The 274,114-nt window shown below is 38.3% G+C and overlaps 27 protein-coding genes, 1 non-coding gene and 1 pseudogene across 41 annotated transcripts in view; 10 read left to right on the top strand and 19 right to left on the bottom strand.

Annotated features, from left to right (window-relative positions):
• Positions 1-35,992: 35,992 nt before the first annotated feature.
• On the bottom strand, positions 35,993-38,574 carry LOC136276710 (forkhead box protein A2-like). Its single transcript, XM_066165498.1, has one exon. The coding sequence runs from the start codon at positions 38,062-38,064 to the stop codon at positions 37,099-37,101; it is 966 nt and encodes a 321-aa protein (XP_066021595.1). The 5' UTR covers positions 38,065-38,574; the 3' UTR covers positions 35,993-37,098.
• Positions 38,575-42,735: 4,161 nt separating this feature from the next.
• Positions 42,736-44,279, bottom strand: LOC131779131 (uncharacterized). The gene is made up of 2 exons (XR_010717221.1): positions 43,990-44,279; positions 42,736-42,877 (listed from the first exon to the last, which is right to left on the bottom strand). It is a non-coding gene; the product is annotated as an uncharacterized protein (transcript).
• A 4,908-nt stretch (positions 44,280-49,187) lies between these two features.
• Positions 49,188-56,070, bottom strand: LOC131779115 (synaptotagmin-4). Of its 2 annotated transcripts, none has more exons than XM_059095648.2 (4): positions 56,024-56,070; positions 52,172-53,334; positions 51,300-51,420; positions 49,188-51,013 (listed from the first exon to the last, which is right to left on the bottom strand). In XM_059095648.2, the coding sequence occupies exons 1-4, from the start codon at positions 56,043-56,045 to the stop codon at positions 50,697-50,699; spliced, it is 1,623 nt and encodes a 540-aa protein (XP_058951631.2). In that variant the 5' UTR covers positions 56,046-56,070; the 3' UTR covers positions 49,188-50,696. The 2 variants fall into 2 exon arrangements, with proteins under 2 accessions (XP_058951631.2, XP_066021594.1); XM_066165497.1 differs by lacking the exon at positions 56,024-56,070 and adding an exon at positions 54,448-54,705.
• Positions 56,071-56,772: 702 nt separating this feature from the next.
• On the top strand, positions 56,773-61,057 carry LOC131779136 (uncharacterized). Its single transcript, XM_066165863.1, has 2 exons — positions 56,773-56,858; positions 58,332-61,057. The coding sequence occupies exons 1-2, from the start codon at positions 56,819-56,821 to the stop codon at positions 61,019-61,021; spliced, it is 2,730 nt and encodes a 909-aa protein (XP_066021960.1). The 5' UTR covers positions 56,773-56,818; the 3' UTR covers positions 61,022-61,057.
• Positions 61,058-62,396: 1,339 nt separating this feature from the next.
• On the top strand, positions 62,397-64,168 carry LOC131779120 (synaptotagmin-4). Its single transcript, XM_059095654.2, has 2 exons — positions 62,397-62,558; positions 62,675-64,168. Exons 1-2 carry the CDS (start codon positions 62,553-62,555, stop codon positions 63,584-63,586), a joined length of 918 nt encoding a protein of 305 aa, XP_058951637.1. The 5' UTR covers positions 62,397-62,552; the 3' UTR covers positions 63,587-64,168.
• Positions 64,169-66,114: 1,946 nt separating this feature from the next.
• Positions 66,115-71,431, top strand: LOC131779117 (synaptotagmin-7-like). 2 transcript variants are annotated; one of them, XM_059095651.2, is made up of 5 exons: positions 66,115-66,285; positions 66,388-67,304; positions 69,166-69,301; positions 69,692-70,031; positions 71,293-71,431. In XM_059095651.2, the coding sequence occupies exons 1-4, from the start codon at positions 66,273-66,275 to the stop codon at positions 70,006-70,008; spliced, it is 1,383 nt and encodes a 460-aa protein (XP_058951634.2). In that variant the 5' UTR covers positions 66,115-66,272; the 3' UTR covers positions 70,009-70,031; positions 71,293-71,431. The 2 variants fall into 2 exon arrangements, with proteins under 2 accessions (XP_058951634.2, XP_058951633.2); XM_059095650.2 differs by lacking the exon at positions 71,293-71,431 and having other exon boundaries at positions 69,692-70,613.
• On the bottom strand, positions 70,621-74,117 carry LOC131779118 (indian hedgehog protein). The gene is made up of 4 exons (XM_059095652.2): positions 73,969-74,117; positions 72,523-72,981; positions 72,039-72,242; positions 70,621-71,772 (listed from the first exon to the last, which is right to left on the bottom strand). The coding sequence occupies exons 1-4, from the start codon at positions 74,021-74,023 to the stop codon at positions 71,243-71,245; spliced, it is 1,248 nt and encodes a 415-aa protein (XP_058951635.2). The 5' UTR covers positions 74,024-74,117; the 3' UTR covers positions 70,621-71,242.
• A 599-nt stretch (positions 74,118-74,716) lies between these two features.
• LOC131779130 (uncharacterized) lies at positions 74,717-83,183 on the bottom strand. Its single transcript, XM_059095667.2, has 6 exons — positions 82,832-83,183; positions 80,009-80,298; positions 79,151-79,350; positions 77,670-77,808; positions 76,548-77,226; positions 74,717-76,168 (listed from the first exon to the last, which is right to left on the bottom strand). Exons 1-6 carry the CDS (start codon positions 83,059-83,061, stop codon positions 75,670-75,672), a joined length of 2,037 nt encoding a protein of 678 aa, XP_058951650.1. The 5' UTR covers positions 83,062-83,183; the 3' UTR covers positions 74,717-75,669.
• Positions 83,184-86,658: 3,475 nt separating this feature from the next.
• Positions 86,659-106,437, top strand: LOC131779122 (AT-rich interactive domain-containing protein 3C). Of its 5 annotated transcripts, none has more exons than XM_066164917.1 (9): positions 86,659-86,756; positions 92,414-92,561; positions 94,667-95,053; positions 101,667-101,739; positions 102,496-102,590; positions 102,705-102,793; positions 103,000-103,261; positions 103,696-103,948; positions 104,275-106,437. In XM_066164917.1, the coding sequence occupies exons 2-9, from the start codon at positions 92,424-92,426 to the stop codon at positions 104,481-104,483; spliced, it is 1,506 nt and encodes a 501-aa protein (XP_066021014.1). In that variant the 5' UTR covers positions 86,659-86,756; positions 92,414-92,423; the 3' UTR covers positions 104,484-106,437. The 5 variants fall into 5 exon arrangements, with proteins under 5 accessions (XP_066021014.1, XP_058951638.1, XP_058951640.1 ...); XM_059095655.2 differs by lacking the exon at positions 86,659-86,756 and adding an exon at positions 88,550-88,626; XM_059095657.2 differs by lacking the exon at positions 86,659-86,756 and adding an exon at positions 90,965-91,051.
• A 2,796-nt stretch (positions 106,438-109,233) lies between these two features.
• Positions 109,234-114,107, bottom strand: LOC131779103 (small ribosomal subunit protein eS17). The gene is made up of 5 exons (XM_059095638.2): positions 114,047-114,107; positions 113,139-113,290; positions 112,559-112,664; positions 112,079-112,144; positions 109,234-109,372 (listed from the first exon to the last, which is right to left on the bottom strand). The coding sequence occupies exons 1-5, from the start codon at positions 114,047-114,049 to the stop codon at positions 109,277-109,279; spliced, it is 423 nt and encodes a 140-aa protein (XP_058951621.1). The 5' UTR covers positions 114,050-114,107; the 3' UTR covers positions 109,234-109,276.
• A 1,255-nt stretch (positions 114,108-115,362) lies between these two features.
• LOC131779109 (DDB1- and CUL4-associated factor 12-like) lies at positions 115,363-120,845 on the bottom strand. The gene is made up of 8 exons (XM_059095642.2): positions 120,074-120,845; positions 118,588-118,794; positions 118,314-118,371; positions 117,874-118,049; positions 117,124-117,186; positions 116,795-116,954; positions 116,411-116,556; positions 115,363-115,919 (listed from the first exon to the last, which is right to left on the bottom strand). Exons 1-8 carry the CDS (start codon positions 120,269-120,271, stop codon positions 115,749-115,751), a joined length of 1,179 nt encoding a protein of 392 aa, XP_058951625.1. The 5' UTR covers positions 120,272-120,845; the 3' UTR covers positions 115,363-115,748.
• Positions 120,846-122,260: 1,415 nt separating this feature from the next.
• On the top strand, positions 122,261-159,543 carry LOC131779139 (fibrillin-2). The gene is made up of 69 exons (XM_059095677.2): positions 122,261-122,637; positions 123,141-123,223; positions 125,177-125,281; positions 126,138-126,233; positions 126,469-126,564; positions 126,651-126,797; positions 127,134-127,184; positions 127,306-127,431; positions 127,734-127,859; positions 128,015-128,167; positions 128,384-128,437; positions 128,955-129,074; positions 129,513-129,641; positions 129,783-129,905; positions 130,280-130,402; positions 130,521-130,643; positions 130,911-131,033; positions 133,554-133,712; positions 133,904-133,957; positions 134,653-134,790; positions 135,353-135,478; positions 136,112-136,234; positions 136,611-136,757; positions 137,142-137,192; positions 137,646-137,771; positions 138,217-138,366; positions 139,189-139,266; positions 139,379-139,501; positions 139,931-140,059; positions 140,464-140,583; positions 141,040-141,162; positions 141,501-141,623; positions 141,990-142,118; positions 142,308-142,433; positions 142,725-142,847; positions 143,071-143,193; positions 143,620-143,745; positions 144,029-144,151; positions 144,249-144,371; positions 144,694-144,837; positions 145,079-145,147; positions 145,250-145,375; positions 145,733-145,861; positions 146,390-146,554; positions 146,773-146,931; positions 147,575-147,700; positions 148,017-148,136; positions 148,635-148,757; positions 149,092-149,214; positions 149,768-149,893; positions 150,329-150,454; positions 150,705-150,833; positions 151,167-151,313; positions 151,920-151,982; positions 152,165-152,290; positions 152,551-152,673; positions 152,839-152,961; positions 153,397-153,513; positions 153,939-154,064; positions 154,234-154,386; positions 154,476-154,529; positions 155,091-155,210; positions 155,494-155,616; positions 155,835-155,951; positions 156,389-156,514; positions 156,902-157,018; positions 157,284-157,406; positions 157,911-158,019; positions 158,242-159,543. Exons 1-69 carry the CDS (start codon positions 122,495-122,497, stop codon positions 159,017-159,019), a joined length of 8,874 nt encoding a protein of 2,957 aa, XP_058951660.2. The 5' UTR covers positions 122,261-122,494; the 3' UTR covers positions 159,020-159,543.
• Positions 159,544-159,689: 146 nt separating this feature from the next.
• On the top strand, positions 159,690-161,621 carry LOC131779137 (neuropeptide FF receptor 1-like). Its single transcript, XM_059095675.2, has one exon. The coding sequence runs from the start codon at positions 160,140-160,142 to the stop codon at positions 161,265-161,267; it is 1,128 nt and encodes a 375-aa protein (XP_058951658.2). The 5' UTR covers positions 159,690-160,139; the 3' UTR covers positions 161,268-161,621.
• A 3,959-nt stretch (positions 161,622-165,580) lies between these two features.
• Positions 165,581-167,509, top strand: LOC131779127 (galanin receptor type 1-like). The gene has a single exon (XM_059095664.2). It carries the CDS (start codon positions 165,766-165,768, stop codon positions 167,107-167,109), a length of 1,344 nt encoding a protein of 447 aa, XP_058951647.2. The 5' UTR covers positions 165,581-165,765; the 3' UTR covers positions 167,110-167,509.
• Positions 167,510-167,604: 95 nt separating this feature from the next.
• Positions 167,605-176,599, bottom strand: LOC131779138 (alditol oxidase-like). Of its 3 annotated transcripts, XM_066165858.1 has the most exons (3): positions 174,169-174,261; positions 171,728-171,758; positions 167,605-169,656 (listed from the first exon to the last, which is right to left on the bottom strand). In XM_066165858.1, the coding sequence occupies exons 2-3, from the start codon at positions 171,741-171,743 to the stop codon at positions 168,068-168,070; spliced, it is 1,605 nt and encodes a 534-aa protein (XP_066021955.1). In that variant the 5' UTR covers positions 171,744-171,758; positions 174,169-174,261; the 3' UTR covers positions 167,605-168,067. The 3 variants fall into 3 exon arrangements, with proteins under 3 accessions (XP_066021955.1, XP_058951659.2, XP_066021956.1); XM_059095676.2 differs by lacking the exons at positions 171,728-171,758; positions 174,169-174,261 and adding an exon at positions 176,470-176,599; XM_066165859.1 differs by lacking the exon at positions 171,728-171,758 and having other exon boundaries at positions 174,108-174,259.
• A 3,427-nt stretch (positions 176,600-180,026) lies between these two features.
• Positions 180,027-189,533, bottom strand: LOC131785256 (L-gulonolactone oxidase-like). 3 transcript variants are annotated; one of them, XM_066165665.1, is made up of 2 exons: positions 189,446-189,533; positions 180,027-182,079 (listed from the first exon to the last, which is right to left on the bottom strand). In XM_066165665.1, the coding sequence occupies exons 1-2, from the start codon at positions 189,471-189,473 to the stop codon at positions 180,488-180,490; spliced, it is 1,620 nt and encodes a 539-aa protein (XP_066021762.1). In that variant the 5' UTR covers positions 189,474-189,533; the 3' UTR covers positions 180,027-180,487. The 3 variants fall into 3 exon arrangements, with proteins under 3 accessions (XP_066021762.1, XP_058958092.2, XP_058958093.2); XM_059102109.2 differs by lacking the exon at positions 189,446-189,533 and adding an exon at positions 186,373-186,691; XM_059102110.2 differs by lacking the exon at positions 189,446-189,533 and adding an exon at positions 184,483-184,589.
• Positions 189,534-189,915: 382 nt separating this feature from the next.
• On the bottom strand, positions 189,916-194,953 carry LOC131785224 (protein prenyltransferase alpha subunit repeat-containing protein 1). Its single transcript, XM_059102070.2, has 8 exons — positions 194,669-194,953; positions 194,005-194,192; positions 193,832-193,904; positions 192,893-192,997; positions 192,297-192,471; positions 191,969-192,078; positions 191,608-191,706; positions 189,916-191,124 (listed from the first exon to the last, which is right to left on the bottom strand). The coding sequence occupies exons 1-8, from the start codon at positions 194,746-194,748 to the stop codon at positions 190,671-190,673; spliced, it is 1,284 nt and encodes a 427-aa protein (XP_058958053.1). The 5' UTR covers positions 194,749-194,953; the 3' UTR covers positions 189,916-190,670.
• On the top strand, positions 194,767-199,671 carry LOC131785223 (uncharacterized). Its single transcript, XM_059102069.2, has 8 exons — positions 194,767-195,683; positions 196,297-196,440; positions 196,566-196,655; positions 197,135-197,266; positions 197,775-197,913; positions 198,274-198,459; positions 198,867-198,954; positions 199,483-199,671. The coding sequence occupies exons 1-8, from the start codon at positions 194,802-194,804 to the stop codon at positions 199,607-199,609; spliced, it is 1,788 nt and encodes a 595-aa protein (XP_058958052.2). The 5' UTR covers positions 194,767-194,801; the 3' UTR covers positions 199,610-199,671.
• A 505-nt stretch (positions 199,672-200,176) lies between these two features.
• LOC131785225 (uncharacterized) lies at positions 200,177-201,728 on the bottom strand. Its single transcript, XM_059102072.2, has one exon. It carries the CDS (start codon positions 201,277-201,279, stop codon positions 200,674-200,676), a length of 606 nt encoding a protein of 201 aa, XP_058958055.1. The 5' UTR covers positions 201,280-201,728; the 3' UTR covers positions 200,177-200,673.
• A 187-nt stretch (positions 201,729-201,915) lies between these two features.
• On the top strand, positions 201,916-203,071 carry LOC131785243 (bis(5'-nucleosyl)-tetraphosphatase [asymmetrical]-like). The gene has a single exon (XM_059102092.2). It carries the CDS (start codon positions 201,921-201,923, stop codon positions 202,374-202,376), a length of 456 nt encoding a protein of 151 aa, XP_058958075.2. The 5' UTR covers positions 201,916-201,920; the 3' UTR covers positions 202,377-203,071.
• Positions 202,906-212,270, bottom strand: LOC131785242 (kinesin-like protein KIN-13). Its single transcript, XM_059102091.2, has 14 exons — positions 211,744-212,270; positions 210,473-210,593; positions 209,350-209,611; positions 209,145-209,242; positions 208,661-208,876; positions 207,924-208,011; positions 207,426-207,550; positions 207,035-207,140; positions 206,566-206,637; positions 205,668-205,777; positions 205,287-205,428; positions 204,258-205,006; positions 203,596-203,737; positions 202,906-203,042 (listed from the first exon to the last, which is right to left on the bottom strand). Exons 1-14 carry the CDS (start codon positions 212,039-212,041, stop codon positions 202,941-202,943), a joined length of 2,631 nt encoding a protein of 876 aa, XP_058958074.2. The 5' UTR covers positions 212,042-212,270; the 3' UTR covers positions 202,906-202,940.
• Positions 212,271-213,007: 737 nt separating this feature from the next.
• Positions 213,008-230,266, bottom strand: LOC131785246 (dynein intermediate chain 2, ciliary). Of its 3 annotated transcripts, XM_066165743.1 has the most exons (29): positions 230,123-230,266; positions 229,371-229,451; positions 228,905-228,955; positions 228,600-228,728; positions 228,012-228,073; positions 227,480-227,541; positions 226,637-226,672; positions 225,913-225,963; positions 224,647-224,714; positions 223,931-224,056; positions 223,366-223,425; positions 222,945-222,986; positions 222,440-222,529; positions 222,012-222,096; positions 221,354-221,471; positions 221,183-221,226; positions 220,527-220,593; positions 220,200-220,285; positions 219,645-219,745; positions 219,441-219,530; positions 219,149-219,236; positions 218,528-218,581; positions 217,828-217,895; positions 217,275-217,381; positions 216,780-216,879; positions 215,997-216,051; positions 215,503-215,581; positions 215,212-215,269; positions 213,008-213,460 (listed from the first exon to the last, which is right to left on the bottom strand). In XM_066165743.1, the coding sequence occupies exons 1-29, from the start codon at positions 230,153-230,155 to the stop codon at positions 213,377-213,379; spliced, it is 2,175 nt and encodes a 724-aa protein (XP_066021840.1). In that variant the 5' UTR covers positions 230,156-230,266; the 3' UTR covers positions 213,008-213,376. The 3 variants fall into 3 exon arrangements, with proteins under 3 accessions (XP_066021840.1, XP_058958079.2, XP_058958080.2); XM_059102096.2 differs by lacking the exon at positions 225,913-225,963; XM_059102097.2 differs by lacking the exons at positions 225,913-225,963; positions 226,637-226,672.
• A 54-nt stretch (positions 230,267-230,320) lies between these two features.
• On the top strand, positions 230,321-231,878 carry LOC131785215 (uncharacterized). The gene has a single exon (XM_059102061.2). The coding sequence runs from the start codon at positions 230,321-230,323 to the stop codon at positions 230,891-230,893; it is 573 nt and encodes a 190-aa protein (XP_058958044.2). The 3' UTR covers positions 230,894-231,878.
• A 276-nt stretch (positions 231,879-232,154) lies between these two features.
• LOC131785181 (uncharacterized) lies at positions 232,155-238,343 on the bottom strand. Its single transcript, XM_059102020.2, has 7 exons — positions 238,163-238,343; positions 236,472-236,534; positions 234,276-234,556; positions 233,912-234,026; positions 233,490-233,526; positions 233,019-233,145; positions 232,155-232,622 (listed from the first exon to the last, which is right to left on the bottom strand). The coding sequence occupies exons 1-7, from the start codon at positions 238,248-238,250 to the stop codon at positions 232,155-232,157; spliced, it is 1,179 nt and encodes a 392-aa protein (XP_058958003.2). The 5' UTR covers positions 238,251-238,343.
• Positions 238,344-238,904: 561 nt separating this feature from the next.
• Positions 238,905-241,398, bottom strand: LOC131785183 (uncharacterized skeletal organic matrix protein 5-like; annotated as a pseudogene).
• Positions 241,399-247,221: 5,823 nt separating this feature from the next.
• On the bottom strand, positions 247,222-251,931 carry LOC131785214 (uncharacterized). The gene is made up of 6 exons (XM_066165527.1): positions 251,831-251,931; positions 249,522-249,802; positions 249,171-249,285; positions 248,749-248,785; positions 248,274-248,400; positions 247,222-247,934 (listed from the first exon to the last, which is right to left on the bottom strand). Exons 1-6 carry the CDS (start codon positions 251,901-251,903, stop codon positions 247,467-247,469), a joined length of 1,101 nt encoding a protein of 366 aa, XP_066021624.1. The 5' UTR covers positions 251,904-251,931; the 3' UTR covers positions 247,222-247,466.
• Positions 251,932-254,999: 3,068 nt separating this feature from the next.
• On the bottom strand, positions 255,000-261,257 carry LOC131785177 (uncharacterized). 2 transcript variants are annotated; one of them, XM_066165525.1, is made up of 6 exons: positions 261,144-261,257; positions 257,404-257,684; positions 257,047-257,161; positions 256,626-256,662; positions 256,173-256,299; positions 255,000-255,717 (listed from the first exon to the last, which is right to left on the bottom strand). In XM_066165525.1, exons 1-6 carry the CDS (start codon positions 261,229-261,231, stop codon positions 255,247-255,249), a joined length of 1,119 nt encoding a protein of 372 aa, XP_066021622.1. In that variant the 5' UTR covers positions 261,232-261,257; the 3' UTR covers positions 255,000-255,246. The 2 variants fall into 2 exon arrangements, with proteins under 2 accessions (XP_066021622.1, XP_058957997.2); XM_059102014.2 differs by lacking the exon at positions 261,144-261,257 and adding an exon at positions 259,400-259,499.
• A 1,152-nt stretch (positions 261,258-262,409) lies between these two features.
• Positions 262,410-265,028, bottom strand: LOC136280440 (uncharacterized skeletal organic matrix protein 5-like). Its single transcript, XM_066165598.1, has 5 exons — positions 264,810-265,028; positions 264,460-264,574; positions 264,039-264,075; positions 263,564-263,690; positions 262,410-263,120 (listed from the first exon to the last, which is right to left on the bottom strand). The coding sequence occupies exons 1-5, from the start codon at positions 264,906-264,908 to the stop codon at positions 262,656-262,658; spliced, it is 843 nt and encodes a 280-aa protein (XP_066021695.1). The 5' UTR covers positions 264,909-265,028; the 3' UTR covers positions 262,410-262,655.
• Positions 265,029-270,883: 5,855 nt separating this feature from the next.
• The window catches only part of LOC131785178 (uncharacterized), a 5,214-nt gene continuing 1,983 nt past the window's right edge, over positions 270,884-274,114 (bottom strand). Inside the window, exons 2-6 of the mRNA XM_066165720.1 lie at positions 273,184-273,464; positions 272,833-272,947; positions 272,411-272,447; positions 271,936-272,062; positions 270,884-271,596 (exon numbers count right to left, since the gene is read on the bottom strand). Of these exons, the coding sequence (XP_066021817.1) occupies positions 271,129-271,596; positions 271,936-272,062; positions 272,411-272,447; positions 272,833-272,947; positions 273,184-273,464 (1,028 nt within the window). The 3' untranslated portion in view covers positions 270,884-271,128. The remainder of the gene's footprint in view (positions 271,597-271,935; positions 272,063-272,410; positions 272,448-272,832; positions 272,948-273,183; positions 273,465-274,114) is intronic.

Genomic DNA, 274,114 nt, shown 5'->3' with positions numbered 1-274,114 from the left:
TAAATAAACATCCGAGTGAATGAAGATTTAGATATATGAAAATTCACATATTTGCACTGCGGTGGAAAGATGAAAAATTAGAAGATCCTCGCAGCTAAGAACACTACTGAAACTAGTAGTTGTAAGTAGGACCTGAAAAAAATTTCAGGCCCGTACGGTCATGGGTTCAAATCCCGTACGGGCCTGAAATTTGAACCCATGACCGTACGGGCCTGAAATTTTTTTCAGGTCCTACTTACAACTACTAGTTTCAGTAGTGTTCTTAGCTGCGAGGATCTTCTAATTTTTCATCTTTCCACCGCAGTGCAAATATGTGAATTTTCATATATCTAAATCTTCATTCACTCGGATGTTTATTTGTACCCAATTCATTGACCAACTCCCAGTTGGCTTGTTAGCTCAATTGGTAGAGCGCTGCACCGGTATCGCAGAGGTCATGGGTTCAAATCCCGTACGGGCCTGAAATTTTTTTCAGATCCTACTTACAACTACTAGTTTCAGTAGTGTTCTTAGCTGCGAGGATCTTCTAATTTTTCAAACTAAGATCAATTCGAACATTGTTCTGAGCAAAGAAATTTTGAAAAATGGATTTGCAACCTCATTTGCATTGGGAACCCACATCAAACGACGAACATTTGTTTTTCTCGGTTCCAGGTGTACGCGACCACTAACCCCAAGTAATGCGCATGCTCTCCGTTGCGAATTTCCAAAATGGCGGACAGGTTAAAGAGGGAAATAAAGAAGCAAAGCGATTTTACAATAAATACTTAACATACACCCCCGTTAGAAAGGCGAATCCACGATAGAAAGATACAAAACTGTATGATATTGAGATCAGGGAGGTTGACAAAATCAACAAGAGAGGTTGAAAATTCATTACGTTGGCTATAGGACATGCTTCGATGAATGGAAACCCTTCAGGGCCGATAGAGGATCTGGATATTTTCCGTTTGTTCGCAGCGAAAAGCTGTTCATTCCCTCGGAAAACTCTCTAGAGGATAGAAAAGAATCGTTCCATGGCCAACTTGTTCGTGAAATAAAGAAAAAGCTTTGGTCTGGACGGCGAGAGGACCCTGATATAAACATAGACCTTAATGTTGACCAAGATATTTTCATGGAAGGTCTTGGGAGTGTTTTGCCCGGCGTTCTTCAAAGAGGGAAGATGGTTTACCAGTTGGAGTCAAATAGGGTGCCTGATTCATATCTGGGGCTGAAGTGGGATGAAAGAATTTTAAATGTAGCTGGAGATTTTGCCTATGTAATTCCAGGAACTATTAAGTGTTGGCTGGGACAAAGAAGTCCAATCATTGAATACAAGCTCATGATTGTAGGTGTTCTTAACCCTTTCATAACCTGCTGCCTCCAGGAACTGAATCCTGTTTTTCTTCAGAAACAGTTGTTTGAGGGCATCAACCCCTTTGTGATTTGTGGATCTGAAGAAATCTTTAAAGCTCTACTATTGTATTTTTCCAAGCCTTGCCGTGTGTAATATTCTATGTTCTGATAAAGTTACAGGAACTTAGGAACATGATAACATAGTGCATGCATGTAGGGAGTGACATCTTTTGCTTGGTAAACTTTGAGAAAGTGCTCAAACCATGATTTGATATTTCTTTGCAGTTCAAGAATACCCTCTTCAGATGTAAAATCTAGCTTCAAATCACCAATTATGTCCATAAATTTAGCCCAGATCACTTGTATGTCTTTGTTTTGACTGCAATGAGGGACAAGCATAGGTTGAAATGTTTATATTCTGGAAGAGTTTCAATTTTTCTGGTTCAGTAAGATCTCTATATTCCAGCTTTTTGCTCTCTTTGTTGATTCTAAAATTAAAAGTGATTCCCATACTTTTGATAAATTCTTCATAACATGCCTGTGTTTATATTTATCCCTTGGGAATCCATCAGAGGTTTTTTTTTCTCAATAGCATCACTTCTTCTCAGCCCTCTTATGAACAAGTCAATCAAAATATCTGAAATCCTCAGAAAAAAATGTAATGTATCTATGATGACATGGTCCATAGGTATAAAATCAAATAATGGCTGCACCTTACAGTTTAATTTCTTTCCAGTGGAAAACCTTGCTATTTCGGTGACAGTTTTAGCACCAAATTTGGGGTCATTAATTGATCATGTTTTGCTTGTGTCCCACCGTTGCTCCCTGGGACACTTGCACCACACACAAGCATAATCCTCATTTGCCCTGCCTAAACCACATACCAGTGCTAAAAATTTCAAATCTCCATCTAAAAAGTACTCAATTTTATAGGTGCAATTATTTGCACTTATCTCCTTTAAGTTTGACATTTCCATTTGAAGGTCTGCTAGGCTGTCTCTCAGATTACCATATGTCTCTGTAGTTTTTATAACAGCAAGTATATAATTTCCCTTCACACCCATTGCCACATCCTTTTCATGGAGAATAGTAAAAGTGAAGTTGACAACTGTAAGCCCCTTTCCAATATTTGTAGCATCACCACTAAGCTTGATCTTAATAGTTTCTCCATCATTGATTTCTCCATTCTTCTGAAGCCTAACAATGTGCTCTTGCAAGCTTTCTGCAAATCCTAACTGAACACCTTTAGCATCTCCTGGTGTTGGTTTCAAGTTCCATTTATTGTTTAGCTCATTAATTTGCTTCTTGATGGAATATATATTGGGGAGATCATTAGCCTTAATGGCAATTTCATGCCAGGCCTCATTTGAAATAATGAATTTATCTTTGAGGTAGAGCCACATATTTATGTTATCAATGTCATCATTATTAAGGGCCTTTGGGTCAGACTCTGTAAATGGCAGCTCTCCCTCTCCAACAAGATTGAAAGTTTCATATTGATTAGTCTCAGTGTTGAGGACTTCAATTTTGGTTCCAACAAAATTGTACAGCCCAAGAAAGGAGAATGTAGTTTGGCAACTACTACTCTTTTGATGGTGCTTGGAATAGTCATTAAACTTCTTCTTAGCTGGGCCTCTACCTTTTTTCCCATTTGTAATCACTTTTTGGCCAACTGAATAAATTTGTTATTGAAGAAGGCCCCTTTCTTCTCAGCTTTCTTGAGAGCTTCTCGGGATTTTTTATCCACTCGCAATCGCTTTGCCTTCTCCTGTACCAACGATTCTTCTAATTTTATTTTTTCTCCCCTCAACTGGCTGTTCTCATCTTTAAGCTGATGTACATCAACCTCGTTGTAATACACCTTAAATCAATACCGAGAGCCCGTTTCCAAATTGCTAAGAAGTGCATTTAATTGCCACGATTACTAGCTTTCTTGACAGCTTTCTGAAAACATAATATTTTCTTTCTGAAGACTTCTGATATATGGCTATGATTATTATACCTCGTATACCTGATTGCTCAAACACTTTGTTTACAATTAGTGAAAGGACCGACTCATAGTTTTCTCTGAATACTTCTTTGCTTTGAAATAGTATAGATTAGTAAGCTGAAACGAAAAATTAATCAGGGAAGTTTACGAAAAATCCAGCGAACAAGCTTAAAAAAGGCATTTATTTAGACTTCATACTGCGATGAACTTCACAAATCTTACTTGTTTAGCTCGTAAGTAAACAATGGCAGATTAATTCCCGAAGTGCTTTCTGAGTTTCCCGATCCCCCTCCTACTGCTTTCACGCTCACAAAACAGGAAAAAATCAAAAGGAGGAAGATACAGCTGTTTTGAAACACCATTTGACGAGGGTAAATCTGCTTTTTGTTCGACACTTTACATATCAAAACAAAGGAAATTTGTTCCTCTTTTTGATTCTGGCGGTACATTTTTAAATTGCGCTTGCGTAAAAGGGATATCGCCAGAGACGCTTCGCTCGGTTGTGTTTTGAACAAAAACGCCTTGTTAATTTCACGCAACCGCTCGGATAAAATGTTAAAATGACGAGGGAAAAACTTTACCTTCAAGTTAGAAAATTAGCGAAATAGGAAGCCACAATATTATAGTTTAATATTTCAGAGGTACATTGAGTGCTTTTTCCGTAGAGAATCTGCACGATGGTAAAATGTTCGAAAATTACACTCGATTTGAGTGGGGCGTTGAAGTGGGCGTGGTCACTATATTCATGTTAAGACTATTTGTAGCCCGTGAGTTTGATATGTAAGTTTAATGCAACTACAGTTAAGATTATGAGACCCTTTATAGATATTTACAAAATCGTTATACGTGTTGCAGGATGCTTTTTACGTTTACTTCTATATTACATAATTTTCTTGAGTCAAGCGGGACCCACAATGAATATGACATAGCTCATTCAGTCAGAACTTCACTGAAAATGAAAATTTTCCTTCTCCATGCTTATTCCTGTTATTTTTCCCGCTTTTAATTCCTCGATGAGAAAACTTGAGGCTCTACTGTCAAGGTTGAACATTCTCTAACTCACTACATCGTTATCAGTGCCACTAACAGGAGGCTCGCACGGTCTTCCTCTGTCAGTCCCTCCATTCTAGGGAATCTGGAGTTTATTCAAAAAGTACAAAGATCGTTAGATAAGATGGAGCTTCTATGGAATTTAATGAAAATAAAATAAAAAAATTGGAGTGTATGTTTGCAAGCAACTAACATAACATGCTTCCTCACCTTGAATGCCAGGTAAGCAAATAAATTTGTTTTCGAAATGATCTAAACGGCGTTTGTTGATCATCTATATACAAATTAAAGTGAGCTACTGCCAGAAGAAAATTGCACACCTCGTTGGAAAGGCGTAAAGATACTAAATCAGTCCTTTGTGTCAGAGGGCTTTCAGTAAAAAGTGAGTCAGTGTTACCTGGCTGAGAGATTATTACAAGGTCCGACACTTACCAGGTATATATGTGTAAAGACCGCTGCCGCCATTACTATTATCATCATCTTCCACATGATCATCGTCATCATTACCATCTTCATCCTCATCACCGCCATCGGCATCATCATCCTCGTCATCGTCATCGTCATCGTCATCATCATCATCATCACCGCCATCGGCATCATCCTCATCCTCATCATGGTCATCCTCTTCATCATCGTCGTCAACATCATCATCGTCATTGTTGTCGTCACCACCACTATCATTGCTATCGTCGTCAATATCATCATCATCATCACTACCGTCACCGTCGGCACTATCACCCCCGCCACCATCATGACCGTCGCGAACGATCACTATTATTGCTACCATCAACCTATCATTCATCCCCGTTATAACGATTATGATTATCATTTTCTTCACGATCACAGTTACACCGCCAAAGCCGGCTAATAACCAGTCCTTTTGGTCTTAGATGATGCTCATGACAAGCCTATAAAGGAACAAAAGTAGAGAAAAAAGGAAAATTGTTAGGAACTAAGAAAAAAACTCTAAGTAAAAGCCTCACTCTTGATTTTTGAGACAGAACGGAACATACCTCCAAAGTAATTTCCGTATGAAACACTGTTTTCCTGCTTAATTATATAAAAGGTATGAATATTAAGATTTGGCCACATAAATGGTACGAAATTATAATATTTCACAACATAATCTGACCGAAAGCAAATTACCTCGGGGCAGGTGGCCATCAAGCGTCAAAAGCCACAACTTAGTCTACTGCGTATGTTCATTAGTGTCTGCATTCATTGCCTACTTCCTACTTGGTTTACTCTGGAAAAAAATCATTTTTCTGGGTAAAGAATCGGTGCAGTTGATCATTCCTCTAAAACATTCACTAAAATCGTTATTGAGAGAAATTCGTAAATGAACAGTTTGTGAGTAAAGCCAAGGGCATGAAAACATGCTCACTTGCTCTAAGCCGTAATTCACCTTCTTATTCTGAACCTTAAGAGTGACCAGCATCTAATTTCTCCTTACAATATCACACCTGAATCACACAGTAAGGTCATGAGAAGAGAGAAAATGATCGCCAACAAAAGAAGCTTTTGATCGGTAAACAAATTCTCCTTGATGGCAGCACAGGAAATGTATAAAGAACAGTATGGAGAGTATACATACGGATGTTAGGGTATAAAGGGTCAACATAAGTAGGCCTTTGTTTGCAAGAACAGGCAGGCGGTCATTCTTAAAATAGTCGGGCTGAAACTTTCGTCGTTCTTCCTGATAACGAGGTACTTATCTGGTTGAATTTGGTAAACTACTCAGTTAACTTAAATAATGTTAATAGTATGTAATACTATGATAGTTATACGCAAAATTGGAATAAATTTGATCGCGTGATTATCGCATGGCAGATATGGATATTGCTTGTTGGTCACTGATTTCAGTACCCGAGTGAGGTACACACGCAAAGGTGTCATTATTGCCTGGGATGCCTATAGCATACCGATCGGTGAAAATCCAGCTGGGTTTCTTTTTCATTGCATGGACAAATTGCAACGCTAGATTTTTATCTTATGTAAACATTGGCGGATGGATTGATCAGAAGCGGTCGAAAATAATTCTGTGCTTTTCTGACGAAAGAAAACCTGTGAAATTCATTTCCGCATATCTCTAATTTCACCTAGTCAAAAAACTAGCGGTCATAAAAGTACGTTCGGAAGTATTTTCGTTCCGAGGCAGAAAACTGGAGAAAACCGTGTGAACAAAGATAAATCCTTTATAATGCAAATATGTATTGTGTCGCGTAAGTGACCTAGGATTGGAAAATTATGGACTTTGGCTTGTGCAGGCGAAGAAAGATTTGGACTCCAGCGGCTAATTTGTTTGACGACTGAGTTTCGAAACCATGTTTCGTCATGCACGCGTTGGCCCTAGGTACTCCTCAGGGGGATTAATAAAGGAGATAATTAAATTTATTTACAATACTCTGATGTTTTAATCGATTTCTTTCTTAACAAAAAGTTAACTACAAATCGCCTAGAAATAACTCAGTACAGTGTTTCAGTTGTATTAAAAGTGTATACAGCCTGTTTTCGTATTTATTGACGTTTTTGATAAACAAATAACGGCTCAAAGGAGAGAAGTCTTTTGTCAGCGGAGATGGAAATTGTTTTCACAGAGCTGTTGCTCTTCACAGGGATGAAACAGGCGATGATAAACAAGAGGAGATCAGGTGGTGGTGGGGTTGCAGTTTGTTTCAGAAAAACTCGAAGGTTTTTGAGCTGCGACTCTTCGCCATTTTCAACTAAAAAAACAGTCACGGTTTCTCGAACTCTAGATTTTCTACAGTTCGTTTCTTCTTTCTTATCATGGCAGACTATAACTGCTCGATTCCTTTCAATGTTACTCTCAGAGGCCAATGCATTCCACGGAATCGCTTTTAGGCCCCTTGTTGATCTTTTATTCCCTAAAATGAATGGGCCTTTGTTAACGAGTGTTCTAAAAAAAGCCTACTCCGGAAACGGAAATTGTGCATCACTGTGGTCGTCTAAGGATTCGAGAGAACGTGCGAGAATATTCTTGAAATAGTCTGGTTAATTTTCATAGAACTACCCAAGTTAACTTCCCTACTGCTAATTGTATCTCACAATATGATAGGTAAACGCAAAATAGGAATAAGATCGATCGCGTGATCACCGAAGACAAAGATTGAAATTGCGCGCGCATTATCTATAAGTTTCTTTGTGTTGAGATGGTACACCGTCTCACTCAAAGCCGTAATTGACCTCTTCATTCCTAGTATGAATGGAAAGAGTGTTCCTTGTGAGAAATCGTTATGATTTGGCATATGTAGAAAAAGCTTTTAAACAGAACGAGCACCTAAGAATTTCATGACAATAGGAAACTAATAAGTAGCTAGATAGGAAAGTTAACTCCAAGTCTATCGAGGGTATTGTGCAAAAATGCAATGGATTGTCTGCATTGTTGTGGTCGATCAATAATGTTTGAATGATAGCAAGAACACAGTTGGTCCATGGTAGTCCGATCTAAACGTTCGCCGTTTCTTTGGTAAAGAAATTCCTACCTAGTTAAATTTTCATATAACTACCCTCTGATAGTAAGACTCAAAATGAGAATAAAACTGATCCCGTGATCATCGAAAACAGAGATGGAAAGTTGTGTGCGCATTACAAAATTGCATGGTCATTGTTTTCAGTTCTCGAACACAATACACAAGCGAATGAAGTCTGCGTTTACTGGAATTATCTTTTCCTTTTCGATGTAAAAGTGTTCGAGTTTGTTACCTCAATTACATATTCAATGATCACATGCTTGGCTCAGACGAAAATTTAAGTTTCGAATGTCATGAAGACTTCTTCCTTTTCGATATCCAGATGACTCAGTCGCTTATTAAATTTGGATGACTAAGCCGCGTCCGGTGCATGTGTACGGATCTCAATTGGGGGGGGAGGTAAACTTTGATGGCCAAGGGCCAATCTGTCGGAAAATACTTCTTCGACGAGTTTAAGTTAATATGATGTGTTTACGACAACCAAGTGGAAGGGTCAAGTTATCTTGAGCTCTGCGCTTATTCCGTATTTATCCTATGTAAACATTGGCGGATGAATTGATCAAAAGCGGACGAAAATAATTCTGTGCTTTTCTGACAAAAGAAAACCTGTGAAATTTATTTTCGCATATCTCTAATTTCTTTCAGTCAAAAAAACTAGCGTCATATTTAGTATATTCTGAGGTATTTTCGTTCCGAGGCAGAAAACTTCTCAGACACAAGCTGAAGAAAACCGTATAAACAAAGATCATAGCTTTAAATGCAAATATATATTGAGCTCCTGTGAGGCGATAAGTTGCATAGGATTAGAAAACGATGGAATTTGGCTTATGCAGGCGAAGAAAGATTTGGATTCCAGCGGCTAAATTTGACGAATTTTGCAAACGGAAATTCGTAAAACGCAGGATACTATTTTTTGCTGTTTTTGTTGTCTGCATGTACGTTGATTATTCTGCGGAATTGGATTGTTACCATAATTGATTTTCCGGAACATTTGGCTTTTGAAATAAGAGCAACCTTGTACTGCAGCAAGACCAATGACTACAAGTTCACAACCATGCTTCATCATGCACGCGTTGGCCCTAGGTACTCTTTGATTAGATAAAGGAGATAATTAAATTTATTTGCGATGCTGTGATGTTTTAATCGATTTCTTTCTTACCTCAAAATTAACTACACATCGCTAGGAAATAACTCGGTACAGTCTTCCAGTTGTATTAAAGTGTATACAGCCTGTTTTCGTATTTATTGACGTTTTTAAAAACCAATTACGGCATAAAGGAGAGAAATCTTTGTCAGCGGAGAAGGAAATTGTTTTCACAGAGCTGTTGCTCTTAGGGGGGATGAAACAGGCGATGATAAACAAGAGGAGATCAGGTGGTGGAGTTGCAGTTTGTTTCAGAAAAACCCAAAGGTTTTTGAGCTACGACTCTTCGTCATTTTCATCTACAAAAAAACAAAAAAATTTTCTACGGTGGTTTCTTCGGCCGATCTAACTGAGTAATCATAGCAGACTGTAACTGCACAATTCCTCTCAATGCTACGCTCAGAGGCCAATGCATCCCTGGCCACGGACTCGCTTTTGGGCCTTTTGTTGATCTTTTGTTCCCTAAAATGAATGGGCCTTTGTTAACGAGTGTTCCAAAAAAAGCCTATTCCGGAAACGGAAATTTGCATCGCTGTGGTAGTCTAAGGATTTGAGAGAACGCCCGAGAATATTCTTGAAATAGTCGCATTGAAACTTTCGTCATTTACCCAGATAAAGAGGTAGCAATCTGGTTAATTTTCATAGAGCTACCCAAGTTAACTTCCCTACTGCTAATTGTATCTCACAATATGATAGTTAAACGCAAAATAGGAATAAGATCGATCGCGTGATTATCGAAGACAAAATTGAAATTGCGCGCGCATCATCTATAAGTTTTTTTGTCTTGAATATACACAGAAAATACACAGTCTCACTCAAAGCCGCAATTGACCTCTTCGTTCCTTGAGAGAAATCTTTATGATTTGGCATATATAACAAAAGCTGTAAAACAGAACCAGCACCCAACAATTCCATGACAATAGGAAACTAATAAATAGCTAGATAGGAAAGTTAAATCAAAGTCTATCGCGGGTATTTTGCAAAAAATGCAATGGATTGTCCACATTCTTCAGTGGTCACTTAATAATGTCTGTCTGAGGGCAAGAACGCAGTTGGTCCATGGTAGTCCGATCTAAACTTTCGTCGTTTCTTTGGTGAAGAAATTCCTACCTAGTTAAATTTTCATATAACTACCCTCTGATAGCTAGACGCAAAATGAGAATAAAACTGATCCCGTGATCATCGAAAACAGAGATGGAAAATTGCGTGCGCATTACAAAATTGCATGGTCATTGTTTTCAGTTCTCGAACACAATACACAAGCGAATGAAGTCTGCGTTTACTGGAATTATCTTTTCCTTTTCGATGTAAAAGTGTTCGAGTTTGTTACCACAATTACATATTCAATGATCACATGCTTGGCTCAGACGAAAATTTAAGTTTATTGCTTTCGGCCTGTAGCGAGTGTCGCCAGCTTAACAGGCACAAAACTGACACGAACTGTATACTAACAGTTAAAAGTATATATCAAGCCTTACCAGAAAGGAATGTAGCTTTCATTCTCTGATAATATACCTTCTGGATGATTTCGAATGTCATGAAGACTTCTTCCTTTTCGATATCCAGATGACTCAGTCGCTTATTAAATTTGGATGAATAAGCCGTGTCCGGTGCATGTGTACGGGTCTCGGCTTGGACAAGATCCCAAGGAAAATCAATCAATTGCCACCGTGGTCGGCCAACATGCAAATTTGCGGATTAAGATTGCTCATCTGAATATTCGTTCGTTGAAATCTCGCGAACACCTTCTTCTTCTACATCATATCATCGAAGAATACGACTTTGATACATTTACTGTATTAGAGGCTTGGCTTGACTCGACGATTGATAATCAAGTCATACAGATTCCTGGGTTTGTATTCTTGCGCCAAGATCGGGGAGAATATAAATTTGGTGGCGGCCTTGACGTTTACATCAGAGACACATTCAAAGCGACACTTCTAGAAGATGCCTCAGGAATTAGCGACAAAAATTTCCAACAGCTCTGGATTAAATTTTAAGTTCGACAATGGAAATCAATTTTTATTTGTACTGTTTAGAGACCACTTAGCACCACATTAGCTTTCAGCAATAGTTTGTCAAGAAGTCTCCTGGATATGTTACTGCATGGCAATCATCATTCTGAGTGACCTAAATTGTAACATTCTTGATGATACAGCGGATAGTCGGACTTTGAATGAACTCCATGCTAGCTTCATCCTGACTCAACTGGTGAAGGACCCGACTAGAGTTATAGAAACAAAGTGCTCGTAATTGATGTCATTATGACTACCCTAGCGGAGTCTTGCTCCATCATTACGTCCTCAATAAGTGATTACAACCTAGTTGAGATTACATTGAGGATACATTGCCCTTTGATACATTGCAAAGACGTCACTACAAGAAGCTATTCTGGGTATGCACCCAACAGCTTTTGCGAAGATCTCTCTCTTGTTCCGTGGCACATGAAATACTTCTTTGACGACATTGTTTCTGAGGTGAAAACATTAAATTCTCTCTTCTTGGACGTGCTGGATCAGCACGCGCCCATCAAACGTATAAAGATCACGTCCCGCTCTAATCCGTTCGTAGCACCAGAAATAAAGCAGCGCATGAAGACCAGGAATCGTTGGCATTCAGACTTACGACAAACTACGCTGGAACGGATATCACTTCTTCCGACAAGAAGTGAAACGAGAACTTTGATTTCCAAACTGGTGAACAATTCGTTTAAGATGGCTGCTTTTTTAAAGTAGGGAAAATTGCTGAGGTGATACCTATACCCTAAAAAGGAGACTCAGAAGAACCAGCCAGCAACAGGCCGACTCACTGTTACTCATCCTATCGAAAGTAAGTGATAGACTGGCACACGAACGGTTTGTGGAATTTTTGACGACGAATGATAAACTGTCGACTTATCAAAGTGGTAACAAGGTAATGCATTCGACGGAAACTGCCCTAATAAATGTTACAGACAACATTTTGAAAGCAATTGATGAGAAATCAGCCTCGTTACTAGTACTGCTTGATATGTCAAAAGCTTTCGACAGCCTTAAACATAAAATATCATGTTTAATAGCTACCTGTCCACTAGATATCAAAGAGTACGATACGAAGATTCATTCTCAGAATTGTTACCCCCTAACAAATGGAGTACCTCAGGGATCAATCTCAGGTCCTGTGCCTTTTACTATTTACAGAAGTGATTTAATCAGTGTCATTACCCACCGTCAAACCGCTGCGTATGTTAATGATAGTCGATTGCACTTTAAATTTTCTGTATCAGACTTATCAAATGCTATGGCGACCGTAAACTAAGATCTTAGGAACATCAGTAAATGGTGTGCAAAGAATTCTCTACTTAACCCTGAGAAACAAGATTAGTGGTTGTTGGCTCAGCACAACTTATTAAGAGGCTACCTCATATTTCCTTATTCATGTTAGGGAAAACTATCTCACCAGTTTCGTATGCTAAAGATCTCGGGGCATGTATTGATCGATATCTTCCCTGTAATGTACATATCCCTAAAACAGCCTCTAGTTGCATGAACCAGTTATTACAGATTAGTAGAATTAAACACCTTTTAGACAAGAAAACACTTTTATTACCTAAAAAGACCTTTGTTTTTAATAAACTATTTTGTTGTTCCAGAGTGGGGGGGAACACATCTAAACGTAATCTTCACAAACTGCAGAATTTGGCTGTATTAGGTTTAAGGAAGTCTCCCCATATCTCTTAGGGACAAAGATCTCCTAGATGTTTATATACTACGGAGAATGTTTTATTTAATGACTTAGTTTTAGCATTCAAATGTGTAAATGGCTTAGCTCCAGATTATTTAGGTAAATATTTTGTTAACGTTTAGCAGTTCACAGCAACAAGAACACAGTGGAATGTAACAATTTTGTGGTCCCCCGATGTGGATTGTGAATGGAGGGTCTCAATGGGGTGATGGCTTTTACGGCTAACGGTTAAAATTTTGGCCAATTTACGGCTAACGGTTAACACCTTTCCATTGTTTCTACCAGATATATTTTTCACGGTAAACTTTTTTTACGACTAACGGTTAAAATTTGTCAATTTTTACGCCTAACGGCTAAATTTTTTGGCCGTTTTACGGCTAACGGTTATCCCCATTAAGACCCTCTGAATGGGACAAAGGACATTTTACTTTCGGGGTCCAAGGAAATGGAATGAGCTAGCGGATAATATGAAGAACACTAAAGAAATTAATTGTTATGAGCGGATACTTTTTAATAATATGTTTCATACGAAATAATTTTGAATATACTTTGAATAACTTTGAGTATATTTTGAATCTAATTAAATTACTGTAAATAAGTGTTCTTAATTCCATTATTATATAATAGCTACATTGTGACTGAAAAGCCCTGTTGAAGGGAGGCTCAATAAAGTATGTATGTATGAGTGTAGGTATGTATGTTTTTCATCAATTGATTTAAATTATCAAGTATTTTGAGGCCTTTAACTACCGAGACCTCTAACAACGATTCCTGATTACTTTCAAACAATACCTTATTTACCTACTTTTACACGCGCAACGACATTAGTAGAATTTCTTTATGGACCTGACCCCTCGAATTCGAGAGGTCTCAACGGGGGTGGGGTATACCTACTGTTATATGCGCAAACGATATTAGCAGAACCTTTTTTGTAGACCTGACCCCTCGAATATGATGTCATTGGTACTCGGGTTGTCTGCCTTGGGTATGGGCGACACTCTGGCGATCTTCCAAAGCTTTGGGAAGTATACTTCAGTTATACAACCGTTAATGATCCTAGTAAGGGGGCCCGCTAAGTGGTCAGCCGCTAGCTTTATGAATGTAGTTGGAATCTGATCAGCTCCCGTGGAACGATCAGACCTTAAGGTTTTAATCGCTGTGAATACCTCTTCTCTAATAACAGGAGAAATGTGGGATCAAGTATGATCATCCGAATCATCGGGGAGGTTTTCGATCAGTTCAGTCAACTCAACGTAGGGAGTCGTATTTACGTCAAGAGTTCGTTGCGCTGTAAACGCAAAATGACCATTCAGCTCATCAGGGTTGAAGCGCAAAGGCTTTGGGCTAGGCTGAAGAATTCTGTGAATGACCTTTGTTTGAGTAAAGCGATTTCTCAATAAAAGCTTTACGGGCAGTTCGGATAGCAGCTTTCAGTTTTTTCCTTACTGAACGAAAGTAGTCTCACTTTGTATGGTATTGTGGGCCTCATATCTGGCAGTATCTCTCTCCTTTTGCAGATCTTTAATGTTGGGATATTTCATCCAAGGCGCTGGTGGCCTAGTAACACGTATCCTTTTTAAAGGGGCGTCTCTTTCTATGCATTTTAGAATCAGGGAGTTGAGGGTCTCTAATTGTTCTTCTGGATCGTCCGAATATGATATGATGGACATGGGAAGTGTAGAGAAATTCTCTACAAAAGACTCCTCTTTAAAGTTTTTCATATCCCGTATGTGTTTAAACCGCGGTTGAAAGCGGGGCAAACGGACATTGATGCAACGTAGATGGCGACGTGATCACTTATTATGGAACAAGGTACTATACCTGTGTCCGTAACCTTCTGTGGGTAGTTTGTGATGAGGTGATTTAGAAGAGTTTTCGTTGCCTTTGTAATTCTTGTTGGATGCGTCACTACTTGCGTTAATCCAAAGACTTCAAGGATGGTCTGGTGCCTTTTTGTAAGGTAGTGGAGAGGACTAAGCATGTCGATATTGACATCACTAGTAAGGATTAGCATGCCATCCCATGACACTGTGAGATGACCTAGCAAACTCTCGAGGCTATCTAACCGGCTAGATGGATTTAGAATACGTTCGGAATTATAAATCACGCCCACCAAGCTTTGCTGTAATTGTTTCGGCCGGGAATCTCTAACCAGAGGTGTTCCATCTCTGGACAGGAGTTCTCAATGTCACGTCGGCGCTTATATTTTATATTGTCTTTGATGTAGGCGCCGACACCTCCTCCTTTTAAGCCTTGCCTGTTTCTAAACTCGGTTGTAAAGCCAGGTACCGATACGTATTGTAGCAATTGTGGCTGGTCTCTTAACCAGGTTTCACTAAGGGCGATAAAAGGGACCTTAAGATACGAGGATGGTGGATGTCCACGACGGCGGGCGGAAGTTTGAATGCGTGTTCACGTACTTCCGGTAGCCGTTCCCCGTAAATTCCCGCCGTAGCTGTGTTGTCTGCGACGTCAAAACAACTAATTTGTCGTTTCGTACAAAACGTGAGTTGATTACAGTGTTTTTATAAAATATCTTTTATAATTTTCGAATATTTTGCGCATTATGGAGTTAATAATATTTTTAATTCGTATGCCTACTCTTCTAGGACCTGATTTTCGAGAAAAAACATGTTTTTTTTCTTCTCCACCAAACAGGTCATGGCTGCAGCCGACACGAGTGCCAAGAAGATTGCTCAGTAAGTTCTCTTAGGCTACGTTCACGTGGTACCGGACGAATTTTCGACCAGTGGAAAATTCGTGCGTTTAGGCGTTTCGTTCGCATGGAACCACGCCAAACGTACGAAAATTTGAACGCCCAAGCGTTCAAAAATTTGAACGTCAAAATCGAGGTCGAATTTTTAGCCGGTGCAGTCAATAATTTGACCGCCATGGTGTGTGGGTTAGGAAGCATTCTATTCACTAGGAGACGGTAAAACCACTGACGAGGGTCACAAACTTCATCCGGTTATCAACTCTATCTGAACAGAACGAAACTTTCACACGGTTACAAGTGAACAGAATGTCCGGTCGAAATTCGTCCGGTACCGTGTGAACCTAGCCTTATTCTCTTTTCTTCACGTTTTTAACAATGAATGTGGTGAAACTCAACACGAATTACGCTTAGTAAATTAGAATCTCTCGATTATTTATGTTTGTGAAAGTGTCTTGCATATTTGGTGAACAAAAAAGAGTTCTGCTTGCAGTAGAAAAAAGATAAAAAACATGCAACACAAACACAAAGAAAATAAGTGTTAACATTTTATTTTTATCTTTAGAACCAACATGGAGTGGACTAAACAACATGACAATATTCTTTGTCAGGAGATTCTCGTTCTTGAACCATTCAAGGCAAAAAAAGGAAGCATTACAGGGGACCAAATTTGGGATGAAATAGCGAACAATCTGAACAGCCTTCAACATCCCCAGTTCAGAGTGACGAAGCGATCCGTCAGAGAACGATATACGCTTTTGGGCGACAAATGTAGAGCAAAGATGCGAGATGAAGAAAAGGCAAGTGGAATAGATACAGATTTGAATGACGTTCAAAATGCACTAGAGGAGATGGTAGGAAAAGAAGCTGTGGTTGAAGAAACAGCGCAAAATAACAAAAAGAAAGTCGATGGTGCCAAAGCAGCGGAAATGAGATACAGAGCTTTAGAGAACCTTGGCGGAACACAGAAAAGACAAAGGAAAGATGAGGTAGAGAATGAAACAGCAACAAGAACAAATGCAAAATTTTCAGAAGATGTTCACGCTAATGCAGCAGCAGTCTCAAATTATCATAAAACTTCTAGAAAAACAAAACTAAGTCATGGCCTGATTTTGTACTGTGCAAGATGAATGTAGTTTTCAGCAATTTCAGGCATATGTTTCTTGATTTTGTTTTGTACACTTGCTTTTATTTTATTGTTAGGTTTTCCATGTTATATCAGCTTCATGTTCAGACTTTTTGATTCCAATAAACTTGATTTAAGACTTAATGTTACAGACACTGGACGTTTTGTGTTCCTGGGTTCAGGAGTGTATCATTCCACTGAGTTATTCTCTGATTATGTTCCCGATAAATAGTATCCACCAAAAGGCTGGAAATCATACTTAGCTCTGGAACTGGACGGCTGAATCGTAGAATTAAATCACTGAGTCTACATGAGACAAAATCGTTATACGTGTTGCAGGATGCTTTCTATGTTTAGTTCTACATTTCATTATTTTTCTCGAGTCACCTATCATTTTAAGCGGGACCCACAATGAATATGACAACAATCGTACGCGTTGCTCAATAGTTCATTCAGTCAGAATTTCACTGAAAATGAAAATTTTCCTTCACTCTGCTTATTCCTGTTATTTTTCCCGCTTTTAATCCGCGATGAGAAAACTTGAGGCTCTGCAGTCAAGGTTGAAAATTCTCTAACTTACTACGTCGTTATCAGTGCCACTGACGGAAGGCTTGCACGGTCTTCCTCTTTCAGTCCCTCCATTCTAGGGAATCTGGAGTTTATTCAAAAAGTACAAAGATCGTTAGATAAGATGGAGCTTCTGTTAAATTTAATAAAAGTAAAATGAAAAAGTGGTGTGTATGTTTGCAAGCAACTAACTTAACATGCTTCCTCACTTTCAATGCCAGGTAAGCCAATTAATTGTTTTCGAAATGATCTAAACGGCATATTTTGATCATCTATATACAATAAGATAATAAGCTCAGTTATGCACGCATTCTGATTGGTTCTCACTTATGATCTATTGGAGGACAGACGTATAGATGACGTCTTCATTAAAACTTTTTTCCGTGTATCTTAATTCTTTATGATATAAACCAAACAGATTCCAAGCTGCCGTGCGTCTGTTCAGTAATAGATCACAGAGGACGTTGCTGCGCCTCGTGTGCCACTTTTTTGTTCTTACCACATTTTCACGTCATCTGTGATCTATTACTGAACAGACGCACGGCAACTTGGAATCTATTTGTTAAAGTGATCTACTGCCAGAAGAAAATTGCACACCTCGTTGAGAAGGCATAACGATATTAAATGAGTCCTTTGTGTCAGAGGGCTTTCAGTTACAAGTGAGTCAGTATTGCCCGGCTGAAAGATTATTACAAGGTCCGACACTTACCAGGTACATATGTGTAAAGGCCGCTGCCGCCATTACTATTATCATCATCATCTTCCATGTGATCATCGTCATCATCCTCATCACCGCCATCGGCATCATCATCATCATTGTTATCACCATCACCGCGATCGGCATCATCGTCATCATTGTCATCATCATCGTCACCATTGTCATCATCATCGTCATCATTGTCATCATCATCGTCATCATTGTCATCATCGTCATCATCGTCATCATCGTCATCATCATCGTCATCATCGTCATCATCGTCGTCATCATTGATCATCATCGTCATCATTGTCATTATCATCGTCGTCATCAACGCCATCGGCATCATCGTCTTCATCATCATCGTTGACATCATCATCGTCATTGTTGTCGTCATCACCACTATCATTACTATCGTCGTCAATATTATCATCTTCATCACCACTACCATCACCGTCGGCACTATCACCCCCGCCACCATCATAGCCCTCACGAACGATCACCATTATTTCTATAATCAATCCATCATTCATCTCTGTTATAACGATAATGACTATCATTTTTTTCTTCACGATCACAGTTATGCAGCGAGAGTTAATATCCAGTCCTTTTAAACGTTAGATGGTCATGACAAGCCTATAAGGGAACGGACAGAGAAAAAAAGGAATATTGTTAGGAACTAAGAAAAAAGCACTTAGTAAAAGCCTCACTCTTGACTTTTGAGACAAAACGGAACATGAAGACTTCATGATCAGCTTCGCCGATTTATAATTTTAAACACTGGTGTCCGATTTTGGATCTTAGGCACTTTTAGCTGATTATGGATTTTGGACACTGGTAGCCGATTGTGAATTTTGGACACTAGTTTCGCCTGTTAATTATGAATAGTTTTCCTATTTTATTGCAAATCCATTTTTTAGTCTTTCGTTTCTTACAAAAAGGCATTCCGCGTTTTAGGATATTTCGTCATTCCTGAATAACTCAGGTATCGTATTCCGCCGCTTGCTCGCTTCGCAAAACTTGGACATTAGCTAGGTCAAAATTGGGTAAAGATTGGAATTCTATTGTAACAGTTGCATCCGCTCATCTCGACATCGTATGTGGCTTCGCCTCCTTTAAAGGGCAGTAGCCACAAAAAATGGGACCAGAGAAGCAATACCGAATAATTGAAAAATCTGGATAATCGAGGTTCTGACTATATAGCCATGATCCCTATAATACATATACGTTGACACTAAGCGGTCGAAAAGTCCTAGATTTGACCATCAACTGTTAAAAGCCACAACTTAGTCTATTGCGTATGTTCATTAGTGTCTGCATTCATTAACTACTTCCTACTTGGTTTACTCTGGAAAAAAATCGTTTTTCTGGGTAAAGAATCGGTGCGATTGATCATTCCTCTAAAACATTCACTAAAATCGTTATCGAGAGAAATTCGTTAATGAACAGTTTGTGAGTGAAGCCAACTGAGGACTATCAAAAAATTGAAAACATGCTCACTTGCTCTGAGCCCTAATTCACCTTTTTATTCTTAACCGTATTAACCCTAATGGGCCTTTGTTAGCAATTGGTCCAAAGTAAAGCAAAAACCTAATGAAACGGAAATTTTGGCATCGCCCTAATGAAACGGAAATTTTGGCATCGCTGTGGTCGTCGAAGGTCATCTGAGAGAACGTGCGAGAATATTCTCAAAATAGTCTCATTGAAACTTTCGTCGTTTACCCACATAAAGAGGTTAAAATCTGGTTAATTTTCATAGAACTATCCAAGTTAACTTCCCTACTGCTAATTGTATCTCACAATATGATAGTTAAACGCAAAATAGGAATAAAATGGATCGCGTGATCATCGAAGTTAGAAATATCAATTGCGCGCGCATTATTTGTTCCTTTGTTCTTGAACATAATACTCTCTTACTCTAAGCCGCAACTGGCCTCTTTATTTCTAGAATTAATAAAAATTTTAACGAGTGCTCCTTGCGAGAAATTGTTATGATTTATAATAACAATACATATACGTTGACACTAAGCGGTCGAAAAGCCTTTGATTTGACCATCAACTGTTAAAAGCCACAACTTAGTCTATTGCGTATGTTCATTAGTGTCTGCATTCATTAACTACTTCCTACTTGGTTTACTCTGGAAAAAAATTGTTTTTCTGGGTAAAGAATCGGTGCGATTGATCATTCCTCTAAAACATTCACTAAAATCGTTTCGGAGAGAAATTCGTACATGAACAGTTTGTGAGTGAAGCCAAAGACTATCAAAAAATTGAAAACATGCCCACTTGCTCTGAGTCGTAATTCACCTTTTTATTCTTAATCGTATTAACCCTAAGAGTGACGAGCATCTAATTTCTCTTTACAGTATCACCCCTGAATCAAACATTGAGGTCATGAGAATAAAGGAAATGATCAGCAACAAAGGAAGCTTTTGATCGGTAAACAAATTCGACTTGTCGGCATCTCAGGAAATGTATAAGAACAGTAAGGAGGTTGATACGGATCATGCTGGGATGTAAAGGGTTAACATAAGTGGGCCTTTGTTTGCATAAACAGACAGGCGGTCATTCTTGAAATAGTTGGCAGAAACTTATCTGGCTAAAATTAGAAAAATAACTGCTCCGTGTAACTTAAATACTGCTAATGCTATGTCATACTATGACAGTTAAACGCAAAATAGGAATGAATTTGATCGTGTGATCATCGCCTGGCAGAAATGGATATTGCGTGCCTATTTTTTACATGCTTCATACTGGTTATAATTACTGATTTTAGTACCCGAGGGTAGTGCACTCGCAAAGACGTTATTATTAATCTTTTAGTCCCTACAATCACCTTTGTTCATAAGTGGGCCTTTGTTAGCAATTGTTCCAAAGTAAAGCAAAAACCTAATGAAACGGAAATTTTGACATCGCTGTGGTCTCCAAAGGTCAACTGAGAAACGTGTGAGAATATTCTCAAAATAGTCTCATTGAAACTTTCGTCGTTTACCCACATAAAGAGGTTAAAATCTGATTAATTTCATAGAACTATCCAAGTTAACTTCCCTACTGCTAATTGTATCTCACAATATGATAGTTAAACGCAAAATAGGAATAAAATGGATCGCGTGATCATCGAAGTTAGAAATATCAATTGCGCGCGCATTATTTGTTCCTTTGTTCTTGAACATAATACTCTCTTACTCTAAGCCGCAACTGGCCTCTTTATTTCTAGAATTAATAAAAATTTTAACGAGTGCTCCTTGCGAGAAATTGTTATGATTTAGCATATGTAATAGCAGAAGCTGTAAGGCAGAGCCAGCACCCAAGGCTCTCGGGCATGACGATTGGTAGGGAGGAAACTGAATTCACTGTCTATCGCGGGTACTTTGAAAAAACGCAATAAAATGTCCGCATTGTTGTGGTCGATGGTCCGACATCACGCACAACAACTTTCTTTGTTTCCTTGGTAAAGAGATTCTTAAAACTACCCTCTGATAGTTGAAGACAAAATGAGAATAAAATTGATTCCGTGATCATCGAAAACAGAAATGGAAAATTGTGTACGCATTACAAGCTTGCATGGTTTTCAGTTCTCGATCACAATACACAGCTGCAAGCGAATGAAGTCCGCGTATACTAGAATTACCTTTTCCTTTTCGATGTAAAAGTGTTCGAGTTTTTTATCTGAACTCCAAAGCCAATGATCATATGCTCGGCTCAGAGCAAAATTTGTTTTCAGCCTGTAGCGATAGCATCTTTGTTCACAGATAGCGTCGCCAGCTAAACAGGCACAAAACTGACACGAATTGTATATTAACAGCTAAAAGTGTACATCAAGTCTTACCGGAGAGGAATATAGCTTTCGTTCTCTAATAATATACCTTCTGGACGATTTCGAATGTCGTGAAGAGTTCTTCCTTTATGATATCCAGACTAGACTGTCGCTTATCTAAATATGCATGACTAGGCCACTTCCAAGGTCTCAACGGTGGTGGGGGGTATACCTACTGTTATATGCACAAACGATATTAGCAGAACTATTTTTATAGACCTGCCCCCTCGAATATGATGTCACTGATCGTCGAATAGAATAGCTGCGGAAACAGTTAAATACTCTCTTTTCAGTTGAACGCTGTAGCAGCGGGGAGCGGTGATGTAAATTCAAATATCAAATGTTGCTGAGGATTTAATTTGACTGGGGAAGAGAAGTTTTACCAGTGTCAAAAACACACTAGTACAGATCCACCTCAATAGGGAATTATGCCAGTTATGAAAGTACTCAACTATTTATCCTAAACTAACTTAACGAAAAAATTGCTTGCAGTTTACAGGAAGTGATGCTAGCAATACTACTCTGAATAAACAAATCCGTGATGTATTGTAAATCCTAATTCTAGTTTGTCAGTATTGTAAATCATACAAGTGTTGTGATGATTACCTGATTTGATGTTTTTTTAAGAAGTAATTCGGAAAAATAAACTTAGATGAAGCTTAGAAATTAGCACCAGCATCATGTCAACCATGCGATAAGACAAGAACACTGAAATTCCGGTCCCAAGGGATATCTAAGCCATTGTTTCCCTTGGGACCATTCGTCTAGTGCTTTGTTGTACCCACCAAAATAGGAAAAAATAGGAAAGGAAAAAACAGATGAGACTGATAATGTTTCAAAGCGTTTTAGCTGCCTTGACTGCAAAAACAATTACATATTTAATTGTTGATTCCTGAGGCTTCTCTTCTTATACTGTTAGCCTACACAGCTGACGGAAATATAATATTCAATCGCAAGACACAGAAAACGGAAGCTTATTAGATATGCGTTTAAACCAGGGTGCAGTACCAGTAGGTAATTTTTAAAACAGTATCCTCATCGGTGAAGAGTGTATTTGAAAATAACAGAGTTATTATGGACCAGAAGTAACGTTCGACTACGATAAGATACGAAATTAACGCAATCTCGTGATTGCTTTTTGAAAGCAATACTGAAACACTCGCCTCAAAAGCGTGGGCTACATCACATTACAACGCCACCTTGTCATAATTTGTCACAAAAATTCAATATTTGTTGTTTGAATCGTTTCAGACAGAGTATACACAATCTTCGGATAATAAGTGAAAAGCTGTTTTTGCGGTAGTTCACACTTACCTTGAACATGACCTTGCTTGAGAAGAGAGGTCGTCACTCGAAGCTGTCGAATTGCATGTGGGGATATCAGTATTTCACTGGTTGTCGGATCGATGTCGACGTCAAACTTCCCGTGCAAGGGTCAATCCGAAATTACTGAACATTTTTACATGTTTTTCCTGCTTTATTAGGCTCTTAATAATCTTTTTTTTTGTTGTTGTTGTTTTTATGTCATATTTTGCACGATTTTTTTTTTCATCTAGCACGGTCCAGTACGCAATGTATAGAAAGCTTCTTACATAAATTATAGGGGATCAAAGGGAAAAAAAGGGAAAATTGAGGACGATAAGGAACTAAAAAAATAAATGGCGCTTCTTTGCACTTTTTGTTTCAGGTTCCACGAATTACAAAGCTGTCCGAACGATGGTTAGAGTTTTTCGTTTGAGATTTATCTCTGTGTTAAAAAATATAATTTCTCACTTTAATAACACGCTGCAGGCCGAACGAGAAACAATCGAACAAGGCGTTGGAAAATTCAAGTGCTTACAGTCGCTTTTCACACCAATGCAGCATTTCAGAAGAATATTCAGCGTTAACGAACGAACAAAAAATTATTTCAGGTGTTCTCCCTTGTTCTCCTAGCGAAAAAACAGTTTGAATCGAGATACAAGAGTAGAGAGTTTCAATGGGGAGATGGCTTTTACGGCTAACGGTTAAATTTTTTAGCCATTTTTAAGCCAATGGTAATTTCCTTCCGTTACAGGTTAAAGGCAAATTTTTGTGGTTTACTTTTCTTCTACTAACGGTTAAAGTTTGTAAATGTTTACGCCTAACGGCTAAATTATTTTTAGTTGTTCTACGGCTAACGGTGATCCCCATCGACACCCTCTGAGTATCACCATTGTGCTATGTGGGTAACCCACTAAGCGAACATTTTTGGGAGGGGTCGATCCCTGGCTGCCCTCCCCCTTGGCCCCTCCCCTCGGTGGAGCTCACCTGCAGGCAAACTTGTGGGAGGTGACAATGATGAGAACATGATGATATGGTAAAGTTGGTATAACAAAACCACAGAGGACTCGCAAAGGTACCAGATAGGATACTAGTGGTAGTAGATCTCTACTAGAGATTGTATAATCTCTTGGTCTCTACCACCGCAAAAATAGTGAAATCAAATGTTCGGCCTCATCAGTACGCTACCGCTCACATAATAACTTGGGCAACGTGCTAGAAATGCCTCGTTCATGAACCTGATAAAGTCGAAACAGCTGTCCATGGTTGGTAAATGACTTGATAAGATAAAATGTCGATTAGTATGTTCAACCAAAATCGTGCAAGATACCTTCCTTTTCAATCTTCCTTAACCGAATTCTGCAGGCTGTGAGAAGTCTTTTAGTATATATTTTGGTTTAAAAATTTTATGCAAAAGCGTTGAAAATCGTACACCAATGGATGCCGCAAATGACATTCAAAAGACTCGCTACCAATCAATGTGTTGTACAAAGTGATGAATCCTCAGATGAAACAAATTCTTATTTTTAACTCAAGATACCCATATAACGCACAGTTTATTGAGAAATATCCACATCTAGATTTCTCTTCATTTTTTCGTAATGAAGTGCGGATGTTTCTCCATTTCCTTCCTTAGTGACGGGGAACATGGAACCCCGTTAATCACCTTCCGTCTTTACTTCACTCACCCCCCACTCACCCCCCCCTTCCCCTGTACGCTCGAACATAGCTCTCACAATCTTGTGTGATAAATTTCTGTAGGCTATGAGTCTTTTGCTTATCCTTCCGCGAATGTAAGACTGCGCAGCGTAGCATTACAGACAGAGTCGTGCAAGGCTCATCTGCACTCTTCTATCTCGCCCGTCTCAGCGTGCGGAACACAGCCATCACTCTGAAAACAGTCACTTAGCGTTGCACGATAGACGAAGTCGTGCCAGGCCCATAAACACTCCTCTATCTCAGCGTGAGACACGCCCATTTCTCCAAAATGGTGGCTCAGCGTTACGTGGAAAAAAAAAAAGAAAAAAAGAAAAGAAAATACGCTTATTACTTTCACAATGGTCACTCATACTCTGAATAAACATAACATAAACTCTTAAATGAAACGCAAGCAAAGTTATTCCTCTTTCAGTTATCCAAGTTGCAGCCTTGGTAGACCTTGGATAAAGGGATCTTGTAAGGATATCATGACCAGTGAAGAATTCAACAGTTTGACGTCAACGCTTGGTTGGCACTCGAACAATTCCAGATATCCAGGCGCGGTACCAAAAATATTCTGTCAAAGAGCCAAAAGCCAAATCCAAAAGTCTGAAATTCTGAAATGAGTCTGAAGTCCATACAACAAGTCAATAGATAATTAGCCTGCAGTACAGACGTCTTATTAGGGCGCACGCGATCTTTCTTTAACCGGTCGTGTTTGATTTGCAAATTCCGTAAAACGCAAAAATGCAGCCATGATATCCAGCAAGAAAATATTGACCATTGTCAGGCTCTGTAGGCTGGTAAATGATTTACGAAGAAGACTTCCGCTGGTAGTGTGCTGGTAAGTAAAGGATCATACCAAAGAGAAAATCTTAACTTGAATGCCATCAATCCGGGTGTAAAACTGGGGCTTGGGCCGAAGTTTCTTTCTTTTGTACTTGCTTTTATCAAATATCGATATATTTTTAAATGTTTATTTTATTTCCCTCTAGCTAATGAAATACGTACAAACTGATTTTTGTCTAAATATGGAATAGCAGTACATTTGAATGGACCCAAAGTCCTGCCATCACCGACGGATCTATTGCGAGTCATAAACTGAGCATCATGGGAAGGGTTTTCAATCGTTTTTCCCGCCAAAATGAACACGTGAACAGCCACAGGTGACCCACACTAAATCTATTGAGATCCTGCTATAATACAGGTTTTATGTGGGGAAATAGAGGGTGCGCATGGAGCGAAGCCTAGGTCTAGATATTTTCTGGCTTTGCGGTAAATAATCGATAGAACTTAGCACGCAGGTAACTGTGATTATCATAATTTATCTCAAAAAGTTTCGAAGACTAAGGTCCACTCCTCAAAAAGGAAAGCGGGGAGACTGGCACCGATAGGGGCATCTGCAATCAAACACTTTTCAGCGTGTGTTTCCTCATTAAAGTCATTTAGAGTCGGTTTTACGGTAATGGAGATGTGCATTTTCTCTCTTCACGATCAGCAAGTACATATTAATGCAACGACGCCATTTAGAAAGATAACGAAAATGTCAATGAATTCAAAAGACAAAAGGTCTTTGTTAGATTACTTGTAAACAATCTAAGAGCAATAAACTGGCTCCACTTTTGATGCTGGGCTAATCCTCTTTTTAATTGTGGAGCGGAAATTCCATTTTTTTCCTTGGTCGTTTTGAAGAGCTAAAGTGCACATGTCTCTTGAACTCATTAAATTGCTCAACATGCTACATTGTGGCACCATCTCTAGATCTTCCAGAAAAAGAAAGAAATATTATGAGTTTTTCTAGTCTGTTGCTTCAGACCACACTCGCTGGACACGTATTAGGATTGTTGGTCAGAAGATCCAATTAATGAATTTTTTTGTCGCACGTTTACACACGCATAACTACAATTTCTCCTGCCGCTAAAAAGGATTTCTCACGAATGCACTGGTAGGTAGACACCCCGAGGCTTAAACATCACAAAAACCACCCATAAACTTGTATAAAAAGCAATTCAAACAACATCTTTCTTAGGTTTATAAGATTAGAACCGATTGGACGCGTGCGTTTGTTCGTGTGTTCACTTGTTATAAATAACCAGGGATAACATTGGGTAGCTTAGCGCTTCAGGGATACGCCGGTCATTGCACGAGTGAGGCATCATGTAAAAATAACAGATTAAAAAAAAGTCTGTCCAAGAAGGAAGGCTATAATTAATCTATTTAATTCTTTTTTTTTGCCAGCAAAATTTAATTCTTCTTATACGGACAGCTTTAAATTCGAATGTTTTTGACAATGACCTTTGTATATGCAGAAGCGAGTGGAGGCTGAATTTGTCTCATTATCTTGAAGAAAATTAACGTAGATTGCCGCTGTTAAAAATTGCACTGTTACATAAATAACTTGGTGTCTTGATTAAAAGCTATATTCAAATCATTTAACATGTGGGCTGTTCATTTTACCTGGAATTCAGTCTAAAAATATACTGATGTTACTGGCCGAGAACAGAAGCAAAAAGTTCCACTTTATCTTACTTTGATAAATACACGATGTTCTTCCAAACTTTTTATGTTTAAGTTTATGATTATAATTTTTAAAAAAGGCTCGAAAATAAGGCACTGACATGATATTTTGACCGCGACCCGCGACATCCAATTAATAAAGAATTTACTCGCTGAACTAATTTGGGCCTGCATGAATGACCATTTGCCTTCTGTTATGCTACTTACGGTCACTCGACAAAGTAGGCCGGCAAGAGAGGTGACAACTATATTTGTTTAACCTGCCGCAAAACTGTGTTAAAAAATTAATTAAAGCGTATCGCATCAAAAGTAAGCGCGAGTTCGCGTGCTTGCTGTTACCACAAATTACATCGCACACGCCGTCTCCAGGTCTAAAGTACAAGTTTTGATAAGACCGCTTATCACGTACAGAGAAATATTAAAAATCCCAAGTGATATAATTTGCGCTTAAGCAAAAGTTCTTTAACTGGATAAGGATGCGTTCCCTCCCACATTGCTGAAGCTACTCTCCTTCTCGTAGCAACAAAAAAGCCGATTTATTTTAAGTAAATAGATTTTTTTTAGTTAATGCAGACTTTGGGGCTATTTCCTTATATAACTTCCCAAGATCGCATTGATTTAAATATGTTTTTTATTTAGCGTCTTAGCAATAGAGACATCCTTCTCAGGAAAATTGCTTAGGTAGAAATAAGCAGGCTTTGATGCAGGAAAGAGAACGCAAATTTTCATGGTGCAAGCTCGTGAGAAAAGTGGACAAGACGGGTCCTTAAGCGGTGATCATGTCTAAGCTGTTAATTGATAGTGTGTTTCGTTTGTAAAAGGTTGTTGAGGTGATCCCACCACTTTACCCGGTGAAAATTACTGTATTTCCGATCTCAAATAAAAACCAATTGAAGCGGTTGAAGATTTTGTCACCTAACCACGTCTACCTCACGCTAAAAGGGCCGGAATATTTTATTGTCTTTGTACAATATATCCAACTTCCTACATATATGTGCGTGTGCCACTCCTAACTCCGCTGATTAAGTTGGGAAAAGGTAGATCACTAAGATGTAAGAATTTTTCGCCAGCAGCGTTGATTTAGGATCAATTGTACAAATATCGAAAATATAATAAAGCAAGAAGCCCAGAGTTAGGCAATAAAAATGATTTGAAATTTGTAATTGAGCTGAGTGCAGCTTCGAAGAAACCGCAACTCTTTACAAAACGCGCCATGAGTTCTCTGTCTGTTTTTTATGATCATTTTTCCTCTTTAACCTTTTGAAAAATTTGAGATAAACGTGATTCATGTTGTGTTCATGTAATCTTCTTGCTGTCTATAGTTAGTTGTCGCCAAAAATTTGTCTTATTTGCTCATTTTCATATGTATTTGACGAATACCTGGTCTGCGAGCCAGTGGAAAGTTTGGTATAGTCTCTGAGGTATTTCAGAGGTGGTTAATTAAGCAGTCAGCGATATGCACATCTTCCCTGAAGTTCACTTATTTTGAAGAAATTTTCTCTCTTCACAATCAGCACATGCATAAATATGTCTTGCATAAAAATAAACTGAAAAAGATACTTTGGTATACAATTTCCTCAGGATTCAATTAAGCAAGCAAATGTTCGTTCTTCTCTGTTCGATTCTGCATCGAATTTGATACTGCGCAACATCTTCATCTTGTCTAGGAATGAAAACTATCCTCTCGCTTCTCGGTCTTATTCAAGAGCCAGAATTTTAATCTCTATTATTCCTCAAGCTCTCAAAAAAAAAAAAAGAACCGAAAAGGGAGACTTAGAGGCACCGTTTCCGTTAACACAAAGAATGAAGGTAAAGGTTATGGTTAATCTCGCTAAAACTTCATTTAGACTCATTGATTTTGCAGCAGGATTTGCTTCTCAGGATTCAGGAGATCCCATTGATTAAGCAAGAATTTTACCGCTGCTTCTTACATGTCGTGCGTCGATTTCTCCCGCTGGGAGGAGAAATCTTTCGGTTTAACCTGAAAATGACAGAAGAAGCTGCGACGAGTTCAAGTGCATCCGATATTGAGCGATTAGTCACCGAGTATTTGTGTATTTCAACTTGTCACATAAAAAACAGCTCTACATGTCGTCTCTAAGACCAAACCACAAATTCAGAGTGTTCCGCTGGTCACGTATCGCAAATTCCAAGATTGTGGCCGATGTATAAAAAACTGCAAACCGATCGAGTTGGCAGATCGGAAGCGTGGGCTTTTCAGATCATTCTGTCTAAGAAAAAACTTTCTTTTTTTTTTCAAGCTTTTAAGAAAATTCCGCGAATCGGTGAACCGCATAATGACAACGAATAACACAACGAAACCACATGAATATTCAATTTGTCAAGTTTCTGGACAGACAGGCTAGCTACTTCCGAAAACTTCGTAAGAATTTCGAGAATACACGCAAGCTAGGTTTCGTTTATATAAATTATAAACCTTGCATCAAAATTCCCATCTTTCCAACTTTCATTCTGTTGAGATTATTTTCTCCTGAATTAAAATGAAATCAAATGCTTCCATCAAATAAAACCAAAGATTTGATTATTCTTAGCTCATTTTCTTTCTCTTCCTTTCTCTTCTTGTTGATCAAGAAACGGTTCAAGAAATCAGAATTAAAAACAATAATAAACAGACTGTGGTTTTATTTCAGCAATTGCAATGTCACTCTTTCTTAAAAAGGGGAGAACCGAAAATTGGGGGGTTGTGGGAGTCGTTCTGATTGGTACTCTCGCTACGCTTTTTGTAGATAAATGAAGGTTTGGGAAATAATTCGTCCGAGGTAGAACAGTTAGTGGGCAATTTTCGAGTTTATCGAGGTTTTCTCAAGCAGTCCAGTTCTAGACTCGCTACTGATTTCCCTCGTCGCGTCTTGGTTCCAGTATTAGTGCATCGTTCAACGGCTGCAGGAGAAAGTCGCTATGGAAAACTTATTGGCAGAAACTTTTGGAAACATTACATGGGTCGAAACTATTGATTTGACATTATTTTTTCATTATAATCATATCGATGAGGAAGCTGTTTCTGCATGATCGTATGAAAGTTCTGAAGTATTATCAAGGCGTTTCCAACTGGTTTACGCAAATTGCCAGGTTTACATGGCAACATACAGTTCTCGTAATTGTTCAAAGGTTTCTTAAACGAAATGATCTAATGATGTTTCGTTTATAAATGGCAAATTTGCCAGGTTTGCATGGCAACAGACAGTTCTTGTAATTGATCAAAGCTTTCTTTAAACGAAATGACACAATGGTGTTTCGTTTGTAATTATAAATGGGCTGAACGATGCTTTTAGAAGTATAGCGAAATATTTCAATATTTCAACGAATCTTTGGGCGTGGTGTAACGAGTGTGGTAGGTCCAGTCTTTTGAACGGAAAGGGATTGTCTAGTTTGTGTGTTATTGTTTGGCGGATGCGGTGAGACCCTTCGTCAGCGCTGTGATTGGATTTTCTGTAGCATTACAGACCTCACAACATGCACGCCCTGTGATCTGTGTTCTCAGACAAGCAAGAAAGCCTATTCAGATAGAATAATGGCCAATTGATCAAAGCTTTTGTCTGTGCGTTATCGAGTTAAGATGCACGCGAGAAGATCTGAAAGCGCGCACTCCTAGAGCCGACTCATAACAATGGCAACTTCGCTTAGGAAAAAAGTCAAAAATAGCTGCGTTCAGCCAGTTCAATGGTGTGGTTGATCTATGGACACACCTGCATTAGTATCTGTTTGTTCCCAATCGGTTTAATTGGGGTTTTGTTCTCTGGGTGGCTTTTGAGTTTCCAAACACGTTAACCACAGCCGGATATGAAGCTAATGCGATATGTGCTCTTCTGTTGCAGGTGCTATGGGCTGTCAAATATTTTTTAGGGGTTTGCACGGAAAAGTATGTTGGAGAAATGTACCTGTGAAATGCAGATAAGAAACTTCTGCTCTTCCATAAGCCAAAACTGATTTAGGCATTTTCAATTAAATGAAAACTTGGCTGACGAGAAGATATACCAAAAGAGCTAAAAAGGCATTTGGTTACTGTTCGGAAATGCAGTTTTCTTGCGTCAAGTGGAACGCCATCGAAGACAGACATGCATAAAATCTTAATGCACTTGTGTAGGGCGGACTTGAGGATCACAGCGGGAACTTAATATAACTGGATAATATGCAATAGCTGAAAACTGAAGATGGAATGGCCAAACCTCTTTAATGGCTTTTTTTAAAATTTTGCCGTAAAGCGATTTAAGATACAGGTGCAAAAAATTCAAAGTTCAAAGTTAAGGCCACGCGCTTTAGAATTCCACGCGCGTATCACCACGCGCGCTCTAAGCACGTGAAACAGACGAAAGAAGCCGTCGTTTCACCAGGGACTAAACGCGAAAAAAGTGAAGCGAATTTTTTGCACAAACCATCGGATCTAACCAGGGTATTATTCATAAATGACAGCTGCCCATTAAATATCTTGCATTCTCAGTATTCACCTTTTAAATTTGTTGTGTTCGTTATGTAACTGGTAAAAGTTTCATCATAGAGTAACCAACTGCGCATACGCTTAAGAATCGCCATTTGGCGGAGGACAGAGAAGGAGATATTGAGTCAGAAGGTACAGATCCACTTTATTTGGGAAAGAGAAAGCCTAAATGAAACTTTTCATTTACGAAATTCTGCTTCTCCAGTATCATGTAAGCTTTAATGAAAGTAACAAAATCTGATCTAAGCATGTATTCATTCTTAAAAACCAAGTGTTGTAAGAGATATCATGTATGCCAGATGACTAATCGTGTATGTCAGGGAAATTGGCATAGTTAACAATGTCAGGAAAATGTCTTTAGTACGTACTTATGATATCGACTGCGTCACTGGTAGTTAAGTAGGTTTGCATTTATCTAGGTTGGGAGTTTATCAGTTCGATATACATATCCTTGATCCTAGATAGCGATAACCTTGCATATCTACCTAACTAGAAAGCAAAATACACTGTTATCACATGCAATATCTCGTGGTGATATCATGAAATAATTATCATATCAATGATATCAGCACGCGTGATACCAATAGACTTGTAAGAGTTTCCTTATTGCTCCAGGAGTAAAATATTACATCTTATTTTCATTGTTATTTTGCGATACAGTGCTTAGAGATCAAGAGAAGCACTGGTTAGGATGGTTAAAGAAACATAAATGGTGTTGGAATGAATCAAAATACTTTAAGCTTAGTCATTTAACCCGATATGCTTGGAATTTAAGCCTCGTTTATGCATTGTTTTAAGACCTTTTGACTTCATCATCACGTTTTGTTTGTAAAAATATTATCCTTTTAAACCAAAGTTGAAACGGGTCGGTTTATTTGTTTTAGTCGCAAGAGATACTTCAACGGAAAATTGAAATTTTTATCAGGCAAATCGAATTCGCCTCGTGTATACTTGAAGCAAATTAATAATAATAGTTCAGTAATTATCGAAATGACTAAAAGAATTCGGTTTTATTCGATTTACTGCAAAATCCATATCATCTGTGATAATCATTAATCTTCCAAGGGGTCAACACGATGCCTTTGTAAAACAAGCCTGCTAAAACTGTTTTAGCTAAGATTTAATGAAAACAAAACTATATTAGTGAATACCGAAGTGTTCTGTTCTAGCATCCCCACGTTTGCATGTTTTCTTTGATGGCGCTAACAGCTAAAAAAACAAGTCAAAATGCGTTTCTAAATCTGCACATGTTTCCTAAAGTTTTTCTTTCAGTAATTTGCGAGAAAACAGCTAGGTTTGAATTCTGTCGTCAAAACAAGCCGACAAAAATGATAACAAAACAATATGTTTTTTCGTCAAATTGGAAACAGAATACAAACGTAAACCATTGAACAGCTCCTGGGAAAGGTATTTACTTAAACACACCGGCAGCGAGTTGCACGCCGCATGCAAAGCTCGACTGACATTATTTTTGACATATTTTCTTTGTTCCAGGCGAGTGAAAGGTGCTTTCACAACAGAAAGCCAATTTTAGAATTTGACAGTTAATTTTGCGGTTAAGGAAAACATCCACAATTGTATTGAGATGGACAAAAGAAATGGATTCGTTTCAATTCACGCCCAAGTCAAACTCGAATTCTAGACCACCGTGTAAAAATTCCACTTAAACTTTTACAGGAGTCACGCGCAAGGGCTTTTTTAGGAACTTGGAGATTTAACATTTCTCGAGAATTTGCTGTTAGCCAAGCAGTCTGGCTACGTCTGATTAAAAACGACTAATCACTAACTCTTTACTTTTTTGATTAAATTCAAGTAGCAAGGTCCTTAAGTAGCCAAGGGAAACCCAAGTCTAAGCGGATCTCTCGGGTCGAAGGTGAAACGGTCTTGATAAGAAATTAGATTCTCCCAAGTAAGTTTATAGATTTTAAGAAAAGAAGAGGAAAGAGAATTTGCATTTTTTATTACAAGAAAGTGTTCAATTTATTCACTCGATGGTAAATTGGTATGGATTAAACAGCACGATAGCAAGACACGTGGCGACAAGTTTCAGAAGTTAAAAATATTTCCTGCTTTAACTGCGTGTAAACCTCGCATTTAAACGTTACAACAAAGATAAAAAAGATCAAGTCACGTTTCATGTTATTCGTAAGAGTGATGCCGAGCTGAAGAGTTTTAAGCGTAATTAGAGTATACTTTCAGTGCCATACGCCAGTAACTATTTTCTTATCGCGAAGTTATAGATTGAAACCGCTCAATGGACATTCTTTCAAAACCCGTTGAATTTTTAATTAAAAAATTCTTGTATAGTTCTGTCAAGGCTAACCTCCCTGTAAACATTCCCTCACTAAAAAACAGGGTTATTTTTGTCGATGATTCTAGCCTCAAAAAATTTCCTCCAGATGTCCCTGTGACGTGAATGTGTACGCGGACAAAACCACAATTGAGTGTTGGTGGTTGAAACAATCTTAATATACTCTCCCACTTGTAAGTACTCCATAAAATCTTGCCACTTTCTGAATCCCGTTGCTGTTAAGTTGTTATATTCCGGTGAAAAACTATTGCAATTTAGCAGGGAAATAATGTAGTTTTAACCACATTTATCTCATGATTAAAGAGATTTAGATCCCAACATAACTCACACCACCGCCGGTGAACAGCGAGAGTTTATTTTTTTGATGTACGGAATTCAGCTCATTGAAGAATAATGTGAAAACATTTGCAATCGCTGTGAAGAAGAGATCTTTGGGGGGTGGAATGACTGAAGCTAAACGTAATCATTGTTCCAGAAAAATTTGCAGTTTGCGTCGTCGTTAAGAGGTCATTTTGTCTCTCATCTCCAATTTAAATCTGTTGTAGTTAGTCATATAATTTTGACCAATTGATACCGAAAAAAGTATTTTTTGTTTACAACCTGGAAGGCAAGCTTTATTTGAGAAGTTCAATCTTCTAAAGGTATCAGTCAGCGAAATAACCACTATGAGTTCGTCTTCGATCAAAAATCACGATCTACGCAAAATGCAGCTAGAGAATTGTTTCGATCGGAATTTTAAGCGGGACTAGAATCTGAATTCTTTAATGACTTTTTGTATGTCATAGAAATCGTCTGCAAGAGTACAGCTGGAATTAAATGTAAATTAAATGTCATGATTTTGCACGATAAGGAAGCAGTAGTTGTCGTGTAAAGCGGAATTAACCTATCTTAGATTGCTTTGCGTCAGTTTGTAATGATGTCTTACGGAACATGCTAAATATGCAGTAAGGGAACTTAGCTGATGTAAAGTGTATTTTCTTTGCCTCTTTTTGCTAAACGCGGGATCAATTAAACGCCAACACTCGAAGATGTTAAAACTGTAGGAACCTTTCGGCCTTCATTTGCCGCTTTAGTGGTTTTATTCAATTCCGTTGTTTTTTCAGACGCTGTAAACGGATTTACAGTTCCCAAATCCGAGTTCTTACCTTGTCTTATCATCAAATATCTACAGTACACGTGAAAATAATGATCACAAGTCAGTGGTGTTTAATCCGCGAGATTTTTCCAAGTTATTGCCGGCGAATTTTCGCGTTCATGGATAGGAGAATTGCGTCAATCATTCAGTGGAGGGGTAAATTATAGAGAGCAAATGTTGTCATGGTTTATGGGCGTGGAACAGAAAAATGCCGCTTAATACGTAAATACACAATTGTATCAAACGCAACTAAGGGAACCACCGCGCGGTATACCACTAGTAAGAAGATTAAAAAGCAATGTAAAAAGTTATCGAGGTTTTAAAAAAGATTAAAGTTGAGAACATTATCAACAAAAGGAGAGTAGACTTTGAGGCATCGATTTTCTCTAAACCCCACCAAGAATTTGCTTAACTCTTGGGAAACAATCGCCTTTTCCGCCGAAAACTGTTTCCAGAAATTGCTTCAGTCAACAACCATTTTTCGGACACCAATTGAAAAGTTTTTAATCTCTTGTAAAAATAGATGTTTTCTGTCCGGCCAGGGGAAATCTCGAATGCTTATCTTTCACAAACATCTGAGAATTAGAAACGGGGATATGATTCGCACAGCGGGATTGCACTCAGTAGCGGATTTACAAACTGGATTAAACGACCTTTTAAAATGTTTCTTGATCTAATACCCAAAGAAAACAAAGGCTTGCCAGCAATATAAGGCTTTCCGATTTTAAAAAAAGAGCAACGACCTTTTCCTCTTGAAAAAATTTCGCTTGCAGTAGCGCGGGGAGAAACCCATTTATAGCTTCCTGTGTATGGTTTCGTCTTTTGCTACACCCTTCCGTCGATATAAACAACTTTGACAAGGCAAACTATAGAACTGATCTAAATATAGATACGGAACAGCAAGACATTGCTCTTTCTGTCTTTCAAGGGAGCTTTATTAGATTCGTAATGATCCATTTAAAACTGAGCTTTTGCTCTCGTTTATTCAACGATTATTTCTATTCAAAAACTAGCGGAAAATAGTTCGTGTAACTCGATTAGTATTCACCTATATTATTTCAAGCTATTACAACTAAGAGGGAGGGAGGTACAACCAACGTCATAAAAATTCCTGAGGTTAATTGTTTCGTTTTGTATAATGTAAGATTGTGGTGTGTTAACGAAAACTTGTACAAACTGTGATGTCCAGGACATCCTTCCTGCTTCTAAATTAAATTTGTTTTCTCGTACAACCGGGTTTTTAATCCTCTAGTAATTAATATAAATAACATTGACAGCATTTCAGATCAAGAACTTGAAGCTGAAAAACTCAGTCGATAATCATTGAAAATAAAATTGAACTGAATTTTGACCGATGAAGCTCATTATGGGTACCTTGACTCGGCACATGGCAAAATCGTCAAAAAAGCATCGATCATCACGCGCCGAGAAACTTCTGCACAATGGAGAACAATACGAAGTACTAACGCCGCAAACATGTTGTTTGCTCTTGACGGCTAACAGAATAGACGCAATTTAAATGATTATTTAACAAATCAATAGCTTCGCGCCTATTGAATGCCAGTTTGGTGAAAACATTAGGATAAAAAGCAAAATTCACTGTGTAATTATCTTTGCTAATTGTTTCAATACAAAAAACATTTTGTATGTATCATTCAGTGATGAGAAAAATGCCTGCAAAAAACTAGTTAATTATTTTAACACCTAAGGTAATCGTTTTTCTTCTTTGATTCATCACGGTTGCTTTTTGTGCTCTCCAAATATCCCATCTCTAAAACGAGACTTAAGACAAATTATACAAATGATTTGGGAACTGAATACAGCTGAATATCTTCTGAGTGACTATCAAATATTGATAATGTTTAATAGAAGCAATTTGTTCGCAATATCGCCTCATTTTAAAGTACCTGAGTTCCTCAATCTCCATTGGTTTTGCTGTTCGTAGGGAACTAGAGGCTTGCAAGGGCAGTTTGAGCCGCATCAATTCGGTCCTTCTCTTAAAATACCAGTAGGCTAATTCTACCTCTCACTCAGTCGTTTCTAGAGGTTTTTGCTCGATCAGTTCGCTTATCATAAAACTGCCGCTTCGTCGAGATTTGGAGGTTTGTTGGACGGGCTGAAACGCACCGGCGTGAAGGCGCCGAACACCGTCTAACGAGGCATAGCGCGCGGTCGGGCGATGGATGTTTTGTATTGGAGAAAGCTGCGAATGTACAGACGGTGTTGCGCAAGATTCTCCAGGGCTGATCCTGTGAGGTATTGCGTTAAGGTCACAGTAGGTTGGAAAGTGCAAACTTCGAAGTTGCTGGCTGAACTCGTCCACGAACAAGTTAAAATGATGATTGGAATTAACCTTGCGCACAAATGCCGGCTCGTTGGGTTTCTGTGGAGGACGACACTTAAACCTCTTAGCTCGGCGCAGGAAACTCCCGCTTCCAAACATATCCCCTGAGCCTGGATGTAAGGTCCAATAATTCCCTTTACCTGGCTTACCAAAATAACTCCGGGGAACTTTAATGAAACAGTCGTTTAAAGACAAATTGTGTCTAATGGAGTTCTGCCACTTCTGCTGATTGCTCCGAAAATATGGAAACTGCATCATGATGAATTCGTAGATTTCATTCAGGGTTCTCATGCGGTACGGAGAGCTGTCAATAGCCATTGCGATCAGCGCGATGTATGAAAATGGCGGCTTTACTTCTTCAGAGAGATAAGGCTTGCTTCGCGACTGCATGTTGGATTTACCCGTGATGTGGTTTCGTTTCGGTTCGGGACTCTTTATATCGACTGAGAAGAGCGAGGATTGGATGGCAACCTGATGAAAATTTCCTGAACGGTACATCAATGATGTATCGGTAGTTATTTCCTTGTGTCCGTTCATCGGAACGGTCATCGTGTCAGCACTCGAGAGGTTTCCTGTCTCCATTCCTGTGCACTCTTCAACGATATCCTTCGCGGATAAATCGCCTTTTCTCAGCTGTTCCATAGCCATGCAAACTCAACTTAACACCTAGCTCTTGTCTAGCGTCAATTTCAGGGCTATAATCTGCTTCCTTTGGGAGAGCCACTCAATCACTTGTTTCCCGCACGGACGGAGATCGCTCTATTTCACAGCAGTCAACACACTGCGAAGTCACCACTGGAGATGAATCTCACACTTCTTCAGTGTAAAAGCTCCTAAACTCCTTTATTTTAAGTCTGACAGTTTTCTAGACCACCCAAGTTCGGTTTGTAGTCGGTGTTTTTACAGCAAACCTTCTTATGATGCAGAAATCTTGTGCACCGTCTTTTCCCAGACCAGAAAGTCCTCAGATTCACGTTATGTGGTTGCGAGGGGTATGCAATTAGTTGTCAACTCGGCACATTTATATCTCTCCACTCATCGTTTTAGAGGCGGTCGGTTGCCTTTGATAAATGCGGCGCGCACGAGGAATGCTTCGGCCATCTGGCGTAAATTAAAACTATCTGTCAACTGAACGTAAATTCCGTCCTGTGCGCATTCCTTAGAAAAACAAAAGAGTTCTCAAGTTGTTTAGGGTTGTTTTTCGCTTTGTTATTTTAACTAATTTTATAACAGGCGCGATCAAAGTTTTCAGTTACAGTTTACGTGGTCGGTAAACGCGATTGATTTCACGGGCAACTGTGTAAGGCTCGTATTTTGCGCGTAAATCCGCGTATTTATTTCTATTTTAAACCGCAGAAAGACGCATTTCAGGAAATGCGCGTAGCCTTTAACAAAGTAAACAACTGATTAGATCGAAAAACAAATTAGCAATTAAGCGGGCGATTAAAGTTCACCTAGACGCGATAACAGATCGGCCATCGCAGGTCCGAGTTTAAATGGATTAAATGTGACTCTTTGTAGCTTTGTAGATTTTTTTCATGAGGAGCAGTTCTCGGCCCTATTGTTGCCAAAAGTATGTTTTGATTCGTAGTCGGGTTTAAGTCAACAAAGGTCGGTTAGAGCCTCGAGTGTTGTTTATAATTGTTTTCACGAAGCTTGTTTATTTGAATTAATGAGGGTAACATGAGTCGTTTATGGATAAAAAGTGGCCAAGGTTGACGCGTGCGCCGGCAGCCGCCAGAGGAAATGGGCGAATACCATCACAAAAGAGGTGTGGATCTGAAAAACGCATTTGCTTAAAATAAATGGGCTATTTCCATACCGGTGTCATTGCATAGTTTTCTGCTGTTTTACGGCAGTTTTATGTTTGTAGAGGGCTTTTATTGTTTATTGGTTGTATCCCGTCGTGTGAACAAGTCTTAGGTCTGCGGAATGCGCTGTATAAATAATTTTCAATTTGGTTTTGCAATAAAGATCTTCTAGCCTATTCTCAAAACATCAAATCAAATTGACGACTAGACAGTCGCATCTAAACAAGGATCTTCGCCATCTTTTACTATCAAAGCTGAACGATCTTAATCGTTCCCTAATGGAGCGGTGAAGATTGATAGTCTAGAAACGTACTTTAGAGATCCAATGTGCTATTTCAGACCAGCATCGCTTAATTTCTTTTGAAGTTGAGTTAAATAAATAATCTCCTAGTGAGCCATTAACTCGAGCTATTGACGCACGCCAGAAAAATGATTTCTCCACGCGCGTGTCTTTCTTTCGTTACCAAATGCGCGTTAGTCGATGAATTCTTTCACTTCCTGCCAACCGAATTCCAGTTTACTTTCTTCCTGAAAATGGACGCCTCTTTTGTTTCGAGCAGTTTCCGGTAATTGCAATGTTTTCCTGAAATTGTTTTTACTTGTAATTGAGCCTCGTCTCTTTCAGGGACTCTTAAACTGATCTCGATCTTTGCTTCGAAAACGCCTGGGCCATCCACGCTTTATATTCGTCTCGTGGAATTTTCGCGCGCGACGTTCTCGATATGACACAGCTGGCCATGAGAGTAAGTCGATTTAGCGGTATTTGTAGGCATCTTTGTCAGCAAACGAGCGGTACAATACATTTCCTTTATTCTCCGCAATATCCTAGCTGTGGTAAATAGCTTTGTAATGGTGTAATCTGCACTAGAACTAAGGATCTGTTGGATGTTTGTACTTGTCCCCAACACCATTTAACGATCGGTGGGTGAAGTCAAACTACTTTGATGAAAGGAAACCACTCAATAGTTGTAGTGTCCCAAAATTTGCCCTTTAATGAAACTTAGGAAATTCCGATATCAAAGAACGTTAGCGTAATTACAGATCATACGTTGCCGCATGAATCATCCGATTGCGCTTTTCAAAGCGTAATTCAAAAGCTAATACAGTAATGTTGAAGTTTGCTTTAGATCGAAGTGGTCGATGTGAATGTTCTATGTCGATCGAGGATAAACCCGTAATTTTTTCACACTTTTATCCCTCATTTACCTGTTTTCTACCGAATTAAATTGAATTTATCACTTTGTTCAGACCAACATTGCAACTTCTACTCTATGTCCGTGTAAAGCACTTAAACCCGGCTTGAATCACGGAGAAGGGGTCGCAACGGAACATTTCAAATTTGTAAGATCTTTAAGCGTGTGATGTCTTGCTGTCTATTCGACTTCATTAATCAGCTTTATCATTACTTTGGTCACTCTGGAGTCACAAAGTCTCGATATGCCGCGTTTTTAAAAGACTTAAGGAATTTTTGCTGGGTGTCCAATTCAAAAATTCCAATTTAATCGAAGGAAAGTAGGAAATAATATCGCTATAAGCTTGCCATAAATGATAAATAAAAACAGTCAAATCCTTAGATTTAAATATGATATAAAAATCGGGTAGCTGTGAACGAAAACTAAATTTTAAGGCTATTTTGATATGGTGTTATAAAAAAGGAGCGTTCGTAATAAATCATTGGCGTAGCATAAAAATTGCCACACACATATATGTTGGGACAGGCATCGTTTTAGTTGATCTCTAGAGCTTTGTGTCTAACACGATCTAAGGCTCTCTAAGTTCTCTTGTTCCGGAGGTCAAAATCTGTGTTAATTCAATAGCTGCATACCAATGTTACAGTTTGAGTCAGTTCAAGTTATGCTTTTCACAAAATTTCACAAAAATGTTTTGCTAGAAGCAGACGCATCTAGGTGTCTTAGCTAAACCAAGTGAATGACACATATCATGCTTTAAAACTCTTGATACCTTGAGTGAAAAGCAAACTATAAAATAAAAGATTTAAAAGAAATGCTGAAGGAAAATATAAGGTGAAATAATACCTTATTCAACAACATCAGAAATCGAAATCCAGTATGGAGAACGTGCAAAAATATAACAGTAATTCACCGTAAAAAAATTTAGCAGCAGCAACAACAAACACAAACTCAGTGGGCTATTTTATCTCCCTTTATTTCAGCATAAAATTACACTCCGTTCGACTGAATTAAATCTTTAATTTTTTGCTCTTCCCTTTCGCTCATACATAAATCTGAACTCAAACTGTGATTACACACGTAACAATAACTTAAGCTTCAGTCAGGCTCCCGCCAACAAAAGTTAGCTGTGAAGCGTTTTGAGCAAGTACTATTAATAACAGAAAGGAAAATACAATGAGAAATGAATTATGTCTAAGTCAATTATTTTCTAAACACAGCTAACTTTGTTAAGATGTTTGTTTCAACAAGTGATTTAGTCGAGAAATTTCATTAAGGACAATACAAAATAATAATAGGCGAGTTATCTAATCGTTGAAAGCCGCGAGTAAGTCAGTTAACAGGTTTGTTTGAACAAGTGATATAATTGAAGAATATCATTATGGAAAAACTTACAGAAACAAATCATAGCTTAGCCAATCAGTCCTAGAAAACATTCTCCATTCAGCTAATTTTAACAATCTTTAGCGTTCGTGGAGGAACGCTCAAAGCGCGGGTCATTTTGCCTGAAACAATCCAAGGCAGTGGGCTATGATCAGTTGATCAACTGAAGTGTGTGTTACAATACCATTGAAATATGACTTTTGAGCTATTTCGGTGCTTAACCTGAGATGAATCACTGTCGAGTTCTTGTCGCCTAGTTGGACTCAATTCGATTAGGACTTCATACTGTTTACTTATTAATTCATTTATTGCTAAAGATTCATTAGCTTCTCCAACCTTAATTAAGGCGTCCAAGGGCACAAGGTAACCTTGGAAGAGGGTGCAAAAAGCCTGTAAATCAACTGAAGCCAAGGAAATTGACCACAACAATAGATTTACCCCAATCTTTAAAAAGGTTTTGGTTTTCGAGATACCCCCTCAAAGAATTGTCAGTATACATCTATCTTTCGGAAAGCACTGTCAGGCGTATAGCTTTGCAATGCTTGTAGTAAAATCACAGTTTTGAGTTCATTTTGAATTTGTTAGGGGATTGAAATGTGCCTTTAGAGAATTTATTTCTTTTGCACTTCTCCTGTAATCAAGATTCCCTTACTCATACGGGCGAAAAACATACTACTTGTTCAAACGAAAACATGGATAGTCGAAGCTATCGATTACTGACGCCTCACTAGTTCTCTCATGACTAAAGCTTTTAATAACAGTATGAACAACATTTAGATCAGATAGCAATTGCTTCAGCTGATAACCCAACGCACTCTGCCAGTGAAGCTTTAGACGTAAGTCGGTTCAGTTGCAGTGAACAAATTTTTTCATTCATCTTCAGTATACTTCTGTGTAATGTATTCTTAACATGTATCAAAATCATAACAAATGAATTCTTGTAATTTTTTATCTATTGTGTTTGACAAACCTGTTGTATGATTTACAGTTTATTCAATTTAAATACTTCTACTCCGTAGAATCTCTTCTGTCTATCCAAAGGCTTGGGTCCGTTAAGATACGATGCAAGTTGCCAACCTCATGAGAAAACAAGGAAAAGAAGATGAGTTAATTGTAGTCATACTGTTTATGCAGCTGGTTTACAAATGTCTTGGTCATTTGTTACCCAAAATTGAACCCTCCCTTTTTTTATATTCAACATAATCAGTAATGCCAATTTGTTCGTAAAGATCAACCCACGAGAGTGTATCACTGAATGGTCTACAGCTTGCCCCAGATAACTGTTGCTGGCGTGCGGCCATTAGGACTGATGTGTGTGCAAAGTGTACTGTATTCAACCCCGTTTTTGTGTTTCTGAGCTTCCAGCAACTCGTTGCGGCAAAAATAAAGTATCATTACATTGTTTAAGCAGAAGTAAGGTTAAATTTCTATTTTCTTTACTCTGTACAAAACTGAATTTGATAACAACAAAGTAGTTGTCTGGAATCTTCTTTGGATTTCAGTGGTTTCCACAATCGACGGGGGAACTTTCGAGGAAAGTTTTAATGATTCAGGGAGAAATTAAAGGAAAACTTCGAACGGTTCGCCGAAACTATTTCGATCCCCAATAAAATTATGTGTTTCTCTCACGCGAGGATCCCATAAAGGTAAAATTCAACTCTTGCGTTAGCAGTCCAAAGTCAAAATGTTTTAAGAGATTACGTTTCCGCTTTTAGTATTTTGTTTTCGTTCATAATTTCATTAATTGACGGTTAGCATAGATAACATTCTTCAAGGTAGGATATTCCCTAGGAGATAGGCACAGTTAGAATTGTTCAGCGACTGGCATCTTGTGTTTCATTCCTTATTGACGATTAGCGAGAGCTTTCTTCAACAATGAGCTAGGGCTTAACAGACAATTCTATAGTGCTCAAATTAATTGGAAAGTAACTGTTTACTCCGCACATGTTATAGCATGAGGGATGCTTTCTATCGAAAGTTCAGCTTTTAGCTTGAAACTAGAAGAGAAGGAACCATTCTCTAGAAAGGTTAGAAAAATTCTCTCTTTTGGGTGACGATACATTTGGGAGAAAGGACAATTTCTCGGTACGTGACCATGTGGTTAAGCAAAAATTTGTTGATATATCCCAGGAGGTCAAACGTAGAAACCCATGTGTAATGTTCCTTAATTAATCGATTCGAAATCTTACCTTCTTTTCTTGCAAGCACTGGACGCTTCCGAGATATTTTAAAACAACAGATAGATTGATATCAAAGGCAAAGTTCCGGCGAATAGTTTTTCTATCAGATGATACTGGACGCGCCGAGTAAATGTCGACGGTCGGACGGCGAGAGCGGAAATTTCGTGATTTTAGTCGAAACCCTGTTCGCCAAAGGGCGGAAGGGCGGAGGTGTTTATTTGTAAGAAAAACCTGTCAAGTTAAAATCTTATGAAGCTTATGGAGTACTTCGAACGGAGTCAAGGAGCAGCTCTTGTAAATCTCAACCTAAAATGATGAGAAATTTGAACGCAAGGACGAAAAGTTTACCGTCATAAAACATTACTTCAAAATAGCAAGTGATTAATGCCCTCTTATTTTGCGTGAAAGATAGGCATCGGTGTCCTCTATTTTCTCTGCTTGTTTTTTCGACAGGGTTAAATTTTTTAAGTATATTAGGTTTCTTTGCGAAGCCAATATGTCAAGAACCCCTCAAAACTTTTTTAATTAGGAAATCTATCTTGTGAGCTAAGTCTGTGATTGACCGTTTGTCAGCGTTTGGTCAAGAGTAAGGATGAAACACCGTGCGTTGATATCACAGTGTTTTGAGACATTTCCTTCGCAAGATAGGAATTTGATAAAGTCAAATGGTTGCTTGTCAAAACTCTTTTATAAAGCCATTTGCAGACATTATGACTGTAATCTCAGTTCCTGAGTAAGTCTGTGTTGATGGCTGGTATGTAGAGCTTTTAAAGGTGCTTTTATTGCGTTTTAAGGTTGGCAGCTCAGAGAAAAGTAACACGGGTTTTCAGTGAGACGTTCACAAAACAGTAAAAGCAACAAAACTGACAACGACTACCGGCAAAAGCGAAGTAATATATTAGCGTTAACGTTTTCAGCTTCGTGCAATTCATACGGGAATTTAATCTGTCCGGTTTGAAGCCTTTTCATGTAATCTCTGGCTGGTTAACTAAATTTCCTCTTATCCAATTGCAAAAACAAACTCTCTTTTGTAGTTTATGCCCGACCATTGTCTGTTGAATCCTATCTTTGATATCGACCACAACGCACGACAAACCCATGCAGGCACGCGAACATTGAATAACAATTCATAATTAGTTTGCATATCTAATTAATTATCGCAGCAGCTAGCTATTGGAAACATGTGTTGCTGTTGTTTTTACATAAAGAAAGAATTGCAGGTCAATTAGAACCAAGATCAAAGCTCAAATCAGGAAGACATTAAATGAAAAATATTCACGTAGCATAAGTTTTTGTACAACGAGTTTCTACAAGGTCTTGTTCTGCGGCTTATTAATATTACTCAGTGTTACCTCTCAGCCTGAGAGATTATGGGTCGGTATTTTCAAGTGAACTGAAAATATAATCAGCAGTTTATTGGTTCTGTGCAACACCGTAAGCGCTGACAAAGTTAAGCGCTTGTTATCAGAAACAAAACCGAAATACTTAAAGAACAGAAATTGAGTCACTTGCTCAGTGAAAAGCTAGCAAATGCCATTAAATACCTGTCGACCTCAAAATTTCGTTGGATGCCGTCTTATGAATTAAACGTCGACGTCTTAAGGCTTTTACAGCTTTGTAATGTTACTCGTTAAACAAAAGGTTTACGCAGTTGACTCTTGCTGGAATTGACTATATATCAAGTGCTCCATTAAAGTAGGGTCAGTACGCCCTTATTTCACAAGAGTTATCAAAGATCAGAGCATCATTCTCGTGTGAGATGACTGTGCGTGATTTTGAAGAATCATTTTTACTCAGCAGGGAATGTGTGCAATTTAAAAAACATGGAACAGCGAGTGAGTTTCTAGCCAATTTCTCTCTGCAGCACACAATCCTAGATTTCCTTTGTTCACGTTGGTGAGAAGGTATCCTTCTCTGGCGAACCTCAAGGGTGGCTGTAGTGGTGACATGAGACTTGTCAGACCGTTGCCAGTAAGTTCTAAAAAACTACAGTACGATTACAGTCGATTCACATCAAGTATTTCAGCCGGATTCAAATCGATTACACTTTGGGTTCAATTCAATTAAATTTTGCAACAGCTTGCTTGGTTCACCATTACAAAATTCCGTATGCAACTTTTCACTTATAGTTCGTTTTTTTTTTGTCCTTTTCTTCCTAACCCATCCCTTTGCTGATGGCGGACTCCATCACACCATCTCAGCTATGTAGTTTCACTGTTCAGATTGACACTAGCCTCACTTAATTAAGGATCAAGAGAATGCGATCCTCTTGTTCAAAGCTACCGAGAGGGTACAAGTTTCCTTAATAATCTTATCAAATTTAAAAGTTAGCCCGACGCAATCAAGACCTGACTAGTGAACGAGAACTTTCTCCAGGCTTCATATCTTCGATTCATCTAGTGGCTTTTATTGATACACCAATAAGGTTATATTTCCCAATGTATCTCGTTAACCGACAGAAACTTGAAAAAATTGCAGGATCTCACGGAAGACTCCTGTTTTCTCAGCGGCTTTTATTCTTTGTAATTGACGGGAATTAAATTTCAAATAGCAATGAATCAAACTGAGCCACCTCGTCAAATACGCGAGGCCTTGTCTTACAAAAGTCCCTCAAAGTGATCACTGTTGCCAATATCTCCTCAGACGGTGATTAGTGGGTAAAACACCCGCTGCGCACCGGAGACATTATTCTAAAGGTTAAGCTAGAGAGTTGTTGCACACAAAAATACTGCTAAAGACAACACGGCTTCAGTTACAGTTGCTGAGTGGCGTTAGAGCGGATTAAAAACCCCCATATCGTGTCGGCGACAGAAGTTTTAACCAAATAACCTGTTTTGAACAAAAAAACGTTCTTGTATCGTGCACTGAGAACCCAGCTTAGTGCATATTGACATCGTTATTTTTCTTTCTTCTTTGAACGAGCTGGCCAAAGCAAAGTCCAACGAATGGAAAAGCTACGGAACCGTCTAAGGCTTTTCAAAAGGTTTTTTTTTTGTCGCTGTTGGGTGATGTGAACAAAGATCCAAGGAAGGAGAAGAGATGAATTTATCAAGTGGAAAATACCCCACGCAAAGGTGGTGTTAGTTAGGGGTCAAAAAATTGGAAAATACTGTTATCGACGTTTTATAATTACAATATGTGCGAATTCTGCGGTTGTACACAAAGGTCTTGCGATGAGAGATTATTCGTAGCGATATTTGCCATTGTGTCAAGTAAAAATAAGATTAGTAGACAAGAATAACATAAAGTATTACGTCATGTTGTGTTTTCATTGTTTGTTTTTCCCAATATCCTTGGCTTTCAAGAAAAAAATGAGGGATTAATCGCCAAACTATGGAACAAAATAATCACTAAAAATTCTATTATTATCAGTGTTAGAAGTTTTGTCATCGTTACCTCTAATATTATTATTATCATTAATGTTATCATTTTTATTGTAAATGAAGCAAACTAGTTCATAGCTAGTCTCGCAGAAAATAATATAAGCTTCTAGATCATTTACTATTGCAATCAAATGGTAGTCTGTTTGATACTATGTAAATAAAGGAGCTTGTATAAAAGTTTGCATCAACGCGGTCAGCGGCTCGATGCAAGGGATATGACTTATAGCTATAATTGAATTTTAAGCCACTAATGAATGAAACTTAACTTAGGATTTTCATAAGTATCTAAAATGCTACTTTGTTTGCTTAATCTTTGATTCAGTATAAATACCCAATTTAGCAACCATACCATAGAATATTTAGTTTCATCTTATAATATTTCAGACTGATCGGTGGTAATACACCGATTGAGGGGGACTTTCGATTTCCAATAGCACTCAATCAGATCTGCAAAGATTGCGCAACAAGTATTGATGTTTTTGACCGGAAAATCTATCTTACCGGTGAAAACCCGAGAAGCACGAGCGGTGATTGTGATGAAAAGTCGGGCTTATTTGGGAGGAGTTGTTCGTGATAAATCCCATGCGCTTTTCAGTTTGAATTGTGCGGCAATGACTGGTTTTAACGGTGTATTTCAAACGTTTTTCGAAGGAAGAAAGGACTGTCGATGACTTTTTCAAATGCATTCACTTACAAAATCGTTAGAGTGGTGTTTGAACTCAATTTGCGAGTCACAAGGACATCCTGAGCCTGAATAGATGACACTAAATTTACAAACTACTAAACCAATTAAAGCAGTGAAAGCCCAACAAAGCCTTGCGCCAAATATTCAATACGCACAGTGAACATGTACAAACCGGTGGCTAGAAAAAGGGTTTCAAATATCCGGTGTTTTGCTTCCAGTTAAGCTGTAAATCCTATTTAAACTCAGTACATTACTGATATGCTTTTTATCAAAGGAAACAGAACTTGAAAGCTAACCTTTCTTGATCTAATTTCAAACAAAGTAGACATGAAGAGAATCTACCGACCGGAGATAATTAAAGGATTTTTCACAACTTTATCGATGGTCTTAATCCACTAAGTTTAAGTAGCACCTGCTTTTATTCCCAGGTGGAGAAAGAAGATGAACTCCCTTAAATAAGCAATGTAGGCCTTAGCCCCGACATTTGAGTTTTTTTTAGCTACTTGTGTCTGTGATTTTGGCCATCACGGTCTTTAATAAATCGGGTATGATTTTCGAGGGAAACGATTAAAAGTGCTTGTCTTTTAAGACCCCAATGATTTAAGGGAAAAGAGCATTAATCTAAACATGGCATTTAAGCTGAATTTTAGTATTTTAGTTTTTATAAGAAGGGAGATGGACTTAAGAGGCCAGAGGTTTATTTCTCGAAAGTTCCAATACCTGCCTGTCCCAGAAAGGTGATTCTCTTTTGCCGTGTCTTAAATTACGATCACGATTTTAATAGGTCTAAAATTCAAACAAAAACAGTTTTCACTGAGCCAAGGAAATGACAACCCCCCTTATTTTCTAGGTTGAAAAAGGGAAGCCATTTACTTACTCTAAAATGCCTTTCTCCCCCCCTCCCCCCTCACTAAAAGCAATGAACACAATTTTGATTAATATTTTAAATACCTATCTAGGTATTTTGCCCAAGAATAACGGCCGACTTCCTCGGAAATTATTTTACTTTAAGGGATTATTTTTATCATGCGGTAGTATCTACCGCTTCTGATATGAGCCCCTCTCGGCTCTCTCTGTACATTTCTACACCCTATTTAAAAATTTCATCGACCTCACTTTTGCTGCAGAAGGTTCTGGAGTTTATTACAGGAAGATATTAGATACAAGTACGGAATGGTGACCTATTTTTTTCGTTTCCCTATGATATTTAAAAAAACACTATGAGATACGATTTATACCAACACAAATTTGATCAGTCTTACACAAACACAAACTACTTTGTGAAATCTATATGAACAAGTTCATAAATCGATTATGTCTATTTCTAGAAAAATAACATTTAAGGGTATACAAGTTTGTTCCACAAAAGAATCTTAATGGATTCGGCGTAAGTTTTTGTTTTTGAAAAACACCCACATTAGTATTGTCCAAACAAGTTTATCAAGCGCTTGTAGCTACGGAACCAAAAATAGAAACCACAATGTTTTTAATTAGGTACAAGTATGTTTTTGAAGGTATCATTTTAATGCCGCTCTTCCGATGCAGGGAAATTTTGAGCATGCGCATGACATTTCAACTCAGTAGAAGGAAATCAACACTAATACATACATTACAAGAGCACGGCAATTCTTGTAAACCCCGAGAGTTTCCTAGATTACAGTTTTCCTTTCGGTTAGTGAGCGATCAGACACTTATCAACGCAACAGATTATAACATCTACGGCACCCAGGCATTTTTCAACGAGAGATGACGTAAATACCCATCGACTTACGTCAGAAATCTATGTTTAACTGGCAAAGCCGGAAAAGTAGAATTGTTTGCAAGACTCCGTCACACCCTCAGCCGGACATTACCCCTTCTGTTACGTTTACAATAGCGGCGGAAAAGTCCAGGTGATGTTATCAAAATAAGTGATAAGCAGCCAAGCACAGGAGATAAGTTAGAGCAGGAATAGTATTGTGGGAAGGGGTTCGAAATTACTTCATAACAAATGATGTCCTACGTTGGATTGCACCATCATCGTCAGCTAATTCTAATTATAAGTCATGGCTTCAATAAATAATATCTAGTAGCAATATAACTTGCTCTCTTTAAAAGTGCAGTTTGGTCATGTTAAACCTACTAGTGCCTAGAATTGTTTCTTCTTACAAATTTTTCCCTTTGTTTTCGAGTTAGCAGTTTAGCCACACATAATCGAGGGAAATATAGCCGCACAATTCTGTGTAACATAAAGATGACCACTCTCGCCATAAGAAAAAACATTACATCAGTTCAAAAATATTCAAACAACAGCCGTTTTTCAACAAAGGAAGCAAACACGGAGACCATTATCGCTTGCTTTATCTTTGAATTTCCCCTTGTGGTTTTTGGGCGTGTCGCCATCGCGACCGGAAATTGCTTCCTAACAACCGCTCTTCGTTTGGTTTCTAATCTGATGATAGTCTTTTCCTCCTTCCCAATCGTCGCGAGAATTCCTCTCTCACAAACACTCGTAAAACCTATTCCCCTCAGTGTGTGCCAACCAGATTTGTTATGTCTCTATCAGTAATGATCTCCCCTCGAGAAAAACTGTAGATAAGCACCAGCAGTTATACGGGCTCTTGGTCTGTACTACTTAATCTTACAAGTTTAGAAAATTCGTCAAACTCTTAGTAAACATCCTTGTAAAGCTTGTGCCATTTTTCGACATGCCTACTTGGAGATTCGATCATTGATTTCCACTGCTCCTGCCCAGACCCAAAGGAATCAAATCCAAGAATAGCCGTACCCAAACTCCCGCCGCCAGTGTTGATCTCCGAATGATTCACTATCTTGAGCATTACGGTTGTAAGGGATATCTGGTCAGCGGAAATGTTGAAATTAAACTTCTCGTTGTACACGGGATTGAGGCTCCGTCTCTTTACGCGCGTGTTGGCCTTAGATAAGCGGACACCATCACAGTATAGCGCAAGCTTCACGTACGGGTCTGTAGACAAAGAAACGTAGAAGTTAAGGTGGCTCCGTTTAGTTGCAAACACGGCAACTCGAAGTTCATGTTGTATGCACCGTTTCTTTGTGATATGAATGCAACAGGTGAATTCAATACTTCAAGCGCTAAATCATTTTAGTACAGCTAAAAATATGAGAAGCAAAATGCTTATAGACCATTGCTTTATTTTGTCTATTTGTTTTGTTGAAGATTAAAGTTTGGTTTAAGGTTGTGTTTAAGGTTGAACATCTTAACGCCATTAAATGAGCCTGCAATAACTCACCTGTGCGGTCTGCAATTGCCTTTGGTAATCCACGGATCTTGGTGACAGTTACGATAAGTCGACCGCTGATCGGTCGGAAACACAACGATACACACAGTTCTCCGATGTCAGCCGCTTCCATCTGACGAATGATGGACAAACGAAAGTAACTATTGTTTAGGCACAGAGGTTTAATTCATTACTGCAGAAAAGAGGTGAAAAAATTCAACAAAATTGGAAGCTATAGGGTGTTATTTTTATATAGCACCAAACTCTCTTCACTAAATTACAAAGAAATGTATGACAGCTAAAAAGGCGAATTACAACTCAGATCATGAACGTTAAAGAGTTGGGAGAAAATACATGAAAAAGAGCTCATTTACAAACATAACTGGTTGTTCGAGGGGGGTTTATCATCCTTTAATAGAAGCAGGCCGGTGACAAAAGAATCCGGGTATGTTAAAAGTACCCATTGATTTCTTGGTTTTTTGGGTGATTGTTAGGAACAAACAGGATTTGGGAATGATTCTGAAGTGAAATTGTTCTATGAAGTAAAGGATTCGACTACTTTGTATGCTTTATAAGTTTGTAAGTTTTTGGGTGTCTCCATCACTTACTTTTACAATTTTCTATTTCAGTTAAATCAGGAGGAATACTGCGCGCCTTCGGTTTAATTCAAGCGCTAGCCAGCGTACAAAATGTGCACGCCATTCTCTTTCTTAAAGAGGTGCTGAGGTTCCACTCAAAGATTGTAGAAATATTCTCGAACATTTAGTGGGTTTTGAAAAGGTCTTAATTAAAGAAAGATTTTTTCTTAGCATATTCTAGGATTTTGGTATGTAAGGATTATATAGAGGAAAACTAGGCCGCCCTAGTTTGTCTGTTTAACCTACCCCGAATGGAGGTGGAGGTGATAAGTACAGCCACTTGGTGATCGAAAACGAGGGTCTGTTCTCCATCAACTTTAACTCCGACAAAGGAAAAAGTATTTCTCCTATGACATCATCAGCATATCGGTCTTTGAACTTGTCGTGAAAGTTCACTACTCTGAACTTCAACTCGTATTCTTTGATTCTATCCTTTGAAAAACCTGAAATAACAAAAGTCTCGTTGAAAACGGGATCTGGGGTTCCTTCGATGATTTTTGTTCTTTGCCAACAGAACTGCTGTGGTAGTAGAGATATCTTGACCAGTGGGTTAATTCCTTCCTTATTATCAGTTATGGGAAGGCCGACCGCCTTTATTACGTTTACTTGAAGCTCTGTTTTAGCAACATTGTAGTGAAGGGCAAACCGAACTTTTCCAAGTTTTCCATCCGGGTTATCAGGCGATGGTGTTTGATCTTCTCCTATGAGACCTATCTCTTTCAAGTTCATCTCATTCGTTTTATTTTCTGGCAAATCCAAGTGCCTCTTTTGCGGTGTGGATGTGGGACTCGAATTACATCTCTTTCTCTTCCCAGGACTGTTTTCCTCCCCAGAAAAACCCGAGTCCTTGTCCTGTTTAAAACTGATGTCTTCTCTTACCACTTCTTCTTCAGTCTTATCCAAGTTATCTTCTAGTGACGCATGCGTACTAGAGTCCGACTCTTGAACATCCGGGGTAAGTAGCGTCACTTTTTCTCGTGACCTGTGATCTGTCTCGTCTCCAGAGACTGAGCTTTCGTCATTGAATGTGGTCGAATCGCCATTAACAATTTCATTGGAATAGTTACACAGCCGATGGTAGTAATACCTTGTAGGAGGACAAGGAAAACTACGATTTTTTGTCTCTTGAACATTTAAAGATACAGTTTTAGGGAAAGAAGAGTCCACTATCTTGTCTCCCATGACAAGTTGTATCTTCTGCGAGGCTTCTTTTGCGGCATGCGCGCGTGACTTTTCCCCTGTTATCTTTTTGTAGGCGCTGACGCCTAAAACAACTAAAAGGTAGCCGATAGCAAAGCCTAAGAGGATTGGCAAGACGAGAATGCCAAAGAGACATAATAATCCCGTGTTGTTGGATGCAAAGCGTGTCATAAAATTGGCTGAGTGTGGTTTACTGCGAGGATCAAAGTCTGAAAGAAAAAAAATATATATATATAAATAACATGCATGCATTTATGCACTCCTCAGGGAAATTATTGCGTATAGAAAATGCAAATTTTTTAGGTGGCGTTGAAAGCCAATTTCCCTCGCACATAAATATTTCGAAAAAAAAATGACAAAGCAACTTAAATAGCCGCGACGGAATAATTAAATACACCGTTAATTTTATTGGGAATATCAAAATGTGATAATATTTCCAGAAACAATTGCGTATAATCATTGTCAACACCAAATTATAATTGATAATTTTTTTATTATTCGTCAGTAAAACGGCAAAATGCAAATTCAAGAGAGGGAGAAAGAAAAAGGAAAGAAAACATCGCAGAATTTTAATATGTCAAAAGGCTTTCCTGTGGCCCCTCAGGTTAAATTGCCGGGGTTAATTTATCAGATTACAGTTTTGATACATTTCTAACGTTTTAAAGCCCCAAATTTTTCACGTAAAGATTATTTCAAATTGTGTTCAAAATGGTAGCAGGCCAAGCTGATGTCAAATTAATTTTTTTCCAGCCTATGACTAGCACGATTTTTTTCTTTTTAAGCGGCGATAAGACGCGCAAATTCTCGCAAGGGGTTCAAGTTTTTTTCAACAAGGCCCAACAAGACATGGTATTGAAATGCAGACTAAAAGATAACACTGAATTGGTGTTCACACTGATCTGCAATGGAAGGGTAATATTGTAATAAATTTCTCACAATATAAATTTTCTGCCATGGTTATCAACAACTACTGTTGCACTGGGTAAATAACGAAAATTTATCTTACATGTATTTGTTGTTTGAAAGGATGGAATAATAGATAGATCCTCAGCAATCTTCATATGCAAAGATTTGTCAAAAATGCAAGAATCTATACTGATAAAAGAACAGACTTAATGAAAAATCCTCCTAGACTATAATTGTGTCAACGCTCACAATTCTTGGACGAACATTTTGCCCGTATCAAGTTCATTTTGATCTGAAGTATCATAAAAAAATAAAACCATTGACGATGAGTTGATATCGCAACTACTATGAGAAATCTATCGACAGGTAAATAGAAACGTTATCCGTCGATATATTTATTAAAAAAAGCGTCTTACCACGTTTGATGTTCTTACTGTCTCTAGTTAGAGACGACTTGTTATGTCGATGCGGGGTAGGAAGAAGTGGCGCCATAATCTACTTCTCTTACCCAATTTACACTAAACCGGTCAAGATTTAACACAAGTTTCACCTCCACCATCGCCGTGAATTTACTCTCTCTCTCTCTCTCTCTTAAATTCACCTCTTGTTTAGCAACTCGGAGATAAATAGCCTCCCTTGTATCAATTCACCAATTTTTCACAGGGTGCGTTATAACTGTACAAAATTCACTCGAGCGCATTTTGAATGCATCATCATCGTGCATTTGCATATGAAAGGGGCGACGTGTCTGTTTTTATTATGTTTTGGCCAAGCAAGCGGCTCAGAAGTTTATACAGGTGGAATTTAGTTGTTAAGGGCTACCCTAGTATAAAAGACAATATAACAGATCTGAAAAAAACGAGCAAATCGTTCACTTCTCTTGCATTACATGGTTTCAAAGTCTCGCAGAAAATGGTCGCGTTTCATGAATGCAATTTTTTTTAGGGAGAAAAAGTGTGTCAGAAACACTGAAGTTCGCTAATGTAGTTCAATTCTTCCTCAAGGAGCCCTCATTTTCTCTTTGTTTCAGTTCATAAAGATCAACTTAACTCTAAACTGGGACAAATATAAAAGTTGCCATGCATGCCTACGTATCAAAAGAGCAAAACAACAGAACACATATCCTTCTTTCACCAGATTTTCCTTATGTGTGAATCTGAATTGATTCAAGCTTAAAAGTGATATCAAGTGCATCCTATGGACAAGAATGCACCATTTGTATGTAAACGCGGTACGACCCAACAACAAATTCATTACGGCGCCAAAATAAAGCAGTGATCTTTGATTGGTCAGTTACTGGTGAAATGTTTCTCAATTGGCACCAGGTGTGACGATTTGGTCTTTCATCTCTTTTCCTAATTTTGTCTAAATATAAGTCATAGCTGATTTCGAGCAACGAATCATAAAAAATATCAATAAATCCATCCACCATTCAGCACTCAGCGTTCTAAGTCAAAGCACCTTTATCTTACACAAAGCACATTCTAACAACATCATAGTGCTCTTTGCAACTCAATACCCAGTACTCAAAAAATTTGAAGTGTTTGCATGCTCAGCGCAGGTGAAATTCAAAACGAGAAGCATCTCTTTTTTTCTGTAAGAATACAATTAAGTGTTACACTTCAAGGCTGTAGCAAATTCATCAAACTTGATCAAACTGACAAACGACATCAATACAAATAATTATCAAGACGAGAATCCAATTCCGGAGCCTACCTTTTTCAAGTAACCTCTGGCTCGAATTAAAAAACAGATAATTATACTTTTATAGTATGGATTAAAAAATTCGTTTTGACTGAAGAACAGGATTGGTCAGGAGCATGCAAGCTATTATGTTTTAAAATAGCAATTCCGCTGCGGTAAACCGAGTTTCTTCGTGTAGAAATTGGCCGCCGCTGCAGTGATCTTTTCAAAATATCCGGAAAAATAATCTTCATAATTCAATAAGTATTCCAACAATATTTTTCATGTGTTAAATCAAGCATTCCTTACCTTTGAAGGTCGGAAGCGTCATGCCAGGCGAATCCTCCGATGGTCGCCATTTCATCATGGCGATAAAACAAAGACTTCTTTCCAGCCTTCCACAAGTCGTGACGTCACCATGGCCACCGGTTCTGATCGACGGGTCCTGCAGTTTTACTCTTAAGCGCGGATATTCAGCGAAAATTTTGTTTATTGAGTGTGTTAGTTATTTTCGGGATACCACGGAAATGTGAAAAGTGACATTGAAAAAGCTATCTTAATAAATTGCTTGTCGAAGTATAATAAGTTTTCATTTTCAATTTTTGGCTTCCGTTACGCTACGCACTGACTACATCTTTACAGATTCATTGGGATATTCGTGATTCAGGAGTCTGGAGGATTAAATAAATACTTAAGTCTATGGATCCCTATTGCTCTAAACCTAAGATCAGTTTACAAAGTTTTTGGAACATTTCTTGCGCAGTAACGCGCTTGATTTTTACCAGCTTTTTCTGGGAAAAAACATTTAAAGGTTTAGCTTGTATGGTTAAAATTCCTGGGATCAAATTAATGCTAGCCATTTATACAAAGAGATAATGGAATATCTGATAATTTTGTCTAACCTGGTGTCCCTGTGATCTGGTGTTCGTTACATGCGGAGTAAAGCGATGTTCGTAGAATCTAGGGTTTTGACGTCACTGTTGTCATGACTGCGCTTGAGTTCACGCCATATGCGACGTCAACACGTGACCAGCAGAGGTGAAGTTCAAGTGGAAGATGCTGGAGGTGTTGATGGAAATTTCGACGGGATTGTTCCCTTAGATTATGGAAATACCGTCAAATGGAAGAACACAGTATGCGTTGAGTAAGTAAAACCAAAACATGCTTTTGTCTTAAACACTGATCCGAAATTGGATAAATTGATTGTTACGAGCGGTGTTTGGGCTTATGTGTTTATGTACAGCATGGACATTTCGCAGGTCACAGGTGCATGTTTGCAAGCAATTTTTGTCTGTTAAATTTGATATTTTGTATAAAGTAAACTTCGTCAGGTAACAACTAAAATCCTTAAGCTTTAGTTTTGCAAGTCTATGCTATAAAACGGAACAAGGATACAGCGATAGGTTTTCTTGATAACTCAAGGTACTGACGTTTTAATAACAACCGGCATTAGCAATATTTCAATCTCACGCTCCGACGGTTTTCTCTTAACACTGATAAAGAGCACTGCCTGTGTAGACAGAGGAGCAAGGGACATACATGCCAATAAAAACAAGAGTTTATAGACGTTCGATATATCGTATTTTGGACGTCAGAACTTCAAAAATATGACTTTTCTTGTGTTCGTGAAAGAGTCTTTTTGGCTAGTTACGCCCAGTCCGAAGAGTAGTCATTCCCAAAGGGCGTGAACGTAGTTCATTGCATGGGACATCAAGAGAGCATACCATGAACTAATAACTATTAGGCGATATATAACTAAAAAGATCATTTAGTTTTTGCATTGGAATTGAAGCTTCATTTCTGATCGTTTCTAATCTGATAAAGAAAAAAGAAAGTTATTGGAAACAATTTCTTTTCCCACCTGGCACGACGGGTGGACTGACAGGTGGCAAAAATCATTATTTGTTTAAGAGGAGTGTCACCTTAATTTATAACTCTGTTTTTCTGTTTCTATTTGTGATTTTGTTTTCGTTGGTAAAGAACGAAACCGGAATATATAAGAAATGATGAATAAATCTGATGCAAGAAAGTCATCGTTATAAATCTGGTTTCTTCCATTTCGACTCCAGATAGAATGACAAATTTTGAACCAAAAATTGTAACACATAACGCTAGTTACCGACGTGAAGTTTAAAGTATTATGACAGCTTTTACAATAATTCCACATTAATTTTTTTCCTGGAACAATTACAAGGTAGGGGAGCCTCGTAATTAACGGTCAATCGGATAATTTGAGGGTGACCAATATTTATGAGCTGTTGTGAATTAAGAGATAAGAAATCCTTTGGGAAAATTTTCACAGCATTCCTTACTGGTTACCTTCTTCGTATTTTGGGTCTCATGGACAGAACTGAGATGATTCAGGATTCAATGATTTTTAAAAGCCTGCTTCATCTCAAGGCGGCACTTATTATTTCAATCTGAATATGCTTTTTTATAAAAAGAGCGGAATAAATTTTAGCCAATCTCTCTACAAAGAGTGAACTTCCATAAAACTTATTTTGCAGTGTATAATTCTAAATTTTGTTCAGAGGTTTATAAAATAGAAAACAAAAACTATCCTACTGACATCGATAGATTCTGAATTTTTTCACGTAACATATCTACTTTATTTCAGACCTTTCTGACCAGACCTCTGAGGAAACTGACGCCATACCTCAAGATAACTCAGCTGATATCAGCGCGTTCCTTCTCCCTGCCATTGGCGCGTTACTTATGCTCATTTTCGGCGGTATACTTTTTTCAAGCGGAACCGTCCCATGCAAAAGCAAAAAAATGTCGGAGGATAAGTTTAAAAGAAAATTTGAACAAAAATATGGGCGACGGACGATTCGTTTTCATAACATACCGGAGAAAATCGCAAAAGAACCGTCCTCTGTGCTGCAGCAAGAAAACAACGACGTTGTGGATGCTGTAAGGAAAGAATATCAAGATTTACCGCAGTTCCAGCCAGTCAGCGGATTAGTTGGCAACATCGGGGGATTACTTGGGCAGACATGCGTAGTAAATATGTCTAAGGCGGAAGTCAGAGATACAGGTGTAAGTCCAATTCATTTCAACACAAAAGATTGCAAAAAGACTTCGTATCAAGACAGGGATTGCGTGATGGAATGTTTTAGCAGAGACGACCATGCACAAAGAAATCCCGCTGCATCCAGCGGAATTGGTACTGATTCTCCGGATAGTTACGAAGTCGATAGCTTAGAAAAGTATCCGATCAGTGAACATCATTCTTTAAGTTTCCACGAAGGAGAAATAAATGAGATACCCGGCAGGCATAAGACACCTCAGTTTGACTATGGAGTTTATGGTGGAGGACGAGCAAGTGTGCTCCAGTTAGAAAGTGCTCCTAGTACTTTATGTGTTAAAGGCTGCAATTGTTCCATACATGGGGCAGATGCTGAAAAAATGAGAACCAGTGCAGAGAAGCCTCAAGTTAACAAAACACAACTCACTTGGGGTGATATTGCACAAAGCTCAAATAAAACTCAGAATCATGGGAGCGAATGTGACGCATATACAGCTCACAGTGATATGATAAAGCCTCAAACTCCAGGTGCGCAGATATCTGGATCTTTAACGTCAGAGAATATGAGAGAAATTAATAAAAGTCCACTGAGACGCATGGATTTGGAAAAGTGGCTAAACGATGTGGAAGAGTTCCGCAATGAAGGAGGGAAGATTAGCCCTTCGGCTATTGACTCTCCTGACGAGGACATTGGAAGGCCTTGGTGCGCAACTCATGAGAGGGACTGTCAATCGAGCCGGAGAAAAATGCGTGCACCACTTCAGGAAAGTTTACAGCTGTTGGCAAAACTGCAGGTAATTTCAGAAGATGATTTGCCTCTGGCTCAGAACTCAGTCCATCGTGGAGGTCGCCTAAGCTGCTTGCAAACGGTAAGGGCACCAGGCTCACTGTGTTTGGGTCCAGGTAGTTGCAAAGGGCATGGTGAGTTTCAGATGACCTCCAGCCAATCAAATAAGACAAATACGATAACTGCTGAAAATAGTTCTGAGTTTCTGAATGACGATCGTCAGCTTATTACATCAAGAACTGAGCGTCTCGCGAAAGGTGGAAGACAGAGTACTTTAAATCTCCTTAGAGCGTCAAGTGCGATGTGTATTCATGGACCTTCGTGTAGAGTTCATTGCCAGAAAACGGTAGAAAAGTTTCCCTGCACACCTGAAAAAGGTTTTAAAGCGGCGTTACACTCTGAGCAAACAGAACTAAGAGGTGCCAGCATTTTGGGTGCTGTCCAAAGTGAAGAAGAAGATAGAGCGATCATTGAAACCACTGCAAGACAAAGTGAATTTGTGAACACGGATATCAGAGAGAATGAACTTCGAGGGGCGAGTATCTTTGGTGATTTCTGCTCTTTGAGAGATATGAACTTGAGAGGAGCGAGCAGCTTTGCTGAGCAACCTAAAAGAAAGTTCCATAGCGGTCGCAGTTGTGGCGATGAAGCAAACAATTTTCAAATAAACTTGGAAGAAAATAGGGGTGCAAGTTGCTTTGCACCGATCGATGAAAGTGTAGCGGATACATCAAGCGTGACACTAAGCTTCGCTGTGGAATCTGACACAGATAGTTTTTTTCCCGATAAAAACTCGAGGCAGAAGAAAAAGGTGGTTCTAAGTAACACTCTACATGACAACTTAGAAGTTAAAGATGCAAAGAAATACCAGACTGTGGATGGTAGAATTTCAACTACTAATGCCTCAGAAAAAAAGGATGTTGGTCTTGTCCAAAGAGAACATTCAAAAAATTTTGATCAGCGAATTTTAAAAGTGGGTAAAGACACTCAAATAATGTCTACTCTTTTAAATGCACTTCGACGAGATGGTGAAAAGCGCAAACAGCAGCAAAATATCGACCAAGGATCCAATCATCTTACGAGCGACAAAGAAGCTTTAGTAGGAAATCTAAAAGTGTCTGTTTTGTACAAGAACGGTAATTCTGTCACCTCTTTGCTTTACGTCTCTATTTTGGGTCTTGAAGTTACTCTAAACGAAAATGTAATGCCAGAATGCGATGTTTACGTGAAAGTTTGCCTTTTACCAAAATTTTCAACATGGCAGCGTACAAGGACGGTAAACATCACGGACAGCTTTGTTTTGAGAGACCATTTTGTCATGTCTGGAGTAAAAGCAATGGATTTAGAAGAAGCTATCCTCAGATTTATGGTTGTGCGTTTGGGAGAGGACGACAAACCCTTTGCTCAGGTGGACGTGTCATTAGAGGAACTTAAGTCATGTGATAAATTCAAAAGGACTTATGTGCTGCGTGCGCCTACCGACAACGCATAGGATAATGGGACTTCTTAAAATGAATGGGAATTAATCGAGAAACTACTCTGTATATGACTAAAGGAAAAGAAAACCCATGATAACTCTCACTTTTAATCAAAAAGTGGAATACATTTTTTGTACCGGAAAAAGATCGATATTATTGTGACTTTTCTTATATTGGAAAGATATAATTAGATAGATCTCGGTTCGCATGAACACTTTGAAAGATTTAACCTCCATTTTTCAAATTTAAAAAAAAAACTGAAAAATCGTCCCCAATTCTAGTCATCTTGGCGACTTTTCTACCAAAATTTTCGTCACTTTGAAGCTTGTATTTCCTGGGAACTATTGATTTAAGATTTCCTGCCAATATACGTCTTACTATTTTTAACGACCTAAATAAATCCAATATGTCTTGACTGACCTACCTCCATTGAAGAAAAAACAGGTGCTTTATTTATGTGTTTCTTGCGTGCCCAACAGAAGAGTGTTTACACTAGATAAAAACCTCCGCTTTCGGGAAACTTGGAAATAGGAATCTTTCAAACTGTTCTCATAATAGATGGTTAATTAGCTTTGACAAAATTTAAATGCATTGGGTTCATTCGAAAAGAGATCGATTAATTACCCCCCTAACACCACCTAGATAAATTTATTTCAGTTCTCTTAATTTGCGCCACAACGAAACCGAAAAAAATTCTCAAGGCTTTCCTACTTTCGGCCTTTCAACAAACAAGCAGTTTACTACAGTGTAGCTCAAACATTTGCTTTTTTTAATCATAATATCTTTGTTTCCTAAAAGAATGTACCATTCACTCGACCCTGTGAAGTGACATAACCTCTATTATCTATTTCTCGCCTTAGAGAGAAAGCGTTCAAAAATCTTATTTCGGCAGATACTTTGGAATGATAATTGCCATTTTGGATGGAATTTTGTTTTCAAAGGTTGAAAATAAAATCAATCAAGGAATTCACTGCAAGACGTCAAAAATCAATGAAAATCAACCCGAAAGATATCAAATCAACAAAAAGTGAGTAATGGTAGGGAGATGTTTACATGACATCGACTTTTAGAGCTCTGCATTAATGTATTGTGGTAGAATCTGGAACGCAAGAAGGGAAGAAAAAACAGATTGGCGGTCCAAAATACATAATTTAATATTGATCGAATAGTGGTTCATTATTCGAAGAGTAATCTAATTCATTTCAGCGTAAATATCGTTACTTGTGTGACGCAAAGAGAGCTGAGTGGCTTTGCAGTATTTTGCATAACAACAAACCCACGGCCAAATGGAACAAAATGTTACGCACGAGTGAATGCGGAACTTTGAAAGACGTGTATGATGGACAGATACAAATGCCTTTAATAAGCCTTATTTATATTCACAACTAATTTGCAAACGGTAATCGAACTACTCGACCCCGCGAAAAGTCCAAGTAAGCAGAGCCTTCGACACGTTTATGCATTAATAAGTTCCCGTTTGGTTGTGACTCGAGAAAGCAACGTTTTTTACTGCGGAAAAAGGAAGCATGACTTAAGAACGTTCAAATGACGGTACGTAGACACGGTATAGTTTAAAAGACTTTCAAACTTTGGCGTCCTTTTAAATCGCGGCAAGTTTTGAAGAATTTCTTATTTGACTGCCACTCATAATTTTTTTTTTCGGACAGGATCCCAACGTTCTTGGCGTTATTTTGGGGTCAGTTCTTGGTTTTCTGGCGGGAGCCATCGTAGTCTGTGTTGGATATTTTGTTTATACAAAACGATCGGGGACTTATAGTCCACTTTCACGGGATGTACGTGCGAAGATCGATTACTATTCCGCCTCAAATCCCGATGGCGCATTCCTCGCCGCCCAAACTCGACCAGTTCAAGTCCAACCAAATGTATATACGCTAGCAAAGTCTTCCGCAGAATCTTACCCGGAAATAACCGAACTAAACGATGGTGATCATCGAAGAATTCGCGTAACAAGGCCTTACGAAGCTGGCGCAATTGCTACCATCCCGGAGGACAGTGAGGACGTTGAAGACGGGAGCCCGCGAAGTCTTGAGAGAAACGGGTCGACCGGCTCAGACAAGCCAAAACTATCAAAACGAATGAGTTTACCCACCACCCTTAAATCTGATGGATTATTCAATCCTAACCCAGAAGAATTCTTAAAAAAGAAATTTTCATCAGAGGAGGAGGAATGTCGGCTTGAGTTCTCGTGTTTTTACGACACGGCCAGTCGTGAGTTACACATTACCGTAATTCAAGTTGTTGGGATTTCTACGCCAAACGAAAGTTTCTTACGCCCGCCTAGTTGCAGCGTTAAAATGCGCATATTACCCGAGATGTTGTCGTGGCAGTGGACACGCAGAATTTCACGTACTTCGAATCCTGCTTTCAACGAAACTTTCATCGTTCCTGGTTTTGTTCACAACAAATTACGAGAGTGCACTGTACACTTTGTGGTGTTGGATTTTGATCATGTGCAAGACACTGTTTATGTGATTGGGGAAGTTATCATGCCCTTGTCAGAACTACGAGCTAACAGACTAGAGAAGATTATCAAAAGAGTGAACCCGCTTGCTTTCTAAGTTTATTGAATAAATTTTTTTGCAATGAATTCTCTGACAATAACATGACGATCGGGGCAAAATGGAAATTAAACACAAACAGGAAAAAATTCCTTGTAAATTAAGCCCCTTTATTCATACGCATTTAAGCGAAGTGTTTGAGGAAAGCTATCGGACTCATTTAAAAATTAAGTTTACAAACGAATCACAGCTGACTTACTAATTTAAAAGAGAGTGACGCATTGTTAAGATATATATTTGGAATATTGCGATCTTGACCTAGGTGGTATTTCGTAAATTCGCGAGAGATAGTAACTATTATTTACATATCATTGTCATTAAAATTTTTTCTCGTCACCATACGCATCCAACTGAAACGATTTGCCCCTTGTTATTAAGCAGGTTTACCATTTCATCCTCAAATACAGCAAGAAAAATTTTTGACCAGTATTGGAATTGTTCGTAATATATTTAACACAATTTGTTTCGTTTTCAATACTGGTTTCTATAATTGTTTAAAAAGAATATCGTTCTAACTTGCATATATTAATTATTGGCGCTTTTTGTTTATTGGGTGGCAGCAAATAAAGTCGTGTTAAGTAATCTCTGACTTAGTGTGATTTTATGAAACCTTAATCCTGTATTTCATCGCTAATAATCCTCCAGGTATGATAATTATGGTATTTTCACAATGAAAATGAAATAAGATGGGAAATCCGTGAAAATTGAGGGAGACATACAATCTTCGACTATTCACTATGAGCTGCTAATACAGCGATGTATTTCACTTGTGTTACGTGAGTGGAAACCGGAGTTTTTATGGCGGTTTGTGAGAATCCAGACAGACAACTGATTGACCAATTATGATATAGTGTATACTGCTGTGATAAAAAAATCGACCCGAGTTCCATTAAAAAATCCGAGATTCGGTCTCGCTCATCAGTCTTGTTAGACAGTCCTTCTCTTCTGAGAAAATCTGATATGAACCGCACAGGGTTTAATATTTGTGTGGGAGAATCTGGGGAGAGAACAAATCTACTCTTGGTGCAAGGTTGGGACATCATGGAGCAGCCACTAATTGGCGCAAAAAGGCATATAGAGCGACTTTTCAAGGTCAAATTAAACGGTTAAAAAGTTTTGTTTGATATCATTCATTTTTTCCTTGTTTTGAAACTACTATGGCGATATGTGATTTGTAACAGGTCATCGGGCTGAAACAGACACATATTTGTCCAGAGCCGGCAAGGTCAGCTGTGGTTTACATAATTCCTCGAGCAATTATAAATATAAAGTCATTATCAGAAGATGGAGAGCTTAACTGCAATCATGTTTCAAAATATTCAGATTCAATGGATAAATTAATCCATTGCGGAAGAAATCACACAATTGCTCTAAATTGAGTCTATATTTGGCTACAAAAACAAGTCAACCGGTCACGCAGGCACGCAATCATCAAAAACCTGCTCAACGCCTATAAGACTTATGTACAAAATAATCATCCCTTGAGTTTAAACGGGAAACTTTTCATTTATCTATAAACCCGTCAATTACTTAAAACTCTACACTGCATCTCCAAAAACATGTCAGATGAAATAGTGAAGGGAAACACACATAGTGATACAAGATGCGAGGATAAGGGGAAAGAGAAGGAATGGCGCTGAGTAAACACATGAAGAATATATTTGAACCAAACAGAAATTTATATTACTAGAAAATTCACCCCGATAACTCAGCTGTTCCATTAAAATAATTTCCCTTCTTAGGCTATGCATGACTAACATAGACAGGGAGAGGAGGAAAGTGAACCGGGAGGGCTCAAGAAGCCGCTCATGCAGACATTACTTCATACTCCCACCGATCACTAAGATTAGTACCGAGAGAAGCATTTTCCCTCTTATGGAATCAATATGCTGACGAGGAAACATTCGTGACAAGAATATGTTACCTCTTGAGTGGGAGCTGGGAAGTTTATCCATAATAGATATATGCGCAATCATCCCGCGAGAGCATAAACAAAAGAATTTTGTTTGTTCAAACATTAACGTCACCGGAAAGCTGTTTGGGTGCTTCGTACATTTTCATTCTTTTCAGTTCCTACGTAGTCCTAAAAGCCCGCGTAACTTCACGATTTCGCCACTATCTCGCGCTAATTTGTGAACTCCAAATTAAATTATGTGAAATTTGAGACAGCTGGTATTTCCCAGTATTACCCTGTGTCTTTGACTCACGCAATAATCATAATCTCAACAAAATCAGAAATACCCCTATTTTCTCTTGTTTTAAGGGAATATAACTGTCAGTAAAAAAATTAAAAGCTTTTTCATTCGCTACTTCCAAAGGAAGTGAAAATTCGAAAGCGAAATGTATTCCTTACAAGGGATAATCTCGAGTATGTTCTCACCCGCAGACTTCCGGTTACTCCTTGCGTGACAGAAAGCATTGTGCTTTGAGAGATCCCATTGGTCGTGTCCCAAACCGGAAGCAAGGTAGCTCATAGAACACGTAAAAACGAGAACATAATTTATTTTTGACTTGGTGACTAAGCGCGCCAATATTGCTTTCGAAAATATGACCGACTACAATAATTTCGAGACAAATATACTCACTTCAATCATGAAATATTTCTGTAGGTAAATTCCATGGAGCAGTGCTCGAGTAAAATTTGGGTTTCGATTCACCAATGGACAGCCGTGTAGAAGTTTCCTAGATGGTTAATCAAGGTAAACTACTTCAATCTAACGTTTTGTTTCTAGTATCAGTGACAATATATTCGACTGCTTTTAATAGTGCTTTAACCTTTCTGTTTTCCTTCTTTATTGTAGTTGTTTTGGCTGTTGGTTTGGGTTTAGTCGCCGGATTGGTTGTGGTCGTTGTTTATTTGCTGATACAGTATTTTCATCAACGCTCTTCAACAAATAATTATAAATACACCCAGCTGACATCTGATCCTACACTTCGCTCGCGGACAATAATCAACCAGGACATTCCACCATTTTATATTCCCCAGGCCGTCTCTGTTCCACAACAACAACCGGCGATCGGAGAACTTCAACGAACTTGTAGTATTTCTAAAGAGGAGTATCGGCATGGCCATGCTCATCTGTCAGCGACAGTTCACAGTGTCAACGTGCGGCGCAAAGCGGAAGATGGAGGAGGCATACAGCTAGATGCAATCAACACTGGAACAATCTCGCCTCCGTCCATAACACCCAAATTGCCAAGAACCCCGAGGACACCGCGAAAAATTTCGCACCCACAAAAGCAATCCTCGAAAGAAAATCTCTCTATTCCGCAGCAAAGGAAAGTTGCGGTTCACAAGAAAAACCCAGAGATAAACTTGGGAAAACTTGAGTTTTCCCTATATTACGATCAGTCTTTTCGTTTGCTGCAAATTTACGCAACCCGTGGGATTAAGATAGTGATTCTGGGAAGCGTACATCCACCTGATATACATGTCGCTGCATCGATAGTTTTAAATGGCAAACAAATTTGGGAACAGAAAACTCGTGTAGTTAAGAAAACGAACGATCCGCAGTTTAATGAAAAATTGGAGGCGTACGGAATAACTCAAGGAAAACTTTCAGAGGGTATGTTACGCTTTCAGCTGTTGAATACTCAAACGAACACAATTATCGGAGAAGTGGAGTACATTTTAAAAGATCTTCCGCCGAACAAGTTAACAACGAAAACTCTTCCCCTGATTCCAGTTGAAATAGATGAAACAGAATGCCCCATCGAGGTATGTGTTTTGAAACTTCTTGAGCGCAGCTAATTACACAATATTGACTTATATTGCGTGACTATTTAATGTCAGTTTTTTATATCACAGATTTAAAAAAAATTCACAAAACTCAAAATTTTTGACGAGTTCGACAAAATCTACAGAAGACCCAAGAAACATTCATTGTTGATCAAGATATCAGAAACAGACGGTAAAAATTAAGTTTATTTAAATGAACGGATGCTTATATCATGTAAAATACCAGAAAGTTCCTCATTCCAATCTATTGAAATTTTTCAAAAGATTCCGTCAATGTCACAGTTTGACGCGATGCTCTTTTGTTTTGCTCCTCAATTTTGCTGTGTAATTTAAAAAAAAAAAAACAGCTTATTTTGGTTTTTGTAAAAATCTCGGATTTTGGTTTTTTCTAATGAATTGGAAAAATATACATTAACTATGCTCCGGATGAAAAGAGCCGGAACCCAAACAATCGAGGGAGACGATGACATTACGTCAGAAAGGCGACAAACTTGACGCCGCGACGTAGATGATAAATTTTCCTTCTTCATATAGCTTAGAAACATCTTAGACTTTTTCCCATGTGACAAAATTAAATAATTCCACACTTCCTTATTTTTCATTTCTTTCCCTCTCAGTTCTCAGGTAGTGATTCATACTCCTATGTTAAAACTTTTCCACACGGTTCATGATCGATATCGCCGTTGTGCTGACGCAAACTGGTCGCTAAATTTGGGTTGTTAGGAGTTGATTTAAGCGATATAGGTCTGGAGCACGTTGAGAGGCTTGTGCTAATTGCAAAGTTTGTCGACGGTAGGGATGCTGACGCAATGCATTAAAAAAATAGAAATTTCATCAACACAATATTTTACAATGGGGGGGTTGTTCACCAGCGTCTGAATGAAATTTAGGAAGATATTAGGGATTATATAAAATACACATTTTAAACTCCCCCCCTCCACTCTTGTTAAGTCCTTGTACGAATGCAGCAGCTGTTTTATTCACAGCAGCGACAAAAAAAAGAGAACTTAGCAGAAAATTTTTGATACGAGGACAGCAACTGAAAAAGGATAAAATTAATTCTTACGCGCTTGACGCTGATGGTTACGAGCGACTGTGAAAGGGTCGTCTTAAACTAAATTGGGAGGACCATAAAGGTGGAGAAAAAAGTTTTGTCTTCTGGTTGCGGTCTGAAGAACATTTTCCTTTCCGGAAACCTCATGACCTACAATTGAGCGCTTTTTTGGGCTCGCTTTTATTTCGGGAACATAACTGGGAGAAGCAAAAACCATCGAGTCCAAGCCACTTAGGTAGCCGCTTTTGACAGTCAAGTATTCGCTTCCGTTGAGTCTAACAAGCTCACTTTTTACATCGGATTGATAAATGTCTCGGCTGGTTTTTAGTTAATCTCATCCGTCAATATTTCAGGCAGAGACGCACTCCAATGTTTTGAGTTAATGATGTCAGGCAGAAACAGATTTCACCATTGCAATCACATCTTAGTTATCGAAAACGGACAGCTATACAGCTATAGTCTGTGCATGCGTGGCCATAGTAGAAGGGGAAGCGAAAGAAGAGAATGAGCTTCGCCCTTAAAGCAATTTTGCCCTCTCCATCCTCTCTCCCCTCTCTACATCACCTTTTCTACGTTGGCCGTGTAGGCATGGAAAGCAACGACTAAGCATTTGTATCGACCCCCCCCCCCCCCTTTGACAAGAAAATGGCCCCTAGGCAAAAGTTTTCGGAACTCTAACTTTTAATTAATGCAACTAAGTAAACCATGGAGAAACTCGAGAGGGTCGTCCATCATTGACCTTTGTTATAACCTTCCTTATCTTTTTCTGACTTTGTTTGTTTTCAGGAAGAAGTTGAAGATTTATCCTCTGGGCTTGGCGAGCTATCGATTTCTTTGTGTCACAACCCGACGGATCAAAAACTAATGGTGAAGGTAAACTGTGCCAGGGGCTTACAACAGATTACAAAGGACGGGAGACTAAGTGAGTAGCCCTTCCAGATAACAACAACAAAAACAAAGTATATAAATAAATAAGAGAAAGAAAGATAATAAAACAAGATAATTTTTTTACAAACTCTCTCCACCATAACGAATGATTAATAACTTCTTAGATTATTTTCATGGATGATATATCGGAGTTTTCCCATATGCTGAAGCACAAAGTATCAAGAAAAATGCTCGATTAAGACAATCAATTGTACATTAAATGAAAATGGTTGAATTTTTTAGATACCTTATTTAATTGCAGTGAAATATCGTTGTGCAGTTCGATCGACATGTCCTTTCGGCTCGCCAAACACTGTTCAAAAACTCTTGGAAAAGGTTTGGTAATAGCGTACAGTTAACGTCGACTGTCGGTATCTTTTTTCAGATCCATTTGTGAAACTAGATCTCACCTTCTGTGGACGGAAGCTTAGCACTCGGACGACAAAAACTGCTCATAACACCAAAACACCAAACTTCAGCGAAATGTATGTGTTCGATGTGGACTCAGACAAACTGCCTCAGATCACGCTGTTCTTCAAGGTTAAGCATCGTGGTAGAGTGCGTGACGTCCCCTTGGGCACGGTGCATCTTGGGTATTGCGTGAATGTCGAGAGCGAATACAAACACTGGGAACAAGCCATGGAAAAGCCTCACCTTGAAATAGAGCAATGGCACACTCTCCAAGAGTATTTTATTGAATGATTGAATTTCTTCGTCCCTCGACAGTGAGATGAATTACACTGAAACTTGTAAAGTAGACCTAATTGAATTTATTTGGGTGAAATATGTATGGCCTGCGGGAGAGCTGGGTAGAATCTAGATACCACAGGGAAAATTTTTAATAATGAAATAATCAGGTGGCAAAGCTTACAAAATGCCATATGCCTTGTTTATATTTTGCTCTGAAAGAGAAAATTTCGTATCATAATCATAATTTTAGGTTCTCAGAGCACACGCGCACGAACGAACATGAAGCGTGCGTGTCATCAATTTTCTTCCAGCCTGAACGGAAAAGTCGCTTGTAACGTGAATGAAAAGGACTCTCTGGTTCCTTTGAGCCCTTTGGGATGAGGTTAAATCACCGTAACCCTTTTAAATTATACAGAGTGTATTTGCAAGGAGGAGAATGCTAATATGTGATTTAATCTCTTTTTGGAAAATCATCCGTGAAAAAGGATCTATTTTGGTATGTGTGGGAGTTACTCGGTTGAGTGAAGTATTTTATGCAAAACAATTGACCTATTTTTACTTTGTTCATTAAAAAAAAAAAAACAGAAAGAAGGAAAAAAAAACTTCGTAGATATGACGCGATCCTTTCGCTCCTCGCCGTTAAAAGAGGCTCATAATATAGTGGCGAGTTTTTTTTTATCTAATTTACAGTCATTAGTACAAACGATGACAATTCGTAACACACTGTTATGGCCAATAAAGTTTATCAGCACTGTGATAAACTGCGTCCCCCTTTTGGTTCAAAGAGTAAATCCATCTGGCGACGGGATTACATTTTCATTTATTTACAGTAACAGGAAAGTGCATTGGGAATCCTTCTGTGACGCATGAGATGAACGATTTGTAACAAACATTTCCATGAAATATTAATTGACCTTTCTCATGTAACAGACCATTTAAATACAGATGAAATTTCTACCCTTACTTTCTGGCGTAAATTACCAAAATCTTGCAAAAGCTATTGGGAGATATATTACTAAAACAATAAATAAAAACCACTTGTCCTCGTTTTTTAGAAAGGACATCTTAAACTTGGACTGTAAGTCTATATGAGTGGTAAACTGCAACACCACAACACCGCTTTTTTCTCGCTTTCACGCTGCCTCCTAATCAATGTGCTGCACGTTTATTTATAAGCTTTTTTTTACGGTTACTAACACTGTCCCTTGATCCATCTCGCTTAGCTACTTAGAAAAAGAAAGTCCACTCAGATATTCTGGTGATAAACTGATGTTATGGTGTTGTCTTTCCCCGCAGTCTCTTCGCCTTCAGGTCCTTGATAGAACTTCTCTTTTCCAAGGATTCGCAAGCCAATGGGACGCAAGACTTGTTTAAGGTACCCATGAACGTTCAAGCCTCTTGCTCCTAGCGTTTGAGGGGCCATGTTGTAAAAGCTCTTCAGTGGGGACATGAGAGAATCAGCCAAATCATGATCCACAATGTCAGCGTAACACGATACCCAAACACCGTCCACGATCATGGTCCCTTCTTGGGTAACTGGTGCAAAGGCACCAAATCTTTCAGCCGTCGAGACTGACATAACCTTCCTTGCAATAGGAGCATGGTACGTTGGAACGTGAACGAGGATGTAGTCACCAGGCTTGATTTGGGATGCATGCACTGAGCGAAAGGTATTCCCTCCCAACTTCGCACTCAGAGGTCGGAACTCGAACACAAGATGAGCCTCACTGAGTGTGAGCTTGATGTAGTCTTCAGTAGTGATGGTGTAATAATGACCTGTGTAGGGAAGAAAATTTGAGCTGTATCTGTATCTTAAAAGTTTTGTCCTTGAGAGTCTTTTCAAATACAAGTCTCCCAGGACTTTTATTAGTACCAAATTAGTATGAGAATTTGGAAGCCAATCAGATTACAAGGATAACCAGTGATTTCCAAGTAAATGTAATAACGGCAAACACCTTGTCTAGGAGAACTTAAAAATAAGTAAAAAGTTTAGGAGACAAATACAAAGATGTAGAAATAATTTATTCAAGTGTACCACCTACCCTTGTGGTCAGGCGCTTGATCCAAGAAGGTAACCACATGACTAAAGACAACTTCACCACCCCTAGAAAAGGTCTTGACTGTGTCTCCAATGGCGAGCTCACTGATGGGAATCTTCTTCCCAGATCTGACCTCTACTTTAGCTTTCGAAGGGAAGCATGTTCCCCCGCCTGATTGCTTAACGTTGACGTCGATTACACAGCCATCTGATACAAAGGGGAAAGATTCATTAGCTAATTTACTTAGGTGTTTTACAAGCTATAAGCCTTGAACCCGATATTCTATTCCCAAACTGTAAATGCCCATCTAATTATCTCGTACCCAGACCACGTACGGCCAACCGAGGCAAGCTTTCAAAGGGGAGGTCTCCTCGGCTAGGGTCAGGTCAGCAAGGATAGTCTACATGATAAAATCATTCAGCTCAGGCACTCTAATTGATTAAATCCCTAAACCCAAATGTTACTCCGACGTGCATCTTCCACTTACCTGTAGGAGCAGGCCACAGCTGAGCAGATATGAAATTTTTGTGTTTTAGGACACCTTTTGCTTGATGAAATCCATTCCCGTCCCATAACAGAACGCTACAATCTTTGCTGTCATCTCCATCTTTGATGTCAACGAACATTATTCCCACTTGCCCTCGAAAAACTGCGGTATTGTTAGATACAATAGGCTTACCAAATTCTTCCTTGAGGTACTCTAACAGAGGTGCTCGTTCATAGAAATAATGGTAGCCTTTCAGACCTTTCTTGCTTCCGTTCCTTTCTGTTGTGACGTTTAACACGGCGCTCATGCGCAATATGCATGTGGCGTTTGGATAGAATTTGAGCTCACCACTGTCTTCTGGGAAAAGGTACTCTTCAACATTCAAGCGGTTGTAAATCCCTCCATAATTTTTATCGCCAAGATACATTTTTTGAAGGATGGAGAAAGATGGCAGCATTTCTGTAGATGCAATGAAAGTGTTAATGTCTTGAGACCGTAAAACTTTACACTTCTTACACACATATGTTTACATATTCATCGTGTAATAGAATTCACTTTGCTGCGGCCATAACCTCGGTTCGAAATAAAGAGAGCACAGCGGGGTTCCTAGTCAAAGAACTTAAAAATTTTCCCGCGCAAATCTCCTCATTTCAAAGGAATGTGGGATTTAATTAGCGTTCGTTGAAAGAAATGAAACAGGCACTTTTCCGAAAAAAACCTTTAGAACATTTCAAAAGACTTAGTGGCATATCGAAGATTTCTAAAGTTGTTTATATAGACTTTTCGATTAAGTTTCCATCGGCCGGCTGCTTTTTTCGCATCTAATACGTCTCACTAATTTCAGTAAACGACGGCAGATTGGTATACGGAACCAGGCAGTGTATATTCATACAAAGTATTGGTATCACGAGACAATGGACATAAAAACTTGTCCTTATATCATGGTGCGGATACCGAATTACGAGATCGCTAGAAAGTCCTCCCGTACCGTTAGCCCTCAATGAAAATGGAACCACCACGAAAGTAACTAAATTGCGCATATGGAAAAATGAAAGAAAGCAATGCAGTAAGGTACAGTTAAAAGCATGTTAAAAACGTTTCCTGAGCGAAAGACTGTAGAGACGTCATTGTGATATCTAAAGATGCAGCACGGAAGAGCAAAAATTCTAGTTAGCTTCAAAACTTAAGTTGGTGTATCGTATAAGGCTTCCTGAGCCTAACTTATTTCGCATGAATAGTAGGTGGTGTCCTTATTTTAAAAACTAAACCCTCGAGATCCCAGTGGTGAATAGCAGGATTACAAGACCCCACGAAAGGCTTAATCGGGCTTAGTGATGTTTACATAAACCCCGCTGTGTATTACTAACTATGCGGCTGCCAACATCCACACTTAACGGAGCCGATCAAACCGCCACAAATAGAGCATACAAGGATACTAATACTTACTGGTAAAGGCCACCGGAATATTAAGCACAAGGAGTATCGCCATCATCACCTTCATGTTAGCCTCTTTTGTTTTTTCCTTCCTAAGCGGAGAAACGAACGAACTGCAAACAAACTCCTAAAAATGCTGAAATGAGCTTTGAACATTGGCAGCGCTGTGTCATACTTGGAAACGTTCATAAATTATTAAGGAAGAATGGTCTGTTTTCGTGCGGTTCCCCATAGCATCGCAGGTGGCTTTATTTATCTTTCGGGCAAACGAAAAATACGTTTTGCATTTCGTGAATGTTTCCCTTGGAATAGAGGTTGATGGGAGTTGTCCGTTTTCAAATATTCTGCCAGGGACAACAAATGTTTCGTCATTAACACCTAAATTGTGCTTTATTTATGGAAAAAAAGAGCTCGAGGTCGCAAAAAAAATTGAATTGTTGAACTAGAGAGAACTGGCAGGCAAAGTTGGGTCAACAACTAGATGGTGTGAAACAGTGGCAGATTGTTCAACTCCACATAAATTATTCACATATCAATGTTACTCAGGGCGTTTTTCTGGCTGAGAGCCATACCACAACCTCAATGTTTTACACAATGCACGCAGCTCGGCTCCACGACAAAATTCTCTGACAAGCCTCGCCTTTACGGTCTCTCTCCTCAAACTTAAGGTACAGACACCAAACATATCTAATAAACTTTTGAAGAAAATGGATTGGTATGGATTTAGAAAATGAATACCGAAAAAACACCAATTTCCAAGGATGAAATATACAATAAGCAGGACATTTTATTTCATATAGGTTTTACAATTAAGTGTCTGGTATCTGGGGCAGTTAAATTCAGGACCTAAGTCTGTACTTATCGATTTTCGAAAAGCAAATACAAGGTTCTTTTTAGTAAAGAAGGATATTTCATACACTGCTCATAAAAAATTCCGCAAAAGCTGCATACTTAAAGTCTGTTCTATGGAAGCAAAAGCGCCTCGCAAAAGATGGACATTCTGAAGTCAACCCTGAAAAAAATTATTACAAAAATAACGATAAAGTAATAAAAAAGTCAACAGCCGTCGAAACAAAGTAAGACACTGCTTGACGAAAAACTGAAATTCACCGGATAAACTGCGGACATAAATTTGATACAACAAATAGCAACAGTACAAATTTCCATTGATCACCATTTCGTACACCGAAAAAATAAAAACTTGAAAAATATGACCAAAAATAATTTAACTTACCAAATATAAGTTACCTATGTATCAAGGCAATTTTCCCGAAGCCTTCGTTACATTACAATATTTACAAAGTGAATTCTATGACACGATGAATATATATATATATATGCGTGTAAGAAGTGTAAAGTTTTTTGGAAGTGTAAACGGACAATACGAACAGACAGAGAGAAGAAATAATTATAAGCCAATTAAAAACCAAATAAAAATTAAAAACTTAATTAAAAACCTTTGCACGAATTGAGTCCGACTGCACATCGAGAGCGGGTCTCAGTTCTTGGATAAGAAACATTTCATAAATTAGGCAGTCAATATATATTCATCATGACATTCTTACTATTCACTTGAAAATGACCGAAGTTTGGTCGAAACGTCGTGTTTTATCGTTCATTTTTCGTATCGTTCATACAAATCCTACGTGTGTAGCCCGAGGAGCGACAATCAGATTACTACTGCTGATTAAGACTGACTTGAGATTGTTCGGTTCATCTCTCAAAGATTGCAGCCATAAATCGAATGTCGGCGGGTTCCCATTTACCAGGCGCGTCTTCCTCGTGAACAAACATCAGCGATTCCTCCTTTAAAGTCCAAGGCGAACATTCGCCTGTCTGACGGTGACAAAAACTGTAATACCTCGCACTCTGTCGGATCCGTGTTACAACCACATAGTGGTGCTGGCCATGTTTACTGTTGTCTTTACTCACAATAACTGGGTATCCTTTTTTCAGAAGATCGATGATCAAGTTTTTCCACGAGCCTGCCTCGCCTTCATGGTATCCTCGATGAATAACTTTAAGCTCTCGTCCCGGGACTTTCTCAAAGGCTTTCTTGATTCGCCCCATGTGAGCAGGGGAGGTTACTCCTCCACCATGGTGTGAACAATGCGATCCAAGCTCGGAAAATATCCGTTGCGTCATGTTTTCTACCGATGCGTCCATTGTTAGAGGTAAATGAGCGGGCCAATCCAACATATTGTTCAGTGGTCTGTAAATGTAAGAAAAATTAGAGAGGATTAACCTAAACATCCTTTATTCATTTCCACACTTTGAAAATTCATGGTGTCACTTTCGTATGTAGAAAGAAAAACACTTTTGGATAGACTGCATATTGGAATAATGAGGACCTGGGATTAATTTAATGATAAGAACAATTTTTTTCTGGGGGTGGGAGGAAGGTTTTAGCTCTTTTAAAATTAACAAAACTCCGGCTAATCGAACAAACAACATCATGCGCAACACGTCACGCAACACGTCACGCAACACGTCACGTTTTTTCCTGTTTCCTTTCCCCCTGATTCGCAAGCCAACTTGACTATGTAACATGCTGTCTCTGTTTGCTACGCTAAATCACTACAACTACTCACGGATAACTTGAATTGTAAGTTCTAGCCGCCATATTATTGAAGTAACCGAGTATCTTTGCCCACGCCACTGGACCCGAACCTGTCGTGCACTGGCCATGATGATGCTGACGATACTTTGGGAGCAACTCTTCATGTGGTATTCCAAAGTGCTTGTTGGAGAAAGCACGCCGATGCCTTCTATTCTTCAAAATAATTCCATAGTTGATAACCATGGTCTGAGTCCCACGGGTCCGCAGTTCTACTTTAAAACGTATTTCCCTTCCACCGAGGTTTCTCCGAACAAAATTTTCGTCTGCGTCAACTTTAACTTTGATAAAACGATCGCCCGTCTTCGTCAGTTTGAAGAAACGTTTGCTAACCATACTGATATCTACATTTCCGTCACTATCACACAAATCACTTAAAACGCGACAAAGTCGTTTCTGCCAACGTTTCTTGCCGCTCTTTGCTTTTATCCAATCACCATCCCGAAGGCCGACGAACTTGACACGAACATCACGAAAGCCCTCGCCGAGAGGAATCCGAACCGAGTCGCCCGGTTGCAGTCCCAGCTCTGCTTTGAAACCATCTTCAGTTTCTTCCACTTCGAAGTTATACTCCGTTTCTAGGTTAACAGATGATTCCTGTGTTGGCGAGGTTGTGATTGGTTCAACTAGAGTTGTGGGCTTTGTGCTAACGTCTGAAAGCAAAAAAAATACATTCAAACGGCAGGCAATCACGTCCTAAACACTAAGAATAAGTCTTAGCATAAATAAACATTAATGGCGACCATTAAGACTAAAAGATCCCGTACACAACATACATGTTACTGTAAAAGAATGGCCTAGCGACAACCAACCGACAATCGGTAAACAGTCGGTTGATTGTCGGTCGACTATCAGCCAACATTTCTTTTCCGTGTTGAGCTGTCTATCACACCGCCCATTAACCCAACTCTTAAACAGCATACGTGATGAGTCCTTTTTTTTGAAAGAGAGTTCCAAAGATCGGCAGAAGGAGGGGGAAAGGGGAGACAAATCTGAGGTTTTCCTTTTGTATACAGAGACTCGATTTCCTCCAAAAGTTTCATAAGCCACTAACAAAAAGTGTGTGGGGTACACGGTCACATCATTCATTACTTACCCCCTACCGCCATGGACAGCCACTCGAACCTGTTCCACTCTGGCGTCTTTTTCAAACGCTCAGCTTGTTCTTTCCATTCTCTCTCCATGTTGGGTAACTCCCTCGTTACTTGTTTGTCCAGGTGTCTCCAATCAATATCCTATGTAACAAGAACGCATGAGAGCGAGCACAAGCAATGGGTACAGTTTCCCACTATTTTCCATTGCGAATTTTGATTCATATCAAACGGAATCGTTTATCTGATACTTTTCTTCTATTTTCTACATGACGATGAATTGATATTGCGGGGACTGAGATGTTACTTATCACTCACATTAGAAGTGAGATGGTCCAGGCACCTCCTCAGTGAGCCTCACACAAGTTATAGTGCGATGGAACTATCATTTTCTTTAATTCTCTTAAATTCGCCGCAAACATACCAAATAATCGTTTATGCCTCTAATGCGGTTGCAACGAACACAAAGAAGGAACAAATTGTCTCCGGGGTTGTTTACAAATACTTTGCACACCGAAGATCTCTCGAGCCGTAAATGACTTCTTTTGCTTTAATTTTTTGAAATTGTTTTTCCGCAGAGAAAAAAAATAGATTTTTAATATGGCTATCACAATTACTGGTGGACCCAGTAGTTTACATTGTGGGCTAGACAACATGAAAGAGAGAGTAACAAATACACCAAATAAACATAGAGCGCTTGAAAATCCCGGCTGACGGGAGGCAAACCAGTAGGCTTTCTACACATCACAGCCGCGGAGTCGACCTTGGGGCGACCGAGAACAATCCAGTGAGTGGCAGGGTGGAGGACTTGAACCTAGGACCACCAGATTACAAGTCCAGCGCCCTAACCACTCAGCCACACCGCCCTATTATATGTGACATCCATTACCTTAATCCCGACTTCTAAATATCTGTAACTGATCTGTTTTTCTTATGGAGAACCGTCAGCCCTTAAGTTGGTAAAAGTGTTTGAACTATAGGGTTGGTGATCTTAATCACTAAAATCCTATGTTAATCCTTAAAACCATACTTACATATTATACGTAATCTTCGTTAATCATTGTAAGTATGCCAAAAAGTGTTATCGCGTTACTTAAGCCGTCGGCAAAAAATGACTTCCATTATCTCGAACTGTGCTAAACCCTTATGATTACCATCTCCCATTATCATCCTCTCGCTTAGCTTGTTCATTGTCGACCACGTCCTCGATTACGATTTTCTTTTAAGACCTATTTGACAGCTTAGGAAAGCTATGGCTCTTCCTTGAAAAATGCTTTCACGCGGCCTTGATGTCTTCATCTTCCAAAATGTTTTATTATTGGCCTTATCTGGGGGGCCTACAAGAGTTGCTCGACTCGGTGGGACTTCTCTCTCTCACGCATGTGCTGGTCTGTATTGCCCAACGGCTAGAGTTGCTTATGGTTTTAATTCAAGTCGTGGTTTTAGCTTATAAAGGCTCAGAAAAAGGTAAAAAAATGGTACATACGGTAGAATCTGTATCAATGTTCCTTGTGATGGCGACCATTTTGTTTACATCAGTATCTTCACATGCCATGAGACCATCAGGTCTTAGGCGATAGACTCTGTGACAGCCATATCCATGACTGTTGGCTTGGGCTGTAAGTAGGTCTGAAGGACTTGGTAAAGATCCTTCTTCAGCAAGACGATGATCTCCCGTCTGTCTAGCTGTACAAATAACAAAACTTCATTCATCATTCACACAGCTCTTCACTGTTAAGCCACTGCTACCAACAGCCAATAGTTTCATTTTGGTTCAAGCTATTCAATCCTATTCCAGCTGTTTTGTTTAACCATAGTATGCTGGGCCCTTATAAAAACTGTAGCTGATAAGTACCAAGTCACATCTCGCTTGTAAACTTAACTCTAAGCCCTATTTTCAGCTTATAAATGTGTGATAACTGGGTCCTCTCATCACACAGCAGGCACAAGAGCCTATTAACCACACATTCAGCTTTTCTGTTTACTAATTTACCCAGAAAACCACAAACAGTTTAGCTTCATGAAATAAAGCCACTTTGGGACGAAATTAGAAGCTTTATACCTGGCCAATTATTAGTACATGCTCTCTTTCAGTTTATTCATGTAAATTTACACCCATTAAAACAGCTTTTGGTGTAACAATATCACCACTTCAAATTCAAATTTGGTTAAAGTGTTCTTTATCTAAGCAGTGTTTGCTTTTTTTTTTAAGTCAGAGATTAGCTCTACAACTCAGCTAAAATAACCAGAGTTGGTGCCCACATTATTGAGGTGTTGCCTGATTAGAGGTGCCTAAATGCAGTGTCATTCTAAACAGGATGTTATACACTCTATGAACACAAACCGGCTGAGATGATCACGTATTTTTCTCCAGTTTTTCCATTGATTTTCGCTTCCCAGTATGCAACATAATTATGTGGGAGATCCTTCCTGAAAATTGGCCTTAAACCCATGATGTCATCTTGGCTGATAGCATCTGACAAAGTGTAAAATTCCTCCTGAGTTTCCCAAGAAACATCGTCTGTGCCGCACCAAAATGTACTGGAGGATTCTGAATTATTTAATACCCTTGGAGGATCTGTAATCTTGATGCCATCTTCACCATATTTCCATTGCATGGATCTGTTTTTGTCCCTGTGAATATGAAATAAAATTAAATAACCATGTTCAAGAAAATTGACAGTCGCTCCAAATAGATTTATAAATCGATTGCTCTTTGTAACTTTTTTTTAATCTTGTTCTTAGTGTCTGAATCACCACTGATTTCATTAATAACATGTGTCAGGCTCTTAGAATCAAAGCAAATTTGCCAGAAATTTCCACAATTCTAAATTAAAAGGTCATGTTAATGCATCACTTTATAAACAAAGATGGCATGCAATGAGTCAAATGAAATATTGATTTGCCATCTGTCTAGAACAGTATCTTTCCCCCTTTAAATATTGCCTTTTTTCTTTCTTTTCTCTTTTGGCTATGCACTGTATTTCTGTATCAAGGAATACAAAACAAGCGAAATCTCCCAAGACCCTCTAGCAATTGTGGAATTTGTTCAAGAACAAAAGGAAATACTTATACTCAAAGCTAATCCATGAAGGGGAAACATCTGATAACACTTAATATGCTCATATCTAAATTTTTTCTAATAAATCCTCCTTAACTTTCTGGTTTTACCATCTGAAGACCTCTTCATATAGTCTTGTCAGACTGGTGGGTCAAAATTTAAAGACTGCCCCCTTCTAATCTTTCTTTGCTGAAATCTCTGAGTGTTTACAGCAGAGGCTGGCTAACCCTGTTGCCAAGAGGCCAGTTTTTACAGAGGCCACAACCTTCACAAGGCAGGAAAATTCCCCATATATGCACAATAAACTAGTTACCAGGATGACATGTAAAATATTGCAAATTGTTCATGCAAAAAATTAAGTGAGTCAAGTACTCATTTTAACAGGACTATGTCTCCATTCAGTAGCTAAGGTGGATCCATTCAGTAGCTGAGGTGGATATGAATCAAATACAAAGACTTCTCATTAACCAAGCTTGCCCTACTGCCCAGCTCTGATGACGGGGCTCTTCATTGGTTCCGATCATCCTTTGATATTCCTGCTATTGTAACATAAACTGGCATGTGCCTTATCTTTTGACAAGCCACTGAGTAGATCCATTCATAGATAATATTAATCCATAATGAAACCCTATGAAACAATGTCTGACAGGTTTTTTCATTAAATTGTGTTGATTTCATCTTGGGCAGAATCAAAATGCCACTGATCTGACTTACAAGAGGCTTAATCCACGGAGACAAATTACTTTAAAAGCTAGGTTTGCTCTTTTATCTGGTTATGCTTAGCTTTAATTAGAAAGGTAAATAGTATACTTGATTGGGTATGCGAAGCATTTCCCATTGGTGCATTACTCTGGTTACAATCTTGAGAAAATGTTGTTCTCAACTTTTTGGTAGATGTTAAGCATCAGAACAAAATGATCGAAGATCCTTGCTACATGGATAATTCAAAAGTAAAATATCTTTCATTAACTTTGTCCCAAGAAGATCCAACTTACACTTGGATGCCACTGAGCAGTACAAAAACAAAGTAAAGTAGGCTTTTTTCAAACTCTTCATGGGACTGGGTTCTGGGTTGGAATGATGTCATCTGATCAACTTGTGGAATTCAAACCCTAGATCCATAACAACCCACAAAGCAAAAATCCACTTATAAAATTAAGACTAAGGCTCTTTCAGAGAACCCAAAGCCATTCAACTCGCGTGTAAATCAGCGCCGCTAATTCGATTCCCTGGGTGGCATTAGCTCTAAAGGACAATGACTCAGAATAAAACGACGCGTTTTTCTTTGAAGCTTAAATGCCGTCCAGCACAAAGAAATAAAATGCACTTAATGACTTCATTACGCAGCATCTTTAGTTTCGGGGAATCAAATAGAACTTTTAGGAGATGTAACTGTGAAGTCTTGGAAATCAATCGCACCTACCGAGGATCGCAAAGGTGTAGACAGAGGGTAGAAACCCAAGGTCTGTTTGGTATTGCCCGCATAGGATCTAGGTGACTCAGAACATTAATTACAATAACAACAAGTTTTTTGTCGTCGTCAACAGAGAAAAGACTCCAGTAATTTGCAGGTTAATTTCGTAGTCAATAAAAGTAATTAGGCGACGCATCAAAATGGACTTTCATTGGCCGAGTAGCGGTGAAAGTGGTAGGGTTCCATCAGATAACATGAGGTGCTGAAGGCGCTCGCAGTGATCTTTTATGCGCCGACATATTAAATTTACCTTTTATCTTTACGACAATTTCTTCCGGAAAATAAAACATAGGTTTTACCATGCAATTATGAGCTTGGGATGTCTTAGCGGTTTCTTCAGGTTTTATCGCCTCAATGACACAAATGAGAGAGAGAGCCAGCGGATCAAAATCCAAACAGACCTTTTGTGTTTGAAAAATGACTACATTCAATAAATAAAATACAGCACTCTGCGGGAAATAGAGTACAGCAATCGTGCAGTGTGAAATAAAGCATTTACGTCGCTGCAGGCCAAGGTTACAGGACAGTGCATACAGAACAAATAAAAAAATTAAACGTTGCATATTTGATATTGATACTTTCCGATCCTGAAAGTGTTTACAAACCCGCTTTACTAAAGAAAAACCACTCACCGGTTCGATTTCTCGATTGAGTAGACAACCAGGAATCCTACCAGTAACACCAATAAAAGGAGAGTTACGAAAACACACGTCCGCGGAGGTCTTCGTCGTTCTGTGCGTGTAAATTCCACCACGACTGGTTCCTTTGCGACTTCGACGTTACTCTCTTCGACCAGGTTGACTTGCACCGATCCGCCAGACGGCGGCTTTTCGGCGGCGGGTTTCGTGACTGCCTTAACCATTTTAAGTTCCTTTAAATTTACTTGCTATAAGGGAGTCAAAGTACGGCAGACTCCAACGGCAACTTCTCTTGCAGTCGTTTGTCCGCTCGTTTGCTCTGCTGCATATTTTATAAAACCTTCGATATTTGATCTTTACATTTTGATTATGAAAGTGTGAAATATTGACAAGCCAATCAACAGCTTTCCGCAGGCGGAACCGGAAATGGAAAAATAACAACGTTCGGGCCACTCACGCGCGCGGCGGTTTTTCTAATCTCTCTCTTTTCCTTTTTTTTTCTCTTTTTGATGAAAATTTACTTCAAAAACTTCTTTCAACAATTTTTTGGTTTTTCTAAAAAGATCTTTTTAATAAAAAAAATGCTGTCCGACTCCTTGAAAGGTCCACCAACTTTGCTTTTGCGTTTGCTTGTCAAAGAGTAAGACTTCCGTTGACCACATATTATCAAAAACATTCCTTTCCCGAGGGTAAAATCTATTGTTAGAATGAGTCGATTAGTTAAGTGGGAAAAGTGAAAAACAGGAAACCCACTTTTTAACGTAAACTGAGAACAATGAGTTTTATCATCAAAGGAGGGAAGCGACTCCTGTTAGAACTCTCTCTAAATATAATATATTCCAATTATTTAGAATGAACATTCGCGCCGATTCATGCGAGTTTCGATACTGCATTATCTTGAATTAAGACTCAGTCAAATAAAAACTGGCTTCCCTTTGGCCAAGTTCTGTTTCAAATATTTTAAAGAGGAAGACCAACGAAGGAGGAGAAAAAACAACAGCAAAACCACTTATAGGAAGTGGTCGACTCAACTCTACCAGATCTCCACTGATTCCGGATAAACCAGATTATACTTCAAAGATACCTCAACTGAAACTGTATATTGAACAATGCTGAATTTAACAGTTTAAGCCGCACAAGTTGGAACTGTCATCGAACAGAGAATTGTTTTAGAGAATCAAAAAACTAATCTGACAAAGATACCATAATTATAGTCTAGAAAAGTAGCACAAAGAGAGAGTCTTCCTACACAGTAAGTCATAGTCTCAATGGTATACGCCTCTCTTATTGCACTGACCCGGTACAGTTTTAGCTGCATGGAAACACTTGCATTATTAAATTAAAAATCCTTCTCTGATTTTGGCGTCCACTCGCTCGCATAACGAGTTCCACGTGTGTAACTTGAAAATCAAGTACTGCACGTACGGAACATCTTGACTTTCCTTTTACGTCCTTTAATCAAGATACATTTGTTTGACAAGTCTAAAAGATATCGTGCTGTTCATGAGTCATATCGGATTTAATCCCTCTGATCTCCAAAGTAGTCAGTCTAATAGATATCTGACTTTTGATTACTGTAATAAACTCTCCTTACGCTTTTGTCTCTCGGCTCTACTGAAATAGCTGGCTGCAATTTATTTCAGTCATTGGAGAAATCTATCACCAGGTAATTATTAACTGCAAGCACTAGATAAACTGGCGATGATAAAAACGAAACCGAATGCCACAGGAAGAGAACTGTTCCAAGCCTTTAAAACCATCTGCTGATTTTGACATTTGAAATCGACTGAATGAACCAAACGATGGGTGAAGTCGGTGGAAAGTGCCGTGCAAAGAAAACAGTCAGTGCTTAGGCATGTTTTTTTTCGTCGCAGCTTAAAGGGATAGCTGGTTCTTACCCTGTTAATACTGAGGTAAGTTCTGTGACGAGTGCTGGAAGAAGATCCCTTATTTCGTTCAAACAGCTGGAAAAAGTAACAGCAGCGTCAACCAGACGCCAGCGAGTTACATCGCATTATGGATCTCTCAGTAAAGAGACAACAGTGGCACGAGCTACTTACATCCGTTTTAAATCATTTACATATGAGGGTTTCTGGAAGGTTATGTATTTTACTGATAACAAATTACGAAAAAATCGTGATGAGAGATTCTCATTTTATCGATGAGAGCCGGAAAATGAGCGAAAAAAGAAACCGCCCTTATCTCGAAGAGGGAAAATTACTCAGTAATCTAACATACGATAAGGGTACAGACATCCCTAGGCATTGAATGATTTCTCCTCCTTATTTCATTGCAGTTGATTGGAATTTGATAAAGGTTCCTGTAGAGTTACGGAATGTCTCGTGCTACTCCACTGCCGGGATAGAGCCTCGCATTTGAGAGGGTTCAAAGAGTTCCTGTAATCATGTTGACCTTCCCCAGAATTCTGAAATCACTGAGTAAAAATTATGAACAAGTTATCTGTGCAGGATTAGCCAAATTAGAAATGAAGTCGGTGGCTTCTGCTTTACAAATAATTGGGTTTACAGCGTACAACTGACAAGAACAATAGCGTGCTAGCTATTATAAGTGGCTTGATCTTTGTCTGAAACGTGAAACACCTGACTTTGTTTTCATGCGTGGAGAAGTTGAAGCAATAACAGATATTCCAGCGGCGTTAGTTTTCAAGAGATCGAGGATACGTTCTCATATTAGCATGTTATTGAATTAAACTGATCGAGACAACGGGGATGTCTAGTCGAAAAGTGATGCTAATCAGTGATAAAGAATTGAAAAACAACCTTAGCATTGATAGAATTAAGCGAGATTGTCGAAGTACCTCAAAAGAGTAGACACAGAAAGAGAGGAAGAATTCAGGGTTCCTCACACAGAGTTTTGATTCTTGCTTCTGTCTTTCCTATGTACGTAATAGTAAGCCTTTGAAACGTATATTTGACTCATCAGTTTGCTCATTAGAAAATGCCAACTACATCTTAGTAGCCGGGAGCTTTAAGAATGGAAACTTCATGCATAAGATCAGTGTTTCCTCACGCAACCTTTAACACCCTAAAGTCATCGATCTGGCTGAATTAGCTGCACTTGCGTCCACACACAAGAGAACTACACCCTTGGGTTTTCATACATCTCACGTTGAGTGTTTGTTTTGTGATTATCATTTTATTAAAACAATCCTATTGAGCTCATTGAAATGGTGACGAAAGCATTTACACATTCGTGTGGGTCAAATCACATGGCACACAACGCAAAAAACACTTGCACCCCTCCACGAATCTTTGAAATCTTGCGTATGAATTATAAGTTTCATTTTTGAAGGAGTATCCCACAGATATTTACTGATGAGCACTCTTTGGGCTCTTTAATAAGGAGTTTAGAGTAATGACTATCGATTACCAAGCCTTTTCTAAAACAATCATCCAATTTCTCTAAATTTCTAGCCATGGAGAAGTGGAATCCGTTACAAATGGCAAGTACTTTAGTGTAATATTCCTTCCTTTCAATCAATCGCTTTAAACCGCGATAGTTTTCTTATTTTTTAAGAGTTGTTGGGTCTAATAGGCGTTTTTTAAGAAAAAAAAAAAGATTTGTATTTACATGTAATTTAATGTTGTTGTCAACCCACATTACAAATCAACAATACCCAGCTGCGCAATGAGTAAAAAATCATCCTTATGCGACGTGTACAAACAAGTTTTTCTCAGTCATTACCAAAATGAAAAGTTTCCATTGTTCAATTGCACCTCAGCATTCCCCTCGAAGGGCCCAATAAATTTTTCACGAATTTTGTCATGATTGATATTTATGATGTATCACCTGTCGGAATAATTTTCTAGCGGCAGGACTCTTCCGCTCTCTCGAGATCCTAACCAATAGTTACTATAAGGGGCCGAGTTAAAGTTGGGGATATCTCTTTATCTGTTTGGTAAGTATTTTGACTTAAAATTCAATTCAATTCATCCAATTTTTTTTAGGAGAGTTGGATAATAATTTACATTTATATTTTAAAACTGCGTGCGCGTCGAACTCGCTAAATACGGATTCAACGAAAGATTGTTTTTGATCAGTTCCAAACGAAGTTTCTTATTCATTGTGGTCAGTAGTTACCTTGAGGGGAGACATTTAGTCGGCATGACCACAAAAATGCTAGATTCGAGTAAAATTTCTCAGAACGTGGAGGGTAAACAAAAACACTTATGCCTCACGACGAGGTTTAATTTTTTAATTTGTGAATTCGTTTCGATACATGTCAAGCATTAGGTATGATTAAAGATTAATAATTAATTACAAAAATACAAGAATATACACACACAAAAAGTCAAAATTTTACACACTCTCTCTCTCTCTCTACATATATATATATATATATATATATATATGTACCGTAACGAGCTTTTAGATTTTCATTCTATCTTATTTTTCTCTGCGTTCCCGCTATACGTAGCTGTATATGCGTTCACTTCAATGGCGCAAGTTAAAACAATCAGCGTAGCCTCTTTGTTGTAGTTTTATAGGTATCATAACAACACCTTGAAAATTGAAAGTGACTTTATATCAACGACACATGATATTGCAGAAAAGTGTCTAGGTTATAATTTTGTTTTTGTGTGCGTGTATGTATAATTAAAAAAAAAAAGGTCATTGAAACAGCCTCGTTATTCTGGTAGAACGTATCAGTTGAGACGGTTTTCTCTTTTGGCGTCTGAAAGACCTTAATGAAATGTTACGAAAACTGTTACCATGGGTAACATGAAATCGTTTTGCGAATGGCCAGAGTTTTTCCCCGCCAAGCCACGAACCAGAAATTTGGGAAAATTTATTGTCTTTCACCTTAGTTATATGTTTTGCTCTTCTAACTTCCCATTTAGCACACAAAGAAAATTCCTGTGGCAAAACTGCACAAACATTGCGTGATTCCAATGAATTTTAACATTGGTTCAAACAAAATATTCTTCAATATATCTTACTGAACTGATAAAATGTAATGTTAAGCTTTACCAGAATCTTTGCTTCTTGTCTTTATCCGGGACAGAAAGGGGAAGATTTTTTCAATAAGACGAGATAGAACCAACAGCAACATTTTCAGTCTTTTATTTAAAATTCTCAAGGCGAACTAGAACTAATTAATTACAACCCTTTAATTTTGATAAAGAAAGAAATGCTAATATAGATTGCTTTACCAATTAAGGATGACTGCATGATGAGTGTTTCGTTTTAATATATATTCTTAACAAACCGTGCTTTTACAGAAAGTTCTTGCTGTAAGTGTACTGAAATTGAGTTTTTTTGGCTATTTCAAGTTTACCAATCGAAGTCACTGCTATTTCACTGATTCGACTGAACGCGGATGAACGCCTGTACAGTGCGCATGTTCGAGTGAATCTCTGAATTGTCATAAGGCGAATTTTTTACGAGCATTTCTCGCTCCTTAGTGATTATCCGACTCTCAAATTTAATATGACTTGACGCCGATCAAAAGCGAAGGTTATTTTCAAATGTTAAATTTATATGCCGCTTAAGTTTTTAGTTCAGGCATCGGATTCTTCGTCGACTTCGCCAAACATTGGATTATATTATTGAGCAACATTGCCAGAGGAAATTGGAACGGCCATTTAGCAGTTTGATATGATAAACTGTTTCGTTTAGCATACATTGATAATAACAGCTGCCGGAACCTTTAGCTCCGGTCCTAAAATTCAGAGGATATTATTGCTCGCACTACCAACTGAGTCACCAATCAGCATAGGTATGCAGAACGAGAAAATCGCGCTCCGCTTGGGAAGAGGAGAAAGGGGGTAGGTATCCACGATGTAAGTTACGGTGGTTAAGATGCCCTAGGTTTAGTAAGGAGATATCAGATCGGTATGCTGATGTTCAGAAGGGGATTGGGTAAATAAGTTGTGACCAATTTGCATTGGTTGCAGTCTTAAAACAAAATGAAATACTTTACAATTGCCTATAAATTATGTTCGAATCTACGCTGGATACTCGCACCTCAGCTGAGTCAGACGGTTGACCGCAATTTACGCCTCTTATACTAGCTGCCTGATACTGGGCGAGCTTCGTTGACCAAAGCAAGGAGCCGGCCAAATTAATTGCTAATTGCATGTAAACGGGTTAATAATAATTTTGCGCACACATGTGAACTTAACAAGGCACATCCACTTATCTTGTTACAAAATGTATCGAAATGGCTTTTCATGTAACGATATCTCACACGGCTTTCCACGCTCGTTGTGTGAGAAAACCACCTCCTCAATAAATTAAGTCCGTCAGAATACTTTTGAGTGAGGAAACGCAAGTTCAGTGTTCTAATTATTGCACAATTTTCGTCTGTAGCGTTTTGTATTGAAACAACGACTTCCTGATTGATGGATTAAGGTCAAAGCAAGGGGGAGGCAATAGCGTGGTTCACGTCTGAAAAGTGTCTGTTTATCTTAAGCCAAGCTCCATTAAGTCACCGTGAGGGTGCGTGTTCACAACTTGTTACCTCAAGAACTCGAGACCTCTGAGAGGTGAAATTGATATGGATATGTACACAGTAGTTTTTTGCCCGTGCTCGTAGCATTTCATGAGTCCTTTTTTTTCATTATGATTACGTTTGCTATTTCAAGTAGCGAGTTGGAACAACCAAAGTAATCGTTTAAGAACAGTTCTTGTGATACGCACATTGAGTTTTCGAGTTTAGCAGCTGCTGTTTCCAAACAGGGAAACAATAGCTGGAATCAGTGAGGTCGTAAGTGGGTCTTCTACCGTTTGGGTTTAGTCCTCAGAAGTAATTTTATTGGATAACAATGACCTGAATTGATGTTTAGGTGCCAAACATTACAAGATTGTCAGCTATAGCTATAGCATGCCAGTTAAACAAATGATTTGTTTCTGAAAGCTTTCAGGGTCTCCCTCGAGCGATATTATGGAAAAATTGACCGACAAAAGAACCTGCTGAGTTAGTATATTTATTAGCGCCAAGTATAAAGTGGCTCCGAGCTGCCTCGGGCACATTCTATAATCATTGTTTAATTGCTCCCCGAGTTTCACCTAACAATGAACTGAGTATTACTGTTTTCTGCGGCTAAAAAGCGCACTTTGGCGCGATTCCCCAAAATTTTCGATGGGTACGTCAAATAACACGCGGATACTTAAAATTACCTCTACGGAAATGTTTTTGTCAGTAGACTTTAAAATTCGTAGAAATTTCACGAGTTGTTCTCTTGCCACCAGCAAAAGCGCGTGGAGAAGTGTCATCCTGTTTTAAGCTTTTAAAATATCAATATCTGTCCTCAATGACTCCAGAATAATTGTACACTTTATTATTAGTCCTTACAGAAAAAAATTCTCTGGTTTTTTTTTTCAAGCAGACTTTTAGAAAATTTCTACCAATTAAGATTAATAATGTGCAAGTGAAATCAAGGATTAGCACCGAATTTATATCAGTACTCAATCATTTTCAGACATTATGTTGTTGTCAAGCTTTTCATGGTTAGTAAGCTGACAAAATATTCAGGCAGATTGTCAAGAATTTAAAAAATATTCTTGAGATTCTTTCAGTTTAATCTCCTATTTTCAAAACAGCTTTCAGGAGGTACTAAGGCTTAACTGCTGCTCTTATCAACCTGCTGTCGACATAACACACAACAAAAGAAGTTTTATATTGATAAATTTGAATGATTTTTCTATGGTGCATGCAACCTAAAAATTCACTGTATTAGAGTTAAAATTGTTAGGTTGATTTGTGGGAAACTCGAACAAGATATCTCTTATGATGGTCTGCAAATGATGTTTTCATCGCTCGTTCGTATTATCAAGGAAAATGTTAAAATACAACAAACCGAGTTGAGTGTGAAAAAGGACCCTTATTATGACTGGAAAACTGCCTTTTTGTTTCTTTGCTATTTTGTCTTCATCTTGATTAATAATGCAGGATATCTAATGGCATAACAGGTGTAGATATCTATTACGGCTGGTGCCTTTTTGAAAAGAACGCGACTCATACGGGCCTTGCGCGGAAACCTGTCCGTAGAGATTATTTTGCCTATTCACTTACACCCACGTGCCATAAAAAGACCACTTGTTCAATACCACACTTTGCAATCGATCTGCTCTGACCGCTGTTGTGCGCGCGCGCTTGAGAAGACCTGCACCAGTTTCAGTTCTGATTTCGGCTGCTTTGGATTTATGCGGTACACGGTCGTGGATAAGAACTTTGCCATTAGATTTCAGGTAATAGAAAAAAATAACCATTAACAGAAACTTAAATACAGTGTAAATACCACCGTAAGTCGTATAGCGCGCGTTCTTCAAGGACGTTAGCAACAGCATCTGTAGGTAGGGCTTAATTATATACTAGGTTATTCATGGCTGCCGAAAAAAGTACAATTAATTAATAACTTTACTCATGACAGAAAGAGTAAACTGACATTAATCCTAAAAAAGCCATGAGCTTAGCTCTGGTGTAGAAGTCTAAACTCTCAATACATTTTTTGCCCAGCGGGTAAGTATAAATGAAATGTTTTACATCAGCTTGACCCTATAGTGTTGATCTCCTCCGCACTTCTGGTGAAAGACTCGCCGCCTGTCAGTAGCTGCGTTGAGCCTGGCCGATACCAACCAAAAATCAAATGTCTTTTATCACGGGGTGGTACTATCGATAGCATTTAGTTTCGCGGTATTTCTATTTAAACTCCAGTTGTGTTTCTTAATGTTTAGATGGCTCAGATTGCTAATCTGCTAATTTTTCCATTGCCTCTAAAAGCATTCAATGACTCTAGTTTCTTCAAACGGGGACAAATGACATCCTGTACAAGCGTTCAAGACCATTAGCAAGCAGAACATGTCAAATAACTCGGCTATGATTTTCCATTTATCTGAATATTAACCCGCTGGTTCTCATTTGTCGAATTAAATGGTTCTTTCAAGCAGGTTCACTTATTACGAATTCATTAGCAAATGGCGAGAATCTAAAAGGAATATAGGCTTTATTAATTTTCGCGCGAAACAGATGACGTCACGATGTTATTTTTACCAGAGGAAATCGGATTATCTACGCCTGCCAATATCATATCTTTTGTGCAAAGAACATGTCCTATCTGTTATTCGTTTTCGTTCCGTTTTATTTTTTTCCCCTACTGTTTTCGAGAGGTTTTCAGCTTCGTGCGCGTGTTTGTCATCAAGACGGGGACATATTTAGTTATAAAACCATCCATTCCGTGAATAAAATAAATTCATTATTTTATAGATAACAATACTGACAAGATACGGCATTTTATCCCGTAACCCACAGGCTACAATCAATGTATTTAACACCTTTGAAAGGCCATGCTTTGTGCACATGGCGTTTCGCCATTGGCACACTGATGAGTACAATACAACTGATCAAGTTCCCCGGCCCGGCTTTTTCTAAGTCAAACTAGCGTAACAGGTAATGGGCCGATTTGATTTAAATATATTTCTCAGTCCTTTTGTAAATAATGCCACACCTGGCCTGTTTTTAATTTGCGGCGAGAACTGATATAAAAAATTTATATCTATATAAAGCCGCGCGCATGTACCGCTTGACAAATTAATTTTGATCTTTCTTTCTAGTCATCAAATTATGACCGAGATGTTCGGCTCTAAAGATGACTTCAGTTGCCCGAAATTTTCAACGGCCGAGAGTTACATTGGAATTTTGTCAACTTATCGCGGAAGGATGCATCACTCCAAACTTGTGCGTAAAGGCCCGGATTCAACGGTGAGTTTGACCGAGGGAGTGAGAGCCGCAATTTTATTCCACTGCCGCTTATGTAAACACTATTGAATGCACACACCGTGTTAGTATTGTATGGCGATTAGAGATGTCAAATTGTGCCATTTTATACCTCGGAATCCCTCTTTGTCATGTGCGATATGAACTAACACAGTGGTGGATCATGGAGGCAACCGATGGAATTGGCTTCGATGTAAAATTTTTCCTAGGAAGTTTTAACTTGAAGAGAATAGAAATGCTGGTCCATATGTTATCATTTTGAATGACCTCCACTGAGATCTAACGAGAAATGTGCGCTCGCGTTCATGTCAAATTATTTTCTCACGGTTTAATTCTGAGACTGTTACAAATATTATGAAGAAAAAAATTAAGAATTAAGGCAAACTGGTCGTGATTAATAAAAAGCTGTGATCATTAGGAAAATGTTGGTCATGGCTATTAAGTTTGCTTATCCAAGCTGCGTCAGTAAGGAGCTCATCAAACTAAATTGTTTTGACGGCGTAAATTGAAATGTATCTTATATGGATTTCAGGCCGCAGAGGATGCCATAGAAAGTTATTAATTTGATTGGACACAACTTGAGCTAAAATACACCCTAATATTTGGTATTTCCTTTCCCCGTGGCTTTTTTAATATCAGTCACAGGCTGACAAACATAAGTGCTTCCGATGTTTACAAAAGAATATCATACTTTTTTTATTTTTCAAAGTTGTTGCATTTAATATGTACATTTCCCTGGTAACAATAAATTCGCCGATTGCAATGTAACGTACAATTTGTCAAATCCCTTTCGAAGACGACCTTTTGTTAGCATATTGACATATTTAAAGGGTATATAGATTCGAGCATTGAAGAGAGCTTGACTAATCTTCATAGCCAAGAGATTAACAATTTTGTCGCTGTTTATCTGACAGGAAAAAACAAGACAAATAAAAGATCGTTTCACCAAAATAGATACAAGGCCTAGCTTTGTATTCTAATTGGAGCATTCTGGCGTAACAAGTATTAATAGGAAAGAAGTTTTCTTATCGCACGGGTGGAAGCTTTCATTATTATTAGCGCGCGAAAACAGTCAAAGATAAGGATAGAGAGATATTACTTGATTAATTATCGCCAAGCTCTTGCATTTATAATTCGCAGCTGCTTTCAATAATTCTATTCTTATTTGAGGACAGAAAAAGAAAACACAGTTACGCTTTTTGAATTAATCGAACTTCGTAAATTTCAACGAAAGAAAAAAATTAAGTTTCGATTTTATTTTGAAATTTGTGATCAGTGGATCGGTGGCGATGTTCGAATAGAGACGAGTGCGTATTCGTAGAGCCACCCATATCGCAAAAACAAAGATGATTAATTTTTTTATTTTATAAAGGCTGAGAAGCTGAAAATTAATAATACGGAAAGAACAACAACAATTTTTCGATTTTAGGACAAAATAAACCGAGATCCAGGGGAGACAAACCTTTTCAATTTCGTTTGTTGACAATTTTTGAATGCATAACAAATAGAAATGCTCGACGATGGTTGATTGAAAGACGATCCTTTATTAGTTCGGGAAAGAATTAATTGTAATCTCCAAAAAACATTAATAAATACAATGATTAATTCCACTGGCGCGCCGAGTTTATGGTCACGTGGTCTAACTTAATTGGTGATAATTAATTACAGTGAGAAATCGAATCTGCTTGGCGGACATTGCGCATGTCATAATTGTTGATTTCAATGGAATGCCCCATCAAAGATGTGTCATTCGATGTTTGAACTCCAACTGGTCGAGTTATGTCTTCGCAAATTTTGTCGGCCAATACGGATCACTTCCAGGAAATAGGCTTTTTATGAAACCCCCGTGATTATTAAAATTAAACTTCTGTAGAGCGGAACGTTGGAGCCATGGAAAAGGGGTCAACTGAACCACAACAGCAGCGTAGCGTTGTAAGTCCGTGTTTTGTCGTCCCCTGATTTGCATTTTCATTTGATAGCTAATCTATTGATTAATTAAAATGGAAAGTGTTTATGATCTCGTAGCCTGAGGTCGCGTTTCTTTCATTCATCTCTTCCTGTGTTTGTAAAGTTGTAAAATGCTTTTGCAGTCCTCCGCCGATCGAGATGGACTGCGGACGGACCGTGACATCAAGCGGGAATCATCGTCGCCGCACACTTTCAAGCATCATCGCTCGTCGTTGTCGAGCGGTTCCGTGGAAAGCCGGATGGCGGAACTTGATGATATTCAACGGTCAATGGAAGTGGAGGAAACAGAGGAGGAAAGCTATGAAGAGGAGAGGTTTAAATCGAGAGAACATTACGATACGGACTCTGATAGTGTCTCTAGTGGGCGCGAAGCCGCATCATATCAACAAGGAGCTCGCGTGCAGAATCAACAGCCCCCTTCCCCGGTGGAAACTTACATCAACAACACTGTCAGCGGGGTAGACAGAATTCCTACTCACGAATGGACCTTTGAGGAACAGTTCAAGCAAGTAAGTGCTGCATGTTTCACCTTAACCCCCTTAACTGTTTGATGTTCTCGAGCAGAAATCTAAGCCGCAAACATTTTTTGGTTTTACATCTTGAGGACCGTCATTAATCAACTTTGCTTCGTAAAAAATTGACACATCTCAAGCGAATATTAATAATTATTGTTCCAAACAAATCCAGCTTTCGCGGCTTTAATCGATTTATTCATTCCCATGTTATATTCAAGTGAATTCCAGCGTTCAATGTCTCCGCGAGCACCATTTAACCCTAGATATTTAGCGTCTTTGTCGACGGACGCTAATCTCTCTTTCTAAATCGTTCTTTAATAGAAAGTGAGGTATGGGTAGCGGTGCATATTTTGCCGGCGTGTTTGACACCACTATTTTGTTTCTTTGTGACATATTGACAACGAGCGTCTTTAATTCTGTAGCTTCGGCGGCCGCTCCAGGCGCGATCTTTGCCGTATTCTCGAACAACATAATAACAAGACTTAAATGAAATGTAGGATTATAAGGGTGTGTAGAAGTTATGATACTGGCCTTGATAAAACGGTGATTTGGGAGTTTGACGCGCGAATATCGGCTTTATTGAATTAGTGGGTCATAGAATGTGTAGTTTTAATTAACCTATGATACAAATTTGCATACCTGGCTTATCACCTGGGCGAAATGAAATATTGTGTTTGTCATGAGAAATTGAAGCCAGGGGAATATTGAATTCGGTTTTATTAAATAGTAGATATGCTCTTAGTTACTTGTCCCTGAGAGGTGAATACCTTTTTCCTTGACTTTTACCTTTGATTATGCTCTAACTTGTTATTATCTGTAGCCTACAAAGATACATGTAAGCTACACAACAATACTGCCTTCAATTAATATTTAATAATAAGCCAGAGTTAATATAGGTCCTTGGCAATTGGGAAGTTGGATTACAGCTCTTTTTAGGTGGCAGGTTGACCTGCCACCTGTCACTCATACAGCTTGTCATTTTTAGTCTCGCTGTATTTTTTGGCAAATACTGATTGGCCACCAAACTTTGGATATTGTGTGGTCTGTCACCACTTTAGAAATCATCTATAACCTTTACGAAGTCTATTTGACATGAGAAATCTATAGCAGATGGATAAGTCATAGCTGTCTTGGCGGAAAAAATACTGGCAGTTATTAAATGTGGGCTTACTGAATAGGCAAGGATATTTACCTTCATTTTAATAGATATTGTAAATTATTGTCAGATACAACATCCTGTTTCTTTTCATGTACAAACAAGCCCCAGCTTCAATTTGACACTGTAATTAAAACTCTCAATACTACATGGAGAGTAACAACTTTCCTGGAGGTAATATGCCTGCTGTTTTTCTGTGTTCATTGATTGCAATTTGACATCTATCCAGTGAAATTTGAGGTGCTTGTGTTCATGAATGCATTACTTTTATTTCAACATAATCTTCAAGTCATCTTTAATAAAGCTTTTAATCTTCTTAAGTATTTCTAACATATTCTTTGTGGTTCTTCTTTGATAAAATCAACAGGCATATCTTTCAAATAGAGGCTATAGCTTATTGTTGCTGTGCTTCCAATAGCCCAACGCCGTTACATTATTTTATAGCTGGCAAGAAAAAAAATGGAGTCCCACCATTTCTGGTGATTAATCTTTAAGCAGTTCTTGATTTCACTTCAAAAACGTACAGTTACATCTTTGAATCCCTCTCAAAAACAGTTTTTAGGCAGAAACATTATTTCTATGGGAAACTTTTGTTAGCGTTGATCCCCAGAACTGTTAAGTGCAATGTATCATCTCTAGCGTATCACACAATTGAATTTAACTGCTGTATGTGTTTCGTGATTTCTTAAAATGAGTTGCTTTTTTGGGTTTACTTGTTACCAATTTTTGCACCATTTATCAAAGCTTCATTAACCAAGTCACCGGATATTTAGATATTATGCAAGGAACACATGTTACCTTAATCAAACTACATTTTCGAGAGCTATGATTTGTGTATGTTTCATTGATCTTGCATAGTTAATTTATTGAAGACTTCAAAAATTCTTGGTTTTTAGATGAAGAACCTTTACAGAATGATATCTGTGAAAAAAAAACCCTTAAAAAACTCTTAATTCCAGCACTTGTGCAAAGTTGATAAAAAACAGTTGTGAACATTACCATTGGGTAAGATAAGAAGTATGGTTGAAGCAGTAAGGAGACATTATGATTTAGTTTTGTTATGATCAGATGGCTGCAATATTGCTTTTGCAGTCCAACTTGTTAGTGATGAAAACAAACTAAGTGGTGCTTAGGTTAAACATGCCTTTTCATCCAAGTTCAAAAATGCAAAATTCCCGTAAAAATTAGTTTTTGAGAGAGTGTAGAAAGGTGATATGTTTTTGTAACACAAATGCATATATTAGTTGTATGTTAAATAATGAGTAGTCAGTTCAAGTACATTTGAATGAACTGCTTGTAATCTGAAAGAAGGAGTGAATGATTTTATAATAAGCTCAGGTAGTAAATCAATATTGATCATGTTGAGAATGCAAAGAACCGGAAGAATCTGATTTAAGTATTGTTGCCGGCATGGCTCTGCTTTCTGCATATTAAATTCTTTTTTCATTTTAATCGGTTCATTTGGCTGCAGTTATTTGTGAAATACCTTGTTTGTTATAATTTTTCAAGGTTGGTTTTACGGAATAGAGATGAGCATTTTCTTTACAAAGTTATCAACTTAGTAATACAAGAGCGTACAGCAAATGAGAATGATAAGGGAAATCACATCTTCATGAATAAATTTTAGGATCCCTCTAAGTTCTAGCTCAGCCTAGCACCATTGATACAGTCCTTCAGATCGGCCAACTTTCAAACATCAAGACAAGTGTATAAGGGTGTTCCTAACTTCTTTGTAAAGTGAGTTGTCAATATCAGTTTGCAAATATGTGTACAGTTCACATCTGCTTTGATTCCACTGAATAAGATTGGAACTTAAAGAAGTAAAAGAATGTTCATTCCCTGATAGTTTTATATTAAGTGTTCCTTTAATTTTTTTATGGTTTGATTCTCCTAAGTTGATCTTTGTGGTTGTTATTGTTGACAGCTAGCCAAATAGTTCAAATTAGCACTAAGTTATGAGCACACTCACATATCCTGATAGGTAGCATAGTTACAAATATCAGCACAGCTTCTTGGCTACAATTTCAAAAGAGCCGCTTGTGACTTGTTGAATTTACAACCTACTTCAAAGTACTTAAGAGTAGTTTTCCGCTGAGTCTGTGGTGAAACTGATAATAATCTTGCTTGGAGTGATTTACAACAGTCAAAAGGTCACAATACAGATATAGACTAGTATGGCAAAGAAATTAAAAGGCCAGATTAAGTCAGGGAAAAAATGTATTCTGTGTCCACTAATGTCATTATTGTATTGGACTTTCAGCATTTTTGGGAAGTTTTAATTTTGTTAAATGAATTTGTAAAGCTTATTTTACCACTAATCTGCTGATTAGCTATATGATGCAAGTTGATGTCTGTGTGCAACTGACCATTAATTCTGATCACACCTGTCTGTGTCTATCAAGGCCCATTAGCGTGCTCAATGGTGTGACTGATTATAAAGATAAAGCTTGTCTTTTTCTCATACAGGTATAGGACTGACTGGAAGTACATTTGTAGCATTAATATACTTGAATGGAATGTTTTTGTAGATTTTCAGCCAGAAGGCACCATAGTGCAAGTCACTTATTCACTTGATAGCCCTTGTGAAAGGCAGTCAGTAGAGGGGCACAACAATACACAATGTCAGTAAACTTAAATTGCAATGAAAAAAGGAAACTGAAAAGTTGCCGAGCTTAGTGCACACTTTTTTTTAAAGATGCACATATCAGTGTCACCATTTGACACTTGATCATACACAATGAAATTAATCTTCTGCATAGGAAACATAATCTGCAAGCCTGAATAGCACAAACATCAGTGAAATATATTAATTATTTGTTTGTTTTAATTTTTTGTCCAAAAACTTGCTTCAGACTTAAATCAGTTTCAAGGACTTAAGTTCCTGCCTTTTTGGTTTGTCTAGGGCCATGTGTATTTCCAGCTTGATAATTATGCTGGCCAACCAAAAGATAGCATTTAACAGCTTATTTCGTTAATTTTATTTTGATAAAGTTTTAACTTTGGAGCATTTCATTAGTTAGTAAGAATTTCTTTAGACTGTCACATACTAGGCTCATTGAGCAACTCAGTTGAAAAGTTTCTTGCATTGATGAAATAAAAAAAAAATATTTGGAATTTTTCATTTTTGACATGACTGTGGTTAACAGTTTTGTAATTCCAAGAATTTATCAACAAAAGATGACATTGAAGTTTTTCTTATGAAAATGATTGCTGGCTGACCATGATTGATTGAAAGTGATTGGTCAAGTTTTGAGCCCCTAGAGAAGATCTGTAGTTTTAGTCAATTGAAAAGAAAACATTGTACAAATTTGAGTGCAAATCATTATTTTTTGCTGCTGGTAAAATTCCGTAAAACAGATCAAATCAGTGTAAGCACTTGAGCAAGTTAATTAAGGATTACTACCACTTGAAAAAAATCCAATTTGATTGTCTGAGAATTCCAATTTAGGTATGGAACATCATATTCCAATTGAGTGCACCAGAACACCAAAAAAAAAAAAAATGCTGGCGCCAAGCACATTATAACTCTTAACAAACTTGACAAGGGTTACTGACATCTCCATTTGGAACATAACCATTGTTTGATATATTTCTAGTAAATTTTTTCAAAAGGAACACTCTTATTTTGAAAATGTGATGCAAATACACTTGCATTATGGCTACTCTGGCTGGTTTGTTGGCACTTCACTCAAATAGTGATAGATAATCATTCAGATGAAATATGACATTATATAAAACAGTTGCTGGTGGGGTAAATATCAGAATATTACAAAAAAAGCAGAGTTGAAAAGTGAAACTCAGGGCTTATTGTCTGCTAAAGTAAAGGATTAAATTCAGCCAGTCACTAGAGCTAAATATAAACATAGGACCTTTGTCTTTTTAGTATAGTGTGACACTGTGTGAAGTTATTAAAAAATGGGGCTTAAAATTGGACAGAATACTTGAACAGAGATCATACCAGAAACCTACATTGCGTGTGGAAGTTAGATGTTTTCTATGTACTCAAGAGATATTTTTATCTCTTTATCTGTATCATAAGTTAGATGCACTTTTAAAGGTGATATGCCTCAGATATGGATATGGATGTAACTCTATATTCCTCATTTTACCATTTTTGAATATGAGATTGTCAGCTCATTACCAAATAAATGATAAGGAACCTTGAATAACATTGCCCTTCAAAATGAAGATAAATGCAACTGTTCTGATTTCCCATGCTTAATGCTGTAAGCATTCAATATAGGCAAGACAAGCCACATTTTTGATGTGAAGTGCTTATCAGTAACCAAATATCACCTGTTAGCTTAATTGGAACAGACCTCTTTCAAAGCTGATGTATTTTTTCTACCCTGAGCTCCTGCTGTGACCTGAAAGTTAAAAGGACAATGCTTTATCTAACATAAAGTCTGTAGAGATTTTCTATTTTGCAACAGTATCTGATGGCCCACTCTTGTTGTCATCTATCTGTACTTATCGTGATTGCTATAAACATTCCTGATATGACAACTGTATGTCACAGTATCTAAGCAATACCTTCTTGTTATTATATTTAATGATTTGATATCAAAATTCAAAAATGCTGGGGTCAGTATCATGTATGCTAGGTATGAGAAATGAAGCTTTGTAATATTTAATAAGTTGTGGTTGTTTTCTCTTCATTGTAAGAAACAAAAAAAAAACAAGAAGAATAAATTTTCCAATTGACAAAAATAAAGATGGCACAAAGTTAGGAATAAGGGCTGTTTTGATTTAATTTTTTGTCTTTGGTGAGCAAAATTAGACAAAGTAATTCTCGGAATACAGTTTAAAAATTTAGATATAGTCTTATAAATCTGAGCACCTGTATCACCTGTTGTATGTAAGACTTATATACCATGGAATCCTTGTCATATACTGTTCTAGAATTAAGGAATGCCAACAAATTTGCCGAAGTTTATTTTTGCCCAATTTAGAGCTGTAAAACGTGATACAAAACTTAGGTTATACCAAGATCTTACAATCAACATAGCATGTATCTTATTAGGGAAAATCATAAAACAAATGCAAAGCAGGGTAGAAATCTTAATGTTGGCAAACATGTAGTGTCAGTACCAATCAAGTTTTCCTATATACTTTAGATTTGAAAATAAAAGTGCCAGTCGTAAGTGCATAATACTTTTGTTATATCATGAAGATTGTTAAATTATTATACTTGTGGCATACTTCTGACCGACTCATGGATAACGAAATGTTCTGGCTTAGCTTATCACATCGTTGGTTTCGTTTAATCAACCGACTTGACGATGTAAAGTGGCCACCATAAAGAGTTTCTAAGTTGACGTTTGGAACGCTAAAACCAAATCATCTTGTTATACTCCCTCATCGACGCAGCGCCACAATTTCGTTAGAAACTTACCCCCTTTATTCATTTATCTTATCGTTCGCTTTGTTTTGTTTTTTTCTATTTTTAAGCTGTACGAGTTGGGAACTGAGCCAGAAAGGAAAGAATTTTTGGACGATTTGTTTACGTTTATGCAGAAAAGAGGTAAGATAGTCTGAAACGTCCTACCTAGTGGTCAGACGATGCTAGGAAACTCATCCATTTTTTTTGGTTTGTAAATAGTTGCAGGAATTCTTCCTTAACTTTTAAGATTTATTTTATCTCTCTAGAAGTTTACGCGAGCTTATTAAATGCTCACAATTTTGTATTAAGAGGGAGGCATTTCTAACCAACGAACTACCGACTACTTAAAAATTTGATCTATCCACAAACTTATTTTTGAATTAGTGAACTTAAAAGTATCACTCAGGGGAGCAGGATTTTGTTACTAAGCATTAAATGATGAAGATGTCAACCTACCTTGCTATCTTGTTACAGCCCGGAGTCACGTAAAAAGATCACAAAATGTTTGAATGTTTTTTTCTTCTTTAACACTGCTACTTAATGGCTTAAAAAAAAAAAAGATCCATTCAGTCAGATCCACACGAAGAGAATGCATTCTTTTCTAAATAGTGAGATTATACAGCAAATTTTACTGCCTCTTTTTGTCGCCTGCGTCTGGATTCGAACCCTATGATTGGTTAATTCCTCGCTGTGAAGTCACGTAGTTTCGCAAATTTCCCGCTTTTTTGTGGTTACCGGCGAAAAGCATTCAGTAGGTAACCTTTTACTTGTAACAGGGTAATATTCTTTTGATTCAATTGACACGCTTTTGTTTTTTTTTTTTCAGTAGGTAACCTTTTACTTGTAACAGGGTAATATTCTTTTGATTCAATTGACACGCTTTTGTTTTTTAAATAGGTACTCCAGTAAACAGAGTTCCTATAATGGCTAAACAAACATTAGATTTATTCAAACTGTTCAAACTTGTCGTGGAAAAGGGAGGGCTTGTCGAAGTAAGTGATGCTGGAAATTTTCGTTTCAGTATTTAATACTTAAGGCTTTCGTGTTTTCTATGTGGTGGTCTATGATTCATCGTCGAATTCGGTGTTGCTTATTCTTCTTTTTAGGTTATAAACAAGAAAATCTGGCGTGAGATTATCAAAGGACTTAGTCTGCCAGCATCAGTTACGAGTGCAGCTTTTACGCTTCGAACACAGTGAGTAAAGTTCCTCAAATATTACCTTTTTTTTTTTATTTATGTTATTTTGAATCATTGAAAAAGTGTTATCTACATAAACCGGTACATATGATATTATTTTAAAGTTTTTGCATTTTACTCTCTCTCTCCTCTTGGAGAAATTTTGATAGAGTCTTGGATGCAACTACTGAATATTATTTATTAATTAAGACTTTTTATTATAGATACATGAAATATCTATATCCATATGAATGCTCGAAGAAGAAGCTATCCTCACCAGCCGAACTTCAAGCAGCGATTGACGGAAACCGTCGTGATAGCCGAAGATCATTTGGCTCGTTTCTGTCACAAGCCGTACCATCAGACGGCTCACATCCATACAATAGTCCAAGCCCTACAACAACACCACCTGCCTTCACGCCTAGCAACACCTCTCCAGGACTTCCTCACAGGTCTAGTCCAGGCCCTTCAGCTTCCAACCATGACGTGAGTTATCCGTTCAAATTCAGTTTATGGTTTATAACCAATAACATAAGGGCAGACTTGATTTCTGGTGAAAAACATAAGAATGATAATAACTGAAAATAATTCTGTTAGCTTTTATAAACAGTTGTTGATTATTTCGAGGTGTGCATGTAAAAAAATTGTAGGTAATGTTTGTATTTGTGATTGGAACAGACACATGAATGAACTTCACGCCATCTAATGATAAGCAATAGTCTCCTAACATATTTCCACAGTGAAAGTTACAAAAGGAACCATGTTGTGGTGCTTGTAAAACAAACTTACGTTAGTATTTAGAGTTGAGTCTTGAAAGGGAATTTTTTACCTTTTGTTTTGTTTAATTTAACCAAAGCTTGTTCGAAAAATTGTACATAAAAGGTGCCGTCCTGAAATATGAAAATCTTCTTCCTCTAAAGGTGCATGTACCTCCATCAGTCCATGGTAACAATGGCGTTGCTATGCTTCACTCTCCGGGCGTTGTTCAATACAGTCCTAAGCGTTCGTCAAGCGTGACGGAGGTAACGTCACGAGGGGTTTCCTCGTCACCATCCGATGCATCGCCATGCGGTTCACCAGTCAAGAAATTTGCTGCTGTTAATGAACGAAGCAATAAACCGACTCCGACTCAGCTTCCCTGGACACACATTAAAATACAAACTCAACCCAAAGGTACTAAATCCTTTTTTACCGTCTGGATTTCATTTTCCACTCCTGTTCTTCTTATACTTAAGTGTAAGTTTTGAAATAACCCAGAGCTTTTGCCGTCCTCAAGGCAGAAGAGGGTATTGCACATCGTAATTATTCAAATTTTAGGCTCAGCCTTGTGGTTATGAATGTTCTTTTCCATTCATATTCAGAACATTGTACGTTGTGTATATTTTTTTGAAGAGACCGGAACATACCTGGCATAGTGTAGCGTAAAAGTGACAAGAAGTGGTAGACTACTAAATCGGGCAAAACTTGTGCGACCTAAAATTTCTCTTTTCTTTGTTCAGGTATGTCACAAGGCGGCCAGTTCCAGTTCCCTGATCCCGAACGATCATCACGCGGTCGCGAGCCGAGGCACTTACCGCTTACTCTTCTGGATCAAGTGAGCGACAACTCATTGCTGGTGTCCGTAGAGCTCAATGGCGTGGTCTATCAAGGGGTTTTGTTTGCTCGGCAAAATCGACCGGACTCGCCGAGAAGTAACGAAGACTACTAACTTAAGTATGGTGTTTCTACTCTTAAAATATGCAGACATTAGTGTAGGATTTAGAGCGGTTTTAAACTGACTTTTATAAAAATTAAATTACAGTGCGACTGCAACTTGAGTTACGCGTGGTAAAACATGCGTCGGCGTAAGACATGTAAATGGTGTGAAAGCTTGACCATGTCTTATTTACATCATGCCAAATTCAATTGGCAGAAGCTACATCTTAATGAAATCATAAAAGCCATAACATGGTAGCAAGGAGCTGCTGTGTGTGTTTAATGCGTGTTAGTAAGTAGTGAGTAGAAAAAGAGTATTTCAAGTGACCACGTCCGCTTGGCGTCACTAGACGTGGGTAGTCATTTTACCCTACCCCCTTATTGAGTTGTTAAGCTACATATTCTACAATGATTAGGACCGTTAACACTCGTCTACTTCTTTTTAAGTCAGTGTAATTAGAATGGGAAATCGTGAGTCCTATTAGCCTCTCAATATCATCAGTTTATAATACTGCACGCAAGACAAGTATTATTCTAAAATTCAGTTACTTTTCAATTTATTATTTTTCGCCGAAATGTGGCGCATTGTATATTTATCTTCTCCGTACCCTTAGTTCTTTTGAAATGTTAACTTGTTCCGCAAATTCACCCCTAAACGAGAATTGGGTTAAATTTTACGTACAATGTGGCATTTTTATCGTTGTCTTGCGAATAAGCAGCAAGAACAAACAAGTTTGAGTGTTTTGAGACAAAACGTTGGATTGTGATATCTGGTTCAGATTATTTTTTTCTGCGAGTGAATTACATAAACCTGGAATATGATTTCAAATAAATCGGAAAAATGTTTGTCATATTTTGACTTTTTTGTACTTTGATATGAAATGTTGAGGAGAATTCCTCTTACTGAATATACTATAATTTTAATGTTTAAACTTAATTGTAAATCATTTGCCCTGTCGTATCTTTAAATAGGGCTCCTTCAGAGACCTAACGGCTATCTTTAAGGAATACATGCACCCACTGTAAATACTTGACTTGCGGTTATAATATTTTCCTCGCCTGGACATAAGCTGGTTATACCTAAATTCTATTCGTGAAACTATACTGTTGTTACCATAATTTTGGAGCGAAAAAGACATCACTTTGCTGTAAAATAATTTCTAGTTACTACGTCGAGGGTGTTACTGCTGTTATACCAGTTTTAAAACCAAGAAAAAATCTTTGTTGCTCTCCCCTCTTAGCAAATGCTGATCCACCGCAGTTTTCTATGGCATTTCTATCGTAAACTCTTTTTTCATTCATTTTTACGCTTTTTGGTCAATTTAAATGAGCAGTAATAACACCCTCGACAGTGTATCTTTCGAGCTTTTTCATCGGAACTACGCACAATGTATTTGGAGAAGGGTGTACATTTAAAAAATAAACTTAATTTACTTAAACAGGGTTACTCTGGACTCATTCTGCTATTAGCTCCTAGGAGTTTGAATGCGTGTTATTATCTTTACGATTATCACTATAATAGTATTGCTACGTAGAGTATTCTAAGTTGGTCAGCGTTTTTTTATTGCGCAAAATATTTAGCAGTGGCGTCAATTTACTAATTTTTCTGCGCTCATCGGAGTGCTGTTTCAAATATTATGAATTCGGTGTGTTTTCATTTATCTTTTATTGTTTAACGTAGTACTTTAGAAGAATTACCCAAGAGATCAACCTTCGTAACCGCGATGATAGTAATTAGATTCGTTTACATTTTAGATGGGAATTTACTCGTTCATATATCCAAGTTAATTAATTTTGTTCAAAGCACTTTGTAGTGTTTTTAACCGTTATCATCATTATTATTATTATTATTTTAATATATACCGAATATCGCTGAATGCATCGATCCTATGTGAATATTTTTATAACTGAATTAATAATGAAGGATTGCGTATGTACACATGTACAAATAAAAGTAACAGACCTTAGACAGTTTTGTTTTTGACTATAAGTTTTAATTCTCTACTTTGTGTTCCAAATCTTCTACCCCACTTTGGAGTCCCTATGGATGAATAGGTCTTTTCCATTTATCTCGTGTGCTCATCTAAAAGGAGGGACCCGACTGCGTAAAATGATTAAAACTAGGATTTGGGGACCACGGATCAAACAGAAAAAAGAATGAGATAAGGTTGCTAACAAAAAAAAAAAAAAAAACTATTTTGGGGGAAATGAAAGTCGAAAAATGAGAACAGAACAAAGAGAGAAAACTATAGAAAGTGATTATTTGTGGCTCCTAGGCCTTTCCCAGTGTAGCTAAAAAAGAGTGGCACAAAACCCGAAAGCAAAACAGTTTAACCTGAAAGTAACAAAATGAACAACTTATCAACAACCTCGGGCGAGCGCATCTCACTTCACGTATACATAACAATGTACAACATTCAGCGGAGAACTCTGAACATACTCAATCAAAAATATAACATAAGCTGAGGTTAGTCACATTTCATTTGTACTTCTTAGTTAATTTTGTTTCCATTTATATATCTAGATTTTCCTCAAGCATATATTACAGTTCCATTTATGCTGGCTGTTTTTCGGTTCTCCCTGTCGTCTTACAACAACAACAACAACAATAATAATGATAATAATAATAATAATACTAAAAATACTAACAATAATAATGCAATTTCTCTGTAAATTTCCCTGTACAATTTCTTTGGTTTACTGTTGTGATTTAATTACTTTGAAGTTTCGGTATCCTCTTTTCCGTTGAGTCTTCTGCCGTCGTATATGGTAAAATTAATAAATTTCAAATCCATAAGGACTGGCTCGACCGGTAAATGTCGCCAAGCGTGTCTCACCTTTCTGGGAAAGTGAAGCGTGTTCGTCAAAATTTCTCTGAATGGTTCTCTTTCGCTAAGTTTAGCTAAGTAGGCGTTTTTCCAAATAGGAGTCGTAAACACCTCGGTGTTTTTTGGAGAAATTTCCCTTTTGTCGTCTTGGACCCTTGCCCCTCCGCGTGTACAACGGGAACGTGAAGTCACGCGAGGACATACGTCGCCTGAGGGGGTCCTACTGAGGCTTAGAATATAACTCATTCGGCTTGAATAGCCACTGTCGTTTGGAGAAGTTATCGTGCTTCGTTTTCTTGAGGAAATCGTCGTTGAAATAAATTCCTCGTCCTCTGTCTCATCGAAAAGCTCTTCTTCGCTGTCATTTTCTTCGAGTTTGCGATCATGCGAGGATATCACTTGGCTAAAAGGGTCCTTAAATTTTTCAGATCTTTTCAGTTCGCTATGAAAACTGTCGCGATGTTCTTTAAAAGCTTCCATTCTTTGCACAAGCTTCCAGCATTCCTTACACAGATTGGGGCCTAGTAATTCGCAAAAGTGTCGAGACGTTTTGTTTCCCTCTCCCTCCCTTCGTTCACAGAGAAGTTTGGAACGTACCTCTCCACACGCGCTAGGAACGCGTCTATAAATCTTCTTACTGCCCATCAGTCCGTCGCTAGGAGTGACTTTCATGCTATGTGTGACTTTTTCGGCTCTAAAGCGTGGATGGTGAAATATCCACTCGGGATCTACGACTGGGTCCTTCAGAGTAATCTCGCGAAATTCCGTACAGCCATGAGACTTCTTGGGATGGCGAACTTCTTGCATAAATTGCCGTGTTTCGTTGTAGCGAGGTCGCCTTGAAGTTACCATCATTGTTTAACGGATCACGAGTTCCCTAAACAGCCCAAAACACTAAGCAAAATGGCTTCGATTTAAATTTGCTTTCTGCACATATTTCCGACTTGTTTACTCATTTTCTTCTAAACAATCTCTCTCCGCTCGAATTAACAGTCAACAGAAAGACATGCTTGGCAACAGTCACAGCTGCTTCATTAACCTTTAATTCTCGCAAAACAGAAGTTTCAAATTACAGAAGAACCGCACAAGCGGAACACTCCCTATAATCTGTCTTGATTGACAGATGTCATGGCTTGTGAGCACAAAATGAAGTTCCTCTCGTTCAGCGAGTGGTTTTGTATACGTGGATGCAGAGGCATGCAGACGTAGTCTTTTCATTAAATATTGATAATTTGGTTTTTAATGACACAAGGAAATACCTTCGCCAATAACTTATAAAAACAATCAGAATTTAGGATGAAAAAGCCTCTTCCCTATATTCTGGCACTGATAATACAACGGAAATGACGACAGGAAGTTAATTGCAAGTCACGTTTTTATCGCAGACGCTTCAATAAGCCCCCTGGGGGCATTCAGTTTTTATGGCTTACAGATGCAATGCTTCCTAAAAACCAAGAGGAAATACCAAGAACAAGTTTTTTTTCCAGATGCCAGAAGTTGAAATTTCTTTGGTTTAAGAGCCTACGATAATCAAAACGGCAAATAATATAGGCTTTCAATTTTCAGTAGTGGTACACTGGCTATATTTTTATGTTGGGGTTTTAGTTTGAGGGATAAAATATGATATAGAAGATTTAATGAAAAAATATAATGCTTGGAAGATCTTGTCAAAGAGCAAGCCTCTAAAAATTTGCACCAAGACAGGTTCCTGTTACTTAAGACTTTTCAGAGTTCTGAGAGAAGACTTACAAAAACCTAGAAGAAGCTAAACACCTCCTACAACCCGTTCAGATTTTTCTAGTCTCCATTCGGAGAGAAAACCATAGTAGTTCTTGTTTGGGGAGAAGAAAAGTGGGGGAGGGGGGTTTGGGGTTGATGGCTCAAATTATTAAGGATGACCAAGATATTGAAAAAAAAAAATAAACAGAAGCCTACTATTTGTACATGTTTATTATTTTTCTGCGCAAAATTTGGCCCTTTAGGATCTCATGCCACCGCTGCCTCCACCAGGACGGAAACTCTGTGTAGCATTGAGTGGCTGAGTGACTTGGAGATTAGAAATGTTGCCAAAGTCCTAAAATTAAAAAGTGCATATTCTATTAAAAGAAATTACTATCATTGCCCACATGGAGTGCAAAACTAGTAATTCCTAAACTAAACATAGAGGAATGAACTAACCAAGATCAATCAAGCACTAGTATGAATTATGAAACAGAAGTATTTTTGAAACATAACAACTAAAATAAAGCAGTTTGAGTCAAACCTAATCCTTCACACTTCAAAGAATGATCAATGCTTTAATTCTCCACAAAGGTAAGACACAAATCAAACATACAGGAAATGGCAACAAAAAAATTACACCCAAGATGATTGTTTAGTATTGTTAGGATACAAACACAGTCAAGAGAATCAGCTGTCTGAGCTTGATGAGTTGGAAAAATGAAGCATAGAAATCTTAGCATTCAATACTTGCTTTATCCTAATCAATGAAGAGAATTATTTAACAGCTGGATGGTTAATAAAACAATGTAAGTTACCATATTCACTTGTGTATAAGTCGACCTTTTACAACCAAGAAATCAGCCCAAAAAATCACCCTTGACTTGTACAAAAGTTGTACACAAAGACCTGACCCAAGCAATCCACGAAATTAGCATTACAATTGCCTGAAGTCCATTAGGTAAAGAGAGTTTACAAAATCAGTTCTAATTGTGTTCGAGTTTTGTCTGTTTTCAGCACATTCTTTGTCAACAAAAAAGTTTGAAATAATAAATTTTATGTGAATTAAACACAAAGCTACCAGAGCTGATTTCTATTGTGTCTTTTGATCTGTAGAGCAGAAATTTTCTCTTACAGCTTTGCTGCTGTTTATGGCACTGAACTTTAGTTTTCATTGAATGATTTCAGTTGCTTAGTAACCTAGCAAATGCTGTTGTCTTCAAGGCTGTGCTCTAAGGAAAATTTCAGGGAGCCCTTCGGGCTCCCAAGCGTTTTAGCTTGGGTGCCCAGGCCTAAAAGATGGTCGCCCAAATCAAAATTTCGGGGAGCCCTTTGGGCTCCCAAACATTTTAGCTGAGGTGCCCGGGCCTCCTAGTTGGTCGCCCAAATGAATAAATCAGTCAGTTAATTATTAAAAATTAAACAAACTGTTTTCGTAACGAGTCAAATAGAACTATGTGCATTTATTTATTGTTTTTATGTTCATGAAACATCGTATCCTTTGACCTCCTGAAAACCTATCATCACTTATAGTCAAATAATTATTTAATTCACACTTACAGAAGCAGTGCAAAACTATTTTTTGAAAAATGAATAGTATACATATACCAAAGATAATCTGATAAACCTAAAACTGTCTCATTGAAGTTCAATTCGAAGAGCAACTCCCGTGTTTATTCAGCGATTTATTAATCACCGACCGTACTTTACGCCTATCAGAGCAGAAGTAACAACTTCTTTTGAAAAACTAGCTGATGAGCCATCCCAATTTAAAGGAAAAATTTTAATGCTATTGGAAAAGCCGTTAAAATCGAAAACTGTGTAGCTAGTCAAGTTCAAAGTCAAGGATTATGCTACATGTGAATTCATGTGGAACGACCTTTGAACATCAACGCGCGCCCGATGGAACAACATTTTCTTTTAAAAGAACGACTCCCTTGTTCATTTAGTGATTTATTAATCGTCGACCGTACTTTACACCTGTTAGAGCAGAAGTAACAATTGCTTTTCAAAAACTAACGAACGAGCCATCCTAATTTAAAGGAAAAATTATAATACTATTTGGAAAAGCGGTTAAAATCGAAAACTGTGCAGCTTGTCACGATCAAAGTCGATGATTATGTTACACGTAAATTCACGTGGAACGACCTTTGAATATCAACGCGCGCCCAATTGAACAACATTTTCTTTTTTTTTTTTTGACTGTAAATCAAGAAACCAACACCAGCCAGTTGCCCGGCTGGGCGACCAAGAAAATATTTTCAGTCACCCAAGGCCAAATGTTGGTCGCCTCAGGCGACTGGGCGCCGTTAGAGCACAGGTCTTGCGCGACCTTGTTTGTTACACGTGATCCTTCAAAGCTCTTTGGTGTTCCTTTGGTCTACTAGATCTCCTTTCAATCTCAACATTAAGATAAAGGTTTGTTGAATGTAAGAAGATTCATTTCAATACGATTTACAAAATACGGTAAAATACTTCTCCAGTAAATCAAAATCCTCATGTATGCTTAAATCATTGGAAAATAAACAAGTGCTAATAAACTTCACAACACACCGTTACATTTTCCTCTAGTTTTTTCAATTCATTCTCAGAAATAAGAGATTAACTTTTTGGGAAATTTCTATGCAAATCTCAATACTGGCTATAATCAATGAAACTTATTTACAATGACTCAAAACTGTAAAAAGTGAAAATGGGGGGTTGACTTATACACGAGTAAATACAGTATGTTTAGAAGCATTAACATGTTTGGGGCCTGATGTGACAATTTCAGCCCAAGCCATTAGGTAAGGGATACAACAATCTCTGAGAAGGGCCCCAAACATATTTGTGCCAGAGGACATAGACTGTATTACTATTATTATCACTTCAAGAGAATATGAATGAGAATATGAACAGGGAAAAAAAAACAATCTGAACAATCTTATGAACATACAAGTGGGCTAAAATACATTCTTACCAGCCACAATCTCCATTTTAGCTCGCAAAATGTGCCACAATGCCCAACAAAGTAATAATAGTGGGACTGTTTGAGCTGTCTTAGTGTTAAAGTTGAACTTACCAATACTTTTAACATTTCTTTGGTATCTGGGTCAACTTCAATGATATCTTGCTCAATAGCAGACACCTAACACAAGTGAAAAATCACTAAGTAAGCCTCAAGATTCCTTCCAAGCAAAAAGCTTGAGTACCACAAAACAAAACATCCATATAACTCTAAAGAATGAACATGATTTTTAAGTCAAACAAACATATCTATCAAGAATTGGCCCACCCTGCCAATATACCCCTATTTAGGAAAAAGCCTTCTTTTCCTCTGTTATCAATTAAATGTAACATATGTAATATACATGTTCTTTGGAAAATAAGACTAAACTCCTTTCTAAGATGCAAACACATGCAGTGAGAGAAGAAAATTTGGATGCTGATTTCAACTTGTACCATGAAAAATGTCCATTCTATAACTCCACCCTCTAAATTTTCTCAAGAGTATGTCTAATCATTAGCCACATGCAGACTGTTAGTTTCAAATTTCTCTCACCTCAGGAACATAATTGTCCCTTCGTTCACGTTCTTCCTCTTGCAGTTTGATAGAAATACCACGAACAGGACCCTTCTGAATACGCTTCATGAGATGGGTAACAAATCTGTCCCATAACATACAAAAGAGTCACACCAGTAAAGAGAACAGTCACTTTTACTTCTGGTGCAGGTGCAAAAGTGAGAGTATGATGCAATTTAAAAAGCAGATACACTATACCAACATTAATGCTATGAAGGCAAGAATCAAATTTACTAGTTCCAATAACCACGAGACCCCCCTCCACAAAAACAAATATATAAATCTTACAACAAATTTACTATGCATATCAAAATAATTTTTTGAGAAAATGGCAGAGAGAGTTTCTTCTCAGTGTTGGTCAATACAATTGCATACAAAACAAATTGGGAATGTGAATGAAAAAAATGTTCCTCATATATACAACCAATTGGAACACTATAATTTGAGTCCTATGAAATGATGCACATTTTTCTGGTAAGTTCAAAACATGACACACAGCAGTGTAGAATGTATCTTGCAGAATGCTTCTTAAACTTCACACTATAGCAAACAGTCTTACCCAGCAATTTTGTTCTTAAGCTTCTTGCTTGGAATTATTGCAATGTCATCACAAACGCGCTTGTTGGTGTGGAAATCAAGAGTCAGACGTGGATAATATTTCTCAATGATAACCCTTGCGGCCTTTTTCACAGTCTTGGTCCTTACTCGGCCCTGAAGGGGGAGACAACACTCGTAGTTAACACAAAACTGTAATATGTCGTGGAATGACACAAAACTATCATGAAAATTATGCATGCTACAGCTGTAAATGAAATTGCCACTGATCACAATTAGAATTAACAAGAGAAACTACTTGGGTGCCGAACAACAATTTAACCTTAGCTTCCTTAGGATTTGATGCACAGATTTGATTTCACCAACTGCCATTTGTTTAGAGTCAATACCGGGTACAACTCATCGACAAAATTTCGGCTACTAAAAATATCATTCAGTCCGAACATTTCCAGAAAGTTCCGATGCTTGCACGTTAAGTGAAATTTAACAAATGCCATGCGAATACATAAAATCTGTAAACCTTCATCAAAGAGAGTGCTGCCACATTTAAGGCGTACGATGTAAATCGAATGAGAAAATGATCTTGCTAAAAAATTTGTGATTTGACAAGGTCAAAATTTCAAGTAAATAACCCTGATCAACATAGATAATGAATTAACTTTAACCAACGACACCTAAATTTGCCATAGCATAGGAAAATAATGTTCCTTTAATAGTTATTTGGCTTCGTGCTATCAAAAGGTTGGTGAAATGCAACACAACTTTAATCAATGTGCTGAGTATCAATGGCTAAGAAAATCAACCAGTTAGGGAGAATGGTTACGCATCTTTAAAATAATTATTAATTCGAAAAGATAGAGGGAAATTCAACAACGATGACTCTGGATTGTTGTCAAAAGTTTAGCAACCCACCATCTTGAATCGACGAGAAGGAGAGAGGAAGATACTAGGATGCTTTGCGAGTTTGGCGCATCTGGAGACCGCTGATCAAAATCCGAAATTTGCGGACTCTGTAAGATTTCATCTGATTTTAATTCTAGCCAAATTAAAGTTCCACCGATAACACAAAGGAACTGGTGAAAATTTTATTGTATTTTTATTTGTATCTACTCGACGAGAATGACTTAGTAGTTTGCTTTACAAGGAAAATACCAAAAGGCAAAATTTAATAGGCCATGACAGAGTTAAGATGATTGTAGGGTGTAATCTTGTCAACAGCTTACACATACCAACTTATTTCCTGATTCCTACTGTGTCGAAAATTGGTCGGGAAATTGACGAGGTAGTAAACTAGGAAATTGAAGGCCATGTACTAGTTTGGAAAGCGAAAAGAAAGTCGTAACAACAGGATTTTCTTTAGCATTACCTCAAGATTAAGTGAGCAGTAACATCTTGAGGATTAGAACGGTTTCTCCAATCAGAACATTTAGCCAGATCAAACGTTCCAACAGTTTTGGTTCAAACACAGGAGCTCCCACGGCTAGCAAATCCATCGTCTCCTCAAGACAAACAGGACTTGTATAAGACAACAATCGTCGACATTTTTCGCACAAATTTCAGTCAGACTATTAATGTTAATATCACGCGATGACATAAGCTCTTTGTGAGTATACGCATCCTTTTATCGAATCCAGTCATTATTCAAATATCTTGGTGCAAACGTGCGTCCTTGTCTGTAGCTGATGCGCAGTACAGTTTCAGGAGTGACTCAAGAGTTTTACTTCTTCATCTTAATTGCATTACATGGAAGAAATACGAACTCGTTTAGATAAGTCTAGTGATAATGGTATTTTAAAGCTGATCTCAAAATTTTAGATTTGCTTCTCGGCCAAATATTTATTTTCCGGACAATATCTCAGCCGCAGATATTATCAGCCGACATACCAGCTGCCTGAAGGGGTCTATTTACTTGATGTCACGACAACGACAAACGGAAACATTCTACCTTTAATTCCAATATTTACACTCACATAGTAGCATTTTTCCCAAAATTTATTCTACAGATTTTTGGCATCCTTCTCTTGCCCTAATCAGGCCAATGGCCTTTATTTACAATACATACATTTATTGAGGGTGTTCGATAAGGCCATACTTTCATGTAACTATAAATCTGATTTGAGCATTCTGCAACTTCGACCAATCCCAGAGCGAAAAAGTAAGCAGTACTTCACAATCTGGGATCGCGTTCAACACTCAGTTGAAACCTGTAGCTTTGATATCCCCATTCATATATACACTTTAGTATTTTTTAATATAACACGAGAAATTTCGAACACACGATTGTCTTGAGGAAGTATTATACTGTAGACTTGATCTTCTTCCTAATAATTTACCTGATTTGTAAATTATTATTTTCTTTTAAAATTCAAGGAATTTAAGGAGTCAAGTCAGGGTTGACATGTTTCAGCTAACAGTCCTTTTCCAGTCATTGCAAGCTCGAGGGTTCATGAAGTGTTTTAGTCTCCAAGTAGCACCGCGTTGTTTGTTAGCTCAGGTCACTATGGATACAGAGGTCCATAACGTTTCCGGATGTAGATACATCACAGGTGATCGGTAACATTACCCCGTTGACAAGGCAAGAGGGGAATCACTCGGTGAAATGTCGTACCTGATGCTACTCCCAAAGAGCTGCGTAGTTACCATAATAGACGAGAGAAAGTGGCCCTCCGGCCGCGAAGAGCTTAGTACCAGTTGGATCATAACAGTGGGTGTAGACAGCATTGCTCCGACAGACAAGTGCATGTTCCAACACATAATCATCCAATGGATCCTGAAACTCTTCCCGCTAAAAACAGCAAACAAAAGAAAATTAGTTAAGAAGAATCTCCACGTTTCCGATCAACTGAGGACACTTTGGCCCATTTAGCACCCTTAAGCTCGATTGGAGGCACTTCAGTCCGATTCTGCACACTCATATCCGTTTTTCCGTTCGCACGGTTCCTGCCGACTTCGGATGCTCCCGTCAAATTTCAGACGATCCCGTGTCGATTAGCGTACTTTAGCCCAATATTGGACGGAAACGGCCGATCTCAGACACTTCCATCGGATTTCGAACAGTTTTGACCCGTTTCTGATGCTTCTGTCCGACTTCTGACGCTTACGTCTGATTTCGCGGCCTGCTCACTAAGTCTCACAACCAGTCTGTTCGTTTCCTAACTCTACCAACCCCAATGTGTTTGTTTTTTTGTGTCTGTGCCCAACTTGAAGCGGTTTTCTATAAATTTAAGCCTCTTTTAAATTTAAGCTTGCAACAGAGAACATTGTCGACTTTCTTACCAGCCAGCCTTTTCCTGATTTAAAGCAGATCATTGTGCTTTCTGCGTTTCTGAGGAATTTATAAGCTCTCATATCGAAGAAAAATAGAGACCCGCATCCGGTACCAACAGTCAGCAATAGATCTCGGAAACTCAATGAACGCACACCTATGAAAGAAATTTGTGCTTTTATCAACTACTTGCAATGACCAAAGAATTTTTTTTCAATCTCACAGTGTTTGAGCAAGGTAAACAACAAAAGAACAAAGTAGTAGGCAAGCCAAAGCAGTAATATTGATCAGTGCTTCGAGACTCGATTGCTTTGATTAAGCAGCCTGGAAAGAAAGGCAGGTTTCCAGAACCCCTTACAAACTTAAGGTTTCTTTCCCACCCCTCCTCGACTCACCTGCTCCTGGGTCACGTGATCCTATGTATCCTACAGCAGTCCCAGACCTTGGATCATAAAATGAAACATGTGACTGTGAACCAACTGCAAACAAATTGTTGTCTCTCTCCAGTGCAAGACATACTGTTTCCATCGGATACTTCAGTGAGTAAGTACTTCTCTTAAGTAAAACAAAAAAGAGGAAGATGTCATAAATTATAGCATGGACAATAACTGCTCAGACAAAGGTCAAATACAAGGAGTCATCAGAACTCTGACTGAGAGCATCACTCTAAAATAACTGAAATCATATCAAATAAATTGGTGCAATAATTTCAAAAAGGACCCACCACTTGGCAGTTGTTCATGTCCCAGAGATGTACATAGCCACGTGAAGATAAGGAAATAAGAGTCTGAGAAAATAAGACAAATGAATTATTGACTTTTATTGATTGCTTAGGATTAACCCTTAAATTCCTAGAAATGATCAACATGTAACTTCTTCCTACAATATCCATACATCATCCACAAAACAGGTATTGAGAATACACAAACTTATCAGGTAGAGGTTGTTCTCTTGATTTAACACCAAATTCTTGTAACTAAGTCAAAAGGAAATGTGTAGCAGCTAGAGGAAAGAATTAGCAATCAGACTTTGGGATTTAAAGGGTTAAAGAATCTCAGACCACTTAAGCTTATTATCAGTAACCCCACTTTTCCTCAAGGGATGGTATGGTCGTCTAAACTGTTACCCATGTATATCTTTGGTTAGAGAGAGGCAATATCAATTGGTGGTCCTACCCAAGAGACATCACACTAATCTACAAAGGGCTCAAAGCTCAACATCTAAAGTTCAGCGTAATAACCATTAGGCTTCTGAAGATTGCACAAAACTATTTGCAATTATATTTTTCCTCAAACTGACAATAGCAGCCTTTGCAATTCATAATGCAAAACTTGACTCCTCTCTATTTTCTGAAACTTGATACAAGTGCTGAACAGCCTTTGGAAGGGAGCTACACCAAGTTTTTGCCTTTTCACTATAATTACGATTTTTGTTACTTCTATTTACTTTGCAATACCTATCAAATCAAAATCACCTGGGAGTTTCTATCATAAACAATATCCCTGATCTTGTCTTTACCAAACAAATGGGGTAAAGTGCTTTGGAGTTTGCTTGCAGGATGCTTGATAATCAGTTTTAACTGACTTCTGTCTCCTGACTGACTGGCGGGATCTTGAATACACCACAAGGCAATGCTACCATCTCTTGATCCTAAAGAAACAGCTCATATTATAATCATGGAAACTCTCCTTAGGCTTCTGAAGTAAGCAGAAAGCTCCACTTATGACTGTGATGTTGACGAATAAAATGTAATGACGGCAGCTCAAAAAGACAAAAAATTACAGAAATTACTTGTTCTCTTAAATTTAAGAGCCACCCAAACTGTTACTGCCCAAATATATGAGAAATGTGAGTTATCTGATTATGAGCCATATTTGTCCTATTTTTCTAATGCAAAATTCATCATAAATTTACCTGTTGCTAAATGAAAATCATCAATCCATTCCACAGAAAACACCCAGTCAGTGTGTCCCTTGAAGATAAGTAAAATGTAACAATATCATTATTCCAAAGGTTGAGGTAATATCCATTATGATAACTGTGAATAACAGCTAAATATCATAGCTTGACTCACCATATTGTCACTACTATACAACAAAGGGATATCTTGGATCCCACCTACTTTCCATGCTCAGGACTGTCTAGTTTTTTTGGCCCAAAATGAAAAGAGATAGTCAGAAATACATACCTCTCCGACACAGACTGGATCAAATGTTGGCAGTCTGTAGACTGCTAGATGATTTGGATTTTGACCACTTGTGGCTAATAATGTTTTTGGAGGACTTATTTCAATGCTATGTATTCCACAGTTGAATTCAGGAACCTCACCACCAGGACTACCCTCTAAAACTGGTATGGAGAGAATCCAATCCGAAAACATGTCCAACACAAGAAGCTAAAAAAAAGAGAAAGAAGTCTTAAATATGAATTCCTGAAAAGAATGTGATAACTATAGTAACTGCAAAAGTAAAACCCCAAAAGGGTCAGGCTTGAAAACCTTCTAAACCCACAATGGTCTTTAGAAACTAATACACTTTTCCAACTGAGCTTCACACATCAAGCTAGATAGGAACCAAATTTAACATGAGCAACACTGACTATGTCTAGAAAGAGAAACATTGTTATATATTAAATGATCAAAGTAGTCATCACTGAGAGTAATTGCAGTTTGTTTCCTTTCATTCACATCTTTAACCAACTATGTTTTATGTGATAAGCTTAATACGACCCATATTTTGATTGATTCCTACTTATGATCAGTTGGAGGACAGACACAAAGATGAGATCACCATTAACAACATTTTGCTTTTTAATCATATGAAACAAGTAGATCCAATTTCAGCATGGATTTTTACACTGTAATAGATCACAGAACAACCCAAAAGGTGGTAAGAACATCAGCAACATACTCTGCTGTACCCTGTGTGCAATTGTTTCATTCTCACCACATTTTAATGTAATCTGAGAAAGATTTCTGAACAGACACACAGAAACAAGCAATCTATCTGTTAACTACAGAGACATATATTTGATAATTGCCTGGCAGCCTTTTTTGAAAACTGATGCCTCAAGATGGTAACCAAAAGAAATGGGGCTCTTACAATGAGACATTGTAAGAACCTATACTGATCAAACAGGAAAGCATCCTGTCATCCTCTGAATAATTCTTCTAATAACTAATGATGGGGTAAGTGCAATATTAATTATGGTAATAGGACCAAGTAGAGTCCAATTTGGTCTGTAATCATATGAGTGATAAACAAAATCAGATGACTGTCATGTGGGAGTCCAATTTGTTAATTACAAGTATGATTACAGACAGAATTGGATAACACGAAGAACTGTTACCAATTAATCAAAACTATGACAAAATTTGAGAAAGAAACTAGAAATCGGTCGTATGTTTCATAAAAAAATCAACAGTTAACTTGGTGAAATGCGAGACAACAGTGTGCTCATAATGCGTTCTGTCCACTTACATAGGCATGATGTGTTAACTGTCCCTTTAACTGTCCTATTACATTGTCCAATTACAAGCATGATGCATACACTGTCCTATTAGAGCTCAAATCAGGCTGGTGATGACCAATCACATTCGAGAATTTTGTCATAGTTTTGATTAAAGGTGTAATAAGGTTATTATTGAGAAAATTATCATCAGTTGGTTGTCTCACCTCGTTTGATTTTGTGCCACAGACCACTTTCTTGTCGTCCAACCATCGTGATGCAAATACTTTATCTGTTCTTCCTAATGAAATTTCCCTTTGTTTTAACAAGTTCGGGATCCGTCTAGTTTTGATCTCAGTCACAAGCGGCTCTTTAAGAGACTTAGTAGTGATTTGACGCGTCCTAACATGGTTGAATAAAGACATCTTACGACTAAGAGATCGTTACCATAACAAATGCTTTGCCAAGCATCCAAAATGACATCGAATGTTACACATGACCAATGTAAGGCCTCTACAGATTCTGTTAAAAAAATATCATCTGATCCTTGAGGATACAGACGAAAATCGAGGCCTTAAGACTAACCCGTCAGCTCACATAACCAAGCCAAACTGACAACGATAACTAATTTTGAGATCGAAGAAAAACGACAAAACCCACAACCTTGAAACGCTTCACGAGAATAACAGTCGACCGGTAAAAACAAATCCTTAGTACCAAAACTCTACAACGATGTAGATCTGTGTAAAGCAGAAGTTTTTTTCTACACTGTCTCCACTGAGTCGCAAAAGATGAACCAAAGAGCTCGTTAAAGAGGGTAAGTTATTCAACACGCACAACAACGAATATTTGAAGGTGATCAGGGAGCAGAACGCGTCAAACTGTCGTCGCCAGCCTAATGAGACGTTAATAAAATGGCATCGAGAAATGGTTCTTCGCCGGCATAAAACCCATAATTAACTCACGAGATTATTTCTCCAAAACAATCAATATTTGCCGTCGCACATTTAGCAGTCTTCGTTTTAAAGCCATGCGCAAATTGCATTCTGTCTATTAATTTATTAGGTCTTTCAAATTCTTTCGGAGAAAGGCTGGGTACCTAGCCTTTTCACTCAATGCCCTCATTCCGTTGTTGACCAAATGCAATCGAAATATGTCGGTTATTACTTGAAAAAGAGCGCGAGAGTCGACAGAACACGGGGGTGAATGAAATAATCCCTTAAAAAACGATGGAAACGTTGAATTGCTTAAATTTGCCTCTAAGGTCTTTACAGTGTCCATTGACGGGGGATGCTTTTCACAGTGTTCGCAACAGACTACACAAAGGCGATTTATCTTTCACTTAAAGTAAATCATCAACTTTTGAACTGTTAAAGCTCCGACGTGTTGCAAAACGTGACGTCTAAGTCGGCATTCGGTTACCTTCCCTATTTCTTAGGCCTGCCTACTTCCCAATCTCCAGCCGCTCCCAGGGGGGCCGGGGGGGGGGGTTCATGTTCCCTTGATCCCTTAATCTTTTTGGATTTTATCCCTTGTTCCCCATTAATAAAACCCCTTGTTCCCAAAAATGTTTTTAGCTCATGTTCCCTTTATCCCGAAAATTTTTGCGCTGTTCCCTTGATCCCCAAAAATGTTTATCATTGTTCCCCATATTTGTTTGCAAGTTTTACCTTTCTATTCATAGTAAAAAAATCGCCTTATCTTCAGATAAATTTAGCCCAAGTTCAAAGCTCCATCTCTCCGTGGGTTTTTCCTGCCCATTGTGGTATATTGCTCCAGTAACTGGTACAATATTGTGATAGTTTCTCGAACTGTGTCAGTTTCCGCCACCTTGAATTATGCGTCATGGGTGAAACTAACAATCCCAAGGTTCCTTGCACAGCTCGTAGCAATAATCATCTCAAAAATAATCTCGCCTGACTCTCAAGAACGTAAGAAATATTATATTTTAGGGGCTCGGAAAGTTAAAAAAATATATTATTGAAAGTAGATCGATCCCTGTTCCCTAAAAATATGTGTTCCAGTTCCCTTGTTCCCTAAACCCTTGGGAGGGACTCAGTTTGTAAAGTTCGCTGGCGGCATGGGAAACAGATGTTAAGAAGGATCGCCAGTTTTTTTCGCTATTCGCAACTGTCAAGAAATGAGGAAATTATTTCTCACATTATTGTGTCACCTAAGGAACTATAACCGTGGCGAAAATTGAAGCTTTTCAAGAATTAAACGCAAGTTTGAATCCTTCCCGTTAAAGAAAAAAAAGAGAGCTTAACCAGATTACCGACCGTGGATAGTCTTTCAATACAATAACTAATAGGTTACTGCTTTGAGAGTTGTAGGTATCAAATTTGACCACAAAGCCTCTTCGGCTCGCCAAGTGACATGAGGGTCAGGTATCTGATTTCCTGTCAGGCGTTTGGGTTTCCTGACGTTCAATGAAGCTATGCAAAAATCAACATAGCTTAGAGCGTTTTGAGTTCACGCCTTTGGAGCATTGGAGTGAGCAGAATTAGCTCAGAGCCTCTCAGCTTAAGATCTTTGTTTCAGGGGCCGTAAAAAACTTGCCTCTAGCAGACAGACGCCCCAAGTCGCGGGTTTCTCTCACTACACGAAAGTACAACTTACTATTGTTTGAAACCACAAAAGGCTTGTAGATGGCTGGGGGTTGCTTAATAGCTCTTCTGTGTGTGTTACTGCCGAGCAATTCTTTAGCTTTTGCTCAACAGCTCAATGCCACTGAAGGCCGAGGCCAAACTGTAGAAGGTGGTCCTACGAGACGACAACAAATACTAACTGGGTAAGTCAAATAATCTAACACATGCCTAACAAAACAATCCTCTTCCCAATTGATATTATTTCGATAAAAACATGCTTTTCACGTTCATAGCCCTATAAATGTGTTTTGTTTGAACACTGTGTTGGATAAATGTACTTGATGGAAAATCTAAGCTGGCTGGCGCGCATTCGTTGAATTGTGTTCAAAGTTCTTAACGCACTCGTAAATTACTTCCAGCATCGCCAAACTCGTGGCATGTGCTTGCGCTCTCGTTTGGAGTGCTATAATCAAGCAAAAAACGAACGCCAGCGGTGCATTTGTTATTGATTTATAATTAGAAATTTGCACGGGGATTTCTCGTTATCAAGGCTCGATTCATAGACGTGCTACAGTAGATGACAGATTTCGCTCTGATGTGGAATCTTGTCAGTTGATCGTGAGTTTATCAAATGTTGATTGGTTTTATCCCTGATGGTTTCATTTAATAACAATGAAATCCAATGATACTTTGATGATTCTTTCAGGCCAAATGTGTGCGGCAGTCGAATCAATCCCCAATGCTGTCCGGGATGGCAACAAAGGGCTTCCGTTGGGTTGTGTATAGTGCGTAAGTGTTGATCGCTTTCTTGGTGAGAAAAATACTTTTCTACCAAAAACTCGGAATTAGGCTTTGTTTTGTAACGTCAATATAAATCTTCCAATCTTCCTTCTCCTCCTTTTCCTGTTGTAATCTTACCAGCTAAGTTCTAATTCTCCGTGCGTGTATAACTTAAAGCCATATTTAGATTACCAAAAATGTTAAATTGCATCATTAAATCAAGTCTTTATATCATGTAATAAGATTTTCAAGAGAATTCCCGATAAGTGCGGTGAAAATCGCGCCCTTTCTTACTTTCACCTTTTAGTTTACCAAGGGAAGCGATTTTTTTTATGCCTAACTAATCATTAATTCAACCACAGCGTGTCAGAGGGAGTTTAAATTAACACATATCTAATATCCCAGGGCTGTATAAAGATGACATAGAATACAATCAAAGAACATTTTGCATACCGTCAGAAATTCAATTTTTGTTCAAGAATTAAAGGTCAAGGTCTTTTTCCCTTTCTGTATTTTGATATACGCATTAGGGTCAAATCAGAAGCGAGTGGAGGGAGGGGTGGTTGGGGGTTTAGGTAGTCATCCAACAGTTCAAAAAAAAAATTTGTGCAGCTCATACTGACAGCTTACTTACGTTTTTGAATTTGACGATAGAATTTAAGTGATCGAGATACTCAATGAACACATGTTTTTTACCCTTTATCCCTTCCCATTAAACTTCGTTTCCATGCTGTCCTTGTCACCTGGTTGCTTGCGTCGTGGTAGCGACTGAGGACGAGTTAGTTGGCAAATCGTTTTGATCGATTGTTAGCTGGAATCTTTCCGTGCGTCCATATATTCTGTGTGTGTACTAGGATAGTGTTGCAATTTTTCGATCTTTTAGAACACTGCGCGCTTGCGCCTACTCGGCGAAAGCGTTCGGTTAACTCTCAGAAGTGATCAATATTTGACTTCTCCCCAAAATATCTGTACATTATTCAGCAAACAGGTGATGAGAATGCTCAAACTTATCAGGTAGAAGTTAGCCTTATCTAACACCAAATTCTCCTAACTTATTTACAGGAAAATGTTTAGCAGGTTGAGGGGAGAATTAACAATCAGATCTTTGGAGTTAAAGGGTTATTGGTCGTGATGGTGAAACTGAATTTTAATTTTCGAAATTTCCTTATCTGCAACATGCCCAACTTGAAGGATCTCCATTATTGAGGCTTGGAAAACGATTGCATCGCTAGTCGAGGGATCCCCCTCTCTTCTATCCCCCTCTCTCCTATCGCCATAAGTTATAATTGAGTTCTTCCGCACGTCTGAAATATTGTCAAAATAGTATCAGAAAACATATTCTTCAGAGTTGAATCAATTCAACAAGAACAGTTATGCTTTGGTCCGATTTTTAGTTTTGCTTTACGATTTTCCCATGTGTAAAGGAAGTGATTCCATCCTGGGTTCTAAGTGGTCTCGTAACCAAAAGATATAAGCTGCATTCGTAGGCTTAAAATAAAAAAAATAGTTAACTCCTTTTGTTTTACCAATATTTAACAAATTTCCCTCTAAATTAAGGTAGCCAATGGTTGGAAGAAGTTCGTCCGTCGTGGTGTACTAATTTTTACAGAACGTCTAGTCTCCGTAACTTATAATTAACAATTTCACTTTTGATTGATCGACTTGAATCAATCTTCATCACCTTCATGTTTACTTAACCGCATTTATAAACACTTATACGGCCTTCAAAGTAACGAAGACTCCCGGTTCCAACCATAAAATTCTTTGAGGTATCTACAAAATCAGCCCACATTGGAGTTAAAGGAATAATGTTTACTTTGAAACAGCTTGTATGACGTCATCCTCGTAAATATTACACCCTAAAATAATAACAATAAAATTTAAAGAGACAGAAAACCCATATTACACGATTCGTTTTGCGTTTAAGTTGAAATAAAAAATATTATGGTATCCCTGTTTTAGCAATGTGCCGGTATGGCTGTGGTACTGGAGTTTGTTTCAGACCTGGCGTTTGTCGATGTCCAAATGGCGCGTTTAGTCCGTCATGCAGTGGGGTCCAGGTACAAGGTGAGTTAATCGGCTTGTTTGCGATAACTGTCATTAAGCTTTAAGCCAATAAACTGACTGCTCCAAACAATCAGCCACGGAATCGTTTCTTAAAAGTCCAGCTAACGGGTCCGAAGCCATACTTTGAGATCTTAAGGAATAGCACTGCTAGTCTCAACGATTAAAACAGCGCATGCTGTTTCGTTTCCAAAAGTTTGTATCGTTTGAATTTCAAAACTATTCATCTTTTGATATTGAATTTTCATCTTTTGATATTGAACAATAAAAAGGACGCTGTTCCTTTTAACAAAAAAATTCTCAGAAATACGTACAAACTTAAAATGTTAAAACCGTGTTTACATACTATCATCCGAACACACCAATCGACAAGTTGAAACGCTTTTACTAATGTATATCAATTATTTCATTAGAGACTTGAAACATCCGACAGAGGCCCTGATTTTAAGCTTTATTGACTTAGTATTTGTAATAACATGATTTCGAGTGCAATTTGGTGTTAATAAGCACGAGCAAATTTTTCAAAGACAACAAAATTGCACGAGCCCGTAGGGCAAGTGCAATTTGTAGTCTTTGAAAAATTTACAAGTGTTTATTACTCGCACTCGAACTGAATCATGTTATTACTTGTATAATATTTATGAAAAAAAAAAACATCACAGAAAGTTAAGACAGACGAAATTTTGAAAGCGTGCGCGCACTCTTTGTAGTTTGTATTCGGGTTCTAGTTATAACTTTGACTTGAGTTACATCAGAATGCATTCGTTCTCAGCTAATCAGAAGCGCGAAATTTTTTCATGTATATTATTAAATCCTAAATTCAGTTTGATTGTAAGGTTTTTCCTTGGAATTCTTTCAGGCGGACAATGTAACGTATTATGTTTTAATGGTGGAACTTGTAACAAAGATAACTGCACCTGTAAAAATGGATTCACTGGAAAGTTCTGTCAGTCACGTATGTAGATCCTTTCGTCACTTCTCGATTTAATTCATGTTGTTTGTTTTTGGGATGTGCGATGGCCTTACGGTTGATGCGATGGATTCCTGGTCGAGAGGTCTGGGTTCGAGACTTGGCCAGGTCATTTTGTTGTATTCTTAAGCAAAACACGTTACTTTCACAGTGCCTTTACTGAAATCCCTAGTCTAAACCATAGCCTTAAACCCTTGACTAAAATTTTCTTCTTTTCCAGCCATTTGTCAGGAGCAGTGTCTCAATGGAGGTCGCTGTGTTGGACCTGACAAGTGCGCATGTCCGTATGGATTTACTGGAAACCGCTGTCAGCAAGGTATCGACTTAATATGAAAAATTTTTTGAGGTATGATTTCCTGAGCTAATTTCATGAAGCTTACCGTAAATTTGATTATTCTTTAGATTACAGGGTTGGTCCTTGTTATACCAAAGTTAGAAACCGGATGTGTCATAACCAATTACGGGGTGTGGTCTGTACAAGACTCACATGCTGCGCAACTATTGGACAAGCGTGGGGGAACCCGTGTGAACGTTGTCCTAGCAAACCAGGTGTGTTCTTCAATCTTTTTACTTAACTCTTAAACGAAGGGTCTAGGCGAGACTCCTCTTTTAAGTCTTCTAACTGTTAAGATAAAACTGAAGATAATGCAAACATTATCTTATAATATATAATCTAGGTATTGACCTTAGGTGCTCTGACCTCGAAATGACTCCCGACTCAGAGAGGAATTGGGATTAGGGGTTCTTTCAGGTGTCTAACACTGAGTCAGTAACAAGATCTAAAATGTAGTTGAAGCCTGTCAGTTACATTTTTGTACATTGTAAAACTTACTTATATGGTATGATAGTTGATGATGAACTTTATTTACTTTCTCTCTGAAATAGAACCCTGTGATAGAGGATATCTCCCAAATTTTCGAAGCAAGGCATGCCAAGGTATTTTGTTATCAGTTCATATTAAAAATTATTGCGCCATGGTTTTTGATTTTTTCGTAAAACGAGAAAATGCTGATGTAAAACTACAAAACCTCACACTGTCTTATGCTTTTTTAATCAGACATCGATGAATGTAAAGCTATCCCAAAGATCTGTACAGGTGGAAGATGTATCAACACTATTGGGAGCTACCATTGTGAATGTCCCGCGGGAAAAAAACTTAACACAGACTCTCAGAAATGCACTGGTAGGTGTAATTTGCCTTTGGATGCCTGGTGAAATAACGATAGGATAGAAATAATGCTTTTGGGCACAAGTTTCTTTTTTATTACTTCCTAGCCGTGAACCATGACATACTAATTAATGACGAAGATCACAATTAAAGCGACCTTAAACGTTTTTACATCGATAGAAACATTGCATAGACCAAGATTTCATATCTCTATTCATTCCTTACATTTTCACTCTCTTCTTTTTGGAAACTCGATAACCTTAGATTTGACATCTCACCGTGATCAGGTTAAATAATAACATTCCGTTTGATTCCAGACATGGATGAATGCACCGAGATTCCAGGCATCTGTGCCAACGGCCGATGCGAGAACACCGACGGTAGTTTTCGATGTGTTTGCAAAGAAGGATTTATTCTGAGCGAGGACAAAAGCTTTTGTATAAGTAAGATATATTATTCATCCTTTCCCATAATCCGTACACAGTTCTCCTAGACATGGCTCCTACTGCTCCGAGGAGATTCCCGCCAATTGTGGATTTTATATTTTGAGGATGGTCACAAAATATGTTAATTTGAAATAATCTTCTAATTTTTTCAGGCAAAAAATCCGGGTATTGTTATCAACGAGTAGTGAATGACTACTGTGTTGACCAGTCCTCTTCAAACACAACTAAACATGGCTGCTGCTGCTCCAAGGAGAGTCCTGCTGGCTGGGGATCACTCTGTGAACGGTGTCCTTCCCGGCAGACACGTGAGTTGCACGTGACTAACTCTTGATCGCTCGTCATCAGGAAGAACTCATTTTTCCTAATATAAAAATTTTTACTCTTTGGTGAATTCATAACTTGAACACGTAATGAGGTATAACGCAACTTTACTCTGACTAGTTAGATTATCCAATATCCTTCTCTGACTTTTACTCGAGATGGCAGTCAACCATATAATTTTTTCTCCCATTTATTTGTAGCGGAATACTCAGAATTGTGCCCAAATGTTTCTATTCCAACTCCCAAGCCTCCAGGTATGTCATCACCCAAATATACTTGAAATGATAAAATCCGTTGAAATGGTATATTTTTTCTGTTATACATCGTTACATCCTCGCAAATCTTGTTTATCAGATCAACTGAGTCTGATATGTGGAGTTTCGTGCACGCTTATTGTAACATAGCAAGTGTTCACACCATACGAATCACGGTTGTTTTGCACAATCTTTACTCTTGCTCACATACGTCTTTTTGTTCTGTTCCTGTTTCCCAAGTTTGCACCAGTTTTGCTAACGCCATCAAGAAGGGCTTAATTATTTCGTGGTGCATTTTCCTCTAGTTACGGCAGACCATTCTGGTCACAAATGATTTTTCAGTCACTCCTCGATGAGGTTCGTAAACCTATGAACAAAGCTTCGTCAGTGAGTGAACTAACCCTAGAAGCCCTCGGTTGCAGAATTCCCCTCTACTTTTTGCTTGAGAAGAGTGCTCCACGGAATCAATGTTGATTCCTGACATAAACTACTTTTTATTCTATTTTTCCCCTGGAAGTGGACGAGTGTAAAAGACAAGGGAACGCATGTCTTAATGGCAGATGTATCAACGTTCCAAGCGGCTTCCTGTGCTTGTGCAATACAGGATATGTACTTGGACGAGACAATAGGTGTCTCGGTAAGTGTGTCGCAGAAACAAACCTTTCCCATTATAAACCGAGGAGCAATAAATTTTAATTCTGCATGAGGAAGAGGCCTTTTTAGGAAAACTGAAATGTTGTCCCCACAGTGTCGTGTGGAACACTTTGGGTGGTAAAATCTCCAAAGATTCGATTATGTCTGCCATCATTTGCCATCATGATGGCCTTTAGTGCTGGATGCTATCTTGGCCAAGAGGGTTATGAGCGTTGCACGAGCCATGGAGAGGTATATACACATTGCGAAAAAAGCCTTTTCCTATCAACACTATCCCACTAAATTATACATATAACATGTAGAGAAAAAAGAATACCAGTCTCTAAAATGTTTCTGTCGATTAAAGTGGTCTGTAAGTTTTTGTTGGTAAAGTCCAGGATTTCCACGTTTCATCAATGGCTGAAAAAGTGTTGTTTTGCAGATGTAGACGAGTGTTCAGCGAATTCGCTGCTATGTAGAAATGGGCTTTGTATTAACATGAACGGTACTTACAGATGTGAGTGTAACCCCGGCTTCCAGGTGTCTTCTGACGGGAAAAGCTGTTCTCGAGGTTAGTATGCTACTCCCGTTCGAACATTCCTTAGCATAGAAATCTCTCTAACTCTCAAGACTTGATGCCAATCCAGGAAGTGGTTATCTCCGAGAGAGATTCACTTAACACCTTTTTTTAAACAGTTCTCTTGTTTCCCAGGTGTCGACCCGTGCTCTCAATCGGGTGTTTGTGAGAACGGCGCTTGTGTGAACACAAGAGATGGCTTCACTTGTCAATGTCGCAGCGGATACACATTGACGTCTGACAAAAGAACATGCACAGGTGAACACGGTTCATTTCATTCGAGTTAACCATTATTGTGCTGCAGAGGAACGTCAACGTTTGTTACATGTTACCATTATAGAAGGATTCTTGCAGATGAATCTCGTGGAATTCCTTACCATGTTAAGCGGAAATCAATGTAAGACATAGAGATCGTTACAATTAAATCAGACTACTGTCAACTGGGCAGCCTTTTGCGCAGGCTCTCGCCTTAACTCTCTTTATCGTTTGCAGTGATCGCATCGTTCTCTTGTGGCTTCGTTCCATAGTCGTTGCTAAGATATTTATTTCGTGGCCACAATTACTCACACGTGGCTTCTGAACATATTTTGACCTGTCATTTAATGTTATTGGTTGCCATCTCTTTTTGGCAGATATCGATGAGTGTAAATCCCAGTCCGTCTGCAGTAACGGCCAGTGTACTAACTACCCCGGAGGTTATGAATGTTCGTGTGATACTGGGTTTGAACCAAGCTCTGACATGCGCCATTGCAACGGTGAGTATACTTCAGGAACTCTGAAACTCGCTGTCATTCCAAAATATATATTTTTTGCCAAACGATTCTTCAATAAATGGATATAAAGTTTAAATATGTAATTGCTGTTATTCTACAGACAAAGACGAATGTCGTACTCCGCGATTCTGTGTCGACGGAAAGTGCGAGAACAGTCGAGGATCATACCGCTGTACATGCCACAAAGGGTTCCAAAATACAGCAGATCCAAGAGTTTGCATAGGTAGTCACTTGCATCATTTTAATTTTGAAATATTTCTATTAAAGTTTTGTTAAGAGATGTTATTCGATGGCGATTTATCCTGTCGTTTCGTCTTTGGAGACATACCTTAGTTCCAGCAGGTGGGAAAAAAGTATGGAAATTCAGCTAAAACATAAAGACATTGAGACGCCATTAGTTTGTGTAATTCAATATCATTAATGATAAAATGAGTAGCATGGGGTTAGAATGAACTGTTAAAGTAATCTTCTCAGTGTTGTAACATTTCAGATATCGATGAGTGCCTACAGGATAACATTTGTAAGAATGGTCGCTGTGTGAATGAGCCAGGTAGCTTCAAATGCACTTGTGAACGTGGTTTCACCCCAAGTGCTGATGGGAAAGCTTGCATAGGTAAGATCACGTGCAGTCTCTTACTCAGTCAAATAAGAAAGAGAGGATAAAGCTCTCTTGAGCTCATATCAATTTTATAAAAAACTACCAGAGGTAATCGTGCACAAGCCAGAGCTTCTGTTCTCTGTCTTTGGACGGCCTGGAAAGGTTGCGACGCTTCTGTCTCCAACAGTACAAAGTCTTAGACTCGGAATGGGTATTTAGCATGATAGAGCATAAATTCAATTCAGTGCTGTGGTGCATTTGAAATCGAAACAAATTTAAGCCCTCGCGCGGGCTCCTAGAAAACTGGAAGAGTTTGGCGAAAGAAAGAAGAGTTTCTTTGAAACAAATTATTTCATGCCCAAACAACCCAAAATGTCAATTTTTTCAGTTCTTGCCGTGACACCACAGACGACGATAAACGTCTCCCAATCATTTGAGGATGGCGCGCGATTAGAAATAAAAGTTTGTGGCCAAATGACCGATTTTGGATTTTGGACACAAGTGGCCGATTTTGTATTTTAGCCATTAGCGGCTGATTTTGGATTCTGCCCACTAGTGGCCGACCTTGGGTTTCGGCCACTAGTGACCCATTTGGAATTTTGGACACTAGTGGCCGACTTTGGATTTTGGCCACTAGTGGGCGATTTTGGATTTTGGACACTAGTGGGCGATCTTGGATTTTGGCCACTAGTGGACGATCTTGGATTTTGGCCACTAGTGGCCCATTTTAGATTTTGGCCACTAGTGGTCGATTTTTGATTTTGGACACTAGTGGGCGAGCTTGGATTTTGGCCACTAGAGGCCGATTTTGGATTTTGGATTTTGGACACTAGTGGGTGATCTTGGATTTTTGCCACTAGTGGCCCATTTTGGATTTTGGCCACCAGTGGCCGATTTTGGATTTTGGACATTTGTGGGCGATTCTGGATTTTTTCCATTAGCGGCTGATTTTGTATTTTGGACACTAGTGGCCGATCTTGGATTTTTGCCACTAGATGCCGATCTTGGATTTTTGACACTTGTGGCCGACATTGGATTTTGGCCACTAGTGGCCGTTTTTGAAATTTGGATACAAGTGGGCGATTTTAGATTTTGTGGCCGAGTTTGGTCACTAGATGCCGATCTTGGTTTTTTGACACTTGTGGCCGCTTTTGTATTCTGGACGCTAGTGGCCGACTTTGGATTTTGGCCACTAGCGACCGATTCTGGATAAAAGTGGCCGATTTTAGATTTTGTTCGCCAGTGGCTGATTTTGTATTTGGACACTAGTTGGCCTATTTATATTTTGGCCAGTAGCGGACGTTTTTGGATTCTTGACACTAGTGGCCAATTTCGGATGTAGGACATCAGTGTCACATTTTTTTTCTTCGACATAATTGTTTGATTATTGTGTTTATTGGTTTGTGCCTCCTATTTAATAGGTAGTGAACCACTATTTTATTCCTAGCTGATAGCCACCAGCCCAAGATTTTAGTTTATGCTTTGACACTACAGAAGACAGCAGAAAACGATAAACCTCTAATAATCATTTTAGGATGGCGCGTCATTTGAAACACATTATTTCCTTGCTGAAACATCTTGATAGGTGTGAAGACTCAGAGGAAAAATGTTTGTTCGAAGGGAGAGCATTTTACCGTCTTAATCAGCAAATTATTCCCAGTAGATCTGAAGATGTAACTTTTTCGGTTCTTGCTGTGACCCCAGAAAAGACGATAAACATCTCAGAAAATTCTCAATTCTCATTCTCACCACGAATGCGTAATTTTAATCAAAACTTTTCCCCGTTGAAATATCCCATTAGGTGTGATCTGCACCTCATGGAAACTTTCAGGAAATTGTTTGAATCAGAGAATTATGCTTAAGAGACCCGCTAAATTTGTGAAGCGAGCAAGCTGCGAAATACGATACCTTCAGTTTACAGGGTGACTCCAGTAAATGGATGATGGAATGGCAGAATTCCGGAATATCCTAAAACGTGGAACGCCTCATTTTATGAAACAAAAGTCTTTGCAATAAAAATAAGAAAATCATTTAAAATTAACATTGTAAAATCTAAAGAAGTAGAGTTTAATTTTAATTGGTGCTTAGAGTACAGGTGAACCGTTAGGCTTTAGAGCTATCCCCTCTCGATCATTATTATATAACTATTGTTCATTATGAGTACCGTTAATTTGATAATTTGTTAGTATTTAATTATTGGTTGAATTTCAATTTGTCACTATGTTCTTGAATTATCTTTCTCTTGTGGAACGGGGTACTCATAATATGTGGTATGCGGCAGGTTTTCTGTTTTGCATCTGAATTAAAATCTTTTGCAACATAACCTTCTAGCGTCATTATATAGCCTCTAGTTCTTTTCATTGCTATAAAAAACTGTGCTGTACTAGTAGCTACACGCAGTCTTAGACTGCCTATTTTTAACAACACAATTGCTCTGGAATAGATATAACTAGATATCACACAAAGCCTGACTGTCAAAACATTTTGCGAAGAATCTAGGAAGGTTTTAACTTTGCCATCGTTGTAATTGTTTAGATACAACACTTGGTCGCTGTTACGCCAAGGTAGAAAGCAGCCGATGTTCTCAGCCCTTGATGAGATTCCTTACGCTATCGCAGTGCTGTTGTGGAATGGAGAATGGTGGTCAGCGAGGATGGGATGATCCATGTACGCCGTGTCCTCTGAAGGGTACAGGTAGGATTGATTTGCTCTTTACTTCGCGATTAAAAATAAGGAGTCGCATTGCTTTAAGTAGGGGCTTTGCGGTCGCATGTCCGCAAGGTTGTTCTTCGTCCGCTGTTCCCAGGCTGAATGTGAATTTGGAGTTTTGATTCTTATAAAAGGGGTAAATGGCAGATGTTGATAGTGTTTTGTCTTGTTTACAGAGAGTTACAACCGAGTTTGTTGTAAAGGACCCGGAATGACTTGCGGTGGAGATGGTAAGGCCACATGGATGTGCAATTTCGTTGTTAGATTAAGTGAAACGTATAGGGTGACGTGGAGGGAGGGGGGGGAGCCCTCATACTGGGTTATTACTTACATTTGGAAGTATGCCACTTGTTTCCTTATAATAATTTTAACTTCTGACTGATGAGAGGAGGTGTGGTCAAATACAACTAACGACCGCCCCCCCACCCCTTCCCCCATCTCTCTCCTTTACTTACGCCTTTGCCTCGAATTATTGCAAACAATCCGTTTTTCGTGACAACGTTAGCTCTTTTTGCATGCCAAAAATTATCTTTCCTATTCGCCTAGCCAGTAATGATAGGGTTGATTTAACTAGTTTTGGGCAAACATCTGTTTTTGTTTCTAACTATCTTACTATTAAAAACTGACTTATGGCGTCCTTATTTCATCCATAATACTAAGAAAATTAGTCTTTAAACGGTTAAGAATATATGAAAGTCATATATTTGAATTGCGGATAAAGACGTGAACGAAAGTGATCCTCGCAGTAACGTGCACTACTTAAGCAGTAGTGAAAATAAGCCTGAAAAAAATTCAGGCCTGTACGGGATTTGAACCCATGACCTCTGCGATACCGGTGCAGTGCTCTACCAACTGAGCTAACCAGCCAACTGGGAGCTGGTTATTATGTTGGTTCCAAATAAACCCGTGAAGCTCTTTTCTTTAGATGTTGATGAGTGTGTGAATAACGCTGGCATGAAGACAAATGTGTGTACCAACGGACAGTGTCAAAACACGATGAAGGATTACATCTGTGTTTGCAACCCAGGCTACCGCAGCGATGTTACTAAAAAGCTATGCAACGGTTAGAGATAAACTATATACTCTTGGGTGTCTTTAAAGGGAGTTTAATACTTGAGCAGTTTTTAACTTAAAGACAGACAGCAGGGTAACTGACAGACAAAGAAAGAGTTTGATATTGGACAGAGGTATGCACAGACAGACTGACAGAAGAGCTAACAAAGAAAGACTGAAAGGCTGACAGGATAGCACACTAACACACTGAAAGGCTGACAGACTGACATTCACTCTGGCGTTATATTCTGGTTATATTCCCCACCGACAAAGCACCACAGTCTCTTCAGAAACCTACCCATTTATTCATCTGACAGACTGATAGTTGACATACTGACATGAAGAGGGACATTCAGCTAAATTTTCGTGGAGATGTGGTTAGTTAAACAGCATTGATCGATGATGGAAACATCATTATGTGCGCAGTAGGGACGTAACACGCTTTTAAGAATAGACACCTAATATAGGCTCCTCAAAAATGTTCGCTTTCTGTTAACTTATGCCTCATGAAGCTATACAAAACAATATTGTTGATCATCAAAATTATTAGGTCTCCAATGTTTTCTTTTTAGACATCGACGAGTGCACAGAGGACCCAAGACTTTGCCTAGGTGGAAGCTGCCAAAACTTAGCTGGCACTTTCTCCTGTGATTGCCCCAAAGGATTCTCTTTAAATACTCAATCTAGAATCTGCGAAGGTAAAGATTTGTTTGTGCAAGTCCAATTTTCTTCCCCTTTTGATTTTGCATACAAGCTTTTCGATTGTTTCCGTTGCAGTAATGAAAATGTCGTAGTGAGTAAAATCAAGCTCTACATTTAAGAGTACGTGAAATTTTAACGAGTGTTCTACTTAGTAACCTTTAATACAACTCATGTCTAACGACGCTAGCCGCTTTACGAGACAAATCGCTGAGAAAATTACACAGCATGGAGGCTTTTCCATCCTATCTAAGTTTAAATTAGATCCCTTTGAAAGCCCTAGAATGTAGAACGGCCATTATTAGAAAGCGATTCTCCTTCCCTTAAAAAAGTCTCATACTTTTCCTTTCTATGATCGATGATTGATCGATTGTCGTTTAACCAAACCCAGATGAATAACAACTGCTGATCAGAACGAAAATTACATCGCAAAGGGCCGGTAAGAACCCATAAGAAAATCCCTACGACGACCAGCTCGTGATTATTTTGAAATTTGCACTTGATTGATTGAGGATAGCCAGAGTATTCTAGGCCAATCAAACAGGGCAGACAGTGAAGAAAAACTAATTAATCACCGGAACTGCTCCTAACTGACCTCCTATACTTTAACCGCGCTATTTATTCACTTTCAGATATTAATGAATGCGCCTTCGAGGGTCAGTGTATTGCTGGAACGTGTCAAAATACTTTTGGTAGTTTCCGATGTCAGTGTCCTCGTTATTACGAATTAGATGGATCGGGCAGGATTTGCAAAGGTATCCCTAAAAATTGAATATAAATGATTTGCAAACCAGAAGGCTATAAAATTGAGAAGTTTGTCTTCCGGCACCCCTTTATGGAAAATTGGCAATCTAAAAGTTTTTCATGGTCATCTATTTGGTTTCCTTTTCATAAATACGCCTCCATGCCTTTGGTCTGTAAATTAAAAACAAACATGAAGAGTCGACTTCGTTTGAAAAGAGCTATCGATGATAAAAAACCTTTCAACTTTACAACTACTACATTCTAATGCAATAGTTTTTGGAGGTTAAGCGATCTTCCTCGACAAGCTACGGCTATAATTTTGTCCAGTCATTAACCATTAAACTCTGTTATTCGTGTAAATGTGACTTTGTTATTGAAAACTTTCAGACAAAAGAACAGCGCAATGTTGGACAAAAATCATGAACAATCGCTGCGAGGAATCCATCAATGGCGACGTTTCATTAGAAATGTGTTGTAACACCATAGGTAAAGGCTGGGGAAGTCCTTGTGAAGAATGTCCTCCCAGGAAAGGAGGTAAGCGATATTTTGTTTTGGTAGCGTCGAGTTGCACATCCTGGTCTCAGTCTGCACTTGCATTCCTTTCTCAGTTTTCTCTCTTCCTTTTTTCTCTTTCTTCCTCTCGTTATTGTGCAACACGTGGGTTTGATGCATAAGCAGATTGGATCTGTGCTACAGATCCTCACCTAGGCAGCCTTATGTTATTCTTGAGTGAAGTGGCGCAGATGAAACGAGAAATTTCGTCCACTTGTACCTCTGCACCCCAACTGACCGCCTGATCATAATATAGGTTAAAATAGATTTTCTTCCGTACCATTAAATCCCATGAGCTATCGAGCACCACCATCCCACAATTTAAGCGCAAATATTAAAAACGAGTGATGAAACTCTTTTTTGCAGATGAGCGGTGTGCCTTAGGGTACGCCATTCAAGACGAACCAAGATGTACAGGTAACTAATGGGAGAGCTATTTCTCGAGAAGTATGAGGCTATATGGAATTGAGAAAGCAGCCATCACTGCATGTGATGGGTTACGTAACGATATCAAATCAACAAATTAATTAGTAGTGATACCTATCATGATCGACAGTAACACTGAGCCACTTCTTTGTGGACTCCTTAACTTTTTCATTTCTTTTGCCTTATCTCTAAAGAAGTAAAAATTTTTTATTGCAATAAAAGTTTGATTCCTATAATATCTGGGCTCATCAAATAGAACCAAAGAAACGTTTCTTCAAAGAAGGCGCTATTTGCACCCATTCCCCTATGTAAATGGCAAAATTTTCTGTCGTGCGGATCTTCACAGTTCTTTACAACTGATGGGCGAAAGGTTGTTTAACTAAGTCTTATGAAGTATGTGCGCCCTTCAGTGATGGTAGATGTCTTTGTATTTGTGGTTTGCAGACATCGACGAGTGTACCCAGTTCCCCGGCTTGTGTAAGAATGGAATCTGTCGTAACACTCTTGGTAGCTTTGTTTGCGAGTGTTCTACAGGCCTGACTTTGGACTTCACACAAAAAAACTGCGTGGGTAAGCATAGGTTTGGTCCGTCAATGTTATGAAAAGATGAAAACTGCTGGCTTATACCTCTTGCAAAAAAAGCCATCTCGTATGATCTCATTTTTTTACCTTTCCTGTTTTGATGAGTTATGTGGGCGTTGATTCAGCAATTTCCTAGAACTGATTTCCTTTTGATAGCTATGAATTAAAGAATAAAAACGTCCATCAACTGGCGGCTGAAGAAACGACTGCCCAGCTAGCTCAGCGACACTGATCGCTGGTGCAGAAGTTGGGTCTATCTGAGTATACATTATTATGCGATCGTAAAGATCATGGTAATCATTCAAACCATCTTCTTAGCGATCACAGCGACCTATAAAAACAAATCCCTTGTTTTTAGACATAAGGCATGATAAATTTTGTTGATGTTACCAAGATTAATGACAATTATGATTTTCTGTCGGTCTTCTCCCAGATCTTCGGGAGGACGTGTGTTACGGTTCTGTCTCCTCCAGTGGCTGTGAAAGGCCATACCGAGGAAGGTACAAAAAAGTAGACTGCTGCTGTTCCAAGGTGGGATCGGGTTGGGGTAATCCATGCCAAGAATGCCCATTAGAAAACACAGGTAAATAAATACGGACAAGGAAATATCAGGCCACGATGGTGAACGTTCTATAAATACCTCATCCCTTCCAAATTATGATTTGATTTCAAGTCACTGTCTCCCAAGTGTCTCTCTCGTGTGTTGTTTACTTATTTTCGGCGTGGCGAGTCAACTGACGTCCCTTGAGTTTCCGAGGTTGAATGAGCAAAATCTTAGACATGTGAAACAAGCCGTTTCTAGATTGCTCTGAGAAGGGCTAACGCTCGAAACGTCAGCCTTTAAACTCTTTACGGTGGCTAATTTACGTTTTCAACTCAGTTGTTAACACTAAATTACCTGTTATACTCTTCCATCGACGCAGCACCATAGTTTCTCCAGAAACTTACCCCCTTTATTAATTTCTAGGTTCTCCTATTGGGGGTGATCTGTGACTAATTTGCGCGGGATTTCCTTTATAGTAACAAAATCGAGACGCAAATTTCTGAAGTCGATGTTCTCTTAGAATAATTAAGCGTAGTATGTTAACGAGAAATCTTATTGTATTCTCATAATATTTTAAACGGTTTACTGTACAGTTTCATTAAAAGAAGCGACTCTTTGAAATAAAGGCTACCCTAGAGTGACACAGAATTTCCAACAAATATCCAGATGCTACTCCTACTTGGAAAGTAACGCGGCTTCTCCATGTAATCTATATTTTCGAACTGGAGAGAACTCGGATTCAGGGTGAAGTACCTGATATCCCCTTTTTTCTCGATGTTTTCATGTGGAAGAAATCAATAGAGAAACCGTGCCGGGACCCCAGCGGATGGGTTGTAACTGCAACTATGTTGTTTCATTTAGATCCGTTTGAAGAACTATGCGGCAATCGAAGAAAGGGATTCAAGACTGTGGATAGTCAGACCGGACCGAGAGTTGAAGGTTTTTCATATCATGAAAAAGCCAGGCATTTTAATTCATTTTATTTATTTTCGTTTTACCATTCCGTTATTCCATTGTGAGCTTATCACTACCGTTTCCGCTCCTATTTTAGATGTAAACGAATGTGCGATTCAAGGCATTTGTAACAACGGACAATGTGTGAACGCACAGGGAGGATTCCAGTGCGAATGTACATCAGGGTACGCCTTGGACAGTGAGGGAAAGGACTGCATAGGTAAGGAATACTTTTTCATACCCTCAGCTGGATTTTTTTCTAGAAAAGAATTTTCCTAACATCTTCAAGTAGTTGGTGCTATGGTAACAAAAATTGAGTTTACGATTTCCTCATGCAAGACGACTGCCTCTCGCGCATGAAGAAGCTCTTTAAATCACTAATTTACTTGATCTATTCCTCAATCAAATTCAAGTATTTTTTATTTATATAAATCATACTTTAAAGATTTAAACTTCCATTTCATTCTTCCAAAAGGTCTTGATAAAATTGTCCCCGCGGGCTTTTCTCTCTCCTGCAAGAAAAGCCGCTTGTCGAGGGATAGCCTTAGATTGTTTGCTTAAGTGTCAAAGCCTTACGTTAAATTTCAAATAAAGATAGCACTGAAAACAAGTTCTTTGAGTAACATACGTCCATATTGCCGTTTTTCAGATATCGATGAATGCCGAATATCTGCGGGGTTGTGTGGCAATGGAACTTGTACCAACATCGCTGGAAGCTTCCGCTGTGACTGCTTTACTGGATTTGAGAATGCTCCAATGATGATGGAGGTCTGTATTGGTAAGTGCTAAGAAATTCGATCACCTTCCGACTCTCTTAACAATGTAATTCTGGGCTTCCTCAGAATTGCAGAGTTTGCCACCCATTGGTTTTGCGAAGCTTCTCAGGGCCTCTTGAATCACCTAGAGATTTATGCGTTGTGGTAAGTTGAACAGGGAAATCAGGCCATTGGTCGGGTACGTAATATATGGGTCGTCAGTGTTGAATATAGCACGCATATATCCATACATTCTTTTTGTCTCCTTCTTGCGCCCTTGAAGGTAATTTCCAAAGAAAGGCACTTCATCTTTCTTGATAAGGCTTTTAAAATACTGATGTTACTTTCAAAATTTTGACGCCGCGCACTGTGATGCAGTTCATTGGCTGAATGTAATGCACTGGACAGTGAATTTTTTTTTCTTCAGACATCGATGAATGTGAGCGGAAACCTTGTACGGACGGTACATGCGTGAATACTGAAGGAAGCTACAAGTGCATTTGTCCCAACGGAATGGAGCTTATGAAGGATAATGTGACGTGCGAAGGTTAGTTATGCTCATTGTTGACCGCGATGGATTTGCTTCGTACCCTACACGGAGGTTTTACTTGGTAAAAAATACATAGTTTCATCGATTGCGAGTGGCGAAGAAGGTAGAGAGATGACAGCTGGAGGGTGTCAGAAATAATCAACATGTAATTTACTCTAACAAAATAAATACATTTCCCAGAAAACTGATTCTGAGACAGGACAGTAAAACGTGTTGACGGGAGGGTCTTGATAAAACGCCGAATTCTCCTAACTAATTTACAAGGAAATGAATGACAACACAATGGAGAGGTACAATTGGGATCTTGGAAACGAGCGAGTAAAGTGAATCCCGTCGGATTTATGTTTTAGTGAATGAGTTGACGATGCAGGCCTGTAGCAAACACAATGATACATCTCGTTGACTTTGCTAGAGAGCAACCACCAACTTGTTAACGTACAACTTTATTTTCAGACGAAAATGAATGTTCAGATCCAAACAAATGCCGTAATGGTGTTTGTCAAAACTTCCACGGAGGCTATCAGTGTTTGTGTGACTCCGGTTTCGTGGTCACGGAGGATATGAAGGCGTGTATAGGTTAGTATCATACTGTTATGTATGTTCCGGTCAATAGGCTGATCCCAGCTATGGAGTCGAGTAATGCTCAGTGACAACAGGAACAACGTGCGTCATAAGAACGTTGGGTGACATTTGAAAATCGCCAATGGCTGCGAAGGAGATTTTTTTCAAATAAATGTTTTGCCAATCACCCGAGTAGAGATACTCAACAGCCGATAGAAAGTATTAAGCTGATGTTCTAAGTAATATTATAAATTTATGTGATTGAGCTATTTCGTCTGCATTAATATACTACACTGTTTTAGATTACCAAGATTGCATGTGATAGTCTCAACTTAATGTGTTAATGTTCACAGATATCGATGAATGTCAAGTGGATAACGGGAACTGCCGGGAAGTTTGTAACAACACTCTTGGTAGCTTTGTGTGTGACTGTAGAGCTGGCTTCACGTTGCAGCCTGACGGAGTCACATGTGGAGGTACGGCACATGCGTAATGATTCTCAGAGAAAACCCTAACTTTTTTATAATCACAAATTGACTGGGTTCAATTGCACAATGATCGTTGTCGAATAGCGACCTATCTATTTTCCCGTTCAAATTTCTTGTATTTTAACAAACTTCTTAGCATTTCTTTGTCTTCCGAAGATGCTCTTGGAAATGGCACTGACAACACAGGTACCCCAAATATGTCATTCAAACGACAATGACGCTTACGCGTGCTCTCATATATTTTTGAAAAAAGGCAATTATACTTGCGTGCTGAAGCACCAAATACCTTTCTCCAGGATTCCTGAGTGCTACTCCGAGTTGATGAATGCGTGTTCACCATACCTTTGATTACAGATATCGACGAGTGTTCGCTTGGTGTAGACATTTGCGGGACGAATAACACATGCACGAACTCTGAAGGCGGGTACTATTGCACCTGTGGCCCTGGATATGTGCCTGCTGTTGACAGGAGATCCTGCATTGGTAGGCTAAACTTATAAGCTGTCTTATATCTTATTTATGTTTAAAAGAATGTCGTAAAAAATCGATTTAATGAAGAGAGACGACTTAGTTAAGATTACAAATCCTTCATTTAAAGATGCAGTTAAGATTTCATTAGCGCAATTGTTCGAATGATAACATAGTATAGTTTTGCTCTATTTTTACTTTCAGACGTGGATGAATGTCAAAACGATCCTGAGCTTTGTACTAACGGTGTCTGTCGAAACACTCAAGGCTCGTTTGAATGTATCTGTGGCAAGGGATACGTTTTGGCGAAAGGGACAACTGCGTGTATTGGTAGGTGCCACGCCTTAAAAGAGGCTTGGCTATGACAAGTCTGTTTTGCAGACTCCTTACTGTTCTTGTTGATATTAATGCTGTTTTTTTTTCCAAGCGAGTGAGGGGAAGATGTCACGCAACGCTTATCCAAAGCCTTGCGTGACATACCTAAAGATGGCTGCAAAGGAGACCATTCCACGCCTATCCAATATTGAGAAATTCAGCAAACTCTTTCCTCCTGTTGGTCCTTTTTAATGCGTGTCAGTGTTCTCCATCCTTAGTTAACTTAATCTATCTGTTTCTCTTCAGATGTTGATGAATGTGTTATAGATCTGGCTCAGTGTGGTAGCAATGCTGACTGTAGTAATACTATTGGCAGTTTTACATGCGATTGTAAACCTGGATTCGCCGGAAGTGGTAACGAATGCATAGGTGAGTGTCTAGAGTGGAAGAAACCTTTTCGTCAGCTTATTATGTTTAGTGCAAATCTACCAGCGAACTATCCCAAATGCTTCAATTTGATAGGCTACGCCACTCGCCGTTGGGGGCAAATGATCCATTTTTTTTCTCATTTTATTCCTTCATTTAAACTAAGTCCATTAATTTTTTCATTTTATGACCCCCCCCCTTTACATCATCTTTCTTCACCGCACAGATATCAACGAGTGCGTCACAGGAGCTGCCAGGTGTCATTTCAATAGCACGTGTGTCAACTCTCCAGGCTCTTTCAGTTGTGTTTGTGGGCCAGGTTACACAGGAGATGGTTCTTTTTGTAACGGTAGGCTATAATGATATTTAGTTACTCTCTTATACTAATGTCAAATCCATCAAGGAGACTTCCGGTAGATTACGAACGGAAACACAGTTCCAAATTTGTACTTGAAGTATTATTAAATGTATCCACGCGGTAGTATTTCTGAAGTAAGAAGTATTTTCAAAAAGGCGTATTTCCCAGATATAGCAACAATGAGTATACGTGCCTCATTCTACAATTGAGAGCGATGCAGAATAAAAGAGCAAAGCATGTCTCAGTTATACGAGTACTACTTCAAAAACCCCTTTCCACACGTGAAACTTCCTTTCAAGTGGAACTAAGCACTCGAAGATGCAACTCATTAACACTTTGCAAGACGCGGCAGATTGAGAATGCGCTCTGCAAGCGTCGAAATTTTACTAACTTGGCCCATGATGTCGCGATTTTCAGATATCGACGAATGTCTACTGGAAGATAATCTTTGTGATCACGGACAGTGCACTAATAAAGCTGGCTCATATGAATGCGAGTGTGAGCTTGGATATATACCAGCTGAAGATAAAAAGAGCTGTGTTGGTAAGTTACTCTATCAACTGATTTCCATATCGGTTCCTTACGAATAGCGCAGTACTGGGACCAACTCCATTTCAACTACAGCAAATGTCAGCTCGATTCCCAAGCCGCTGCCGGGAAATGAGCCCGCGCTCCTCCTGTTAACTGGAACATTTACAACACTATTGGGAAGTTTACCTAAGTTCTCAGGAGAATTCTACTAGAGCCGGAGAGTTATTTTCTAAGATCCCTCCAGCTCCTTAATAAAGCCTTCCGTGCTCTAATGCCCTTTCACTTTTTCTCCTAGATATCGATGAATGCAGAATGTTTCCATTGTGTAAAAATGGCCGCTGTGAAAATATGCCAGGGATGTTTCGTTGTATTTGTGATGATGGATTTCAGCTAGATAAACAAGGCACAAACTGCACAGGTATTGATAAAGACTGTTCAAAACCGACTTGCTGAACACTGAGAAATTACTTCGTCATGAAAAATATGGTAAATACGTCTTCTTTTCCTTTTTTCAGATATCGATGAATGCTCCGTGACAGGAATGTGCATTAACGGTCGCTGCGTGAACGAAATGGGTACATACCGCTGTGAATGTGATGGCGACTTCATGCCTAACCCCGCGGGCTCAGGATGTATCGGTAAAAAAAAAGATTCCTCTTCAAATTGTAAATGCATGCTAAACTCAGTTTATTCTATTCTTGAAATTGTGCTCTTTCGAGACATATTGGTTTATGATTACTAGATTCCAGGTCAGTATTTCCGCAGACCTCTTTCGTAAGCTCTTTCTTGTTTCCGAAAAGAGGGAAGGAAGCCCTTGAGTACGAAGTTATTTTTGTGCTTGTTTTGAAAGATTAAGGGAAGTGATCCTGTCAGTTTTGGATAACCCAATAGATTGTCCAGTGAATATTAAAAAACGTTCAAAACAATGCTGGTAGTCTTTTTTTTATTCTCCTTTCACAGATATGCGAAAAGGAAAGTGCCATTTAAGTGTTGTGAATGACACTTGTATGAACCCGCTGTCGCCAGCTCATCGCGCGGTGTGCTGTTGCACGTCAGGAAAGGCCTGGGGAGAACCGTGCGAACCGTGTCCTCAGAAGGGGACTGGTAAGAATGAGACTCTGTCTTATTTTTAGAAACATGGTGAAAAAGTTCCAGAGTGACTGAGGTATCCTTTTTCAGCTAATTATGTAACTCAGAAGTTTGCGCGATAAAGCAATCGATGCTTTTAAGGGAGGTTCTGTTATCTTAAGCGTAAAAATCTATCTTTGATTTCGCTCTTGTTTTCGCGTATTGGCGCTTTATTTCATTATTACTCTAACAATTCCATGTTCATCCTTCCTTTCAGAGGAGTTTCTGCGGCTGTGCCCCGGTGGGATAGGATTTGTTCCAGATCCTTTCACTCTTGTCATTAAGGGTAGGCTCTTTATAATTTAGTCGCATTCCGTAAACTTTAAATATTTTTTTTTTCTTAATATAATATTCGTTTGACGCGTTTTGTTTTTTAATCATCTCATAGATGTGGACGAATGCCGGGAACTCCCAGGGGTATGTAGTCAAGGGCGATGTTTAAACACTCTTGGAAGCTTTGATTGCTTCTGTCCTAAAGGATTCAAACACGACATTTCTTCTGGAAAATGCATTGGTAAGATGAAATCTAATTTCAATTGATCGTTCAGTTTCTCCTTTATATTCCATTTCCATCATTTTAGTTATCCCTCTTACTCCAACGGTTCATATTCGCAATTATTTTCCTCGTTGAAAGCTTATCTTGACCCTTCACACCCTGATATCAGTATACATGTTCTCCATACTATTCGTTATGTGTTTCCTAAGGTGCTGAAAACGAGAATTTGTTTACCAATCAAGATCCTCTTTAGTTAGTGATGATTTCCTTTGTTCTCGTGACTTTTATGCTTGATTCAGGGGTGATATAGGAAGAAAAATTAGATACTGGTCACTCTCATTGGTTTAAAGGTTAATAAGCTTCTGTTTTCTTTAGATGTTGACGAGTGCAAAGAACTGATCTTCATTTGTGGTCTTGATGGGATATGCATCAACACAAATGGAAGTTATGAGTGTGTCTGCCCCGAAGGACAAAAACCAAACCCGAACGATAAACGTTGTGAAGGTAAGTGACGTGGCTAAAGGTTGTCGCACTGTTTCCTCTCAATTTTTCATTCCACCAGCTAATATCAGTACCTTTTTTTCTTTTTTTTGGTATTTCGTAATTGATCTACAAAACGAAACAACTCAGGCGGTTTTCCTTTTGTTTGAATTTCCTTGTGGAAACAATGTGCCCAGGTGAAGGAGCGAGACAGTTCCAGGAAATGGCATTACTGGGTTTTGTCGAACTGGCCTCTTTGAATAAACTCAGTTTTCCCTTTCCTGCGCGGAACACCTGCAAACCTTGCCAAAGTTTTGACCGACGAATAACGTAGACGATCTGTTAAACCAATTATCAACCCTTCTGGGATTGAAAACGTGTTAAGACCACAACGCATACAGCTGCAGGCTCACGGAATAGACTTTCGTTCCCCACTTCCGTTAGATATGATCAACTTTCTTATTTTAGCTGGGCCGGATAAATACACAGCGCGCCGAGTATTTTGATTCAATCAAAAATTTAAAAAACAACAAGTTGTTGCCTTTGTTTTAGATAATCGACCGCAAGAGTGTTTCATGGAAGTGGAGAACGAGGCGTCTTCAAATCCTGTTTGCAAGGGCAAGTTTTCTAAGAACGTGACGAGGGGCGATTGTTGTTGCACTGGAGTAGGGGCGGCGTTTGGCTCAGAGTGCAAGCAGTGTCCAAAGAAAGATTCAAGTAAGATTCAATTATAAATTTTTCTGAATACTTTATGACTCTTTTGAATATACTGAGAGAAATTGGTTTCGCCATCAAGCTCTGAGCAGCCATTTTCTCATGCTAAGCTACTTCTGTGGTACTGTAGGACCTACATAACCCATATTATAACAGTCCTTCACGCTTTTTGAAATAAGGCTTGAGAATTCATTTCTTTCCTCTGTGTTCACTTTCCACAGTCGAATGGACAGCCTTGTGCCTGTCCATAACACGCGTGACACCAACTACGGGTATTGAAATAACTCATCCCACTTCCGAACCCTCCGGGGTTGTTCGCCCTTCTGAAGGGGTAACGGCCCCATCAACGACAGTCAAACCTGTGACACAACCGCGTAGAGGTAAGAGATGGATAACCTCGTATAGAAGATACAAGAGCCACTTGAGTAACGATTTATATCTACCTAAAAAGACAATTTCCGAATTTTTTTTCAGTGAAAATTTAAGCTTTCGGCTTTTAATCTGAAGCCTTTAAAGACTAAGATATAAATGCATGGGGGGATATGTTTCTAAAGAAACTTTAGTGCTGCGTCGGTGGGAGAGTATAGCAGGTAATTTAGTGTTAGCAACTGAGTTGAAAACGTAAATTGGCCACCGTAAAGAGTAAAAAAGCTGACGTTTCGAGGAAGAAGACTAGGCGACAGATTCCGAGAACACCTTCGCGACCTGGAAAGAAATGACAAGAGATAAAATGCATAAATGCATGGAATCGAGAGTACTTGCCAAATGAAAGTTGAAAATAATGTTTAAACGATAGAAAATGGCAAAAAAGTTGTGGAAAAGGCTTGTGGCTTGCTATGTTTTAAGCGTTTCTAGTATTATCAACTTCTCTTACATCTATGTCCTAAAAGTATTAATTATATATATTAGTTTTCATTTTCATTTTAGCTGTCATAAGATATCGGAGATTCGCTACCTCTTGATTTTGATTTCTTAGGGTTAGGGTTAACTAACCCTAAGCAATTATTGAATTCTCTGTTGCAGACGTGGATGAGTGCGAACTGTTTCCAGAGCTTTGTTTGTACGGAGAATGCATCGACACGCGAGACAGCTACAGATGTAAATGCCCGCCTGGTTACAAGCTTGGCCCAAGAGGTGTAATGTGTAAAGGTAAATATGATATTTCCTTTAGCTTTTCATCCTTCTGGGTGAGTTTCAAGTTGTTGCTAGAGCACTGGAAGGATCAAAAGGCTCCAATTGCAACCGTGGCCTGTTCCCTTATTGGCTGGTAAGAGGTCCGAAGAGACCAATGACGAGCAATCTTTATCGCCTGACGAAAATCGCTGAAGATGATATCCCAAAAAACACCGCCAAATTGACCACATCTGGAAAAATCGAAAAACATCTCGGTTACTTCGTTCTCTTATGATTCTCCTTTTAAGCTCACAGGTTTATCAGTGACTGCATTGTTTTTCCTTCTAAATAGATGTGGATGAATGCAAGATGTCTCCGTGTAAGAATGGTACTTGTCTAAACACCTTCGGCAGTTTCCTATGCACTTGTCTAAAGGGATTTAAACTCGACATTACAAGACTGGCCTGTGTAGGTAAGTAAAGTCTGTCAGAGCTAATTTTTTAGCTTCTCGTTTCTTATCCATACTCTAGACCTAGCCTACTTAAAGGTCTCTTCTCCAAACCTTGCCACCTATCACCTTGTCAACTCTATCTGTTCTTATTTTCCCTTTTCTGCCCTCTTCCCATCCACCTCTCTCCTACCCTCTTTTCCTGTTTTCATAGGCGATAATTCCTTTCTTTTCTCTGAGCTTCTTTTCCTTCTAAAAAACTTTACCACAGCCGAAAACTGGTCTTTGTGGTCTTAATGTATTAATAGCTGATCCTCGTAGCGTGTGAGGCGCTTTCAAAGCGCCTCTCACAAGCTTTTGATAAGTGTAGCGGTGATTGTGTGAGACAAGCAAAAGCAGATGAGTTTTCTGCTTCTTACAGAGGCCCCAGCTAATTTTCCGCGCAGGTGACTAATTTGAAAATACCCTTTAATAACCTGCTAACCTACGAACGGTGCGGTTTTTTATCCAATATCTTACAAGATCTAGACGAATGTTTTGAGCCAGGATATTGTGAACATGGGCGATGCGAAAATTCTATCGGTGGCTTTAATTGCCAGTGTAACAGAGGCTATCAGATCACAACTGGCGGAAAGACGTGTGTAGGTAGGTGGATAAAATACTGATAAAATCTTGTTGTACAGCCGTTTATAGCTTACATTGCCACTTGTGTAGTTGTAATTTCAGAATATCATCGAGAAAGTCAATCACAAATAAACTGGTGCAAGATCCGCCTGTTCAATTTGAAAAGGCGTAAAACACTGGACGTACTGTTGATATCGCTCACCTGCGAGTAGGTGTATCTAAATTTGGGTGCTTTCCAACTTGTACGAATAATTTAATTAATTAATATTTCATTTACGTTTTAAATTAAGCTTGTGATAAGTATAACGACGACTAAGTTGCAGTTATCACTGAAATTTTCTTCATTTTCTTCTAGATGTAGACGAGTGCTCGCAGGTCAGCGGTATTTGCGTCAACGGGACATGCGTCAACACACAGGGATCTTTTCGTTGTAATTGCTTCAATGGCTTTAGGCTCGACAGTCGAGGCTACTGTAAAGGTGAGTTGTAAATATTACAACAGATAACGGATGGTCTCTATGTCTCCATGTTCTGCAATGCTTGAACTTGAAAAAATAACGTAAGAAGAAAGAAATGGGAAAGAAAGAAATGGGAAAAAAGAAATTGAACAGAGAGAAAGAAATGAGAAAAAAGAAATGGAAAAGGAAGAAAGAATGGACAAAAACAAATTTCATGCTCTAGTAATAATGGTTATTTCTGAGGTACTTGGTATGAGTTATGTGGGGCCCTTAACCTATCACATATTGTTGCTCGAACGAGATTGGTCTAGAGCCGACATCTGGCTGAAAATCGCAAGAGCTAAAACCAAAGAATGTTCGAGGTTTGCAGTTACAAATAATATTCGCAAACAAATATCGGAGCAAATTTCACGCGAAATGGAGGTTATGGGGACCATTTAGCTCTTGAACACTAAATTAAACTTTTACATAACTGACATTATATTGTTACTGTTAACCTATAAATTGGTTTACCAATTTTTAATTATCTGTTTTCATCCTTCTCTTGTTAAGTTTTTTTCTGATTCATTTTCAGATATTGATGAATGCTCAGCTGTGGTCGGTGTATGTCAAAATGGACGTTGTATTAATACTATTGGCGGCTTCAGTTGTGATTGTATCCCAGGATACACCGCCACCCCTGACAAAATGCGATGCAGAGGTTGGTGGCATGTTATTCACGTGCCTTGAGCGATGCTTCTCGTGTCATTGAACGTGACAGGAGTGCATGGCTGTATTCTATTTCCCACAATCTGTGCGTGTTTCTTGTAAATCTGTTAAAAACCTTGAAATCCTGAGATATTTCGGCATCTTTATTGTGTTTTGACCAATTAAATCAGACATGTAGGCAAACCACATGTTAATTACCATTGTTGAGTAGTTACTCACCAGTTACTCACGACTGAATACCTCTTTACGCAATAACATCCTAAAAATGTTTGACGCTCTCGCTTTCCTGATTCTAAAAGATTTACAAAATATCAGCACCTTTTTGTTTATCTTCCAAAGTTGTGTTTGCTTCTTGAACCGTTCATTTGGTAAATGCAATCTTCAGTTACTGTGATGCAAAAATATACCCAGTGTTTTATTTCCACAGATATCAACGAGTGTACAGAGGTGCCAGGATTTTGCGAGAATGGCATCTGTACCAATACCATCGGCGGCTCACGGTGCGAGTGCACGACAGGGTTTAAACTGAACCGTGCAGGAAATGCTTGTCTCGGTGAGGATCTGCTTTGTCACTTTTGTTTTGTCTTCTCAAGGGTATTGTTTTGTTATCGGTGCTGTTTGGGAAAAATCTTCAGGTCCAAGAAAAACTTAGGGAAGAAACTGGTTATAGTCACATCGATATGCGCATGGGACATGGATTTTCGCAACGTTTCTGTATTATTCACGCCATGAGTTTCAAAGAGCTACTCACACGTTAGGTGGTTTACTTTCTTCTGATTTATTTATTTAATTTATTTATTTAGATGTGAATGAATGCGATGAAAATCCGAACTATTGTCAAGTTGGTGGTCAGTGTGTGAACACAGTGGGAAGCTACCGCTGTCTTTGTAATAAAGGTTACGAAGTTGGTAACGGTGGAAGCCACTGTATTGGTGAGGGCCTTAGAATGCTCTTGTACTTCAGTAGTACGAAATTGTCCATTCATCCATCTATCGTTTCCTCTATTTCTCCTCTTCTCTCCCTCTTTTCATTGGCATTTATCCATTCATCATCTATCCGATGGTCCTTTCGTCTTTTCCTTCCATCCATTTTCCCTCATTCAATTTTCCATCCATTCATTCATTCCATTCATCATCTTTCTGAGTCATTCATTGACAAGCTATTCTCGCCTCGTAATTCCTTTACACCGTATGATCATCTACTTGACTGTTATTCGTGTTATACCGTTTTATACCAGTCAATTTGTTACAATGTCGATTCAACAGATGTGCGGGTGGGTTACTGCTTCGAAAAGTTTGACGAGGAAGGTTGCACTAAACCTAATGGACGCGAGATGAGAAAAGCCATGTGCTGTTGTACCGTTGGAGCCGGTTGGGGTGACCCATGTGAACTGTGCCCGCAGAAAAATACCTGTGAGTATACTGCTATTGTATAACACATCGTGGTTAGTAATTTTTTAGAAATATGAAAGACAGTCTGCGTTTCCAAGGAAATGTTTGGAAAACTCACGTAGTGAAAACTGTGGAAAACCTCTAAGTTACCGAACATCAAGCAATTTTCTCTGTCCCTTATTTCAAAGGATTCGAATGGTTACGGAAGCTGAGTAATTCTTATTTGAGTTACGAACTTTAAAGATTGGACATCTTCAAAAATCATCTGGATTGAATCAAGTAAAAAATTTTCTCAGAGCGTTTAACTCCTATTTATGTGCCATGTTTCGGTATTTTTACTAACCCACTTCAGGTTTGTGTAGACTTCGATAGGAATGAGGAACAACTGATTTTAATAAAGTGAAATGGTGGAATACTTCTTAAAGTTAGAGCTATACAAAAACTTTGCACATTGCTTTCGAATCATTTGCCTCCAAGTGGATGTTTACCCATGCGGAAGTGATGTTAGATATGCGGGGAACATTTGTTTCAAGAAAATCACAGCTGAGCGCAGTGAGGCAAAGCTGATGGAATCCTTCGACTTCCCATTTGAAATTTACACTCTAAGGCGCTCACGTTGTTTTTCAGCTGCCTTTACCCAGTTGTGTCCCAATGGTGTTGGATTTGTGATGGACAGGCATGGTGTTACAGGTGAGATACAGTACATAGGCAAAGGCAGTTTTTACTGCTTTTGTCCAAAACAAAACAATTCTATTCGCTTTCCTGCTAAAGCATTTAGCAATACCGGCTCACAGGTATTCTGGATTTTGCTGCCTGTATCCTTTTTTGTGCAGTTCTTAACATTGCACTGCCTTTTTTTTTCGCTGTTACAGACGTGAATGAATGTCTCCACATCGCAAATCTTTGCGAAAATGGAGAATGCATCAACAATGATGGAAGCTATCGGTGCAAATGCAAAATGGGATATCAGCTTGATGAAACTGGAAAGAAGTGTGTCGGTGAGTAATTCTGTTATACCTTAGCTTTGTCAAGTGCTATGTTTTTTATGACACTAGAAGGATTGACCGAGCTGCTAAGTAATGCATTACAAGAGACCAGTGTTGTTGAGGATGATGTCGACAACAATCATAAAATGACGAATAAGAATGGCTAGAGTGATAATGGTGATGATGATAATGACGAAAACGACGACAGGCCTGTTTCGTAACATCCAGTCAATTAGCTCTTTTGTATTGTTTTGTTTTTATCTCCGCATTAGATGAAGATGAATGTGACATGCCCGGTGTCTGTGGTAATGGTCTTTGCGTCAATACAGAAGGCTCTTACACATGCAATTGTCCAAAGGGCTATGCACCAGGCCGCTTCTCACCACGTTGTTCTGGTAAGGACTGGGTTCCAGGTTACGTGAAATACTTTATCAATGAGTAACTGCCTCTTGTGTTTTTTTGTAACGTACTTCTGTTCTTTCTACGTTTAACGAATATTTTTGGTTCTCTATAACTGAAAAAAATGTGCTCTTATTTTAAAACCTGCTTTAATTCCATAGATGTCAATGAGTGTGTACAAAACAACGATCTTTGCGCGTTCCGTTGTGTGAATCAGCCGGGAAGCTACCGATGTATCTGTCCTCGAGGATTCGACTTGGCCCTAGACAAGATTCATTGCAGAGGTAAAGGAAGGCTTCATTAATGGCACACATTACGTGTTCAGATATAATCATGATTTCGAGGCTTATCTGTATCTTATTGGAAAAGATGAGATAAACAACCGAAATAAGACGGAACAAAAGTCTTCCTTCGGTTGTCTTTGTTTCTCTGTAACAAGTTGCAAGCAGACTTGTTTCCAATAGACGTTGAAGGTTGAAACCTGTTCTCCAAATATGCGTAAAAACGTCGTTATTGTAGCTCAGTATGGCTCATTTCTGTTACTATTCTAAAACCAATCAGCTTAAAACATGCCGAGGAAGCTTTTCTCATTCAAAAACATGAGCGTTATCCTAAGAAAATTGGAGAAAATTGTAAATAATCAAAAGAAAACTAGAAGAACTTGGAGCTGTTGCAAATTTGAACACGATTGTTTTAACATACTTTTTCCTTTCCTGTAGATATCAATGAATGCAGAGAAAACACCAGATTGTGTCCGTTCGTTTGTAAGAATTTTATCGGCGGTTTTAAGTGCAGGTGTCCCGCGGGATTCAGAGGAAATGGTCAGATATGTGAAGGTAAGCTGAATTGTTACATTGACGAATAATTGATATATTTAACTTACACCCAAACATTGCACGCACGTTACGCCCCATAAGTAAAAAGATGTCATATCACGAGGAAAAAACAGCTACACATCGTCTGTAAAGGAAATTGATGATTTAGGAAACGGGAAGGCTTCGAGTGAGGGACATCACGTAACTTGGAGAGCGCGGATGAAAGTCATATCTGTCAAAAATTGACTCATTTCGAAATGTAGAGTACTGACTTCTACCAAATTGGTGGAATCTGTATATCGTGCTGCACGGCCTAACAGGTAAGTTTGGTTTAAGACAGATGATTTTCTACGACCGCCTGAATTTTCAGGGGTTTAGAGCCAAGCATCAAAGAGATAAATCGACGTCAATTATTTGACAAATATTTTCACTGACTTTTCACTCAGATATCGATGAATGCCGGGAAAAGTTGGATATTTGTCAAAATGGCGCGTGCAGAAACCTCGCGGGGACTTACATCTGCGACTGTGACTCGGGGTATCAGCGGAGTGCGGATGGAAAGGAGTGTGAAGGTAAAATCGCTCATTGTGATTTAAAAAAACTGCTTGGAACTTACTAACGATGGACCGGCATCTTATTCTGAGGATTTGTTTGTTTGTTTTTTGTCTGCTTGCTTGCTAGTTTCGTTTTTAACGCGTTGAGAAACTTGTTGGAATGAGAGAGTACTTCATTCCCTTTTAGATACGCGAAAGGGACTTTGCTTCGCTGTCGTAAGGAACAACATGTGTGAAGCCGTCACAAAGGAAATGATGCAGGTCCGAAAGAAGGAATGCTGTTGTACGGCCGGGAAAGCCTGGGGCACAAACTGCCAACTGTGTCCGAGGAAAGGAACTGGTAAGTTGTTTCTTTGGGCATCTTCATAGCAACCCTTAATTTTTTATGTCTTTCCTGAAAATTAATTTACCTTTTGTACTGTTCCACAGCTGAATATGGTAACCTATGCCGAACCATGGCACAACAAAAAAACAACATGACCCGTAAGTTTTATTTCATTGTTTTATAGTGACTGTCAACGGTGTTAACGTGATTTTTTAAATTTTTTTTTTCTATCATTTGTTCTATTTCTACTTTTTTTGTTCTTCAAGCCAATTCTTTTATTTTGGTCTAAAAGTCTGCTTCATAAAGGAGAAAGTGCAGTGGTCATTAACTGCGAAAAAACAGTCTTTAAGGGATTTCAATAGTAATTTTGACTGAACTAATACAACTTACAAGAATACAATATTTTTTTGGCTGCGTATAGCAGCGTAGAGAGTTTCTGAAGCAGACGTTCCTCCGATGGAGGGCAAACGCTCGAAACGTCAGGTTTAGAAACTCTCCACGAAGGCAAATTTACATTATCAACTCAGTTGATGGAATCAAATTATCTCGTAAACCACGCAGCGACGCAGCACCACAGTTTCTTTGAGAGCTCACTCCCTTTGCGCGCAGAAGCATTTGTTAACAAGTAACAAGTCAAGATGTAAAAAATTTGTGTATGCATTCGAACTTCGAATGATACGTTGATTAAACTCGTTTCATTTCAAATTATCATTTCATAGATTTATGTGAGATGATCCCAGGCCTTTGTCAGAATGGGAAGTGTATGAATATTCGTGGGGGATACCGCTGTATGTGTAACGTGGGCTACAAACTAACCATGGATGCGAAGCGATGCTTAGGTAAGGGAAAGGTCGTTTTCATGTTCTATCACTTGCCTTACTTTCCGGTGAAAAGTAAAATGTGAAGTGTGAAATGTGTAGTGTGAGGTGCAAAGTGTGAAATGTGAAATGTAAAGTGTGAGATTCTGTAATTTTTGTATGGATCGTGACCTCTCTTCCGTGTTAGCTGTCACTATTACCATAATTACCTCATTTTAAATTTTTATACGAGTTTTGGTAACAAATTCTTTGAGTGTTCGGCTATGTTTCATCGATTTAAGTGTTATCGTGTTTCAATCAACAGATATCGATGAGTGCGCTAAAGATTCCAGTATTTGTCAGTTTACTTGCGCAAACACTGATGGTTCTTACAAATGTAGCTGTCCCATTGGGTATGTGCTGCGAGCCGACCAGAAAACATGTACAGGTCAGTGAAACAAACCTAGCTCATGTAGATGTACCTAACCTGTCACGGTAAGGTGGTGAGTTAGAAATTTTATCCACCTAAAATCTAAATCGTAGTTTAGAAAAAATTGTTAAACGTGTAAAACGTGTTACCAAAGAAAAGAGGTTTATATCAGGTGCATGTAGAGCACGTTCTGGAGATTTTAGAGTTCTAATTTTCGTCCTTTTTTTTCCCATCAGATGAAGACGAATGTACTACGGATCGACATAACTGTCAGCACAACTGTATCAATGTCCCCGGCAGCTTCCGCTGTGGCTGTCCTGATGGATTCATGAAAAATGGAATTACGTGTGTTGGTGAGTCAAATATGTTGAGATGTATCCTGTTCCGTTTGTATTGTTACCCACTCTTACCTCGCTGGTGCACAGACATCTGTCAACTAAAATAATAATAATGATAATAACAAAAAACGGGCGCGTAATGGAGGATGGGAATTTTTGTCTTAAGTCACTTAGCATAGCAGAGCGTTGTGATTGCTGATAAGCAAACCATATATATGGGATCCAGTATTCAATTTTCCACCCATCACTGGACGTCTTTGTGTTTAGTTCTTCAAGTTCTCAACAATCTGTAAATAGCTACCTCTCACCAATTGGGATTTCAAGATTTATCTGTTATATTTAGAAACCCAAGGGGGTGGGGGGGGGGGGGGAAAGGACAGAGGAATAGGGTGTGTTTAGTACCCCGTGGTACGCAAAAACGTGAAGTTTACCTTTGGCATTTTTTTTTTTAGACAAAGACGAATGTATGACAGATAACAACATCTGTGGATTTGGAAGGTGTGAGAACTTGCCGGGATCTTACAGATGCGTGTGTAATCGTGGTTATACATATGACGATAAGACCAAGAAATGCGTTGGTACGAAAAACAGTGATTATTACTTTGTTGAGGTTACGGTCGTCTTAGAAAACCGATTTATTTTGGATTAGGTGATTTAATGGCGAATAAAAGCGCTTTGGCTGTAGCATAAACGAGAAATGCTGCACCAGAATAAGTCCTGTGCAATATGTGAGGAATTTTGAGACCATTCCATGGCCAGTCAAAGTGTTTATCTACCGAAGTCTTATGATGCATGATAGAAGTCTCAAATTTAATCAATTTTTACTCTAATCGTCGTGAATTGACTTGGTGCTGCCGTAATTGCCCTTTCAGAAATAGTCAGCTGCTGAAAATACGTTCCCTCGAAGTTTGAATACAAAAGTCGACATTTATGTTACTAAAATTTATCATATTTTTTTTGTTCAGGAAATAACAGATGTACTGGAAATGCGTGTCAATATGGTTGCTTCAACCTCGGGGGCGGATATCGATGTGGATGTCCCCCCGGATACACGCAGGATTTTTACTTCAACCAGTGTGTTGGTAAGTTTAATCATCTTTCGCCATAAAAAAATGGCGATAAACCTCGTTTGCTTTTACGAAGAACAATGAAACAGATCGACAGTTATCTCTTGTTACATTTTTTTTTCTTTTCCTTCTCTGCTTTCTTTGCCTCTATTTTTCGCACTGAAACGAGGACGTAATTCCTATAATACTAAAGAATCCACTATTCCCTTCACATTGTGCGACACTGCAGGCTCTTATGTCCAGTGGCGTTACTTATTTCTGAAAATATTTTTTGTCGCAGATATCAACGAGTGTCGGAGCAGACTTACTTGTGGACAGGCGCAGTGTAGGAATACATTAGGAGCGTATTACTGTACATGTCATCACGGATATGTGCTTAATCCAGATGGTCGATCGTGCCAAGGTAAGGCAAATGTTCGTCCCTAGCGCTATCATGGCATTTTAAGCTGCCATTAACTTCCTTTTTATCAGCGTTGTTGAAACGTTGTTGCTAATCAGACGGGCTGAGCAGCCGTTCCTTCTTTCATGGTGGATATCCAAATGGGGAAAAATACATTACATTAGTTTTGAATAACAAATAAAGGCAGTCTTCACTCTTGGTTCATATTAGAACCAAAGCGTTATTTTAGGTTGTAGTTTTGAGTGCGATATCAAACCAGTCTGAAACGCACTTAAGATTGTTAACGCATGGTCCCAAGAATTTGTCGGTCCACCTATCTACATTCCTTTTCGTAAACAAATTTTGGTATTTCTGACCTAAAGTAATTTTCGTGCTCCTGACTAAATATCAAAAGAATTTGTTCGTTAAGTATGTTATAGCCTCTCCTGCATGGATAATTCCTTTCTTTCTTGTTTGCTTCATCATTATTCATAAAAGTTTAAAATTAAAGATCTTTTTTCCTTTCAGATATGAACGAGTGTGCCCTGGGACTGAGCCCTTGTAGCTTTGGATGCGACAACAAGCAAGGTGGATTCAGCTGCCGCTGCCCACATAGTTATCAACCTATAGGGGGAGGGTGAGTACTCTATTCATTATCATGTGGGGGAGGGGTATGAAAAACGTAAATGTGTCGTTTTCTGTTATGAAAAAAAAAATCAGTTCTCACCTTGTCGTGCCTTCATTTTGGAAACCTGGGAAAAACTTCAGTTTTGTTCGGGCTGCCTCAATTGTGCATTTTTTGCAAATATTGTAAAGGTTAAAACCAAATTCTTAAATCTTCCCTTCTGTTTGTTTCCAGACACTGCTTGTCGCCCTATGGAGAAGCCTGTTACGAGTGTGCGCTGTCCAAAGGGGACGACGAAGACAAAGGTGTGCCTCTTGTGGAGCGAAACCAAACCGGCAGTCAGACTCAGTCTTCCGCACCATATCATGTTGTACCAGCAAGCAGCGGAAGCTATGGACAGCACCTCCCTTATGGTAGAAACCAAGGTTATGGTCAACATCAACTAGGACAGCGTCAAATCCAATTTGGTGGTCAGGCACAAACTTACAATCAACAAAACTATGGCCAACAAAATTGGCAAGCGGCACCACCGAATAACGGCTTTCAATTTTCGTACACACCTTCAGGGAAGCAGAGGAAACGACGATCCATTGGGCATCGAATGGAAAAATTCACCTTACAAATTCCCACCAACATCAGCTCAGCTAAGCCGATCCTAACGCTAGTGCCAGTACTCGCGGAATTAAACGGAACCTTCAAATATGTCATTGTTCATGGAAACACGAGCTTGTTTAAAGTGGAACAACGCAAAGGAGTCTCGTTTCTTTTTGTTAAAACACCGTTCCATCGAAAAGGCGTCTTCCGTGTGTGGATTAAAGGTGCCATGCACGAGAAAGTTACAAAGGAAATGGTTTCCAAGGAGACGGGGACGATGGCAACGAATGGACAAGAAACAAGAAAGCGCAATGAGAACAAACTTGGAAAAGAAAACGGAACTAAGAAACAACGACACACGCTGGGATATCACGAAGCCAAAAGGTTTTCACTTCGTCTTACCATCAAGGCCGTATAGACACATTACACTGCTTAGGCCTTTTTTGATTTTTAGTTTCTTTCTTTTGTTGATAATGTGTTTTATTTTGTAAAAAGATATTGGCCATGCATTTTTTTATGTTCCAAGTTATTTCTAAAGTCCATCTTGCGCTGTAAAGAGACACATTTTCTGCGTGGTATAGACAACAACCGTAAAATTAAAAGCTTTGAAGAAGTATTTAAGATTATAAACTGCGGAGGTGTTATTGCATGATATCCTGTTTATTTTAAGTTACCCTCCATACGGCTGCTTCATATATGAAGGGAATTTGCATTTTCAAGATCATTATTTTGTCAACACCTGTTTGCTAAATATTTTACCCATCGAAATTGTGCGGAAAAGGTATGTGTCTGGGAATTAAAAGCTTGCGATTTCACTTCACGAACAAATTATGATAAAAGGAAAATACACTTTGCCTAGTTATTTTTCAGTGAATAAAACAAACGACAAATATTCCGCAATTTACTAAAATTACTAAAACGCCTCGTATTTCCATATCTTATTAAAAATACACGTCAGTCGTTGTTAACAGTGCACTGAAATTCATTCATCAAAAGAATTAACTTTGACATTAATTAGCAGGTGTGGGTAGTTTTATTAATCTATATTATCATAAGCACTTCCTACGCTTCAGAGGATTCTCAATTCATTAGCCTGTTGTATCCACGGTTTCCATAAGTTACATCTTTGTCTTTTTACAGATAAGGCGAAATAGTTAGAAGAATAACAAGGGCGGGTCGTTGTTGAGGCAAGTTTTGATCCAGAATCGAACCATCCAGTCGTAAGGCAAGACAACTACATCGGCAAACGACGACTTCTAAAGCATTTCTCTCGGCCGGTGTTTTTCAATCAATAGTTTTAAACCCGACCTCTTAAATGGAATACAAACAGCCTTTTAAACTTTAAACTTTAAACTTTAAGCGAATTTTTGTTCTGCATAAAACATTCTTCAGATCAGGACGTAGTGGCGGTTTAGAGTCTTTTTCAACCACAGGCCTCAAGAACAAGAAAAAACCTGTCTGACGGAATTATCGGAAAACTGTGTGGAGAACTGTCTTAATCCTCTTAGCAGTAGTAGCAGTAGCCCTCCTCAGAGAAAATGCCTACCACTGCATTCTTGGATCAGTATTCTCCCGAGGCGGACAACTCTTCAAGCTTTAACGAAATTACGGAAGAAACGACAAATTTGAATACAGCTGAACGAAACAGTAAGGCCGTGTTCTACTGTTGCTTGTTCCTTCTCGGCTCCTTAGGAAATACAATGGTTATTTTGGTATTGAAAGGAAAGCGAAAACGAACCATTAATGATTATTTTATTTTAAACTTGGCAGTAGCAGACTTAACTTTCTTGTGGCTGTCACTTCCTTTCTATACGTACGACCTTTTTCAGCCGTTTAACAAGAATTTATTGTATTGTAAACTAATTTGGCCGATGATGTCAGTTACCTCATCAGTCAGTGTTTTCACCTTAACGTCCATGGCAGTCGAACGGTGTCGAGGAATCACAAACCCTTTGCAACCGCGGATCAAGCCGCAAGCCACATTGATATGGATTTTCCTTATCTGGATCTTTGCCTTCTTTACTTTTGTTCCGTTGATGATCGTGGCGCGGTCGGAAGGTGTGCTCTGTGCGGAAAATTGGCCGAAGAACTACTATCATCAAGCGTACACTGCTGTTTTATTCGCTCTTCAATATGGCATCCCCTTGTTTGTAATCGCCACAGCATACTTTAGAATCGCTATTTTTCTTATCAGATCTCGGTTACCGATGCTAACAACGATCAACTCTAAGGGGGAGGTTATCAGGCACAAAACGAGAAGCGAAAATGTTCAGATAATCCGGACACTGGCTGTTATTGTGATTTTGTTCATGGCCTGCATGTTTCCCAATCAAATCGCTTGGATGCTGTTTGATTTTGGCGGTGCCTCGCACAAGAAGCTGTCCGACGCATTTTGGACCTGCGCAGAGGGGTTCATGTTTTTACACGCTTGTATAAACCCAATAGTGTACGGTTCTCTTACTCGGCAGTTTTGTCGAGGATACATCCGATTCTTCCGACACATTTTCTGCTTCTGCAAAGTGAACGTCGATTACCCAATTGGTGTTTCTCACAACCAGACAGAAGACAGAGATTTGCGTCCAAAGCGAAAAGTCGGAGTACTTCATGGTTTTCCTAAACTCAGTGAAAACTCGATGATCAGTGGCTGTCAGGAAACAAAACTATAATATTTAGCTTGGATTGTAAGCGAACTGCCTTTAAAATCAAAGTGCTCTGTGAGCAAACTCGTGAATTGACACATGATCTTTTGGATTATGTTTAATGTTATCTAGTTTAGGGAATTTTGTGGTTGATTATCATATCTAGAGTACGAGCAGTAGTTCAGTGTTCGCAGCAAAGAAACAAAGTAAAGTTGGGATAAGAAGGCATTACAATTGAAATGATCATGCTATTACATTTGACAAGGGTGGATGATGTCATGTGTTTTAAACGTATATCATTTTTGTTTCTGGTTCAAAAGAAAAGGTTGGAAGTAAATGTGGGTGAAAAGTGAAATTTACTGTCTATCATTGTAAATATTAGAAAACCAAGGCAATACTGTTTTAATGGAAACATTTACGATTCCCTCTTTATCAAATGAGACAAACGGGAACGAGTTTTGAGTGATATAACTAAGCCAAGACTGCCACCGTCATTTTGGATCTCCGCCTGGGTAGATTTTAGTCACGTGCTAGGCAACGTATGATCAAGAACAAGATAAAATTTCATTTCAGGCCTATTTATCAATTTTGTGGTGTATAACTTTCGCATTTTAGTACGTAATATTTATTTTGAATCTTCAAATTGTCTTGAAACTTAAAAGAAAATTGTTCTTTAAAAATTCACTGAAAATTGGCAGCTAAAATTGTTTGTTTAGGTGTTATTTGATTTTCGTAATAACTTATAATTTCGTCAGTCGCCGGCATCTTTTATTGCTTCACACAGGAAAAACACACGATACGAAACGTAATGATCGATTTTGTCCTCAATCCCACGCCATAACAGAAAAAGCTTTTGAACATCTGTAAACTTCGAACGCTTCGCAGTAAGTGATATTTTCAATGAATCTTCGGATTGTTTTCAAGTTCAAGGATTGTAAATTACAATTTTATGAAAAACGAAGGTTGTTCTGTTATTTCAGTGTGAATCCTTGCATGCCTGCCAGTCGCTGGCGCCGCTTGTTGAAACTAAAACGAAAAAAAATACAAACTCTTTTAAGATTATCATTGGCATCTTTTTCACCCCAACACCATTCTTAGCAACAAAAGTCGCCATTTCGTTTGTTTATTGCTTGCCAAAAACTATCAAATGCACTCAAAAGCCTAAAATCGAAAAAAAGTTTACAGGAATCGATCGAGCGAGCGAGCGAATGCCATTCTCACATCGTATCTACAACTCGCACTTGCGCATGCGCGCAATTCACGAGTTAAAAATGAAGTATATTTTGAATTAAGCGTATTACAATAAACGAATGTAAAGGAGTCTTTCAACAAGCTCGTGGTTTTAAAAAAGTAGGGAACCAATAAACTTCGAGAGTTTCTTTTCCATAAGGAAACATTGAATACTTTGTTAGCGGAAAGAAAAAAGAGAAAATTTAATGGAGTTATGCGATGCCTTGATTTTCTTGGGACATCGATCGCGAGAGATCCGAGAATCACCTTTCAATACATGCTAGCTCTAGATATGAGCACCACCGTCAGAGTCATAAGAAACGAGACTGGTGTTTTTTTTTTTTCTTTCCCTATTTCAATAAAAATGAAACGCTTCTTTCCCCTCGGTCTTTCGATTTGTTCTCTGAATGTGCATGTGACGATGAAATAGAACCTTTGTTCAAACTCGGAATTCAAAATGCTCAGTCAGTGTTTCTGATTTGATTATGCCCCAGCTCAATTAAAGCATACAAGGTAAGATCGGACACCTGGGATATAAACATCTTGACTCACAAAAACCCCTTAAATGAAGATATGTTGCATTTAGTGTTTGGTAAATTAAGTTCCTAGGCTAAATAACGAACAACTACACTTTTTTCACGACTATCTCAAAATTGAGTTCTCCTCAAGACTTCAAATTTTATAAAAATAAATTGGTATTAGCTCCTATCACTTGCATCAAAAAACGTCTGGAAGTACGAAAAGCTTAGTTCTCAATAAATCTCAACCGATGTTGGGTTAATTTCAGGTTATGATGATCCAAACAGTTAAAGTTTAAAGCACAAAAACCGAAAGTTTCAAATGAGTCTAAATCATTCGTATCCCTATCATTTTTTTCAAATGACACCCCATGATTGAGTCTTGGGTTTTATGTCAAGGATATCGCGCCAATAATTCGTCACGAACACTTGGTCCGGAATCAAGCTCTTCTCGCCTACAAATTTAACAAACCATCCATCAGTTACGATGAGTGTGATGCTTCCAAACTCAACACCTGGCTGCGGAAGGTGCTCGCCCCAGTGCAGGCGGGTTTCAGGGATTTTCAGCAGAATATTCCACAATTACGAGAAGAATGTCTTGGGATACGCCTTGTTGTACGTCCACCAGTAGGGATCGTCTCGCACCATGTCTTGTTGGTATGATATGCTCAGCCAGAATGGAGAGCTCTTAGTGCCGTAGATCTCAATGGCAAAGTTGTTAGCCGCTTTTTGATTCTTCGAGAACAGCTTTTGTTTGGAGCTTCCACACCATGTTTGACATTGGTCAATTGGAACCCAGATCTCTGTAAATTCCACCCTGATGATAGAGTCCACCTGGACCTCGTTGTCCATGGACAGATCATGAAACCAATGAATAAAGGGGGTAAGTTCTAAAGAAATTGTAGTGCTGTGTCGGTTGAAGAGTATCACTATTAATAGGTAATAAACAATATGGACAATGGGCTGAGATGCAAGGGTCTGATTGAAGAATCTCAATTTTACACAAATCCTATACACTTTTTTTATTATGAGCAGAAATTCATGACGTCAAACTCTTGATGCGCAGATGGAGTTAAAATTAAGGTGAAGCAGGTAACACACCTGGGGGATATGGTCGCCAACGGAAATTTCCAATATCTGACATGCCAAATACCGGCGATTTTTTTTCGCCATTCGTAGCGATTGGCGAAAATCACGATCGCTGCACTATTTTTCCATCAAACAAAAAAAAAATCATCCTAAAACCTTCAGTGAACCTATGTGACAATAATAACTAATGAAAGCGTTTTCAAAGTATTATGCTGTACAGAACGTCGGAAAAGCGTGTAGCTGTAGAATAATCAAGAGCAGATATCTACGCCTTTGTCACGCGCTCCTTTACAACTCCTTGATCCACCGACTTGCAAAGACTTGATCTAGGGGTTTTTCCTAGCCTGTGCGCTTAAAATCCATGATTTCTTCCCTATAATGTAAATTTCCTTTTTTAATTACAGTTATAAATGAATTTCTGTGTATGACATGGAAATATTGTATGTTGAGCTCGACTCTGATGTCTCAGTGTTTAGACTCCAGAAATTAGCTTAACATTTGCGTCAATCTTTGCAAACACCAGATTTAAACTCATCCGGCAAAAGTGACTTAAATTCAATACACGTCATGGAAATTTGAGCGAAATGTAAATTCCTATCCGAGACAAAAACGTAAAAGCTACCCTTTTCTTTTCCTCTCAATTAATCTACACTATTTTTACAAGTAATGGGTTTACGAGCTCCCTTTTTTGACGAAAACGGAAATTAGCGAAATGACAAAACAAAAGTCAGAAAACTTCCTTAGTCAAATGGAAATATTATAGGCGTTTGTAAATACAGAAACATCTCCTGTATTCAAACCAACCAGCTTATTTTGTGGCCACTTCTCTATGACTTTCAGAGTAAAATGTTATGATTGGAATTATACTTGGCTCAATTTCAAAGTTTTATTTGTAATTCATTTGCCTCAATTTTTGAAAATTTTTTTTCATCTACCTTACTAATTACTGTTCTTTGTATTTCCGCAGCATAAGATCCTTTTTAGGTAAAAGGAAACTTTTATGTCAAAATTTAAATGTATTAATCAACCTTCAGGAAGTTCAGTTAAAATCTACCTGTCAGTATTACTTAACCATCGACCTTTCATTTGCTACAGTTCTTTGTAAACATGACAACTATCATTTACCGGAGAAAATATTCTAAGATTACTTCGAGAGTATTAAGGTGGTTTTATTTATTTTTGTTCTCATCAGCACTTCGGAATCCCCCGCTTCAGATGATTTCTCAGTTCATTGGTCTCCTGCATCCATAGAGACTTTCACGTACGACTTACATCGTTGTCTTTTCAAAGATGAGGCTTAAAATGATAAGTTGGCTATCAAGCTTTGGTCAACATTGCCGTACGTTTTGATCTATAGCCAAGCCTTTCAGTCCGACGTACGGCAAGCAAACTAAATTAGCGTGCGAAGAATTTCTATGCATTCGTTATGCTGGGCTTCTTAAATCAATAGTTTATCTCTGTAGCTTCCGTGGAGGGTAACAAATACTCTACAATACGAGGAACGTTTCCTTGCAGGAAAAATCCTTTAGATAACGACTTTGTCGTGATTTTGAGTCCTTTTTTTTTTTAACATAGCCTGGAAGCAGGTGTGGGTAAAAAAAGAAAAAAAATTCTTTAAATGAAGCATTAGAGGTCTGAGTAAGGAAACGTTTCAGTTCTTCAAGTCAAGCGAACCTCTTTGGGAGAATATGTCTCGCGTTGCATTCTTGGAACAGTATTATCCCGCGGCGAGTGAATCGATCGACAACTCTTCAAGCTTTAACGAAACTACGAAAGAAACGACAAATTTGAATACAGCTGAACGAAACAGTAAGGCCGTGTTCTACTGTTGCTTGTTCCTTCTCGGCTCCTTAGGAAATGCAATGGTCATTCTGGTATTGAAAAGAAAGCGAAAACGAACCATTAATGATTATTTCGTTTTAAACTTAGCAGTAGCAGACTTAACTTTCCTGTGGCTTTCGCTTCCTTTCTATACGTACGACCTTTTTCAGCCGTTTAACAAGAATTTATTGTACTGTAAACTAATTTGGCCAATGATGTCGGTTACTTTATCAGTCAGTGTTTTCACCTTAATGTCCATGGCAGTCGAACGGTGTCGAGGAATCACAAACCCTTTGCAACCGCGGATCAAGCTGCAAGCCACATTGATATGGATTTTCCTTATCTGGATCTTTGCCTTTGTCACGATTGTTCCGTTGATGATCGTGGCGCGGTCGGACGGTGTGTTATGTGCAGAAAATTGGCCGAAGAACTACTATCGTCAAGCTTACACTGTAGTCTTATGCATTCTTCAATATGGCATCCCTTTGTTTGTAATCGTCATAGCATACCTGAGAATCGCTTTTTGTCTTATCAGGTCTCGGTTACCGATGCTGACAACGATCAATGCTAAAGGCGAGGTAATCAGGCACAAAACGAGAAGCGAAAATGTCCAGATAATCCGGACACTGGCTGTTATTGTGATTTTGTTCATGGCCTGCATGCTTCCCAATCAAATCGCCTGGTTGTTGTTTGACTTTGGCGGTGACTCGTACAAGGAGCTGTCCGACGCATTTTGGACCTGCGCAGAAGCGCTAATATACCTACACGCATGCGTGAACTCGATTGTATACGGTTCTCTTACTCAACAGTTTCGTCGAGGATACGTCCGATTCTTCCGACACATTTTCTGCTTCGGTAAAACCAACGTCGATTACTCAACTGGTGTTACTGAAAATCACACAGGAGACAAACATTTGCGACCAAAGCGAAAAGCTGGCGTACTTTATGGCTCTCTTAAATTCAGAAAAATCAGTGAAAACACTAGAACGACACGCTTGATAGTGAATTCCTCTCCGATTATGTCCACAAGTGAAGAAAGTATCAATCAGTTAGCAAGCCCCTCGCCTGGCTCTTCCCCAGTCCCTGGTTCAGCCGGCATAGAGATGTTATTAAGAAGAACTCAGGCGAAGGAAACTCTGTTGAAATTGGCCTTTACTAACCTGGGTATGGACACGTCTGATGACGATAGTTGCCAGGAAACTAAGCTATAACCCATTTAGCTTTGACTCTAATCGAATTGTCCTATCTGTACGAGTTACAATTAATGCATTTATAGATGTCTTTCAAAAAGGTTGCGGTTTCTTTGAAAAGGCAAGCAATTCAGAGAGTTTCTTATCTACATGGATGAGGTCTTTGAATAATTAACTCGTGGAAAACAAACAATTTGAGTGGAGTTACGCCATGCCTTGATATCCTCGGAACGTTGATCAAGAGAGATCTGAGAGCCTACAAAGACCCCTTTCTTTTAATCAATGGTAGTACTAATTAACTGCACCGCCGCTTTTTAAAATGTCAAATATAGAGATACAGTTATTAGAAACGGGAATATAGTTTTTTTTGCTCTCACTTTTCAGTGAAGGGCACGGAAAGATATTTTTGATGAAACACGCCTTTGCCCACGATCACTTCGATTTGTTCCATGAATGTGCAGCAATGTACACTGAGAATATTAGATCAAACTTGGAATCCTAACATGCGGCAGCAGCCAGTGTTTCAAATTTAATTACACCCCAGCTCAAAAACATTGCAGTTGTACAGGGTAAGATTGAATTTCTAGGACATAAACGTCTCACCTTACAAAAATCCCTTAAGCTCAGGCACGTAGCACTCGGTATTTGGTAAATAATGTTTCAAGGTTAAATTACGAACAATTACAATTTCTTTCACGATTATCTCAAAGTTTGAGTTCTCCTCAAGACTTCAAATCCTATCAACAAAACACTTCGTTAAAAAAAAGAACGCCTGGAAGTACAAGAATAGTATGTCTGAATAAATCTTGATCAGTGTTTGGTTACTTATACTCTCAGGTAATTACACTGCAAACGGTTGCAGTTTTTATCTAAAGCATCTCAAAGTTCATGTTCTCGTCAAGACTAAAAAGTCACAAAAAACTAAAGTTTCAAATGGGTCCAGATCATTTGTATTTCTACCAGTTTTTCAAATGACACTCTATTGAGTCTTGGGTTTTATGCCGAGGATACCACGCCAATAATCGGTCATGAACACTTGGTCGGGGTCATGTTGTTCTCGCAGCTTTAACCAATCATCCATCTTAGGGTAAACACTCTTCAGATAATCTGCGTTGAATGTGGTGTTTCCACACTTCTGACCAGGCAGTGGAAGGTACTTGCCCCAGTGCAGGCGAGTTCCAGGGATTTCCAGCAAAATATCCCAGAAGTACGAGAAGAACGTCCTAGCGTCGCCCTTGTTGTAGGCCCACCAGTAGGGATCGACTCGCACCATGTCTTGTTGGTATGACATGCTCAGCCAGAATGGAGAGCTCTTAGCGCCATAGATCTCAGTGGCAAAGTTGTTGGCCGCTTTTTGATTCTCAGAGAACAGCTTTTGGAGCTTGTCCATCACGGTTTGACATTGGCTGATTGGAACCCAGATCTCTGTGAAGTCCACCCTAATGATGGTGTCCACATGGGCTTCGTTGTCCATAGGCAGAGCATGATACCACATGTCGTAGAACTTGGTCGGTTTGTCGTTGAGGGGGACAAATTGACGCAACATGTAGCCAATGAGCTCGTACCCCTTTGCTTTTGGATCTTTCATTTGCAGGATGAAATTGCAGATGGACAGTACGATGGCTGCCATACCAGCTGCTAATATGTTGGACAAAATGGAGTTGTATGGTACAAGATTATTGTTTTCGAAGGATTGTTGACCAACCCATTCCTGAACACGCATCACTTCCTTTTGTGGAAACCAGTTTACTCGCATGTATTCGTTTTCTTCAAGACTTTCCCTAAGCTTGCTCTGCCCCTGGTTGTTGGGTCCAAGCATGGAGTCAGCAAACTTGTGGTTGGACTCTGACCCTTTGATAAACTGCATCGGTGGAAGACGGAATGTTACCCGGGTAATGACACCAAACAGCCCCATGGAAACACCTACCGCACACCAAAGATCAGTTCCACGTTCGGCCGTTTGAACTTGTGCATTGCCGTCCACAAACTCGATCTCTTGGATGACATCAGCAAAGCTATGCTTTAAGCTTCCGCCTGCAGAACCAGTCATGATAAAGCCACCAACGGACTGGTGGATGATTCCTCCCAGCTCAGGAAAGCCATACCCTTGAACTGCCACCTGATAGCAAGCTGAATTAGGGTCCAAGGGATCTTTGCCAAGATAGCAGCCTCCTCCGATACGACAATACAACCATTTCTTGCCATCTTCTTCGGCTGTGTGCAGTATTTCTACTTTTCGAAGATCATCCTTTAGGACCAGTGTGATGCCATCCTCAGGATAAATGGCCGCGTTTACGGAGTGTTCCGATCCAACGACACGGAGGACTTTCTTCTCCCTCTTAGCTCTTTTAACTGCATCTATAACGTCTTGAGTATTGGAAACGGAGGATCGAACATATTCTTCGGGCACAATGGGACCTCCAGGAGCTACAATACTTTTTGCCTCATCTTCCATAAGATGCACCATTATTGGGTCCAACAAATTTAATCCCGACGAGAGATCGACAATAGGAGTGACGATCTTACTAAAGAATGCTTTGGCCTCAGTAGCCTTAGCAGCCTCTGAAACTGAAGAAAAAATTGGAAAAGTCCATGAGATTGTATTGCGTCATATAATAGAATAGAACTATTAGTTATCATTAGAGTTATTTCGTACATTTTGGCAATAAAATTTCTTAGGTAATATAGTGTTAACAACTGAGTTGAAAACGTAAATTGGACACCATAAAGAGTAAAAAGGTTGACGTTTCGAGCGTTAGCCCTTCGTCAGAGATCGCCAATTTGACGTTGTCGATAAGAGTTCAGACATACTGCTCGCGTCAATGTGTCACGATCTTGATCACGTACTGAAAGAATCGTTTTGTTTGAGGTCGATATTGTAGTAACAGTTTGACCACTGTAATGACGAATATCGTTGTTGATAAGAGTACAGACCACGCTAAACCTCTTTCGATTTGTTAATTCTTCTCAGCGGCTGCAGAGGAATATTTTTCTCCGCAAGCTCACCTTTTACCTAGGATGCTTCGCTTGATTGCGCAAAGTATTAATGCTAACTCCAACATCTCTCGACCAAAAGTAGTTGAAGGATATCAAACTTCATGCTTCATCAGTGGATTTAGAGTGGATAACTAATGTCCCTTAGTAACATATATATTTGGTTTTCCATCAAACGGAAAAATCATCCTAATACCCTTAGGCTACGTAACAATAACAAATGATGACGGTGTTTGTAAAGTATCATCTCATTTGGTCACAGGCAGCCCAAGCTCTAGCTGTGAGATGTTCATCTTGCAAAATAACAGTAATGGCGGAATTATTAGAGTTTGTACGGGAATATTTAAGACCGCTCTAAGAAATAAAAATATATATAAAAAGCTTTTCTTATGTACGTAGAAAACCTTGAAATGGACAACTCGCTAAAATGGGTTCTTTTCATCAAAGTAAGCGGTCAGATAACAAGTGATACGCTATCGAAGTTATGTGAGGTATTTTTACTGAGAATTTGACGTATTTTTTAATTCGTTAAAGCGGTCGTAAATATTCCCATGCAAACTCTCATAATTCCGCCATGACTGTTATTGAGCAAGATGATCATCTCACAGCTGGAGCTTGGACCGCCTGTGGTTAGAGCGGTCGCAAATATTCCCATACAAACTCTTATAATTACGCCTTGACTGTTATTGCGCAAGATGATCATCTCACAGCTGGAGCTTGGGCTGCCTGTGATTTGGTATGTCGGAAAAGCACGTGGCTGAGATATGCTCCATTTACGTGATATGAGAGAAAGGCAGTCTTGAAACCATTGCGGAGAATGCTTATCAAAATAACATTAAAACTAAAGATTAATCAGCAAATTGAAATCGGAGGCTTTTATCCACTTTGTATTTGAGATTATCGGGGAAAATATCAATACCAGAACTGTTCTTGCTCTGCAAACATGGCCGCAGCTATCATTTTTTGAGAATCAAGGAGTCGAGTGTACTTCTTTGTAGCCTGGGGAAAATGTTGTGTCAAGATCTAACGTCTACCTGTTGACCATTTTGAAGAACCAAGTTCTCTACCAACTGATTGTTGTTACGTACCAGCACACTACTCTGAGTGTCAATCCGAAGGGGCGACAATTAAATGTTCCTAATCTCATTTTAGCAGCATTTTAGAGGCGACTGGATTGTAAACCCCCTGGCTAAACGATCAAGCAAATTCATTCGCCATCTTGTTTGATGCACACAACGTGGGGTGGCAAAACGAGATATCAATGAGAACAAACATGGAACAAAGTGCGTATTTCCGACGAAATCAAGCAAGAGACCTCATGCAACTAACGGTTTTGACCGGTTCTCTTTTCCCTTTTATACTAGCTTTATGGCTAAACAGCAAATATTTTCACGCGAAGAGAAAAGATTGGTTGCAAATGTTTGATCAAGATCAACCTTGGAAAGTCAATTAATTACAATGTAGAGAAAGCAGAGGCTTCGATGCAATATCGGTTTACTAGGTTATTTTTCTATTTCCACTAAAAAGTTGGCAGGATCCTATGCAACTATTGCATTGATTATTGAAAAAAGTAATAGTTGAGTCCCAGGCCAGTTAATTCAATCAAACAACACTGATGCATCTTTGAAAATGTTAGGCTTCTCACCTGCTTTTGCGGACATTGTTTGGATGAACTAATATTACTGATAACGATACACACCTAGATTCAGTCCGAAAAAGTCTGCACGTATAGTAAAAGCACTGAGGGAACCTTTATCTACACCCTTTGAATTTCGACCAATAGCAGGTGAAGGGTTCAACTTCCTAAACAGGTTTTTGTTTTTTAAAACGTCTGATTGGCCAAAAAGTCACGGAACTGAACTTAATTAAACTGCTGCAAGTAGTTTGCATAATTTGTTTTTGTTCAGGAAACATGCGTGAGAAGACAGAAGTTGTTTTTCGGGGTAAATGGGCTAACTACATGCACGACTATAATGTGAATAGAATAAGAGAGGTGGTAAGTTTTGAGCTCGGTAAAGAAATTGAGAAAGATGTTTTTCGTCTTGTCTCCAGCGTGGAACAAAGAAAACATTCTGAGTCCCCATGAATAATCGAACGTCAGACTTTCGGATTCCGCGCTCCGATGCTCTTCCACTGAGCCATAGAGTCTCTACGTTGAGCGAGATCTGTGTTCATTATCCAGTTTTTATGGTTCCTTGCTGGGAATGGATCTTACAAATAAAAAATAGGCATCAACGGGAAAGACCCCAAACACTTCTTATTGGGAGCAGAAAGTTATGACGTCAAACCCTTGATGTGCAGTTGAAGTGCAAACAATTGAATGATGAAAAAACCTCTTATAAAGAATTCCTTTTTTTCCCCCGCGTACATAAAATATACTTTATTAATCCGTCTGCCTTCAGGGCTTTAGATGCCAGTATAAACGTACATATAATCACGTCTACGTCGATTTAGAACTGATTTTCCATTGAATCTTTTTGTAGAGTGACTGCACTCAGTGAACGACTATTAATAGCCATTTAACGAAGTCGACATCGAGCAGGTGTGTGACGTCTAATTGAAGTGAATCAAATGTATCCATTTGTGTATTTTGTGTACCGATTTGTTGATTCTCCTCAGCGGCGGCTGCAGAGGAATGTACTTCTTTGCGAGCTCAACTATTGCCTATAACACTTCGCTTGATTGCGTAAGATGTTAATGCCAACACCAATATCTCTCAACCAATAGCAGCTGAAGGATATGAAACTTCATGCTTCATCAATGGGATTTAGAGTGGATAATTAGTGTCTCTTAGTAACTGATATTTGGTTTTCCATCAAACAAAAAAAATCATCCTAATACCCTTAAGCTACGTAATAATTACAAATGATGACGGTGTTTGCAAAGTATCATCCTATTTATAACGTCAGAAAAGCACGTAGCTGTTTAACCATCAGTAGCAGATACGCCTCTGTTTAACTCTTCACTTCATCTCCTTCATCTGCGACGTTTCCCTTATTTATGAAAATAACATTAGAATGACGAGATTTGCTTCATGTACGTGATATAAGAGAAAGGCAGTCTTGAAACCATTGCGGAGAATGCTTATCAAAATAACATTAAAACTAAAGATTAACAAGCAAATTGAAATCGGAGGCTATTGATCACTTTCCATCTGACATTATCGGGGAAAATATCAATACCAGAACTGTTCTTGCTCTGCAAACATGGCCGCGGCTATCATTTTCTGAGAATCAAGGAGTCGAGTGTACTTCTTTGTAGTCTGGGGAAAATGTTGTGTCAAGATCTAACGTCTACCTGTTGACCATTTTGAAGAACCAAGTTCTCTACCAACTGATTGTTGTTACGTACCAGCACACTTCTCTGAATGTCAATCCGAAGGGACGACAATTAAATGTTCCTAATCTCATTTTAGCAGCATTTTAGAGGCGACTGGATTGTAAACCCCTGGCTAAACGATCGAGCAAATTCATTCGACATCCTGTTTGATGCACTTAACGTGGGTGGGCAAAACTAGATATCGATGAGATTCGACTAGATAGAGGCGACTGGATTGTAAACCCCTGGCTAAACGATCGAGCAAATTCATTCGACATCCTGTTTGATGCACTTAACGTGAGTGGGCAAAACTAGATATCGATGAGAACAAACATCGAACACAGTGCATATTTCTGCCGAAATCAAGCAAGAGACCTTATGCAACTAACGGTTTTGACCGGTTCTCTTTTCCCTTTTATACTAGCTTTATGGCTAAACAACAAAAATTTTCACGAGAAGAGAAAAGATTGGTTGCAAATGTTTGATCAAGATCAACCTTGGAAAGTCAATTAATTACAATGTAGAGAAAGCAGGGGCTTCGATGCAATATCGGTTTTAACTAGGTTATTTTTCTATTTCCACTAAAAAGTTGGCAGGATCCTATGCAACTATTGCATTGATTATTGAAAAAAGTTATAGTTGAGTCCCAGGCCAGTTAATTCAATCAAGCAACACTGATGCATCTTTGAAAATGTTAGGCTTCTCACCTGCTTTTGCGGCCATTGTTTGGATGAACAATGAACAATGAACAATGTTTGGATGTTTGGATGCTTTCGGCTTACTGATAACGACACACACCCAAATTCAGTCCGAAAAGTCTGCACGTACAGTAAAAGCACTGAGGGAACCTTTATCTACACCCTTTGAATTTCGACCAATAGCAGGTGAAGGGTTCAACTTCCTAAACAGGTTTTTGTTTTTTAAAACGTCTGATTGGCCAAAAAGTCACGGAACTGAACTTAATTAAACTGCTGCAAGTAGTTTGCATAATTTGTTTTTGTTCAGGAAACATGCGTGAGAAGACAGAAGTTGTTTTTCGGGGTAAATGGGCTAACTACATGCACGACTATAATGTGAATAGAATAAGAGAGGTGGTATGTTTTGAGCTCGGTAAAGAAATTGAGAAAGATGTTTTTCGTCTTGTCTCCAGCGTGGAACAAAGAAAACATTCTGAGTCCCCATGAAGAATCGAACGTCAGACTTTCGGATTCCGCGCTCCGATGCTCTTCCACTGAGCCATAGAGTCTCTACGTTGAGCGAGATCTGTGTTCATTATCCAGTTTTTATGGTTCCTTGCTGGGAATGGATCTTACAAATAAAAAATAGGCACCAACGGGAAAGACCCCAAACACTTCTTATTGGGAGCAGAAAGTTATGAGTCAAACCCTTGATGTGCAGTTGAAGTGCAAACAATTGAATGATGAAAAAACCTCTTATAAAGAATTCCTTTTTTTCCCCCGCGTACATAAAATATACTTTATTAATCCGTCTGCCTTCAGGGCTTTAGATGCCAGTATAAACGTACATATAATCACGTCTACGTCGATTTAGAACTGATTTTCCATTGAATCTTTTTGTAGAGTGACTGCACTCAGTGAACGACTATTAATAGCCATTTAACGAAGTCGACATCGAGCAGGTGTGTGACGTCTAATTGAAGTGAATCTTCATTTCAAAATACACAAATGTATCCATTTGTGTATTTTGTGTACCGATTTGTTGATTCTCCTCAGCGGCGGCTGCAGAGGAATGTATTTCTTTGCGAGCTCAATTATTACCTATAACACTTCGCTTGATTGCGTAAGATATTAATCGCAACATCAATATCTCTCAACCAATAGCAGCTGAAGGATATGAAACTTCATGCTTCATCAATGGGTTTAGAGTGGATAATTAGTATCTCTTAGTAACTGATATTTGGTTTTCCATCAAACAAAAAAAATCATCTTAATACCCTTAAGCTACGTAATAATGACAAATGATGAAGGTGTTTTAAAGTATCATCCTATTTATAGCGTCAGAAAAGCACGTAGCTATTTAACCATCAGTAGCAGATACGCCTCTGTTTAACTCTTCACTTCATCTCCTTCATCTGCGACGTTTCCCTTATTTATGAAAATAACATTAGAATGACGAGATTTGCTTCATGTACGTGATATAAGAGAAAGGCAGTCTTGAAACCATTGCGGAGAATGCTTATCAAAATAACATTAAAACTAAAGATTAACAAGCAAATTGAAATCGGAGGCTATTAATCACTTTCCATCTGACATTATCGGGGAAAATATCAATACCAGAACTGTTCTTGCTCTGCAAACATGGACGAGGCTATCATTTTCTGAGAATCAAGGAGTCGAGTGTACTTCTTTGTAGTCTGGGGAAAATGTTGTGTCAAGATCTAACGTCTACCTGTTGACCATTTTGAAGAACCAAGTTCTCTACCAACTGATTGTTGTTACGTACCAGCACACTTCTCTGAATGTCAATCCGAAGGGACGACAATTAAATGTTCCTAATCTCATTTTAGCAGTATTTTAGAGGCGACTGGATTGTAAACCCCTGGCTAAACGATCGAGCAAATTCATTCGACATCCTGTTTGATGCACTTAACGTGAGTGGGCAAAACTAGGTATCGATGAGAACAAACATCGAACACAGTGCGTATTTCTGCCGAAATCAAGCAAGAGACCTTATGCAACTAACGGTTTTGACCGGTTCTCTTTTCCCTTTTATACTAGCTTAATGGCTAAACAGCAAATGTTTTCACGAGAAGAGAAAAGATTGGCTGCAAATGTTTGATCAAGATCAACCTTGGAAAGTCAATTAATTACAATGTAGAGAAAGTAGGGGCTTCGATGCAATATCGGTTTTAACTAGGTTATTTTTCTATTTCCACTAAAAAGTTGGCAGGATCCTATGCAACTATTGCACTGATTATTGAAAAAAGTAATAGTTGAGTCCCAGGCCAGTTAATTCAATCAAACAACACTGATGCATCTTTGAAAATGTTAGGCCAGTTAATTCAATCAAGCAACACTGATGCATCTTTGAAAATGTGAGGCTTCTCACCTGCTTTTGCGGCCATTGTTTGGATGAACTATGCTTTCGGCTTACTGATAACGACACACACCCAGATTCAGTCCGAAAAGTCTGCACGTACAGTAAAAGCACTGAGGGAACCTTAACGCTATAACCTTTGAATTTCGACCAATAGCAGGTGAAGGGTTCAACTTCCTAAACAGGTTTTTGTTTTTTAAAATGTCTGATTGGCCAAAAAGGCACGGAACTAAACTTAACTAAACTGCTGCAAGTAGTTTGCATAATTTGTTTTTGTTCAGGAAACATGCGTGAGAAGACAGAAGTTGTTTTTCGGGGTAAATGGGCTAACTACATGCACGACTATAATGTGAATAGAATAAGAGAGGTGGTAAGTTTTGAGCTCGGTAAAGAAATACAGAAGGATGTTTTTCTTCTTGTCTCGAGCGTGGAACAAAGAAAACATTCTGAGTCCCCATGAAGAATCGAACCTCCGACTTTCGGATTCCGCGCTCCGATGCTCTTCCACTAAGCCACAGAGACTCTACGTTGAGCGAGATCTGTGATCATTATCCAGTTTTTATGGTTCCTTGCTGCGAATAGATCTTAAAAATTAAAAAGGCACCAACGGGAAAGACCCCAAACACTTCTTATAGTGAGCAGAAATTTATGACGTCAAACCCTTGATGTGCAGTTGAAGTGCAAACAATTAAACAATGAAACAACCTCCTACAAAGGCTTCTTTTTTTTCCCCAGCAAACATGAAATGTACTTTATTAATCCTTCTGCCTTCAGGATGTTAGACGCCAGTATAAACGTACATATAATCACTTATACGTTGATTTAGTACTGATTTTCTATTGAATCTTTTTGTAGAGTGACTGCACTCAGTGAACGACTATTAATAGCCATTTAACGAAGTCGACATCGAGCAGGTGTGTGACGTCTAATTGAAGTGAATCTTCATTTCAAAATACACAAATGTATCCATTTGTGTATTTTGTGTACCGATTTGTTGATTCTCCTCAGCGGCGGCTACAGAGGAATGTATTTCTTTGCGAGCTCAACTATTACCTATAACACTTCGCTTGATTGCGTAAGATATTAATCGCAACATCAATATCTCTCAACCAATAGCAGCTGAAGGATATGAAACTTCATGCTTCATCAATGGGTTTAGAGTGGATAACTAGTGTGTCTTAGTAACTGATATTTGGTTTTCCATCAAACAAAAAAAAATCATCCTAATACCCTTAAGCTACGTAATAATGACAAATGATGAAGGTGTTTTAAGGTATCATCCTATTTAAAACGTAAGAAAAGCACATAGCTGTTTAACTATCAGTAGCAAATACGCCTCTGTTTAACTCTTCATTTCATCTCCTTCATCTGCGACGTTCCCTTATTTATGAAAATAACATTAGAATAACGAGCTATGCTTCATGTACGTGATATAAGAGAAAGGCAGTCTTGAAACCACTGCAAAGAATGCTTATCAAAATAACATTAAAACTAAAGATTAACAAGCAAATTGAAATCGGAGGTTATTAATCACTTTGCATTTGACATTATCGGAGAAAATATCAATACCAGAACTGTTCTTGCTCTGCAAACATGGCTGCGGCTATCATTTTTTGAGAATCAAGGAGTCGAGTGTACTTCTTTGCAGCCTGGGGAAAATGTTGTGTCAAGATCTAACGTCTACCTGTTGACTATTTTGAAGAACCAAGTTCTTTACCAACTGATTGTTGTTACGTACCAGCACACTACTCTGAGTGTCAATCCGAAGGGGCGACAATTAAATGTTCCTAATCTCATTTTAGCAGCATTTTAGAGGCGACTGGATTGTAAACCCCTTGTTAAACGATCGAGCAAATTCATTCGACATCTTGTTTAATGCACTCAACGTGGGTGGGCAAAACTAGATATCGATGAGAACAAACATCGAACACAGTGCGCATTTCCACCGAAATCAAGCAGAGACCTCATACAACTAACGGTTTTGACCGGTTTTCTTTTCCCTTTTATACTAGCTTTATGGCTAAACAACAAATATTTTCACGCAAGGAGAAAAGATTAGTTGCAAATGTTTGATCAAGTTCAACCTTGGAAAGTCAGTTAATTACAATGTAGAGAAAGCAGAGGCTTCGATGCAATATCGGTTTTAACTAGGATATTTTTCTATTTCATACCAGCTTTGTGGCTAAACAGCAAATATTTTCGAACGAACTGAACATGATTCAATGTATCGCTTTTATCATATTACTGTTCCGCATTCATTTGACACTTTTCCACTAAAAAGTTGGCAGGATCCTGTGGAACTATTGCATTGATTATTGAAAAAAGTTATAGTTGAGTCCCAGGCCAGTTAATTCAATCAAACAACACCGATGCATCTTTGAAAATGTTAGGCTTCTTACCTGCTTTTGCGGCCATTGTTTGGATGAACTATGCTTTCGGCTTACTGATAACGACACACACCCAGATTCAGTCCGAAAAGTCTGCACGTACAGTAAAAGCACTGGGGGAACCTTTACGCTATAACCTTTGAATTTCGACCAATAGCAGGTAAGGGGTTTAATTTCCTCAACAGGTTTTTGTTCTTTAAAACGTCTGATTGGCCAAAAAGTCACGGAACTGAACTTAATTAAACTGCTGCAAGTAATTTGCATAATTTGTTTTTGTTCAGGAAACATGCGTGAGAGGACAGAAGTTGTTTTTCGGGGTAAATGGGCTAACTACATGCACGACTATACTGTAAATAAAATAAGAGAGATGGCAAGTTTTGAGCTCGGTAAAGAAATAGAGAAAGATGATTTTCGTCGTGTCTCGAGCGTGGAACAAAGAAAACATTCTGAGTCCCCATGAGGAATCGAACGTCAGACTTTCGGATTCCACACTCCGATGCTCTTCCACTGAACCACAAAGACTCTACGTTGAGCGAGGTCTGTGATCATTATCCAGTTTTTATGGTTCCTTGCTGGGAATGGATCTTACAAATAAAAAATAGGCACAAACGGGAAAGACCCCAAACACTTCTTATAGTGAGCAGAAATTTATGACGTCAAACCCTTGATGTGCAGTTGAAGTGCAAACCATTAAACAATGAAACAACCACTTAGAAAGGATTCCTTTCTTCCCCCGCATACATGAAATGTGCTTTATTTATTGGTCTGCCTTCAGGATGTTAGAATACTTAAATAAAAAAAAAGTTATAGTCGAGAATTCTTGAATACTTAACTCGTGGAAAACAAACAATTTGAGTGGAGTTACGCCATGCCTTGATATTCTCAGAACGTTGATCAAGAGAGATCTGAGAGCTTAGAAAGACCCCTTTCTTTTAATCAGTGGTAGTACTAAATAACTGCCCGCCGCTCTTTAAAATGTCTAATATAAAGATACAGTTATTAGAAACGTAGAAAAGAGAATATAGTCTTTTTTTTGCTCTCACTTTTCAGTCAAGGCCACGGAAAGATATTTTTGATGAAACACGCCTTTGCCCACGATTACTTCGATTTGTTCCATGAATGTGCAGTAGTGACCACTGAGAATATTAGATTAAACTTGGAATCCTAACATGCTGCAGCGGCCAGTGTTTCAAATTTAATTACACCCCAGCTCAAAAACATTGCAGTTGTACAGGGTAAGATTGAATTTCTAGGACAAAAACGTCTCACTTTACAAAAATCCCTTAAGCTCAGGCACGTAGCACTCGGTATTTGGTAAATGATGTTTCAAGGTTAAATTACGAACAATTACAATTTCTTTCACGATTATCTCAAAGTTTGAGTTCTCCTCAAGACTTCAAACCCTATCAACAAAACACTTCGTTAAAAAAAAAAAGGCCTGGAAGTACAAGAATAGTATGTCTGAATAAATCTTGATCAGTGTTTGGTTACTTATACTCTCAGGTAATTACGCTGCAAACGGTTGCAGTTTTTATCTAAAGCACCTCAAAGGTCATGTTCTCGTCAAGTCTACAGTCACAAAAAACTAAAGTTTCAAATGGGTCCGGATCATTTGCATTTCTACCAGTTTTTCAAACGACACTCTATTGAGTCTTGGGTTTTATGCCGAGGATACCACGCCAATAATCGGTCATGAACACTTGGTCGGGGTCATGTTGTTCTCGCAGCTTTAACCAATCATCCATCTTAGGGTAAACACTCTTCAGATAATCTGCGTTGAATGTGGTGTTTCCACACTTTTGACCAGGCAGTGGAAGGTACTTGCCCCAGTGCAGGCGAGTTCCAGGGATTTCCAGCAAAATATCCCAGAAGTACGAGAAGAACGTCCTAGCGTCGCCCTTGTTGTAGGCCCACCAGTAGGGATCGACTCGCACCATGTCTTGTTGGTATGACATGCTCAGCCAGAATGGAGAGCTCTTAGCGCCATAGATCTCAGTGGCAAAGTTGTTGGCCGCTTTTTGATTCTCAGAGAACAGCTTTTGGAGCTTGTCCATCACGGTTTGACATTGGCTGATTGGAACCCAGATCTCTGTGAAGTCCACCCTAATGATGGTGTCCACATGGGCTTCGTTGTCCATAGGCAGAGCATGATACCACATGTCGTAGAACTTGGTCGGTTTGTCGTTCAGGGGGACAAATTGACACAATATCAAGCCAATGATGTCGTAGTCCAGCTCTGTTGGATCTTTCTTTTGCAGGATGAAATTGCAGATGGACAGTGCGATGGCTGCCATACCAGCTGCTAATATGTTGGACAAAATGGAGTTGTATGGTACAATATCTTTCTTTTCGAAGGATTGTTGACCAACCCATTCCTGAACACGCATCACTTCCTTTTGTGGAAACCAGTTTACTCGCATGTATTCGTTTTCTTCAAGACTTTCCTTGAGCTTGCTCTGCCCCTTGTTGTTGGGTCCAAGCATGGAGTCAGCAAACTTGTGGTTGGACTCTGACCCTTCGATAAACTGCATCGGTGGAAGACGGAATGTTACTCGGGTAATGACACCAAACAGCCCCATGGAAACACCTACTGCGCACCAAAGATCAGTTTTAGGTTTGGCCGTTTGAACTTGTGCATTGCCGTCTACAAACTCGATCTCTTGGATGACATCAGCAAAGCCATGCTTTAAGCTTCCGCCTGCAGAGCCAGTCATGATAAAGCCACCAACGGACTGCTGGATGATTCCTCCCAGCTCAGGAAAGCCATACCCCTGGACTGCCACTTGATAGCAAGCTGAATTCTGGAAGGTTGAATGAGGGTCCAAGGGATCCTTGCCAAGATAGCAGCCTCCTCCGATACAACAGTACAACCATTTCTTGCCATCTTCTTCGGTTTCTTTCAGTATTTCTACTTTTCGAAGGTCATCCCTCAGTACCAGTGTGATGCCATCCTTAGGATAAATGGCCGCGTTTACGGAGTGTTCCGATCCAACGACACGGAGGACTTTCTTCTCCCTCTTAGCTCTTTTAACTGCATCTATAACGTCTTGAGTACTGGAAACGGAGGATCGAACATATTCTACGGGCACAATGTGACGTCCACTTTTTGACTCATCTTCCATAAGATGCACCATTAATGGGTCCAACAAATCTAATCCTGACGAGTGATCAATAATGGGAGTGACGATTCTACTAAAGAATGCTTTGGCCGCACTAGCCTTATCAGCCTCTGAAACTGAAGAAAAAATTGGAAAAATCCATGAGATTGTATTGCGTCATATAATAGAATAGACTCATTAGTTATCATTAGTGTTATTTCGCACATATTTGCAATAAAAATTTCCTAGTTTCTTAGTCAATGTCTGATTAAGTTTCAATCTGTATTACTTAAGTAGCCTGTATTGTAAATTAGACATTTAAAAAAAATACAAGTAAAAATTGCCCAAAAGCTAATCAGGGTGCTTTAAACTGTTAGAGCATTTTGCACGTTGATGTCCGAAATAATGATCACAAGGTTCGTTTGCCCGATTTCTGGGATTGCCTTGCAAGATAGTGCCATTCACGTTGATTATTTAATGATAATTTTACCATAATTGGTAATAATGTCACAATCTGATTGGCCAATTTGGTGTTGTCGGTAAGAGTGCAGATATGCTGCTCGCGTCAACATGTCACGATCTTGGTCACGCACTGAAAGAATCGTTTTATTTGACGTCGATACTGTGATAACAGTTTGACCACTGTGATGATGAATATCGTTGTTGATAAGAGTACAGACCACGCTAAACCTCTTTCGATTTGTTAATTCTTCTCAGTCGTGGCTGCAGAGGAATTTATTTCTCTACGAGCTCAACTATTATTAAGGCTAACACCGCCATCTCTCGACCAATAGCAGTTGAAGGATATCATCCCTCATGCTTCATCAGTGGATTTAGAGTGGATGACTAGTGTCCCTTAGTAACTGATATTTGGTTTTCCATGAAACGGAAAAATCATCCTAATACCTTTAGGTTACGTAGTAATCACGATTGATTAAGGTGTTTTTTAAGCATCATGTTCTTTAGTACGTCCGCAAAGCACGTAGCTGTTTAATCATCAGTAGCAGATACGCCTCTGTTTAACTGTTCATTTCATCTCCTTCATCTGCGACGTTTCCCTTATTTATGAAAATAGCATTAGAATGACGAGATATGCTTCATGTAAGTGATATAAGAGAAAGGCAGTCTTGAAACCATTGTGGAAAATGCTCATCAAAATAACATTAAACTAAAGATTAATAAGCAAATTGAAATCGGAGGCTTTTAATCACTTTGTATTTGAGATTATCGGGGAAAATGTTAATACCAGAACTGTTCTTGCTCTGCAAACACGGCCATGGCTTACATATTTTGAGAATCAAGGAGTCGAGTGTACTTCTTTGTAGCCTGGGGAAAATGTCGTGTCAAGATCTGATGTCTATCTGTTGACCATTTAGCATAACAAAGCTCTCAGCACACTACTCTGAGTGTCAATCCGAGGGGGCGTCAATTAACTGTTCCTGATCTCATTTTAGCAGCATTTTAGAGGCCACTGAACTGTAAACCCCTGGCTAAACGATCAAACAAATTCATTCGACATCTTGTTTGATGCACACAACGTGGATGGCAAAACGAGATATCGATGAAAACAAAGATCGAACAAAGTGCGTATTTCCGCCGAAATCAAGCAGAGACCTCATGCAATAATGGTTTTGACTGGTTTTCTTTCCCCTTTTACGCTAGCTTTGTGGCTAAACAGCAAATATTTTCACGCGAGGAGAAAAGCTCGGTTTCAAATGTTTGATCAAGATCAACCATGGAAGTTCATTTAATTACAATGTAGAGAAAGGTAGCTGAACGGTCAAATACACTCTTCAATATGCTGACAGCATGACTCTTCGCTTGATTGCGCAAGGTATTAATGCTAATATTACCATCTCTCGACCAACAGCAGTTGAAGGATATCAAACTGCATGCTTCATCAGTGGGTTTAGAGTGGATAACTAGTGTCCCTTATGTACTGGTATTTGGTTTTCCATCAAACGGAAAACACCATCCTAATACCCTTAGGCTACGTAACAATAACAAATGATGAAGGTGTTTTCAAATTATCATCTCATTTAGAATGTCAGAAAAGTACGTAGCTGTGTAATCATCAAGAGCAGATACGCCTTTTTAAGTCTTCATTTCGTCTCCTTCATCTGCAGCCAAACGATCGAGCAGATTCATTCAACATTTTGTTGTGTGTATTGTGTGCATTGATGCGCACGATGTGGGGTGGCAAAACGAGATATCGATGAGAACAAACATCGAACAAAGTGCGTATTTTCGCCGAAATCAAGCAGAAACCTCGATGTAAGATCAGTTTTGACTGGTTTTCTTTTCCCTTTTATACTACCTTTGAGGCTTAAAAGCAAATATTTTCGAACGAACTGAACATGATTTAATGTATTGCTTCATTACATTACTTTTCCGCATTCATTCGACACCTTTCACCAAAAAGTTGGCGGGATCCTGTGCAACTGTTGCATTGATTGTTGAAAAAAGTTATATTAGAGTTCCAGGTCAGTTAATTCAATCAAACAAAATTGATGCATCTTTGAAAATATTAGGATTCTCACCTGCTTTTGCGGCCATTGTTTGGATGAACTTAATGATAACGATATACACCCAGATTCAGTCCAAAAAGTCTGCACGTACAGCAAAAGCACTGAAGTAACCTTTACGCTACACCCTTTGAATTTCGACCAATGGCAGGCGAGGGGTTGAACTTCCTTAAGAGGTTTTTGTTCTTTAAAACGTCTGATTAGCCAAAAAGTCACGGAACTGAACCTAATTAAACTGCTGCGAGTAATTTGCATAATTTGTTTTTATTCAGGAAACATGCTTGAGTAGACAATTTTTTTTCGGGGTAAATGGGCTAACTACACGCACGACTATAGTGTAAATAAAATAAGAGAGGTGTTAAGTTTTGAGCTCGGTAAAGAAATAGAGAAAGATTATTTTCGCCTTGTCTCGAGCGTGGAATAAAGAAAACACTCGGAATCCCTTATGAGGAATCGAACCTCAGACCTTCAGATTCCATGCTCCGATGCTCTTCCACTGAGCCACAGAGACTCTACGTTGAGCGAGGTCTGTGTTCATTATCCAGTTTTTATGGTTCTTTGCTGGGAATGGATCTTACAAATAAAAAAAGGCACAAACGGGGAAGACCCCAAACACTTCTTATTGTGACAGGGCGTGAAATTAACTTTTTTTTCTGATAGCCACTTGGCTCGTAAATTCTTCAAAGTGGTAGCCAATTCAAAAAAAGTTGGTCGCCATTTCCAAAGACAAACAAAATCTTCTTTACGCTGTCAGCGCTCTAGATAGACCCTCCAAAATTAAGTTAGGGAAAAGATCTTTAACGTGCTACAAAGTAGACACTAGGATGCATGATATACAACTTTCAGGCTCATCTAAATCCAAGATGGCGTCTAGTTATCGATCGAGATGCATCTAATGCTGACCGTGCAACGTTTTGGAAACAAACTTAACGAGGAAGTTTGCCACGGATTTATCTCTGCAAATTTATTTAATTCACTATATCTCTTGGTAAGGTTATGATGAAACGTTGTAGTCGCCAATTTGGCGACTAACTTTCAGGATTTGGTCGCCAAAGTGAAAAATTTAGTCGCATTGGCGCCTGTATTAGGCGCAATTTCACGCCCTGCTGTGAGCAGAAATTTATGACGTCGAACACTTGATATGCAGGTGAAATGTAAACAATTAAACAATGAAACAATCTCTTATAAAGGCTTTCTTTTTTTCCCCCGCGTACATGAAATGTACTTTATTAGCCCGTCAGTCTTCGGGGTGTTACACGCCAATATAAACGTACGTATAATCACGTCTTCGTTGATTTAGAACTGATTTTCCATGGAATCTTTTTGTAGAGTGACTGTACTCAGTGAACGACTATTAATAGCCATTTAACGAAGTCGACATCGAGCAGGTGTGTGACGTCTATTTGAAGTGAAGCGTCATTTAAAATAACGCATATGTATCCATTTCGTTCCACACGAAGTAGGTCATATCACGACTCTTGCATCCTTGCACGCTATGTCCTAATTTTTACAGCAAAACATACAGCTTGCTCACTTATTATCTCCAAGTCCGAAGAAGATGAAGTAATCACGGTCTTGTTACGATAGGCCTGAATCAAACGTCAACTTTTCATGAGCCGGACCTAATTAAATTGCACATGAAAAATACTATCACTGAATTATTCACGAACGAATACTTCAAAGTGGAATGCTAACGGCTCAGTCATTCTTAACCGGGAATTTACACTCAGAAACAGCCTAGGAGCGGCTTTGGTGACGGCCCGGAAATTTCCATGTGTTGTACCAATTGCAAAAAATATTCTAACAAATTTGGAAGCAGTTTTCCGGGAATTTTATCCATTGCGCACATTGCGCTTCCCAAGAAAAGATAACTTTTCGCATTGTGATCTCGAAAAAAATCCTTACCTGATTCTTTAAGATTGGCCTCAGCCATTACCGTCTTCTGCTATACTTTTCTTGCGATGATACGTATTCAAACCAAGCTTGAAGTCAACACGCGCAGTGTGAGAAGCGAAGGGATCTACTTTACACACCCACAGCAAAGCTCCAAGATTTTGCCATCGTCATTGGCTGTTTTCGAAACAATAAACTTGCCGTTCAACCGTAAGTTGTTTCATTAGGAATGAGAAAATGATGGAGTGGTATAGGAGCTGGCGGTACCGGATCAGTTTTGCAAAACTGATCTGATACAACGCCAACTCTATACCACTTTACCTGCTAATGGAAAATATTTTATGACTTCATAATTTTTATACAAACTATATGTTTTAAAAATGGAAATGAGTTTGAATATTATCTTAGCGTGACATTCTCGGAAAACAGGAAGGAATTATCAGTGCGTGACATTCTCAGGAAAACAGGAAATCGATGAAGTAATACAACGAGGCCTTTTTCGAGGAAATGAGTCATAGCATTTTTGGCTGGACCACACGTGTGGACAGCTATCGAAACTGTGAATTTCACTTTCGAAAAAACCCACGGAAAAGGCTTAGGACACATGTTTCAAAAATAGTTTTAATTAGTTGCTCTCCAATTCTCTCTTTTTGCATCACCACAAGCCAAAAATGATTTTTGGCTAGACCACTCGTGTGGACAGCGATCGAAAATGTGAGTTTCACAGATTTTGTCCAGCGCGCACCCACTGCAATAATATAGCTCAAGGAATTCTATCATGCTAAAAGTTATAAGATTTATTATAGTTTAGTTCATGGACAAAATATAGAAACTTAACCTGAAATATTTTCATACCAGCGTAATCAGAGGAGACCCTTTTCTTCGACCTTCATTTGCATATCATACACCTTTGATTGTTAGGTGAGAGTTTGCCGCGCGCTACTTCTAATCCTATTTTTCAAATCAAAACAGGCCTATTTCAACACTCATTTTCAGATTTTAGATCAGAAATGTAGTGAAGAAACGGCTTCACTCTCCGGTTATCGATTCCAGGGTCTTCCAAATTTTACCATTCAGGACCCAGCTGAAGGAGAGCTCGAAGGGAAGGGACATTCCGTAAGAATTTGCTGTTGCATAGATTTGATCTAGAGGTTTTCATATCTATATCGGCAAAAAAATCTTAGCATGCACATAAAAGCGAGTTGAAGCACAAATAATTTTTGTCCTTGTCCTCAGTTTAAAGCGATCTATTTCTTATAAGAGGTCTCGTCTCTTGATATTTGTATCAACTATCCGACGTCTGATTTCCTGTTTACATGAACATCACCATTTGCCCGAGTCAAGAGTTGGGCGACAAATCCTTTCTCAGCCACATGAACTCTTTCTCAGTATGATTTTGAATGACTTGAGAGACATAAACCAGTTTCGAATATTTTTTCCATCACCTGATAACCACACTTTACAATTACGGCTAAAAGATCGTGCATGAGCAAACATTTTTTAGTTGAGTGTTTTTAGCAAGAGAAAATGATGCTGTTATTATCTTACTTTGAATATCACAATAAGGTCAACATCAAACAGGAAAAAATAATTTCACACCTGGCAATGAATTCTATTACACATACTCTTAAGCGAAGGCCCGTGTTGGCATTATAACTAAAGTTGTTTATTTGCTGAACTAAATTGCTGTTATAATTAAAATTGATTAACAGAAAGTAATTCATTTCAGCCCCAATAAACATATGATGTGGAGAGGTTATGTTCAGTTGAACACGGATGCGTGACAATCGATATTGTATTCCGCGTCTTAACTTTTAAAAATAAATAACTGTCATTTTGCTTGACTAATAACTCCACTTCAGAATTCAAGTAAACTTAAGATTTTTGCGTCTTATTCGTAATTCATCTTTTATAAATGAATAAGACAATTCATTGGAACCAATTTAAAATGGGATTGTAAAAAAAAAATAAAAAAATAAAAAAAAAACCACACGGCCTGTGGAACCAAACTTTGGGCATGTCAGAGCCAAGAAGACTTCAAAAATGAAGTAAATTTGCATTTTCAAAAAGTGTTTCATTTTCAACTATCGTGTCGTAAACCAATTCAGATTTAGATACTCACGAGATCAAAGCATGTTGCAAGATAGGTAGAATTCCTTATGTCAGCAACATATGAGGTCAAATAAACCCAAGCAGAACGCTTCCAGGCGAATCTCCTTTTTGTTGATCCCTTTCCTTTAGTAAAGCACACATCTTGTTCAAGTTATTCCGAAATTGAATTTAATTGGCAATTCTATTCAATTCTGGTCTCTTATTAATTGAGAACACCCCCGATTTTCTTTTTAAATTTCCAACCTAGATATCTCTTGCTCCGATTTTGAAAAAGCGCTAATCGAAGTAGGTCGTGTCATGACACATACATTCTTGCGCGCGGTGTCTTAATTTTTACTTGAAAACATAAAGCTTGCACACTTGTTGTTTCCAAGTCCGGGACCTTGATCGCTCTTCTCTCTAGGATTTGAGAATCATTCTTCTGCCACAATAGAGAATGATCTGTTGAACGTTATGGAAGGCCATAATAACAGATGCTATCACGTAACTCTTTCAGCCACGTTCACTGCAACTGTTTCTATCAACATGCATGCACTTTTCTTTTTTGCACGAACAAAAATTACTTCGGTCTGCCGATGTTTCTGCTACAACTTTATCGCGCATGATGAAAGAGTCATGGTCTTGTGACGATAGGCCTGAATCAAACGTCGAACTTTTCATGAGCCGGAACTTATTAAACTGCACATGAAAAGTTCCATCACTGAATTAATCACGAATGGATACTTCAAAACTGGAATGCTAACGGCTCAGTCATTCTTCCCACCTAGCTTAATCAGAAATTTCCACTCTTAAACAGCTTAGGAGCGGCTTTTAAGGCGACGCGGAAATTTCAAAGTCCATGTGCTGTACCAACTGCAAAAACTATTTTAACAAATTTAGAAGTAGTTTTCCGGGAATTTTATCCATTGCGCGCATTGCGCTTCTAAAGAAAAAATAACTTGCCGTATTGTGATCGCAAAAAGAATATCCTTACCTGATTCGTTGTGGTTAGCCTCAGCCATTATCGTCTTCTACTATACTTTTCTTGCGACGATGCGAACTCAAACCAAGCTTGAAGTCAACACGCGCAGTGTGAGAAGCGAAGGGATCTACTTTACACACCCACAGCAAAACTTCAAGATTTTGCCATCGTCATTGGCTGTTTTCGAAACAATAAACTTGCCTCTTAACCTTAAGTTGTTTACTTAGGAATTAAATGTAATCAGCAGAAATGATTGCCGATAAAATGATGGGATTACATGTAAAGGCCGACAGGGAACACGAGACGTCAATTTTCCATAACCACTTAAATTCTCGGACAAAATTTCAACCATTTCACTCCCAGACGTGACCAAGGAATTATCAATAAATGGTCCAGAATGCAAGTGAATTTTTCAACATTTCAAATCAATAACATTTTCAATCATAATGGCTTGATAGAAATCATTTAATGAGTTTCTCCGCTCAACGAGGGGATACGATCTCTAACAAACCGATTAAAGTCATTGTTATAACTTTGAAAATTACACATCCTATACTTCATGTCTCTACTGAGACAATTTAACCCTTTGCAACCTAACATCACCATGTATATTCTCCATACTGTTCTCAATACATTTCCTAAGGTGCTGACAAGGAGAATTTGTTTAACAATCAAGAACTTTTTTGGTTGATGATCATTTCTTTAACTCTCATGACCTTTATAGTTGATTCAAGGTGATAACGTATGGAGAAACTAGAAGCCAGTCACTATTACTGGTCAAAAGGTTGATGACAGTCTTTTATCATTCCTCTTGCGAAACTTTTGCTTTTCTTTTCAAAAGACAAAACCTAGTATTTTAAGTAAATAACTTCAGTAATTCATTGCATTATACTCAAGCAACGCCGAGCGATTCCTACGTTCTACTGGTCCTTATAACGGTAATGGATTTGTTGTCACTTTTTGCTGAAGTCTATGAACGACAATCCAATCCACTTTCGAAGAGAAAAAAAAGCCCATCGGCAGTTTTGAGTCCATCACTTCTGCTTTACAGACATACAATACTCTAAAAAACCCACTTGGCCATCTTCATGCTTTCGGCTTAGCTTGGCTGTTAAGCACTTATCCTGAGTTAACTAAATACAGATGCCACATGTTGAAAGCATTATTAACTCTGCACTAGAAATGATTCCACTTTTGATGAAGAAGTGGCCAAAGGAACCCAAACAAATATCCCCTGTCAGCTCTCTGTAGCTGCTTCTCCAGTGCTTGACACTTCTACATTGCAGCCATCAGATGAACATTTACTTTGCAGCAGTAACCATTTTTTATAATTTGATGCAAATCTCCTCTGTATCTCACCCTCCACACTTTGGCATCTAATAACTACATCATTACAAAACCTCAACTCAGAGGGGGTAGACAGAGGCACCAACATGTCATCATTTGTCAACTCTTTAGAAACAGAAGTCCATGAATTAAATCCAGATTTCAACTCTCTTAACAAGTTGAACGAGCTACTTGCTAAATCAAATAGTGAAGGAATGGTTGATGGAGAAGATCTTCTTGACATTCTGTTACAATTTTCTAAGGAATTGTTATCACCAATCTTTGAAGAACCTGATATCTCTTGCAGTGTACCCAGAGAGGTACCAGGGGTACAGAATTTATTCCAAAAATGATAAACAAATCTCCTGAAAAATGAACACAGCCTCATTACAATCATGCCATTTGATATTTAACAGATATTAGCAGGGTTATCCCTGAGAATGGAAAACTAATTATTTGCTCTATAGTCATAGCAGATTAGGTTAGAGGATAGCATTGCCAGACAGGACTAAAAAACAACAACCACAACAAACCCGACACCCTCCAAAAACATTAATAATTAAGTTATGAAAAGCATTATAATCCAGATGTTTAGAGAGGAGCTAAGGTGAACAGGCAATATTTTTAGAATAAAAACGGAAGATAGATATATTTTTAATTAATTCATTAGTCAGAGTGCACCTTATAGCACTAAAGTCATAGTTTTTTACTCTTGCTATAGAAAATAATTAACAATTACACTTGCCATCTAAACATCCTTGTAAGTCTGAGTCTCACAAGAGCTGAGGTCAGTTAGTTTCTCAGAGAAATTATGGGAGTAAATTACTATTTAGATTTGTTATTTGTACCTGTGATACCAAATGACCTCATGCCCTGGGAAGGTTAAAATGAGATCACTAGTAAATTCCAATTCTGACAGCAGCAAATGCAAAACTTCACTGTGTGAACTGCAGAAAATAAATGACATCTGTTAACAACACACCACAAAATCCTTTCAATTACTTGTGACAAATAGATTGAAAAAAGTGCGGACTGTTGACTACCAAGAACTGAACATTTCACTTAGGGAAAACCAAAAAAGGGATGCTATTGGGACATAATAACAAAACCATTGCAAATGAGTAAAATATTTAAAACTTTTTTATTATCACTTTTGTGGTAATTGTTCAAACAAAGCAGTTTCATTAGATATTACAACAGCTTACTTACCATACATTCTTGAGGTATTTCAGTAACACCTGTCTGTGATGGAAGCCGCAGTTGTCTGATATATGCCTTTCTGTCCACTTTCTCATGACTTGAAGTTCACAAAATAATCTCTACAAAGACAAAGTTGCACATTTAGGACAAAAAAATATTCATTTCTTTTTAATCCAAATATGATGCCCAAATATATGGTTGCTGTTTTGTTTGCTAAATCCCCTAACATCCCTGATCTCTTGTGACTATTTTAGCCAAGAATTCAACATGACAGAACACAAAAAAGCACAATTCTTATTAAGATATAATATAGTCATTTCTTGGACTAGAAACCTACTTTTTTCCTGTCTTTCATGAATCTTTCCACCAGCCATGATCTGTGACTCCATGCAGTGTAGTTATCGGCATAGCTCTCAGCAGCTCGTAGAGATATGGCAAGTTCACCCCTCAAACAACGATGAACAAATTCATCCTGGCCTTTAAGTTTCTCAAGCTGTTCTATTGTCCATCTCCTTTGGGGATCAAGAAACAAAACATCCACAGTCACAGACCCCATTCTCTTCACAAATGTAAGTTGATCGTGTCAAGATTATCTTTCTCTTTGCTTACAAATCCAACAAATTGCCATCAGACTACTTAATCCATGACACCCTTACATCATTATGCGTATTCTCTATACTGTTCTCTATACATTTCCTAAGGTGCTGACAAGGAGAATTTGATAAACAATCAAACTTAATGATCATTTCCTTCATTCTCATGACCTTAATGTTTAATTCAGGGGTGAGATTGTGAGGAAAATTAAATGCTAGCTACTCGTAAGGGGACTCACATGGCTAATGTGGAGAGTTTTAACAATTTGCTTGGCAATGTATGTGACTTTGCCCTAGAAGAGTGATTAATAATAAATTATTAATATTGCTTATTTGGTACCTGTGAGTAAATGTTTCAGCACTCCTGGGGTGTTTTGAAAGAACAAGAGCTGAACACTTGATGTCATCTTCCAGACTTAAAACTCCTGCAGATATCAGTTCCTTTCTGGTTAAAGTAGAGAGAATTTGGTGTTAAATCAGTAAATCCCATTATCCCAAATCATGCATTCTTCTAAGTACTCTTCTGTTTAAAAATGTTTTTTTATGCTGTGACTTCAGAGAAATTCTCTAACTAATGGTCTCCCTTAACCTTTTAACTCCCATGAGTGACCAAGACAGAATTTCTCCTTACAATATCAATACAATATCAAGCAGACAAACAATGGGAATAAAGAACAATATCAATTTGGGGATTATTAGTTGATCAAGTACCAAATTCTCTGAACTAACATCACAAGAATTATATCACAGATAGTAAGGAGAATTACAAATGAGATCTTGGGAGTTAAAAAGGTTAGGAGTAGAACAGTAAACATTCAAGAGGGCCTGGTCTAAGCCCTTGTCCAGGGTAATAGTGTTGTGTTCTTGGGAAAGACATGTAGCACTTCCCCATCTACCCAAGTAGGCATCAATGAACTGTAAGACAAACCTGATTGATTACTGGAGGAGGTAAATTGTAATGGATTAGCAATCTATCCAAGTCAAGGCAGGGTTAAGTCTTAATGCATACCCACAAGCCCATGCTGGTGCTTATCTCTATTTTTTTGGACTGGTACATTTCCACTCTTCTTGTATACAAGTATACTAGCCCATCCAAGGTTACCCTCCTCCCTCCATCCCAGAGTTTCCTAGTTCTTATTCTTACTTCAGGCTTTATGCTACAGGAAATGGGTTCAGATGTAGCAGTGTATAGAAATCAGGCTTAAGAAACACAAGCACTTGAAACAGGTTGCACTCCATACCACTGATGCACCCCTTATCCCATATCATCCCTCATTACCTTATATTCCACACTGTGTAACATTCAGCATTCACTAACAAAACAGCTCTACTAAGTTGAACAGTCTCTGTCACTGGAAATTCAAATGAAAAAACATAGCTATGAATTAATCTGACTTGAGTGCTAGACCATAAAAAAATTTGAAATGCTTTTGAGAAAAAAAAAACAGATACCTGAAAGACTACAATCCTTCTCCCTTTCTCTACATCTCTTCAAGAGCATTTTATAGGCAAACAAGAAAAGAGGCCTCAAGCAACACGATTTAATACCAAGTTTATGGTTTACTAGAATAATGAAATCTTCTGTTTCCTTATTTTGCTTCCCACAGCAGTCAAAACAAGGTATCACATCGACTTCATCACTGAAAAACATAACAAGTACTTGTTTGAAAACCAAAATAAACTATTGTTAAAACATGACAACGCTCATATAACAAATATGTTTCAAATTCAAAATTGAGTTAATATTGATTGCCATAAAATTCCCTACAATTAAAACGGAGGAAGAAATTGGAAAATTGTCTAACTTTTAGGGACTTAATTTCAAAACATAGCTACTTATTTCTTAAATCTGCTGAGTAATAAGCCTACTCAGCAAAATTTGTGCAAATATTTTATCAGATTAATCTCACCAGCTTTCCTTAAAAACCAAAAGAAGGTAAAAAAAAAGGACTTTTCGTGTTCTTTAATCAAAAACACGACCCTCGTACAATCGAATGAAATTTTAATTCCGTCACATGGAAGCACAAGAAAATTAGTCATGAAACGAAGAACTAAGGTTCTAAATCAAGATGTTGAGGTGCAAAGGATGATAAAAATAAAAAATTAACTAACTTACATTTCGGGGTCTGAAATAAACGCCTGATTTAGAAAGCAGAAGTACTTTTCACCAAGTTCAGTGCAACAGGTAGGCGCCATCTTTGTTTTCTCCAGACTAGTAACCACCCTTAGCTATGTAACCTGGCTTGTCAATGAAATCCAACATGGCGGACGGCTCACGCTTTCCGCCATCAAACTTTCCACCTCAAAATATTCGCATTCCAGCGCCATTCACCAATGAAATTTCTTCTTCATGCACAAATCGTCTGGGTCTACCTCAAAATCAATTTTTCCCACAATCGCATCCGTCTACAAGCAATTCAGTGCATGGACATGTTTCACAGAAACTACCAGCGAATCCGAGTCACAACATGGCTTACCACAATGTGCAGAGATTTCCAAAGCCTCCGTTCCAGCAAAATCACGGCACTCTGCGACAAGGAAAGCAACCAATGGCTGTGAATATGCCGGAGATGCAGCGACATCCCTTTGCGGCCGGCCAGTTTACCACCGACAAACAACGGCATGTACAAAATTCAAGCCCTAACTCTCATTATGAACCTTTCTCTGGCCATGGGCAAATACAGCTTCATCCAAGAAGTTCTCAGACTAATATGAACAATAATATAGCGCATAATTCCTCATCTTTCTCTCCTGGAGCTCGGCAAATTTCAAACCTCAATCCATTACCAGCTGCAAGCAAAGTTTCAATGCTACATGAAAATTCTTCTTTCAATTCCTTTACTGAATCATTGCCAGGACCATTTCCACAGCCCATTTCTGGGTCACATGTGCTAGCACCTATCCAGTTTCCTCCATCAGTACCAAACAGCAACCCAGCGATGCACCTAACAGCACCTCCATCATTACCAAACAGAGTCCCTTCATTGCACTTGGCAGCACCTGTGCTTCCAGCCCATCAACCTCTTGACAGGGTCCAAGAATTCTCAAGCCAGGACAGAATAAATACATTTTTAAAAGAAAGAGGAATTAGTAAACAGGACAAACAACAGACAATAAAGAGTAGCTTGAAGGTAAAGTACATATCTTCATCATCACTGTGCCTGAAGGGTATTTATATTGTGGCTTAACCTGCATTTTTACCTTTGCTTTTGTGTGCAATGAAAAAAGACAAAAGTCTACAATTAATAGTGTATAACTGAGTTGAAAACGTAAATTAGCCACCGTAAAGGGTAAAAAAGCTGATATTTCAATCATTAGCCCTTCATCAGGGTGAACAATTCCTCCAATTGCTCTGATGAAGGGCTAACTCTTGAAATGTCAACTTTTTTACCCTTTATGGTGGCAAATTTATGCTTTTAACTCAGTTGTTAAGACTAAATTACCTGCTATACTCTCCCACCGATGCAGCACCACAGTTCTTTAGAAACTTACCCCCTTTATTCAATTAATATGTTTGACCTACATGGCACAAGATAATTATATCTCCTTCCTTCTCTCACATTTCCTTTCCCTCCCCCCCCCACCCCTTTTGTCTATCTATGGTCTTACAAATAGGCATTTCAAAGTATTTCTGATTTTTAATTGATCCAAGTTAGACCATTTTGTGTTTTTTTCCAGAACATTCCAGTGACAATTCAGTTAGAGTAGCTTTTAGCTCTAATACAAATGCTGATTATTCAACAGTTGCATACAGCAAAAGATCTGTTGGTAGAATGGTTGCAGCTGATATCTGAGTTGTCTCTTCAAAGGGACAAATTAGCTGAACTTGCCTCAAGTCAAAATGAACTGGAATGGGATCAGGAACTAGAGAAGGCTCAAGTCCTAAAGGTCAGTAAATGCTTTTTCCAGATCTATGCTTCTTTTCAAATGCTCAAACAAAACCAGTCCTACCCATATTGGAGACATTTTCACCCTTTACACTTTTTAAACACCTCTGTTTTTTTTTCTTTTAGGCAAGGATTGAGCAAATCCAAGCTTACTTTTCCTCTCCCAAAGAAATGAAAAAGCTGGAGGAACAAGTTCTGAAAAGGAAAAAGAAAAGGGTGAGTTCTGGGAATTTTTTTGCATGATATCACATGAGCAGGTTTTATAGCAAATGTAGTGCTAACAACAAAATGATTGAACTGTTTACAACAGATTAATGGTCAGGATTGACTAGCAGTTGGTGTTTGGCTTTCATTTGTAATTATAGTTGTACTATTATTTCATACTTGATAATTGATTTTTTTTAGGTATTAATTAGTGAAATAGTGATTGATTAACCCTTTCACCCTCAGATCTCTTTAGTAATTCTCCTTACTGTCTCTCATACTATTCTTATGATGTTCATGCTGAGAATTTGGTATTGGATGAACTTATAATCCCCTAATTTAAATTTTCTTTTTTGACATGATCACTTTTCTGCTCAGTATTATAACGAGAAAGTCTGTCATGGTCAATCATGGGAGTTAAAGGGTCAGACAGTCTTTAATTTTTTGCTAAAATGATATGGTTGAAAGAATTTAACTTCATGTTTCCTAAGGAATGGCAGAGGAGAAGAAGAGAAGAAGATTATTTGCAGAAGCAGGAATCAGAAGAGAGAAAAAAGAAGCTCCATAAGAAAATTGAGGAGTGGAGGTCGCAGATTATAGCAAAGGATGAAGCAAAGAGAAGGGTAATTTTAGTTTCAGTCAGGTCTTAAGCCTCACTTATACTACTCTGGTCAGGGCTTTAAAAATACAAGCAATCTACTTCCCCTGTAACACCTCTTACTGCTGTCTGTTTAGCCTATGAGCACATACTCAAATTGCTGGAAGTTGCTTTTCCTTGTTTTGAGATTTTATTTATTTTCTTGGGAGAGCATGCTTCAGAGGCCAAGAACCTCCCACCCCCCCTCTATGGCACAGTGATCTATGACACCATTGGTAGCCTCTCATGGGAAAAGTTATTGAAACCTCTGTCTGGGTAAAATTTGAAATCAAATTTTATTCCTATGGCTTCATTTATCTTCCACTCCAATCAGGGTGAGTTGTTTGGTGGAAAGTGAGTTTTGTGAAAACATACAGCACAGAGGTTAAATTTTATAGGACCACTTTTGAGGTTTTCATGTAGAACTTTATTTTTTTTTAGTGGGGTCAGTTGTTTACAATTTCCTAATTTTTTTTGTTGTTGTATGTAAACAGGCTGAATCAATGAAGCATGAAGCTGGAGGAGTATTAGGAGAGGTGAAACAGAAACAAACTGAAGCAACCAAAGCTGTTGATCTTTTGAGAGCTTTGAGAAAACTTAGAGAAGCTAGAAAACAAGAGGCTGAAGTCAAAGGTACCCAAGCTTTAAAAACATTCACTTATTTTTTCATCGAAAAAAAATGAAACTGTAGTAACACCTTTTCTTGTAAACAAGGTACAAAAATTTTGTGATTAGATGAATTTAACAACTTCTACCTGATAAATTTGAGTATTTTATTTATTTATTTATTACAATCTATGGTCAAAAAGGCCAAAGGATTATCTGCAAAGGAGTTTGAAACCCCATATAAAAACAGATCACCTATGAACTAATATAAATACACTAAAGATAATAAATTCAAGAAATGCATTTATGGATATTTTAGAGAGAAGTTACATGTTTATCACTTTTGGGAGTTAAAGTGTTAATTTGTTTATTTTCTCGTTATTGTAGGGGTTTACCTCAAACCCACAGAGGAACAGAACAGAAGGTTTGACGAGAGAGTGAAGTGGCTTGAGGACGTCATGGTGAGAAGAAAAGAGCTGTACGAAGCTGAAGAAAAGACTTTACAGGTCATGTTGGCTGAAGAGGAGGAGGAGAAGGAGAAGGAGCGACGAGAAATGCAAAGAAAAAAGAAAGGTACAGTCATCTGTATTCCTTCGCTTAAAGAAGACTGCAACACACTTTAGAACGCTTAGACTTGCGAATACGCATGCGTTTTCATTGTCTGTATACCAAATCAGATCAAGCGTTGAAAAAGTATCTCAACGATCCGCTGTAGCGCGGGGAAACGCGAGTGATGCACTTGCTGGTTCCATCCGACTGGTTAACGTTAGTTTTCTTGAACAATCAAAAAGCACAGCGAACTGAAATGCTAATGCACGTAGCACACGTTGATGTACGTACTTTGAAAGAACTTCAAATTTGAGACACTAAAATTTTGGAGAAACTGCTAGAGCTCTGCCAGCTGTAAGTGATCATGCTATTGCAGCTGAATTACATATTGAAAAAATTGTAACAGTAAGCTTCTTTCATTTTCTTCTCAGAATCTTTAGGTTTGTCAGATCCAATGGACTGGTTCCACAGCTACTACAGTCAAGCTGATAGTGATCTTCAATCCTTACTACAAATAAGGTATGCTGTTTGACGAAGGGCTAACACTCGAAACATCAGCTTTGGGAACTCTTTACGGTGACCAATTTACATTATCAACTCAGCTGATGAAAAAAAAATTATCTCGTTATCCTCCCCCACCGACGCAGCACCAAAGTTTCTTTAAAAACTTATCCCCTTTATTATCCGGTAATCATTACGCCTTCGATCACTTTTCGAGAGGCACGGAGGCTTTCGTTAAGATCTAAGAAAGCGTCAAGGGTTAGGAATCATCATCTTCTGCTAAGGTTATCAAAACGTTGGTCATTACTATCAGCACTCGCAGTAGTCGTTCTTAGGACTACTCTCTCCTGAGAGATGATTCAACACGAATAAATATTACTCTTGGGTTCATTTGAACAATTCACTGAAATACTTGAAATATTCACATGCACGCGTTCGTAGAAGCGTAAATTTGAACTTGGTCCTGTTGTAATCTCAAAATACTCTGCTTTCCCAGGAAAATTGAAGTTGAACTTATCATCAGCTTTGTTCATTTCTCTTCCCTAGGCGGCAGTGGGATGCGTTCCTGGTTCCCGAGATGTTCCCAGGGGCGTCTCGTATCCCCGACGGGTGTGTAACCCCCACGGAACCTTCGTCTGAGTTGTGGGCTACAGCACTTATCGACAAGGGCTAGTTCATGTCTAGCCCTTCAAATTTAGCAATAAATTATAGAAATTCTATCTCTGTTAGGGCATTGTTACTTTATTTTTGCGTTTGCGTATAACTTATCAATAAATTTATTTTTTCATTTCTGTCGTTTTATGCTTAAAACTAAAGAAAAGCTTACTTTAAAATTATCCTATCTGAGATCTTGTAACATATTCGTTTCCCTCCTTACAACAGAAAATCAGCCTGGATTATCAGATGGCAAGTAAGTTCCACGGCTTTGTTTTGTTCAGAAAAAATAGTTTATATTGTCTCGAGTCGAGGTTAAAGGCATTCTTTAGAATTTTTGTTTGTCCTCGAACAAACAAATTGCTTTAATGAAGTAGTAACTAAAAGAGTTAGCACACTCTAATGATATGATGATTATTCTGGTAACATTACTATTTTGAAAACGATATGCATTGAAATTCTAACTATCTCGGGTACAACTTTTAAGAGGATTAATAAGAAAACATAGATTGTGTTTGGCACATTCGAAAACAATCAGTGGACATTTAATGCAAAATTTTCTGAATACGATATGCATTAAAATTCCAACCATCTCGGGTACAACTTTTAAGAGGATTAATAAGAAAACAAAGATTGTGTTTGGCACATTCGAAACCAATCAGTGGACATTTTATGCAAAATTTTCTGAATATTTTTGGAAAACTGAAAGGTATTCTTTTGAACGACTCATGCGGAATGAATGGTTAATTTTTTCGATGTTTTACTCATATTTACGTTAAAACCGTTGTTTCAATTTTGTGGTCGTATACCCTCGATTTGTCGAAGTCTCGCAAGGAATCTTTTCGATTAAGGAAAAAAGAATGAACTTGGTACGTAATCTCAAAATTGTAATGTATCATTTGTATCAATTGGAATGTATCATTTGGTAATAAATTGCGAACTAAACTAGACGAATTAAAGAGGTCATGTTTGTTTTTAAGAGTGAGCAGACCTTTGAATGACACTTACCCAGAAAATGAAGGTAATTTCTGAGTTGATAGAATTAGTATCATATTGCAAATAGATTATTTATCTGGCAACCGGTCAGGTGTAATCAGCCCTCACTGCGGCTCGCCAATGTCTTGCATGTTTAGAGTTTGCGCGTTTTGTATACATTGTCCCCAGCAGAAACCAGTCGGAGCAGTCACTCCTTATTCTACTGCTTGGACATAGTATAAGGTCAAATGTATCGCAGCTTTCTAAGTCAACGGTGCTTCTCAAATCCTTCTTGAAAACACCCACAATTCTGAGAGAATCATTTTCTTCCACAGTGACTTGCTTCACTTCGATATCCGATCCGTTTATGGAGTTTATAGTAACTGAGTTCGCTCGTCTTAGAGACAGCGCTTCGCGACCGAAAAACAGAGAACCCTCTCGGAGACTTCGTCTTCTCTCGTGAAACTCAACATTTGCCGTTAGATCTCGTTCATGCTGGACACTAGCTTTGTATGCATTCACCTCTCTTTGTAAAGTGACTAGCAAACAGTAGCTTCTTGTAAAGCCTCTCTCTTCCGAAGTGTAAAACTTTGGTGCTAAATGAACTCGAACGAGTCTGCCCAGAGGAAGAAGTGTAGGTTGTATTTCACTATCTCTCGATGTCGAGTTTTCCTCAGAGTCAGCTTGTCTCTCTTTTGAATCTGTCACCCCCATTTCTACATATCAATCGAAGTAATTTCGCAACCAATGTTCAACACTGTTAAGGGTCAGTTCCTTACGAATGATTCCGCTTTCGTCCAATTAAGAGAGCCACTCACTGATCAAATAATATTGTAATCTCCATCTCAATTGATTCACTTGAAGGATTTTTTGGCATCAGACTTGTCCCTTGCTGTTTCCTGACCTTCCCTCGTTAGATCTGAACCCAACGATCTTTCAAAGAGTTGTCAGGCTCTTAACATAAGCACATTAGAAACAAAGGCACGAGAACTACTTAACTTAAAAACTATTAAGTCCGCCCGGCCCCACGGCTGACATTATTGACACACTTAGCCAGAAACAAGGATACCGCTTATTTTTCGGAAGAAGGCCAGAAGTTAACGAATTGTTCAAGAAGGCCCTTGTTTAAAGGTTGCCGACCTACAAAGTTTACAAAATATAAAGTAAATAAATATGGCGACCGAGCGGTGACTTATTTTAATTTTAAAGAATGCTATTGTGACGCAAGGTGTTAATAAACAAGGTAAAATTTTCTGAGTTAAGATTCTGTATCCAAGGTTACCACAACAGCAGCACGCAATGTGTATGGGCACATACTGTGGGACCATATATGAAGTGACTTCTGCACATAAAAAATGGCGGTTCCCGAATTGCGTGCAGCTGGCCTAATCGTTTTCCGACGGAGGAATTTTAAAGGCCCTTTTGAGTATCTCCTTCTACAGACATCTTATGGACGACATCACTGGACACCTCCGAAGGGTCACGTCGACCCAGGAGAATCGGACATGCAGACGGCTCTACGTGAAACCGAGGAAGAATCAGGGTTGAAGGAAGCTAGTTTAAACGTGATGGAAAACATACAAAAAACTCTGAATTACGAGGTTCGGGGGAAACCCAAGACTGTCATTTACTGGCCTGCTGAAGTGAAAGATTATGATGTTGGAATAAAGCTTTCTGACGAACATCAGGATTTTAAATGGTTGGCCATTGAAAAAGCGTGCGAATTGTTGCATGATACGACTGGGGAAGCTCTGCGTGGTGTGGACCAAGAAATACGAAATATGACGGACTTTTACATTGATACCTACTGAAAATGCATAGCTTCTTTACTGCTTAATTACAGCTCCTCTAAAAATTATGTGCGTAATTCCACAATTTCACTTCTCAATCACTCAAAATGGAATTGTTTCCAAAGAGGGTAAACAATGTTATCAACTGAATTGGTTCGAAAATGCAGGGAAGCTTCATTTGAAGATACATTGCCAAAATATCCTTAAGTCAAGACTGAAATTAGTTTCTTTTGAGGTACAATAATTTATTTTTAAGACTTCTCTGTTCACAACTAAACATCAAGATAAACACTTAAAATGCATTTCTTTACTCTGAAACTGAAAATGTTCACAGGATGTTACTTTGTTTTAAGGAAAAGGCCAATTAGGGCCTTAGTCAATAAGTCTGTTATTTTGAGGTTTGCTCAGTTGTCCTATGCTTAACTTTGATTGGTCAGTAGGTGGACTATTGACCAGTGAAAGTGTTCACAGTTTTTTGAGTTTCAAAGTAACTAAGATTGTAATGAAACATTACAGTATCACTCTATGTCATTTTCAAACAGCAATTTTTCTCCAATCCTGCTCTTATTGCTTTCAATCCTGCAGTCATTCAGTAAGGCAAGTTGACACCTTCTCTCTTAGGTCTTCAATAGAAGCAACCTTCCTCTTAAGAATTTCATTCAGCTGGGTTGCATAGTCTTTAAAATTCTACATTAAAAGGGAAAATATTTTTTAAAGATTGCAGTTCCTCATTTTGGTGAAGTACAATAATTGTTAACTCCTACTGTTTGTCCCATTAGTTATCAAGTTGTATATTGATTGCAGAGCTGCTAATCTCTTCCAGTTGAAAACCTTGACAGGTTATGCATCCCCTTAATATACACAATGCTCCCCCGTAAAAAGAGGTGATTCACACAGGACTGAAATAGTCATCAGGGATGATGCCCATACCCACAATTAGCTGATTGCCAAGGGAACATTGGTTGACAACCAAACAATAACAATGGAACATAGTGCTGCATGAGGTGACATGTAACCAGCCAACCTTATTTCCCGACAAATATTGGCAAATGTGGTTGTCACATCATGATTTAAATCCGTACATCTGAGGTGAATAGAACACGAGACAGACTTGCCACAGCATTTCAAATGTATGTGGAAGCAAACTGAGTATGAAAGTGTGCTAAACAGGACCCCTTTTTATACTCAAAAGATACTTCACAAAAATATTTATTAAAGTATCAGCATAAAATTTAGATACCTTTGTTCCACTGTTAATTTGTTTTAAAAGCACCATTTCTTCATGGCACAGCCTAGTAACCATGGCAAGTTGTGTGTGATGAGATGCTACAAGCTGTTCTTGATCAAGGCTCAAACAAAATCCATTTTGTTTGACCTCAACCCTAAAAAAGTAAACATTAGGATACGGAATAAACTTCATGCTTTTGACTTCTCTCAACTAGTAAATAACTTAGAAGTAGTCAAAGATTGATAAAGCATGTTTGATTAATGTGTCTTAAATACTTTTATTGAATTGGTCTGTTCATGTGCAAGTCAGTCAGCAAGTCTATCACTCTATCACTTAGCCAAAATCTGTCAGTGAGTGACATTACCAGACTTAAGGCCAGTCAGCAAGTCAGCCAGTCAGTTGGTCTGTCACAAGGTGTAGCCAGACAGAGAGCAATTAAGTCTGTCATGTGACCAACAAAGAAATCCTTCTGTAGTACCTTCAGTTGGTAAATATCAAGTTCTCATTATCACAAACTGTAGCAGAATCTGCAACCCAATTTCATTTTTGGTGAAATTAAAAAGCCCTGAAGCACTTAAATAAATGTGAACAAATAATCCTTTTAATATGTAATCTGGAACATTACATTCTCATGCACATCAAATTTACTAAAAAGTCTTGGTAGTCATGAGTACCTTGAATCATTGTCATTGATTTCCAGAGGAAGGTAAGGAGCATTTCCTTGGACCTGTTTTTTCTGAGGTTCAATTATTTTGCCTTCATCACTACATACATTTTCCTTACTAAAGAGCTTTGCGAGTCTGATTTTGATTCCACTGCTATAGCGATCATTTCTGAAAGGTGGGGAAGACTCTTTTTCTTGAATGTTAGCATCAAATGATCTGACAGTGGTTTCACCCTTTCCAACACTCTGTCTACCAGAGGGAGATGACCAAGCTTCCTCTGTGTTATCAAATCCCAATCTGGACTCTTTTACAACCAGTATGTCTGGTATGTTCTGTTCTTTATCTCTTTCCATACCAACATCTTCAGGTTTTTCTTCAGAGATTTCTTTCAAGCAGTTAGACCTGATCTGTGTGTCACTGCAAGACTTTCCTTTTGAACTTGAGGCTCTTGACTTGGCTCTTGACAGATGTGGTCTGATTTTTGCTGATTGATCCTTCACTGTGGCTCTTTCTGGAGAAGTATGTGGCCGCAGCACAGGAGATGGTTCATTCCTCACAAGCCTCTCCTTGGCAGTTGCAGCCATGCCATGTCCACTGGCAATTTTTCTGTGGTTCACTCTCACCACTGAATCTTTAGTTCTAGGGGATGGTGTTGATGTAGATGAAGTCTTTGGCCGTAAAATGTCAATTTGTTTAAATTCTGCTGCTCTAAGCTTTCTTGGGGAGCCTTGGGCTAAAGTATCACTTCTTTTTGCAGGCTGAAGACAAGCAAATACACATTGAAATATCTTTCAAGACATTTACCATTGAGGAAAATGCTAAAAAAGAGCATGCTAAAAAAGCTAAAAAACCTGAAATGAAATTATTGAGATGGATAAAACAGTAAGGAGTATTAAAGGACAGTTTCCACAAAGGGTTTTATTGCAAATTATGACCAAAGAATATTAACTGAATTGACTGCAAAAACATGGAGATTGTTGCGATAGTTGGTATATTTAAATTTCAAATATACCACCTGTATCAATGACACTGACATACCTGAGGTTCAACATCCATTTTGGGTAACCTTTCACTTGTCCCATTGGAAGACATTATCCTGTCTGTCCCAGTGGAAGTTGTAAGCACAGTCTGAGGGCGAATGTTGAAAGAACCATATGTGTCCTTTTTTAATTCCTTCACCCTGAACATACAAATCATGTAGATAATTATTTGACAAATTTAATTATCTTTTCCTTGTACAGATCTAATGAAATATTGTACATCTATTAAGAAACTGCATTGTTCTACCACATTTATTCCTGCAACAAGGAACTTAAAAGAGTTATTATTTTAATTTTTTTTTATTTAATTTTTTTTCTTCCAGCAATTTGGAACATTAAACAAACAAATTTATCAACTGAGGGAAATAACCAGTCTTACCTGTCAGCATATCTGAGAGTATTGAGGGTGTTCTCACTACAGGACTTGGTGGGTGAAATATTGGCAATCATACATGTTTGGCAGTTTCCAACGAATGAATCCTTCAAAACCTTTCGATTTGTAAAAATGTCATAATAAATAATAATATTCACTGTAAACACTTCAAGATACATCATGGAAGTTTAAAGGAATTTCCTTATCCAAGTAATTATTTTTTCATTTATTTCTCTCATTGACACTAAAATTATACAGTGGTCAGGGAGCCTGAAAATTAAACTAGAGAGCTAATTGTGATATTTTGGCCACCCATCTACAATCACAAGAAAATGTAACTGTACATGTGGAAATCATAGATTGCAAATGTAAGAAATATTTAAGATCTAGATATTACACAATTCAAGGTTACAACTACAGTTAAGGAAATCAATACACTTATGCAGAAAAAAAATCCAAACCACAAGTTGATTTAAGAGAGCAACAGTTCTCTTAAATGAATCAGAACAAGCAATCATGTGACACCAATTCTCAAATGAAATTAAAGAGAGCAGCCAAGATACAGTGCTAATTAAAAGCAGCACAGTAAACTAATGAGTATACCACTAGATTGATTAGTAGATTTAATGAGTAAAATATAATTCAATAGTATCCTCAGACTTGAATATAAACTTTAAGATAGCATTAAAGATTCAGAGAAATAGGCTTGTTGGACCAAATATCAAAATAAAGTAGTTTCTTTCTTAAGGCTGCCATCGATGTTTCATCAGTCTTGGTACTGTTTAATAAGATGTTCAACATTGTAAAAAAGCTAACTCAAATGCTTTGGGTAGTCAGTTTGATTGGATCGATACGCCTCCCAAAATTACAGTTTAAATCAAACATCTTCCCAGTTTTTACATACCCGTGTAAGCTTGCTTTGGCGAAATGGTGTGTGTTTAGAGTCCAGGTCAAGTGCTCGTATGCATTCCTTCAACTAAGAAAAATAGAATATTGCTATTATAATAGTAATAAGGAGATTTGATTCAATATTTTTAAATTTACCTTTAGGTAAAAAATAAACATTAATTTACACATACAGGAAGTATTGCATCAGTATGTGGTGAAAAAGTCACATACTTAAGGCTGCATGCACATTAAATTGCAGACATGTTTTATTGAAAATAGTACATCATTGCAGACTGTAGAAGAATTTTTTTGTGATACTACCCCTGAAAAAACTTAGAGAATTTCTGATTGTTGCCACATGGTGAAAAGCCTGACATTTGATTCACAAGTATCTGAAATAGGTGAAAAGTAAATGGTGATACCCTCTTCCAAACATTTAACAACTACACTTTCAAACTATCAAACCAATATAGCCTTTAACATACGGCTAGGAGGCTCTGGTTAATTTCAGCTCCTTCTACACGAGTCTGTTTGTCTGTGTCAGTCACATCTGCAGCACGCTCACTTCCAGCCAAATCAATGAATGAAAATCTGTGAATCAAAATTTAAAATTAAATTTCAAAATAACTAAACCTTTCAAAAGAGCTTCTCTCAGATTTATAATGTGGCACACTATGCAAATTTTCCTGGCTTGTTCTTTTGAATTGAAAATCATGTTTCTGACTTATTTCCAAAGAAGTAAACTTAGTAAAATACACTAACATTTTCCTTCTAAAAACTTGAGTTGAAAAACAGTCATTTTAACCTTTATCTAGTATTTACCTAGTAATAACAAAGTATTAATTCAGATGACCAAAAACAGATCATAACATTTACCTTCCAATGAGTTCCTGAGTATCTATGGCCTTTACCTCTAGTTGCAGGATTGCATGGGAACGTGATGAGTCAGCATTCATACCTGTAGCACCTGTGCTCCTGATACTTCCACCATATTCTATCACCTGTTGGTGACAAAAGACAGATCAGATGCAAGCCATAAAATACAGATCTATGTTTTAAGGATAAAAGAGCAGTTACTGTAGAAACTTCATGTAGTTCAAAATATAAAAATTTAAGACAAGAAAGCTTGACAGACTAGTTTAACATTACTGAGGAACATCATATTAGCAGAAGGGCTTAGAGCTTGGCAAAGTCAACCAGAAACATCCTTGTAACTATTCCCTTGAGCATTTCAAAGGAAGAGATAACCACAACTTGAAGGAATATAGACTCTGCCATACAATTTTGAGAGCTTGTAATGGAAGGCTGGTTGGTCAAAGGGACTATTCACTGGGACTTTTCTCCTTCTGAACGCCTGCCCACATATATGAATACCTCCATGAGTTCCTCTACATTGTGAACACGCTGCTGTGTTAATCCAGTGATGCAGACCTGATGGTTACTATCTTCTCTGGCAAATAATCTGTGATAAAAAAGATGAACAAGTACATTTGAGACTGCAATTCAGAATTCACAGACAGAGTGTGAGCAGGAATGGGGCAGTGGTTGGCATACTTTCTCATCTAACATTTTGGTTTGGGGTAGATTCTCACACACTATGAGCTTAGTTTGTTATTAAATCTTGTTCTTCTACCTTGTCCTCTTTTCCTCCTTCCACAAAAACATTCCAATTCAAATTCACTCGGGAATCAAGTTGACAAACAGCCACTACATGCTTACACCACTGTTAATTTTTCCTTAATAGTCCATTTTACAGTTGCATGCTTGGTTGCCAAGCCTTTGAACAGGAGTGAGGCTAAGGGTGACCTTGTTATGATACAAACCTTGCTGTTTTCAAATGCAAATTACTTTGTTATCATGCGAATTGGATACTGGTCTCTATCACAACAAGGTCACCTTCAGCCTCACTCCAAATCAAAGGCTTGGCAACTAAGTACACAACTGTAAAATGGCCTATTGTTCATATCCAATAATATTCACTTCTTGCAGGCCAACATCCAGCCAGTGATTCCATTAAAGTTACTGCCTTGAATTGTTTAATCAGTGTGGAGTACCATTACATATTGTTTAAAAAGGTTTGTCTTTGAATCTTTAGCTAAAATTAGATTTACCTTGATCTCTCATTCAGAAGGTCAAACAACTGGCCACAGTAAATCTCATAGAAGCTGATCCATACACCCATTCCACTGCCATATGTTCCATTATGCAAGATGGAAAAGATTTCACTGGCTGCCAGCACATAGATTCCTTGTACCTCATTATTCCCAAGCATTGTGTATGTCTTTCCACTCCCAGTGCAGCCATATGCAAAGCATGTGGCCTTGCCCCTAGTGAACAACAATCATTCAAAAAATAAACCCTTTACACCATCAGTATAAATACTCTTCACACTCTTCTCTATACATTTCCTTTAATACTGACAAGGAGAATTTGTTTAACAATCAAAGTTTCTTAAGTTGGCAATTGTTTCCTTTATTCTCATGATCTTATTTAATGATTCAACAGTATTACTGTAAGAATTAGATGCTGGTTGATTTAATCTCATCTTTTAAAAGACTAAGGTATCTACATCATAGTGCAAAAAACTTTAAATACCTGTTGAAAACTGTCTTGATAAGTGGTTTTGCAGTTCTCTCATAAATTTCTTTGTTACTGCAATCTTCACCAAAGGCTTCATCAAACACAAACTGATACTGTGAATTAAAAAGACTCATCAAATACAGATTTCCTGGAACAGAAGTTTTTTTACTAGGAATACATTATGACAAGCAAGAAATATTTATTATCAGAAATCACAAACCTTTTGAGTATATTTTGTTAAATCCACTGCAACTTTAGGAGCACTCAGTTCAACTGTATTGCTTGAAATAACTGTAACAACATCGTCCTCACTACTTTCCAATTCATCCTGGCTCAGAGGTCGTTTGCGAACACAGACTTGAATCCTAGATAAGCCATGTTCTGATGTTAAACGGTGCCGTTTGTTTGGAGACTGTTTAGGATTATAGCTAGGAACACCATAATTGTAAAATCCAGGTGTGTTCACAGCATGTTCTGCTGATCTGAGGTGAGAAGGAATAGTTAATAAAGAAAACCCAATTTTAACCTTTTACAACCAAACATCAGTATCCACATTCTCCGTACTCTTCTCTATATATTTCCTTTGGTACTGACAAGGAGAATTTGTTTAACAATCAAAGCTTTTAAGTAAAGTAAAGCCTTTATACAGGCCCAGGTGGCCCATGGGGCTGGCACTTAATTCCGGTTTCCTTAGCATGAAGCGGCTAGGAGTATTGCTACTCCCTCCTGGATGGGATGCTAGTCCGTCACAGGGTTACCCCCAGCATATTTGCTGGTACCCATTTGTACACCTGGGTGAAGAGAAGCACTGTGAGAGTAAAGGGTCTTGCCTCAGAACAAAACACAATGAACCCTGGCCAGGGCTTGAACCCAGACCACTCGATCCAAAGTCAAGCGCACTAACCATGAGGCCACCATGCCTCCTCTTTTGATCTGGTGATCTTAATGAATGATTCAGCAGTATTGCTGTAAGGAGAAATAAGATGCTAGTCACTTTTAGGGTTTAACCCTTTAACTCACATGAGTGACCAAGACAGAATTTCTCCTTACAATATTGATACAATATCATGCAGACATGTAATGAGAAAAAAGATAAATATCGTCAATTAAGGGATTATTAATTGATCCAATACCAAATTCTTCAAACCAACATCACAAGAACTGTACGGTAGACAGTAAGGAGAATTACTAATGAGATCTTTGGAGTTAAAGGGTTAAAAGGTTTTAGCAGTTGATTGTAAAAAATTAAAGCACTATTATTATTATTATTATTATTAGCTTTTGGACTGTGGAGAGATAAGGTCAAATCTGATGATGAATATGGAAACATTACTTGATAATACCTGGGAAGAGAAGACAGCTTTGCAGTTTCTGGGGTCTTTGGCTCTGTTTTTGATTTTATCTTGACAGCCACAGGACTCTTCTCCGTGGCTTCCCTTGGTCTTTTTGCACCTACCTTTTTATCTATGATTATAATAATTTACAAAAATCACAGGAACATTGTGGCTGGTAGAAGTTAATAGCTATAATGTTAATGGGTTTTTTTCTTCATTCATGCAAGTAAGTGAGCAAGAGACACAGCTGCTAAATATGAGAGACATTAACCTGGCCCTGGTTGTTAAAACAGTAGATAATGCTCTCAAACGGATAAATTTCTATCCAGTGGACAGCCAAAAACAGTTTACCAATATTTATCTATTGGATTGCATTATCCACCCATCAAAAAAGTGGGACCTGCTAGTTACACTTGAGGTGACCCAATGAAATGCAGGGGGTATCAAAAGTTTAACAACTGTGTTTCTTTTCAGAATACCTAAATGACTGATTCTTGTCAAGAGAATTTTGTCTCTGTGGGTAAAAATTAGTATTCTTCTGACAGGAATCAGACACATGAGTTTCTTCTCATAAGCGTTCTTAACCTTGGGGGAAGACCCAAAGTTCTTTCCTTAGAACCAGGTTTCCTCTCCTCAGAATTCTAATTCTCCTCTAGGGATGAAGACATGAACTGATAAATTCTTCTATGAAGAGATATGAATCTTTCAGAAAGAATTAAACTTCTATTCTAAAGAACTGAACTTAAGAGTGCTGTGAGGAAAACAGTCTAAATCTTTGCTACAAGTTAATTCTACATGGGTCCAAGATCTGGCCTAGGGGAGAGGAGGTACTTGGGTCAATATTTGCCATGTATGTGCCGCTGGCCTCTCCGAACCTCTACCCCATTAAAGTCCATTCTGTGGCCAGTTATAGACCTCATCTTAGCCAGTGTCATTTTTGTAAGACTAACTGAGTCACTTTCATTTTATCCATATACCTTAAAAGCCTTTTAATTATATAATCCTAAAAGAAATGTTAAGAACAATTTACTATTCACCATATACCCTGAAAGTCCTGAAAATGTGTGATGGCATTCTAATAACTGTATTAAAAATGAAACCCCATTGTGCTCAATCCAGTCGTGAAAATGGAACCCCATTCCATGTCACATCCTTGTTAGCTTATTGCTAGGAAGTATCCCCCCCTCCCCCTCCAAGTCTCTTTAAAACATGCATTAGGTATTTTGATTTTCTCCCAGCATGGCCAAGCAACAAGGATTGTCCCCTAATACTTCAAATACCTTTTTCCTTCATTGCGGCTCCATCAAGCGGTAGCAAGCCATCTTTTCTCCCTCTACTGCGCAGTTGTCTCTCATTTGGTTGCGGTTGCGGTTGTGGTTGCAATGTCTTTATTGATTGTATCAAGTAAAACAGATTCTGACGGTCCGCCATGGACGAAATACCCAAAGATGGATAATCTTGCATTGTAAGGGAAAGCATCCCACCAACATCAACAATACCACGCTGTAAAAATTTACCATGATACTTCTGTAAAGAGACTTGTTGAAGACACTCATAAAGGCTCAAGCTACTTGTCATAGTGCTCGTAAATTTGATTTTGCAACTGAAGTTTGCACGTTCCGATCTGCCTGGTCGATTTCTTCACCATTCTTAATCAAATTTACAAATTATTTTCTCCAACATTCACTAACTACGTGGTTAGCAAATTAAAGAAGAGCTAGGGGCACCAACGACTAAATTACATTTTTGCCTCCAATTAATAGTTAGTTTCAAGGTAAACACACTTTTCGCGCGCACCTGCAACTAGGACGGCCATTTTGTTTTTATTGTAAAGACGCTGACCAGCAATGACGGTCGGCATTTTGGAATGGAGTTCGGCGAAAAATTAGCCGTTAGGTGAAGATTTTAACCGTAAGTCATAGCAAAGTTAACTGTAAAAATATTTATTTTATTAACGTAAAAGGAATCAACCGTTAGCCGTAAAAGCTGTCGCCCCATTGGGAGGGGCTAATCATTGAAAATCGGGAATAATCGTCCAAAATTAAAAAAACACCAGAAAGTAAAAGATACTGTCTAGAAGCAGACGGTACAATCCCACCGGACACAAGTGTCCCTAATCAGACAAAAGTGTAAAAAATCCGTCATAGGTGTCCTAAATCTTTTCGAAGGCAAATGTTCGAAAGCAGGCCCAAGTGGTACTGTACTGTACCGGCAAAAACAGAAGACAACCCGTTGGTTTCTCACCACCCCCACCCCCCCCCCCCCCACTCCACTTTATGACTCATCACTAATGTCTTTAATCGGACAGTAGTGTCTAAAACCGGACACAAGTGTCTAAATTCGGACAGTACTGTCTAAAATTGGACATATGCGTCTATAATAGACCACTAGCGTCTGAAATTGGACACTTGTGTCCAAAACGAACACGTGCTGCATTTGGATCATTTACTGCAACCGTGGTTGTCGTGGTAGTTATGGACGCTTTCCATGAAGTGATCCGCTGGCTGCTAAAGAGAGATGACATCCGTTACGGTACTCATTGAATAAAAAAAAAATCGTTTTTTTATTACATTCATTGTATCAAGCGCGAGGACATCAGTAGTTGAACTGAACTACACTATTAAAATATATTTACACTGGATATAACTACTGAATTTTTCTTTTGCTTGGCCAACCAAGTCATGCAAAAAAATCCACACAAAATTTACGTAAGAACCGAGTTACATTAACTTACACAAGCAAGAGCAAACGGTTCGCTTTACACATAAATGCCTAAAGCTGAAACTGTTTTTAAGTCTTCTTATGACCAACAAGCTTTTTTAAAACGCGGAAAATCCGCTTCTTTTTTCACTGTAGATATGATTTAACTCTTCTCTCTTTGGTGATTGTTTGGTCATCGGCAAAATTTAGGAATCAATTCTTTGCCGAGGGTTCTCTGACGAGACTCAACAATTTCTCCATTTTTGCCATTTCGTTTTCGGGACCCTTCGCTTTCTCCTAAAAAAAGAGAAAAGATTTCGTGTCAACTCCCATGCCAAAAGAGAGTTCTTAAGACCTTATGTTACGTTGCGTTACAGGATACAACGAGTGTTTTGCCAGCGTCTCTAACGAGTGAGAACGAGTAACAAAGGTGAAAGGAAAACGGTGTGCAAACGTGCTCTAGGTTATGGTTAATATCACATTATTTATAACTAGTAGATGCTTAGGCCACGACGATAAAGTCAAGTGTTGAAAACGTTTGCAGAGCTTGAAAACAGGTAAAAAGAATTGTCGTATAATATGAAAGGTTTGACGACCAACTTCTTCCCTGTCAAGGAAAGATGATCAAGGAAACTAATAGAAAAGGAAGAGAAATACCATCTACAATGTCCAATATATCGTGATAAGTGTTAGGGAGTCAAATACGATATGCGCAAAACAGAATAGGAACCACGAGGATAGGCAGAATAGGAAAAGAAAGAATAAGAAAACCAGCCGAGATGGCGGGAATTATTTATTTTGAAATATACCATGAGAAAGCGATATCTTTAAGCTGTTGAACTTTCCATATTGTAAACACATATCTTCTTGACAACTTTAAGCAAATCATTGAAATACAACATGCCAATCATTCAAGAATCGCCGAGTGCCAAGGAAACGAGGAAAAGGAAAAAAAGGCCTTTTAACTGCTGGTCTTACAAAACAGAATTTGAAGTTAGGTCAAGTTTAAGAAAGGAAAGCTTAAGAAAGGAAAGCTTAAGAAGAAAGGTATCATACGGGTATGAAGACAATCGGAGGCGGCGAGATTGGCTCGTCGTCCGAATCCGTAGCTTGAGTGAGTACAAGAATGGGTATTTCCTCCTTCAAAGAACGAATCAGCGACATAGTGAGTTAGTATGTTATTGGCCAGCGTGTAAACAACGTGTAGAATCCATAAAGGCATGGCAAACGTTAGAGAGAAAAACATAATGAGTTAGTGCCCAGTCAGATGCAAAGTGCAAGACTCTTCACAGCTAAGTATTTACATCACAAATAAAACCCGCGGAAGAGTTGTCACTTTAGAAATTATTTTTTGCATGTTCATTACTCAATCTGCCCACACAGTTGCGATGATCGCCTTTTCAATTACGGGGTTTCTTCGCTTTTTTCTTTTTTTTCAATCATTCGCCCACATTGTCGCTAGGAAAGTTTATATCGTCTGCCGGGGAAAACCATGTTCCAATTCCCTCCCGCGGATCCCGACGAGATTGCGATGAAATCCCGAAAGGGATACCGGTGGGATTCTTCTTTGCCCGGCGGGATTTCTAAGGCTCCTTGATCGAAAAGGGAAGTCAAAGAATACTGGTACATTTTCATTATTTTTCTTGGACTAAAATAAAGTTTAAGTTAACTTTCTCTTACTGGAAGTTGAGGAGGATGAGGGAAGAATGGAGGAGTAGGATATAGCGGCAAAGGACAAGCGACTGGTGGGGTGGGGTAGAGGTAGAAAGAGGAGGGAGGGTCTGGGGGAAAAAGGATAGACGGGAAAGAGAACGGGACAGAAAAAATTGGTGTAGAACGAGATGAAACCGAGGAATGGATAGGAGTATCAGGGATGAGTTTTAGAAGGAGGAGCAGGAGAGGAAGAAGAGAAGAAGCGAGGGGACGACGAGTTCAGATCGGTAATAGGTGCAATGGGGGCGATGATCGAGAAACCCATGGGATGATAAAGACTTTCTCGGCTGCACTTGTCAAAAAATCAACTGCTGCACTTTTATTAATGGACATACCTTGGGCTGCGTGGCTTTTCTAAGATTTGGTGACAGCTTCAACGATGTCACATACCCTCTGTGAAACGAAATAAAATGGAATCTACTTTAGACAAAGGTTGAAGAGCTAAGAATCGAGAAATTTACGATTGCTCGCAAACATTTTCGAAGATCGTGAACAAGATCCTTGACAATCGTACAACCTTTCGGCGGAGACGTTTTAAAGCTGTGCGAAAGGTTTGTTCATAGTAACTTTTTCCCGATCCAGAAGAAGTAGATGAGGGCTGACGAATTACGACAAATTTCAATTACCTGTCATCTCCCACAATAAGCACTGGATACTCAGGGTTAAAAGCCAAGTGAGTCAGCTTTGTTCTCTTCTTGTTAGCCACTGTAAACAGGAAAAAATTGCAATTATTCTTTTTACTGCGTGAGAGAATCGAGGGCCTGTTGGCTGGCTGGGTTTAACTGCAGATCGAGCGGTCTGGGTACCAGCCCGACTCAGATCGTTGTGTTGTGTTCCCATCCCACCCTGCCCAGGACAAAAAAAAGGTACTGGCGAACTGTCGGTAAAACCTGAAGAAAAAAAAATAGAAAAGCCTGAGGGGGTGGGGGAGAAAGGTAACCTGTGATGGAATTTCATCTCATCCTACAGGAGTAGATAAGCTCGTTCATGGCCCGCTAAAGGCTCTTAAACTTCACTTATCTCCCTATAATTGAGTTCAAGATGGATCACAGCAATGTTTTCTGGTTTGTCCGCACAATAAGTTAAAGCGTCGTAGTTCACCGCCAGGTATTGAACCTACCTGATTGTTCGCTTAGAGGTTCATACTTGTTCACGTTCAGATCGTACACATAGACCTGAAACAATAATCATAACATTCATCAGCTCTGAGAAATTTTCAGGCAAAAAAACTTGTTGAGTTCAAAACACATCTCCATTTTCAAATGGAGTGTCGAAACTGATTTGGGATCACTGTGGCTTTGCTTAGCTCCGTCAATGATAGGTTCAGAACTGTCTCGCATAAACCAGTCACACTCAAAACGTAAGCTAATCATGACTTCCCAAGCATGGGAGCGTTTACATGGATACACTCTCAGTTCTCATCGCGAACGAGTGAGAGAGATATCGAGTTGATCACAAGAATAGAAACTCCATATCTACAAGCTACCATGCATAACTTTACTTATCATTTAAACATCCTTGGCCTTTATTAGCAGGAAAAGTCGACTTCATTCGCTCTGACGTAGGGCTAACGCTCAAAACGTCAGCTTAGAAGATCTTAACGATGGCCATTTTACATTACCAACTTAGTTGATAAAACCAAATTATCTTGATATACTTCTATACCGACTCAGCACCACAATTTCTTTAGAAACTTATCCCCTTTATTATTAATTAATGAACCTGACAGAAGAGCGCGAAAGGCGAGTGACGTGTCAGCAGCTGATTAGCGCTATCAAACACACGTAAAAAAATTATCGTAATTTTACATGTGAGCAGTTACGGCTTTTCTAAGGGCTAAAAAACCCTTGTGAAACACCGCAGTTTATCTACCAAAACAATGTAACACTGTATTGTATCTTACCCGTCCATCAGTCGTACAAGCGGCAAACACTGTGGAAGCATAAGGCGCCCAGGCCACATCACCGACAGAGTTGTTCAGATCAAAGGTAAACATCGGCTCTCTGCGTAAAGAAAACGAGGGATAAGTGATGAGCTAACAATTCATAAGATGAAATCAGATGTATGACTAAGACGATGTGTCATAGCTATAGATATACTAAGGGCTGTCACTAACTTTCAGAGCGGTCAAGCTGTCGTGGACATAACGTTATTTTATCAGATCACACGCAAAAATGTTCATTTGAAATGTCCCTAGCATCCCACGAGGTTCGTTCGAACCTAAAAATAAATTCTGAACGAAGAATCACTTCATAAATCCACACCCCAAGCCGTTTTGATTGATTGATTTTCAATATTCGTAGCTACATTTGCAGTTCTTAAAAATTTTCATCCCATTTATAAGCTTTGTGAGCTTAAAACTTTTAGTAAAGACACTCCTATAGCTAAGACTTCTTACTGATAATGGTGATCCCAAATCTTCACAGTCCAGTCTGCACTACACGAGATAAAAATCTTTGGGTGGAAATGATTCCATTTGACAGAGTAAACTGCCATGTGATGTGCCTACAGAAAGAAAGAGAGTCGAGTGATAAGAAAAGAGATTGGCAAGATAAGCTCATTAAAACTTTGGTAGACATTTTGACATGGACATAAAGGGACTGGGAGTCCTTGCGAAGGGTGGCACTGTGGGAGTCCTGTGTCATGTCCAAGAACACCACACAATGCCCTAGCCAGGTTCTCTCACAATGTAGCGCGCTAAACGGAAGCTTCCGCGTCTCTCACGATTTCTAGCGTAGTAAAATTTATTTTATTAAGTTAAGAATCGACATTGTTATGTAAAGTTGTAACGATCTGATTTCCTATAAATGTAAAGATTTTGATGGAATCAATTCAAGCTAGAGTGAATAAATGCTATTCCCAGCGTGCGAATAAACGAAAAAAGTAAAAACAACTACAACCTCAAGCCATGATGCTGGCAAAAGAGTTGAGAATTGAAGGAAGATACGTACATCATAGGTCTCGAGGAACTGGCTTGAATAAGTTTTGGAGCACTTGTGTATTTTTCCTTCCTCTGTGCCTGATCATAAAAAGAAGAAAAAGTGTTTAAAAAGTTTACGATTAGAGCACTTTTTGATCAACGTAAAGCCAATTTAACCACCAAGGTCATTCAGAACAAAAGAAACTATCACAATCAGTCGACGAGAACTCAAAACAAAAACCGGCAAAGTACCTAATCAAGTCACGATTGGTCATAGTTTTGTTTCTGACTCAAGTGCTTTTCGATTGAGTGACGTAAAACAAAACCAAAGTAATCACAGTGCCCAATCAGAGGACAGGAAAATACCTTGGAGAGCCAACGAGAAATCAGAGTCAAAACAACCAAACTGCCTCAAGCGCGGGAAAATGCAGGCGACCAAGTCGTGATTGGTTTGACTGAGTTTTGCATCTGGTTGGTTGGAAGAGTGGCGCGAGTTTTCTGTACCAATCACATGGCGCAGTAAACCAAACCCAATGCAATCTCGGATTTATTTCGACACTCAGTTGAAAATTGCTCTACTTAACTCAACTACGCAAGTTCACTAGACAAATCACAGAGCAACATGAAGCAAAAGTACTACAATACTTTAGACATTCAAAAAAAAAATTGCTCTATTACGAGTTGACGACATCTTAGTGAAAACATGTTTGCTGTAGGAACATTTCACTTACCAACTAGAAACATATAATCCATTGTTTTATGAAAATCAAATGCAGTTCCACAACCTGTAGATTACAGAAGTGGGAACATTAAATAATTCAGAGAGGATAACGGGAAGTCAATTTCCTTGGTTTTGATTGTTCTAAGTAAACGTTTTCAATGATTTGTTAAAGAAATAAAAAACGCGCCAAGTGCATTGTTGAGTTATATAAGCACGCGGGAATTTTTAAGATCAAGAGAGAAGTGCGGAGAGGCACGAGCCGAATGCTCGAGGAACAAGTTTTTTTATTTGTTTTATAAAATGTATCGTGAATTGCGTGCGCTCGTACCGATGACGTAGGCTGTGTGCATTATATCTCAACAGTGCACTGTGACGTAAGGCGCGTGCTTTATGGAAATATGATGAACTCGTCCTGGCCAATCATGGCGCGCGCATTTCTCTGAACATTTTACAATTCTAAATAAAATAAGATAGTTTGTCTGATGTCAAGGTACTCGTACAGAGATTAAGTGACTTCGGTTTGGAAGCAAGTGGGGAAGTAGGGAATGAAGAGACCAACTGGGATCAGAGGCGATGGCTCGGGTCAGTGGGGTCCCGGGTATGTGCTGCAAAATAGCAAACTAAAATATACCTAAACTTGGTAGCTGTGTGTTGTCTCCTTCTCCTTCAGGAGTGTTTCCCTGCTTCAGAGTGATAATGTCAGTGTGCCTCAGTTCACTCTAAACAACAAAACACAACAAATATTTGTCAGTGTGACAAAGATATAAAAAGTATTCGAGAGGATTATCTTTAATTCCTGTTAAAACAGAATACTAAGTGTTTTGGTACATACCACAAAAGCTGAATCAACTTTAGCTCAACAGGTGAAAATAACGAGACTACAAGCTATTTTGCTTCTCTTTGAGCTAGTGTACTAAGTTTACCTTTACGATCGTCCATTGTGTTATTCTGCCATCAGAGGATACGGAGAAGAAGTTCATGTTGTTGTCCAAATCGTCTTTTTGCCATTTTACCTTAAATGAAAGACAAGCAAAACGAAAACAAACATCAGAAAAATGGCGCAAGACAGGAAGAAATTCTCCTCCTTCATTCCCTTGCCAGATTCGTTTATATTTCGTCATCCTCACCTGCCAAACGGGGTCCGTATGTTTGCCCATCTTCGCTGTTGATCTGTACATCAGCTCGATCTTATTTGTTTGTTGAACGACAGTGTACACACCAACACTACCTGGACATAAAAGAGTGACAACGTACTTAAATTTTAGTGTTTTCCACAGAGAAACAAGTTTATACTAAATAATATAACTTGATTTGCATTTGATGGCCTCTGACAAGGTTGCTCATCAACTCCTACTGAAAGATTTTCAATTTAAAATACGTTACCTCCTAATGCAACTAAATTTGCACCAAGAATTAAAAAGCCAAAAGATTTCTTATATGTCGAGTATGTTTCCCTTCTCCTTATGTACATGTTTTCCCGCGATTCCCCTGATTGTACGTTACTCGTATTTGACGGAAAGAAATAAAACGAGCATGAAATATTCAAACCATTGCTGAACTAAACCTTGCAAATACTATTGTTTTGTTCCAAAATCTTGCCTAACTGTAGCTTTTACTGTCAAATATTAAATTGACATGAAAATACCAGGAAGTGTACCTTCACTGAATGGGATGTTGCTTACCGTCGTAGAAACCAACTGCGATGTAGTTCGGATGTTCAGGATGAAAATCAAGGCACATGACCCCACTTTCTGTCTCACATATGTATCTGACAAACACAAGGTAAATGTATTAGTCGTAACAGTGGAAGGAAAAACGAACGTCGAAACGGACCGAGGCATAATCATTTGACAGAAAGCTAACAATGCCATAGTCCATACTCTAGTACCACCATTTAACAGCGACTCATCTCATGTATAGTTTTATTGTTTATTCATTATCTTCTTTATTACCATTTTTTCATAAGCTAGCAGTGAAGAGGGTTAGCCTTTGCTAAGATGAACACTCACTCTGGAAATGAAGGGTTCTTCAATGTATACATTGCGACCATTCCGTTGCTTTGCTTTAAAAAGTCATCTGGAATGAATACATGAAACCCAAACGTAAGTAATTAAGGTTAAGTACACGAAATGTCAACAAGTATTTCTTTGTGCTTTTATTCGAACTCTCTGAACATGTCATACACAAAGCCTACAATTTCCTTTTTGATACATCAATATCATCCACATATTTCTCGACGGACCTACTTTCAATTGTACTTTGTGAGTCTCTCTCAATTTTAAAGAAAATTTCCATGGCAGCTGAACTTTCTCTCGATATTATCACGTTACTTAGCCTATTTACTCTTCTAAACTGAAGTTCATCCATTTCATGTCGATCAATTTTACGAAAAAAAAAAAAAACGTCATTTACGAAAATGCCACGCTCTCATTACATCATGAAGTCACGATGTTCCAATGTCATCGTGACGATGTTCCAATGTCATCGTGACGATGTTCCAATGTCATCGTGACGATGTTCCAATGTCATCGTGACGATGTTAAGACGTCAGGATATTACGATGTTTCGATGTTATGATGTCATTAAGGCACAATATCATTAGGGCACGATGTCATGTCATGATGTCAAAATGTCACGTCTCGACGTCAAAATAAATGTTACTCACACGATCCGTGTCCCACTCCAAACAAGTCGTGGTACTTGGGACTCCTACAGTGAAGAAAACATCCATATTCAGAAGCTAACTACAACTGTAATCTAAAAAGATATATTCGATACATTCTGCCTCACTTTCAACAACTGAAAGGGATACAATGATCAGGAGAAGCAGACAAACCAGCAAAGTGAGGTGACGGCCATTCTCTTTGATTTCTCAAACGAAAATTTCCACAGCGGCAACAGTGTCCCCTCCTGGTCCTTAAACTCATCGGCGGCGTCTTCCCAGTATTTGAAATCTGATGGCAAAAAATTGAAAGCGATGATATTTTCAAACAGCACTACATAGAATGTAAGACATCAAAATTTTGCACGAACTCCGCACAAGATAAATGAATGCTTAACTTCAAAATCCGAGTCATGAATGGTACGTTCTGAGACTAACAAAAGTAGAAAGAAACCCCATTTGCATGGTTTGAAAAATAAGTCAGAATGGGAATAATGGTAAAGGAGAGAACTCTGAAAGTTTAAAACTACAACAATACAAGGTAATTACTAGGCAGCTATAACAGGTTCAAAGTCTGAGGACTACGTTATCCCAACAGAATAGCATGGATTCAGATATCATCGGCATCCAGCACCTTGTAATAACACGCTCTCAACTGCAAGGGTCAGCTACACACTTGAGGTTATCTCTTAGCGCGCTCTACTTTTTGATTTACGCAATCTGTATCGCGAAAGTCGCGCAAATAAAAATCACAACCGCCATTCCGAAAACGCCTTCGACGACATTATGAATTATGAGTGACGTGAATTGTTTAGTAAAAGATTCGTCTAACCTTGTGCAATTTCATCATATGTGTTCTGGTTTATCATTCTCTCCACTATCTTGCACGGTTTGGAAATCCTTGAAATATCATCACCCTGAATATAACAATAAAGTCTGTACATTAGTTATAAGGTGGACATCCAGTCCCACTTCTTGGATCAAATGAACCACTTGGTTAGTAAAGTTACGTGGAAGAGGTCTCTAAGCTAAGATACAGATCTAGACGTCCCAGATCCCAGGCGCTCAGACACTATGCTGGAAGGATTACATACAGGTGCCACCTAACTTTCAATGGAACCCCACCAGAGGCTAGCAGAGGGTAGAAATAGTCTGCACTGCTTAATTTGGATAAAACTGGAACCACGATTCAAAGAACTGGAGCGCGACGCTTGCGAAACTTTCCGCAAAGATGATCATTTGCAGTACAAGCTAACTAACCTGCACTTCAACTTGCATGAGCTTTTTCTTTTTGTCATCGTCTTTCTTGAAGGTTTGGGTCTTTCTGCTTTCCTTTTCTTTCATTTTTTCCTGAAATACGATTATTTCAAATTACGATAAAGCTTCCTCAAGAGTCATCATCTGTGAGGTAGTCTAATGTATTTGAGCAATAGAAGACGGAGTAACACAGGCTTTGGTTGAAACGTGGGCTTCTACAATGTGGAAATGTGAATATTTCATATTTCATATTTGCTCCGCGTATAACTTATGACATAACAGAACTGACGTTGTTCATTCATTCATCTCTTTATCTATTCATTTATTTATCATTTGTTCATTTATTCACTCACTATTATAATTATTATTATTATTATTATTACTATAAGTTTAAACATACAGACTCCTTCTCTCGCGTGCTACTCGCAATTCGCTTACTTTTCCAATAAAAATATGTTGAAGAAATTTGAAAATGAAACTAAAATAACTATTAGTTTCAGATTCTCACCTGTCTTTGCAAATCCTCAACGTATGCATCATAAATTTCCCACTGAAAGGACATGAGAAATTGTGGAAGTAAGCACTGGTGAAGTACTAGATTAGCAGAAATTTTTCTTAAGTGCTCAAGAATGACTCCATCAAATTTTCCGCTTTGGTCCAAAATTTTTTTAACACCGATTAGCAGAATTACCGTAATGATTCGATTTAAGCACTCGGGCGCTTATCTACTAATGGTACGTCTAGGGCGCTAATTCCAAACAAGGCGCTAATCACGGACAGGGCGCTCATTTCTTTTTCGAAAAACAGCACAATGAGCGGAAAAAAGCTTTGATGTTTATTTGAAAAGGAACGATATCAAAAACTGTAAAAGTAACAAATGGACAGTGAATCTTCGTGTAATAATGGTAAGGAGTGTACTCTAGCTCTACCTGATTAGCAGTGGCTGAGAAGTTTGCCCTTGGTGGAGGTTCAGTTGAGGTTCCACGTTCCTTGAAAAAAAAACCAATAAATAAACAAAATAGTGCAAGTACGAAGAGGTAGAAACCAATTTCAGTGTACAGGTTTATCCAACAATGTTCTCCGCAACCGATTTCGGAATGTCAAGCAACGCAACGGACCCTTCCCTCCCCCTGTCAAACTCGTTGTATCCCTTGGAAACAGAAAATGACAGCGAAAGAGCAGCAATATGTTGAGACAGTGATAGTCTGCTTTAGGTGAAGAAATGCGTGAAACTGCATCGTAACACATGACGTCCAGTAAGAAACAGTATTAATTGCTTATGGTCAATATAGACTTCTATTAAAAACTGAAAAAACTGACACTGAGATAACATAAATGGAAAAACATGCCGGCGACATTTCTGGTGAAGCAAGCAGGTAACTGTAACCTGTTTTGTTGACAAAAAATGTTGGCTATATGAAAGACAGAGAGGGAGAGAGAGAGAGTTCCTGGTACAATTTGTGCCCCTTTTTTTTTTTAAGTTGACCAACTTACTCTGTAAGGATTGTTGTAAGTCTGTGAAGCTCTCTCACTGAAGTTAAACTGGTTCGTCAACTTTGCTTCACTCTTTCCACCCACAGAGGCAGACGAGTCAGGTCGAACTTCTTCCGCTGGTTTTTCCTGAACCAAAATAAATTCAAAGTTGTAAGTTTCACTCGTGTTTCGTCGTTTTCTTCCATAAACTTTGTCTCTTTCTTCTTGGCTCTGCGATAATGGAGCCTTAAGATGTCTAAAGACAACTGAGGAGTTTGGTCAGAAATTTAGTATGTCAGGCAACGTTACAAAAGAGTCCTTTTTCCAAGCGATTAAGGGCCGGTCATTTAAACGTTGTTTAACCGTTGTTTAAACACAACCTAAGCCATTTTCAATTAAGCCGAACCTTTTATCTGATTATTTACTTTTGTGAACAGTGTCAAGAGAGCTGAAAGCTACCAGTGAAAGGACATTTATTTAATTAAATCAACCCTCTTATAGAGAATCCCTGAGGCCCACTGATTGCGTAAAACTGCGGTTTGGAGTTGACCTCGTGTAAATAACCGGCCCTAATAGTTTATGTCGTTCTATTATTTTAGGTCGCCATCAATGGTGACTTTAAAGAAAAGTTGAAATGTGGAATATGTCTTAATGAAACGAAGAATGCATCGTATACAGTAATTTGCCAAAATTCAGTCTAGATTACAAAATTATGATTAAACATTGAGACAAATCACCTCTACTGCCTCAACTGCTTTGTTTTCTTTTTCTTCTTCTTCACCAGCTTCCCCAGCGTCTTGTTCAGCTATAAGGACAGGAAGGAGTTTGTCACCAAAGACACGCTGTACCTACATGTTAATATTATTCAGTCTATCTAAAAAATTTCTGGCAGTGTGTTGAGCAAGTTCCTCTGGTATCAAAGGTAATTTAGTATCATTAACTGAGTTTATAATGTAAATTGACCACCGTGAAGACTTTCAAAGATGACGTTCGAGCGTTAGCCCTTCGCCATTCGCTCTGACGAAGGGCTAACGTTCGAAACGTAAGCTTCGAAACTCTTTACGGTCGCCAATTTACGTTATCAACTCAGTTCATAATACCAAATTACCTTGTTATACTCATCCATCGACGCAGCAACACAGTTTCCTAAAAAAAATTAAATTTCCCCTATATCCTCCAATATTCAGATTGACCATCATTCCAAATTCAAGAAAAACAAACAATTTTGGAGTGAACTTTCAATAGTATTCAGTGAGAGGAAGGCGCTTTCTTCCAAAGTCATAGTAACTGATATACAACAACCAAAGAAGAAAGAGCGTTCAATCCCCGATCCTCAAAACAGCAATGCTTTTTTCCTTTTCATTCTTGATTGAAACACTATTATAGCCAAGAGCTTTCGAAAACATAAAATTATCCACCACAACATAAGAAATGGTGCAGATCCTCCAATTATTTTCTTCATCACATCTCTAGTAATTATAAAAATCTGAATTATCTAACTATCAAGAACATTTAGAAAAATAATATCAGCCCAATGTATGTGCACATACATTGGGCTGATATTGTCTTTCTAATTGTTCTTGTTCAATAAATTTTGCTCAATTTGTCACATAATTCTTCAAGGGGCTAAGTTCCTACAAGCAACTTGCAATAATTTACAAGGTAAACTAGGTTTGAAAAGTTCTAAGGATCCTGTACCCTCATGAGAGTCATTTTTCAATCAATGGTCTATGAACAATGTCCCATGGCAAGCATTTCAAATTGTGCATTTAACCCCATACTGATACAAGTACATCCACAATTTCACTACCTGTATGATTGCAAAGCAAAACTTAAAGAGAAAAATGACTCACAGCTGCTACCTTCATTATTGTAGACAATAAAGGTACATTTCTTAAAGGTCAAATGCACTGGTGAGTCATTAGTAACAAGTCAATAACAGATTAAACAATAATATTTCAAGAATATAAGTGTAACAAGCAACTGAATCAAAGGAAACTAACAAACTCCATGCAATGGAATTGATGACTGACCAGCACTTCCTGACCTGTTCGCTGATAAATTAGAATTTATTTAGGAGGTAACTTAATTTTGTATGAATGTCAAAGAACAAAGGAATATGAGGTGTGATTAAAATTTTCTTTACTCCAAGGGCATTCTCAAATTTTGTTATTCTTTATCTTAAAATTATCAAAAGCAAACTTTTTCCCTCTAGCCAAGAAAAAAAAACATAGGTATGTTTGCCTGTGCACTTTAAAGAGAAATTTGAAAAAATGTTTAACAGGCAAAATTCTTAGAGTAGAGCTGTGTGTTAACAAATTTAGCAATTATAATTAAAACAATTTACTAATCTATAGGTAAATAGCACCAAGTGCCTTTTCTTGATCTACAAGAATCTTGTGGATCTTTCAAGCCTTTGTTGTAAGAATCCTCTTAGTTGGTTAGGAAAAATTTGGGTGAAGCTTAAGTGAAAAACATCATGATATTAAACCAAATTTCCATCAATCAATCTCCTAAGTATATTTAAAGAGATTACTGTAAAGAGTTTAGAAACAAATATTTGCATATTATCATCAAAATTTAGTTTTTATAGACTCTTAACTCTGTAATTTTGATTTATCAAAAATTACGAGTTAATAGTGTTATTTCTTGAGTAGTAATTATAAATATTAACCCACACTTTTGTGAAAATCATGCAGTTGATAAATATTGCATGGTGCTACTCACAAACAGAGCTCAATGGCCTCAGGAAGTCATCAAAGCCTTACAGGTTAATGAGCAAGAACAAGATGGAGTTAGCTTTTAAAATTCATACAACATAATACTGTTGAATAATATTAGTAAAACAAATGATGTGGATATTTCTCTACACTAAACCTGTTACTTCTTCTAGCTCTATGTCAAAGTAAATTCTTGTGGTTAATGACATGGTATTCAAAAAACTTTTACAAATAATGCCTAGAATTTATGTCATTATAATTTTTTAAAAAAATTAATGTGAAACAGATTGTGTACAAAAATGTTCATATAATCTTTTTATATTAGAAGAGGTCAATTATTATATAATATTTCCAAAAAAAAAAATTACCAAATTTATGTTAAGCCAATAGTGTGTACACTTTTATAAAAGAAGCAAGTGGCAAAAAATTTCCCACTTTACTTCTCTCAAAGGCATTCCACCAAATTGCTTTTGACTATATGTAAATAAAGGTAACTTAATTTTCAAATGCTTAATCATATACAACATGAATTTGAACAAAGTAATTAAGTATTATTGTGTTTATCTTTAAACCTCTTCCACAGTGGCAGGAATGATTTTTGTTCTTTTATCCACATGCTCCACATGATAAGTTTTATTAGCTTCAGTTTGAATGGGAATTTGATTGGTTTTACACAAATTGATGTTAAACCAGAAAAGCTAATTTCTTTGTATATAAAAACATATCAATCCCACAGATCATTGATGAAAGAGGCTTATTTGAACTTCATAATTTCAAAGGAATGAATCCTGGCTCAACCTAAAGTGGTTTTTTAAATTTTTCACAGGTAGTTTTATACTTCTTAACCAACCTTCCAGTCCTTGCCTTGCTCTTTGTCTCCTGGCTTCATCTGAGTCTTTATGAAGCATGTTCCTTCAAAAAATTCATTGTTCATGACCATTCAAATACATTTTCAACATCTAAAATTTTGTATGGTATTATTCCAGAGGGAGTGTACCCTTTCAATACTCAGTTGTAATTTGTCTGCCTCTTAATGTCCTGGTCCTATTTCATTCCCAATTCCAGAACCTGGTTTCAGAGAGTTTGTAAATCAATCATCATGTTAATGGGTATCAGCCTTCAGGTTAGCTACATGTGTATATCTGGCCCTTTCCATAATCTTTCTTTGGAGATTTATGGGATCAATTTTGTTTTGGACAAACATGTACATATGATGACTACAACTCCAGAACAACTGTATCAGGGAATGTGCATGAGTCTGTGCATTAATGCAGCCTTAATACCCCTTAATTCTAGGGAATACTTTGTAAGTTTGTATACACACCCCTAAAGTAGCTAACTAACAGAAATATAACTCCCAAGTAAATAAAACAGTCTCCTACCCATCAAGAGCAAAGTGAATTGCCAGCTGATCCACACTTGATGTTGGTTTATAGCATTTTTCCTGTGTATAAAAAAAAAAGATCATGTCTTCACTATCCCTTATTAAGAAAGCAAGACACTTACAAGTATTTTTAAGCCACAATGTATATGAATGTAATTTTAAAAAGAAACCATATCCACACACTTTCAGAGTTGAGAAGTCAATTACATCTACAGGTGAGGGTGTCAATCACTGTGATGATGGAGTGGAAGGAACCTTTTTTTTAATGTCATCTCACTGTTTCATTGAACAAGTGCTTTCTGATTTATGCCAATGTACATGTTGATATTTTTCAGATCAAATTTTTCCCAGTGCACGTAAAAGTGGTACACTGGTAGTAGTTTGATAAACACACTTTCCTTTCTTCAATGATCATCGTACATAATGCACTTAGACAAAATCAAACTACATGTGGACTTATAAATAAATAAATAGCATTTATTCCTGAAATTCATTTTAAACTACAAACATATATTTTCAGAGCTTACTCTGTAATTTCCATAGGTTTGTTTTGAGAGTGGACATAAATATTGGAAAAAATTCTTACCTTGAAACTGTAGCGCACTATGTTGCTTGGAGCATGGGGGTTGTTTGCAGTCAAGATTCTGGTGAACTCCTCTTTCAACTCTGTCTCTGTCAATTCCAGCTGGTCATCTGGCTTGATTAGCTGTTTGGGCTGGGGTAAAAATTTAAATTTTGATGTAATGATTGTAGGAAGAAAAAATTGCTCTCACTTTAGATGAATGATCAGTGACTAACTACTGTACATCTATAGCTGGCTACTTTGATGTGGACAATGGCAATAATAAGGAATTATTTATGATACCAAAAACATGACCAAGCTGAAGATACCTGCATCCATTCATCCAAGTCATCTCCTATCTGTGTAGCATCATCATCATCCTAGAAAAATAAAAATAACCATTCATGTGTCAGCGCGTAAATGTACATGTACTCGCAATATCGATGTATAGAGAGTAGATGAAATTGAAAATGGATTGCTTGTCTCTTTTGTACCTTTTTAACCTTCATCTACTATGAGAGAAAGGTTTATTAACCCTATTGTTCCCATGAGTGACCAAAACAGAATTTATCCTCACAATATCAACAAATTTTATAGCAAAAGGGTGATGAGAGGTAATTTAGTAAAATATCACCTTAGGAAAGTGCCAAATTCTCAGAGCTAAAACTCAAGAAGAGCATTGCAGATAGTGCAGAGAACTGACATTTTTATCGTAGGAGTGAATTTAAAGGTTAATTAAGTGCTAGATTCCCTATGCACTAGCCACTAAAGAGGTAAAAAAAACAAATTGCAAACCTTTTTCTTTGTTTTGACAGCAGCAGTTTTGCTGACAGACTTCACAGCTGCATTTGAAGGAGTGACTCCTGGTTTCTTGTCCTTTCAGGATAAAACATGAACACAACCACTCAGAGTAATTTTTAAAAGCCAACGGTAATCCAGGATTATTAGGAATCTTGCACTTAACATCATCGACCAAAAAAGTGAAACTTAATAATTACCCAACCATGATCTTAGCTTTTCAGGTTTTCCTGTAGTTCTAGCAGGTTAAAATTGCCCAATGTGAGTCCTTATGTTTCTTTCTAGTATATAACATTTGTTTTGATTTGTATGTATTTATGATGCTATCTAAGGTTAATAATTTTTCAAGAGGTCGAAAGAAATTTGACTTCATGATGAGAAACTAGTGACAACTAGAAAATCCTGACTGCTCCTCACAATAAATCAAGATGAGAGCAAGATGACAAATGCTGTGCTCAAGACAGTTGGCTGTTGATGATTCGTAGTTTGGAGGAGAAATATTTTCAGCCTATGATCAGGACACTGGGAGATTTACGCGCTGCATGCTTTAGGTGTAATTTTCCCATAAAGAAATGCATCATCTTGCAATATGTAAAGTTTTATTTGCATGATTATGAACGATTAATCGCCTGTAATGCGAAATCAACCCCTTGGCCACTGTTACTTGAAAACGACTTGCTTCAAAACAGACATGGCGGACAGCAAGGAGTAACATGACGACGCAGCCGAAATAAAGAGGGTAAACTCACCGCTTTCGCAACCTTAACGTTTCCTTTCTTCATAACGTTGAAAAAAGTATTCAGAGGTTACTTTTTCCGACTTTAAGCTGCAAAATCAAACTCAACAAACCGCGTTATCAAGACTCGCTTTTCGGAACAAGGTAAGTTAGTGTTACCCTGGTAACAGGCCTTGGCTACCAAGTTCAGGCGAGGTTGCAAAGTAGCAATATGGCAGACGAATCAACCTGCGAACGGGAGAAGGATCTATCTGACAGTGACTCTTGTGAGAGCTTTCAGGACTCAGAAGAAGCACCTGATAGACTCTCAACTTCGTCAAAGCAAAGTTCATTAAAAGATTCAAAATCGATCTCATCAAAAGTCAAGAAAGATTGGAAAAGGAGGTTTCGCTATTTATCGTACAAGGACTTTTTGGTTCAAACGAGGTCGTTGATCAGCATGAACGATAAATCAATCGTTAAAGACATTTCTGCAACTGCGTCAGAGAAAATTAATAGGAGAGACGAAGAAGCGGAAAGTATATATGCAGATGACAAAGGGTATTTTCGGGGAGAAATTTTCGAAGAACTGGAAAGTGATGATAACGTTGGTTTTGCTGGTGACGTCTGCAAGCAGCTGAATCTGTTGCCAAATATGGATGTCTCTGATCATGAGCCAACTACAATAGATGATGGTTCTTTAAGGACCGATTTGCAGACAGACTCTTTTACTCCAGAGATTGTCGTTGTTCCAAGTTCGCGATTTGTTCGTGAACTAAAAGTTGAAAAATTTAATATGAATTAATTAGTAGCAAATTATTTCAGATAGGTGCATTAGTTTGCCTTCTTTTCCCTGAAAAATACGGTACATGAGTTTTTTTTTATCTTTCGGTGTATATCTTTACGTATTCGCGTTTTGTATTTCAGTTGTCTAACGATATATATGCCATTCTTGCTTGAAAATGTTGTTTCAGCTTTCGAAGTGTAAATAGTAAAGAATGCATTTGTCAACAAAAGTTAACTAAGAGTAGAAGACAGTTGGGACAGTAAATGCGAAATATTATGCAAGATGTCACCTAAAATGATATGGCGCGTAAACCTTAGAATAACGCAGCTTTAATGCATTCTGGGAATGCAGCCTTTACCTTCAGGGTCGGAAGATGAAGCAAATGTTTTCTTGCTTGAAAACGTTGTTTCAGCTTCCGAAGTGTAAATAGCAAAGAATGCATTTATCAACGAAAAATTTAACGAAGAGTAGAAGACATATGGGACAGTAACTGGTGAAATATTATTCAAGATGTCGCCTAAAATTGTACGGCGCATAAACCTTAGAATAACGTAGCTTTAATGCATTCTGGTTCTGCAGTCTTTACCTTTAGGGTACCGGTCGGGATAAATCGTCATCCACTGAATACGGATGTAATCCTTTACACCCTAACATCAGTATCCATAGTCTCTATACCCTTCTCTATACATTTCCTTTAGTACTGACAAGGAGAATTTGTTTAACAATCAAAGCTTCTTTGGTTGGCGATAATTTGCTTTATTCTTATGATCTTAATGAATGATTCAGCTGTATGACTGTAAGGAGAAATTAGATGCTGGTCACTCTTAGGGTTTAAAAAGTTAAACCCATTCTATATATAGAACTTTTTGCCAGCTACAGCTATTTCCGATAGCCTACGTTATCGATATGTTTGGAAGCGAGCCAAAAACTGGGTCCACTGAATAAAGTCAACAGTGAATGGTACACTTTCCTCGTAGGTTATATTAAAACAGCTGGGAAAAGATATCTCTCTTTTTGTTTTCTATCGTTTCCATTTTGCTTTGTTTATTTGCGTTTTTCACTTACAAACACACATGGCATAAGAAAAGCTGTACAAAGCTTTCGCGAGCATCATACATTCTAGTTTGCAAGACTCGGATGATAGATGCTTAATCGCAGTGTTCTCAAGGCGTTCATATACACAACAAATTTTATAATCCTGCGTTTTTACACACTGTTCTTAGATGACTTCATCTTATCTATTTTGGTGCTGTTTTAAAATTTATTTAAACGCAAATCATCACTGAACCAAGATGTAGCACAGGGCTCTGAAGGAATGGAGATCACCGCAAGCTGTGCTGTCAAGACCAAACCCCATTACAGAGTCACATGTATTGCAGTCGTTTTCGTTGTTCCCAAGGATTCCGACTCTTGCTCTGCGATGGATGGTCTGGGTATTGAATCCTTCCTTATTGCAGTTGGGCTGGAGATGAGCCTTTGAATCAGTGAGCGCTATCCACTTGTTCCTACCCAGTGAAGTGGACCGATACCGACCATCAGCAATCAGAGAGTGAAGAGAGGGAGCCTGGCTGGTGATAAGAGTGAAGTTCATCTGTCTGTTAACCTTCATACCGAGACAGACCTTGGAAAAGAGAGTGTTCCAGTAGGTCGGTAACTTGGCTTCTTGTGAATCGAAGCCAGTCATTCCACCAGACGGGTTGTATTCGTTTTTGTCAGTCCAGTATCCCGAACTGAACCGAAAAGTGCTCTGTGAAATAATTGTATTACAATAAATAATCAATCCGATGCCAAGAGAAGCATCGAAAGAAGTAAGCAAGAAAATTGTGCATTGGGATTCAGAATTTATTAAAGTTACGCGCCTCGCACAATTTTCCGTTTGAAACCGCCTGTTTTTTTTATTATGAGGGAGAAACGGAAGGGTGGAAGAATATTTGACCTGCACCGCATCTGCGCAATGTTACATACTTTGCTATGATTCTTCGTCGCCAAACCAAAACATTTTGCTGTGGCACGAAGCTCGACTCAAACTTGTTCGAGATAAATGAAGTGAGACATCTGTGGTTAAAGATACCTGAATTCTATACTTCAAATTGGTGAGTGATGTATTTTTCTGCAGACCCTTCAACAACAGGTATCAACCTACCTTGTTGCCATCAATCTTCATAACTGGTGTCCATCCACCATTTCCACATCCAAAATCTCCCATTTGACAGAGAACAGAAGTTGTATTCGAGCCAAAGTGTAAGGTAACCAACTCGCTGGCGTTCGACCTGTTCGGGGAACCAGATCAGTTTTAACAATCTCATTGATTTTTATTTCCCCAAAATCTATTTGATCCAATAATTCTTAAATCGATGTTAGGTTTTACGCATTATAAATGACAAGAATAAGCCCTGAATATTTTACTGAAGGAAATTAATTTGGAAACACAAGAGAAGATGATTTCTGACGTTAACTCAACAGATAACCCCTTTTTTTAATTCTTAATTCGCCCTTTTAGTGTCTAAAGTAAGAATTTAACTTATCACCGACTGCATCCCAATCTAGAGTTAAAGATTGAATTAAATATCGAGCTTTTCCCTATTCATTTATATAAAACAAGTTTCAAACTTACTTGTATGAATTGTATGCATCTTTACAGGACTTGAAGCCTAAGTATGAATTAAAGAATTGCGTGTTACAAATGATGTCTCCGGCATGCAGCAAGGGTAGGAGTTTTCTTTAAATCTTCAACTCTTGTTCGCCACACACCGTTGAAGTAATTAACAATTATTAACTGAAGTGATGGTGAATATCCATTCCTTGCAAGGGATGTACAGTGCTGCATCAAACGAGTTCGTCAGAGGAAGCCTTTGATAAATTTCAGTTAGGAAAGAGGTCAATTGTAGGCCCGACGCAATGATCACTCAATTGGCTATATTGTCGTTCATATACTAAAAGCAAACTGCTCTTGGGGCAAGGCAATCCCTGGATAGAGAGCCAAATTTTATGCAAATAAATGCTAATGCAACCTGGCAATTGCAAGTAACGTCTAACCTTTCTCGCAGAATTCTCCAATGAAGCCTTTCTTGCAGAGGCATTCAAAGATGCCATATTTGTAACTTGGTACACAGGTCCCTTCATTTTTGCATGGCGAGGAAGAACAGGGAGACTGAGTAGAAGAAGAAACACTTAATAGTTGAACAAAGATAACATGAGGGTCTGTTTTAAATAAAATTTCACTCATAATAGAGCCTACTGCTAAACAAAGGATATGCAGTCCTTTCATGTGATAGAGTAAAGAGGTAAAGAGTAAGGTTTCAAATTAACCCCCCTCGTTGGCTCAGGCCTTACAGCGAAGCTTTAGGCCTCTTAAGTACTTAACAGTACACATTTACAATCTTTAAAGAATAGCTGTAACCTTAATGACGAAATGATGGGAGCTCTTGTTTCCAAGGAGTTCAGTGGAGTTTCTGTATTTGTCAGAAGAAAGCAGCTCGCACCAAAACTTTCCGTCGATTCCTCTAGACGCGGCCAGGTTCACAGAAAAACATGACGTATGACTGAGGCACTTAAATGCACATTCAATGCTATCATCCACTGTGAAGGATCCAATTCTGGGGACGTTCAGATAACGGAATTCTTCTTTCACAAACACATGCTGTCGAGCAGTTGGTGGGGGGCGGTAGATATCATGGCCACCTGGTTGAGGCAAAAGGTAGTATATGTCAGGCAAACTCTACCTTGAATAGCGTCAAAACTTGAAAATACTCTAATTCCCAAGACCCCCTATCAATAAGAGATTATTTAATAGTTGAATCAATATCAAATACTCCGAGCTAACATCTCAAGAATTGCATAACAGACAGTTAGGAGAATTACTAATGAGATCTTGGGGGTGACTGGGTTAAATTTGCAAAAACCTTTTCTTTTAACGCAACCGATGCCACATTCAAAAAGGTCCGTAAAATACACTTACTATGAGCAGTCTTCTATCTAAATCTAGAAAGGCTGCCACTCTTCATTTGTGATAAGAGAATACAAACTTAGAAAATTATATCAAGGTGAAATAGAATGAGATAAACGAATAGAGACCCATTTTTGACAAATCTTTACGTGGCGTCATCTACATAAGCATACGAGAAGTCTTTACCTTAAAAAAAACTGGTTTTAAGATGACTTTTTGTGCAGTATCAAGTTCTCATGTTTTCCTGCTTCCGCCATAGCAAAGTTTTCATAGAAAACATAGATAAACAGCTCTTTTTTGTTTCACTTTGGACTTGTGAATAATTTATGATTGGATAAATGAATGGTCCGTGAGTGGATGTGACTACTGTTTATATAAAGAAGGGATGCAATTCAGTATAACTCGCTAATTTGTGGATCGTGTGCTTACTTTCTCGGAGAAATCAATTGAAAGGGATTTTACGGACAGTTGACAAGCTTCCACTTCCCCATCTATGAAATATATGTAGGGGATTTCGTCGTTATGGATTCAAAAGCTGACCCTCTTACTTTATTTTTTGTGGCCATGCAAATCATAACATTGATATTTTAACATATTTTGATAAACTTTCAACAAACTAGCTTTTAAGTAAATTAGAATTATTTGAATGAGACATCACAGGGAATGCATACGTGATGATGATTATTTTAGCAAAGTATACATATACAATATACAATGCAGGTGCTCCCAAAATATTGGTTTTAAATCTGAGTGCTCGATCGTTTGCTTATGGTATAATAGATGATTGACTTTGGGGTCTTCGAATTTCACTACTTCGCGTGTAGAGAAAATAACGTAACTGTAAGATTTCAATTTTCCAATCATACCGATTGAAAATGTAGGGAAACGTGTAGGTAAAAAAGACCCACAGCTATATTTTAGATAGTTTAAACTGAGTTGCGAAATAGTTTAAAACAAGTCATGACAGGACGGAAAACGCGTGCACTGTAAGTACCTCCCGCTGTCCCATACAAAGCCTTAGAAAACTTTTCTAAGGCTTTGTATGGGACAACGGGAGGTACTTACAGTGCACACATTATCCGTCCTGTCATAATGTTCAAATTCGTGAATAATTCACAAATGTCACCATGACAGAGTGAAACTCTTTATGCCCAAAGACGGAAGTTCTCTATGTGTAGGGTTTAACTCAAACTACAGCATGAAAATTAGGCAGTGTGTCCTATTCAAAATTAAAAACTTGCCTATTCGGAAACTGCACCGAGAAAGAAACCATTCATTCTATTCTGAAAACGTCTGAGGCTCGATTGAGGTCAGAGGTTTGAGGTTCGCTTCCTCAGTCATTGGGACTCAGAATTTTTTGTTTGTCCTACGCTCGTGACAAGACGAAAAAACATCTTTCTCTATTTCTTTACCGAGCTCAAAACTTACCATCTCACTTATTCTATTTCAAAACTGTTTATATTTTACATAACATGGATCTTCGGAGGATGCATGCTCAAGATCCTCTGGGGTCATTTCGTGTCGACGTCTTCGACAGCAAGGAAGACTATCGAGACAATTTTGATGAAACTTGTAAGGTACAGAAATGATTCAAATAACTGGTTCCGAGTAGATTAAAGATACGTTTTTCAAGAGACTCCGCATACTAACCTTGAGAAGCAGCTGCCTGGAGGAGCAGATTAGGCCAGATAATGAAAAGCGAACAAATAACACCTAGAAACATGGCGTAAAAGGATGTAAGTCCATAAGGGCACAAAAGTATTGAGTTAATGAAAAACCAACTGTTATTGCAACTGTGATAAAGCTTTTGCGTGCCGATTTCAACTGACCAATCAGATAACTTTTATGACGGCAGCTGCTGCGCACATTTCTTCTGTACGTATCACAAGTTGATATGTTACGTGAGGTCTGTTAAACTTTAATGATTGTTGTTTCCACTTTGATTACTGTTGAAGTAAACCTTCGATAACGTTATTAACCCAGTAAACAATTAGGATCACTTGCAAAATCCTACACAACGTTTCGTCCTTACTTGGTCTTCAAATCATTGGTTGATGGCTTGCGCGCGAGTACTTTTTCTATCGTCGCCTTGAGTTTTTATTTGCTCCTTTCCATATTTGATCGAATAATTTTTGAAATAAACAGTACCATAGCTACCAGAAACATAAGCTTCTGCTAAACAATTAGATTACGAGACCGAGACTTCTATCGAGCATAACAACTGGTAAGGGAGAGGCCCGAATTAGGTATCAAATGTAATAACGATAATAATGATAATAATAAAAGTAATAATAATTATTATTACAATAGCAGTAATAATAAAATAATAATAACGATAATGGTTTACTCAAAGGAGCCCACGAGATGGCTCGTCACCTATCAAAACTATCTAGACTCTTACAGTTACATGAAATAAAATGAATTTAAACTGATAGCAATTGCAAAATCAAATTAAATAAATAAAAATAAGGTGCCTATAACGCGTCAAAACGCCTTTCAAAATATTAGTAAATAATAATCTAATTATCTTAATATAAAACTACTACTTGTTCAAAGCTTAACAACGAGACAGGCCCATGCTTATATTTTATTTTATATATGCCGCAAACTGTTCGGCTTCTTACTCTAATTACTATGTATTACAGAATAGATAGCGAGAAGCGTAGCCAATCATATTGCAGCAATTATACTTGAACGCTGCTAGATTTATGCTAATTCACATATACCTTGGTAAACACTGAGTGCCTAAATTTTCACCCTCTTTTAAGTTATGAAATCTTCCATATCGAATCAGAGGCATCCCATTCGTATAATTTGAGAAATGAACCGCTGATTTCAAACAAAGTTTGAAAGAAGAGTATCGTGACGGTTAAAGCCTCAGAAAGTGCGCTTAAATTAAACAGAAAAAAGGTAAAACAATGAAATGAAGGTAAGAAGTTTTTGACTTGAACTTTCGTGTAATTTTCATCACTGCAAGCTTTGTTAAAACCTAAATATAACGCTCATAGTTGAAGGTCTATCGATGTAAATGATGAAAGGTGAAAAATGAATTATTGATTGAGATAAAACTGTAGCTAAAATGAATCATTGATTGAATAAAAAAGCAATTTTTTACATAGTTCGTTTTTTTAAATTCGTTAACTTATGTTTTGCGTCGGGGATTATTGAAAAATGAAGCGGATCGTCAACTATAACCAGGTTAATTAAAAGTATATGAAGTGTAGCGGCAAATTTTGTCGAAACACTGACGTTTGAAGCCAAGCCATTTATCTATGCTTCGAAAATCAAGCCTCGAAAAGTCAGCGTTTTCAAATTTCTTGGTAGTCTACATTTTCACTAACCTTCTGCCTTGAGGATCAGTTCAGACCAGATAAATAAAACAGAATAAAAAAAAGAAACATTCGCGGCGATGGCCCGTGAATCCACCATCGAGGTTTTTTAGGCGAAAATATCTAAAACCGTCGTTTCTCCCTCAAAACAAACTGACTCTACTGTCGTTAAAACATTTCCTTAATCTCGTTGATTTTTATTGACTGACCAATCCGGCTAGATTATCCTACGGCAGGTGCTAACTACGTTTATTTTTTTTATGATCTTACTGAATGATTCAGCTGTATGACTGTAAGGAGAAATTAGATGCTGGTCACTCTCAGGGTTTAAAGAGTTAAACCCATTCTATATATAAAACTTTTCGCCAGCTACAGCTGTTTCCGATAGCCTACGTTATCGATATGTTTGGACGCGAGCCAAAAACTGGGTCCAGTGAATAAAGTCAACGGTGAATGGTAAACTTCCCAGCTGGGAAAAATATATCTCTTTTTGTTTTCTTTCGTTTCGATTTTGCTTTGTTTATTTGCGTTTTTTCACTTACAGACACACATGGCATAAGAAAAGCTGTACAAAGCTTTCGCGAGCATCATATATTCTGATTTGCGAGACTCGGATGATAGGTGCTTAATCGCAGTGTTCTCGAGGTGTTCATATACACAACAAATTTTATAATCCTGCATTTTTACATACTGTTCGTGGATGACTTCATCTTATCTATTTTGGAGCTGTTTTAAAATTCATTTAAACGCACATCATCACTGAACCAAGATGTAGCACATGGCTCTAATGGAAGAAAGATCACCGCACGCTCTGTTGTCAACACCAAACCCTACTGCAGAATCACATGTACGGCAGTCGTTTTCGTTGTTCCCAAGGATTCCCACTCTTGCTCTGCGACTGGCCTTGGTATTGAATCCTTCCTGGTTGCAGTTGGGCTGAAGATAAGCCTTTGAATCAGTGAGCGCTATCCACTTGTTCCGACCCAGTGAAGTAGGCCGATACTGACCATCAGCAATCAGAGAGTGGAGAAAGGAATGCCTGGCTGTTGATAACGGTGAACCTCAACTGTCCGTTAACCTTCATACCGAGACAGACCTTGGAAAAGGGTGTGTTCCAGTAGGTCGGTAGCTTAGTCTCTTGTGAATCGAAGCTAGTTGTTCCACCAGACGGGTTGTATTCGCTTTTGTCAGTCCAGTATCCCGAACTGAATAGAAAAGTGTTCTGCGAAATGATTTTATAAGAGTAAATAATCAATCGCATACAAAGATAAGCATCAAAAGTAGTAAGCAAGAACATTGTGTATTGTGATTCAGAATCGATCAAAGTAACGCGCCTGGCAAAATTTCCCGTTTAAACCGCCTCTTTTTTATTTTGAGGGGGAAGAGAAAGTAAGGTGGAAGAATATTTGACCTTACCTGCAACGCATCTGCGCAATATTAAATACCCCGCTATGATTCTTCGTCGCGAAAACCAAATTATTTTGCTGTGGCACGAAGCTCGAGTTAGGCTTTAAAAGTTAGGGGTATGAGAAAAAGTAAAGGAACATTTCACAACAAAAGGTAACAACCGACCTTGTTGCCATCAATCTTCATAACTGGTGTCCATCCACCATCTCCACATCCAAAATCTCCCATTTGACAGAGAACGGAAGTTGTTTTCGCGCCAAAGTGTAAGGTAACCAACTCGCTGGCGTTCGACCTGTTCGGGGAACCAGATCAGTCTTAACAACTACATTGATTTTTATTTCTCCAAAATTTTTTAGATCCAATAATTTTTCAGTTGATGTTAAGTTTTACGGATGAAAAATGACAAAAATAAGCCCTGAATATTTCATTGAATGAAATTAACCTGGAAACTGAAAGGAGAAGATGATTTCTGACGTTAACTCAACAGATAACTCGCCCTAATTCGCCCTTTTAGTGTCTAAAGTAAGAATTTAACTTTATCACCGAATGCATCCCAATCTAAAGTTAAAGATTGAATTAAATATCGAATTTTCCCTCTTCATTCATATGAAACAAGTTTCAAACCTACTTGTATGAATTGTACGCATCTTTACAGGACTTGAAGCCTAAGATGATTTCTGACGTTAACTCAACAGATAACCCCTTTTTTTAATTCTTAATTCGCCCTTTTAGTGTCTAAAGTAAGAATTTAACTTATCACCGACTGCATCCCAATCTAGAGTTAAAGATTGAATTAAATATCGAGCTTTTCCCTATTCATTTATATAAAACAAGTTTCAAACTTACTTGTATGAATTGTATGCATCTTTACAGGACTTGAAGCCTAAGTATGAATTAAAGAATTGCGTGTTACAAATGACGTCTCCGGCATGCAGCAAAGGTAGGAGTTTTCTTTAAATCTTCGACTCTTATTCGCCTGACACCGTTGAAGTAATTAACAATTATTAACTGAAGTGATGGTGAATATCCATTCCTTACAGGGGATGTACAGTGCTGCATCAAACGAGTTCGTCAGAGTAAGCCTTTGATAAATTTCAGTTGGGAAAGAGGTCAATTGTAGGACCGACGCAATGATCACTCAGTTGGCTATGTTGTCGTTAATATACTAAAAGCAAACTGCTCTTGGGGCAAGGCAATCCCTGGATAGAGAGCCAAATTTTATGCAAATAAATGCTAATCCAACCTGGCAATTGCAAGTAACGTCTAACCTTTCTCGCAGAATTCTCCAATGAAGCCTTTCTTGCAGAGGCATTCAAAGATGCCATTTTTGTAACTTGGTACACAGGTCCCTTCATTTTTGCATGGCGAGGAAGAACAGGGAGACTGAGGAGAAGAAACATTTAACAGTTGAACAATGATAACATATGGGTCTGTTTTAAATAAAATTTCACTCATAATAGAGCCTACTGCTAAACAAAGGATATACAGTCCTGTCATGCGATAGAGTAAAGAGTAAGGTTTCAAATTAACCCCTCCTCCTTGGCTCAGGCCTTACAGCGAGGCCTCTTAAGTACTTAAGTATACACATTTACAATCTCTAAGGAATATCTGTAACCTTAGTGACGAAATGATGAGAGCTCTTGTTTCCAAGGAGTTCAGTGGAGTTTCTGTATTTATCAGAAGAGAGCAGCTCGCACCAAAACTTTCCGTCCATTCCTCTAGACGCGGCCAGGTTCACAGAAAAACATGACGTATGACTGAGGCACTTTAATACACAGTCAATGCTATCATCCACTGTGTAGGATCCAATTCTGGGGACGTTCAAATAACGGAATTCTTCTCTGACAAACACATGCTGTCGCACAGTTTGTGGGGGGCGGTAGGTATCATGGCCACCTGGTTGAAGCAAAAGGTAGTATATGTAAGGGAAACTCTACCTTGAATAGCGCCAAAACTTGAAAATACTCTAACTCCCAGTTAGTTGAATCAATATCAAATACTCCTAACTAACATCTCACGAATTGCATAATGAGATCTTGGGGATGACAGGATTAAAGTTGCTGAAACCAAAAAAGTTCAAAAAGTTCTGTAAAATACATTTACTATAAGCAGTCTTCTATCTAAATCTAGAAAGGCTGCCATTCTTCATTTGTGATAAGAGAAAATAAACTCAGAAAATTACATCAAGTTGAAATAGAATGAGATAAACGAAAAGAGACCCATTTTTGACAAATCTTTACGTCGCGTCATCTACACAAGCAAATTTGGTCCGTTGAAAAACAATTTTTCTACGAGAAGTCTTTACCTTAAAAAACTGGTATTAAGATGACTTTTTGTGCAGGATCAAGTTCTCATTTTTTCCTGCTTCTGCCATAGCAAAGTTTTCATAGAAAACATAGATTGACGGCTCTTTTTTGTTTCACTTTGGGCTTGTGAATAATTTATGATTGGATAAATGAATGGTCCGTGAGTGGATGTGACTACTGTTTATATAAAGAAGGGATGCAATTCAGTATAACTCGCTAATTTCAGTTGTGGATCGTGTGCTTACTTTCTCGAAAAAATCAATTGAAGTGATTTTATGGACAGTTGACAAGCTTCCACTTCCCCATCTATGAAATATCTGTGGGGGATTTTGTCGTTATGGATTCAAAAGCTGGCCCTCTTACTTTATTTTTTGTGGCCACGCAAATTATAACATTGATATTTTAACATATTTTGATAAATTGTCAACAAACTAGCTTTTCAGTAAATTAGAATTATTTGGATCTTTGTCACGTTTAATGTAGTAATTGCATTATTATTATTTAACGGGCCGACAAATCATTATTAAGATGCGCCATTTTAAGAATGAAGATAGGGAGACTAATTTTAATCATCCTGGACGCTTGTTACGTGATTTTCAGCATCATTTAAATGCGAGGCATCACAGGGAATGCATAGGTGATGATGATTATTTCAGCAAAGTATACAATATACAATGCAGGTGCTCCTAAAACATTGGTTTTAAATCTGAATGCTCCATCGTTTGCTGATGGTATAATTGATGATTGAGATTGGGGTCTTCGAATTTCACTACTTCGCGTGTAGAGAAAATAAAGTAACTGTAAGATTTCAATTTTCCAATCATACCGATTGAAAATGTAAGGAAACGTGTAGGGGAAAAAAAAGACCCGCAGCTATATTTTAGATAGTTTAAACTGAGTTGCGAACTAATTTAAAACAGGCTAATGTTCAAATTCGTGAATAATTCACAAATGTCGTTATGACAAAGTGAAATTCTTTATGCCTAAAGACAGAAGTTCTCTATGCATAGGGTTTAACTCAAACCACAGCATGAAAATTAGGCAATATGTCCTATTCAAAATTAAAAACTCGCCTACTCGGAAACTGCATTGAGAGAGAAACCATTCGTTCTATTCTGAAAACGTCTGAGGTTCGATTGAGGTCTGAGGTTTGAGGTTCGCTTCCTCAGTCATGGAGGCTCAGAATTTTTTTTGTCCTACGCTCGTGACAAGACGAAAAGACATCTTTCTCTATTTCTTTACCGAGCTCAAAACTTACCATCTCTCTTATTCTATTTCAAAACTGTTTAAATTTTACATAACATGAATCTTCTGCGGATGCATGCTTAAGATCTTCGGGGGTCGTTTCGTGTCGACGTCTTCGACAGCAAGAAAGACTATCAAGACAGTTTTGATGAAACTTTAAAGGTAGAGAAATGTTTGAAATGATTGGTTCCGAGTAGATTATATTTTGTAAAGGAGTCTTAAAGTATATCAATTTGCTTCACACGAGAATAATGAGCAAAGTTAAGTAAGATAAAGTTGGCTCTTTCAAATTTATGGAAGCAGGTTATTCCCAATTACTATCTTACATGCTTGCCTTGAAGATACCTTTTTTAAGGGACTCCGCACACATGCTAACCTTGAGAACCAGCTGCCTCGAGGAACAGAATAGGCCAGATAATTAAAAGCGAACAGAAGAAAACTAAAAGCATGGCTTAAGAGGATGTAAGTTCACAAGGGTACAAAAGTATTGAGTTAATGAAAAACCAAATCTAATTGTCTTAATATAAAACTACTACTTGTTCAAAGCTTAACAGCGAGATAGGCCCATGCTTGTATTTTATTTTATATGTAACCACAAACTGTTCGGCGTCTTGCTTTAATTACTATTTTTTTTTAAGGGAACTGTAACGAATCCTGCAATCTGATTGGTTCTTTACCCGGTGAGTATTTTTTCTATCTCTGCCCAGGGGCCACAGTAACGCTTTTGTGAATCGCCGAGTACATCCCAAATTTCGTTGCCATTTTTCATAAATATATCTGATTTATCCGGCTGGGCAGTATTTCTAAGCAAACACGTCGGTCACTACCTCAAGCCGATAAATAACTTATGAATCCTCTCTTTTCTCTCTCTCAAATCACTTTGGTTGATAGAAAAATATTGGTTTCAGAATGAATTTGCAGCTGTATAAGCAATAGTGTCATTACGTTGGTTGACAAGCGGCCTAAAAACCGTCTGCAATTAATTTTAATCGTTCACAAAAAGTACCTAGAAAGTTAAAACGTGAGGTAATTGGTTTCAGTTAAACTAAACGATGGAACTTTCATTCATTTAATATCTGAATTTTGTCAAACAATTTGTTCGTAGTGAAAGAGCGAGCGAAGTTTTGAATTCAGTTCTACAACAACTATACGCTCTCGGTGAGTCTTTCCGAGTCCGTTAAATTTGGACATTTGTACCGTAAATTGCACAACAGAAACTGAAGGAATTTATTGAGAAAAGGCCGCATTAAATCCCACTGTGTCTCGTTGGAGTGTGCCATTCGAATTTAGTTTTTGTGGAGGAAAGACTAGATTTACACACGCCATTGCAGCAAACAAACGGGCAAACTCTCACAACTTCAGAATAAAAAATTTGAATTTACTCACAATTACTTTCCTCGCTGTTTACTTAATGAGCAGAGGTAAATCTTCGTACATGAATGAATCGTCCATGAGAGTGAATAATACTTCCCGTTAGATCAATACATGTTTTTGAAGAAAACATTGTCGTGACAGTCCTTGCCAAACTACTTCTGTTGTTTTTCAAATGTTCTCGCGCTTTTTTCTTTACTTACGCGCTCTCTTATTTACAGGTGTCAGATTATGACAGATACTTGTAAAAGTAATGTTTCAAAGTTTGTTTGGAAGCCTTTTAAATCATCTTTATCCTTAGACAAATGAAAATGTTTCGGTTAGGCACCTCTCTCTAATTTGCATCACCTCTATTTTAAGTATCATTTACTCGCTAAAGAATTGTTCAGTTTATGGACGATCTTGCCGTATTTACAGCCCTAAATCATTCGGGTTCTTTCGGAAAGAATTTCGTCAAGTTTAAAAAAAATATGTATGTTATTTACCGGCTAAGGGTCGGTCCGTATGATAAAAAACCGTGACCTCGGTCTTGAAAGACCTCGATCACAGTTTTTCACCATACGGACCTCCCAGCCGGCAAATAACATATATTTATTACAGAATAGATAGCGAGAAGCGTAGCTAATCGTATTGCAGCAAATATTCTTGAACGCAACTAGATTTATGCTAAATTCACATATATCTTGGTAAAGTGCCTAAATTTTCACCCTCTTTTTAAGTTCTAAAATCTTCCATATCGAATCAGAGGCATCCCATTCGTAGAATTTGAGAAATGAACCGTTGATTTCAAACAAAGTTTGAAAGAAGAGTATCTCTACGGTTAAAGCCTGACAAAATGCTCTTAAAAAGGTGAAACAATGAATGGAGATAAGAAGTTTTTAAATTGAACTACCGTGTAATCTTCATCACTGCTGGCTTTATTAAAACCTAAACGTAACGCTCACAGTTGAAGGTCTATTGATCTAAATGATGAAAGGTGAAAAATGAATTATTGATTGAATAAAAAAGCATTTTTTTACATAGTTAATTTTTTAAATTCGTTAACTTATGTGTTGCGGCGGGGATCATTTGAAAAATGAAGCTGATCTTCAACTATAACCAGGTTAATTAAAAGTATATGAAGTGTAGTGGCAAATTTTATCGAAACACTGAAGTTTCGAGCCAAGTCATTCATCTATGCTTCGAGAACCAAGTCTCGAAAAGTCAACATTTTCAAAATTTCTCACGTTGGTAGTCTACATTTTCACTAACCTTTTGCCTTGAGGATCAGTTCAGACCAGATAAATAAAACAGAAGAAAAAAGAGAAACAATCACGGCGATGGCCCGTGAATCGACCATCGAGGTTTTTTAGACGAAAATATCTAAAACCGCCGTTTCTCCCTCAAAACAAACTGACTCTGTTGTCGTTAAAACATCTCCTTAAACTCGTTGATTTTTATTGACTGACCAATCCAGCTAGATTATCCTACGGCAGGTGCTAACTACGTTTTCATATAAGCCAACTCTCCCGGATACAGAGGTAATCTCCCGCTCTCGCGTACGGGTGACCAAAAACCACCATATAAAAGGAAGTTTGGATCAGTTGCCCAGAAAAAACTAAGATTTAAGCTCCTTATGTTCCAAAATTCCGAAATCATCTGGCTTCATATGCTTGTATTACGGTTTCTGGCTTCATTTTCTTGCATGATGCATGTTGTTCGTTGCAAACAAATAGAAGAGAGTTTCTTCTTTGTTACCCCTATATAAGCGAGAGTCTGATTGGATGAGTATTAAACCACTTGAAGTCCCTGATAGATAGATCCACGTTTTTCCCACGAAATTGCTTGGGGGGAGGGGGTGGGGAATGGTATTGGCAAACTCGGTCGGGGGAGGGGGGGGGGTGCTGGTCCGAAAAAAAATCTCCAGATTTGAGATCGCTAGAGGTTGACATCTCTGCGATTTGATAATTTTACAAACAAACCCAGTGATTAAAGATTACTATTTCATTTTGAATGTATCTAAATGCAAATGTATCAACTCGAAAAACACGTCCATATCAAACGATTTTTTAAAAGCGATGGGCATTTCACGCAGAGGAAGATGAAGCAAATGTTTTCTTGCTTGAAAATGTTGTTTCAGCTTTCGAAGTGTAAATAGCAAAGAATGCATTTATCAAAGAAAAAATTAACGAAGAGTAGAAGACAGATGGGACAGTAACTGGCCAAATATTCTTCAAGATGTCGCCTGAAATTGTTCGGCGCGTGAACCTTAGAATTACACAGCTTTAATGCATTCTGGGTATGCAGCCTCTACCTTCAGGGTACCGGTCGGGATAAATCGTCATCCACTGAATACGGATTTAATCCTTTACACCCTAACATCAACATCCATAGTCTCTATACTCTTCTCTATAAATTTCCTTAAGTACTGACAAGGAGAATTTGTTTAATAATCAAAGCTTCTTTGGTTGGCGATCATTGGCTTTATTCTTATGATCTTAATGAATGATTCAGCTGTATGACTGTAAGGAGAAATTAGATGCTGGTCTCTCTCAGGGTTTAAAGAGTTAAACCCAATCTATATATAAAACTTTTGCCAGCTACAGTTGTTTCCGATAGCCTACGTTATCGATATGATTGGACGCGAGCCAAAAGCTGGGTCCAGTGAATAAAGTCAACAGTGAATGATAAACTTTCCTCGTACATTATATTAAAACGGCTCGGGATAAATATCTCTCTTTTTGTTTTCTTTCGTTTCGATTTTGCTTTTTTTTATTTGCATTTTTTCACTTACAAGCACACATGCCATAAGAAAAGCTGTACAAAGCTTTCGCGAGCATCATACATTCTAGTTTGCAAGACTCGGATGATAGATGCTTAATCGCAGTGTTCTCAAGGCGTTCATATACACAACAAATTTTATAATCCTGCGTTTTTACACACTGTTCTTAGATGACTTCATCTTATCTATTTTGGTGCTGTTTTAAAATTTATTTAAACGCAAATCATCACTGAACCAAGATGTAGCACAGGGCTCTGAAGGAATGGAGATCACCGCAAGCTGTGCTGTCAAGACCAAACCCCATTACAGAGTCACATGTATTGCAGTCGTTTTCGTTGTTCCCAAGGATTCCGACTCTTGCTCTGCGATGGATGGTCTGGGTATTGAATCCTTCCTTATTGCAGTTGGGCTGGAGATGAGCCTTTGAATTAGTGAGCGCTATCCACTTGTTCCGACCCAGTGAAGTGGACCGATAATGACCATCAGCAATCAGAGAGTGAAGAGAGGAAGCCTGGCTGGTGATAAGAGTGAACCTCAACAGTCCGTTAACCTTCATACCGAGACAGACCTTGGAAAAGGGTGTGTTCCAGTAGGTCGGTAGCTTAGTCTCTTGTGAATCGAAGCCAGTCGTTCCACCAGACGGGTTGAATTCGCTTTTGTCAGTCCAGTATCCCGAACTGAATAGAAAAGTGTTCTGCGAAGTAATTGTATTACAGTAAATAATCAATCCGATGCAAAGAGAAGCATCGAAAGAAGTAAGCAAGAAAATTGTGCATTGTGATTCAGAATCTATTAAAATTACGCGCCTCGCACGATTTCCCGTTTGAAACCGCCTCTTTTTTTATTTTGAGCGGGAAACGGAAGAGTGGAAGGATATTTGACCTGACGAAGCTCGACCCAGACTTGTTCGAGATAAATGAAGTGAGACACTTGTGGTTAGAAATACATGAATTCTGTACAACAAATTAGTGAATGATGTATTTTTATGCAGACCCTTTGAAGGAAAATTTCACAACAAAAGGTAACAACCTACCTTGTTGCCATCAATCTTCATAACTGGTGTCCATCCACCATCTCCACATCCAAAATCTCCCATTTGACAAAGAACGGAAGTTGTTTTCGCGCCAAAGTGTAAGGTAACCAACTCGCTGGCGTTCGACCTGTTCGGGGAACCAGATCAGTCTTAACAACTACATTGATTTTTATTTCTGCAAAATTTATTAGATCCAATAGTTCTTTAGTTGATGTTAAGTTTTACGAATGAAAAATGACAAGAATAAGCCCTGAATATTTCATTGAGTGAAATTAAACTGGAAACTGAAAGGAGAAGATGATTTCTGACGTTAACTCAACAGATAACCCTTTTTTTTTAATTCTTAATTTGCCCTTTTAGTGTCTAAAGTAAGAATTTAACTTTATCACCGAATGCATCCCAATCTAAAGTTAAAGATTGAATTAAATATCGAGTTTTTCCCTCTTCATTCATATGAAACAAGTTTCAAACCTACTTGTATGAATTGTATGCATCTCTACAGGACTTGAAGCCTAAGTATGAATTAAAGAATTGCGTGTTACAAATGACGTCTCCGGCATGCAGCAAGGGTAGAAGTTTTCTTTAAATCTTCAACTCTTATTCGCCTGACACCCTTGAAGTAATTAACAATTATTAACTGAAGTGACGGTGAATAACCATTCCTTACAGGGGATGTGCAGTACTGCATCAAACGAGTTCGTCAGAGGAAGCCTTTGATAAATTTCAGTTAGGAAAGAGGTCAATTGTAGGACCCACGCAATGATCACCCAATTGGCTATGTTGTCGTTAATATACTAAAACCAAACTGCTCTTGCGGCAAGGCAATCCCTGGATAGAGAGCCAAATTTTATGCAAGTAAATGCTAATCCAACCTGACAATTGCAAGTAACGTCTAACCTTTCTCGCAGAATTCTCCAATGAAGCCTTTCTTGCAGAGGCATTCAAAGATGCCATATTTGTAACTTGGTACACAGGTCCCTTCATTTTTGCATGGCGAGGAAGAACAGGGAGACTGAGTAGAAGAAGAAACACTTAATAGTTGAACAATGATAACATGAGGGTCTGTTTTAAATAAAATTTCACTCATAATAGAGCCTACTGCTAAACAAAGGATATGCAGACCTGTCATGTGATAGAGTAAAGAGTAAGGTTTCAAATTAACCCCCCCTCGTTAGCTCAGGCCTTACAGCTAGGCCTCTTAAGTACTTAACAGTACACATTTACAATCTCCCAAAGAATATCTGTAACCTTAGTGACGAAATGATGGGAGCTCTTGTTTCCAAGGAGTTCAGTGGAGTTTCTGTATTTGTCAGAAGAGAGCAGCTCGCACCAAAACTTTCCGTCCATTCCTCTAGACGCGGCCAGGTTCACAGAAAAACATGACGTATGACTGAGGCACTTAAATACACAGTCAATGCTATCATCCACTGTGTAGAATCCAATTCTGGGGACGTTCAGATAACGGAATTCTTCTCTCACAAACACATCCTGTCGAACAGTTTGTGGGGGGCGGTAGATATCATGGCCACCTGGTTGAGGCAAAAGGTAGTATATGTCAGGGAAACTCTACCTTGAATAGCGCCAAAACTTGAAAATACTCTAACTCCCAGTTAGTTGAATCAATATCAAATATTCCGAGCTAACATCTCACGAATTTTATAACAGACAGTTAGGAGAATTACTAATGAGATCTTGGGGATGACAGGATTAAAGTTACTGAAACTTTTTTTTTTTTTAACGCAACCGATGCCATATTTAAAAAGTTCTGTAAAATACACTTACTATAAGCAGTCTTCTATCTAAATCTAGAAAGGCTGCCATTCTTTATTTGTGATAAGAGAAAATAAACTCAGAAAATGACATCAAGTTGAAATAGAATGAGATAAACGAGAAGAGACCTATTTTTAACAAATCTTTACGTCGCGTCATCTACACAAGCAAATTTGGTCCGTTGAAAAACAATTTTTCTACGAGAAGTCTTTACCTTAAAAAACTGGTATTAAGATGACTTTTTGTGCAGGATCAAGTTCTCATTTTTTCCTGCTTCTGCCATAGCAAAGTTTTCATAGAAAACATAGATTGACGGCTCTTTTTTGTTTCACTTTAATTTATGATTGGATAAATGAATGGTCCGTAAGTGGATGTGACTACTGTTTATATAAAGAAGGGATGTAATTCAGTATAACTCGCTAATTTGTGGATCGTGTGCTTACTTTCTTGGAAAAATCAATTGAAAGGGATTTTACGAAGAGTCGACAAGCTTCCACTTCCCCATCTATGAAATATATGTTGGGGATTTCGTCGTTATGGATTCAAAAGCTGGCCCTGTTACATTATTTTTTGTGGCCATGCAAATTATAATATTAATGTTTTAACATATTTTGATAAATTTTCAACAAACTAGCTTTTCAGTAAATTAGAATTATTTGAATCTTTGTCACGTTTAATGTAATAATTGCATTATTATTTTTTAACGGGCCGACAAATCATTTTTAAGATGCGCCATTTTAAGAATGAGAACAGGGAGACTAGTTTTAATCATCCTGGACGCTTGTTATTTGATTTTCAGCATTATTTAAATGTGAGACATCACAGGGAATGCATACGTAATGATGATTATTTTAGCGAAGTATACAATATACAATGCAGGTGCTCCCAAAATATTGGTTTTAAGTCTGAGTGCTCGTTTGCTGATGGTAGAATTGATGATTGAGGTTGGGGTCTTCGAATTTCACTACTTCGCGTGTAGAGAAAATAAAGTAACTGTTAGATTTCAATTTTCCAATCATACCGATTGAAAATATAGGGAAACGTGCAGGGAAAAAAGAGACCCGCAGCTCCAATTTAGATAGTCTAGACTGAGTTGCGAAATAATTTAAAACAGGCTAATGTTCAAATTCGTGAATAATTCACAAATGTCTCCATGACAGAGTGAAACTCTTTATGCTTAAAGACAGAAGTTCTCTTTGCATAGGGTTTAACTCAAAATACAGCATGAAAATTAGGCAATATGTCCTATTCAAAATTAAAAATTTGCCTACTCGGAAACTGCATGGGGAAAGAAACCATTCATTCTATTCTGAAAACGTCTGAGGTTCGCTTCCTCAGTCATGGGGACTCAGAATTTTTTGTTTGTCTTACGCTCGTGACAAGACGAAAAGACATCTTTCTCTATTTCTTTACCGAGCTCAAAACTTACCACCTCTCTTATTTTATTTCAAAACTGTTTATATTTTACATAACAGGGATCTTCGGAGGATGCATGCTCTAGATCTTCGGCGGTCATTTCGTGTCGACGTCTTCGACAGCAAGGAAGACTATCAATACAATTTTGATGAAACTTTTAAGGTAGAGAAATGATTCAAATGATTGGTTCCGAGTACTTATAATTTGTGAAAGAGTCTAAAAGTATATTAATTAGCTTCACACAAGAATAATGAGCAAAGCTAAGTAAGATAAAGTTGGCTCTTTCAAATTTATGGAAGCAGGTTGTTCCCAATTACTATCTTACAAGCTTGCCTTAAAGATACCTTTTTCAAGGGACTCCGCACACTAACCTTGAGAAGCAGCTGCCTCGAGGAGCAGATTAGGCCAGATAATGAAAAGCAAAAAAATAAAAACTAGAAACATGGCTTAATAGGATGTAACTCCACAAAGGCGCAAAAGTATTGAATAATAAAAAACGAACTGGTATCGAAACTAGATAAAGCTGTTGCGTGCCGATTTCAACCGACCAATCAGATAACTTTTAAGACGGCAGCTGCTGCGCGCATTTGTTCCGTATAAATCATAAGTTGATATGTTATGGCGGGTCTATTAAACTTTAATGTTTGCTTAAAATTTCTCATACCTTGTTAAACAGATAGAGGAAAGCGTTTTGGTGAAGTACTTTTATAACGTTACTGACCGAGTAAACAACTAGGATCATCCTCAAAATCCTACACAAAGTTTCGTCCTTACCTAGTCTACAAATCATTGGTTGATGCCAATCACTTTTCTCACGCGCGAGTCCTTTTCATATCGTTGCCTTGAGTTTTTATTTGCTCCTTTTCATATTTGATCGAATAATTTTTTAAATACATAGTACCATAGCTACCAGAAACATAAGCTTCTGCTAAAAAATTAGATTATGAGACTGAGATTTCTATCGAGCATAAGAATAGGTAAGGGAAAGGTCCGAATAAGGTATCACGTGTAATAACAATAGTAATGATAATAATAAAAGTAATGATAATATTTATTACAATAGCAGTTATAATAACAATAATAATGATAATGGTTTACTCAATGGAGCCCACGAGATGGCTCTTCATCGATCAAAACTATCCAGAATCTTACAGTTCGCATAAACCAAAATGAATGGAAACTGATAGCAATTGAAAAATGAAATGAAATAAATAAAACCAAGGTGTCGATGACGCGTGAAAACGCCTTTAAAAACATTAATAAATAATAATCTAATTATCTTCATTTAAAACTACTACTTGTTCAAAGCTTAACAGCGAGACAGGCCCATGCTTGTATTTAATTTTATATGTGACCACAAACTGTTCGGCTTCTTGCTTTGATTATTATTATAGAATAGATAGCGAGAAGCGTAGCCAATCATATTGCAGCAATTATACTTGAACGCTACTAGATTTATGCTAAATTCACATATACCTTGGTAAACGCTGAGCGCCTAAATTTTCACCCTCTTTTAAGTTATAAAATCATATCGAATCAGAGGCATCCCATTCGTAGAATTTGAGAAATGAACCGCTGATTTCAAGCAAAGTTTGAAAGAAGAGTATTTCAACGGTTAAAGCCTGAGAAAGTGCTCTTAAATTAAACGGGAAAAAAGTAAAACAATGAAATGGAGGTAAGAAGTTTTTGAATTGAACTACCGTGTAATTTTCATCACTGCTGACTTTGTTAAAACCCAAACGTAACGCTCATAGTTGAAGGTCTATCGATGTAAATGATGAAAGGTGAAAAATTAATTATTGATTGACTTAAAACTGCAGCTAAAATGAATCATTGATTGAATAAAAAAGCAATTTTTTACATAGTTAATTTTTTAAATTCGTTAACTTATGTGTTGCGTCGGGGATCATATGAAAAATGTAGCGGATCGTCAACTATAACCAGGTTAATTAAAGTATATGAAGCGTAGCAGCAAATTTTGTCGAAACACTTACGTTTGGAGCCAAGCCATTCATCTATGATCTAAGAACGAAGCCTCGAAAAGTCAGCGTTTTCAAATTTCTCACGTTGGTAGTCTACATTTTCACTAACCTTATGCCTTGAGGATCAGTTCAGACCAGATAAATAAAACAAAATAAAAAAAAGAAACATTCGCGGTGATGGCCCGTGAATCGACCATCGAGGTTTTTTAGGCGAAAATATCTAAAACCGTCGTTTCTCCCTCAAAACAAACTGACTCTGCTGTCGTTTAAACATCTCCTTAATCTCGTTGACTTTTATTGACTGACCAATCCGGCTAGATTATCCTACGGCAGGTGCTAACTACGTTTATATATATGCCAACTCTCCCGGGTGACCAAAAACCACCAAATAAAAGGAAGTTTGGATCAGTTGCCCACAAAAAACTAAGATTTAAGCTCCATATGTTCCAAAATTCCAAAATCATCTGGCTTCTTATGCTTGTATTACGTTTTCTGGCTTCATTTTCTTGCGTGATGGGAGTTGTTCGTTGCAAACAAATATAAGAGAGTTTCTTCTTTGTTACCCCTATATAAGCGAGAGTCTGATTGGATGAGTATTCAACCACTTGAAGTCCCTGATAGATAGAGTTTTCCCGCGAAATTGCTCAGTGGGGGAGGGGGTAGGGGTCGTATTGGCGAACTCGGTCGGGGGGGGGAGGGGAATGCTGGTCCGAAAAAAAATCTCCAGATTTGAGATCTCCAGAGGTTGGCATCTCTGCGTTTTGATAATTTTACAAACAAATCCAGTCATTAGAGATTGCTATTTCATTTTGAATGTATCTAAATGTATGTATCAACTCGAAAAACACGCCCATGTCACACGATTTTTAAAAAAGCGATGGGCATTTCACGCAGAGGAAGATGAGGCAAATGTTTTCTTGCTTGAAAATGTTGTTTCAGCTTTCGAAGTGTAAATAGCAAAGAATGCATTTATCAACAAAAGTTAACGAAGAGTAAAAGACATATGGGACAGTAACTGGCGAAATATTCTTCAAGCTGTCGCCCAAAATTATACGGCGCGTAAACCTAAGAATTACGCAGCTTTAATGCATTCTGGTTATGCATACCTTTACCTTCAGGGTACCGGTCGGGATAAATCGTCATCCACTGAATACGAATTTAATCCTTTACACCCTAACATCAGTATCCATAGTCTCTATACTCTTCTCTATACATTTCCTTTAGTACTGACAAGGAGAATTTGTTTAACAATCAAAGCTTCTTTGGTTGGCGATCATTTGCTTTATTCTTATGATCTTAATGAATGATTCAGCTGTATTACTGTAAAGAGAAATTAGATACTGGTCATTCTCAGGGTTTAGAGAGTGAAACCCATTCTATATATAAAGCGTTTCGCCAGCTACAGCTATTTCCGATAGCCTACGTTATCGATATCTTTGGACGCGAGCCAAACACTGGGTTCAGTGAATAAAGTCAACGGTGAATGGTAAACTTTCCTTGTAGATTATGTTAAAACAGCTGGGAAAAAAATATCTCTCTTTTTGTTTTCTTTCGTTTCCATTTTGCTTTGTTTATTTGCATTTTTCACTTACAAACACACATGGCATAGGAAAAGCTGTACAAAGCTTTCGCGAGCATCATACATTCTGATTTGCGAGACTCGGATGATAGGTGCCTAATCGCGGTGTTCTCGAGGCGTTCATATACACAACATATTTTAAATCCTGCGTTTTTACACACTGTTCTTGGATGACTTAATTTTATCTATTTTGGTGCTGTTTTAAAATTCATTTAAAAGCAAATCATTACTGAACCAAGATGTAGCACATGGCTCTGAAGGAATGGCGATCACCGCACGCTCTGTTGTCAACACCAAACCCTATTGCAGAATCACATGTACGGCAGTCGTCTTCATTGTTCCCAAGGATTCCGACTCTTGCTCTGCGATTGGAGCCTTTCTGAGTATTGAATCCTTCCTCGTTGCAGTTGGGCTGAAGATAAGCCTTTGAATCAGTCAGCGCTATCCACTTGGACCGACCCAGTGAAGTAGCCCGATACTGACCATCAGCAATCAGAGAGTGAAGAGAGGAAGCCTGGCTGTTGATAACAGCGAACTTCAACTGTCCGTTAACCTTCATACCGAGACAGACCTTGGAAAAGGGTGTGTTCCAGTACGTCTGTAATTTGGTCTCTTGTGAATCGAAGCCAGTCGTTGCACCAGACGGGTTGTATTCACTTTTGTCAGTCCAGTATCCCGAACTGAACCGAAAAGTGTTCTGCGAAATGATTTTATAAGAGTAAATAATCAATCGCATACAAAGATAAGCATCAAAAGTAGTAAGCAAGAACATTGTGTAATGTGATTCAGAATCGATCAAAGTAACGCGCCTGGCAAAATTTCCCGTTTAAACCGCCTCTTTTTTTTATTTTGAGGGGGAAGAGAAAGTAAGGTGGAAGAATATTTGACCTGACCTGCAACGCATCTGCGCAATATTAAATACCCCACTATGATTCTTCGTCGCGAAAACCAAATTATTTTGCTGTGGCACGAAGCTCGAGTCAGGCTTTAAAAGTTAGGGGTATGAGATAAAGTACAAGCGTTTGTTCGAGATAAATGAAGTGAGACATTTGTGGTTGGGGATACTTGAATTCTTTACTTCAAATAAGTGAGTGGTGTATTTGTCTGCAGATCCTTTGAAGAAAAATTTCCCAACAAAAGGTAACAACCTACCTTGTTGCCATCAATCTTCATAACTGGTGTCCATCCACCATCTCCACATCCAAAATCTCCCATTTGACAGAGAACGGAAGTTGTATTCGAGCCAAAGTGTAAAGTAAACAACTCGCTGGCGTTCGACCTGTTCAATTACATTGATTTTTATTTCTCCAAAATCTATTCGTTCCAATAATTCTTTAACTAATGTTAAGTTTTACGAATTAAAAATGACAAGAATAAGCCCTGAATATTCCTCTTAATGAAATTAATTTGGAAACTGATAGGAGAAGATGATTTCTGGTGATAACTCAACAGATAACCCTTTTTTTAAAATTCTTAATTCGCCCTTTTGGTGTCTAAAGTTAGAATTTAACTTTATCACCGACTGCATCTCAATCTAGAGTTAAAGACTGAATTAAATATCGAGTTTTTCCCTCTTCATTCACATAAAACAAGTTTCAAACCTACTTGTATGAATTGTTCGCATCTTGACAGGACTTGAAGCCTGGGTATGAATTAAAGAATTGCGTGTTACAAATGACATCTCCGGCATGCAGCAAGGGTAGAAGTTTCTTTAAATCTTCAACTCTTATTCGCCTGACACCGTTAGGTTAATTAACAATTATTTACTGAAGTGACGGTGAATATCCATTCCTTACAGGGGATGTACAGTACTGCATCAAACGAGTTCGTCAGAGGAAGCCTTTGATAAATTTCAGTTGAGAAAGAGGTCAATTGTAGGACCGACGCAATGATCACTCAATTGGCTATGTTGTCGTTAATATACTAAAAGCAAACTGCTCTTGGAGCAAGGCAATCCCTGGATAGAGAGCCAAATTTTATGCAAATAAATGCTAATCCAACCTGGCAATTGCAAGTAACGTCTAACCTTTCTCGCAGACTTCTCCAATGAAACCTTTCTTGCAGAGGCATTCAAAGATGCCATTTTTGTCACTTGGTACACAGATCCCTCCATTTTTGCATGGCGAGGAAGAACAGGGAGACTGAGGAGACAAAGAAACATTTAATAGTTGAACAATGATAACATGAGGGTCTGTTTTAAACAAAATTTCACTCATAATAAAGCCTACTGCTAAACAAAGGATATACAGTCCTGTCATGCGATAGAGTAAAGAGTAAGGTTTCAAATTACCCTCCCCTCGTTAGCTCAGGCCTTACAGCGAGGCGTTAGGCTTCTTAAGTACTTAACAGTACACATTTACAATCCCTAAAGAATATCTGTAACCTTAATGACGAAATGATGGGAGCTCTTGTTTCCAAGGAGTTCAGTGGAGTTTCTGTATTTGTCAGAAGAGAGCAGCTCGCACCAAAACTTTCCGTCCATTCCTCTAGACGCGGCCAGGTTCACAGAAAAACATGACGTATGACTGAGGCACTTAAATGCACAGTCAATGCTATCATCCACTGTGTAGAATCCAATTCTGGGGACGTTCAAATAACGGAATTCTTCTCTCACAAACACATCCTGTCGAACAGTTTGTGGGGGGCGGTAGATATCATGACCACCTGGTTGAGGCAAAAGGTAGTATATGTCAGGCAAACTCTACCTTGAATAGCGCCAAAACTTGAAAATACTCTAACTCCCAGTTAGTTGAATCAATATCAAATACTCCGAGCTAACATCTCAAGAATTGTATAACAGACAGTTAGGAGAATTACTAATGAGATCTTGGGGGTGACTGGGTTAAATTTGCAAAAACCTTTTCTTTTAACGCAACCGATGCCACATTCAAAAAGGTCCGTAAAATACACTTACTATGAACAGTCTTCTATCTAAATCTAGAAAGGCTGCCACTCTTCATTTGTGATGGGAGAAAATAAACTCAGAAAATATCATCAAGGTGAAATAGAATGAGATAAACGAATAGAGACCCATTTTTGACAAATCTTTACGTGGCGTCATCTACGTAAGCATACGAGAAGTCTTTACCTTAAAAAAACTGGTGTTAAGATGACTTTTTGTGCAGGATCAAGTTCTCATGTTTTCCTGCTTCCGCCATAGCAAAGTATTCATAGAAAACATAGATAAACAGCTCTTTTTTGTTTCACTTTGGACTTGTGAATAATTTATGATTGGATAAATGAATGATCCGTGAGTGGATGTGACTACTGTTTATACAAAGAGTGGATGCAATTCAGTATAACTCGCTAATTTGTGGATCGTGTGCTTACTCTCTCGGAAAAATCAATTGAAAGGGATTTTACGGACAGTTGACAAGCTTCCACTTCCCCATCTATGAAATATATGTAGGGGATTTCGTCGTTATGGATTCAAAAGCTGGCCCTCTTACTTTATTTTTTGTGGCCATGCAAATCATAACATTGATATTTTAACATATTTTGATAAACTTTCAACATTTAGAATTATTTGAATGAGACATAACAGGGAATGCATACGTGATGATTATTATTTTAGCAAAGTATACAATATACAATGCAGGTGCTCCCAAAATATTGGTTTTAAATCTGAGTGCTCAATCGTTTGCTGATGGTATAAATTAATGATTGAGATTGGGGTCTTCGAATTTCACTACTTTGCGTGTAGAGAAATAAAGTAACTGTACGATTTCAATTTTCCAATCATACCGATTGAAAATGTAGGGAAACGTGTAGGGAAAAAAAGACCCGCAGCTATATTTTAGATAGTTTAAACTGAGTTGCGAAATAATTTAAAACAGGCTAATAATTCACAAATATCACCATGACAGAGTGAAACTCTTTATGCTTAAAGACAGAAGTTCTCTTTGCATAGGGTTTAGCTCAAACTACGGCATGAAAATTAGGCAGTATGTCCTTTTCAAAATTAAAAACTCGCCTTCTCGGAAACTGCATTGAGAGAGAAACCATTCATTCTATTCTGAAAACGTCTGAGGGCCGATTAAGGTCAGAGGTTTGAGGTTCGCTTTCTCAGTCATGAGGACTAAGAATTTTTTGTTTGTCCTACGCTCGTGACAAGACGAAAAGACATCTTTCTCTATTTCTTTACTGAGCTCAATTTTGACGAAACTTTAAAGGTGGCGAAATGTTTCAAATGATTGTTTTCGAGTAGATTATCCTTTGTGAAGGAGTCTTAAAATATATCAATTTGCTTCACACAAGAATAATGAGCAAAGTTAAGTAAGATAGAGTTGGCTCTTTCAAATTTATGAAAGCATAATCCCAATTACTACCTTACAAGCTTGCCTTAAAGATACCTTTTTCAAGGGACTCCGCACACTAACCTTGAGAAGCAGCTGCCTCGAGGAGCAGATTAGGCCAGATAATTAAAAGCGAACAAATAAAAACTAGAAACATGGCTTAATAGGATGTAAGTCCACGAGGGCACAAGAGTATTGAATTCATGAAAAACCAACTGTTATTTAAACTATGATAAAGCTCTTGCGTGCCGATTTCAACTGACCAATCAGATAACTTTTATGACGGCAGCTGCTGCGCACATTTCTTCTGTATATATCATAAGTTGATATGTTACGTGGGGTCTATTAAAATTTAATGATTGCTCTAAGTTTCTCATATCTTGTGAAACAGATAAAGGAAAGCATTTTGGTGAAGTACTTTGATAACATTACTGACCGAGTAAGCAACTAGGATCATCCTCAAAATCCTACACAAAATCTCGTCCTTACCTAGTCTACAAATCATTGGTTGATGCCAATCACTTTTCTCGCGCGCGAGTCCTTTTCATATTTGATCGAATAATTTTTTAAATACACAGCATCATAGCTACCAGAAACATAAGCTTCTGCTAGAAAATTAGATTATGAGACCGAGATTTCTATCGAGCATAACAATTGGTAAGGGAGAGGCCCGGATGAGGTATCACGTGCGGTAACGATAATAATAATAATAATAATATTAATAGTTATATTAATAATAATAATAACAATAAGAGTAATTATTAAAAATAATGATAAAAATAATAACATTAATAATATTTATATCAATAATAATAATAATATTGGTTTACTCGATAGAGCCCACCAGATGGCTCTTTATCTATCAAAACCGTCTACAACTTTACGGTTAACATAAAATTAAATGAATTGAAAATGATAATAATTGCAAAATGAAAATAAACAAATAAAAACAAGGGGGCTATGACGCGTCAAAACGCCTTTAAAACATCGGTAAATAATAATCGTTTTCTCAATATAAAACTACAACTTGTTCAAAGCTTAACAACGAGACAGGCCCATGCTTATATTTTATTTTATGTGTAACCGCAAACTGTTCGGCTTCTTATTTCAATTACTATTTATTACAGAATAGATAGCGAGAAGCGTAGCCAATCATAATGCAGCAATTATACATGAACGCTACTAGATTTATGCTAAATTTACATATACCTTGGTAAACACTGAGCGCCTAAATTTTCACCCTCTTTTAAGTTATGAAATCTTCCATATCGAATCAGAAGCATCCCATTCGTAGAATTTGAGAAACGAACCGCTGATTTCAAGCAAGGTTTGAAAGAAGAGTATTTCAACGGTTAAAGCCGGAGAAAGTGTTCTTAAATTAAACGGGAAAAAGGTAAAACAATGTAATGGAGGTAAGAAGTTTTTGACTTGAACCACCGTGTAATTTTCATCACTGCTGGCTTTGTTAAAACCTAAACGTAACGCTCATAGTTGAAGGTCTATCGATGTAAATGATGAAAGGTGAAAAATATATTATTGATTGACTTAAAACTGCAGCTAAAATGAATCATTGATTGAATAAAAAAGCATTTTTTACATAGTTAATTTTTTAAATTCGTTAACTTATGTGTTGCGTCAGAGATCATTTGAAAAATGTAGCGGATCGTCTATTATAACCAGGTTAATTAAAAGTATATGAAGTGTAGCGGCAAATTTTACCGAAACACTGACGTTTGGAGCCAAGCCATTCATCTATGCTCCGAGAACCAAGCCTCGAAAAGTCAGCGTTTTCAAATTTCTCATGGTGGTAGTCTACATTTTCACTAACCTTCTGCCTTGAGGATCAGTTCAGACCAGATAAATATAACAGAATAAAAAAGAGAAACATTCGCGGAGATGTCCCGTGAATCGACCATCGAGGTTTTTTAGGCGAAAATATCTAAAACTGTCGTTTCTCCATCAAAACAAACTGACTCTGCTGTCGTTAAAACATCTCCTTAATCTCGTTGACTTTGATTGACTGATCAATCTGGCTAGATTATCCTACGGCAGGTGCTAACTACGTTTTTATATATGCCAACTCTCCCGGGTGACCAAAAACCACCAGATAAAAGGAAGTTTGGATCAGTTGCCCACAAAGTCCCTGATAGATAGATCCACGTTTTTCCCGCGAAATTGCTCGGTGGGGGGGGGGGGTAGGGGTCGTATTGGCGAACTCGGTCGGGGGGGGGGGGGAAGCTGGTCCGAAAAAAAATCTCCAAATTTGAGATCTCCAGAGTTTGGCATCTCTGCGTTTTGATAATTTTACAAACAAATCCAGTCATTAGAGATTACTATTTCATTTTGAATGTAACTAAATGCAAATGGATCAACTCGAAAAACACCCCCATGTTACACGATTTTTAAAAAGCGATGGGCATTTCACGCAGAGGAAGATGAGGCAAATGTTTTCTTGCTTGAAAATGTTGTTTCAGCTTTCGAAGTGTAAATAGCAAAGAATGCATTTATCAACAAAAGTTAACGAAGAGTAGAAGACAGATGGGACAGTAACTGGCTAAATATTCTTCAAGCTGTCGCCCAAAATTATACGGCGCGTAAACCTTAGAATTACACAGCTTTAATGCATTCTGGTTCTGCAGCCTTTACCTGCAGGGTACCGGTCGGGATAAATCGTCATCCACTGAATACGAATTTAATCCTTTACACCCTAACATCAGTATCCATAGTCTCTATACTCTTCTCTATACATTTCCTCTAGTACTGACAAGGAGAATTTGTTTAATAATCAAAGCTTATTTGGTTGGTGATCATTTGCTTTATTCTTATGATCTTAATGAATGATTCAGCTGTATGACTGTAAGGAGAAATTAGATGCTGGTCACTCTCAGGGTTTAAAGAGTTAAACCCATTCTATATATAAAACTTTTCGCCAGCTACAGTTGTTTCCGATAGCCTACGTTATCGATATGTTTGGACCCGAGCCAAAAACTGGGTCCAGTGAATAAAGTCAACAGTGAATGGTAAACTTTCCTCGTACGTTATATTAAAACAGCTGGGGATAAATATCTCTCTTTTTGTTTTCTTTCGTTTCGATTTTGCTTTGTTTATTTGCATTTTTTCACTTACAAACACACATGGCATAAGAAAAGCTGTACAAAGCTTTCGCGAGCATCATACATTCTGGTTTGCGAGACTCGGATGAAAGGTGCTTAATCGCAGTGTTCTCAAGGCGTTCATATACACAAAAAATTTTATAATCCCAAGTTTTTACACACTGTTCTTGGATGACTTCATCTTATCTATTTTGGTGCTGTTTTAAAATTCATTTAAACGCAGATCATCACTGAACCAAGATGTAGCACATGGCTCTAATGGAAGAACGATCACCGCACGCTCTGTTGTCAACTCCAAACCCTATTGCAGAATCACATGTACGGCAGTCGTTTTCGTTGTTCCCAAGGATTCCCACTCTTGCTTTGCGATTGGCCTTGGTATTGAATCCTTCCTGGTTGCAGTTGGGCTGAAGTCTAGCCCTTGAATCAGTCAGCGCTATCCACTTGTTCCGACCCAGTGAAGTAGGCCGATACTGACCATCAGCAATCAGAGAGTGGAGAGAGGAAGCCTGGCTGTTGATTACGGTGAACCTCAACTCTCCGTTAACCTTCATACCGAGACACACCTTGGAAAAGGGTGTGTTCCAGTACGTCTGTAATTTGGTCTCTTGTGAATCAAAGCCAGTCGTTGCACCAGACGGGTTGTATTCGCTTTTGTTAGTCCAGTATCCCGAACTGAACCGAAAAGTGTTCTGCGAAATAATTGTATAAGAGTAAATAATCAATCGCATACAAAGATAAGCATCAAAAGTAGTAAGCAAGAACATTGTGCATTGTGATTCAGAATCGATTGCGCCTGGCAAAGTTTCCCGTTTAAACCGCCTCTTTTTTTATTTTTAGGGGGAAAAGAAAGGTAGAAGAATATTTGACCTGACCTGCAACGCATCTGCGCAATATTACATACTCCACTATGATTCTTCGTCGCGAAAACCAAAATATATTGCTGTGGCACGAAGCCCGAGTCAGGCTTTAAAAGTTAGGGGTATGAGAAAAAGTACAAGGGTTTGTTCGAAATAAATGAAGTGAGGCATTTGTGGTTAGAGATGCTTCAATTCTATACCTTAAATTAGTGAGTGATGTATTTGTCTGCAGACCCTTTGAAGAAAAATTTTCACAACACAAGGTAACAACCTACCTTGTTGCCATCAATCTTCATAACTGGTGTCCATCCACCATCTCCACATCCAAAATCTCCCATTTGACAGAGAACGGAAGTTGTATTCGAGCCAAAGTGTAAGGTTACCAACTCGCTGGCGTTCGACCTGTTCGGGGAACCCGATCAGTTTTAACAATTACATTAATTTTTATTACTCCAAAATCTATTAATCCAATAATTCTTTAATTGATGTTAAGTTTCGCGAGTTAAAAATGACAAGATTAAACCCTGAATATTTCGTTGAATGAAATTAGTTTGGAAACTGATAGGAGAAGATGACTTCTGATGTTAACTCAACAGATAACCCTTTTTTTAAATTCTTAATTCGCCCTTTTAGTGTCTAAAGTAAGAATTTAACTTTATCACCAACTGCATCCCAAGCTAGAGTTAAAGATTAAATCAGATATTGAGTTTTTTTCCCTCGTCATTCATATAAAACAAGTTTCAAACCTACTTGTATGAATTGTACGCATCTTTACAGGACTTGAAGTCTAAGCATGAATTAAAGAATTGCGTGTTACAAATGATGTCTCCGGCATGCAGCAAGGGTAGGAGTTTTCTTTAAATCTTCAATTCTTATTCGCCTGACACCTTTGAAGTAATTAACAATTATCAACTGAAGTGATAGTGAATATCCATTCCCTACAGGGGATGAACAGTGCTGCATCAAACGAGTTCGTCAGAGGAAGCCTTTCATAAATTTCAAATGGGAAAGAGGTCAATTGTAGGACCGACGCAATATCACTCAATTGGCTACGTTGTCGGTAATATACTAAAAGCAAACTGCTCTTGGGGCAAGGCAATCCCTGGATAGAGAGCCAAATTTTATGCAAATAAATGCTAATCCAACCTGGCAATTGCAAGTAACATCTAACCTTTCTCGCAGAATTCTCCAATGAAGCCTTTCTTGCAGAGGCATTCATAGATGCCATTTATGTAACTTGGTACACAGGTCCCTTCATTTTTGCATGGTGAGGAAGAACAGGGAGACTAAGGAGACAAAGAAACATTTAATAGTTGAACAATGATAACATATGGGTCTGTTTTAAATAAAATTTCACTCATAATAGAGCCTACTGCTAAACAAAAGATATACAGTCCTGTCATGCGATAGAGTAAAGAGTAAGGTTTCAAATTAACCCCTCCTCCTTGGCTCAGGCCTTACAGCGAGGCCTCTTAAGTACTTAACAATACACATTTACAATCTCTAAAGAATATCTGTAACCTTAATGACGAAATGATGGGAGCTCTTGTTTCCAAGGAGTTCAGTGGAGTTTCTGTATTTGTCAGAAGAGAGCAGCTCGCACCAAAACTTTCCGTCCATTCCTCTAGACGCGGCCAGGTTCACAGAAAAACATGACGTATGACTGAGGCACTTAAATGCACAGTCAATGCTATCATCCACTGTGTAGAATCCAATTCTGGGGACGTTCAAATAACGGAATTCTTCTCTGACAAACACATGCTGTCGAACAGTTTGTGGGGGGCGATAGATATCATGGCCACCTGGTTGAAGCAAAAGGTAGTATATGTCAGGCAAACTCTACCTTGAATAGCGCCAAAACTTGAAAATACTCTAACTCCCAGTTAGTTGAATCAATATCAAATACTCCGAGCTAACATCTCAAGAATTGTATAACAGACAGTTAGGAGAATTTTTAATGAGATCTTGGGGATGACAGGGGTAAAGTTGCTGAAACCAAAAAAGTTCAAAAAGTTCTGTAAAATACATTTACTATAAGCAGTCTTTTATCTAAATCTAGAAAGGCTGCCATTCTTCATTTGTGCTAAGAGAAAATAAACTCAGAAAATTACATCAAGTTGAAATAGAATGAGATAAACGAAAAGAGACCCATTTTTGACAAATCTTTACGTCGCGTCATCTACACAAGCAAATTTGGTCCGTTGAAAAACAATTTTTCTACGAGAAGTCTTTACCTTAAAAAACTGGTATTAAGATGACTTTTTGTGCAGGATCAAGTTCTCATTTTTTCCTGCTTCTGCCATAGCAAAGTTTTCATAGAAAACATAGATTGACGGCTCTTTTTTGTTTCACTTTGGGCTTGTGAATAATTTATGATTGGATAAATGAATGGTCCGTGAGTGGATGTGACTACTGTTTATATAAAGAAGGGATGCAATTCAGTATAACTCGCTAATTTCAGTTGTGGATCGTGTGCTTACTTTCTCGAAAAAATCAATTGAAGTGATTTTATGGACAGTTGACAAGCTTCCACTTCCCCATCTATGAAATATCTGTGGGGGATTTTGTCGTTATGGATTCAAAAGCTGGCCCTCTTACTTTATTTTTTGTGGCCACGCAAATTATAACATTGATATTTTAACATATTTTGATAAATTGTCAACAAACTAGCTTTTCAGTAAATTAGAATTATTTGGATCTTTGTCACGTTTAATGTAGTAATTGCATTATTATTATTTAACGGGCCGACAAATCATTATTAAGATGCGCCATTTTAAGAATGAAGATAGGGAGACTAATTTTAATCATCCTGGACGCTTGTTACGTGATTTTCAGCATCATTTAAATGCGAGGCATCACAGGGAATGCATAGGTGATGATGATTATTTCAGCAAAGTATACAATATACAATGCAGGTGCTCCTAAAACATTGGTTTTAAATCTGAATGCTCCATCGTTTGCTGATGGTATAATTGATGATTGAGATTGGGGTCTTCGAATTTCACTACTTCGCGTGTAGAGAAAATAAAGTAACTGTAAGATTTCAATTTTCCAATCATACCGATTGAAAATGTAAGGAAACGTGTAGGGGAAAAAAAAGACCCGCAGCTATATTTTAGATAGTTTAAACTGAGTTGCGAAATAATTTAAAACAGGCTAATGTTCAAATTCGTGAATAATTCACAAATGTCGTTATGACAAAGTGAAACTCTTTATTCCTAAAGACAGAAGTTCTCTATGCATAGGGTTTAACTCAAACCACAGCATGAAAATTAGGCAATATGTCCTATTCAAAATTAAAAACTCGCCTACTCGGAAACTGCATTGAGAGAGAAACCATTCGTTCTATTCTGAAAACGTCTGAGGTTCGATTGAGGTCTGAGGTTTGAGGTTCGCTTCCTCAGTCATGGAGGCTCAGAATTTTTTTTGTCCTACGCTCGTGACAAGACGAAAAGACATCTTTCTCTATTTCTTTACCGAGCTCAAAACTTACCATCTCTCTTATTCTATTTCAAAACTGTTTAAATTTTACATAACATGAATCTTCTGCGGATGCATGCTTAAGATCTTCGGGGGTCGTTTCGTGTCGACGTCTTCGACAGCAAGAAAGACTATCAAGACAGTTTTGATGAAACTTTAAAGGTAGAGAAATGTTTGAAATGATTGGTTCCGAGTAGATTGTATTTTGTAAAGGATGCTTAAAGTATATCAATTTGCTTCACACGAGAATAATGAGCAAAGTTAAGTAAGATAAAGTTGGCTCTTTCAAATTTATGGAAGCAGGTTATTCCCAATTACTATCTTACATGCTTGCCTTGAAGATACCTTTTTTAAGGGACTCCGCACACATGCTAACCTTGAGAACCAGCTGCCTCGAGGAACAGAATAGGCCAGATAATTAAAAGCGAACAGAAGAAAACTAAAAGCATGGCTTAAGAGGATGTAAGTTCACAAGGGTACAAAAGTATTGAGTTAATGAAAAACCAAATCTAATTGTCTTAATATAAAACTACTACTTGTTCAAAGCTTAACAGCGAGACAGGCCCATGCTTGTATTTTATTTTATATGTAACCACAAACTGTTCGGCGTCTTACTTTAATTACTATTTATTTTTTTTTTTTAAGGGCACGGTAACGAATCCTGCAATTTGATTGGTTCTTTACCCGGTCAGTATTTTCCTATCTCTGCCCACGGGCCAAAGTAACGCTTTTGTGAATCGCCGAGTACATCCAAAATTTCGTTGCCATTTTTCCTAAATATATCTGGTTTTTCCGGCCGGGCAGTATTTCTAAGCAAACACGTCGTTCACTACCTCAAGCCGATAAATAACTTATGAATCCTCTCTTTTCTCTCTCTCAAATCACTTTGGTTGACAGAAAAATATTGGTTTCAGAATGAATTTGCAGCTGTATAAGCAATAGTGTCATTACGTTGGTTGACAAGCGGCCTAAAAACCGTCTGCAATTAATTTTAATCGTTCACAAAAAGTACCTAGAAAGTTAAAACGTGAGGTAATTGGTTTCAGTTAAACTAAACGATGGAACTTTCATTCATTTAATATCTGAATTTTCTCAAACAATTTGTTCGTAGTGAAAGAGCGAGCAAAGTTTTGAATTCAGTTCTACAACAAATATACGCTCTCGGTGAGTCTTTCCGAGTCCGTTAAATTTGGACATTTGTACCGTAAATTGCACAACAGAAACTGAAGGAATTTATTGAGAAAAGGCCGCATTAAATCCCACTGTGTCTCGTTGGAGTGTGCCATCGAATTTAGTTTTTGTGGAGGAAAGACTAGATTTACACACGCCATTGCGGCAAACAAACGGGCAAACTCTCACAACTTCAAAATAAAAAATTTGAATTTACTCACAATTACTTTCCTCGCTGTTTACTTAATGAGCAGAGGTAAATCTTCGTACATGAATGAATCGTCCATGAGAGTGAATAATACTTCCCGTTAGATCAATACATGTTTTTGAAGAAAACATTGTCGTGACAGTCCTTGCCAAACTACTTCTGTTGTTTTTCAAATGTTCTCGCGCTTTTTTCTTTACTTACGCGCTCTCTTATTTACAGGTGTCAGATTATGACAGATACTTGTAAAAATAATGTTTCAAAGTTTGTTTGGAAGCCTTTTAAATCATCTTTATCCTTAGACAAATGAAAATGTTTCGGTTAGGCACCTCTCTCTAATTTGCATCACCTCTATTTTAAGTATCATTTACTCGCTAAAGAATTGTTCAGTTTATGGACGATCTTGCCGTATTTACAGCCCTAAATCATTCGGGTTCTTTCGGAAAGAATTTCGTCAAGTTTAAAAAAAATATGTATGTTATTTACCGGCTAAGGGTCGGTCCGTATGATAAAAAACCGTGACCTCGGTCTTGAAAGACCTCGATCACAGTTTTTCACCATACGGACCTCCCAGCCGGCAAATAACATATATTTATTACAGAATAGATAGCGAGAAGCGTAGCTAATCGTATTGCAGCAAATATTCTTGAACGCAACTAGATTTATGCTAAATTCACATATATCTTGGTAAAGTGCCTAAATTTTCACCCTCTTTTAAGTTATAAAATCTTCCATATCGAATCAGAGGCATCCCATTCGTAGAATTTGAGAAAATGAACCGTTGATTTCAAACAAAGTTTTAAAGAAGAGTATCTCTACGGTTAAAGCCTGACAAAATGCTCTTAAAAAGGTGAAACAATGAATGGAGATAAGAAGTTTTAAAATTGAACTACCGTGTAATCTTCATCACTGCTGGCTTTATTAAAACCTAAACGTAACGCTCACAGTTGAAGGTCTATTGATCTAAATGATGAAAGGTGAAAAATGAATTATTGATTGAATAAAAAAGCATTTTTTTACATAGTTAATTTTTTAAATTCGTTAACTTATGTGTTGCGGCGGGGATCATTTGAAAAATGAAGCTGATCTTCAACTATAACCAGGTTAATTAAAAGTATATGAAGTGTAGTGGCAAATTTTGTCGAAACACTGAAGTTTCGAGCCAAGTCATTCATCTATGATCGAAAAGTCTCGAAAAGTCAACATTTTCAAAATTTCTCACGTTGGTAGTCTACATTTTCACTAACCTTTTGCCTTGAGGATCAGTTCAGACCAGATAAATAAGACAGAAGAAAAAAGAGAAACAATCACGGCGATGGCCCGTGAATCGACCATCGAGGTTTTTTAGACGAAAATATCTAAAACCGCCGTTTCTCCCTCAAAACAAACTGACTCTGTTGTCGTTAAAACATCCCCTTAAACTCGTTGATTTTTATTGACTGACCAATCCAGCTAGATTATCCTACGGCAGGTGCTAACTACGTTTTCATATAAGCCAACTCTCCCGGATACAGAGGTAATCTCCCGCTCTCGCGTACGGGTGACCAAAAACCACCATATAAAAGGAAGTTTGGATCAGTTGCCCAGAAAAAACTAAGATTTAAGCTCCTTATGTTCAAAAATTCCGAAATCATCTGGCTTCATATGCTTGTATTACGGTTTCTGGCTTCATTTTCTTGCAGGATGCATGTTGTTCGTTGCAAACAAATAGAAGAGAGTTTCTTCTTTGTTACCCCTATATAAGCGAGAGTCTGATTGGATGAGTATTAAACCACTTGAAGTCCCTGATAGATAGATCCACGTTTTTCCCACGAAATTGCTTGGGGGGAGGGGGTGGGGAATGGTATTGGCAAACTCGGTCGGGGGAGGGGGGGGGGGGTGCTGGTCCGAAAAAAAATCTCCAGGTTTGAGATCGCTAGAGGTTGACATCTCTGCGATTTGATAATTTTACAAACAAACCCAGTGATTAAAGATTACTATTTCATTTTGAATGTATCTAAATGCAAATGTATCAACTCGAAAAACACGTCCATATCAAACGATTTTTTAAAAGCGATGGGCATTTCACGCAGAGGAAGATGAAGCAAATGTTTTCTTGCTTGAAAATGTTGTTTCAGCTTTCGAAGTGTAAATAGCAAAGAATGCATTTATCAAAGAAAAAATTAACGAAGAGTAGAAGACAGATGGGACAGTAACTGGCCAAATATTCTTCAAGATGTCGCCTGAAATTGTTCGGCGCGTGAACCTTAGAATTACACAGCTTTAATACATTCTGGGTATGCAGCCTTTACCTTCAGGGTACCGGTCGGGATAAATCGTCATCCACTGAATACGGATTTAATCCTTTACACCCTAACATCAACATCCATAGTCTCTATACTCTTCTCTATAAATTTCCTTTAGTACTGACAAGGAGAATTTGTTTAATAATCAAAGCTTCTTTGGTTGGCGATCATTGGCTTTATTCTTATGATCTTAATGAATGATTCAGCTGTATGACTGTAAGGAGAAATTAGATGCTGGTCTCTCTCAGGGTTTAAAGAGTTAAACCCATTCTATATATAAAACTTTTGCCAGCTACAGTTGTTTCCGATAGCCTACGTTATCGATATGATTGGACGCGAGCCAAAAGCTGGGTCCAGTGAATAAAGTCAACAGTGAATGATAAACTTTCCTCGTACATTATATTAAAACGGCTCGGGATAAATATCTCTCTTTTTGTTTTCTTTCGTTTCGATTTTGCTTTTTTTTATTTGCATTTTTTCACTTACAAGCACACATGCCATAAGAAAAGCTGTACAAAGCTTTCGCGAGCATCATACATTCTAGTTTGCAAGACTCGGATGATAGATGCTTAATCGCAGTGTTCTCAAGGCGTTCATATACACAACAAATTTTATAATCCTGCGTTTTTACACACTGTTCTTAGATGACTTCATCTTATCTATTTTGGTGCTGTTTTAAAATTTATTTAAACGCAAATCATCACTGAACCAAGATGTAGCACAGGGCTCTGAAGGAATGGAGATCACCGCAAGCTGTGCTGTCAAGACCAAACCCCATTACAGAGTCACATGTATTGCAGTCGTTTTCGTTGTTCCCAAGGATTCCGACTCTTGCTCTGCGATGGATGGTCTGGGTATTGAATCCTTCCTTATTGCAGTTGGGCTGGAGATGAGCCTTTGAATTAGTGAGCGCTATCCACTTGTTCCGACCCAGTGAAGTGGACCGATAATGACCATCAGCAATCAGAGAGTGAAGAGAGGAAGCCTGGCTGGTGATAAGAGTGAACCTCAACAGTCCGTTAACCTTCATACCGAGACAGACCTTGGAAAAGGGTGTGTTCCAGTAGGTCGGTAGCTTAGTCTCTTGTGAATCGAAGCCAGTCGTTCCACCAGACGGGTTGAATTCGCTTTTGTCAGTCCAGTATCCCGAACTGAATAGAAAAGTGTTCTGCGAAGTAATTGTATTACAGTAAATAATGAATCCGATGCAAAGAGAAGCAACGAAAGAAGTAAGCAAGAAAATTGTGCATTGTGATTCAGAATCTATTAAAATTACGCGCCTCGCACGATTTCCCGTTTGAAACCGCCTCTTTTTTTATTTTGAGCGGGAAACGGAAGAGTGGAAGGATATTTGACCTGACGAAGCTCGACCCAGACTTGTTCGAGATAAATGAAGTGAGACACTTGTGGTTAGAAATACATGAATTCTGTACAACAAATTAGTGAATGATGTATTTTTATGCAGACCCTTTGAAGGAAAATTTCACAACAAAAGGTAACAACCTACCTTGTTGCCATCAATCTTCATAACTGGTGTCCATCCACCATCTCCACATCCAAAATCTCCCATTTGACAAAGAACGGAAGTTGTTTTCGCGCCAAAGTGTAAGGTAACCAACTCGCTGGCGTTCGAGCTGTTCGGGGAACCAGATCAGTCTTAACAACTACATTGATTTTTATTTCTCCAAAATTTATTAGATCCAATAGTTCTTTAGTTGATGTTAAGTTTTACGAATGAAAAATGACAAGAATAAGCCCTGAATATTTCATTGAGTGAAATTAAACTGGAAACTGAAAGGAGAAGATGATTTCTGACGTTAACTCAACAGATAACCCTTTTTTTTTAATTCTTAATTTGCCCTTTTAGTGTCTAAAGTAAGAATTTAACTTTATCACCGAATGCATCCCAATCTAAAGTTAAAGATTGAATTGAATATCGAGTTTTTCCCTCTTCATTCATATGAAACAAGTTTCAAACCTACTTGTATGAATTGTATGCATCTCTACAGGACTTGAAGCCTAAGTATGAATTAAAGAATTGCGTGTTACAAATGACGTCTCCGGCATGCAGCAAGGGTAGAAGTTTTCTTTAAATCTTCAACTCTTATTCGCCTGACACCCTTGAAGTAATTAACAATTATTAACTGAAGTGACGGTGAATAACCATTCCTTACAGGGGATGTGCAGTACTGCATCAAACGAGTTCGTCAGAGGAAGCCTTTGATAAATTTCAGTTAGGAAAGAGGTCAATTGTAGGACCAACGCAATGATCACCCAATTGGCTATGTTGTCGTTAATATACTAAAAGCAAACTGCTCTTGCGGCAAGGCAATCCCTGGATAGAGAGCCAAATTTTATGCAAGTAAATGCTAATCCAACCTGACAATTGCAAGTAACGTCTAACCTTTCTCGCAGAATTCTCCAATGAAGCCTTTCTTGCAGAGGCATTCAAAGATGCCATATTTGTAACTTGGTACACAGGTCCCTTCATTTTTGCATGGCGAGGAAGAACAGGGAGACTGAGTAGAAGAAGAAACACTTAATAGTTGAACAATGATAACATGAGGGTCTGTTTTAAATAAAATTTCACTCATAATAGAGCCTACTGCTAAACAAAGGATATGCAGACCTGTCATGTGATAGAGTAAAGAGTAAGGTTTCAAATTAACCCCTCCTCCTTGGCTCAGGCCTTACAGCGAGGCCTCTTAAGTACTTAACAGTACACATTTACAATCTCCCAAAGAATATCTGTAACCTTAGTGACGAAATGATGGGAGCTCTTGTTTCCAAGGAGTTCAGTGGAGTTTCTGTATTTGTCAGAAGAGAGCAGCTCGCACCAAAACTTTCCGTCCATTCCTCTAGACGCGGCCAGGTTCACAGAAAAACATGACGTATGACTGAGGCAATTAAATGCACAGTCAATGCTATCATCAACTGTGTAGAATCCAATTCTGGGGACGTTCAAATAACGGAATTCTTCTCTCACAAACACATGCTGTCGAACAGTTTGTGGGGGGCGGTAGATATCATGGCCACCTGGTTGAGGCAAAAGGTAGTATATGTCAGGGAAACTCTACCTTGAATAGCGCCAAACTTGAAAATACTCTAACTCCCAGTTAGTTGAATCAATATCAAATACTCCGAGCTAACATCTCAAGAATTTTATAACAGACAGTTAGGAGAATTACTAATGAGATCTTGGGGATAACAGGGGTAAAGATGCGGAAACCTTTTTTTTTTTTAACGCAACCGATACCACATTCAAAAAGTTTCTTAAAGTACACTTACTACGATCAGTCTTCTATTTAAATCTAGAAAGGCTGCCACTCTTCATTTGTGATAAGAGAATATAAACTCAGAAAGTTTCATCAAGGTGAAATACAATAGGATAAACGAATAGAGACCCATTTTTGACAAATCTTTACGTCACATCATCTACATAAGCAAATTTGGTCCGTTGAAAAACAATTTTTCTACGAGAAGTCTTTACCTTAAAAAAAAACACTGGTATTAAGATGACTTTTTGTGCAGGATCAAGTTCTCATTTTTTTCCTGCTTCTGCCATAGCAAAGTTTTCATAGAAAACATAGATAAACGGCTCTTTTTTGTTTCACTTTGAGCTTGTTAATAATTTATGATTGGATAAATGAATGATCCGTGAGTGGATGTGACTACTGTTTATATAA

Source organism: Pocillopora verrucosa, chromosome 4 (genome assembly GCF_036669915.1).
Source record: "Pocillopora verrucosa isolate sample1 chromosome 4, ASM3666991v2, whole genome shotgun sequence".
NCBI classification, from domain to species: Eukaryota; Metazoa; Cnidaria; class Anthozoa; order Scleractinia; family Pocilloporidae; genus Pocillopora; species Pocillopora verrucosa.
This window is presented reverse-complemented; position numbering and strand designations above follow the sequence as displayed.

Excerpts from the sequence above, each read along its gene's own strand:
- LOC131779137 (XM_059095675.2), top strand. The coding sequence starts at position 160,140 with ATGCCTACCACTGCATTCTTGGATCAGTATTCTCCCGAGGCGGACAAC.
- LOC131785181 (XM_059102020.2), bottom strand. The coding sequence starts at position 238,250 with ATGGTGGATTCACGGGCCATCGCCGCGAATGTTTCTTTTTTTTATTCT. Across the intron at positions 234,557-236,471 it reads CCAGGCAGCTGCTTCTCAAG|GTGGCCATGATATCTACCGC; the intron begins GTTAGTATGCGG and ends TGCCTCAACCAG. Across the intron at positions 232,623-233,018 it reads TGAAGATTGATGGCAACAAG|AGCACTTTTCGGTTCAGTTC; the intron begins GTAGGTTGATAC and ends ATTATTTCACAG.
- LOC131779139 (XM_059095677.2), top strand. The coding sequence starts at position 122,495 with ATGGCTGGGGGTTGCTTAATAGCTCTTCTGTGTGTGTTACTGCCGAGC. Across the intron at positions 140,584-141,039 it reads GGATAATGTGACGTGCGAAG|ACGAAAATGAATGTTCAGAT; the intron begins GTTAGTTATGCT and ends CTTTATTTTCAG. Across the intron at positions 151,314-151,919 it reads GTGCCCGCAGAAAAATACCT|CTGCCTTTACCCAGTTGTGT; the intron begins GTGAGTATACTG and ends GTTGTTTTTCAG.
- LOC131785243 (XM_059102092.2), top strand. The coding sequence starts at position 201,921 with ATGGCGGTTCCCGAATTGCGTGCAGCTGGCCTAATCGTTTTCCGACGG.
- LOC131779103 (XM_059095638.2), bottom strand. Across the intron at positions 112,665-113,138 it reads CTTAAGAACAAAATTGCTGG|ATTTGTTACCCATCTCATGA; the intron begins GTAAGACTGTTT and ends GTTATGGGACAG. Across the intron at positions 109,373-112,078 it reads AAGAAATGTTAAAAGTATTG|GACTTTGGCAACATTTCTAA; the intron begins GTAAGTTCAACT and ends TTTTAATTTTAG.
- LOC131779127 (XM_059095664.2), top strand. The coding sequence starts at position 165,766 with ATGTCTCGCGTTGCATTCTTGGAACAGTATTATCCCGCGGCGAGTGAA.
- LOC131785223 (XM_059102069.2), top strand. The coding sequence starts at position 194,802 with ATGAAATCCAACATGGCGGACGGCTCACGCTTTCCGCCATCAAACTTT. Across the intron at positions 197,914-198,273 it reads ACAAGAGGCTGAAGTCAAAG|GGGTTTACCTCAAACCCACA; the intron begins GTACCCAAGCTT and ends TCGTTATTGTAG. Across the intron at positions 198,955-199,482 it reads CAATCCTTACTACAAATAAG|GCGGCAGTGGGATGCGTTCC; the intron begins GTATGCTGTTTG and ends TCTCTTCCCTAG.
- LOC131785246 (XM_066165743.1), bottom strand. The coding sequence starts at position 230,155 with ATGAAGAAAGGAAACGTTAAGGTTGCGAAAGCG. Across the intron at positions 228,729-228,904 it reads ACTTGGATGAATGGATGCAG|CCCAAACAGCTAATCAAGCC; the intron begins GTATCTTCAGCT and ends TTTTTACCCCAG. Across the intron at positions 216,880-217,274 it reads ATTTGGGATCACCATTATCA|AGAGCCGATGTTTACCTTTG; the intron begins GTAAGAAGTCTT and ends TTCTTTACGCAG.
- LOC131785215 (XM_059102061.2), top strand. The coding sequence starts at position 230,321 with ATGGCAGACGAATCAACCTGCGAACGGGAGAAGGATCTATCTGACAGT.
- LOC131785256 (XM_066165665.1), bottom strand. The coding sequence starts at position 189,473 with ATGGCTGAGGCTAACCACAACGAATCAG. Across the intron at positions 182,080-189,445 it reads GGCTAACCACAACGAATCAG|TTTCAGAGGCTGATAAGGCT; the intron begins GTAAGGATATTC and ends TTTTTTCTTCAG.
- LOC131779122 (XM_059095655.2), top strand. The coding sequence starts at position 88,580 with ATGCAGAACGAGAAAATCGCGCTCCGCTTGGGAAGAGGAGAAAGGGG. Across the intron at positions 95,054-101,666 it reads TTGAGGAACAGTTCAAGCAA|CTGTACGAGTTGGGAACTGA; the intron begins GTAAGTGCTGCA and ends TCTATTTTTAAG. Across the intron at positions 103,262-103,695 it reads CTTCAGCTTCCAACCATGAC|GTGCATGTACCTCCATCAGT; the intron begins GTGAGTTATCCG and ends CTTCCTCTAAAG.
- LOC131779130 (XM_059095667.2), bottom strand. The coding sequence starts at position 83,061 with ATGGTTAAGGCAGTCACGAAACCCGCCGCCGAAAAGCCGCCGTCTGGC. Across the intron at positions 79,351-80,008 it reads ATACGTGATCATCTCAGCCG|CTAGACAGACGGGAGATCAT; the intron begins GTTTGTGTTCAT and ends TTATTTGTACAG. Across the intron at positions 77,227-77,669 it reads GCTGTCCATGGCGGTAGGGG|ACGTTAGCACAAAGCCCACA; the intron begins GTAAGTAATGAA and ends TTTTGCTTTCAG.
- LOC131779117 (XM_059095651.2), top strand. Across the intron at positions 67,305-69,165 it reads AAACAGAATGCCCCATCGAG|GAAGAAGTTGAAGATTTATC; the intron begins GTATGTGTTTTG and ends GTTTGTTTTCAG. Across the intron at positions 69,302-69,691 it reads TACAAAGGACGGGAGACTAA|ATCCATTTGTGAAACTAGAT; the intron begins GTGAGTAGCCCT and ends ATCTTTTTTCAG.
- LOC131785242 (XM_059102091.2), bottom strand. The coding sequence starts at position 212,041 with ATGACAAGTAGCTTGAGCCTTTATGAGTGTCTTCAACAAGTCTCTTTA. Across the intron at positions 205,778-206,565 it reads GCCAAAGCAAGCTTACACGG|GTTTTGAAGGATTCATTCGT; the intron begins GTATGTAAAAAC and ends ACAAATCGAAAG. Across the intron at positions 203,043-203,595 it reads AAATTAACAGTGGAACAAAG|AATTTTAAAGACTATGCAAC; the intron begins GTATCTAAATTT and ends CTTTTAATGTAG.
- LOC136280440 (XM_066165598.1), bottom strand. The coding sequence starts at position 264,908 with ATGGACGGAAAGTTTTGGTGCGAGCTGCTCTCTTCTGACAAATACAGA. Across the intron at positions 263,691-264,038 it reads GATGCGTACAATTCATACAA|GTCGAACGCCAGCGAGTTGG; the intron begins GTAGGTTTGAAA and ends TTCCCCGAACAG. Across the intron at positions 263,121-263,563 it reads TGAAGATTGATGGCAACAAG|AACACTTTTCGGTTCAGTTC; the intron begins GTAGGTTGTTAC and ends ATTATTTCGCAG.
- LOC131785225 (XM_059102072.2), bottom strand. The coding sequence starts at position 201,279 with ATGGGGGTGACAGATTCAAAAGAGAGACAAGCTGACTCTGAGGAAAAC.
- LOC131779115 (XM_066165497.1), bottom strand. The coding sequence starts at position 54,523 with ATGGCGCCACTTCTTCCTACCCCGCATCGACATAACAAGTCGTCTCTA. Across the intron at positions 51,421-52,171 it reads CACCTCCACCTCCATTCGGG|ATGGAAGCGGCTGACATCGG; the intron begins GTAGGTTAAACA and ends ATCATTCGTCAG. Across the intron at positions 51,014-51,299 it reads GGCAATTGCAGACCGCACAG|ACCCGTACGTGAAGCTTGCG; the intron begins GTGAGTTATTGC and ends CTTTGTCTACAG.
- LOC131779136 (XM_066165863.1), top strand. The coding sequence starts at position 56,819 with ATGGAAATACCGTCAAATGGAAGAACACAGTATGCGTTGA. Across the intron at positions 56,859-58,331 it reads AAGAACACAGTATGCGTTGA|ACCTTTCTGACCAGACCTCT; the intron begins GTAAGTAAAACC and ends ACTTTATTTCAG.
- LOC136276710 (XM_066165498.1), bottom strand. The coding sequence starts at position 38,064 with ATGGCTATGGAACAGCTGAGAAAAGGCGATTTATCCGCGAAGGATATC.
- LOC131779118 (XM_059095652.2), bottom strand. The coding sequence starts at position 74,023 with ATGAAGGTGATGATGGCGATACTCCTTGTGCTTAATATTCCGGTGGCC. Across the intron at positions 72,243-72,522 it reads GCTGTGGCCTGCTCCTACAG|ATGGCTGTGTAATCGACGTC; the intron begins GTAAGTGGAAGA and ends CCTTTGTATCAG. Across the intron at positions 71,773-72,038 it reads TCAAGCGCCTGACCACAAGG|GTCATTATTACACCATCACT; the intron begins GTAGGTGGTACA and ends TTCCCTACACAG.
- LOC131785177 (XM_066165525.1), bottom strand. The coding sequence starts at position 261,231 with ATGGTCGATTCACGGGACATCTCCGCGAATGTTTCTCTTTTTTATTCT. Across the intron at positions 257,162-257,403 it reads CCCATCATTTCGTCATTAAG|TCTCCCTGTTCTTCCTCGCC; the intron begins GTTACAGATATT and ends TTGTCTCCTCAG. Across the intron at positions 255,718-256,172 it reads TGAAGATTGATGGCAACAAG|AACACTTTTCGGTTCAGTTC; the intron begins GTAGGTTGTTAC and ends ATCATTTCGCAG.
- LOC131785214 (XM_066165527.1), bottom strand. The coding sequence starts at position 251,903 with ATGTTTCTAGTTTTTATTTTTTTGCTTTTCATTATCTGGCCTAATCTG. Across the intron at positions 249,803-251,830 it reads CGAGGCAGCTGCTTCTCAAG|GTGGCCATGATATCTACCGC; the intron begins GTTAGTGTGCGG and ends TGCCTCAACCAG. Across the intron at positions 248,401-248,748 it reads GATGCATACAATTCATACAA|GTCGAACGCCAGCGAGTTGG; the intron begins GTAGGTTTGAAA and ends TTCCCCGAACAG.
- LOC131779109 (XM_059095642.2), bottom strand. The coding sequence starts at position 120,271 with ATGTCTTTATTCAACCATGTTAGGACGCGTCAAATCACTACTAAGTCT. Across the intron at positions 118,050-118,313 it reads TGATTTTCATTTAGCAACAG|GATCAAGAGATGGTAGCATT; the intron begins GTAAATTTATGA and ends CTGTTTCTTTAG. Across the intron at positions 116,955-117,123 it reads ACATGAACAACTGCCAAGTG|AGAAGTACTTACTCACTGAA; the intron begins GTGGGTCCTTTT and ends GTTTTACTTAAG.
- LOC131785224 (XM_059102070.2), bottom strand. The coding sequence starts at position 194,748 with ATGGCGCCTACCTGTTGCACTGAACTTGGTGAAAAGTACTTCTGCTTT. Across the intron at positions 194,193-194,668 it reads TTTATTTCAGACCCCGAAAT|TGATGAAGTCGATGTGATAC; the intron begins GTAAGTTAGTTA and ends TATGTTTTTCAG. Across the intron at positions 193,905-194,004 it reads GAAGGATTGTAGTCTTTCAG|TGACAGAGACTGTTCAACTT; the intron begins GTATCTGTTTTT and ends TTGAATTTCCAG.